Source organism: Salvelinus sp. IW2-2015, linkage group LG22 (genome assembly GCF_002910315.2).
Source record: "Salvelinus sp. IW2-2015 linkage group LG22, ASM291031v2, whole genome shotgun sequence".
NCBI lineage: Eukaryota > Metazoa > Chordata > Actinopteri > Salmoniformes > Salmonidae > Salvelinus > Salvelinus sp. IW2-2015.
Genome location: NC_036862.1, coordinates 21,815,892 through 22,085,085, shown reverse-complemented (window position 1 = coordinate 22,085,085; position 269,194 = coordinate 21,815,892). Strand labels below are relative to the sequence as shown.

Sequence of the window (269,194 nt, the reverse complement as noted above, 5' to 3'; positions counted from 1 at the left end):
TGCTCCATATCGCCCATAGCCCAGTGCTCCATATCGCCCATTCCCCCCTCATTACTGCTCATCGCACGTCAACCACCACGATGAAACCCGATGACAAATTAAATAAAGAGCTTATCAATTTACACTTCCTCGCTAATGATACAGAAATAATATTTTCCAGCATTAACCAGACCCCCACCAAACAGACCCCCACACCTCCCTCTCTACATTTCTATGATTTTCACTGCCTGGAAAGCATGTTTTGGGTTTGAGAGACAAAGAGAAGGGACAGATGTGTAATTAACCAGTCTGTCTGCATTCACACCTCCACAGACAGCAATTAGACGCCTCCTGGTGATAGGATCGTCTGGCACCTCCTTGCTGGGTTTGGGGGACAAGAAGGAGAGTGTATCCACCACAGCTACGGCGTAGAGGAGAGACTATCACTGATGATGAGCAGCACTACAGGGCGAAGACGAGTTAGTTTCCCCCATAGGCACATAGCCTGAGTTATATAGTACATATGTGACAGACCGGGGTCCCTGAAGACGGTGYTAGCCCGCTGAGCTAAAGCCTATCCACTAGCTCAAAGTGTCTTCAGGTCTCACAGTTTCGCTCTTCTCAGAGTCTAATGATTAACATGCAGAGAACGAGGCCGTTCAGAGCCTGCCCAGCCCTCTATTTTTAGACCGTGACGAGTGTGTGCACGTATGTACTGCAGAGCACTGCAACGCCAGGTCTCCATGGCAACCATCCGGGCCCACCGGCACACACAGGCAGTAAGCGCACGTAAATCCAGCCACGCTGGAGCAATATGGCTGATACCGGAAGAAGCGTGAGCGTGCACGAGATCGAGACACACATTKTAGGGTGGACGTTTGTGCGCCAGACGGTGGTGACGATGGACGGTGTGGGACATGGGACAAACCGGTAAAACATGTTTATGAGAGAATTAATCTTGTAGGTGTGCAGGTGTTACAGGAATAAGAKGAGGTGGATGGCGAATGATAAGGGATGCAAGAAGCCTAAAAACTTTTCGTAATGAAAACAGAGAAAGGTTGTGCGAGGGAGGTAGGTTGAAATCTGTGGTTCGGAAGGTTGTGGGCTGTGGTGGATGAGTGGACAGGGAGTTCTGGTCTCCCTACGGACTCCAAACTACCTGGGCAGAGAGGCATACTCAGCAATTTCTCTCTGCATTAGGAAATACAGATTGTGAGAAACAGATGACAGGAACAAGGAGAAAGGGGGAGTACATCAATTAGAAGGGGGGAGATGGTGTGTGTGTGTGTGTGTGTGTGTGTGTGTGTGTGTGTGTGTGTGTGTGTGTGTGAGAGAGAGATAGAAAGTGTGAGAGAGAGAAAAATAACAGCAGAGGGAGTCGAAGAAAAAAATTGGGAGAGGGGAAACTGATGAGCACTAGAACAGTCCTAGGGCAGTGAGATGAACAAACCCATATCTATCTAGGGAACCAACTGCCGCAGCTGAAGAAGCCAGCAGCAAGTAAGCCCCACGCCTCCACCSTCCGCTAGCGTAGTCCTTCATCCGCACAGAGAGAGATAGAGAGGTGACCTTCAGGGCAAACTCATTTTATTTCTGAAAGCACAGTATAATTATTTTACAGATTAGCAGCTCCTCTTCCCACTTCAGGTTGTGCACTGAACACAAACTGTATTGTCTGTTCCTCATTCAGAGGTGTAGCCAAGACTGCACTTTAAATTAAGGTACTTCTAAGTATGTAGAAGAGCTCATTAGGTATAACGAAAAAACTATTCAAGGGGAAGTTGAAGCCATTCAAAGAAGCCACATTTATCTTCAGTGAAGTGCTCAGTACCAATCCAAGTCCATGCGGATCAGGTGGTATCATCGGTTAACGAGCGCACCAATCAGAGAGGTCCTGGTAATCAGTTGACTGTAATCAGTAACCCAGTCGACCAATCATGGAGGTTGAGGTGATTTAGTGCACTTCCACCATATAAGCTACCTATCCAGCTCCTACAAATCTGCAAGGTTAGCATACACAGTGCCTTCAGAARGTATTCATWCCCCTTGATTTATTCCACATTTTGTTATGTTGCAGCCTGAATTCAAAATGGATTAAATATATAATTTTCCACCCATCTAGACACAATACCCCATAATGACAAAGTTAAAGCATGTCTTTAAAAATGTTAGTACATTTATTGAAAATGAAATGGAGAAATATCAAATTTAGATAAGTATTCACACACCTGAGTCAATACTTTGTAGAAGCAGCTTTGGCAGCAATTACAGCTGTGAGTCTTTTGGGGTAAGTCTCTAAGAGCTTTGCACACCTGAATTGAACATTTTTAAAAATTCTTCAAGCTCTGTCAAGTTGATTGTTGATCATTGCTAGACAGCCATTTTCAACTGTTGCCATAGATTTAAGCCAATTTAAGTCAAAACTGTAACATTCAATGTCGTCTTGGTAAGCAACTCCAATGTAGATTTGGCCTTGTGTTTAAGGCTATTGTCCTGCTGAAAGGTGAATTTGTCTCCCAGTGTCTGTTGGAAAGCAGATTGAACAMGATTTCCCTGTTCTCACAGCTGTATTCTGTTTATTTTTAAATCAACAAAAAAATCCCTAATCCTTGCCAATGACAATACCCATAACATGATGCAGCCATCAGCTTCCTTAAAAATATGAAGAGTGTGTGATGTGTTGAGTGATCACATCATCAGTGATGTGTTGAGTTGGATTAGCCCCAAACACTTAGTATTCAGGACAAAAAGTGAATTTGTCTGCCACATTTTTTGCAGGATACATGTTTTGTAATATTTTTATTCTGTACAGGCTTCCATCTTTTCAATTTGTAATTTATGTTTGTTAATGTACTATGTTGTTTATCCATCCTCAGTAATCTCCTATCACAACCATTAAACTGTTTTAAAATCAGTATTGGCCTCATGGTAAAATCCCTGAGCAGTTTCCTTCCTCTCTGGCAACTGAATTACAGTAGGAAGGACTCCTAAATATTTTTAACGAYTGGGTGTATTGATACGCCATCCAAAATCTAATTGATAACTTCACCATGCTCAAAGGGATATTAAGAGTCTGCTTTTCTATTTTAACACATCTACCAATCAGTGCCCTTCTTTGCGAGGCATTGAAATACCTCCCTGGTCTTTGTGGTTGAATCTGTGCTTGAAATTCACTACTCTGTAGAGGGATCTATATAGATGATTCTGTGTGGGGTACAGAGATGGGGGAAGTCATTCAAAAACCATGTAACCACTATTATTAAACACAGAATGAGTCCACACAACTTATATGCGATTTGTTAAGCACATTYTTACTCCTGAACATATTTAGGCTTGCCATAACAAAAGGGGTTGAATACTTATTGACAAGACATTTCATCTTAGAAATATACTAACAAAATTCCACTTAGACATTATGGAGTATTGTGTATAGATTAGTGACACAWCCTTAATTTTAAATTCTGACTAACAACAAAATATGGAGAAGGTAAAGGGGTGTGAATACTTTCTGAAGGTACTGTATTTGGTCTAGCTAGGRGCTCGTTTTCAGACTGATCCATGCATATTTCTCCTTTCACCTCCTCCTCCTGCCTTCCACTGTGTTAATAATGCAAGCAGAGCACCAGGAAGGAACCCACTGTGAGATGGAAAGTTCAATTACTCCATTTATTAAAGGAAGGGAAAAACTCCTCTACCCACCATGGATGATTTCTCTGCTGGTAATTCCCCCCCCCCCCCCAAAAAAAAAGAATGACAGCCAAATTAAATGTCACCCAGAGAGTGTTGAATTTTTAATGCCCCCTCCTCCCCCTACTGCCGTGGCATCAAGGGTCGTCAGCCAGCCAGAGACAGCCATGATGGAACGCCTGGGCTGGGTCATCTTTCTGGTTCATGATTCCTAATCCCATCTCTCTCTGCCATCTGAGTCCCATCTATCCATCTCCTCTGTACTCATCTTCACCCCTCTCTCATCTCCCCTTTACTATTCACTCCATTCATACACATTTTGCTCTGTGGTCTTTTTACTGTCCATTTCTCTTCTATTGCTCTTCCTCCCTCTCCTTGACGAGAACCCCAAAATATATCTACTTTCAATTCTAAAGGCAAATTCTCTCTCATCCCTCTCTCCAAAGTTCTCACTCCCACCCTCCCCACATCCCGCTTCCAACTTCTTTCAATCATCTCCCCCTATCCCTGTTCAGGATGAAGACATGTCTCACTGGTAGGTCTGTTTTCAGTTGAAGAATCTTGCACTTTTAGGACTATTACATTTGTTCCATTGCACCAGGCCAGCTCAATAAGGCACTGCTGAAATATTTGAAAGAAAACAAATAATATTTGAACCCATGTGGGTCTGGTAGTRAGCAAACTCTAGAGAAAGAGGTTGTTTGTCGTCTCCCTCTCGGTCTGTCGTTCTGTCCATCAGTGAGTCACGTATGGTAATGAAGCTCTTTCTGTCTGTCAGTGTCTTTAGTTCTGTCAGCGAGTCATCTCACTATCCGTCTGTCCTTCTGTCAGTTTGTCAGTGAGTCATGTACTGTATAGTAATGATTCTCTCTTCTGTAATCAACACCTGGCTGCTGCAGATGGACATCAAGCACATTTAAACAGCTCACCCAGATATTCACTAAAACAGCCACGGCAGACTGCTGATAAACTACCTCATACGCTCTGCACATTCACAATGAAAATACCCACAGCCCACGCCAATATGCTTTCACTCACACAGTAGATGCTTGCACCTGGTGGTGACATCGGCATATGTGTCTGCAATCATCTGCATTTACACAATGTCATTTTCACACTGAACAGACCGTTGGCAATTTCACCACAAAGACGAGGCTGGATAATAATTTCCTGGAGTACGAATGAGAGGRGTGTACACACACATATATATGGGGGGGGTACCCTCTACTAATTGGAGTGGTGCTGGACAGGCTACACCATGGCTGGGGAGGTTTGTGACTTCGGTCCTTCATTAGCAGGAATCAAAGAGAAGCTAGCAACTCAGGACACTCTTCATCCTCAAACAGAGACCGCAGTCAGRGGGAGAGAGAGAGAGGGGGAATGAGGGAAGAGGAAGAGAGTGAGCAAGACAGAAAGAGGATGCAGAGAAGGAAAGGACAGAGACAAGATGGAGGTATAGAAAGTACACAAGGCAGAGAATAAGAGCAAGAGAGATGTGCTCTATTACGCGACGTCAACTCTAGCCCAGCACCAGGTGCAGTGATGACTGCGCAGTTGAGTTGACATCAAAAACAACATTATCCCAATAGCCTCCCTTTCYTCTCCTGCCTGTCTGTATGTCTGGTCTTTCTCTCTACTGCACCTGGCTACCTACCCAGCCATAATAACCTGTCCTGCAGACACAGGCGAAGGCAATACTGGTCAACCAGGACTGCTGAGGGCTTTCAATCTAGCCTCTAAGCTTCTTAATGCAAAACTTTATTTCACCTTGTAAATTAAATGTTTCATGGGATCCGGTTAAACGTTCCTTTAAAGGAGTTTTTCTCCAGTCCAACAAAGTGCCTATGCAAAGCCATTACTCTGTCACTCAGAAACCTATTTGAGTGTCTGCCTGCCAGCTGAAAATCTTTTGCCAGGGTGTGTGTGCGCGCTTAGACAACCTGCCCCTCACCAGCAGAAGCAKAAGCTGTGTTCGAATATTCATACTAACCCAACCCTACTATTTGTGATATAAATTGAGTATGTAGTATACTTATTGGTCATAGTTAGTATGCTAAAAGTTCTCGGATGTCGTACTAAATTCACCCAAATGCGAAGAATACAGCAGTGGACACTAGGTACATGCTGTTCAGAAAATGCCACAACGTTTTCAGATTTGAAGAGAATGGCGGAAAATATTCAGCCGAAGTACAACGAGAGAGGATACAAATTCATTKCTTTAACTAATTATGACAAATATTACGAAAATGTTGAGCAATGTAATAAAGTAATGACTTTTTAAATAAGTTACGTTACACCTTATGTTGGCTGACAATTTGTTAGCTACACTATCCTTACGAACCGCATAGCATTACAGCAGTATGTATCGGTATGTTAGGTAATGTTAGTTGGATACTAATAAATCGAACTTGCCAGGCAGTATATTAACTACCCATCKTTTATTGATTTGATTMTTCAYGTCATTCTTAGCTAAGTGGTGTAGTCGTTGTGCATTCTCAATGGACATTGTTCATTCTGGGTTTCTACTCTGATTTCAGAGCACTCTAATGTGAGTGTACCAGAGAGCAGAGTAACTGATGAATTTACGAACGCTAAACACCTGTTGAATATGGCCAGTCAGTAAAAGTCGGCAAAAAAAAGCATAACTAAATTGTTGTTAGTAGCACAGTTACAGTCACCAACGCTCTGGATAACATGAAAACAGCCTGACCAGCTCTGCTAGGGGGAGTAMAATGGTCAGAGAGAGGTGTTCTCTCATTTGTGTATGTTAGTAGCTGCAAGCTAGCCAACATTCGCTTGGGTGCTTGACAGCCATTGTGAGGTCAGAACGCTCGGATCAACCCTACTCCTCCACCAGAGCATCAGTGTGCGTTCTGAACGCCCCGAGCGAAACACTCTGAATTTACCAACAGAACAATCTGACAACACTTTAGATTTACGAACGCCCAGAGTGCACTCTGGCACTCCAGATTGAATATACAAAACACACCCGAAATCGTAAAATGTCTAGCTAGTCATTTGTTATGCCAACAAGCTAGCAAGAGGTTGCATAGCAACAKCATCAACTTCCGGTATACAGGTGAGGTGCTAATACGCTGAACTGAAAGGATACCTTTCGTTTAGAGTTAGGAAGACCCAGAGTTACCTCTGTTGCAGAGGATAAGTTCATTAGAGAGTTACCAGCCTAAGAAATTGCAGCCCAAATAAATGCTTTACAGAGTTCAAGTAACAGACAACTGTTCAGAGGAGAGTGCATGAATCAGGCCTTCATGGCCGAATTGCTGCAAAGAAACCACTACTAAAGGACACCAATAATAATAATAATAAGAGACTTGCTTGGGCCAAGAAACACGAGCACTGGACATTAGACCAGCAGAAATCTGTCTGATGAGTCCAAATTTGAGATTTTTGATTCCAACCGCCATGTCTTTGTGAGATGCAGAGTAGGTGAACGGTTGATCTCCACGTGTCGTTCCGACTGTGAAGTATGGAAGAGGTGGTGTGATGGTGCTTTGCTGGTGACACTGTTGGTGATTTATTTAGAATTCAAGACACACTTAATAACTTCTTTGGGATAGGGGGCATCATTTTCACTTTTGGATGAATAGCGTGCCCAGAGTAAACTGCCTCCTACTCAGTCCCAGATGCTAATATATGCATATTATTATTAGTATWGGATAGAAAACACTCTGAAGTTTCTAAAACTGTTTGAATGATGTCTGTGAGTATAACAGAATTCATATGGCAGGAAAAACCTGAGAAGAAATCCAAACAGGAAGTGGGAAATCTGAGGTTTGTAGTTTTTGAACTCAGCCCCTATCGAATACACAGTGGGATATGGGTAATGTTGCACTTCCTAAGGCTTCCACTAGATGTCAACCGTCTTTAGAACGTGGTTTCAGGCTTCTCCTGTGAAGGGGGGCCGGATGAGAGCTGTTTGACTAAGCGGTCTGGCAGCAGCCTCGTTCTCAGTCACGCGCGTTCACATGAGAGGTATCTCCCGTTCCTTTGCTTTTCTACAGACAATGGAATTCTCCGGTTGGAACATTATTGAACATGTATGATAAAAACATCCTAAAGATTGATACTATACTTAGTTTGACAAGTTTCTACGACCTGTAATATAACTTTTTCAACTTTTCATCTGAYGTTCGGCTGGACCTGAACGCGCGYTTGGATTTGTTTACTAAACGCCCWAACAAAAKAAGCTATTTGGACATAAATGATGGACATTATCGAACAAATAAAACATTTATTGTGGAACTGGGATTCCTGGGAGTGCATTCTGATGAAGATCATCAAAGGTAAGTGAATATTTATAATGCTATTTCTGACTAATGTTGACTGCGCAACATGGCGGATATTTMTTTTGGCTGGTTTGGGCTCTGAGCGCCGTACTCAGATTATGCTTTATCCGTAAAGTTTTTTWRAAATCTGACACAGCGGTTGCATTAAGGAGAAGTGTATCTAAAGTTCCATGCATAACACCTGAATTTTCATCAACATTTATAATGAGTATTTCTGTGAATAGATGTGGCTCTCTGCAAAATCACAGCATRTTTTTGAACTACTGAACATAACACACCAATGTAAAATTAGATTTTTGGATATAAATATGCACTTTATCGAACAAAACATACATGCATTGTGTAACATGAAGTCCTATGAGTGTCATCTGATGAAGATCATCAAAGGTTAGTGATTCATTTTATCTCTATTTGTGCTTTTTGTGACTCCTCTCTTTGGTGGGAAAAATGGCTGAGTTTTTCTGTGACTTGGTGGTGACCTAACATAATCGTTTGTGGAGCTTTCGCTGTAAATCATTTTTGAAATCAGACACTGTGGCTGGATYAACGAGAATGTTATCTTTAAAATGGTGCCTAATACTTGTATGTTTGAGAAATTMGATTTATGAGATTTCTGTTGATTTGTATTTGTCGCCCTGCAATTTCATTGGCGAGGGGTTCCGCTAGTGGAACGGGGTTCCCCAGTCCTAGACAGGTTAACCAGCATGGCTACCACAGCATTCTTCAGCGATACACCATTCCATATGGTTTGCGTTTAGTGGAGGCTGCTGAGAAGGCTTTCCACTAGATGTTGGAACCTTGCTTCGGGGACTTGTTTCCATTCACTCACAAGAGCATTAGTATGCTCGGGCACTGATGTTGACCGATTAGGCCTGGCTCGCAGTCAGCGGTCCAATTCATCCCAAAGGTGTTTGATGGGGTTGAGGTCAGGGCTCTGTGCAGGCCAGTCAAGTTCTCCCACACTGATCTCGACAAACCATTTATGTATGGACCTAGCTTTGTGCACGGGGGCATTGTCATGCTGAAACAGGAGAAGGCCTATCCCAAACTGTTGCCACAAAGTTGGAAGCACAGAATCGTCTAGAATGTCACTATGCTGAAGCATTAAGATTTCCCTTTACTGGAACTAAGGGGCCTAGCCCGAACCATAAAAAACAGCCCCAGACCATTATTCCTGCTCCAATCCTTAAAGTTGGCACTATGCATTCGGGCAGGTAGCGTTCTCCTGGCATCCACCAAACCCAGATTATTCCATTGGACTGCAAGATGGTGAAGGGTGATTCATCATGCCAGAGAACATGTTTCCACTTCTCTAGAGTCCAATGGCGGCGAGCTTTACACCATTCCATCCGACACTTGGCATTGCGCATGGTGATTGTAGGCTTATGTGCGGCTACTCTGCCATGGAAACCCATTTCATGAAGATCCCAACGAACAGTTAGTTATTGTGCTGACGTTGCTTCCAGAGGCAGTTTGGAACTCAGTAGTGGAGGTCGACCGATTAGTCGGAATGGCCGATTAGTTAGGGCCGATTTCAAGTTTTCATAACAATCGGTAATCAGCATTTTTGGACACCGATTATATTGCAATCCACGAGGAGACTGCGAGGCTGACCACCTGTTACGCGAGTGCAGGMAGCAAGGAGCCATGGTAAGTTGCTAGCTAGCATTAAACTWACCTTATAATAAACAATCAATCTTAACWTAATCACTAGTTAACTACACACGGTTGATGATATTACTAGTTTAACTAGCTTGTCCTGCGTTGCATATAATCAATGCGGTGCCTGAAATTGTGTCACTTCTCTTGCGTTCAGTGCAAACAGAGTCCGGGTATATGCAGCAGTTTGGGTCATCTGGCATCTTGCGTTCAGTGCAAACAGAGTCCGGGTATATGCAGCAGTTTGGGTCATCTGGCATCTTGCGTTCAGTGTAAGCAGAGTCAGGGTATATGCAGCAGTTTGGGTCACCTGGCTCGTTGCGAACTGTGTGAAGACCATTCCTTCCAAACAAAGACCGTAATTAATTTGCCAGAATTTTACATAATTATAACATAACATTGAAGGCTGTGCAATGTAACAGMAATATTTAGACTTAGGGTTGCCACCCGTTCGATAAAATACGGAACGGTTCCGTATTTCACTGAAAGAAAAAACATTTTGTTTTCGAAATGATATTTTCCGGATTTGACCTTATTAATGACCCAAGGCTCGTATCTCTGTGTGTTTATTATATTATAATTAAGTCTATGATTTGATATTTGATAGAGCAGTCTGACTGAGCGGTGGTAGGCAGCAGCAGGCTCGTAAGCATTCATTCAAACCGCACTTTCCTCCGTTTGCCAGCAGCTTTTCGCAATGCTTGAAGCACAGCGCTGTTAATGACTTCAAGCCAATCAACWCCCGAGATTAGGCTGGCAATACTATAGTGTCTATTAGAACATCCAATAGTCAAATGTATATAAAATACAAATGGTAAAGAGAAATAGTCCTATAATAACTACAACCTAAAACTTCTTAACTGGGAATATTGAAGACTCATGTTAAAAGAAACCACCAGCTTTCATATGTTCTCATGTTCTGAGCAAGGAACTTAAACTTAGCTTTTTTACATGGCACATATTGCACTTTTACTTTCTTCTCCAACACTGTGTTTTTGCATTACTTAAACCAAACATGTTCATTTATTTATTTGAGACTAAAAAGATTTTATTTATGTATTATATTAAGTTAAAATAAGTGTTCATTGTTCATTCAGTATTGTTGTAATTGTCATTATTGCAAATATATATATTAATATAAATAAAATATATATAAATCGGCATCACTTTTTTGGTCCTCCAATAATCGGTCGACCTCTACTCAGGTAGTGAGTGTTGCAACCAAAGACAGACTATTTTTACACGCTACGCACTTCAGCGGTCCCATTCTGTGAGCTTGTGTGGCCTACGACTTCGCGGCTGAGCCGTTGTTTCTCCTAGACGTTTCCACTTCACAATAACAGTACTTACATTTGAACGGTGCAGCTCTAGCAGAGCAGAAATTTGACGAACTGACTGTCTCTGACTTAAGCAGCCATCGTGTTTGTTTTCCCACAACCAGAAGGGGAGTAAATTACACAAAAGGACACCATGATGTGATAGGACTCAGCAGTCACAATCACACAATCTTTCCCCTTGTCAGTTCTGTGAGAGAAACCTCTCTCAAGCCTTTGTTCTGTGAGGAAAAGTGAAGACAATATTGACAGTAGAGATGCGATCTGAAAAGCCACTCGTAGATAGAAAGCAGCCCCAAAGCTCTCTGCCTATCGGTCCCTCCGTCTCTCTCTATCCATCCTTCACGCTCTGTCCCTCTCCCTCCACCGCCCTCTCCTCTCTCTGTGCATATTTCACATCCCTGTGTATGTCCCAATTACTGGCTGGCAGACCCTGCCCTCCAGTCAGGGAGAATTGAGACTGTCTCCCTCCCTCATCATGCTGTGTGACCCCCACTCTGCACCTCCCATACCCTCTCCAGCTCTGGTTCCTCCTGGTTTCCAACTTTCCACTCCTCCCCATCAGAGCTGAGATTCTGTCTGTAGCGCATGCATTAATAATTTCAGTGATCCCTTTTTCTTCCTCTGTAGCCGATGAACATCACAAGCAACCACAGGCATTTGTCTAAACCCTGCACCAATAGTTATATGGGAAGCTAGTGTCTATGGGTAAYATCTGTAACAAACTATAGCACCACGACCAGGTCACTAATCATCATGGTTGTTAGCAATGATGTCCGTTAATGTAGTTAAATAAAGGTTCAATTCAATTAAAAAAAAAAAATAACGTCATCCTGTCTAAATACAAAAAATCTGGAAACCCCATTTCCTCCGAAAGAGGAAGGGAGAAAAACATATTTTTTTATGGTGTGATAAGAGGAAAATCAAACTGTCTTTGATGCCTCTCTCCTTCCAACTCTCTGCCCCTCCTACTGTGAGTTCAGCTAGCAGGTGACATAGGGAGGACACACACACAGGTGAGAAAGCTACAGTAATGAGAACATGCTGGGGAGTTGGCAACACTCAATAAAAAAAATGAATTCTGCCACACACATGGGTTTTACTGGTGTGACACCAAATCAATAGTGGCACAAAATGACACTAAGTCATAGTCAACAGCAGTGGCTCCCAACTTCGGTCCTTTAAGTACCCCCAACAGCACATTTTTGTTGTAGCCCGGGACAAACATACCTGAGATTCAACTCATTGAGTGCCTGATGATTAGTTGACAAGTTGAATACGCCGTGCTTATCCGGGGCTACAATAAAAATGTGAACTGTTGGGGATATTCGAGGACCTGAGTTAGGAACAACTGGGCTACAGCATATGTACTGGGGCGTATTCATTACGCCGATTCTGTTGCAAAACGTTTCTTAAATGGAAACAACCCTTTAGCTCAGTGGAAGCAACCGGAACGAAACGGGGAGGGTCCTAACTACCATAATTTGTCCAATACAACTTATAGTTTTGCTCTGTTTGCTTACGTTTGGTTCTTAAACGGTAAACGATTTCCGTAGCTAATGAATAAGCCCTGTACTCACATAGCTCTGCCACCCAGGTTGGTGTGGACATGCTGTTCGAAGTCTGGATACTTGGAGGCCAAGTAGSCAAAGTCCGGGGGCTTGTCTTTGTAGTGGTTCCGCGGGTGCATTGACCTGTTTAGTGACATTCTCACTTCACCGTGGAGGAAGAACACATAACACACAATTGTAAATTTTTAACTAAAATGGTTGGAACGCTAACAAGTTAGCTAACTGACATAAATGCGTGTAAAATACTACATACAAAAGGTAAAACTATGGGGATAGTATCTAGTGTGTTAGCTAACTAAACGCATTAATCAGTAAACTGCAAGTTAGCCACCTAGCTAAAGCACATTTCAMCTCCATGCCAACAAGATGGCTATACAAGACCTCTAAATGAGATCCCTAGCGTTAGCTGGCCTCTTGTTATAATGGTAGTGACTTGAATACCTGAAATATTCGCTCGGGAATATATTCGTATGTAAAGTTGTCTTGCACACACGATCTGAGAACTCACGTTGAACTTTTTTTTTGCATAAACGATACAGCGTTTCTTCTGGGATGGTGGATGAAATCACAATTCTGCGACGAGACATTGGTGAACGTCGATATTCAGCGCATTCTTGAAACAGTCAACATTTTGAAGGGTCAGAGCTATCCGGGATCTTTGGTTAGTCCCTACCCTAAACCTTAACCATAACTTCTTACCTAACCATTTCACATTCCTACTTCAATGGAGGTATGGATCCCGCCAGCATGGATATTTTGAAGCATGACAGGTTGAGGCTACATATCAGTAGTATTCTGGCAACAATTTATAGTTGATGTTGAGTGTGTGGTTGATTGATCTATTATCCACATACAAATGATTCTTCATTCAGAAGCAGATGGCAAAATTATGGCAATTGTACACCCCACCTACCCAGTCAAACATTTGCAGAGGCTACAGTAAAACAGATTTTGACACTTGCACAAATGTATCCAAGTGAATTAAAATATTGCTTAAGCAAGTGTATATTTGAGTCATAATCTAAACTGCTCAGCATGATTAATCTGTTCCCAGAGCTGCATTTTACACTTCATCTATATTTTTCAAGATCATGAGACATTTGTATTGTAGTCAGACAATTAGACATAGCAGGAAGGTGCCAGCCAGGTGGAACCATGCACTTACCTGGTAGAATGCAAAGAAATAACTAAAGACACCAACATGGTCTTAGAAATTTAAGATTTAGATTTTTGGGTCTGTTAATGTAAATTGTCAATCACATTCAGTTTCAAGTATGGTTTCCATCATCTCTTGGCATACATCACAGCTGTGAACATTAAAAATTAATCCCTACCATTATATTAATACTTCACACACACACAGTATACTGGCAATATGTAATTATGATCATTTAATGATGTATCATTTTCTACCCAAGAGAAAATACATGCCATTCGCTGAAGAAAATCATGAAATGTTAATACTTGCATTCCCCGAAACCTTTAGCTCAAAATCAGAAAATCCCTAAATGAACTGATCTTTTGTAGACATGTAATATATCAAGCAGTGCATGTTCTTTGTTGAGAACCCCCCCTCTAACCCAATAAAAGGACAACGTTTACATATTTTTCTTTAATTATGTTGCAAACAATAATGACATCCAGATATTTTGTTAGCAATTTTGCTGTGTGAAGAGTGAGAAAGACGTTGAAAGCAAAACTATAAATCCTGTTCAAGCTGTGAAGAAGTCTGAAGCCCTCAATCTATTCACAAGGCAGATTATAGCAGACAGATGGACTTGAGACTGGGGGGGAAGGACCAACAGACAGTGCAAGCTTGTCTGCCAGTCCCTCTGATCCACCTAGCCAGTGCAGCATAGGGATTGCTTGGGAGCTGCAAATGGCAAAAAGTGATTTMTTTTCACAGGGCGCAGGGAAGGTACAATAGCAGTTATGGAAAGCATTCATTCAATGACAACTATATTACAAGGGGAGACACACATTCTCCCTCTGGACAATTTGTTTATAGACCTTGTCTAACCCAAGAAAAGGAAAGCTGAGTTTTTCAATAACAATAAGAGTCAGGTCAAAAATCCATTTAGGTTCAGGCCTGGTTTTGAATTTACACACAAGGAACCTGATATCGTAATCCTGAATTAAGCTAATCTAAAGAGAGAATCGTCTTAAATCAGGAAGCTAACAGCCTAGGATTGAGAACAGAACAGATCAGGACATCTGAATGCTGAAGCTAAACCATGTCGTCTTACTGTAGTTACATTTTTGGGGTTTCAGCTAAAACACGTTTTATGGTGCATCAGCACCACCATTTCCAATTGTCCTATCGATGGTTGGTGTAACGGAATGAACTCACGCCAACTCTCCAATCAAAGTCTCTCCCTCCCTCTGACAGAAAGGAGCTTGGAGAAAGACCTGTCTAGTCTGATTAAATACATGGGGGTCTCTAGTCTAGAGGAGGCATAAGTGGTATTCTCTCAAGGAGGCTTCTTTTCTCTCAGAACATCTTTAGTCTGCCACAATCCCATCGCATATAGAGGAATGAAGGAGCMAGTTCATACATTTACAGATGTCCTCCTTTCAGCAGCAACAAACAACCACATTAAGTACAGCACGGTCTGTCTGCAGCCATCAAGCCAGCCTGAGCCAACCTGTCTGGTGTCTTTGAAAAGTCAATATGCAAAATACACAGTATACATACATAGATACACAGGGACAATACACCCGCTTACTGGCAAGCGACAGTAGGGGTACCACCCCTTCTCGTAAGAGATGGAGTTCTCTTATCCTACTTCTCGCTCTTTTTACAGTATATAAATTTGTCAAGTGGACCGACTAGCCTTTGACAGCTTAGCTGAGTGGCCTGTGGCTGATTGAGTCTGCGTCTTAAGTGCACTAATTTTAGGGAATAGGGTGCCATTTCAGACTCGGCCTGAGTGTTCAGTGGCTTACATCATAGCACTTGAACCAGAAAGGCTCACAAGACCAGATGGCTCAGCCTCTGGTACAACAGGRGTACATGCAGCAGTGGTATTGTCGACAGGTCAAAGGGTTCATCACACTAGCCACTATGAGGGTTCAGAGGTCAACAGCAGCAGATAGCTACATCCAATCAAATACACACAGGAAGAGGAACAGGAAGTTATTCAGCAAAGAAGCTTAAAATAATAAAATCAGTTAAGCAAGTGGAGTTCTTTATTATTACAGAATTGCATCATAATGCAAAAAGGCTGATTAAAAAATGATATCTTGTTTATGCATTTTATTGAGTCTTAAAATTTCTCTTCGATCGCCAGTCGGACAAAGAACTAACGAAAAGCAGGGATGTGCAAGATAATAGGATTTTTCCTCGCCTGCTGCAGAGTAAGAAGCAATATATTATTTTTTGTTGTTGGGGGGAATGGTTGGTCTCCATTATCATGGAGGGATTTGGTTAGATTAGAATTAGTTCCAATTGTCATTTTTCATTATTTCTTCAGCCTTCTAGCTCATTAAGATGAACAGAATAGGATACAGATGTGCTTGCCACCCAGGAGACTACTGCAATGCGTTAGAGTCGGTCCTGTGGAGTTTTGACTTAAGAGCTCTTCACTAGGAAAGGCATCTAAGCACTCTCCTGTGCACAAACAGATCCTAGTAGGCCTAGCCCAAAGTCTGTCTGTGGCAAGGGAGCTGCTGTATGTAGTCTTAGGGGTGAAGATCCCTTTACAAGAACTACCACCATCAGACCTCTACTGTACAGAGAACACAAATCATTCATTAGCATGTCTACTGCTAGCATTTTATTTCATCATCAACTGAATGAATGAACCCCCCCGAAAGTTAACCAGTCAGTTCAGTGGAAACACAGATTTGGACACTTACCTACAGCTCAGTAAAAAGCTTTAGTTTACATATCTTTCTCCCCCACAGAAACAGCTTTATTACCTCTCAATCATGAATTTTTTCCCCCCTGGAGAGATCTTTTGCACATACCAAAACAAACCTGAGGGGCAACTTTGACTCCTTGTCATGCTATGACGACGTCTCTCTGACTGTGTCCGACTCATTTAAAACTTTCATATTTCATCCAAAGCTAAGGCTTAAGCTTACCCTCCCTAATTTACACAGCCCATAGAWGCAAGCAGCACAAGACAATGGCCAACTGAGCATCAAATCTCTTACATGATTCCTGTAGTATAAGGGACAATAAAACCCAGCTGACACCCGATTCGTCATATGGTTAGAAAAAGGGAGAAGGTTCGGTTGAGTCCAATGGAAATCACTCAGGTTAGACTTGAGACAACAGTGAGACATCTTACAGAGGGAGGGAGACACCTAAAGGTCTTTCTTTTCAAGTGCTTGAGATTAAAAAGAGATGATATCCCTGAAGTCAGCTGCTAAAGGGCCAAGTGCTAAAGAAAGGCTGAGGCGGTCGCCTGATCAGTTGCGGCCAACCATAAGGTCCCGTACAAGTCCGAACAGACAAGGGGCAGCGTTTCAGGGAGGAGTAACCTCACGCTATCGGCTCACATAGCCTAAATGCTAACCTGAAAGTCATCAGTCCACTGAGTTTTTAGCCAAAATGCTAACCCACTGAAATAAGGGCGCCAACTACGCAGCCTAGCCAGGTTAATTCATTCAGATGCCAATATAGAAAGGTTCTGATTCAATAAACATAATTCAGTCATTGGATAGGATAATTCTAAGCCTATCAGGAGTGGTTTTGCTACTCAGTTTAGGACGCGTCGTCATGACAAGAGTACAAAGCTGTTTTGTTTTCTAAACCCCCAGATGACCGAAGATAAACAGTTTGAAACATTCGTATATGCAGCCATTAGTATATTATCTAGTTCCACATGACGAAGAAAAATGGTATGCACACTTCAGAAGTGATGTTACAAAGCTACAGATTATTCCAATAACAAAACCCCCACAGACAGACAATCTCATATCCTCCGACATCAAGGGATTATACTTTTCCTTTTGTTTTTTCCCCTCAAAAAGGTCACTGACAGACTACAACAGTGAAAAGGAGAGAAAATAACTCAAATTAAATTAAAACAGAAAAAAAAGTGACAAAAATTATAAATCTGACACGAAAAGAAACGACAGTCGTTTTTCAAATTATCAGTGTTAGCGCCCTACGTTTTACACCCAGTCAAAGAATGTGTCCCAAAAGGCACCCTATTCCCTGTATAGTGTACTACCTTGGATCAGGGCACATAGGTATTGCACCATATAGGGAATAGGGTGGCATTTGWGACACACACAAAGAAACATCTGCCTTCAATAAGTAGGTAGGTAAGGCTGCATGTGACAAACAGACAGCCCCGCCCATGTTAAACCTATGGTACTTCTAGACAACGTTATCATGTAAATTTACAGTATACAATTTTGGATTCATCATCACCATGCAAGAACACTTTTTTTGCTGTGTAACATTTAATAGCTCAATCTACATCCAGAATAATGTACATAAAAGGACCAGAGTTATTGGACCAGAGAGCGTTATGACAGGATAAGGTATTAACCATGGTGTGTGAGTGTAACCAGAGGTGATGAAAGAGATAGTGTGAGGTGGAGTGTAGGGGGGGTGGAATGAGGCCTATAGGAGGTGGGGTGGGAGGAAATTGGGATGGTGGTGGTCCGATCTTCTTAGGCCTGATCGGATCAGCGACACTCCCACACTTTTACTGTTTGATCTACGCTCCCGGTGACAACATACGGCGCATTCTTGTGGAAATCTGAGGAGGAGGAGGAGAAAGGGCATCAGTACAAAGGAAGAGTAGATAATTTGTCTATTTCACTTGCTTTGGCCATGTGAACATGTTTCCCATGCCAATAAARCCCTTTGAATTTAATTGAAATTAATTGAGAGAGAGAATCGGGTTCTATCCAGAGGAGATGGCAGATTAATTAGTTAAGTTCCACATCAAAGGCAATTAAAGGCCATTTATCAAGCATATTCCATTTAGCAGTATGACCTGAAAATATCATTATTTTCTTATCAATAGTTGAATTGGGGCATTTCATCAACTAGACAAAGCTCTTTACCTCTTGGTACATGCGTCACACAGAAAAGCACAGCACATCAACCTCAACAAAAGGTGCTTTGGTCTTCTCCCCCCAAAATATCCAAACAATAGCTTACAGCAGTGCTCTGTGTGTGTGTGGCTAGATTTCAGAGGCTGGGGCTTCAAACAGCACTAGCCTGACAGGAAAGCTGGCTGGATAGCTGGAGTCTCCTTCTCCGGAGAGTTCCCTAGCCTTGATCCGCTTAGAAGAATCAGATTTGAGGAAAATTGGGAAAATCCTGGARCATTTGTCTACCTCTTAGACCCCAGCTGCCAGCTAGCAGCCCCCAGGATATTGAGCCAGGCAAGACCAGGTTATCATAACTCTACAACCCGCACCCCTCTTCTATCCATCTATCCCTAACCCCATTCAACCAACGTCCAAAACAGCTTTGTCTAACCCCTGCCTGATCCTCTCTCTCTGGGGACTATAGCATGATGCACCGGAGGGGGTTAATGCAGAGCCTCCAAGCTCACACCTCAATAAACCACCAAACAAAGAACTATTGAGTTCACTAAGGACATGGAGATACAGGCAGGTACTCCCTGAACTTAGCCACTGAGATGAAAACAAATGTTTGTTTTACGTTGCAAAATGTTTTGTAGTACTGAGCGATTAGTGCTTTTTGAGGTTGGTTCGGTTTGATTATAAAAAATAAAGTTTCAATAATATTTTTAAGAATTAAATGTACTATGCATTATGTGGGTTGAATGCTGTAACAGAATAAAAAATTAAATAAAATTAACATGATGGTAGTGACTGCCTATTACTGCTCATCACTTATTAACCATCATTTAAATATTTCAGTTGTGTATATTACATTTGTTTTATTTGATGACTATTTAATTCCTAGTTATCATCTCATCGCTACAGAGCTGCTGCCTATGGTGTCTGACAAAATAACTATTTTGTAGTTCTTCAAAGAAAATAAGGCATAATTTGACTACTGAACACCAAATATCAATCACTTATTTAAAGCATTTGACACCTCGCGAAGCAACACCTGCTCTCTAAATCATCTCACGAATGCGAATTCTTCCCTCTTAACGTAGCAGGAATAAAAGAAAGACTGGACAAGTAGATGTGCAATGGATTATGGTCATGGTAGTTTATTACACCGCTTTATGCGTTAAACTATGTAGAATATTGGCCTGTTGGAAACTACAACTCTGATTTATCTCTAGAGAAGCTGTGCAATGTGCGCATTAAGCTCACAGAAAAAAAATAACTAAATGGAATTCAAATCATTGAACAGAACTTGGGTCAAATAGTTGTTTTAAAAAAAACAAAAATAATATTAATTTCAGTTCATAGCTCAGCGCAAACATTTTGCTACTGTGTGGCTACTAAACAAGACCCAGCAGTAACTGACGCTGACTGTGACTGTAGGAGAAGAGAAGATTGAGAGCAGCTTACCCAGAGAGGTAACAAAGTGTTCATGGGCACTCAGAGTCTTCATGCAGCGCTTGTTCTTGTAGTCCCAGATCCTTAAGGTCTTGTCGTCAGCACAGCTCAATATGAACTTGCCTCCGGGGTGGACAAGCATCCCGCGCACCCAGTTATCATGGCCAACCTGGGACAATAGTGTTTGGTTAGAATTGTTAATACAAAATCTAGTGCCAGTTTCCCAGACTACTCCTTGACTAAAACAAACTATGCTTAGTTCGGGAAACCAGTTAACCGGAGACAGTGTGTTCGGTTAAGACTTGGGTTCAAGAAGGTCAATCACATTACAATTCAAGTCATGTTATGTGAAGAATGGAGTCGGCATCACTAATGGGGACATTTTTCAATTAACTGCATGAATCGGAATGACCATCTATCGTATRTCTATGATTAATGGTCCACTCACCAGTGTCATAAGGCACATCCCAATGCTGACGTCCCACATCTTGATGGTCTTGTCTCTGGAGCCAGACAGCAGGAAGGGGCCCGGCTTACCACTCTTCTTAGACTGGAAGGACACAGGGAGACAGAATACGATGAGCTCCAATTGCCGCCGTAAATTGCCAATACAGAACTTTTAGCAGTGTTCACTTGGGGGATATCAACCATTGACCATTTTGTTATAAGGGCTATATGCTGCCAGCAGCCATCTGAAATAAATGCATTTTTATACCACAGCCTTTAGATAAATAAATAGCACCTTAGCATCAAGGGAAATAGACTACAAACTGAATAGTTATCAGAGGATGCGTCTCCAGAGCAGGACACAGACTCTGCTTAGATACACAGTGCCTTYGGAAAGTATTCAGACCCATTGACATTCCACATTTTGGTACAGSCTTATTCTAAAATKGATTAAATAAATACAAATCCTCAGCAATCTACACACAATACCCAATAACAATGAAGTAAAAACAGCCTTTTAGAAATGTTGGCAAATATATTAAAATAATAACTACCTTATCTACATAAGTATTCAGACTAGAGATCGACCGGTTATGATTTTTCAACGACGATACCGATACCGATTATTGGAGGGCCAAAAAAAGCCAATACCAATGAAAAGGTCAAAAAAAAAAAAATTAAATTTGTAATAATGACAATTACAACAATACTGAATGAACACTTATTTTAACATCAATAAAATCTATTTAGCATCAAATAAATAATGAAACATGTTCAATTTGGTTTAAATAATGCAAAAACAAAAGTGTTGGAGAAGAAAATAAAAGTGCAGTATGTGCCATGTAAAAAAGCTAACGTTTAAGTTCCTTGCTCAGAACATGAGAACATATGAAAGCTGGTGGTTCCTTTTAACATGAGTCTTCAATATTCCCAGGTAAGAAGTTTAAGGTTGTAGTTATTATAGGAATATTTCTCTCTATACGATTTGTATTTCATATACCTTTGACTATTGGATGTTCTTATAGGCACTTTAGTATTGCCAGTGTAACAGTATAGCTTCCGTCCCTCTCCTTGCCCCTACCTGGGCTCGAACCAGGAACACGTCGACAACAGCCACCCTCGAAGCAGCGTTACCATCGCTCCACAAAAGCCGCGGCCCTTGCAGAACAAGGGGAACAACCACTCCAAGTCTCAGAGCGAGTGACGTTTGAAACGCTATTAGCGYGCACCCCGCTAACAAGCTAGCYATTTCACATCGGTTACACCAGCCTAATCTTGGGAGTTGATAGGCTKGAAGTCATAAACAGCTCAATGCTAAAAGCACAGCRACGAGCTGCTGGCAAAACGCACGAAAGTGCTGTTTGAATGAATGCTTACGAGCCTGCTGGTGCCTACCATCGCTCAGTCAGACTGCTCTATCAAATCATAGACTTAATTATAACATAATAACACACAGAAATACGAGCCTTAGGTCATTAATATGGTCGAATCCGGAAACTATCATCTTGAAAACAAGACGTAAAATTCTGGCAAATTAAGCGGCCCAAACTGTTGCATATACACTGACTCTGCGTGCAATGAACGCAAGAGAAGTGACACAATTTCACCTGGTTAATATTGCCTGCTAACCTGGATATCTTTTAGCAAAATATGCAGGTTTAAAAATATATACTTCTGTGTATTGATTTTAAGAAAGGCATTGATGTTTATGGTTAGGTACAGTCGTGCAACGATTGTGGTTTTTTCGCAAATGCGCTTTTGTTAAATCATCCCCCKTTTGGCGAAGTTGGCTGTCTTTGTTAGGAAGAAATAGTTTTCAACACAGTTCGCAACGAGCCAGGTTAGCAGGCAATATTAAAAACTTCTTGTCAATAGGGGGGCGCTGTTTTCACTTTGGAATTTTTTTTGCCCAAATTAAACTGCCTCGTACTCTATTCTAGATCGTACAATATGCATATTATTATTACTATTGGATAGAAAACACTCAAGTTTCTAAAACTGTTTGAATTATATCTGTGAGTAAAACAGAACTCATTTTGCAGCAAACTTCCATACAGGAAGTGAAAAATCTGAAAACGATGCTCTGTTCCAACGGGACCTGCCAATCAATCTCGCCTAACTATTTATCGATATGCACAGCACTTCATAATTATATATGTCAACAAGGCAGTGGAGAAGGTGGAAGGTGTTTAGCTTGATCTGAGGTCGAACAAGAGCCTTTAGAGGGCGACCAGGTAGGAATTTCCTTTGTCTACCAAGGGTGAGGCGGAGCTCGACATTGGCATCTGAAAAAGCGTTCGGTATACACGGCTAATATTCTCCGCTCTGTTTTTATTTGATACATTTAGAAAAACATCATAAAGTAGGTTTTTTCAACGAGTTTCATCAGTTTATTCAACGTTTATTCTGACTGAGTTTTCCGTTCTTTGCGTCGAGAGAAACTGGGAACGTCATCAACATTGGCTAGCATGTGGCAACGAATTCGACAGGAGAAAAGGACATTCTAAAAACCAAACAACGATTATCCTCCACCTAGACTCCTTGTACAAGATTCTGGATGGAAGCTCAACAAAGTAGGAACAATTTATGATGTTATTTCGTATTTCCTGTGGAAAATGTTATTCCTATTCTCTGCCGTTTTGGCGGGCGCTGCTTGCAATAACGCAAGCTGTTTGTTATGGGAAAGTTATTTTTAAAAATCTAACACGGCGGTTGCATTAGAACCAGTGTATCTTCATTTGCCATACAACAAGTATTTTATGTAAAGCTGTATGATGAAGTTTTTTGGTCAGATTAGGCGAGTGTCCAAAATAGCTCCGACATTTCGGTGAATCGATGCACCATATTCACAATGTATAACCACGGTTTGCAGCTTAAATATGCACATTTTCGAACAAAAACACAAGTGTATGTAAACCTGATGTTATAAGACTGTCATCTGATGAAGTTGCGTCAAGGTTAGTGATTAATGTGTATAATATTTTGCTTTTTTGCGAATGCTATCTATGCGGTGAATAAATGCGGTTGTTGTTTGGCTATTGGTGGTAAGCTAATATAATTCTATATTGTGTTTCGCTGTAAAAATCGGAAATATTGGCTGGATTCACAAGATGTTTATCTTTCATTTGCTTGATACACCATGTATTTTTCATAAATGTTTATGCATGAGTATTTAGGTATTTCACGTTGCTCTCTGTAATTATTCTGGGCTGCTTTGGTGATATTTTGATGGTAGCTGCAATGTAAAACTATGATTTATCCTCAAATATGCACATTTTCGAACAAACATAAATGTATAACATGTTATAAGACTGTCATCTGATGAAGTTGTTTCTTGTTAGTGACTAATTATATCTATTTGGTCGGTTTTGTGATAGCTACCTAAGCGGTAACACACATGGTGAAATATGCGGTTGAGTATTTGGGCTATTGTGGTTAGCTAAATAGAAAAATAAAAATAGTGTTTTCGCTGTAAACATTTTAAAAATCGGAAAATGATGGCTGGATTCACAGATGTTTATCTTTCATTTGCTGTATTGGACTTGTGATTTTATGATTTTATATGCTCATTATTTACTTGTGGCGCTATGCTAGGCTATGCTAGTCAGCTTTTAACTGATGAGGATGCTCCCGGATCCGGGATGGGTGTTAAGTAAAGGTTAACTAAATATGCAGGTTTAAAAATATATACTTGTGTATTGATTTTAAGAAAGGCATTGATGTTTATGGTTAGGTACACGTTGAAGCAAGTGTAACGGATGTGAAATGGCTAGCTATTAGCGGGTACGCGCTACTAGCATTTTCAATCAGTTACGTCACTTGCTCTGAGACTTAAGTAGGTTTCCCCTTGCTCTGCAAGGGCGCGCCTTTGTGGAGTGATGGTAACGATGCTTCGTGGGCGACCGTTGATGTGTGTAGAAGGTCCCTGGTTCCGCCCGTGGTCGGGCGAGGGGACGGTTTAAAGTTATACTGTTACACAAGCAGTCCTTTTTCGCGAATACGCACCGCATCGATTATATGCAACGCAGGACACGCTAGATAAACTAGTAATATCATCAACCATGTGTAGTTAACTAGTGATTATGATTGATTGATTGTTTTTTATAAGATAAGTTTAATGCTAGCTAGCAACTTACCTTGGCTTCTTGCTGCATTCGCGTAACAGGCAGTCTCCTCGTGGAGTGCAATGTAATCAGGTGGTTAGAGCGTTGGACTAGTTAACCGTAAGGTTGCAAGATTGAATCCCTGAGTTGACAAGGTAAAAATCTGTCGTTCTACACCTGAACAAGGCAGTTAACCCACCGTTCCTAAGCCGTCATTGAAAATAAGAATGTGTTCTTAACTGACATGCCTAGTTAAATAAAGGATAAATAAAAGGTGTAAAAAATGATTTTTAAAAAGTAAAAATTAAATCGGCCAAATCGGTGTCCAAAAATACCGATTTCCGATTTTTCTGAAAACTTGAAATCGGCCCTAATTAATCGGCTATGCCGATTAATCGGTCGACCTCTAATTCAGACCCTTCGCTACGACTCGAAATTGAGCAGAAGTTCAACCTGTTTTCATTGATCATCCTTGGGAGTCCACCTGTGGTCAATTCAATTGATTGGACATGATTTGGGAAGGCACACACCTGTCTATATAAAATCCCACAGTTGAAAGTGCCTGTCAGAGCAAAAACCAAGCCATGAGGTCGAAGGAAATGTCCGTAGAGATCCAAGACAGGAWTGTGTCGAGGCACAGATCTGAGGAAGGGTACCAAAACATTTCTGCAGCATTGGAAGGTCCCCAAGAACACAGTGGACCCCATCATTCTTAAATGGAAGAAGTTTAGAACCACCAAGACTCTTCCTAGAGCTGGCCGCCCAGCCAAACTGAGCAATCAGGAGAGAAGGGCCTTGGTCAGGGAGGTGACCAAGAAACCGATGGTCACTCTGACAGAGCTCTAGAGTTCCCCTGTGGAGATGGTTGTCCTTCTGGAAGGTTGTCCMATCTCTGCAGCACTCCACCGATCAGGCCTTTATGCTAGAGTGGCAAGATGGAAGCGAAGGTTCACTTTCCGACAGGACAATGACACTATGCACACAGCCAAGACAACGCAGGAGTGGCTTCAGGAAAAGTCACGGAATGTTCGAGTGGCCCAGCCAGAGCCCGGACTGGAACGCCATCAAACATCTCTGGAAAGACCTGAAAATAGCTGTGCAGCAACACTCCCCATCCAACCTGACAGAGCTTGAGGATCTGCAGAGACGAATGRGAGAAACTCTCCAAATACAGGTGTGCCAAGCTTGTAGCATCATACCCAAGAATAATCAAGGCTGTAATCGCTGCCAAAGGTGCTTCAAMAAAGTACTGAGTAAAGGGTCTGAATACTGATGTAAGTGTGATATTTGTTTTGTATTGTAAATGTAAAAAAATGTGTACATTTCTAAAAAACAGTTTTTGTTCTGTGATTATGGGGTAGTGTGTAGATAGTTTTTTCCCCAATTTAATTCATTTTAGAATAAGGCTATAACCTAACAATATGTGGAAAAAGTCAAGGTGAATACTTTCCGAAGGCACTGTAAGAGTAGAGCAAACTTGCACTGGAGGGACCTTACAGCTGAGGGCAATATGTGATAGACCAAATTTGCACTTAGATTCAATTGTTCCATTTCCACATGCTCTGTGGTGCAGTATAAATCATATTTTTCCATATATACTAAAACTACCATCCATCTCTTATTTTAAAATCAAATATCTTCGGCAGCTAAGCATGCACGAGGAGGACATACAGTTGAAGTAATACACCTTAGCCAAATACATTTAAACTCAGTTTCACAATTCCTGACATTTAATCATAGTAAAAATTCCGTCTTAGGTCAGTTAGGATCACCACTTTATTTTAAGAATGTGAAATGTCAGAAAARTAGTAGAGAGTATGATTTCAGCTTTTATTTMTTTYATCACATTCCCAGTGGGTCAGAAGTTTACATACACTCAATTAGTATTTGGTAGCAGTGCCTTTAAATTGTTGAACTTGGGTCAAACATTTCAGGTAGGCTTCCACAAGCTTCCCACACTAAGTTGGGTGAATTTTGGCCCATTCCTCCTGACAGAGCTGATGTAACCGAGTCAGGTTTGTAGGCCTCCTTGCTCGCACACGCCTTTTCAGTTCTGCCCACAAATGTTCTATAGGATTGAGGTCAGGGCTTTGTGATGGCCACTCCAATACCTTGACTTTGTTGTCCTTAAGCCACAACTTTGGAAGTATGCTTGGTGTCATTGTCCATTTGGAAGACCCAATTGGACCAAAGCTTCAACTTCCTGACTGATGTCTTGAAATATTGGTTCAATATTCCTCATCATTTTCCTCAATCGTGATGCCATATATTTTGAGAAGTTGCACCAGTCCCTCCTGCCAGCAAGCACCCCCAACATGATGCTGCTACCCGTAATTCACGGTTTGGGATGGCGTTCTTCGGCTGCAAGGTCCCCCCTTTTTCCTCGCAACATAACAATGGTCATTATGCTAACACGTTCTAATTTTTGTTTCATCAGACAGAGGCATTTCTCCAAAAAGTAAATCTTTGTCCCATGGTGCAGTTTTCAAACGTAGTCCAGGCTTTTTTTTATGGTGGTTTTGGGGCAGTGTGCTTCTTCCTTGCTGAGCGGCCTTTTAGGTTATGTCGATATAGGACACTTGTTTTACTGTGGGATATAGATACTTTTTGGTACCCGTTTCCTCCAGCATCTTCAACAAGGTCCATGTTCCTGTTTTTCTGGGATTTGATTTTGCAGCTTCCGACCAAAGTATGTTAATCTCTAGATGACTAGAACGCATCTCCTTCCTGAGTGGTTATGGTACAAGGCTGCGTTGGCGCCATGGTGTTAATAGCTTGCGTACTATTGTTTTACAGATAAACGTGGTACTTCAGGGCGTTTGAAATTGGCTCCACAGGATGAACCAGACTTGTGGAGGGCCTACATTTTTTTTCTGAGGTCTTGGCTATATTTCTTTTGATTTTCCATTGATGTCAAGCAAAGAGGCACTGAGTTTGAAGGTAGGCCTTGAAATACCTCCACAGGTCCACCTCCAATTGACTCAAATTATGTCAATTAGCCTATCAGAAGCTTCTAAAGCCATGACATATTTTCTGGAATTTTCCAAGCTGTTTAAAGGCACTTAGTGTATGTAAACTTCTGACCCACTGGAATTGTGATACAGTGAATTATAAGTGAAATAATCTGTCTGTAAACAATTGTTGGAAAAATTACTTGTCATGCACAACGTAGATGTCCTAACCGACTTGATAAAACGTTAGTTTGTAAACAAGAAATTTGTGAAGTGTTGAATAACGAGTTTTAATGACTCCAACCTAAGTGTATATGTAAACTTCCGACTTCAACTGTAACCATTTATTTTGTCTTCAGAACCAACTAATTATTTATTGGGCACTAGGCAAACAAAGCATGGCCAAATGTGTGGGTGGGGTATTATACACACAGAGATATAAAAGTCATTACATGCCTCCGAGTTCTGCAACAGGGAGGGTGTTCAACAGTGCAGGCTCATCTCAGCACTCCCAGTTCATAGAACATAAAGTGTGACAGTATAATTGATGTCAGGACAATCCTTCTACCTGAACCAGCTCTGCTATTAAGCGCCAAGTTCTTTAAGTCTTCAAAAAAAGTGATCAAAGGCGAGGGTAATGGATGGGGTATTATACACACAGAGATATAAAAGTCATTACATGCCTCCGAGTTCTGCAACAGGGAGGGTGTTCAACAGTGCAGGCTCATCTCAGCACTCCCAGTTCATAGAACATAAAGTGTGACAGTATAATTGATGTCAGGACAATCCTTCTACCTGAACCAGCTCTGCTATTAAGCGCCAAGTTCTTTAAGTCTTCAAAAAAAGTGATCAAAGGCGAGGGTAATGGGGTATGTATGTTTACGTGTGTTTGTGTGTGTGTACACGAGTGCGAGTCTACTCTTCTGGCTTGAGCCTTAGCCAAGTTCAACAATACCATCACTGTATCGACTTAGCACATCAACCATTCAAATGGGTAAACACAGAAACAGAGAGCTGAAGAGGAAAAACTGTCCGAGGCTCCTTCCGTGAGTTCTGAAGATGGGACATTGTGTACCATTGTGCTCAGGCATCGAGGCAGACAGGAAGGCAAGGTTCTTGAAAGGGCCACTAGCTGCCTGCTAGGGTAAATGTTTTAAAATCGGATGTAGCTGAAATTGGACACGCATGATCACAAGACTGGGGAGAGCGGGACATTCACGGGGGCACCATTCAGGGTGATGGCCTGACCCTGGGCCATGACAGGGTTCCTCCTGTACTTTTCATTTCATGATCTGATTCAAACATGTCTGGCTCTGTCAGATGCCAAACTTAGGTTAGGCGACAGACCAAATAACCCATATATATATATATATAAAGTCAGAGGGAGAGTGGTGAGCCCTAGACCCGGGTGGCGCAGTGGTCTAGGGCACTGCATCGCAGTGCTAGCTGCGCCACCAGAGTCTCTGGGTTCGCGCCCAGGCTGGGCTGGGTTCGCGCCCAGGCTCTGTCGCAGCCGGCCGCAACCGGGAGATCCGTGGGGCGACGCACAATTGGCATAGCGTCGTCCGGGTTAGGGAGGGTTTGGCCGGTAGGGAGGGTTTGGCCRGTAGGGATATCCTTGTCTCAGTATGTAAAAATAAATAAATAATAAATGTAATAAAATGTATGCACTCTACTGTAAGTCGCTCTGGATAAGAGCGTCTGCTCTTGGCCGGTAGGGATATCCTTGTCTCAGTATGTAAAAATGTAATAAAAATGTATGCACTCTACTGTAAGTCGCTCTGGATAAGAGCGTCTGCTAAATGACTAAAATGTAAATGTAAATGCAAAGTAAATTGTCTGACATGTAAGGTACACACACACACAGTAGGATGTGTGCATATTATTAACTTGGGTGTTTACCTGGGAATATCTAGGTCTACTTTCCCTTGAGCAATCAGATACTTGTATGTACCTAGCCGTACCATTTAAATGGGTGTGTGCACATACATTTTACCTAAGGCACGTATGTACATACAGGTTTTGGCACAGATCCAAGGAYAGGGCATAAGRGTAAGGTGCTTTTGAAGAGTCAGCAGTGGGTTTTTTGAGGATGAAGGGGTTGCATGATCTGCTTTTGGGGACCAAGGAGGAGACAAAGCCTGTAGTGAATTGTGTGTGTCTATCAGTATCTCCGTGTCGAGCACCTTCTCACCTCTGAGCCGGTGGCTTCCAAGATGGTGGGATGAGCGCTCTCAGGGGCCCAGGAGATGCACTCCACCACGTGTTCGTGCTCCCGCAGCTCGGCCTTGCACTCTTTGGACGCCACCACCCACACGCGCACAGTCTGGTCATTGGAGCAGCTGGCGATCAGGGTGCCGTCTTGGTTGGGCCGGACCATCCTCACCCACTCCCTGTGGCCCGTGAACGTCTTCACACAGTARCTGACGGATGGGAAGAGGGGAGAAGGGTTAAAGATGGTTGCTTGCTTTGTAGAAGCATAGGGAATTTTTCAAATAACATTTAGGCTCATGGTGAGCACTGACTGCTATTATGCAGTGTACTTACCCAGTGGCCACCTCCCACATTTTAATGGTTTTGTCCCTTGAGGCAGATACTATATGATCTCCATTGGGCATGATGGCTACGGACGAAACATTRTGATCGTGTCCTGGAAAACAAAAGACAATACAATAAGACCTTTACTGGGTGGCAGGTAGCTGAGCCAGTAACCAAAAGGTTGCTGGTTCRAATCTCCAAGCAGAAAAGGTAGAACAATTCTGCCCTTGAGCAAGGCAGTGAACCCCCAACAACAAATGCTCACCCATGCACCTATGACGTCGATTTAAGGCAGCCCCCGCACCTCTGATTAAATATGGAAGACAAATTTTGGTTTAACGCATTCAGTTGTGCCACTGACTAGGTGTCCTCTTTCCCTTGGTGACTGAAATATCTATTGGTGAAATTGTTAAGTACTGTACTTCAGGCAGTACGAAGTTGGGCTAAACGCATTAGCAAGCAATTCCTGCCAAAACCTTCCCATTTCTGAATGCCACCCACTTTGACAAGAAGTCCTCAACCAACCCCTTGATAAAGTCCCCGGAACTAAACGTGCCATAAAATAGGTTTTGTCCAAATGAGCCAATTAACATGTGTAGTGAGACAGCCAATTACACCCAGGGTGTCTTTGTTCCTRGAGAAGAGGCAGCTAATTACCTAGTCACCAGGGCAGCCATTTTTWATCTGCTAAAAAGATACAGAAACGATAAGTAGGCTCTAAAAGGCTAGCTTAAATATATCGGAAGTGTGCGTGTGTGTGTTGGGGAGCACAGTAGCCCCACAGTGCGCTACTGGCTGTTATAATAATGGGTGGTGAAAGCCTCACAAAAGGGCTGCTATCTGGTGCTGAGTGAAGAGGATAATTAAACTGACTGTCCAAAATCTCTCCTAATCTTCACTACCAAATCAGCCCGCCTGGTGGGAGGGATGCAGGGAAGGAGGGGGAGAGGATGAGAGGAGAGGGGGAGAGAAAAAGGTGTTGATGAGAAAGGGTGAGGAAAGAGGGGAAATTGGTTACGGAGAAGGGAAATTGGTTAATGAGAAGGGAAATTGGTTAAGGAGAAGGGAAGGAGAGAAGGAAAATTAAAGGAAGAAAGGAACTCAAGGAGAATGAAAGGATGAGAATATGAGGGGATGGGAGGATGACAGGAAAGATGGTGCAGTGGAACTGGCAGGCGCAGAGAGAGAGATGGAGACAAAGAGAAGAGGTCCCTGAGCTCTCATTTCTTCACAGTGTGAACACAGCCTGTCTGTTTTGGGGCAACATGCCAGCTCTAACTGACGCGGTGTAAATTACACCCAAAACGGATTGGAGAGAGACTGCTAATATCTCACATGCGCACACACACACACACACAGAAAACTTTTACAACTCAAACATGGACTAAAAAATGACTGAGTCCTAGTCAAGAGCTTATTTACTTTAAGCATTCATATTCATTCATGTAGTATACTTCTCTGTCCGGGGAATTTGAGACTTTTTGGGGGAGATTTTAAGGGGCATATGATGTCAAACAGTACGTTTTGATATGTTTTAGGAGCCCTCGACAGTTCCAATGGAATAGGAAAGCCACTCCAGTGGTGTCCTCCTGTTTCAGTGGGGCCTGAAGGCACACGTAAGATATGCCGCTTCAATTTATGCAGCAATTAGGATTTAAAAGAGGGGAGGGGGCAGTGACACTGCCTAAGGACTGGTACATTTAGAGTGCTGATATGAGAAATAGCACCTCGTCTTGAGGGTGTACGTGAGGGTGTACGTGTGTGTGTGTGTGTGTGTGTGTGTGTGTGTGTGTGTGTGTGTGTGAATACAAAAAGACTTCTCATATTCTGCCCTCCAAATCTTAATATTAAACGGTGCAAATGATTGAATTCCTGAGAGACAGAGATAGCGAGAGAACAAGTCCCCACCGCCTATAGGAGTTAGATTGGGGAGGATATTAAGAAGTGTGAAATGGCTGACATTAACACTAAAGCCTGTGTGACAGATTATTTGGTTGTTGTGTGAAGCTCTTTTGTTTCACTGGGTTTTCTGTGAATTGGAGCAGATTGCCATGAACTTCAGTGAGGATGAGCCATATCATACGTGACAATGAACAGCATCGGTAGCACCTGTGTCCCAACGCACCATCCAAACACATTCTCACATACACGTYGGGAATTGCTCATCTAAGCTTTGCCTGAACCAAACAGACATAYCTCACCATCCCTGGTCCTCCTCATAGTCTAAGACATATAATATCCTCCAACCAGTCCCACCCATCCTCTCCTGTCCCCTCACCATGCATGGTTCTGATGCACTCAAAGCCCTGGAAGTCCCACAGCTTGATGGTCATGTCTGCAGAGCAGGAGGCCAGCAGCTTGCCAGTCTGGTCAAAGGAGATGTCCTGGACAGAGTCAGTATGACCCTTCAGCGTCCGCTCAAAGTCTCCTGTCTCATAGTCCCACACCTGGTGGAGAGAAAACACACTATTTCAGCTTCTGTCTAAACATGTCACACATGAAAATGAGAACACAAACACACCTCAGAAGAGAGAGAAGTACACACATGAACACACAAATCTAAACTTCAGCTGCTGTGTGAACATAACACACACATGAACACAAACACCTGAACAGAAACACACACCTCAGCTGCTCTCAAATCAAAAAATCCCCACAGAGACCAAATACCACGGTCTAGTCTAGCCTAGCCTGCACCCTGTGACACTTCCTCCAGGCTGAGAATGGCAGAGAGATGGGGATAGCGGATCATATTGATGCCATATCACAGGAGCTCCAACACACCCTGGGTGGGGTGCCAGACAGACTCTCTAGACATTAGCTACCACAGTCAGAGTAGTCTCCAGAGCTCCAAATAGCACAGAATGATGACCCTACAAGCCAGAYGGCGTCTCAACATGCAAACACAGATCCAACACATAATAAAATGTTCAAACTCTTCCTTGTCTGATTAAATGACTGTTTCTAGAAGACTACATTAGTCTGTGAAGCGTGTCAATTWAAAAAATCCTCATATTGGGATAGTCGGAGAAGGAAATAAGCCAAAAGTAAGACTATGGTGGTTGAATAAATATGAGTCTGTCTATACTGACAGTGGGATTTGGGTCTTAAATAAGAAGTTCAAAAACACTAGTTTGGCTGCATCTCAAGCATAATGGCTATCACATTACCCTGTGTTTCCAGGCAGACAGGCACTGTGGGGATAAGCTTTTCCTCYATCGCTGAGCAAGCAGGGTGGTGGGGGCTGGATTTGGGCAGACAGTGACAGAAGCCCCCTCCTTCTGCCTCATTTGGGCTTTCTCCACTGCCAAGTCCACCCGCCSCCTCTCMCCYCCTGTTTCGAGTCTAGTGTACCACAAAATCCACCCAGTATGGCGTGGTGTTAAGTCTGCCAGCACCACCAAGACCATCACTTGGTCTGCTGAGCTTGTGCTACCTATGCAAGTGGCGGGGTAGTGAAACATGGTGGTGCAATTACAGCTTTTATGGCATTTTCTTCTGCAGACCCATGTAGCCTATTAGCTCAGTAAACTGCAGTCTAGATGCACTGCAGAAGGTAATTAGGTAATAAGGTCAGAGGAGGCTAACCTGAAAATGAACTGTGCTTATTTATGTACTGACAACAGCATGAGATACACTAAATGAATGTTAGCCACTCGTAACGATGTGGCTCTAAGAGCGAGACAAATTGATTAAGTATTTCCATTGACCAACTGAAGAGAACCTATATTCAATTTAAAGAAAAAACAAAATATCAAAGCAGTAATTAATATAGGCCCACTTGTGAGAGAATGACACTATAAAATAGTCACTAAAATAATGGGGTCCAGTATGTGCTAAAGGCATACGTCGTTCTTGCCATAAGCAGCAGTTCATCTCAAGCTGTTCGGCCTAGTTTTGTGTGACAGGGTTTCTTATCACGATACAGAGAAAGGGAGGTGGGGGGAAGCRAGAGCGAGAGAAAGCGAAGGGAAAAACCGAGAGCAAGAGAGAGTGAAATAGAGAAGGCTCACTGCTCACAAAACCTGCTGATTTAAATACTGCCAAGGCGGCGAGCTCAAGGCTGGTAACAAGTTAAAAAAAGGATTGTATAGATTTGCTACGTTAGCAGAATGAGAGCAGTGGACAAGGGAAGAGAGGGAGTAAGAGGGGGAAGGAGTGAGAGGAAGCAGTGTGTCCGCAGAGCACCAAATCCCCGTGACAATTACTCCCTGCATACTAAACAAAGAGAAAAAAAAGAGACTAGTTTGACTGCAGGCAAACTAACACAGCCTTAGTGTAATGTCAGAGAGAATGTCAGAGAAAGAGAGAAATAGAGAGAATGTCAGAGTGTGCAGAGCWCTTAAGTTCAGCTCCCCAGTATAAGATTTAACAGCAAAGTTTGGAGGGAAAGTAGGGGACAGAGTGAGGCGAGACAGGCCAGGAAAGAAGAGGCAGCATAAGAGGGGAGGGGGCAGATTGTGAGATTTGGGGCCTGATTGGGCCTGCTCCGGGTTGGATGGATAGTGGTCGAGGTGGAGGGGCCAGCACTCAAGCGGAAGGGGGGAAGGGGGTGCTGGGAATGAAGAGGGGTAGCTGGGAGGCAGTGGTGGCGAAGTAGGTGGTGCCAGAGGAGGCCCCTTGTGGTAGTGTAGCCAAATAGAGAATGAAGGGTAGCATGGCAAAATAGAGAACAGGAGTCTGATTCCACATTAATAAAATATACAGCACAAATATTTATACGGAACAGAGGAACTAGGGCATGAAGGTATCTAGCTGTGGTAGAGCAGCAGACCAATCCTGGATGGCTGTAAAAATAGCATGCCGGACAAATCAGGGTGAATGAATGGATAACAAGGAAGCAGAGCTTATCGCTTTGGGAATGCAGCTAAAAGCAAAACAGTGTCATTTTATGAGCATCTCTCCTGTTATTGTGAAAACAATATCTAAAGAAATCCACACACTCACAGAGTATATTATACAGCATAAGCAAATCCAATGCAAGTCGATGGAGAATGAAGCCTGCTACAGCATTCTCCCTCTTTCTCTCCCTCTCTCACAAGCACGTGTCCAAAGAATATAGTACAATACAGAAACAGCTGTGATTAACAAACGACAATGAGTGGAATCATATATTTGGCATATTTAAGCAATAAGGCCTGAGGGGTGTGGTATATCGCGAATATACCACGGCTAAGGGCTGTTCTTATGCACGACGCAACGCCCGCCCATTGCCGTTGTATATTTGCCATATACCACAAACCCCCAATGTGCCTAATTGGTATTATAAACTGGTTATCAAMGTTWAAAAAATTACATTTTGTTATACCCGTGGTATACGGTCTGATATACAATGGCTGTACAATCAGCATTCAGGGCTCGAACCACACAGTTTATAATTGGGTGTAGAACAAGTCAAATAACAATACTATATGCTTTTGAACAATTTAATTCTGAAATGTATTTCAAAATACATATGTTGAAATGTATTTCAAAATACATATGTTGAAGTCATTTTCTCAAAATGCCAACTTTGATTGCCACTAGAAGTATGACAACATTAAAATATCAATGTGGCCTGATTACACACTTGTACTATGCCTTATTGGTTACAGTTATACATACACAGTCAACACGCATACAAGTCAAGTAGATGAAGTAAGTTGCCACGACAGCGTTGGGAGGTTGTATGGGGTGGGTTGCTTGCATCCCCTTTTTGATGATCACGTTGTTTGTACATTGTTTCACTGTTTAGGCAGTCTTCAGGGACCTTGGCAACCAACCTGGAGAAAAACCTAGACAGAGTAAAGACTGTTGTTGTTTATGATGATTATTATATTCTACTGACCTTTATTGTGGCGTCCTCGGAGGCGGACACCATGACGCTGAAGACTGGGTGGAAGATGACGCGTGTGACAGGGGAGCGGTGGCCGCTCAGTGCGTACTTCTCCGGCGGGCGAGGGATCCACTCTTTGGGGTCACGCTTCTGGGCTATGGGCCCACCTAGGGTGATCTCCTCTTTGGCCTCGTTCAGCTTCGACTCCAGCTCCATCACCTGGGGGGGGGGGGGCAGACACGGCGACAGAAATGGCGACACAGTTACCATCACAGTAAGATATGTGGTATTACATTATTACAGAAGGAAACTGGCCATTTTCATCAGGTGGGAAATTTACCAYTTACAATGTAAAGCACTTTGGAATACAGTATGTGTATACTCTGTACTACGCAAGTAAAAATGGCTAATATAAGCTTGCTGATACATGAAAATCTTTGCTGGCAGCTTCAGTGTACTGCTAAGCAACCACATGAGAGCCAGCCATATCAAACGATCTCATATCATAAGGGCTTTGGGTTAGCACATTCAATTCCTTGTACTGTAACCTTTTTAATACGCCGTGTATGGTGAATTTATGATCAGATGATGTTCCACCGCAGTCATGGGCCAAGACTAGCAGACAGAATCGCCACCAGCATCCCCTGAAACAAACCACAAACCTTCTTTTGTAATCTGATGACTGAGGTCCATTTCTTTTCCAAAAGGCCGGCATACTTCTTATCCAATTCTTCATTCTGGTTGGGGATGAAAAGAAAGAAAGGAGTTAGGAAAAGAACGCTGCATGCACAGACACACAATCTAAGCACGGAGCTTAGTTTAGGCCTAATCAGTGGGCCCTATGGTCTGCCTAGGGGGTAGCGGAGGTTGCAGGCAGAGTCTTTGGGTACAGTAATAAGGAGTGTGTGTGTGTATACACAGTAATAAGGAATGGGATTTACACCCCTACAGCCAAACCGTGGTCGCACCACAGAGGGTAAGACTTGAGGCTAATTGTAAACACACATACACACGGAGACATACTWACGGACACACACACACACTTCTTAATCCCTCTCACACAGGCTAATCTCCTGCAGACAAGGGCTTACACCCTCACAGTCTGCTGGGGATGGACATTAACTTCCGGGAGCCTTGCAGAGACCGGCTTCCACCTGGAGGAAAGGCTAGCAACAGGGGTATGGCGGCCATTTTACTAAAGGGCGAGGGAGGGACTTCTGGTGCATGTTTACAGGCTGGCTAGGGTAAGGAGTAAGACAAACTTAAGTGAAACCAGTTACGGATAGTAACAAAGATCAAGACTAGCAATTCACCTAGAAATGAGCCTACATGTTCTATTCAGGGAATGCAGAAAAGGAAAAAGAAAATAAGTGGTTGGTGTGTGTGTGTGTGTGTGGCATATGAAGCCCCTAGCTCTTGATCGTGTTGGGGGTGCCAATGAGCCAGGGGGAGGTTGAGTTACCAGTCACCTGCAGCTGAGCCCCACACCTGCCTCTACAACATGCTAATCAGACAGTCACACTGAGCAGGGTTACACACACCATTTCTGCGGTCTGAAATATGCGTGGGGGCGCAGATTGATAGAGGGGTCTAATATCAATTATTATTATTATCCATTTGATCATATTTGTATTGTTTTACTTCACTTTGTCCTGCACTGTTGGAGCTCATAACTGGCTATGTGGCTTATAAACACTAAAAAAKGGAAAGGGATGGCGTGTTTGCTGAGAGGAGTTGGTACATATTTCCATTGTCTCATGTGGTGTAACTAATGGGAGAGGATGGAAGAGCAATGAGGGAGAGGTGAAGGGATAGGGGTAGCACAACACTCATCTTCTCTGGTGATTCAGTACAGTTCTATAGCAGGTCACTGGCTTCAGTTCAGCTATCAAACAAACCATCAACAATTCAGATTGACAGCCTAGCCACTGTTTCAATGGGGGAGAAACAAAAGAGAAAATGTGGACGTGAGGAGTATTGCTATAGGCACAGAGGGGAGGTGTGTATTCTGAARCTTAACTGCTACTCCTAGGCAGAAATAGCTCTGATGGAAAATCAGAGGTGTCCAAGAGAACAGTTGCTGCCTCGCTCAGAGCGATAAAATGGGAGAGGTTCACGGGATGGAGGGATGAAAGGAGTTGTGGCATTGTGTCCGTGAAGAGAGACGGAGAGTTAGAGAGGGAGGAGAGAGAAAAATCTGATTTGCCATCTGCCAAGACCCTCTGCCGACAGCTTAACACACACAGTCAGTCAGTGATCCACACACACACGCACACACCTTCTAATCACTGTGGTCTGCCAGTCTAATCAGCAGGGTGTGTGCGGGCAGTGCCAGACGAGGTATGGCATGCTGTTTCATATACTACCTTCAACACCACTCTGCTCCACCTACATACCGCATGACATTATTTTAGCAAGTCTTAAAAGAAACCCAAGACAAAGGCTGTGTAAATGTAGCATTAGGGGAAATGCCTCCATTGGTATAGCCTCCTCATTTAACAGGTAATAAAAATAGACTAGATTAAGGCAATGGGAGGCTGGAATTGCCAGCATCATTAGGGAAAGTTAACACAATCCTGCCAAGGTGTGCCTGTGTGTGTGGTGTCAAACGTGTCAGGGAGTTTCTCCGTCCATAGCAATCTATTATTCAGGCTGATTCCACTAACTAGGGAGGAGGAAGGACTGAACCCCTCTCCTATCTGTGCTATAGCAAWAGGGAGGAAATTACAAAGACGGGGAGAGAGAGGAAAAGAGAGGCAGAGAGAGAGAGAGCGAAGGGAGCATTTACATGTTAACCTGCCACATGTTGTCTTTGAGCTTTGTTTTGTCTTGTTTGAGGAGAGATTGTACATTGAGGTAATTCAAAGGGCACTTTTTTTTCAGGGCTTTAGCTGCTAGTACCTGCCATTACATTAGCTCTGATAGAGATAGTTAGGAAGACAGGTTATCTTCAGCTTCTGTTCCACTACCTGACTGCAGCTTCTCCCTCGTGTGTGTGTGTGTGTGTGTGTGTGTGTCAGACACCCTAATAATGGCTCTAGATTCCCTTAACTAGGCTCAATTGGCTTCAGTCACACTTGTCTGCATCAATTAAACAGGGGGATAAAGTGGAAATTAAAGTGGTATTGTTTGGGTAAATAGGCTTGATTTAGTGAGCGTGTATTATTGTGTGTGTGTGTGTGTGTGTGTGTGTGTGTGTGTGTGTGTGTGTGTGTGTAATGTTCCATCGTTACTCACCACGTCTAATTCTGCCTCCTTCTTGAAAGTTGAATATGCCTCTTCATATCCATTTGAACGAAGGTAATCAGCTATCGCTCGATTTCTGAAATAGGACAAAAGAAACCAATTAGTTATCTTATTAAAAGCAGTTGAGATTAGAGTTTCTCTTGTTAAGAAGATGGAGACATTTATCTTTAAAATGGAGAAAAGGCTTGAGTCAGGGATTTGACTACAGGTAAAACAAAGAAAGAAAATAAGTGTGTCTGAGTAACAAGGAAAYTGCATTGGTCTTTTGTTTGACATGTGTTAAATAGAAAAATCACACGCACGCACACACGCGCACAGACCAATTTGACACAGATAGAGAGCACATGTGTCTGCTGTCGATAATGAGATCTTGTTGCTCTGGGCAAATAATGGAGGAATCACTCCCCACAGAGTGGAGAGAAAATGAAAACTAGACTACTGTACACCACAGAAACACCTGCAGACAGACACGCACACGCTCTCCTGACACACAGCTTTTCTACAAAATCCTTTACATGAAGACCAGACATGAGCCAAGTGAAAGCCGAGCTAGAGGTATGAGATGTTGAGATAGACATGACAATAGACCAGACAGACAGAAGCGACACAGTAAAATGACTGCCTGCCTCTTCCTCCCTTTGTTCAGGTTTGGGACAAAAGACACACACCTAACTGAGCTGTGGATCAACCCTAGGACCACATCTCAGGCTAAATTTACCCACCAAGGGCTAGGTTATTTCAGTGCCAAAAGTCATTCAGCTGAAACTGTTGTCTAAACCAGGGTTTCGTTAGGAAAATKTAGCGCAGGACATTTGACCAGTAACATTTTAATTTAACGGACACATATCCATCGGTTGCTAGCCTCTGTAGTGACTTGCGGACGGAGGCCGAGCAGTTGCTTACCAGGCAGTGACGCAACCAGTCAGGATGCTCTCGATKGTGCAGCTGTAGAACTGTGAGGATCCGAGTACCCGTGCCAAATCTTTTCAGTCCCCTGAGGGGGAAAYAGGCTTTGTCGTGCCCTCTTCACAACTGTCTTGGTGTGCTTAGACCATGATAGTTTGTTGGTAATGTGGACACGAAGGAAATTGAAGCTCTCAACCTGCTCCGCTACAGCATCGTCGATGAGAATGGGGGCGTGCTCGGTCCTCCTTTTCCTGTAGTCCACAAWCACCTCCATTGTCTTGATCACATTGAGGGAGAGGCTGTAGTCCTGACACCACATGGCCAGGTCTCTGACCTCCTCCATATAGGCTGTCTCGTCGTTGTCAGTGATCAGGCCTACTACTGCYGTGTCATCAGCAATCTTAAATGGTGTTGGAGTCAGGTCTAGCCATGCAGTAATGAGTGAACAGGGAGTACAGGAGGGGACTGAGCACACACCCCTGAGGTGCCCCTGTGTTGAGGATCAGCGTGGCGGATGGGTTGTTACCTACCCTTCCCTCCTGGGGGCTGCCCGTCAGGAAGTCCAGGATCCAGTTGCAGAGGGAGGTGTTTAGTCCCAGGGCCCTTAGCTTATTGATGAGCTTTGAGGGCACTATGGTGTTGAACCCTGAGCTGTAGTCAATGAATAGCATTCTCACAAAGGTGTTCCTTTTGTCCAAGCAGAAAAGGGCACTGGAGTGCAATAGAGATTGCATCCTCTGTGGATCTGGTGGGGCGGTATGCAAATTGGAGTGAGTCTAGGGTTTCTGGGATAATGGTGTTGATGTGAGCCATATCAAAGCACTTCATGGCCACAGGCATGAGTGCTACGGGTCGGTAGTCATTTAGGCAGGTTGCCCKTGTGTTCTTGGGCACAGGGACTATAGTGGTCTGCTTGAAACTTGTATTACAGACACAAACAGGGCGGGTTGAAAATGTCAATGAAGGCACTTGCCAGTTGGTCAGCGCATGCTTGGAGTACACGTCCTGGTAATCTGTCTGGCCCTGCRGCCTTGTGAATGTTGACCTTTAAAATGTTAAAAAGGTCTTACTCACATCGGCTGCGGGGAGCGTCATCACACAGTCATCCGGAACAGCTGATGCTCTCATGCATGTTTCAGTAATACTTGCCACGWAGCGAGCATAGAAGTAATTTAGCTTGTCTTGTGGGCTCGTATCATTGGGCAGCTCATGGCTGTGCTTCCCTTTGTAGKCTGTAATAGTTTGCAAGCCCTGCCACAACCGACGAGCATCAGAGCCGGTGTAGTACGATTCGATCTTTGTCCTGTATTGATGCTTTGCCTGTTTGATGGTTCGCCAGAGGGCATAGCGGGATTTCTTATAAGCGTCCGGGTTAGAGTCACACTCCTTGAAAGTGGCAGCTCTACCCTTTAGCTCAGTRTGGATGTTGCCTGTAATCCATGGCTTCTGGTTGGGGTGAATGTACAGTCACAGTGGGGATAACGTCATCGATGCACTTATTGGTGAAACCAGTGACTGATGTGTACTCATTACCATCGGAAGAATCCCGGAACATATTCCAGKCTGTGCTAGCAAAACGGTCCTGGGGCTTAGCATCTGCTTCATCTGATCACTTTTTTATTGACCGAGTCACTGGTGCGTCCTGCTTTARGAGGAGAGAATTATGGTCAATTTGCCAAATGGAGGGCGAGGGAGAGCTTTGTACACGTCTGTGTGTGTGGAGTAAAGGTGGTCTAGAGTTTTATTCCCTCTGGTTGCACATTTAACATGCTGGTAGAAATTAGGTAAAACTAATTTAAGTTACCCTGCATTAAAGTTCCCGGCCACTAGAAGCGCCGCCTCTGGATGAGCGTTTTCCTGTTTGCTTATGGCCGTATACAGCTCATTGAGTGCGGTCGTAGGACAAGCATCRGTTTGAGGAGGTAAATAGACAGCTATGAAGAATATCGATAAACTCTTGGTAAATAGTGTGGTCTACAGCTTATCATGAGATACTCTACATCAGGTGAGCAAAACCTTGACACTTAGATATCGTGCACCAGCTGTTTACAAATATACATAGACTGCCACCCCTGGTCTTACCAGAGGCTACTGTTCTATCCTGCGATAGTTTATAACCTGCCAGCTGTATGTTATTCATGTCGTCATTCAGCCACGACACCATACGCTTCGCATTGACCATGGTGACATTAGGTTTGTATGAGGCTGCTCGGCCATAGAAACCCATTTCAAGAAGCTCCCATTAAACAGTTATTTTGCTGACATTGCTTAGAGCCAGTTTGAAACTCGGTAGTGAGTGTTGCAACCGAGGRCAGACTATTTTTACAAGCTTCAGCACTCTGCAGTCCAGTACTATGAGCTTCTGTAGTCTTCCACTTCACGGCTGAGACGTTGTTGCTCCTAGACATTTCCACTTCACAAGTACAGCAATTACAGTTGACCAGGGCAGCTCCAGTAGGGCAGAAATTTGACAAACTGACTTGTTGGAAAGGTGGCATCCTATGACGGTGCCACGTTGATAGTCACAGCTCTTCAGKAAGGCCATTCTACTGCCAAGGTTTGTCTACGGAGATTGCATGGATGTGTGCTCGATATTATACACCTGTCAGCAACAGGTGTGGCTGAAATAGCCGAATACACTAACCATTGCACTCCACTTTCTTCAAACAAAGCCTACAAAAAAATATATATACAAAAGTATGTTTTCAAAATGCATATTGCCTCCAGCTCATTGCAAAGTGGTGTGACGCGTTGATGAAGCCTGCCTTCCGTTGCAGTCATATGCCGCATTCAAAACACYTGGAAACTCGTAAATCTTTGCTTGTGACACTGTTGGTGATTTATTTAGAATTCAAGGCACACTTACCAGCATGGCTCCCACAGCATTCTGCAATGATACGCCATCCCATCTGGTTTGAGCTTAGTGGGACTATCATTTGTTTTTCAACAGGACAACGACCCAACACACCTCCAGGCTGAGTAAGGGCTATTTGACCAAGGAGAAGTGTGATGGAGTGCTGCATCAGATGACCCGGCCTCCACAATCAACCGACCTCAACACAATTGATATGATTTGGGATGAGTACAACCGCAGAGTGAAGGACAAGTACTGAGCATATGTGTGTGAACTCCTTCAAGACTGTTGGAAAAGCATTCCAGGTGAAACTGGTTGAGAGAATTCCAAGACAGTGCAAAGCCATCAAGGCAAAGGGTGGCTACATTGAAGAATCTAAAAAAACTCACCAAAAAAAGAAACGTCCTCTCGCTGTCAACTGCGTTTATTTTCAGCAAACTTAACATGTGTAAATATTTGTATGAACATAACAAGATTCAACAAATGAGACAAACTGAACTAGTTCCACAGACAAGTGACTAACAGAAATGGAATAATGTGTCCCTGAACAAAAAGGGGAGGGGGGGGTCAGAATCAAAATGGTAACAGTCAATGCAGCTGGTGGCCACACCAGATACTAAGAACTGCAGTGCATCTCCTCCTCATGGTCTGCACCAGATTTGCCCGTTCTTGCTGTGAGATGCTGCCCCAATCTTCCACCAAGGCACCTGAAAGTTCCCGGACATTTCTCGGGGGAATGGCCCTAGCGCTCATCCTCCGATTCAACAGGTCCCAGACGTGCTCAATGTGATTGAGATCTGGGCTCTTCGATGGCCATGGTAGAACACTGACATTCCTGTCTTGCAGGAAATCACGCACAGAACGAGCAGTATGGCTGGTGGCATTGTCATGCTGGAGGGTCATGTCAGGATGAGCCTGCAGGAAGGGTACCACATGAGGGAGGAAGATTTCTTCCCTGTAATGCACAGCGTTGAGATTGCCTGCAATGACAGCAAGCTCAGTCCGATGATGCGGGGTGACAGCCAAGAACGGGCCCGAGCCAAGAACTATGGATGGAGAACCTCGTCCCCAGTCCCAAATCATCCCGGCTCTCAAGTAACAGGCCTGTGTACGGAGGACGGCTCAGTGCGTTGGCTACTGCTTTGGGGACGGAATTCAAACGACCGAAATCCGGCACCTATCACCTTCTGTGGGGTGAAACAAAACCGATCGAACACCGTCATGGGAATAAGCACTTATTTGGGGCCAGTCCTGGTCTTGTGGGTCATGGCGATCCGGTGGGTTTGTGCGCCATAGGCGATCGGATTTGTTGCCTCGTGGGTAGGTGCCTGTCGGCAATGAGGTTCGTTCTTCTCAGGATAATTTTGTGTTCGTTTTTCGGTGAATGTCTGGTGAGCGATCCTGCCATGGCTTCTCCTTAACAACAAGTTGTTGCGCTACATCAGTCCCCTCCGTCTCTGGTCCTCGGTATGTCTGTTTCGAGCCGTATTGAGGTCGACAAAGGGAGTCTGAACCATTCTGGTGGGGAGCGAGTGTGTGCAGTGTCCTTATGAGTAACTGGTGGTCAGATGTTGTTGCACTCCGTCGATGATGTGTATTGGAGGCGGTGTGCCCGTGCAGGTGTGTGATGTGCGTAATGTTGACTCTGTTTGGGGATACTGGGGTCGGGTTTATTTTGTGTGGTGGCTTTTCAGGTGTTGGTTATTAAGGGTCGTATGAGGGGGACCCGTTGGGTTAGCCATCTGGTGCGGGCGACTCTGGATCAGTGCCTTTGCGTCCAGTCGTAGGTTGCCCTCCTTGGGCTGTACGCGCTGGTTCCTGAGGGCTGATGCTAGCAACGGGTTGGTTGGGAAGTAAGGACGTGTGCGAATTGTAGGCCGTCTTGGTATTAGCACCCCACTGATTGGCTCATCATCGGGTTGCAGTGTTGTTTTCCTCATGGGTTGTCAGTCCTCCTTATGGCAGCAACTTTGCCTAATGGGTCGTTAGGCATTCAATGGTGTTTCAGTCATGCATGATGATGGTTGCACATTGATGATGTAAGTCTTCGTCTCTGCTGCGGTTCTTCTCTTTTTTGGGTCGTTGGGTCTAAGAGTTCATTAGAAAGTATAAGTGTCTGCTTTGTAGTGTGTGGTTCTCTGAGGTGTTTCTCTGCGTTTGTTAGTTTCATATAGTAATCTGTGGTTATCGTATAATTTGCCGGTTATCCTGTTAACCCTGTTGTTGTTGTTAACTTGATAAAGCTAGTTAATTGGTTTGTTTGTCAGTCGTGCTTCTCTCGTGTTTCTGGGATTATGTGTACTGGATAAAACCTGTCGTTCGACCTTTCGTCTCACCATGTACTGTCTGTGTCCGGTGTATGGTGCCTATGAGTTTTCTGTATTGTTGTTATGGTTCATTATGTGACCATTTATCGTCTTGTTGTCAGTGGTTTTCCGTTTGTCTGGTGTTCAGTGTGTCTTTATGAACTGACTGCATTGGGGAAACAGTGCTGTTATGATCGTTTTTAGGGTATACGCTGTGGCAGCATTTTTTACTTTTGGGGTTTGAATACATCATGCCCAGGAGTGTAACTAATTCAGAATTGAGAATTGACATTAATTTATTAACTTAGACTTAGTCTGGATATATAATCGCCTCATGCGTGTTTGCACTAAATAACTTTTGTTCCTGGAGATGACTGTCTGTGAGTGTGATACTGTAGAGACCTCAATAATGCGAGGGCAAAAACCTGTGAAAAATACCAAAGTCGAAGTTGCAGGAATCGGGGCTGGGTTCGATTTTCGAACTCATCGCCAGTTGACAAAGCTTCGTTCTTTTTCAGTGGATATGGATCCTGGTTGGTGCACTTTCCTACGCCTTCCAATCTAGATGTTCAAAAGGCAGGCAGTTCTGCTTTAGTACACGTTGAATCAATTAGCTCGTACTCGTGATGTTGCGGGTTGGTGGTTCGCGGTTGTTTGGTTTTTGGTCTTCGGGGGTCGTTCCGAATGGGAGACTGTTTGACGTCGATTTGGTCTGTGCTGATCGAGTGCAGGGTCCTTGGTTTCATAACAGCCGCATTCTCACATGATTATCCGTATTTGCGAAGCTGTTTTTGCGTTCTCATTACTGTCTATAAGGGTCACAATGGAGATTTAGGCTCGGCGGTGGTATACTTATTGATTATTATTATGATAACTGAATTCTGATCGCTGTTAAAAGATTGGGATTCTAGGTGTATGTCTTAAGTTTTGCGACAAGGTTTAGGTTCGAGTGGTCCTTGGTTAGAGTATATATGATTTTTTGAAGTTAATGCCTTCCGATCCAGTATCGCTTCTGGAATCCCTGCACGAGGTACTGTATCCTGTTATTTGGATAGTGTGTATCGAGATGATCGTTGCTAATGGTATTATTATAGTAGGTCTACTTGGACTATAAATATGGGGCATTATTCACTGGTGAAAAGCATGCAACAACATAAGTTTCTTAGTATAGGAACATTGGTAGGAATTCCCTTTGGTCTGCGGAGTGCGAGTCTGTATGCAAGATCATCTCAAAAATGTAAAGGGAATATTTTATGCTATGTTAGTATCTCCTTTACCTCGCATTTTTCTGTGCATAGCTTTGTGTGGTGTGCTTCCTATTCCATACATGGCGCGAGGTGAAATGTTTCTTCCTCTGACGCTGGCTGTTCTCAGATGTGTTGCTACGGTTTGCTTTTTCTCTTCCGATTATAGGTTTTTTTGCAGTAATCTGACTAGCAGTTGGCAAGGTGTGGGACATTCAAGAATCAGAGTGGTATTCTTTAATGTCTATAATTGTGTCTCGAGAAACATTGTGTATTATTTGTTAGGTCAATACCAAAAAGGAGTTGTTTAATGGTTGATGATTATGACCGTCATATTTCTGTTTAGTTGTTTTTGAATGGAGTTGTAACCATGGATGGTTATCAGATTGAGGGGGTCCATCGACTGTTGTTTATCTCACTACACTGCCGTTCGTCATAGGAGTATCCTTCGTCCATAGTGGATAGTGTGTTTTGATGGAGTGGCAGCGATTTTATTATAAGAACATGATGGCGGCTGTTAAACCTGTGAGAGATTGTGATGGTAGTATTATTTCTGTGGCAGGATTGCACCTTAGGGGTTAACTTATTATGTGTTTCGTGTTACACAATGATCATTCCGGGTAAAAATAAGGTGACCAGTACAGTGTGTATCCTTCGTCTCCTGGAGTTTCGTGTAAACAGCTTTAGGGGTCTGTTATCATATGAGGGTGTCATTTGCTTGAATGAAGTATCTTGACCAGATCCCTTGTTACCATGTGGGAGGTACGATTCTCGATGTCTTTCAATTTCTCATCTGGTCATTCTGCTGTCGTTTTTCTTGGGTTGAGTTTCCATTATTCTTTTGCTGGTGAGAAATCTTATGGCGGGGGGTGATGTTTTTTTGGATGCTACAGGCGTGTGATGACTAACATTAAGATGATAAGTGCTTTTGATCGGTTGTGTGTCTTCACGTGTTCAATAGTTAACTGACCATATCATTGGATTGCATTAATACATTCTTCTTCACCCCCAATTGTCGTTGGACTACTGATGGCTCCCTTAAGCCCGACTTGACAAGGAAGTGTGGGTATGTCTTTAAAAATTTTTCAGTGCTGGGTAGTTTGAGCTAAACGAGATTCTATGTTATATTGCGTGTGCAAAGTTACGATTATTTCAATAAATCTAGTATTTTTGATTTATCGCTCAGTCTCCTCGGTATTGCTCACTGTGTGTCTTCGCTGCCCTTTTTCCCGGTAATAGTTCTGTCATTAGTGGGTTCCGCTAGGCATTAACTGTGGCTTGCCAAGAAAGGTTAAATACCCTTTCATGAAATCTTTTTTAGTTATTTTGATTTTACAAATTTTCTTTTAAAGACAGGGTCCTGAAAATGTCGTTTCTTTTTTTGCCGATGTTACAATTTGATTTGTTTAACAATTTTTTTGGTTACTACATGATTCTCATATGTGTAATTTCGTATGAAGCTTCACTATTATTCTACAACATAGAAAATAGTTAAAAATTAATTCACGAGTAAGAGTCCAAACTTATGACTGGTCCTGTAAAGTATTCAGACCCTTTACTCAGTACTTTGTTGAAGCACCTTTGGCACCTTACAGCCTCGAGTCTTCATGGGTATGACGCTACAAGTTTGGCACACCTGTATTTGGGGAGTTCCTCCCATTCTTGTCTGCTGATCCTCTCAAGCTCTGTCAGGTTGGATGGGGAGCGTCRCTGCACAGCTATTATCAGGTTTCTCCAGAGATGTTTGATGGGGTTCAATACCGGGCTCTGGCTGGGCCACTCAAGGACATTCAGAGACTTGTCACAAAGCCACTCCTACATTGTCTTGGCTGTGTGCTTAGGGTCTTTGTCCTGTTGCAAAGTGAACCTTCGTCCCAGTCTGTCGTCCTGAGCACTCTGGAGCAGGTTTTCATCAAGGACTTCGCTGTATTTTGCTCCGCTCATCTTTCCCTTGATCCTGACTAGTCTCCCAGTCCTTGAAAAACATCTCCACAGCATGCTGCTACCACCATGCTTCACCATAGACAGTGCCAGTTGTCCTCCAGAKGTGACGCTTGGCATTCAGGTCAAATAGTTCAATCTTGTTTCTCATGGTCTGAGAGTCCTTAGGTGCCTTTTGGCAAACTCCAAGCGGGCTGTCATGTGCCTTTTACTGGAGGAGTGGCTTTCGTCTGGCCACTCTACCATAAAAAGGCATGATTGGTGGATCGCTGCAGAGATGGTTGTCCTTTTGGAAGGTTCTCCCATCTCTACAAAAGGAACTCTGGAGCTCATTCAGAATGACCATCAGGTTCTTGGTCACCTCCCTGTCCAAGGCCCTTCTCCCCCGATTGCTCAGTTTGGCTGGGCGGCCAGTTCTAGGAAGAGTCTTGGTGGTTCTAAACTTCTTCCATTTAAGAATGATGGGGGCCACTGTGTTCTTGGGGACCTTCAATGCTGMCRACATTTTTTGGTACCCTTCCCCAGACCTGTGCMGACACAATCCTGTCGACCTCATGGCTTGGATATTGCCCTGACATGCACTGCCAACTGTGGGACCTTACATAGACAGGTGCCTTTCCAAAGCAAGTCCAATCAATTGAATTTACCACAAGTGGACTCCAATGCAGTTGTAGAAACATCAAGGATGATCAATGGAAGCAGGATGCACAATTTCGAGTCTCATAGCAAAGGGTCTGAATACTTTTGTAAATAATGTTTTTTTATTTTTAATACATGTGCAAGAAGTTCTAAAAACCAGTTTTCACTTTGTCATTATGGGATATTGTGTGTAGGTTGATTAGGAAAAATATGTATTTAAACCACTTTATAATAAGGCTGTAACGTAACAAAATGTGGAAAAATTCAAGGGGTCTGAATACTTTCCGWAAGCATTATTTCCGTCGACTGGTATATACATCAATGAACAGGCTAAAAAGCATTATTTYGCACTGGGATTTTTCTTCTCTCCGACAATTAATGGACAAAAGCTGGCTTTTACCTGCTAACAGAAACCCTGGTCTGAACGGAATTCATTTATAGTGAGAACGGAAATGTGAGTTTAAGATGGATAATAGGTGTCAAAGTTTAAGGAGGGTTTACTCTCTCAGCATTGGATGGGTCTGGGTGTGTGGGCATTGGGTAAAGGCTATTCACCTGACAGGAAAATGACGTGAAATAATAAAAAAAAGGTGTTGGGCTTGGCACCGAGACTCGGCGGCTGGCTGGCTTTAAAGTGGTGCGTGTGTGGTTGACAGTCTGTCAGCACAGCATGTAGCTGGCCTGGCAGCACCCTGCCCTTTCCCACCCATCCCTCCTGTATCCCCATCTCCTCCTGTATCCCAGTCTCCTCCCAGATGACAGAAGCAGTCTGATTACAGCTGAAGGTCAGCAGGAGGTTATCGCTCATGTGACAGCCTGCTGCAGGTCTGGTGAGGAGGTTAGTGTGTTGTGTAAAAGAGTAGAAAGGGTGTGTGTTGCGACTGTGTGTGTGTACCGTGTTTCCCTAGCTCCACCCAGGCCCNCCCACCCATCCCTCCTGTATCCCCATCTCCTCCTGTATCCCAGTCTCCTCCCAGATGACAGAAGCAGTCTGATTACAGCTGAAGGTCAGCAGGAGGTTATCGCTCATGTGACAGCCTGCTGAAGGTCTGGGGAGGAGGTTGGTGTAAATGAGTAGCCAGGAAGTGTCTTTGCACGCCTGTGTGTGTCTGGTGTGTACCGTGTTTCCCTAGCGTCACCCAGGTCCAGCAGACAGAAACCCTTAAAGCATATTGGTCGTGCGTATGTACTAGTGTTATCCTGAACTGCAACAGAAGTCAGTCTGACTCTGGGGCTGCTTGCTACAGCAGACAATGGTTTTCTGTGGGCCTCTCAGTTGAGCCGSGGCAAACAAAAGATCGTCGGTGTCATCTACACAGAGATATTAAAGAACCCAAACCTGCCACAGCCTGTTCTGTCCTTTCCTCCAGATAAGCACAAAACCCTGCACGAGGGCTAGCAGAGCCTAGAGAGAGATAGACATCACCGCCATCTCGATTCAGATTCATTAAACCCTTACACTACCACACCACTTACCTTCCTACTACCACAGATCTAACTTGATGGGGGATGAGCATATAACGATATCCAGTAACAACTTTTATAGTTAACTTCTTTGGGGTAGGGGGCAGAATATTCACATCCGGGTGAAAARCATGCCCAGAGTAAACGGCCTGCTACAAAGCCATAAAAGCTAGAATATGCATATCATTAGTATATTTGGATAGAAAACGCTCTGAAGTTTCTAAAACCTGTTTGAATGATGTCTGTGAGTATAACAGAACTCATATGGCAGGCAAAAACCTGAGAAAAAATCCAACCAGGCAGTGGGAAATCTGAGGTTGGTCGATTTTCAACTCAGCTCCAATTGAAGACACAGTGGGATATTGGTAATGTTGCACTTCCTAAGGCTTCCACTAGATGTCAACAGTCTTTAGAACCTTGTCTGATGCTTCAACTGTGAAGTGGGGCCGAAGGAGAGGGGAATGAGTAAGGTCTATCATGACCTGAACATGCGTGTTCACGTGAGAGCGAGCTCTGTTCCATCACACTTCTGAAGACAAAGGAATACTCCGGTTGGAACATTGAAGAATTATGTTAAAAACATCCTAAAGATTGATTCAATACTTTGGTTTGTCATGTTTTTACGGACTGTAATATAACTAACTTTTCGTCTGTACTTTCCGCTGGACTTGCCCGTGCGTTTTGAGTTTGGAAAGTGTATTGAACGCTAGAACAACAAGGAGGAATTTGGACATAAATGATGGACATTATCGAACAAAATAAACATTTTGTGTGGAACTGGGATTCCTGGGAGTTCATTCTGATGAAGATCATCAAAGGTAAGTGAATGTTTATAATGTTATTTCTGACGTCTGTTGACTGCATAATATGGCGGATATATTTGTGTCTTGATTGGGCTCTGAGCGCTGACTCAGATTATTGCATGGTTTGCTTTTTCCGTTAAGCTTTTTTGAAATCTGACACAGCGGTTGCATTAAGGAGAAGTGCATCTAAAATTCCATGCATAACAGTTGTATCTTTTAGCAATGTTTATTATGAGTATTCCTGTAAATTGATGTGGCTCTCTGCAAAATCAAAGGATGTTTTGGAACTTCTGAAYGTAAGGCGCCAATGTAAACTCAGATTTTTGGATATAAATATGAACTTTACCGAACAAAACATTGTATTGTGTAACATGAAGTCCTATGAGTGTCATCTGATGAAGATCATCAAAGGTTAGTGATTCATTTTATCTATATTTCTGCTTTTTGTGAATCCTCTCTTTGGCTGGAAAAATGGCTGTGTGTATTCTGTGAATAGGCACTCACCTAACATAATMGTTTGGTTTGCTTTCGTCGTAAAGCCTTTTTGAAATCGGACACTGTGGCTGGATTTACAACAAGTGTATCTTTAAAATGGTGTAAAATACATGTATGTTTGARGAATTTTAATTATGGGATTTCTGTTGTTTTGAATTTGGCACCCTGTAGTTTCACTGGCTGTTGAAGGGGTGGGACGCTACCGTCTCACGTACCCTAAAGAGGTTAACTACAAGGGTAGACGGGGGAATGAGAAGCCAATTCATTATTCTACCTCAGATAGGAAAAGGAGTAACAATAAGAGCAAAAAACAGACGGGGAAGGACAATAAAAGCACTCTAGTGTCGACATCAGTCAAGGTGCTGCAGTACTGCAGTCAGTGACTGCAGAGAGCCCAGCTATTCCCTCCTCACCCTGGCTCGACCTCTGGGGGGATACTATATAAATAAAACACACCAAATTCACTGTGGCAGGAACAGAGGGAGAAAGAGGGACAGAGAAAAAAGAGAAAACAGAGAGAAAGARAAAAGGGAGAGAAATAAAAGGGGAGAAAGAGGGTGGGAGAAAGAAAGGGGAAGATAGGACAGAGAGAGCAAGCAGGCTGGTTCATGGCTAGCAGCCCACAGTGAGACAAAGTGAGAGGAAGCAGTGTGGTTGGTTGGTATCAGTGAGTGGGCCACCATGGGCAGAGGCAACAAGACATCCTCAGAGTACATGCTGTACCTACCAGCTGTTGACCAATTCAACACAGACCGATGCCACACATATCAACTCTCCATCTAAACAACTCTCCATCTAAACAGTGACTGGCAAATGGACTATGTCATACTACTTACTAAAAGACAGCCAATCCCCAACCCCACCCTTTCTATAAAAAACTGCATGATCACAATAACTTTTCATCTAATGAGGCTTTCACCAGCTATTGCACCCATAGGAGAGTAGACAAGTTCCACAAAACGTATAACAACCCTAAACATAGGCTGAATGCAGCAGAGGGGGCAATGCTGGTATTCAAATGGCACATATGAGACAGTACAGTGAGAGCTGTTCCATGAAAAATAAACCACAAACAGGGTGGTAGCTCAGTATGACAGAGAAATCACACCGCGAGAGAAGAGAGAAAGCAAGAGAGAAGAGAGAAAGCGAGAGAGAGAGAAAGCGAGAGAGGAGAGAACGCGAGAGAGAGAGAGCAGCTGCATTACCTCATCCCTCTAAGACAGAGCTAGCCAGCCAGCCTGTCTGTCGATGACATCACTTCCTGTTGAGCTAGCGTCGCACCACACATCTCCTTCAAGATCACCACCACAGAGCCGCCATTCTGCTACTGCACAGCACCATCCCTAATTCACGATGAAATTAATTTTGCCACAAAGCTCTTCAGACCTGGTGCTACATGTATCAAGCATCTCAGAGTAGGATTTCTAATCTAGTATCAGTTTTGCCTTTTAGATCATAATGAATAATATTACATGGACGGACGGACGGACGGACGGACGGACRGRSGGAACACTTGATACATACTGCCCAGTCTTATACCTTACAGCAGCCCATAGAGTAAAAGACATGCCCACATTTCACAAAGTCTACACTCGCTCAGTCGTGACTGTCCCAATCATTACCAAGCCATGGGCTACTTATCTTTCTTATTACTGGTCAATCAATCTAGGCTATGAAACCATATTTTCTGACTCGCCTGCCAGGACACCATCTAGCCTACGGCGGTGCATCTGTCTGTAACAAGGTTTCTCAGGTACACTTTACATCACAGCAGTCGGCAAGATGTATAGACCTGCTGAATATTTCAACACTAGCCTATAGGCATCGCTTATAAAACATTCAATGATATGTCTGAACCTTGTCACATATAGAATTATATTCCCTTGTCTATAGAATTTTATATCCATTTCTATGTAGGTCAAGTCTGATCGTATATGCTTGTTATGTGTAGCTATGCCCTGCAGACATGGTTTTAAAATAAGATAGCTAGTATTTGTTGTTTTCTTACCTGCCTGAAGTGCCAGATGGGAGGAATTTACACTTTTAGGACTACTCCATTGCAATCTCAATCAAGTGCAGCTAAAGTACTTGAAAGATAATATATTATTTCAACTAGGGCTGCACAATATATCGGTGAGCATACCGTTATCAGCCAATATTAGCTAAAAATGCTAACATCGGTATCGGGCGATGTCTAGTTAAACACCCCGATGTGCAAAAGCGATGTCAAAGMTGACGTGCATACCTCTATAACGTAGGTACATGACGTAATGACGCCACGTAAAATGTGTGCAACACAGAATTCCTAAACTAGCCMACAATGTCTYCTGTGTGGATCGAGTAGTCAACAAGTCGAGCAGTCATTTGAAAAAGTAACAACATTTCAGCGAGACAACTCAAAAGGCGAAATCCATTAAAGCCATGATAATGGAATGCATTACCCTTAACAATCAAACYGTTCTCTGTCGTGGGTGATGTTGGCTTTCGCCGACTGGTCGAGCACCGGTACACACTACCAAGTACGCTATTTATCAGATAATAACACTATTTGACGTGTATATTTTTTGACACACGTCTACGGCATTCTACAGCATTCCATAGAAATCCTGGTTAAGAATGAAATGACTGAACAACGAAACAGCACAGAAAGTAAGTGAAAGAAATAGGTTTTGATTATGTTTTACTGGTAATGGGGACATACGTAAATGCCAACAAAATAACTTTGAGGTCAGTGTGTGTGTGTAACCTTTATTTAACTAAGCAAGTCAGTTAAGAACAAATTATTATTTACAATGACAGCCCGGACGACACTGGGCCAATTGTGCTCCGCCCTATGGGACACCCAATCACGGCCGGATGTGATACAGCCTGGATTCGAACCAAGGACTGTAGTTATAACCGCTTGCACTGAGATGCAGTGCCTTACACTGCTGCGTACATGTGTGTGTGTTAACTATTTAGCTGTACTAGAATGCTTTTTAAAAAGCAGATACAATTTTAAATTAATCAGTATCGATTTTTTGGGCAAGGAAAATATTGGATATCTGTCAAAATTGTCATATCRGTGCATCACTAATTTCAACCCTTGAGTGGTATTGGCGTATTAAGGCTTCTATATATTCGACTTTTGTTTACTTCTGAATAGGCTGAAAGTTTATGAGATGCCCTGTGCTGCCTGCCTGCTGCCGTATATAGAGCATTATATCACAGCCTGGGCCTGTTCTGTCTCAGTGTTATGGTGCTTCTCTCCCTGGCCTGTGAACTGATAACCTCAGTGCAAACAAACAGTAGGGTAGAGGACAGGGCGGCTCAGTACAGTTATAAAAAACAAGGCCACTGTGACTGCCAGGCAGAGGAAGACTAATTACAGAGAGCTGGAGACATTCAATAAATAAACAAATAGAAGAAAAGCAATACACAAACAAGAGAGAGGTGGGCATCTTCATTACTTCAGCTCTATCCCACTGCTGTCCTTGGACAGAGAATGGGACTCTATACCGCCCACAGTGGCCGGCTGCTCTGAGCCTGAGGCATACATGGCTTAGTAGAGCAGTAGAATGTCTGTCTGGCGGTTAAGATCACAAAACCATGTTCAGCCAAGTGGAAGCCATGGAAGAGCAGCACCAGTGTAGCACACAGGAGCTACTCTGCCCACCGAGGGGGAGGGAGGAAAGGAAGAAAAAAAATGGACGGGGAAACATTTAAAAAAACATATTATTTCTTCAACAAAGGATTGTGTGGATCTGTCTGAGAACGTGTAGGAGAGGACTTGTTGCCTCTAACCTTCAGGGGTTTGAACCAATCATATAACAGGATTGGGTCATTACGGTTGTGTCTCTGGGCAACTAAAATGTCCATGAAAAATACCAGTCAGTCATACGAATTCTGTCCAGCTGAATGTATCTGATTGGTGGTGTTGGGCTACTCCAGGCTTGCATCCAAAATAGCTCCCTATTCCRTATTAGTGTACTACTTTTGACCAGTGTCTCATAGGGCTCTGGTATGGGGAATAAGAAGCTCTGGCCTAATGTAGTGCACTATATAGGGAACCATTTGAGACTGGCCCCATGTCTTGGTCATTAGACAGTGGCAATTAACAGTCTTCTTACCTGCAGCGATTCAGCCCTTAACTAGCCAATTAATCCACAAACCCATTTACTACGGAAAGGTTGAATAATATTCAAAATAGACGGTAAATTGATACGTCATGTTTTTATGCCTTTCATTTAGCCTCCACTCTTTTAATAATACTATAAAGTAGACCTAGTTAACTTATTATCTGTCTGAGATTGGTGGGTATGTCACAGTGTATACTCAAAAAGGCTAATGCATCCCCTTTAGCAGTGGAGGCGACAGTTAAAATGGAATTGACTGGTTTGGGATTAGATTAGAGGATAACAGTATGTTCATCCCTCAGCGTAGAAGAGCACACCAGACAGCTATCTAAACAGCTGTGAATATGCACAGGGAAAGGAGGTGATGAAAGTAATTCTGACCGTAGTATTTACCAGTACCAGCCAAGTCAGTTTCCCCACCACATACAGAGGCAATGACATGTTACTGATGTGCTAGTTGGAGGAGTCAGTGAGCTCTACAACACATGGAGGTGAGGTGTGTCTCGATTGGTACTGTTGAGTCAGATGCAAATACACAGCACACACAAAATATGCATGATAAACACAATCTGCTGTAGATGAGCTAATTCTTCATACAACAAACGGCCTCTTCCACTAGCAGCAGGCATAATGAGATTTGGTGGGCTTGACAGAGCCACACCTCTCAGGAGTCAAGGGCACAGACTAAACGAGCCGGCCTTTACATTGTTCAGACTGAGTAAGACTACAGGAGGGGGGAGAAAGGGCGAGAAAATGGGGGAAAGGAGAGAGCAAGAGATAGGGGGAGAGAGAAAGACAAGGGTGAGGGGAGAGAGACCGTCGAGSGAGAGTGGAGTTGACCTAACAGGATTCAGGAGGCTTCAGAGGGGAGAGAGACCGACACGGGAGAGTGGAGTTGACMTAACAGGATTCAGGAAGCTTTAGATTACCAACTCATGTATTCAGCAGCAAAGAGGACTAGCAGCAAGACCCACAAGTCAGGTTCAGTTAAATTAGCCTGCTAAAATACACTACATGCTTGTGTAATGCATACAATGCACATATCCAACGTTTCATGCTTCAACAAGCAGACTTAACATCCTCTGTAAGAACAACAGGAAGAGGTTTCAAGAAATATGCCCTGAGAAATGTATGCTATGATGGCAGTCTGAGCACCAGCAATTTTCAGTGAAGAACAGTGGTGTCCCCACACAATCCGTATGTCTGTCTGACCGGCTGGATATTAGATCCATATTGCTGATGGACTCCTGCCGGCTACCCAGCCACACGCGATACACAGTACACCATGATCACGCCACAGGAGTGTGTGTGTGTGTGTGTGTGTGTGTGTGTGTGTGTGTGTATAGACAAGATGGACACGTGTGAGCAATTTCCCATAGAAGCCAGCTGCCACACCCAATACAGAGCACAGGCAGTGATTGAGCTTGTTGTACCATTACAGACATGTATCTGCCAACAAAATGTTTTCACTGTTCTACATTTGATGACATGTCTCCATGTTTAACATATTCAGGAAAGACAGTTAAAACAATTCCACAAGGAGAGACAATGAACTTAGCTACCCCAAAAAGAAAAGGAATAGGACCCAGAATGAATCAAAGAGTTACGAAACAATCAAGACTGAAAAACTACATTGATTTAAAATTGGCCTCCTTTTTCCAGTCAGTCACATAAAAGCAGATCAAAGGTCTGTATGAGTGTGTCACTCTGTTTTGTCCTCAGTGCTATTCTATACCATTAGCCTCAGACTGCACAATGTACTTTCACTATTAACAATYATGATGTGCTTACGTCAGCTAGTGGGTGCAGCTGAGCAGGAACACAGTCACATGAAACATATTTGACTAAAATACCTGGAAAAGACTAAAGAGAAGTTCTTTGTGAAGTAGRAAAAAACAAATAAGCTTGAACTTGGCCCATCTGCACATGTCTGCCTCCTGCCAGCAGGTCTGGGGGGGGTTCACCACATCTATTTTTACTGCCGTGGTCTCTGGGCTTGAATCTAATGACYGTGGAAAAACAAAATGTGCTTTTCATTGGTTCTGGAAATAAGAATAGAACTTGTGAAAAATGTAATTTCGTAATCGTAACATCTGACTGCTGACAAACAGGCTTGACACCTAAAACARTATAGCTGTTTTCAGAATAAGGTGACAGAGACAGATAGATAATTTACATACAACAGTGAGGGAATCAGTTGCTATTGCAAATGTACCTCCAAGAACCACAAAGTTTGTTTAAAAAGCCTACAAAGTTCATAAAAACAAGCACAGAGAAATSTATTCCCCATTCTTTCTCCCTTAACTAACAATCTCTATGGTGGCATGACTTATATCACCAGTGAGCCAAACACATCCTTGTTCTACTAGACTTCCRCTTTCTAAAAGCATGAGCAATTTAAAGAAGCTTTCACACTTACCCTGAAGAAGCATCTCTCTCCAGCTCAATCTGACAGTTGAGTTCGGACACAAACACATTGGGAGGGGGGAGAAAGTTTTCAATAGAACAGGAACAAGATCAATGCGTACGGCTTGACAACAAATAAACCATGAAGGTGGTGAGGGAGGGGAAAGGGGTCATAGAGTACTGACGAGGCCGGGGCAGGCGGGCAGTCAGCTGGTCAGTCACCATTTCTCCCCAGTCAGTCCATTGTTTAAGCTGTTAGGACTCAAGATGGCCGCCCGGTTTCCCAGAACACAGAGAGCGGGAGCGGCAGTAGGTCTGTCACACAGTCCCACAGATCTGAGTGGGTGTTTCACTGTCAAGAGCCTCCTCTTAAAACACTAGGGACAAAGGACGCCCCATTAGATGCAATGCAACAGGCGCCACTCTTCGTCGGCCTGACTGTTCACAAGGCGCAATAGTCCTATACTGGTTTCCTGTATTTTGTGTGTGTCCAAACATTAAATAACAGTAGAATGYGAGAAGCCTGCGCAGTGTTCTGAATAAGGAGGATTAGAATTCCAATGKAACACACGATAGCGATACTGAGAGTCCCGCTGGCCCTGCGTCTGTTAGGCTAAACTAATACACAGAAACACATTGTCAAGAGAATGACGAGTGTTTTGTTCTGTCATGTGAAGGGCCGCCACATTTATAGTCAACCCATCTCATTACAGATATGGTAATAGCACTAACCTAGTTCATCAATCCAAATAAATTCATGGTTAGGMTAACTCTTGCTAACACATCAATAWCTTAATTAGAATCAGGGGTCACCTTAGGTTTCAGAAATTGGCATTTTCAAAACAGACCATAAAATCTGCGTCTTAACTTAAATTGGGTGGTTCGAGCCCTGAATGCTGATTGGCTGAAAGCCGTGGTATATCAGACCGTATACMACATGTAATTAGAGCAGTAAAAATAACCGTTTTGTCATACATTGGTAAACAGTTTATAATAGCAATAAGGCACCTCGGGGTTTTGTGATATATGGCCAATATACCACAGCTAAGGCCTGTGTCCAGGCACTCTGCGTTGCAGATAAGAACAGCCCTTAGCCGTGGTATATTGGCCATATACCACACCTCCTTGGGACTTATTGCTTAAATATAAAAACGCAGGTGAAATGGTTTGTGTTTTTTTGCTTCAATAGAGTGATCAAGGGCAGTGGAATTAGTTTTCCTTCACAGAAAAAAACATTACTGCTACTACACATTCTGCTACTACACATTTGACAACAGAAGTGCCAGTGAATGGTCTTTGAACAGCAGGAGGGGGCTTCAATGGGCCCAAAGACCTCGACACCTTTTACTTCACACCTTGGTGCTAATTGAATTTGTATCTGGTCTGTAATTGCAAGCCTGGCAAACTTAACTCRGCATTCAGTCCCCATGAAGTAAAATATATCATTGTAATGTACCTTATTTTTTATTTATGGCTTTCAAAATAGCATCAACCCAAACACTACTCAGTCAGTTCCAGGTTGGAATGGTGTTCTCAGGTCTCTGCTGTTTGTTTGCTAGAGCACCCTCCATATAGCTTGGAAAAAGGACACCTTTCAAGAAGTAATCTTTMCAGTTAATTTTGGTCAAAATTAGGTTGTAGGTTTGGAGTTTTGATCTGGAGCGAAAGCCATGCTGTGGAGGGTAGCAACCTGCATATGTACCTGCCGAAAAATACAAGTTTATCTAATTCAAAATCTATTATTTTGTAAAAAACATGTTGAAAAATAAAGAATGCCAGTTYGTGAATGCAGGAATTTTATTAACTGCTTATTATTACAATAAGCATTTTAGATTTGTGTTCTTTTTTTCCCCATGCAGACTTCTGCGTTAACACAACCCCTGAGACTCCTGTGTGTGAATTAAACGCATAACCTTTGACACATCTCTCCCCTCTGCTCTCATATAGATGTGTAATCCCCTACCCCAAACCGAGCTCAGATACACCCTCTCCACATATCGTAACCTTCTCCACATATCGTAACCTTCTCCACATATCGTAACCTTTATCACACACTTCTCATCATGTATCTGATCTGACATAGGGCTGTGTTAACCCTCTTATCCCCCACTTCAGGGGTAAATTACCAGCTTCATAGAACCTCCAGGTTCATAGACACCGCAGGGTTGGTCACACACCTATCCTGTCATCTCTGGCTACAACAGTGTCTCCCCTGTTATGCATTATCCCCGACTTAACGCACAGCTGCACACATTATGTCTGTGTGTATAACTCAACAAATCAATGCTTCTGACTATTTGTGGACAACACACATGGGACTATCTGGACTTCCACATAGTACAAAAGCCATTGTAAACCTCAGCCYATTTACTTGGCCACAAGTTAAAGAGATCACCTCTGCACTAGCAATATTAGGCTGTGTCGTTATCAACACCCTTTGTGAGGATTCTGCCTTATGCCATCTTTTGGGTCACAGTTAGAGGTCAAACTGAACAATGATCAATAACATTTTGGAGACGGGAAGGAGGAGACCGATTTATGGGAACCTCATGGGAGTGTGTCTGGACCCCAGGCACCCTAACTAACTACAGATMATTGATTCTTCCAGATGGGCCTAAAAAATATATAATAATTCACCCCATTAGGCCAGTTTAAAATAATCAATGCACATCTTGTGCTGTGAGTGAGTGGGCATTTTCCCTTACTGCATACATGTCTGTCTAACGAGAACAATGGTAACTACTAGCTAGAGATTTTGCTTTGTGTCTCTGGAATGGATGGAATGGTTAACAAGGTTTGCACTTTGCAGGGGGGCTAGGAAGAAACAYAATTTTCTGTGATCACCTGCTTTCCCCCCTTTTGCTGAACACAGATGCATGTATTGAGCTCATGTGGCTTCTAGCCCAAGTAATAAAGATTCACCAGCCACAGTCCCCRACTGTCACAGGTAATGCTGATGCCACATGGCTGTGTTATTCAGGACTGGACTAGAGAACGTCTGGTGGTGGATATCAAAGAAACAGCAGCTCAGCTAGTTATTGCAACAAAATTGTGGGTTGTATGTATGCGTTACTCACAGTTCGTCTCGTTGCCGTTGTGACAGAACCATGGTGGCAGCAGGGAGATGTGGGCGGAGCCAGGGGTGGCCGAGCAAAGGGCGTGGCTTGCAGCTGCTGCGGTTTACCCGGTCAGAAGATCAGATCAGTTCAATCCACCAACACACTTCGACAGCGACAGTGTTCCGAAGGACAATGACGACTCCGGCTAACTGGGGGATGGAGGCTCTGCCACTAACGCAGGACTCTGCCCCCCAAAAGCTCTGGCTCCAAAAATGAGACGAGGGGAACGCCTGCAGAAGGGTTATCACTCAGTTCTAAACTGCATCTGGAAAGAGAGAGAAGAGAATATGAGTGAGGAGAGAGAAAGTAGAGCAACAGAAAGAGAGCGAGCAAGAGGTCAGTATTATGTATGCATGACAAACACCTGATAGAAGAACAGGCAGAGGGCAGAGAGGGACGAGAACATTCATATGACAGTAAAGAGCAGCCGTGTCTAAAGCCAGCTCTTCCTGTAACACTACTGAGAGACAGAAAGATAAGGAGAGGTCACAATAATGCAGCTGACTCTGTTGCATCAATAGAATATATTGACCTGTTCTTCAACAAGCCTTACAGGTATATTATAAACTGGGTGGTTCAAGCCCTGAATGCTGATTGGCTGACAGCCGTGGTAAATCAAACCGTATACCAYGGGTATGACAAAACGTTTGTTTTTACTGCTCTAATTATGTTGGTAACCAGTTTAGAATAGCAATAAGGCACCTCGGGGGTTTCTGGTATATGGCCAATATACCACGGCTAAGGGCTGTATCCAGGCACTCCGCATTACGTCGTGCATAAGAACAGCCATTAGCCATGGTATATTGGCCATATACACCATACTTCCCTCGGGCCTTATTGCCTAATTATATAATGTGATAGCCAACAAGAGTTAAAAACCATCCTCATTTTCATCAGGTGTTTCACCTGTTCAACTCTCCCGGTAACCACACTTCTACATTCCCGCCACCAACCCCCCACTACTCCAGCCCTATGAGGCAGCCTGGTCATGTCACGGTAACAGTTTAGTCTGGAGCCCTTGGGCTCCCGAGTGGCGCAGCAGTCTCAGGCCCTGCATTTCAGTGCTAGAGGCATCAGACCCTTTGTTCTTAACTGACTTGCCTAGTTAAATAAAGGTTAAATAAGAAAATAAAAAGAAATCCCCCTGTAGGGAGTTCCTACCACATGTAGAGTAGAGAGATGACCCAGATTCCGGCAACCCACAGTTCCCATCCCAACGCCTGTCCAACAGAACAGTAAAATGCAGGACAGAGTAACGGCCGACAGTGCAGTCAAATCTCCAGGCAGACCAAACTAATTTCCCTTCTCCCAGTTCCCTCAGAATTGGCTGAAAACAATTCATATGAAATCGAATGAGAARGGCTTCAGAACAACAGAGCTCAAATAATTGAATTAATAAAATAATCAAATCAGTGGCCTTTTTGGTCTCATGATTTCAAAACATCTCATCTACTACCTCACTTCATACAAAATCAATTTAAGAAGGCTTGAGTGCTTCTCAAGGATCATCCTACAGGAAAACATACTGTCCACTCAGGAGCCAGTTGATGGTACTTGGGATTAACCTGAGTTGCCAGCCACTGCCATTAGCCACGGTAAGCCTCTTAGTCTACTGGGAGTCGGATCACAACATCTCGCCCAGACCAGTAAACAAAACACAGCTGTTAAAAGCTAAGGGGAAATATTTTACTTGATTCCAGGGCTGCTTCTCCTCCGGGCTATTTTCCTCATGTCCCTGCTCCTCATCTCCTTCTCAACAACGACAGAGGAAAGCGAGGAGACCATTGGARGAGAAGATCAATTCCAGCCTTCGCTTCAACATAGCACCCAGGAAGGGTGACCTAAAGGAATAGAGCACCATGGTAACTGGAAAACACCCTAAAATATGTAACCTACTGGAGGAACAGCCAATGAATTCCTTTAAAATCAGTCAACATGTAGCCTAGGTGATCCTAAGGCTGGCGAACTTCCACCTGTTCCTATTTGSACACAGAAGTAAGCAGCAAGAGAAGAACCAACATCAAATCTAGAGAAAAAAGTTGATAAAAGCCAAGGTGGTCTAGTCAATAGATTCTACACAAAACCCAATAAGGAATATAATGAACGGAAACGGTGGTACTTTATCAACGGTTGGTGGACTTGACACTTATGTAACAGAGCAGTCAAAACTGGTTATCAGCAGCAGATAGCTAGAGGAACGAGACGTGGGGCTTTGGCCTGGACTCTGCTGTGAATGTGAAGTGYCCTGGGCACCACCTGACCTATGAACACTGATGTCAACACCATGCAAGCAATAATCACCCTGTCATACACTGACTGCAGGGGAAAAATCTCAAGGGTTTAATCAGTGAGGTGAATCGTTCACAATGTTGCAGATAAAACACTCCATTCGTTGCTCCCATTTGTCATACACTCCAGGCATGGGCAGAGGGTTCATGGCTGGCAACATGAAAGCTGTACATTTACTCTGGATAAGAGCCTTTGCTAAATGACTGTAGTGCAATCTAACATGTTGATTTTCCATATGAGATATTTTTTACTCTTAATAGCAGGTTTCTGTGTGTGTGATTTGTGATCGTGCTAGACATTGCGCTTTATCATTCTCATTGTGGTGTTTCATCAGTAGTAAGTACACTGTTGGAACAATAACACAATCGATGCAATTGGCTTGGGAGAAAAGGTGATCACATCAAACCACGATTTAAGAGGTGATCRCCGACTAGGCCTTGCCACTAGATGCACCTATTTATCTGATGGTTAGTGTGCGCGCGTGGGTCCAGGAGTCACAGGAACGCAGAAATCTGCATTTTAAATACAGAAAAATATATATATTWAAAAAATGCATAAGAAATATCTAGCTGCGTTTTGTAAACGCATCTTCTAAAATGCTTCTTATTGTAATTTCTGCTTGCTTCAGTTGCACTTCTCCACTCGGATGAGAATCTTTGCTCTCGTCATCATTCCCGCATTCACGAAGAAGCTTTCTATCAGACAGTGCTCTGACTGATGTGTAGCTACTTCTCTCTGGTAAAATGTAGAGGTCGACCGATTAATCAGCATGGCCGATTAATTAGGGCCGATTTCAAGTTTTCATAACAATCGGTAATCTGCATTTTTGGACGCCGATTATGGCCGATTACATCGCAATCCACGAGGAGACTGCGTTATGCGAGTGCAGCAAGGAGCCATTGTAAGTTGCTAGCAAGCATTAAACTTACCTTATAACAATCAATCTTAACATAATCACTAGTTTGATGATATTACTAGTTTAACTAGCTTGTCCTGCGTTGCATATAATCAATGTGGTGCCTGTTAATTTATCATCGAATCACAGAATATTCAACTTCGCCAAACAGGTGATGATTTAACAAAAGCGCATTCGCGAAAAAAGCACAATGGTTGCACCAATGTAACTAACCATGAACATCAATGTTTTTCTTAAATTCAATACACAAGTATATATWTTTTTTTWAACYTGCATATTTAGTTAAAAGAAATTAATGTTAGCAGACAATATTAACTAGGGTAATTGTGTCCCTTCTCTTGCGTTCAGTGCAAGCAGAGTCAGGGTATATGCAGGGTCACCTGGCTCGTTGCGAACTGTGTGAAGACCATTTCTTCCTAACAAAGACAGTAATTAATTTACCAGAATTGTACATAATTATGACATAAMWTTGAAGGCTGTGCATTTTAACAACAATATTTAGACTTGGATTTGCCACCCGTTCAATAAAATACGGAACGGTTCCGTATTTCACTGAAAGAATAAAGGTTTTGTTTTCGAAAAGATAGTTTCCGGATTTGACCATATTAATGACCCAAGGCTCGTATCTGTGTGTTTATTATATTATAATTAAGTCTATGATTTGATATTTGATAGAGCAGTCTGACTGAGCGGTGGTAGGCAGCAGCAGGCTCGTAAGCATTCATTCAAACCGCACTTTCCTCCGCTTGCCAGCAGCTTTTCGCAATGCTTGAGTGCTTCAAGCATTGCGAAAAGCTGCTGGCAAGCTTTGTTAATGACTTCAAGCCAATCAACTCCCGAGATTAGGCTGGCAATACTATAGTGTCTATTAGAACATCCAATAGTCAAATGTATATAAAATACAAATGGTATAAAGAGAAATAGTCCTATAATAACTACAACCTAAAACTTCTTAACTGGGAATATTGAAGACTCATGTTAAAAGGATGGTTCCAGCTTTCATATGTTCTCATGTTCTGAGCAAGGAACTTAAACTTAGCTTTTTTACATGGCACATATTGCATTTTACTTTTTTCTCCAACACTGTGTTTTTGCATTATTTAAACGAAAATGAACATTTTTCATAATTTATTTGAGACTAAATTGATTTTATTTATGTATTGTTAAGTTAAAATAAAAGTGTTCATTCAGTATTGTTGTAATTGTCATTATTACACACACRAAAATCGGCCGATTAATCGGTATCGGCTTTTATTGGTCCTCCAATAAATCGGTATYGGCGTTAAAAATCATAATCTGTCGACCTCTAGTAAAATGCAAGATTAACCTCAAGCAAAACATTAGGAAATGTAGTTGGCTACATTCTATGATAAACAGAAATATATTTTTGACCAGAAAAACCGTGCTTTTTTTTATTGTAAGCCAAAGTACGTGTGTCTGCTAGCCAAATAGCGTTGCACTTCTCACGCCACTGGAAGCAACAAAACACGGCAAAAAAAAGAAAAGATATTTGTCTGCGTTTCGAAAATACAGATTTCTGTTTATTCTCTAGTCTTTGTGTACCCACGGCGACTGAATAAGGAAACCAGCTATCCAGAGTTGGCATGGCTGTACCCTATGGGTTGGCAACTTGGCATAGACTGCTCTGAATGTTGGCATAGTCTGCTCTGAATGTTGGCATAGTCTGCCCTGAAGGCTGGTGCTCTGAGTCATAAGGGTGCTATTTTATCAGTTGAATGAGAAAGGTCAACTGTGAAACAGCAGCAGACCATGCCAATAATCTTGATTATCATACCCAAGGTGATGAGATTGTGTGCGTCGGTGGTCAGAGTTCTCCAACTATCTATATTTCTCTGTGGTCAGGAAGGGCTCTACAGTGGGACCACTTCACTTGCATATGCGCCTAAATATTTTGATGTGAAACCTGGAATTTTTATTGAGGAGTACCAGTGCACCTAGAAAAATGTGGGATTCTAGTTTTAATATCTCAAATATTTTTCATTCATCAGCATAGAGCCCTGTCAGGCATGGCACAGTAAGCAAGACTCAATATTTTAAGAATGGATCAATTGACAGGTCAACACCCCACTGAAACCATGAAACTAAAACAGGAAGAAAAAAAAAGTTTGAAAACATCTGGGGAATGTCATGCAAATGTTATAAAAATGCAGTCTGTGAAGCTAGTTCTAACAGGCTGCTAAGTACTGTGAGGTGTAGGTGAATTTACAATAACTTGATTTACAATCAACTAAGACTAGTAGGCTAGTCGACACATCCGATTATAATTTGCAGAATAATAAAATAGCCAAGTAGATTAGCTGTARGCCTACATCAGCATATCAAAGATCAAAGTCTATAGAGAGGTAAGCATGATTCAACAGGCTAACAGAACCCAACAGATAACCTGTATTTCTTAAACATCTTAATCCYTACAAAAGTAATGTATACTGATATTGCATTTTAGTCAATGCCTTTCTGAATTCTGACAGAACAAGGCCATGAACAAAGGAATAGTAAACGCTTCAATGCTACACTACTATGGAATGATAAAAACAAAGGGTGGAATAACACACTTAGCAGCACTATCAGACTGTCACACAAATACAGCAATAGGGATTTAGAAGTCCAATATCACTGCATTTCCTTTCCCAGATTCCCAAATCACAACAGCAGGATTCCTTTGTTGTTCTTTGCCACTCAACGTCATCATCGACTCCTGTATCAATCCAAATGGCTTTGAAAATAAATATATTTTTCAATGCGCACCTACATTTCACGATTTGAGCAAAAAAACAACTGATTCGATAWATTGAATGAAGTGCTGCACATAGCCTATATTTGAAGGGCCTACATGTACCCACTCATACAGTGAATGCTTTTAAGTTTGTGCGTATTAATTGAATATTGCCAAATGCATCTGTAAAAAATATTGAGCTTATTTAATACAACCCTTGCGGTTAATAGATTGCAAAGCAGCATACAACTGACATAAACGTTTAGAAATGGTAAGTTCACTTTCTCATCCATAGCCTTAAAACACATCAAGAGCAAGTGCACTGTTTAGCTCACATCTGAAGACTGAGGGTCATTTAGAACATACTGCGGATCACACTTCCTCAATTAAAATATTATGGCGACACTATGGTTTAAAAACTTAGGAACCAAGCTCGAGTTATCAGTGTAGCCCTGTTATCACCTGGAGTTGAAATATCTTCACGCCTAGAAAAAAAAACTYCAGTAACTGTCAATTTATTGAAAAAAAATAAAGCATTACAGGGGGCGGTTTAGAAAAAAACTAATCCTGTCCGAATCGTCCTCTGGAATAACGGACATTCTAGGGTTTTAATTACATAAGCAACGTTCTAATACTAGTCCAGTGTGAATAGGGCTTTGGTGTGCTCCCCCCTAAAAATAAATAAAATAATAATMATTTAAAAATCTACTTAGGCGCACACGTGCTCCTTGTAAAAAAGGTCAGCGTAGAGCCCTGCTACTGACAATAATGTACATGAAACATGTCCCTGATAACTACAACTACCTAACGGACCCGACAAAAGCAGGTACAGACATCAAAACAAGGCTTAAAAGTGTAACTGGTAATAAWACTTGGACTTTAAATCAATCACCAGTTTCCACGGTACATTTCAGGACACCGTGGTCTGACTAGATGCCTACAGCTCCTGTGGTCACATTTAACAATTCATGTCAGGCACAACACTATGCTAGTAGCTCAGGGTCATCGGTCCTCAGTTCACTTGCACATTGGAAAAACACTCATCAAACCACCAATTGAGAGTTATTTTAGGTCAGCTAGCATGCTGGTTTACCAGAGATCTGGTTAGACAGAGTTCAGCATTGACAAACCACTCCCATCTCTGCCTGCAACCAAAATACACTGAAACTCTCCAGGTCTGCATGCAGGCGCATACAAACACCGAGCCAAGCGGCCACGCCACAACACCAGCATTAAATCTCTAAAATAACAGCTGGAACAGCCAGAACCTCTAACACAGCCTGGGATTTTCAGAGCTAGTTATTCTGTAAATAATGACCAGCTTGTGCACAGTAGGTCTCTTCTAGACAGGCAGGGCACTCTTGCAGAAATTATTTGAAGAGCTTTATCACTAATTGATAATGACAGGGGATTGAACATCTGGCACACACTGCAGTCTTCCAGAGGTCATCACCTGTGCTGGCTGCAATTGCTGTTATCCAAGCTATGTGGTCTGAGAGAAGCCTAAAGCAACAAGGGATAAAATGGACGGCTGCTGCTATTCATTCACATAAAGCATTCATTCTTAAACCTAACACATATCAAACTGAACATATCTTAGCTTTGTTGACTATCCACATCCTAGACAGAGTGGTGGAAGAAGTCCATTCAATCTTGGCTCCTCCTCCTTCCATGTATATTTAAGCAAGCCAATTGAGACAGATGGCAGGAACCATGACTTTGAGTGCAGTGACAATGTGCACCGCCGCTGCCGAGAAGCAAAGAGAGGCCAATAAAACATGGGTCTGGCCATCATCACTGCAGTCAGAGTCCCCTGATAGAAGAGTCATGATTAGCAGATCAGTGTACACATACGCTGAGGGAGTGCTCAGTAGCAACACGGAGGTCTGTGGTAGACAGGACTCTGGGAGAGTCAGAGGAGAAGAGCTGCTACAGGCCAGGGCAACATATCATTGAGTGCTAGCTAAACCACTGACAGAAGATAAATTAAACTTTTATAGCGCTATTGATTACATAAAGAATCTTAAGGCGCTTTAAAGMAACAAACAGACATAAGACAAGCCTACTTAACAAATCCAAGTTGACTGCACAAAGGCCAACATTAAACTGAACAGAACAAAGATCAAATTAAGGGTTTTCCGCATATTTTCAATTGCCCCATGTAGGCTATGCAGTGCACTGTGCAAATCATGGATAGTGTCTTGATCCTTGACTAGTTATGCATTGACAGGATTCAGAAATCAAGCTCCTATATATCACAATGGCATGAGCTGACGGAATAAATATTACGCATACTGGCACCATATTTCCCAGTCTCGCCATGATTTTGTGTGGATTTTGTGTAATATTTGCAGGCAAATGGCAAAATTTTGCTGAAGCAATTCTGACATTTTATATGGCAATATGCAATGATTTTGTCCAATTTGTAGCGAAAATGCACTGTTGAGGGAAAATTTTGGGGTGACAGGTGGCTTGATTTAACCATATGAGGTAAATGTGCAGTGATTGGTTGAAATTGCAAGACCTMTTTTTGTAATGCGRTGATGGGTCAGTTTTATGCAATAATATTGCGATTATTTGACTGTTTTATAAGTAATAGTGCAGTGATTTCCAAGTCCTCACATAATATGGTGTGAATTGTTGATTTCCAATCTAAAACCCATTAAATGAGCAGTGGCATTAAGCTGTCATGTGAAGGTGAACCCAACTTGGCTGTCGCAGACCCAGAGGGGGGCTGCTGGGCTGGCATGTCATTATTAGCAGTGTGTGTTAGACCAGTCCTCCTGTGCTGAAGGTCAGCCATTGTCCTACTGTGACCTCTGAGCTGGAGCTCAAAACAGGGTAACATGGGCATCTGGTGCCGACTGTGTTAGTGAGGCACTCTGCATTCACAAAAAAGACACACCCTCTCTCGCTCTCATCCTCCCGCCCCCTCCTCCTCCTCAGAGAGAGGAATCAAACATCCTCCTCTGTGCATAGATGCTATTTTGGCATCTATGCATAGTCACTTTAATAACTCTACCTACATGTACACATTACCACAACTAACCGGTACCCCCCCTGTATAGTCTCCCTATTGTTGTTTTACTGCTGCTCTTTAATTACTTGTTACTTTTATTTCTTAATCTTTAGTATTTTTTTTAAACTGCATTGTTGGTTAGGGACTCTTAAGTAATAATTTCACTGTAAGGTCTACACCCATTGTATTCGGCGCATGTGACTTATAAAATTTGAACCTGAAAACACATTTTCAATGTCACCATGGGTCAGGTACCACTCAAAACACTGAAAGGTATACTAAACAAATCAGTCAGGTTAACATAGTTCCACCTGTTGTATAACAGTCAAATATCACAACGTGTGTATTGAGGCCATTATGAGAATCACAAATACCATGATTACCAATTAGCTATTTGGCACAACAATAGATACATTTGAGGGCGCACATGTGTTAATGTTCTCAGGATTTTAATAATCTGCTTTATTTTCTAAATGAGTCTGGAAATGTGTCAAGCCTGCAACAACAAACAAGTAACCTATTAAAATATCCTAAAACTACCAATTMATTAAAAAACCTTCAACATCGAATTGCTTACACCAGGTGACTGCCTATTCAATCAAGGAGGGTCCATCAGCATAGACATACAAATAGAATCACATTAGCTACAACTGTAAAGGRGAAAAATATAGCTACCAAGTTATCAATTGAAGCTCCACTCCTAAAACAATCCCATAATTTCGGTTGCATCAGCTGCTGCAGCAATCCTTACAGGTGTAGCCAAGCTCTGATCTGGCCAGGATGAAATCATACATTCGGGAAGGAGGACTGCATAGCAACGGATACTGCTTCAAACACGATAGGGGTACCATCAACAAGGCGGGGAGGAGGAGAGTGACTTGTCAGTTTCAGCGGAAAGAGACGCAGGCTGAAGGATCCATTCTGCAGTAGGAGAGGGGTGGCGTCTTTTCTAACCGAATGGATACCGCTGCCTTTCAACCCACGTGATCAAACAAACTATAGTCGATCCTCAATCGCAAAATAAAATATACAAATATTAAAATAACATAGGTTTCAAGCTGAAGCTATTGGTCAAGACAAATTGTAGTTTTCCTCCAACTCTTATTTCTATAAACTGCATGAATTCATTCAACTTAGATCATTCGTAAAACAGGGCCAACTGTAATGATAATGATTTACGTTACCGGTCTAGAGCCTTGATGACAGATCACAAAACGATCAAAGTTGTCAAGCTCAAGGGATGTAACGTGATGGATGGAAGGAGTAGCGTAGCCAGTGGCTACAGGAAACACAACTAATTTGGTAACTAGCTGAGCTAAAACAAAATGTCAGACCACATCTAATGTTTAACATGACAATCGGCCGATACTAGCTAAATAATATATTTACACGTAGCTGCCTACCTCCTAAATAGCTTTCAAAATAATGATACAACTGAGTGCATACGCCCTTTTCCATTATTGAACATTCTATAAATCGTGGGTAACGTTACCTAGCTAAAGTTATCTAGCTTGTTCAAGTAGATACCTGTATACCAATTAGATATRCTCGACAATACAACACATTAGCTGGTACACATTTGTAGCTGGTATGTGAAATAACTGTCACTCAAATCATGACCTACATATATGATCGCGAGGCGATCGCAACGCTAGCTAGCCTAGCAATTCGAATGCGAGTTGAAAAAGCAATGGATTCAATTGAATGAAGCAATTGGCAATGCACTCAAAATATAAACGTTTAAAAGTTAATTAACTAGATATAGTTACAACGATAAATGTATGTACAGACTTGATGCGAGGCAACTCGCGACCCGCACACATAATTGATGAGTTTGGCAAGCCCGCTAGCCAGCCGGTTAGCCTAGCTAGCTAACGTCAAAATGWTTTCCACTGATTAACGTTAGCTGCTGGCTGGCAAGCTAGAAAGTTGATATCAAATTATCGAGTCAATTTGATCAATAACATTTGAAAAATAGGTGCAAGTCCATATCAAATAGTAACTTAAATCAAGTTAACAACAGTTACTTAAAAGCAAATCAACCAGTAACACTAGTTGGTTAGCACAGACATTTACAACTCTGATGGCCAGCTACCTGCTGCTCCAAGCGGCCTGTCCGCCATTTTGAGACATAGAAAGGAGGCGCAAAAATTACAGCCACATCGTCCTTTTCCCCACTTAGCGTTTCTTCGATACTCAATATCTGATGCAAAACAACTTACCCTATAGTTTTTCCTGAATATCCTTTGCCAGTTCGKACAGTTATACAAGCCAAGAGGACGTATTTTTCGTTCCAAAATAAGGGACTTCTGATCTCGAGGTTAGAGTATGCCGACTTTTCTCTCTTGCAATCCTTGTTTTTTCGTGCCGCATTCGCCTTCAGAGTCGGGGACGCGCTTGCGTTTACAAACTGACAGCGACGCGCGCGCACGCCCTTGATCACAGMCCTACTTAAAAAAAATAGATTATTGCAAACACCCACTGATAACCTACTCTAATGTTACTTAACAAGTAGCTATAAACATTCATTATTTTTGACTACACATCTTTACCCAGCCTCTGCCGATGGTGTCATTGACGCATGTTTACAGTGGATATTCAGATTCCAGAATGTTATCAGAACTTGATCTCTATTGATGACGGGACATAATTCATAGAACTATGTACTACAACATTTGTGTGACAGGTCCACTAGTAGGATACCAAAAATAAACATCCAGTCTTTACACTTGAAATGCATGATAATATCATTGCATCTAATTGCATGTCCAACAAGCTGGATAGCTTGGAATAATTTCATACATTTAATCAAAGTTTGATTAGAGCAGATAACATCCTCTCAATCTTATATGTAAATAAGTAGTTAATAAAAATCCAAGCCAAGTGTTATTTGCTAGTTTTCTTTATTAATTTTRATACAAAAGCATACTCTGACCAAAAATAATTAGATTGTTATTTTGTAAAGAGCAACAGATAGGTACCACACAGCAAGGGAAGCAGACTTTAACACTAGAATGTGCAGAAAAAATCTCATCAGTTCAAGAAAAGAGAAAACAGAAGAACAAACCCTCATTTTGAGTGCCACACAGAGACAATGCAAGCTGATCAGTGCGCATTAGACATCCATCTACACTGAGGTGATAGAGACCAGATTTGTACTGTCTTTGCCCCATAGGACCTCTTTTTCTCCCCACTAGACAAGAGTGCAGACAACCCAGCTCAGTTGAACTATGAAATCTTGGTCAGGGCCTTCTATTTTTTTTAAAGTAGTAAATAGACCGATCTATTGGTGGCTTCTTGTGTGACGTTTAGGTAAATAGATGTGTCATCTCGACAAATACACATTTTTAATTAAAATTGGGTAGAACACAAAATGCATGTGTGTAAATGTACATAATAACAGTCTCCTATGTTTGACATCGATGAAGTGCTGGGAGTGATTTGAAGAGCTTTGAATGTTCAGGTGACTTCTCCAATGCCTTATGGCCTTATAAACTCCCAAAATGTAATTTTGCAYAAACATTTCACTCAACATTCAGGTTTTGTTTTGTAATCTACATTTGGAGACATTCAGAATTTAAAGACATCCATCCATACAAACCAAGGGGTTTACATAAGATGAAGCAATATGTAATATGAATGATCTGGAAATTGAAAATGTTAAATTGACAAAATTATACATGGTCTTTGCTTTGATAAAATAAACCAGAGGTCTGTCACTCCCTACTGAATTAATCTAAAGAACAGTCAAATCATTTTATCATGCAATTACTTGAATGTATCAAGAGGTATATTACTACACAATTAGAACATAATTACAGCTTAACAACAAGAATTAGTGCCTTGGTGATGAAATAGAATAGAAGCACCATGATTTGATGATCCATGGAAAAAAATAGATCTCTAGGCAGACAAAAGCATTTTTGATCACTCTCAACGAGTTTATTCTATCAGAAATGTCTAAGTCTCAAACAATAGACTTAAGGGTTTCAACAAGTTCACCAATGTTCATCAAGTAGCAGCCTTTGCAATTTTTCAGGTTCACGTCATCATCAATTCCATCAAATACTTGTTTATTTTGCTTCCCTCAAAGTCAATCGAATGAGAAACATATGAAATAGTTACACACTAGCCTGGACATATGCTTCTGAACATCCTTATGGGACAAAAACATTTTTCACATTAATAAAGCCTTTTCATTTGTTTCTGATGGTTCCAAAGGAAGTACTCTCTAGTGCACCGCCCCATGGCCACTAAGGGTACTGCAAGACAGGACTGACATTCATAAAGGAGGAAGTTGAACCTGAGGGGAGGAAGGAAATGCAGATACACTTCAAAAAGGAAACCAGTGATGTCCCTATGACATACATAAGTACAAATGAAAAGAAACCAAAATMAAATAAAAATCMAATTTTAAAAAAGCTTTGAAGGGCTGACAAAAAACCAATAACACCCTGGTTTCATTTCAAAGCATAAATTAGGCACAAATCACATACCAAGTTCTATTATTGTTCCACAWTTTTTTTCAGRAGCATAATAATCAAGAAATTCGTGTTTTTTCCCCTCTCTCTTGGTGACACCCTTTTACTTACAATGACAGCTGTTTGTCTTGCAGCAACACAAGTGCAGCACTTCAAAATAATTAGTTCCAGCATCTTCTATATTGCTTTAGTCACATACATTTAGACAGTGCAACAATGTTTAGGAAGAAATTTGCAAAGGAGGGTCGAACACATTGCATGTACACAAGCGCACACACACCTCTATCAATCCTTTTTGGTATATTGAAGCAGCCTTACTCAACCCACTTTTGGTGGTGCTGTGTTTAGTCTTTCTATTCTATCAAATGATAGGGTGAAGTTTCTCACATAATCACTTCATATGAGCAGATTTACAACATCGCTGGCCAAGAATGTTACATGAGAATAAAAGTTTATATTAGCCGTCCCATGATTTTACGATGGCTGCGTTTACACAGGCAGCCAATTCTTATCTTTTTGCCACTAATTGATCTTTTGACCAATCAGATCTTTTGTCAATTTAAATTTAACCTATATTTAACTAGGCAAGTCAGTTAAGAACAAATTCTTATTTACAATGCCCCGGCCAACGCTGGGCCAATTGTGCACCGCCCTTTGGGACTCCCAATCACTGTCGGATGTGAAGCAGCCTGGATTCGAACCAGGAGATGCAGTGCCTTTGACCGCTGCGCCACTCGGGAGCCACCAAATAATTGGACAAAATACCTTGAATTGGCCTTCCTGTGTCAACACAGCCTTTGTGTATAAAAAATAAAACATTTGGAAGGTCGTGTCTTACCCAACCTAGCCATTACACTATGAAGTAGCAGAAGTGTTGCAAACCATGGMCATATCTGATTCCTTCTCTCAGACTACACAAACATACATGCACATATTCTTTAAAAGTGGAAAAATAGAAGACTGGACACATCTAAGATAAGAGACCAATAGAGTCTACTGCTCAAGCCATAGTTGGACGTTTCATATCTGCATTTCCATAAACATTGATCAAGTACCTGTCTAAACCACCAAGACAGATTTATTTATACATATTYCCACTCATATTTTCTATAAAAACAGATATGGCTTAAAGGTAGACTCAGTGAAATGACGTTGCCACGAGCAGCACCGCAGATAATGCGATAAGCGAGATCCAAGACTTCGCGCCAACACAGTATCAGCGCATGTGCATAGGTTCGTGTCACGCTGTTAGTGTGTGGTAGGTACGGGACCAAAACAGTGGGTGAGTTTAGCCTCGTGCTTCAAAGCTCTTAGCTGTTGCAGAAATCAATGATTCTATCTTTCAAATAATGGATAATTGCTGTCTCTTATACACATCTAATTGACAGACCTAAAAATCTCTTCTCYCCCTTTCATTTTGATTTTACAAAAAGATACATTTTTACAGAAAAAAGGTGTAACAAATCATTCTAAAAGATTGGTTGAGAGCACACTGTTTCATTGCTGTGATAGAACCAAAGGACACAACAGCCACCCACCTGGGATAAATAGAAATACAAATAGTTTGACTGACCGTAGGGAACACTAGCGAGTAAATGGATGCCTGGAGGTGAGGTTTAACAATACTAAACGCACGAGAAGAGAACTTCCAATCTGTAGCCCAACAGAATTCGCTGTTAATTTTAATTACTGTTTCTTAGTCTGATCTAGTTCACAGTAAAAAAAAAAATTATAATAATTATCCCCTGAGTTTTGGGACAGGGTGTCAGTTGTTATTTCGAGGCAACTTGGGGCCATGGTGAAACCAGAAGCCCTAGTCGCCTCGGTGGCTCTCTTAGGAGTATTGGAGTTGTTGCAGGGGTAAACCGTGGTCCTTCGGCTAAAAGTTGAAGAGGGTAAAGGGAACAGTTGGTTGATGTGRWGTGGGATGAACAGTGGATAAGGCTCTGGTAATACAATGTCATGGTCGTCCTTGGTCGCTTTCACACACAGCCACACACACACTTACTCCTTCTGTTTCTTTACCAAAGCTCAAGGCTACGGGCTTTCAGATTGAACATGGATTCTATATTCTCTTTTTTATTAAATTCTCCTACCCCTGTATATACTGTAACTCTTGCTCTGTTACTCCTTGAAGCTCCTCTTATAAAACACTCTACCTACTGTATACATAGATGTTTCTCTTTGACTGCCCCTAACAACCCTTCACCCTTCTTGTTTTCATTGTTAATTTTTAGACAGCTCAGTTCTCAGGTCCACATGCTCATTCAAGGAGATGGCTGTTGCATCACATCTGTTTCCTTGTAGAAAGTAGTGTGGTGTGKAGGGTTTGACATTAATCAACATTAACATCCATGGGCATTTTGTCCTCCAGCTCTAGTGGACCATCCACAGTGAGMTCCTCCAAGCTTTTTCCTGACTCCTGAAGCTGCTGCCGCCGCTGAACCTCCGCCTTCAGGTTCTCCAAGTCCTTTTGGCTGCAGAGGGAATGGGATGGGATACCACAGGGGTTAATGTTGAGCCCAGACATTTATATTTTTTAAGAGTGGATGGAATTCCACAGGGGTCAGTACTGGGTCCTGGCACATTTCCATTTTCAATTAAAACTGTCAAAAAAAAGAAAACAAATGTACTACTTCACTTTACCTGAGTGGTATAAAGATGATGCCGTTGATAATATTGAGCTGTTCCAGAACACTGGCCATACTGGGTGCTGTGAACTGGAAAAAGTGTCAGAAAACAACAAAATCACACACTATTCTATGAAACTAACACCAACAATACATTTGAAAAGATACTTGTGTCTGTAGCAATGGTCCCTCAAATTATTTTAGGCACTGAGCAAACTTGAACGTTGTGAACATTCTGTGCAACTTTCAGCACGCGTTTACTGTGAACACTGAGGCTGTACCCACTTTAAGTTACAGTTTTAACAGTAGCCATGTAGGCTACTGTGGCTATTTGATCATAATGTAGGCCTACCAGAGTGGCCTACCATCAAAAACAAYGGAGAAAATGCATTCCATAACATTTTAACATGGAAATAGCTGTTCTATCCTTCTGCCTACAGTAGAAGCCAATGTGTGGTGTTCAATGTAGGCCTACAGTCCATGAGCCTTTTGAAATAAACATGCAGGGCTTGACATTACACTGTTTATCCACTTGCCCTTCAGACAAGGAGGTGACTGAAAATGGTTGTTGTGTTGTTTGACCCAAGAAACCACTTTATAGAATAAAAATGTATTATTATTGCCATGCCATTATTACAGAGAATCAGACAAACTATGCTACCCTCTGTCTATTGGCTACTTAGTTTATTCAAGCCTGCCTCAAAATACAACACTGCCCCTTTAAGACAAAAAAATAAGCTATTTACCTGACTTGCTTTTCAAAGAGGTCTAGAAATGTACACGTTTTGTGCTCTTGTAGGAAGCAATGATTCCCCTATTGCTGACTACAAATCATCTATAACTGGGCTAATAACTCACTAACAAGAAGAGGACATGAAAAAAATGCAGCTCTCGCTTTGATCACAAAACAAGCGCATCTACTCACAACCACTCATGCTGTAAATACAGTCCAGTGCAAAGTAAGTGGCACAGATCCATATATGGCAATGGTCTGATTGATTATGCCGCACGGGTCTGTGTAGAGTCTGTCTCTTATACACATCTAGATGTGTATAAGAGACAGCAGCGTGTCAATGAAATGGAATCATACTCCGATACATTCTGCCTACAACAATCTCTTGCATAGTTTGTTTTGTTTCAGTATGTTGCATTGAAATTGGCTAATATTGTGTTTATTCTATCACAATTGCCACAGTAAAGGGAAACGTTGATAGTGTTAACGGGGAAACTCTAGAACATTGGTCACCAACCTTTTCTGAGTCAAGATCACTTTCTGAGTCAWARYGCAAGCCAAGATCTMCTGCTCAGAATTGTTTTTAACATGTCTTAAAAAACGTAAGCCTATGCAACATAAACCAATTAAAAACAGTACYGAAACAATGAGGTTTGTGCAGTAAGCTATAAACCCAATATATTATCACCGCATATTGGCTTTGCTTGAATTGCCCTGCCAATGCATTGTTGTTCAGGCCATTTTTATAAATTATATTTCAACATTTGAGGTAGGCTATATGATCACACCGGTAATAGATCCATTGCTGTATTACTTGTGAGGCACCGCTGAGTGAGCATACATTTAAATCATTTTTATTTTACTGGGCTGATGGTGCTTGCATCTGATGGTCAGTCTCAGCGGAGGGAAGAGAGGAGAATGAGGGTCCCCCTCAACATCCCTTCACTCTCCCTTTCCTCCACTGACACTGACCAAAAAGGGACACTGTCTTCCAGCTGATGGTGAAACTCGAGTCGCGCCGCATTAGTTCTGCCTCATGCACAAATTCATGTTGTTTCTCCTATGAACAGAGAAAGTGAAATATTCCTCGATATTAAAAGACCCAAGCCGCTAATAATAACAACGCAAGCCTATAGATACASTTTCCTACTCATTCATTACTGCTGCACTGCTTKTTGTAGCGCTGARTGGAAATRGGAAGRMGSMKYWTWTKRYGKMKWAWARWRKTGWYRRYRSTGMKKARKAASWWMYYMYCMYYMMTMAKWWWWWMMRSMKCTYTTYTSTRTWTKYWKWSAGTCTCTCTCTAGTCATGGTTTTAAAACGTTTTGAAATCTCACAGTATCAACTTCGCTGTAGCTTTGTTTTATGCCTGCTATATTACTGCAGACAGTATCTGAGCCATCCAATTGGCCAGAAATCAGTTTGTACCTTCAGACACAGGAAATGGTTAAAAATGGCAACAGTTCGCTTACTGTTGCCATCTTACAYGCAGGTCAGCTGAATCGGGTGCACCTACCGCCAACAGCCCGAGCCAAAAAATAAAATAGGAACAYAAGGATTTATCGTTGGGTTTTTTACAGAAATATTTGGCAATCGAGTAGGAATGCCTTCGAGATTAACCAGTCGATCGCCCGGTTGGTGACCACTCTCTAGAAAGTTGAGTGAACTTCAATCTCATTCTTCTCTCTGTGGGCTGATATTTTTGGGTGGCAGTTTCGGGCTACTGTGCGCGCAGTTTAGAGGGAACATTGGTCTGTAGACTACGCTATCATCTGGGTACAATASAAGGCCCTTTGATTTTGTCTTCGGGATAAAAACCAATATGAAACCATAGCTACACCCTAAGCCACGTGCCTTGAGTGGCATGATGCTGGCGTTGGAGCCGTTCTTGTAGATCTCGTTCATGGTTCTCTGCAAAGCCACAGCCTGCTGTGTGAGGTACTTCAGGTACTCTGAGCTCTCTTTAGTCTTCTCGTGGGCCTCTCCCACCTGAGAGGGGACATAGGGGAAGAAAGTGAGAAAGAAAGCTTAAAAATAGATTGAGACCTCTCAACTAATATCAGTTGTTGGTAATCTAGCACATATTCCACTTTTTTGTAATTTTTTTGGTACTTTTTACCGCTTTTTCGTGATATCCAATTGGTAATTACACAGTCTTGTCCCATCGCTGCAACTCCCCTACGGACTCGGCAGAGGCGAAGGTCGAGAGCCAYGCATCCTCCGAAACACGACCCTGCCAAGCCGAAACACGACCCTGCTTCTTGACACAATGCTCATTTAACCCGGAAGCCAGTCGCACCAATGTGTCGGAGGAAACACCGTTCCTGGCGACCAAAGTCAGCTTGCAGGCCCGCCACAATGAGTCGCTAGAGCGCGATGGGACAAGGAAATCCTGGCCGGCCAAACCCTCCCCTAACCCGGACGACACTGGCCCAATTGTGTGCCGCCTCATGGGTCTACCGGTCACGGCCAGTTGTGACACAGCCTGAGATCAAACCCGGAACAGTAGTGACACCTCAAACACTGCGATGCAGTGCCTTAGCCTCCCGAGGGGCGCTGCGGTCTATCTAGCACATATTCTTATTTCAGCAAATGTTCTTAAGCCACTTCTGAGGAGAGGACGTGTAGAGCTTTGTGTACTGTAGCTGTATGTCTTACCTGGTTTTTGTAGATGGTGTAGCCCTCCTTTTCGTGCTGGAGCGCAGAGCGGAACTCCGCCTTGCTCTCGTAAACCCTCGCAACCAGATGATGACTGCAGATTAATAAAAAAGAATAATAATTGCATTAAATCAACTGAAGATAAACACAAACTAGAGTTTAGAACAGGAAATCAGTTAATATACTGAAAATTATGTTCAGTCACTCAAGGAATAACTCTCCCTTGTCCTTACCTGAGKGCTACTTTGAGGGAGCGGGGTCCGTGGTATTTGGAGTTGATGGCCAAGGCGTTCTCCAGGAACCTCAGAGACAGGTCGTACTCCATTACTCCATGCAGCACCAGGCCAATGTTACTCTATAGGAGGAGACCCGGGACCACAGGGAGGACAGGTGTAAGGAGAACTGATTTGATAAAGGTCACACACAAACACACCTCAAAGGCTTCCACAAAATTGGTACATAACTTCAGAGTTAACGTGGTGACACGTCCACTTACAGGATGGTTTCAATCAAAATAAAATAAATTAAATACTGTGGTCCACTCACGTCTAGCAGCGCCATCTCAGGGTGGTCCTCCCCACACACCATCAGCATGAGGTAGCGGGCACGATACAGCAGCTTCAGGGCAGTGGACAGCTGACCGTTGGCAAAGCAGTACAGAGCCAAGTGCATCTGGGKAGAGAAAGCAACCAGAGGCACTTAAAAACAGCTAACATGGACCGAGATTTTTTTTAATGACGAAAAACTATTTTCGAAAAATTGTCATTTTCATGGATACATACATATTCCTGGATAGTGTTRGGGTGCTCGACGCCCAGCACCCTCTCACTCATCAAGACAGCCTTCTGTTGGTTACTGAGAGCCTATGGACAGAGAAGACRAAAGTCAGGACTATCACTGGAATTGCTGTGGMCATTTGTTTTCATGTGTGAGAGGAATATAAGTGTGTGTATCATGCCTAGAGCAGCACACCTCATGGTGGTCTCCCATGATGTAGTTAAGGCGAGCCAGCAGACGCAGGCAGGCACAGATCTCCACGTGCATGGCCCCGTACACGTTGTTGAACAGGTTCAAAGCCTCGTTGATCAACTCACAGCCCTCCTTAAGGTAACCTGCAGACAGAGACCTTGTTAAAAACCCAGGCTTCCACAATTGTTGTACAACGCAAAAGAAAGTMATGTGAACGGGTTCAGAGAGGACACTAAGGTAAGTTGCATTGTTGAATGAATGTAGTAAKGCTTCTGCATGGTTTGTATGGGGAGGAAGGAAACATTTCTCAGCCTTCGTGTGTGTGTTGCATGTGTGAGTAGAGCTTCATGTGCATATCTGTTTAGCACTAGGAGGACCTAGGGCTGTTGCGGTGACCGTATTACCGTCACACCGGCGGTCACGAGTCATGACGGCTGTCATGACGGCAGTCACATGACCATTTAGTCACGATAATTAGGCTTCTCCAAGCTCTGATGCTGCTGCTGGTCATTAGTAGCCTACCAAACATGCTAACTGCCTGGTATTCAGCACTCTATTGTCCCCTAATCACTCTACCATCAATGCTAATGTATTCAAAAATCTAATCAAACACTTCATGAGAGCCCATGAGCTCATGTTGGCAACATTTCTATAGGCTATGAAATTGAGTGAGAAMACAGAGTGATGGCTGCTAATAAAAAGAGGAGGATCCCCTCAGCTTTCGAAAAGGCTAGGCCTACTATATTTATTTCTCAACTTTCCTAATATTAAGCACATTGCTTATCTTTACAACAGGAGTACAGCCTACCTGGCTGGCATGAAAATGAACCACAGGTAAAGCGTCCTACATTCGCTATTTAAGTGCATAGATTACATGTATTATTTCCYGCTGCCCCTGATTAGAGACAGGTTTATGATAATAGTCCATTCTTTTTTTTMTTTTCTTTTTTTCTCCCCAATTTTATGGTATCCAATAGGTAGTTACAGTCTTGTCACTGCAAATCCCGTACGGACCCGGGAGAGGCGAAGGTCGAGAGCCGCGAAGGTCGAATGCTTCTTGACACAATGCCCACTTAACCTTGAAGCCAGCCACACCAATGTGTCGGAGGAAACACCGTACACCTGGCAACCATGTCAGCGTGCACTGCGCCCGGCCCGCCACAGGAGTCGCTAGTGCGCACGATGGGACAAGGACATCCCTGCCGGCCAACCCCCCCCTAATCCGGACGACGCKGGGCCAATTGTGTGCCGCCCCATGRGTCTCCCGGTCGCAGCCGGCTGCAACAGAGCCTGGACTCGAACCCAGAATCTCTAGTGGCACAGCCTTAGACCACTGCGCCACTTGGGAGGCCCCCGATAATGGTCCATTCTAAATCAAAACAAATTTCACACATATTATTTAGTATATGTAAAGACAATATTAAATCAAAAAAAGTCTGATGGGTGACAATATTAGCCTATCACTTGTGAATGATGCCCAGCATAAGAAACAATGCCTTTTTTTGCAAATTTCAAATCAGTCGCACACCTAAACCATAGGCCTAAAATTTGCCTAAAACATAGGCCTACAATTTTAATAAGGTTTGTATCACAACTAAATTGGCCAAATAACTAAAATTAAATGTAAAGTAAATGTGGACAGTTCTTCCAATATCTTCAATATGCACCTCGGAATTAGATAAGGACGAACGCAGTTGCATCCCCGATGTGTCGGTCTTAACTTAGAGCCTGTGAGAAAGACCCGATCATGTGATGGAGAGGCGCTTCGGATTGCACAGCACACTCGGAGAGTAGGGAACAACGCAGCACTMCGGGCCGCAAAATGCATGGATTGTTTTAGRGTGCATTACGGCYACAAAGGGGATGTCGACATGAAATTCGAGGCATTACCAAGTGCTTGTCAAACTGTGAATGAGAGACTATTGAGAGTAAAGCCTGTGCAAAAGCAGAGCTCATGCCTTTCAAGCTACTTTTTTCAAATCATCATTAGTCTCATCATGCAGCCTTACAATGTATTAAACATCTAAACATATAGCCCAACGTTTGTAGAACTAAAGTTACATTAATAACTCTAAATAAAGCATATAGGAGTACCTATTTCTTTGTTAACTGCCCAACACAATAGCGCATGTGCACACTCCCTCAAATCATTTGGAGAAAATATTTATGTTTTATTCAGCTATGTTCAATTATATTCTTCATACTATAAAATAATGCCACGGACTTATAAGCAAATCTTGTCTGCTAAATAAACTAGTGTAGCCCACAGCCATTTGGCATAGCCACATCAGGACCTAACATCTTCTGAAATAGACTACATTTTCTTCATATGATGCTTCTTTAGACCTGTCTAAAATAAATAATGGCTTGTAGGCTATGTGTGGAAGCCAGGAGATGCTAAATGTGTTTATGTAAATTAACAGTCAATTACCGTGAGACCGACAGTTATTTGCTTGACAAATCACCAGCTGAYGAAATGACGTGACCGCCACAGCCCTAGGAGGACCCATTCTGATCCTGCCCAGCAGGACTGGTATCCACCTCACCTTGCTGGACCTTGGCTTGTCCGCGTGTGTGCTGCATTATTAGTGTGAGTAGTACTGTATGTCTCAAGCACTAGGAGCATCCATGCCGTTCCGGGCCATGCTGATTGAGGTCTAGTAGCCTCATGCTAGCCTCACCTTGCTGGACCTTGGCCTGTCCACTCTGGAAGAAGTGGAAGGCATCGGAGGCCTTGGGGTTGACGTGCTTCACCACAGGGAAGATGTTAAGGATGTCCTCCTCTGTGAAGGCAGGCTTGTGGCGACTGTCAAAGTTATACTCCTTTATCAGGATCTAGAAAACGCAGGGAGGCAGGAGACACAGGAAGATTGTTAGGAGGGAGGGGGTTAAAAACATGACATCRTTAAAATACACATTCTGAATTACAATTTGACCCCTGGCACCTACTCCCTAGGCATTTCTGTAGATCTGAAGGTATTTAATAAATGTATACAATATGTTGAAAATCGCACCTAGTCTAAATAGGGATTGATGGGAGTTACCTGGATGCCAGCTTTGATGGAGATTTCTCTGAGCAGGGTGATCTTCTGAAGGGCGTATTTCTCCACTACCTGGTCAGCATTCTCGCTGTAGAAAGATGCATGTTTTTAGGAAAACCTACGCCAACTTTAACCCAAGCACACTCACCAGTGCAGGCCGACATGGTAGCTGCCAGAATAGTGTGCTAACGTCAAGCCTACTATTGTGCAAACATCAATCCTAATTCCCACCCACCAGTGCAGGGTGAAGTTGTAGTAGCTCTGGGCCTCAGAGACTATGTTCTTCCACAGCTCRCTGGGTGTCAGGCTGGCCCAYGCCGTGTTGTCCCCTCCCCCCGGGACTCGGTTACGGCGTTTACGGTTCTTGCGGCGCGACACGAGCTCGTCGGCAGGCAGGTGTGCCACGGCATCAGGGAAGGAGGACAGGAAGCAGTTGAGGAAGTGGCTGACAGCGGCTGAGAGGGCCGACAACTCCACACCCTGGGAGATGGAGTACATAGTCTATTGTTCTCATATTTAATCAATTTCTTAGGGAGACAAATAAATACCTTCTATGATAAGCAAGTAGGGATACTCATTTTCGTGGTGCAAAAGTACAAAGATCTGTGTCATCCTAAGTACATCATAATTATTTAACAATCATTKCTTAAAAATAGCAATCACCTGGAGGTATGTCTTGAAGATATGTTTCGCACATCTGGTGATCAACTCGCTGATACCTATTCTCTTCAGAACAGAAGAGATACAAATCCGTCAGAAAAAAACAAAACAAGCTTAATGCAGATTCATCTTTATGCATTGTCCTGCACCCTGTCCTGCAATATGTATGCAGTAAAACAGAACAGTCTAGAAGGTTATCATTATGCTAATAATGCTATCATTGCCCTTCATTATATTTCTCCCTAGTCAGTCCTCAAGAGCGTATGGAGGTCAGGGGTTTAGGCTTACATAGAAGTGCTCCAGCTGTGCCTTGGCTGGGGTCTTGTCCACAAACTCCAGCACGTTGCCTAGGTAACGMACATTGATGCCCCTCTGGTGCAGAGCCTCAGTCAGTGTGGCTCCATCCATAGGCAGAGCACTGTGGTCCAGACAGTCCTTCACCTGGAGGAAAAGACACACATAAGTAAAATAAATTACCACACACACACAAGAACAAATAACCAAGGAAACACCAACCCACAAATAGCTGGAAAGACACAAAGGCTAGTGATACAGTGATGTAAGTAAATAGGTTGTAATATAGTTAAGGTAATGACTGCTTGTGCGTGGTACTATGTTGCTGCCCTGAAACTTACCAGAGAGGGGATCTGACAGGACACCAGGAAGGCTGCAGCATCCTTCAACAGCTGCTTCTGTTTCTGAATRTCATCCACACTGTCCTCAGGGAAACGCACTCCTGGGGGAAAGACATGGGGGGGAAATGAGTACTGTACAGCAGAGCCAGCTGCCACACAAAACCTCTCCTAAAAGCACTACATTTACCATCATCCTACCTGGAGAAAAGATGTCTGGGTTGAAGCGGATGTCGAAGGAGGTGTTGCTGATGGAACCCACGGCCTTGCAGGCGTTGAGGACAACCTCACGGCTTTTAGGGTCTTGATGGAGACAGGTCAGGGTGGGGTTGGTGAGATCAGGGGAGGAGGAGAGGGGTGTTTTATGAATATAACAAGTTAGCTGGGCAACTCGAATCAAAATCATATGGGGTAAGTTCCCCAAAAGCACCACTATCATCTTTTGTCCAATGCCTACATGCATTGAAAAAGTTGAAAATCCCCACCAACACACTGTTGCAGATCTTAGTTAAAAAACATCTAAAACACATTGTCATTAGAGCTATTGTCAAGCAGGCAGTAGGGCCAGGGGCCAACTCCTGCCATCCCACACACATGCAATGATCACATACAACCAGGGATTATTTCCTTCTTTCTGGAGCTTCAAACCATTTGATTAATTGTCACACCAGCCAATGAGAAATAAACTTGACAGATATGTGGTTATTGGATTGCTATATCTCACACTGTTAGTGATTTTACTGGGGTCCATGCTCACCCCATAGGAGGCTAAGAACAGGACAGGGACACCTAGCCAGGTGGAGAGATGCAACTAAGACACCAGCATTAAGAAGTCTTCTTAGCGATACTATGGATAAACGCTCTCAGATACTGATGAAAAACCACACATACACTCTTTAAAATGGTCTAAGGGGGAGTAAAATAATATTTTGAAGATAAATACACAACGCAGAGGATGAGAGGACGAGAGTACTAAAAACKAAATAGAGTACTAATGGTCAATAGGGAATCGTCAATGGAAATAGTTGGCTTTCAGTTCAACAGCTGTTTAGAATCTGTGGAATGTCAGTCCTGAACTCAGAGCTACATGTGCCACGTTTTCATTGGTCTGTTCATTGAGTCTGGAGCAGGATACTTGTTATTTGGCCACTGGCCCAGTTGTACTGCAAGGACTTCTGATTGGTCAACCCCAGGCTAGGGTGGGGGGGTTATAAATGACATCCTGTTTCTTTGTTCTGTGGAGAAAAACTAAGGACAGGGGAGACTGAACATCTACCTCCCAGCATAACATCTATGATTCTTCTCAAATCAATCTATTTTTGTCTCCGATTTGTTTTGAGGTCTGTGTTATTGAAGAATAACGTCAACTGCTAACAACTCTCACACACACCGTTCTAAATGCAAGTCTATGGAGCAAATAAACAGACCTCTTCTTTAAAAGCATTTCTCCACCGACTGGATATCCCCAGTCTTTCTCTACCCTGCAATGGTTTGGACGTACCGATACCGGATCCATCTTCTGCGGCTAAGGACTCAGCCAGCTCTTTGGCCTGGGCTAAGCCCGGGATACTATCCTCAGCCTTACCCTCCAGAGGGCTCTCGCACTCCCCATTCTGAATCGCTGTGGCAACGGGCACCAATGGCCCATTGGTGGTCACCGTGGGAACCACATTATCCTCTGTAGGGGTTGCCTGGGAGGCATTAATGGTTGTTGCTGCAGCAGAGGGACTGTCCGTTTCTGTTGTTTGTTCTGCCTTGGGGGCTGCTCCTATGGTGGTGGCTTCTGTTGCTGCTGGCTGAGGGGCATCAGAGGTGGAGGTGGTCTCTATCTGGACTGCGTCTGACTTGCCGTCAGTGAGGGTTTCTGTGGAAGTTTCTGAGGACTTGGCTGAAGCATCAGGGTTCTCCGTGGAGGGTAGGGCTGGAACGGCTGCCTCGGGGCTGCTATTCTCTGTCAGGGTGGCCATCTTGCTCTCCTTGTTAGCTTTCTGCTGCATCAGCTGGAGTGCTGCCATCTTCATGAAGAGGAGGTATCTGAGGAGTAGATTACAGAATCTTTATTATCCCTGAGGGAGTAGGACATCCATTCAGTTATGTGAACATTCAAATGTGCAGACACAATCATACACTAAAGGGAACATCAAATGACCCTCGAGGGACATACCCAGGGCACCCTACAGTACCTGTGCTCGACGAAGGCCTCAATGAGCTCCTGTCGGAGGCAGGCCAGACGGTGGCGGTGCTGGCGGGGGAAACCATGCCTCACACTCTCAGGGGAAAGCTCCTCCCCTTCCACAGGCAGGAAGTTCAGGTCAGGGGGGAAAGTCCTCAGAAGGTCCAGGATGTAGTGGCGTCCATCGTTGCCAATTATGCCCTTACACTCAACAGAGGAACACAGCTCCACGGACTCATCCTTCTCATTCAGCACATTGTGTCTCTGGACCTGGGGGTGGGAGAGTCAGTCATTATGACAGAGAGAATGTGATAACCACAGTATGGCAGGTTAGAGGCACGGCAGTCAATATACGTTAAACATCTGTAGGTCGGTGCAGTGACAACAAAAACTGTTCTACAAAAGATATTGAAGTTTGCTTACTCTGTATTAACAAAAACATTAATCCCAAACAATTAGCAAACTTAAAAATAAACCATGATACTGGCATTGTCATATCCTCTTCCTCACCTTGAGTGGTCGACTGGTCCTCTCCAGAAGCTCCAGGTACTTCCCATGAGACACCACTGTCTTCCCAAAGTCGATAGACCCATAGATAACGCTCTGCTCCTGCTCTCTCTCCAGAATGCCAGGGATGATCGACTGGGCCGTGACACGGTAACCACGATAATCCACCACCACTGTCCCCAGGGTGTACAGCCCCTCCACGTCTACGGCCCCATAAGCCCGGACACCGTTGAGGTCATTGGTGGGTGCAGCGTGCGCGGCAGCGTCTCCGCCCAGCTCACGGTAGTGGTCGCGGACGTCGAAGCCCAGAGAGAAAAAGATGTTGTTCCAGATAAACATCTGCATACGCGTCTCCTCACCAGGATTGATGGCCATCACGTTGCCGTCGATCACCGCCATGGAACCGCGAGTGGCAGCAGCCGCAAAGTCACTGTGGACCTGGAGAGAGGGAGAGGGGAGGAGAGTCAGAGAGTGAATGCGTAAGGATGTAGAGGATGGAAAGAAAAGTAGTCTGTGCACACTACAGGATATAGACGTAAACAGAGAAACGGACTGTAGGATAAAAGGAGGGTGTTTCAAGAGAGAGTCGATGACCGAGGCTCACTGGAGAAAGCAAATAAGCATGAAAGAGTGCAGGAGAGAAGAGGGGAAAGGAGTTGGGCTTCAACTGCTGCTGTAGGCTGGCTCACCTTGAAGATGGCCCTCTCTCTCAGCAGGCGTTCAGGCAGGTTCTTCCGGGCCAGCTCTCTGGTCGTCTGCAACTCCTCATTCCAGTCTCGCGTCTGAATAAATAACAGAGAACCCATGTTACACTGACTCTAAAAAATACTATTTTTGGTGTGTCCAGGTATGTGTTCCTCGTAGCGAGGTGCATGGTGTGTGAATCTGTCCAGGTATGTGTTCCTCGTAGCCTAGGAGCGAGGTGTATGGAGTGTGTACCTGTCCAGGTATGTGGTTTCCTCGTAGCCTAGGAGCGAGGTGTATGGAGTGGTGTACCTGTCCAGGTATGTGTTCCTCGTAGCCTAGGTGGCGAGGTGTATGGTGTGTGTACCTGTCCAGGTATGTGTTCCTCGTAGCCTAGGAGCGAGGTGCATGGTGTGTGAATCTGTCCAGGTATGTGTTCCTCATAGCCTAGGAGCGAGGTGTATGGTGTGTGTACCTGTCCTGRTATGTGTTCCTCGTAGCCTAGGAGTGAGGTGTATGGTGGGTGTACCTGTCCAGGTATGTGTTCCTCSTATCCTAGGAGCGAGGTGCATGGTGTGTGTACCTGTCCAGGTATGTGTTCCTCGTAGCCCAGACGGGAGGTGTAAGCGTCCTCAGCTCTGACACAGTCCATGGTGTGGTCCACCTGGGGGGCGGTCCAACTGTACACCTGGAAGGGTGTGGCTATCCTTTCAAACGGATGCCGCTGGACCCTGCAGTCAATCAGAAACCAAATTAACCACGTATCACAGCGGGAATATTTCTCAGACAAGGCTTACCTGAATTATCAAGAAAAACAACTACTGTCTGGCTAATATTTTTAGCTCTTAAAAAAATATATACATTTCTGATAATGACTAATAATTGTATGCTTAGTTTGTTTTCACCACATTACACAGAACTAATAAATAGCTCAGTGCATTGTGGTTAGCGTAGCCCACTTACCTTGTCTTCTGCAGGACAGTGAAGTTCTTTTTGAAGGCAGGGCTAATCTGGCTCAGCAGCTCAACCAACGAGTGGCTCAGGAAGCTGGGGTTGGCTGGCTTGGGGTTGAAGGTGTAGGTGGTTGACCTGGAACAACAACACCMTGGTCATCTCTCATTATGGTCAACTCTCAGCCTTGACCAGTTGACTTTTTCACACAATCTTGCCAAAGCTAACCAAACTGTGCTGGCTCTGATATTTTCCCTTTCACACTTTCCAGTACAGTTCCAGCAAATGGTGGATGTGTAATCAGGCCAACACAATCCAGCTCAGCTTGGCTCAGCGCAGTAGTGTGAAAACAGCATGCGGTAAGTCTAACGGGAGAAAAGGAAAGCAGGACTCACTGGTTGAGGTAGAAGCCACGTGTGGAGGCGGTGATACTGATGTGTCTCTCCTCAACAGTCACCATATACAGGTACATCAGATCACCATGCATCTTCCTGTTGCCAGGGGGGGGGTTCCAGCCACTCATAGTCAGGACCTTCAGGCACTGCATGGGCTATAGAGCAAGAGGGGGAATCAGATATGGACATTGGAATGTGACTTATGACTTGTGGTGTGCTAGTGTGGATATTGGAAAAGGGCCATAGACTGATTACTTCATCTGCACTTTATGGTGGTAAGGATGTACAGGATCTAGTACGAGCCAGCCAGCTGATGTACGCTGGTTTTGTTGAGTGCACACTTCACTTTTAACTAATCTTACCCTTTATTCTACAACCACGTTTACTTATTCTAGAATAAAAAAGTGTACTAGTGGCAGGCTTGAGTAAGTCTGGCACTTAGCTAGCAAATCATTGTGAGCTATATAAAAATGGCTCCTACAAGCAGATCAAAGGTTGGAGCTGAAGCCAGTAAAATACAAATGGACAAACTCCTTGAAGAATGTAACACATTTTTTGAACTGTCAGATAATGTCACAGAGACACACATGAATCTATGTTAGATTCTATGCATTAGAATGATCATAATTAGCTTGCTGGAAACACCAGGGTTGTGGGTTTTAATTTTACAGCAAATGTGAAATGTGTCACTATGAACTGTAAGTCTCTTTAGATAAAAGTGTTAAAATCATCGTAATTACCGTCATTATTACCTTCCAGTCCTTGTTCTGTGGCTGGAGGGGCACCAGGGGGCGTTCTTTGCTGCCAGGTAGGATGTGTTCTGGAGGGGTACAGTCTATCTGCTCCAGATCACTGCCCTTCTTCTTCCGCTTACCACTGTCTGCAGATGAGATAAGGTCACAGGTCAGACTAATGCAGCCAGACCAAAGACTTTTATAGCCTGCTGCCTAGGACACAGACATGCACATTTGTAGGATAAAGGTGGCTGGATACCTCAGAATACTGACTGAAATCTCTCTCACCCCAATTCTCGCTGAACAGACCCACCCAAACACGCAAATAAACAATTGGGTACGCAAACACGTGTGCATGCACACACACCTCCTAGGTCCCCGTCGGTGAAGACACTGAGGAAGGAGAGAGAGTTGCAGTCCACTCCATTGTAGGCATCAGATGGGTCCAGGCTTTTCAGCAGGTCTCTGATATGACGCACATGGATACGGGCCTCGCGCACTGTGTAGGGCTCTGGGGTGAGGAAACAGAAAGGACAGTCATTACATTATTATCGATGCAATCTACAGACTGTCTCCTGGACTGTAGACTCTCTAGAAAGGGGACTAGGAGGAGATTCTGCCTTCGATCTTAAACCTATACAATTTTTAGGCTTTAACATCAATAAAGTCTAGGGGTAGGGGCTAGTGGCTGACTTGAAAACATATCACCAAGTCCTACCTTCCACTACTTTGAGAAGGGAGCCCTCCTGCAGGCCCTCGATGGATTTGAGCTCAGCAAAGTTATCCAGCACGTTGCCGTCCAGCTGCAGGGAGAAACAGGTACGATGACAGGTGTCCTCACGGTCCATCAACACCTGGTGGATCTCCTGCACCATCTCCTGGGGTGAAACCTGGGGGAGCGGGCGGGGGTTAACATCTTATAGCAATAGAGACTGACAAAGTTTGGTCATACAGCTAGTCCCAATTTGGTCTCCATCTCTCCACCTTGGCCCTAACCCTTCAATGTTTGCAGATCKGAAGCTTCTGGATAGTTATAAGCGGTGTGCTGGTGGAGCTTCCATCCACTATATTGCTTACACCTTACAGATCAGCAGACGTTGAAGGATTAGGCGGGTCAAGGGGTAGTGGCAAATTGGGACCGGCTGTTGGGCTGTCTAAGTATATACTGTACCTGGAGGTCAAAAGGCTCCGTCCCGGGTGCCTGGATTTTCACGGTGAAACCTGTATCCTGAATCACAATCACTTCCTGTTCGTTAGAATCCTCCCCACCGTCCATGTCACCACCGCCATCCTGCTTGGACTCCTCCTCCGAATGATAGTGGGCCCTGCCCCCATTCATCACCACTGTGCTTGCACTGTGCCCTGTGATTGAACAGAAGGAGATACATTCAACATAGCTTGTCATCTGATTGGACAGATGGGTAGAGAGGGCATTGCCATGGCAGAGTGACACATAACTGAATTAATAAGGATATAAGCCTACAGATAGCAAACAAAGTAGTGCGTGTTGTCAGATTAGATTACTCCTAAAAGGTCATAGTCTACAGTGCTAAATCGGCGACTTATAGGATCCAAGGAGAATAGGATCCAATTAGCACTGAAAACAAGATCTCCAGCCTTTGCCATGTGAGGCAGAGATATACAGGTTACCTTGGTCTGCTTCTCTCAACCTGGAGTTCTTAACCATCAGACTCTTGTACGGAACACAAAAGTTAGTGGTTTGTTTGCTTGGTGCTTTTGGCCTTCTCCACATTGGGCACCAGACTCCCAAAGTCACTGACGAGGAACTATGCTGGAAAGTGTGAAAGGAAAATAGAGCCATCCACACAAATTCTCCCCTCGGTGTGTGTGTGTATACATCTTCACTTCCAGAAGGAGTGCAACCTCCTTGACCTCTGAAGTGCCCTCACTGGCACAAGGCATTGTAACTGTGGAAACACCTCTGTGTCGCAGTGGTGTTTCCCATTTACCAGAGCTAAAAAATAAAACAATAAAAAAGTGCCACAAAATATTGTACTATTTTGAATGGTGTGGGTTGAGTTGCCAAGAGGAAAGGCTACATACATAAATAACAACAAGGGGGGCCTGCAGTGTGGAGGGGCTGTTTTCTCTCCTAGACAACTGCAACCGGCGCGCCCTTGTTCAACGTCAAGGGTAACGCAGTGTCAGGGTTACCACGTAGAGGGGGTGGTTGGGGGAATCTAGAGTAAGAGGGAGAGCGAGAGAGAGGGCGGAGGGAATGAAAGAGTGAGAAAGAAAGACTCACCACGCTCTGAATACCAAACACAACAGCCTTGGCCAACAACTGGTCCATGCTGCAAGAGAAGACAGACTACTAAAAAAGAACAAGGAAAATAGACTTGAACATATGATAGGAGCCAAGGGATAATGTTTCTGTAGGTCAGAAGGGAGGGAGGTGAGGGATAATGTTTCTGTAGGTCAGAAGGGAGGGAGGTGAGGGATAATGTTTCTGTAGGTCAGAAAGGGAGGAGGTGAGTATAATGTTTTCTGTAGGTCAGAAGGGAGGGAGGTGAAGGGATAATGTTTTCTGTAGGTCAGAAGGGAGGGAGGTGAGGGATAATGTTTCTGTAGGTCAGAAGGGAGGGAGGTGAGGGATAATGTTTCTGTAGGTCAGAAGGGAGAGAGGTGAAGGGATCAACTGTGTTTTTAGAAACAGGTTCAGTGGCCGGTCATCCTGCCCTGTTGTAGAAGCAGACATATTTGATAAGTTACATCAGTTAGTCTGTCTCTCTCCTTAGGTGTCCTATTTCTGGCCTGATCCAAGTCACTCTTCATCTCTCCATTAATTCTTTCCTCCCTCCATCAATGGCCAAGGTATTGCATTTTTCTTAGAGTTTTCACAAACAGACAGCGGGAATCCCTTCGGTCATTCAAGGTCCTCTGCTTTCTTCAAGATTCACTTTTCAGCTCAGTTTGACTATTTTTGTAACTCCCACAAAAATTCAACATGGTACTTGACTCACATCAATTTAATGAAAATGTATACAGTTTAAGTTTCTCAAGTGGAATTGAAGAGGTAGGGGAAGAGCCTTCAAATAATGGTGTGTATGAATACTTGCTGCCAATGCTATTCAATCTGTACTGAGAAGGCAAGACTACAACAGTGTCAGAACCAAGAGTACAACGTGCCAGACAGCACTATGAAAATCATGTAGCCTAATAATTGCAAAACAGACCCACTTGGCCCTACAGCAACAGAACAGAGCACTAGGGGTGAGGTGAAAGGGTGGGGAATGGGGTCCAATATTACACAACCTTCTGCATTACTCAAAACATTTAGCCCAACTAAACTTGTTTTTTTAGGAGGTTGAGCCTTCATGTCACTGTGTGTAGTGTAGACAGGAGAGATTCATGCCGTTGGTCACAATTCACAGATGAAGAGGGCAGCAGATGGAGGGAAGGGAAAGCAGAATCCACAAACTGCTGCAGTACTTCTGTCATAATGGCATGCATATTCTGGCCTCGGTGGGTGAGTTAGGTCTACATATAGGGTCTACATATACAGACTATCCAACTGAAGGCTTTGCTTATTTCAATAAGAAATATTTATCTTAATAGTGCTAAGGTAGCCTAGTGGGGCGGCAGGTAGCCTAGTGGTTGGAGTGTTGGGCCAGTAACCGAAAGGTTGCTAGATCGAATCCGAGATGACATGGTAAAAATCTGTCATTCTGCCCCTGAACAAGGCAGTTAACCCACTGTTCCCAGGCTGGCATTGTAAATAAGAATTTGTTCTTAACTGACTTGTCTAGTTAAATAAAAAATACAACCACAAGACCAACCTTAACCAGACAAAATGGAGGGAAAATGTTGATTATTACACAAGCAAGGAGCTCTGATCCTCCTGAACAGGTAAATCATTGAGGGGGAGGGGAAGCAGAAGGACTCCAAGCAGACCAGCATTCAGTTAAACCAGTTAGACAAAACAACCCCTCCACACCCCATCCAGTGCCACCATTAGCATTTTAGCTCAATCCTCAGGTTGCACAGTAACCAAATTTATCCTCACGCCAGGATACGTCTCATTCAGGGCAGTGGGTCAAAGAGTTAGGTCCCTGATAGTATGGAAAGGAAGACGAAAGAGATCAATTAGGCAAATAATAGAAAGTGGGCTACAAGAGATCAACAATCATTTCACAATTTCCTCGAGGTGTGAATGTCTTGATCACTACTAACGTCCTTATTCAAGCAAAATTGTGAAAGACCACTAGGCCTACTAATCCAGAGAGCTAGCCACCAGTCTCCATGCTGCCCTGTCTGTTGTAAGCTGTTATATCTTTGCTCAAGGTTTACCACAGACTGAGCGCTGTTCTTGCTTCGACTACAGATGAATTAATTCTCCATCCCCTTGACATGGCAGACCTTGACATGATGGGCCTACAGACCAGGGCAAAAAGAAACCAAACAGACAACATTTTGGCAGAGGGGGGGGGCACAGAGCAAGGTCTTTTTTTTTGTCCAACATAGATAGATTTATTACACCACAAGATGGCAACATTCTTTTGATAGATTGATATAGAGCAGGAAGGGAAAAGCTTTCCTGCAGTGTCATGCATTCATCTTTGCATGGAGGTCTCATAACCAGTCAAATGACTCCTCTGTCTGAAGCATGTTGATGTGTTTTAGAATGGGTTGTTGTTTTAGACCTCAGACCTGCGGGGTATACTACAAAGCAGGATCAAGGAGTTAACTTGCCTAAATATTCTGAAATAACTTTTTATTTTTGAGAAAGAAAAGCTTGAAATGGACATGGTCTAATATATWTTTTTTTAAAGAACAAGCAAATCAACAGTTATTTCAGGTTGCTTATTAAAGTTTGCTGGCTAACTCATTTGATACTACCTTGTAGTATACCTCTCTGGGTTGTGATTATGAAGGCCTGATGTTAGTAAAACATTACAAGAGATGACAAGGGGCTAGAGGGGAGGGTGTGGAGAGTCTGGACAGTGCCCTGAGGACTACAAAGGTCACCTCTTCACCCTTGAGGAGCATTTAAGCTCCTTCGGTTACAATCACCAACAGACCCCCTCACCCCCTGTTACCCTCAACCTCCTCCACCTCTCTCACCCATGCTACCCCATCAGTCTGCCATGTGCTGTCTGTCACAACACTGTCAGTACTTCAGGATACACAGCTCAGTGTCTTGGTAGTTAACCAACAGACTCAAATGCAGCCTAAGGCATTTGTCTAGTCCAGCAGGCTTCTCTTAAATGAGAGGTGAAATGCAATAGAAAGCTAATCAAGGAGGTGATGTATCTTGAAGTGCCAATAATAGGGAAGTGGTTTAGGGGTCAATAATGATTTTGTTGGTAATGATTACTTAATACCTATGGAGTTGTGAATGAATCTTGTCAATAGCTGACAACGGTTGCCAACATACAAAAGCTCTATGATGGACAAACACTTTGTCCATAAACAAGAACTTAAATTCACTAGAAGAAAGCATGATGGTACATGTGCTGCACATACAAAGCTCTAGTCTAGGTGAAGGCTAGCCATTAAAAAGATGCTTCTCATCTTCCAACAAATACTGATTGGTACATAAACGTTTTGTTTATGTCTCAAAATAATTTGCTGCAAATGCAAATAATTGATGAAACATAACATAACCTACAAATACCTGGAATTAAGAGTTGTATTCTGATACAAATGACATGTTATTACACATTACAGTCACTGGCTGTGACACAATGAGTCCCTACAATCAATGAAACAATCTGTACAGATGCAAGTACAGTTGTCGCGCAATAACAGTGACAATGAGGCCAATCCAAAGTGTGACAGCTGAACTAACTATATTGTGTGTAGCGTTATAGTCGTGGCAACACAGGCGTCTATGCATGCAACTCAAGGTCCTGTCAAATGTGACATCAAAAGCTGTGGCATTGTCGTGAAGGCTGCATAAGGTTGTGTAATTTCAACAGTGGCCTTACATTCACCAAACCTAAACCAGTTGTGCGTCATGTGACTGTCTCGATCATCAATACTTTATATATGACGCAAGCGATCGGTGGCAAGCCATGAAAATCGGTTTGTTTAAACGACACTTACCGGCTATATGACTCAGAATGTCTCAAGAATAACCTTCTCTCTCCGTGCATGCACCATGACTTTTCTCAAAGGGTCAGCTTCCGCTTCCCGGTCGAGGAACAGCCAACCTCTCCGATTCTGAACGGGAGGGGGGATCGGGAAGGTATCATGCCAACTAACGGGGACATTGGTGATCTAGTCACTTCGATATTACTAGGTCACAAAAATAGCATGCATTTGATGGACTAACTGGGAAAAAGTCGTTAATATTAATAGAAAACGGCGTGTGAAATTACTTCACATCGATTAGAACCCCTCTATTTCTTGAAATGTGCAGTTCCACTGAAGGTGACCTTCAGTCCATTCGTTCTTTCATGCAGGTACAGAACAGCTGTGGTCCCATGTGCGTCAGAACGCGAGGTGCTCGCACTACACTGTTAAGATAGTGGATACACTTATATTACTCTATAACCACATTTATATCAGCCATTTTTCTACAACGAGTCAGCATCACCACAAGCTTGGCTAACTATTTCGAAGCTAGCTAGCTGGTTGTGTGTTACAATGGTTGTGTCTTTGTTTGGCATACAGCTAGTGAGCAAACGAGTTAGTCGAACAGCTTWTCTAAATAATTCTAATAGTCATTTGATTGTTAGCTAAATTCTTGATATAGCCTAAGCTAACCACTTAGCTACATGTTAACGTTAGTTTAGCCAACACAACAACTACTAGCTAGCAAGTACAGCAGCTCAAGCAAGCTGTCATTGTTGAATTGACACATCTTGGTTGTATAGAAAACTGGTTTGAATACTGAGGCCCATTACTGCATTTTCAGCTAGTTAGCTAGCAGACTAATCAACTCATTGACAGATGAGATTACTACTTTGAATTAACTCTACATGTGTGCAGCTAGCTTGCTAACGCGGTAATTAGTTACTAGCTATGTGCACAATTCCATAATTTGCAACCGACGCCGCTAGCATTACGATACAACTTAAACATTTTGCATGGTAGTTAGCAAGTTTGATAACTACGTAACGTTAGCTAGTTACTTACCACACGCACAAGGATCCTTGTTTGGTGCCTTGGTCTCTTGGTGGTCTGGCGTCTCTCCTTCTGCAAGATCAACTGTGTTAACATTACAGTTGGGTACTGACGCCTGGATGTCATCCGTCTTGCTCACCATTATTTGGCAGTCAGTTTGGCAGCTAGTTAGCTTAAAGGTGGCAACAGAAATCTGTTGCTCAAAATTGCTATGTTAATCTGTGAAATGCTTCTTCTTAGCTAACGGGCTAGCCAGTTACATGCAGAGGGTACGATCTTATAAAAACAAGTCTACATAGGAAGGACAGTCAAAGCTGGACATGGAAAACACGTGGTTTCTCCTCCTCCTGACCCCTTTGCCTTTGCGTTGGTTCCCACCCCCAAAACGTCTGGCTACGGAAAGCGCAGTGTGCCGTTTTTTTTTTGAACAGGTGCCCATCTAGGATCACAAAATGATAAACTGTGATTTTATTTTGGACAGGTGCTCTGTATTACTGAAATTAGAAAATGTAGACTTTTTGTATAACATCATTCTTTGGTTAATATGGCTATAGGGGTGTGCAACACTTCTCAAATCAAATTGTATTTGTCACATGCGCAGAATACAAACAACAGACCTTACTGTGAATGCTTAATTACAAGCCCTTAACCAACAATTCAGTTAAGAAAAATAAGAGTTAAGAAAATATTTACTAAATAAACTAAAGTTTAAAAAAAGAGTAACACAATAAAATAACAATAACGAGACTGTACAGGGGGTACCGAGTCAATGTACAGTCACTCAATATCAAAGCTGGTGAACCAGGGATATGGGACTGAATAAATTGACCATATTGACCTACACTGCCGATAATGTTGTTGTTGATGTCTATAAACACTTATGTATGTATGTGCATACACCACCGTTCAAAAGGTTGGGGTCACTTGTTTTTGAAAGAAAAGCAATTTTTTTGTCCATTAAAGTAACATAAAATTGATCAGAAATACAGTGTAGACATTTAATGTTGTAAATGACAATTGTAGCTGGAAACAGCTGATTTTTAATTGAATATCTACATAGTCGTACAGAGGCCCATTATCAGCAACCATCACTCCTGTGTTCCAATGGCACGTTGTGTTAGCTAATCCAAGTTTATAATTTTAAAAGGCTAATTGGTCATTAGAAAACCTTTTTGCAATTATGTTAACACAGCTGAAAACTGTTGTGTGATTAAAGAAGCAATAAAACTGGCCTTTAGACTAGTTGAGTATCTGGAGTATYAGCATTTGTGGGTTTGATTACAGGCTCAAAATAGCCAGAAATAAAGAACTTTCTTCTGAAACTCGTCAGTCTATTCTTGTTCTGAGAAATGAAGGCTATTCCATACGAGAAATTGCCAAGAAACTGAATATCTCGTACAACGCTGTGTACGACTCCTGTCACAGAACAGCGCAAACTGGCTCTAACCATAATAGAAAGAGGAGTGGGAGGCCCCGGTGCACAACTGAGAAAGAGGACAAGTACATTAGAGTGTCTAGTTTGAGAAACAGACGCCTCACAAGTCCTCAACTGGGGGCTTCATTAAATAGTACTCGCAAATCACCAGTCTCAATGTCAACAGTGAAGAGGCAACGCCGGGATGCTGGCCTTCTGGCAGAGATACCTCTGTCCAGTGTTCTTTTGCCCATCTTAATCTTTTCTTTTTATTGGCCAGTCTTAGATATGGCTTTTTCTTTGCAACTCTGCCTAGAAGGCCAGCATCCCGGAGTCGCCTCTTCACTGTTGACGTTGAGACTGGTGTTTTATATGTTGCATAATTTTTTGGTTCAGTGTATGCAGTGTCTTTAGAAAGTATTCACACCCCTTGACTTTTTCCAAATGTTGTGTTACAAAGTGGGATAAAAATTTTGGCAAATCGGTTATGACATCTTTTTTTGTGCATGACACAAGTAATTTTTCCAACAATTGTTTACAGACAGATTATTTCACTTATAATTCACTGTATCACAATTCCAGTGGGTCAGATGTTTACATACACTAAATTGACTGTGAATTTAAACAGCTTGGAAAAATCCTGAAAATTATGTCACGGCTTTAGAAGCTTCTGATAGGCTAATTGACATAATTTGAGTCAATTGGAGGTGTACCTGTGGATGTATTTCAAGGCCTACCTTAAAACTCAGTGCCTCTTTGCTTGACATCATGGGAAAATCAAAAGAAATAAGCCAAGACCTCAGAAAAAAAAGGTAGACCTCCACAAGTCTGGTTCATCCTTGGGAGCAATTTCCAAACGCCTGAAGGTACCACGTTCATCTGTACAAACAATAGTACGCAAGTATAAACACCATGGGACCACGCAGCCGTCATACCGCTCAGGAAGGAGACGCGTTCAGTCACCTAGAGATGAACGTACTTTGATGCGAAAAGTGCAAATCAATCCCAGAACAACAGCAAAGGACCTTGTGAAGATGCTGGAGGAAACAGGTACAAAAGTATCTATTTCCACAGTAAAACGAGTCCTATATCGACATAACCCGAAAGGCCGCTCAGCAAGGAAGGAGCCGCTGTTCCAAAACCGCCATAAAAAACCCGGACTACGGTTTGCAACTGCACATGGGGACAAAGATCGTACTTTTTGGAGAAATGTCCTCTGGTTTGATGAAACAAAAATATAACTGTTTGGCCATAATGACCATCGTTATGTTTGGAGGAAAAAGGGGGAGACTTGCAAGCCGAAGAACACCAGCTCAACCGTGAAGCACGGGGGTGGCAGCATCATGTTGTGGAGGTGCTTTGCTGCAGGAGGGACTGGTGTGCTTCACAAAATAGATGACATCATGAGGATGGAAAATGATGTGAATATGTTGAAGCAACATCTCAAGATATCAGTCAGGAAGTTAAAGCTTGGTCGCAAATGGGTCTTCCAAATGGACAATGACTCCAAGCATACTTGAAAAGTTGTGGCAAATGGCTTAAGGACAACAAAGTCAAGGTATTGGAGTGGCCATCACAAAGCCCTGACCTCAATCCCATAGACAACTTGTGGGCAGAACTGAAAAAGCGTGTGCGAGCAAGGAGGCTTACAAACCTGACTCAGTTACACCAGCTCTGTCAGGAGGAATGGGCCAAAATTCACCCAACTTATTGTGGGAAGCTTGTGGAAGGCTACCTGAGACGTTTGACCCAAGTTAAACAATTTAAAGACAATGCTACCAAATACACTCAATTAGTATGTAAAATTTCTGACCCACTGGGAATGTGAGCTGAAATAAAAGAAATAAAAGCTGAAATAAAGCATTCTCTCTACTAATATTCTGACATTTCACATTCTTAAAATAAAGTGGTGATCCTAACTGACCTAAGACAGGGACTTTTTACTGGGATTAAATGTCAGGAATTGTGAAAAACTGAGTTTAAATGTATTTAGCTAAGGTGTATGTAAACTTCCGACTTCAACTGTACATGCTAGAATCACCTTTATCAGCGACTACAGCTCTGAGTCTTTCAGGGTAAGTCTCTAAGAGCTTTGCACACCTGGATTGCACAATATTCACCCGTTATTCTTAAAATAATTCTATAAGCCTTGTCAAGTTGGTTTTTGATTATAGCTGGAGAGCCATTTTCAAGTCTTGCCATAGATTTTCAAGCCGATTTAAGTGAAAACTGTCACTGGGCCACTCAGGAACATTCAATGTCGCCTTTGTAAGCAACTCTAGTGTATATTTGTCCTGCTGAAAGGTGAATTTGCCTCTCAGGGTCTGTTGGAAAACAGACTGAACCAAGTTTCCTCTAGGATTTTGCTGGCAGTCTATTCTGTTTTTTATCCCTCAAAAAGCATACCCATAACATGATACAGCCACCAGCTTGCATAATAATATGAAGAGTAGTACTCAGTGATATGTTGTGTTGGATTTGCCCCAAACATAACACTTTTGTTTTCAGGACAAAACGTTAATTTCATTGMCAATTTTTTTTGCAGTTTTACTTTAGTGCCTTATTGCATGTTTTGGAATATTTTTATTCTGTACAGGTTTCCTTCTTTTCACTCTGTCATTTATGTTAGTATTGTGGAGTAACTACAATGTKTTTGATCCATCTTCAGTTATCTCTTATCACAGCCATTAAACTCTGTAACTGTTTTAAAATCACCATTGGTGAAATCCCTGAGCAGTTTCCTTCCTCTCTGGCAACTGAGTTTGGAAGAATGCATGTATCTTTGTAGTGACTGGGTGTATTGATACACCATCCAAGTGTAATTAATAACTTCACCATGCTCAAAGGGAGGAGGTCAGTGACCTGGCAGAGACCTGTCATTGTGGTGCCAGGACAACAACCTCTCCCTCAACGTGGGCAAGACAAAGGAGCTTATCGTGAACTACATGAAACGGAAGACCGAACACGCCCCATTCACTGCGACGGGGCTGTAGTGGAGCTGGACGAGAGCTTCAAGTTCCTTGGGGGCCACATCGCTAAGGACCTATCGTGGTCCAAACACACCAACACAGTCGTGAAGAGGGCACAACAATGCCTCTTCCCCCTCAGGATGCTGAAAATATGTGTCATGGGCCCTCAGATCCTCAAAAAGTTCTACAGCTGCACCATTGAGAGCATCTTGACTGGCTGCATCACCGCTTGCTATGGCAACTGCTCGGCATCCAACCGCAAGGTGCTACAGATGGTAGTGCATACGGCCGTGTACATCACTGGGGCCGAACTCCCTGCCATCCAGGACCTCTATACAAGGCTGTGTCAGAGGGAAGGCCCTAAAAATGGTCAAAGTCTCCAGCCGCACAGCAAGCGGTACTGGAGTGCTACGTCTGGGACCAAAAGGCTCCTGAACAGCTTCTACCCCCAAGCCATAAGATGGCTAAATAGTTAACCAAATAGCTACCCACACTATCTGCATTGAACCTTTTTCCACTCTTTTTTGAATCAATGCACACACTCACACATACTTACATTGACACTCCAACACACACTCCCCCACTCACACATAACACGTACACACAGGCACACATTCGCCACATACTCTGCTGCTACTGTCTATTATTTAATCTGTTACCTAGTCACTTTACCCTTACCTATATGTACATATCGACCTCAATTCCCCATACCCCTGCACATCGACTCGGTACTGGTATCCCATGTCTATAGCCAAGCTATCATTGCTCATTGTGTATTATTTCCACATGTTACTATTCTTTTCCTCAATTATTATTGTTGTTATTATTAATATTATTAATCTACAGTATATAATTTTGTATTCTGCATTGTCGGGAAGTAAGTAAGCATTTCATATTAGTCTACACTTGTTGTTTGCGAAGCATGTGACAATTAAAATTTGATTTGATATTCAATGTCTGCTTTTTTTAAATGTATACCCATCTACCAATAGGCGCCCTTATTTGCGAGGCATTGGAAAACCTCCCTGATTTTAATGGTTGAATCTGTGTTTGAAATTCACTGCGCGACTGAAGGACCTTACAGATAATTGTAAGTGTGGGGTACAGAGATTAGGTAGTCATTCAAAATTCATGTTAAACACTATTATTGGAGTGAGTCCATGCAACTTATTATGTGACTAGGCTTGCCATAAAAAAGGGGTTGAAAACTTATTGACTCAAGACATTTCAGCTTAAAATTTTTGTAAACATTCCTAAAAACATAATTCCACTTTGACATTATGGGGTATTGTGTGCAGGCCAGTGACACATCTCAATTTAATCAATTTTAAATGCAGGATGTAASACAAGAAAATGTGGAAAAAGTCAGGAGGTGTGTATACTTTCTGAGGCACTATATCTACATTACTGTATATCTATGTATGTACATTACTGTATATCTATGTATGTGTAACACTCGTCTTTGGGTGAAAGAGAGGAGGACCAAGGCGCAGCGTGGTAAGTGTTCATGATGATGAATTTTAATGCTAATCCAACAAATAGAACACTACAAAATACAAAACAACAAACAAAGTGAACAAACAAACGAAACAGTACCGTGTGGCGAACAAACACTGACACGGCAACAAACACCCACAACGCAAAAGTGAAACCCAGGCTACCTAAGTATGATTCTCAATCAGGGACAACGATTGACAGCTGCCACTGATTGAGAATCATACCAGGCCGAACTCAAAACCCCAACATAGAAAAACACACATAGACTACCCACTCAGCTCACGTCCTGACCAACACTAAAACAAAGAAAACACAAAAGAACTATGGTCAGAACGTGACTGTACCCCCCCCCCCCCCCCAAGGTGCGGACTCCGGCCGCAAAACCTGAACCTATAGGGGAGGGCCTGGGTGGGCATCTGTCCGCGGTGGCGGCTCCTGACTGGCGGGCGGCTCAGGACAGACGGGCAGCTCAGATGGCGCTGGGCAGATGGCAGACTCTGGCCTGCTGAGGCGCACAGTAGGCCTGGTGCGTGGTGCCGGAACTGGTGGTACCGGACTGAGGGCACGCACCTCAGGGCGAGTGCGGGGAGAAGGAACAGTGCGTACAGGGCTCTGGAGACGCACAGGAATCCTGGTGCGTGGTGTTGGCACTGGTGGTACTGGGCTGGTGCGAGGAGGTGGCACCGGATAGACCGGACCGTGAAGGCGCACAGGAGCTCTTGAGCACCGAGCCTTCCCAACGTTACCTGGTTGAATGCTCCCCGTAGCCAGGCCAGTGCGGCGAGGTGGAATAGCCCGCACTGGGCTGTGCTGGCTAACCGGGGACACCATGCGTAAGGCTGGTGCCATGTACACCGGCCCGAGGAGACGCACTGGAGACCAGATGCGTTGAGCCGGCTTCATGGCACCTGGCTCGATGCCCACTCTAGCCCGGCCAATACGAGGAGCTGGAATGTACCGCATCGGGCTAAGCACGCGTACTGGGGACACCGTGCACTCCACCGCATAACACGGTGCCTGACCAGTACGACGCCCTCTCTCTCCACGGTAAGCACGGGGAGTTGGCTCAGGTCTCCTACCTGGCTTAGCCACACTCCCCATGTGCCCCCCCAAGACATTTTTGGGGCTGCCTCTTGGGCTTCCTTGCCAACCTTGTTCCCTCGTAACGCTGGCTCCTCTTTCCAGCTGCCTCTGCTCTCCTAGCTGCCTCCACCTGTTCCCATGAGAGGCGATCCCTTCCAGCCAGGATCTCCTCCCATGTGTAGCAACCCTTGCCGTCCAAAACGTCTTCCCATGTCCAAGAGTCCTCCCATCGCTGCTGCTGCTGCTGCTGCTGCTGCTGTCCGTTACCACGCTGCTTGATCCTTTTGTGGTGGGTGTTTCTGTAACGCTCGTCTTCGGGTGAAAGAGAGGAGGACCAAGGCGAAGCGTAGTAAGTGTTCATGATGATGAATTTTAATGCTAATCCAACAAACAGAACACTAACAAAATACAAAACAACAAACAAAGTGAACAAACAAACGAAACAGTACCGTGTGGCGAACAAACACTGACACGGCAACAAACACCCACAACTCAAAAGTGAAACACAGGTTACCTAAGTATGATTCTCAATCAGGGACAACGATTGACAGCTGCCACTGATTGAGAATCATATCAGGCCGAACTCAAAACCCCAACATAGAAAAACACACATAGACTACCCACTCAGCTCACGTCCTGACCAACACTAAAACAAAGAAAACACAAAAGAACTATGGTCAGAACGTGACAGTATGTACATTACTGTATATCTATGTATGTACATTACTGTACATCTATGTATGTACATTACTGTATATCTATGTATCTACATTACTGTATATCTATGTATGTAGATTTCATACCTGGTGTTCGTCATCGAACTAGATAATCCAGGGTAACACATTCAAAGATACAACACACAGTAGACACGCTTAGTCAATCCTACATTTTATTTGAATAATGTGTACAGCTCTATGCTCTACAGCAAGCTAACACAGTAGTGCGGTAGAGACGGGGGTGGGGGTTGCTCAGCACGGGACCGTATGACACAACACACCTCATGGTCTTGAGAGGAGGCGCCCTCAGTGTCTCACTGCATACCTTATGTTGTATGCCTGAGGGAACATATAGAGTGGTGCTTTTTAATTGCTTGAAAAGACTTAACATATCAAACAATAAAAAAACAAATACTTATTAAAATGCCCATGTAGTGGACATGAGTCAGGCTCATGGTCTCGCGATGAGGTGATGGTGAAATCCACTAGTATGAACTAATGCTGTGGATTTACCTCTGTGACCTCCGGCTTCTGTCAGGATTGACCTCTGGGCGCCAATGGCGAGAGAGTTTTTACACAAAAAAACCTTCCTCCCTCAAAATGGAAGACATACTCAGCAGGAGAAAGTCATTCAAATGTCTCCCTCATCCTCATTTTCTTCATGCTAGTGAGTAAATGGATCAAGAAACATTTTAGTAAATGTGGAATTGGAAACCAGATAGAAGTGAGGATACCAGGGTGATCTCAAAAGTCATTGCTCGATTCCTTGTGTCTGTTCTCCTTGCCACCTCCTCAAAGGATCAGAAGGAAGCAAGGAGAGCAGAAGGGGAAGATCTGAATTTTCTATGAAGAATCAAAAAAATACTTTTAAGACTCATCCTCCCCTGTTATTTAGAAAGAGGAGAACAAGGCTTGCCTAATAAATCAGACTGATACCAATTCTTTGGTATACAGTCTGAAAAAAAGTTTCCTTACAAGCCAGAATGTTCAATACAATTACATTTGAACTTACTCTAGCTGTCATCTGTGAGGTTGGTCCTTCAGAATATCCACAGGAAAGTATTATTTACCCAACTTTTTAGAGTGCAATTTCTATCACCTGGCACGACTTTGGTTAGTATGCATGCATCTTGTACGTGTAATTCCGTCTTGTGCACATGCCTTAGGTCACGAGCAAACAAATATTGATTGCCACACACAGAGACCCGCGTTTCGAAGTTGGTTTAATAATGCTTTCCTGTGGGTATTTTGTCAAAAATTTCAACATTCATGACAGACAAAGTACGTTTAGTTTTTTTTCTATGTAATTGTGCATGGCCATGCTGCAACGTTACACAGCATAGTCACAGCAGGACTACTCTAAGGCAGAACATCATACAACTGTGTTGGGCCTCTTTGGCTCATCATTGTCGTCATAAGACACTTTTCACCACAATCTGATTCAACGGTATATCAAAGCTGTTTAGCTATTTGATTAAGAATAAAGGGATAGTGTTTTTATTTGTTATTTGTCTGTGATATAATATCATATCAGCGTGTCACTTACACATTTCAATGTCCAAAATGTGTAAGATTTGAAGTGTCAGTTTTCTCTGTTCTTATTGCTTAGTTGTAGAGTGGAATGTGTCCGTGTGAAAGTAAGGATATTTTTGGGACATAGCTGGCTCTAGCCACAGACCACATCTGTACCTACACCACTATAAGCACAGGTACAGTATATCACAATAACATCATCCAAGGACATGTGCTTTAAATGAAAGCTTAACAGTCTAACTTCTAGTTCCCTAAGAAGAACATGTACTCTATAAACATTTTCAATGAGGATTGTCATGTTACTGTCATTTCGAAATTGAATGGGGAATGTGTTCTCAGAAGCTGAGGAAATAGTGCACAGTCATGATAAATTGCTTGCTTGCAGGCTAAGGGTTAAGGGCCATTATGGAGGCCTTGACCATGAATCTGGGCATTTTTCTACACAAAAAAAGAAAGTTGTGCCTATGGGACACGGGCATTTTTTGGGAGGCTTGACAGCAATTGTTGCCAGCTACAGTTTAAGTTGATTGCTTTTCAGTAATGAGGCAGCTCTTCTTACATTGTAAAAAACACAATGTTAAATGTCTGCACTGAATTCAACCCATCTTCTCTTCTTCAAGGCATTCCATGACAATACCTCCTCCAAATGCCTTATAGACAGATAAATACAGAAAATAACAGTAGTTTTATAACATTCTGTGATATAATAAACATAATATATTAAACAATCAGTTAAATAAGTAATAAAAAATATTAAGTTAAACAATCATAATAAAACATATCCTTCTAATACCTTATACAGTATTACATTTTATATTGATTAATAAGAAATATTTTGTATTAAATAACCCATTGACAACATTTCCCGTGTGGCTCAGTTGGTAGAGCATGGCGCTGGTAACACCAGGGTTGCGGGTTCGATTCCCACGGGGGACCAGTATGAAAAAGTATGTACTCGCTCTGGCTAAGAGTGTCTACTAAAAAGATTACGTCTGTGTTATATTGAGTTATTATCAGACTATATATGTACATTCATATAAGGGTTAAGATATATTACCTACCAAGATATACAGTTTCAAAATGTAAGAATATCTGATGTTGAATGTAAAATCCACCAATTYCATCAACTAAAAGACAATAAAAAGGAAAAGAGACTAGGTTAAATGTTCAGAACAAGTGACACCACACATCTTCATCTGGTTGGGTGCTATTCTCTCACTACACCACTAGGGTCAGCCAAGTGCAAATCAATGTCATTGGCTGGTTTCATAGCGTCAACTAATGGCTTTCAACAGCTGCTGTCTACACAGCTTGGAATCTACCATGTAGATGACCACTTTATTTAAGAAAATGAGAATTTTCTCTTCTCAGCTATCTGAGACAAGAGACAAATCTACCAGAAGGCCCTAATAACCCCTTTTTGCTTGACTAGTAATAGTGAGATCAAATCAGCCACAGCCTAAGTTCAACCCAAAACAAAAGCAACAAACCATCTATAAACAATATTCCTCTGTGTTTCTTATCCCTAAGGTGAAACCCCCCCAGCAAACCACAGATGTAAATAAACAGAGAAATACTATTCTCTGTGTACAGTATTACACACACCTCACTAAACCTGAGAGAAGCATCTGGCCAAACTGGTCCCAATGCATTATTACCCAAAAGTGTTCTGTTATTGCAAAGCATCTGCTAGATTAGAAGGTTACCTATACCACCCCCTATTTATGCAGGATGCCAGGAACTCCAGTTAAACTCATCCAATAGCTTCATCAGTGTTTGGTAATATTTGTAGTTTTTTTTAAAGCTCAGAGACACAATATAATTAAAACCCACTAAGATCTGTGTGTGAGGCCAGTGGACTAATGTTACTTTCAATTATTGTATAACATATAGGGTGTGCTGTAGGCCTACCTATTGTATGACCAATGGAATAAAGAAAGATTCAGTGGGATATGACGGTATGACTACACCTCTTGGCCATGTGGGAACTTTTCAAGTGAAGGCCACTGATGCAGATCTGAAATGTAATAGTATTCACAGCAAGGACATACACAGATGCTCAGACGCTACCCAACTGTGACTCAGCGTAACAGAGGTCAGAAAATGTTTTCTACAAGGGCAACCCAGGGTTGATTTATGGTTGGCCCTAAAACGACACAGAAGGGTAAGGTAATTGCACAGTAGGTGCTGTGGTCTATGGCAACAGGCCATAGGTTAAACTAACCTCCACACAAGATGCCACACTCGGATAAGGCCCCATAATAACGTTATATAGAGCAACGCCAGTGTAAATGCATTCAACTACATGATTCTACACATTGACGTGAAGTGATTAGTAACAACAACCTCATTGGGTGTTCGTACACCTGGAAGTTTGGGTTAATTCAGGTCATGTCAAAATGTATAATTATAAAAAGTGTTCATCATAGCAATACATCTAAATACCAGTAATTTGAGTTAATAGGATTATAATCAACAATGCTAAATTAATCTCAGTATCAATTCGATAAAGGTGCAGGACAATGGGCGATTTACAGTATTAATAAAATCAGATAGTCATAGTGATTATGAGGATAGCGATGATGATGATGCATTTCTAGGGATGGTCACAGTGGGGCTAGTTATTCAGCCTTGGTTTGAGCAGCCAGCAGGTGATGCTGTGGCCGTGGCTGCCAGTCTGGGAGGAGCTCCATCCTGGGGCTCCATGGGCCCCTCTCCACCCCCCTCCTCCTCCCCTCTTTCCCCCACCAGAGGATTCTGTCTGTGGGCCAGGGAGTAGGAATGCCTGGCCCTGGACCTGTGGTGCCTGCGGTGAGGGTGGAGGAACAGCGCTGGGTCAGGCATGGCGGTGGGCTCTGCAGGGCACGTCACCCTCTCCTGGGGGACACACTCCCTGGCCCTCTCCGCCCGGAGCTGGTGCCCTGACATGGTCCTGCTGCCCCTGCGTTTAGGCTTGACCACAGGGGAGGCTATGGCAGAGCTGGTGTTGGAGGCATTGGAGAAACCGGAGGGCGACTGGGGAGAAAAGGGAGAAAAGATGGCAGTGTCCCACTCGGCTGCTTGGCTGTACTGGGGCCCAGGGGGATTCCCATGATGACGATCCCTATTCTCCCAGTTCTCCCTGAGGGCCTGCTTTCTCTGCTGCAGCCGCTGGTGTTGCAGTTTCTGTCGGGCAGCGTGCAGCTGGAACGAGAGGTAGGCTGCCGCCTCGGTCTGCCTCTGCAGCTCTGTGTTGAGCACCGTGGAGCGTTGGCTGCGGCGCTTCAGCTCGTCCAGGAAGTGGCGCTCCTTGTCCTTGAGGTTAGCCCGCAGCACACCAACCAGCGCCCCCTTGTGAGTCAGCTCCTTACACAGCTCTCCCAGCATGCACTGCTGTTCGGCCCGGCGATCTTCGACTTCCAGACAGCGGGCCTCCAGCTGCTCCTCCTCCTCCGCCAGGTCTGAGGACGAACACACGAACACAGAAGCAGAGAAGTGTACACAAATCAAATAGTAAGGACGCATCAGAGACTCACAGACAGATAGCTAACATTCAGACAAAAAAACAAGCCTYAAATGCAGCTGCCAGGATTTACATGAAGGGCATCTACTACTCATGCTGACATATTGACCCCACAGAGCACTCCTCCTAACCCCATCCCCCAGGACATAGGACCAGAGAACAGAGCACTCCTCCTAACCCCACCCCCCAGGACATAGGACCAGAGAACAGAGCACTCCTCCAACCCCACCCCCAGGACATAGGACCAGAGAACAGAGCACTCCTAACCCCACCCCCCAGGACATAGGACCAGAGAACAGAGCACTCCTCTAACCCCACCCCCCACGGACATAGGACAGAGAACAGAGCACTCCTCCTAACCCACCCCCAGGACATAGGACCAGAGAACAGAGCACTCCTAACCCCACCCCCAGGACATAGGACCAGAGAACAGAGCACTCCTAACCCCACCCCCCAGGAACATAGGACCAGAGACAGAGCACTCCTAAAACCCCACCCCAGAGACATAGGACCAGAGAACAGAGCACTCCTAACCCCATCCCCCAGGACATAGGACCAGAGAAACAGAGCACTCCTACCCCCAACCCCCCAGGACATAGGACCAGAGAACAGAGCACTCCTCCTAACGCCCACCCCCCAGGAACATAGGACAGAGAACAAGCACTCCTAACCCACCCCCCAGGACATAGGACCAGAGAACAGAGCACTCCTAACCCCACCCCCCAGGACATAGGACCAGAGAACAGAGCACTCCTAACCCCATCCCCCAGGACATAGGACCAGAGAACAGAGCACTCCTAACCCCATCCCCCAGGACATAGGACCAGAGAACAGAGCATAGAACACATGCAGAAAGATAACACACTGCCTGGATATGATCCATTCAGTCTAACAGATATGGAATTAGGTAATGTGACCAGTGCTGGCTGCTTTCAATCACCAAGTTGGCCTCAAAGTACATTTGTGAATCATCTGGCAGATGGGAAATGGTACGTGGGTTTAGGGATTGAATGGACAAAGGCAGAAGACTGAGCACATATGGGACAAGGATTAAAGAGCCACTGAGCAAATCCCTGCCAGTATCCACCACACAATCTCTACCAGCCGCGTCATGGCCACTGGCATGATGTGACATCTGCTGCCACTTACCCACTATGGAGAGAGAGTGAAGAGAGTAGACTGGCAGACTGCTCACATGCAGTGGTGGTGTGATGGGAGGGAAAGGAAGGAAGGTGATTGTTTTGGAGTGCTGATGGCCGACATAACATTCAGTGTAGTAATACACTGATAGTTCCCTCAACCCAATAATACCTACTTTCTCAGCGGACAAAATTGGCTGCACTGATGTCATCATTACACCAGGAATTGGCTGTGATAACGTCACTGCATCCAGTTTTAACCGCAAGTCTAAAATCAGTGTACAACATTTGCTGTGCTTTTGGGGCAAAGTCAAAGCTACAGTAACTCCATCACAGTGAAATCCTCCAGTAGGAATGGGGTATTAAAAAAAGCCTTAGTCAGACCTAGCTATAGCTGTGCCTTTGGGCTGAGGCTGCCCAGCTCAGGCAGCTGGGCCAGGGGAGAGGGATTACACCACAGCCTCTGGTATGCTGGTTGACCCAAGAATTAGGTCAAAGTAAACTAATGGGAAGGGAGATGAGCAAAAGGTGCTGTGATTAGTTGAAACTTGGATGTGAAATCATTGTAAAATTATCAGTAGGGATTTTCGTTAGGCCTATATTAGGATTTCTGCATTTCGTTTAGAATAGGAGGAACCTGATATCCATATAAGTAGCCCTTCCTTCCTCTATCTCCTTTCTCATCCTCTCTTTCTCTTGTTCTTCTCTTCTCTCATCACTCTTAATCCCTCTCTCTGTACCAGTCTCATCCTGTACCTATTTCTCCATCCCTCTGTATTAATTCTTCCCTCGATCCCAATCACTATTTTACTGATTTTTCTTTCTACATCTGTTTCTCCCCTCCCGCCATCCACTCCTCGCACCACTCCTTCCTCAATCTCTTTCCCCTCCCTCCCTGAGTAACCCCAGCTTTCTCCTTGGTCTAGTTCTTCCTGGTCTCTGTCTAACTGTCGCCCACTAGACCAGGTTGGTGAGGTCATGCTGCAAATATAGAAAATGCTGTGTAATCTAATCTCCATTTCGTCCTCCTTTTTTTCCTTTTTTTTCTTCCTATTTTTTTTCCTCTCTCTCTCTCTCTCTCTCTCTCTCTCTCTCTCTCTCTCTCTCTCTCTCTCTCTCTCTCTCTCTCTCTCTCTCTCTCACTCACTCACTCACTCACTCACTCACTCACTCACTCACTCACTCTCTCTCACTGATCCTCTAACACTTTCTTGTGCCCCCCTAACTGTACCATTCTTCCCACTCCCTCCCTTCCTCCCTCGTCCCTCCATCTCTCTGTCTCAGCAAACAGACTGTAATTGTACCCCTCCACCCCTCCACAATTTGTGAGGATGGAGGAGAGGGGGCTGTGGTGGTGTGATAGAGCAAAGGACAGCCTGCTCTGGAAAAAGAGGGGGGTCCTGATTAGTTATAATTGGCTGCAGATGGGCATGACCCCCCCCCCCCAACTCCTCCTTTCTTTCTCTTTCTCTCCACCACCCATTCCCTCCCATCCCCTCTGTCTCTGTAATTATCTACGATATTATCATAATATCCATCTTCTATCTAGACATTCTAATGCAACAAACTACCCATGAATGGAATATTAAGGTGCACACACACAGCCTTTGTCTGATGGTTCATATTCATGAACTGTGGATTGCACTCCACTGCCAATCTACCCAATTCCAATCCTCCTACACATTTTTTATCCTGGTAACGGATCAAGCCATAAAATGTGATGTTTTATTCATGGAATATGGCCTTTATGGCTGAGGATGAGAGGGGGAAAGGGAGAGAGCATTTGGGGAGGTCGACCACAGGGCTGTCCCTTGGCGGATGGGTAAAGTGAAGGATAATGCCATGAGGGTGGGATGGGATGGGGGGGGGGCCAAAGAGGACAAACAGTTAGTGTCACAAAGCCAAGCCTGGAGAGAATTAGAGGGAGGGGGGCAGGAAGAGAGAGAAAGAGAGACACAGAACTTACCCAGTTCACTCTTGCCTGGAGGCTTCACATTCAGCTCACATGTCAACTCTGAGAAAACAGAGACAAGAAATGAGACATCAGTGAGACAGAGACATGAATGAATAATGTGTGAGACAGAAATTAGTCATATGAGTAAGTCTAGGAGACAAATAGACACATTTCAGGAATTTACAAAAATAATTAAAAGGAATGCTTTCAATCTAATGTGTCTCATTGAAAGACTAAATACTAATGCTGATCGGAACTAGGGATTAATATTTCCCCCCAAATCTACCAAGTTTCAATACCGGGAATAATTCATATTTATCCTGAAAGTTCCCATCATAGCGACGAGAAGTAGGGGTGCTGAGGGTGCAGTACCAGTCAAAAGTTTAAGTTGAAGAGTTTTTCTTTATTTTTACAATTTTCTACATTGTAGAATAATAGTGAAGACATCAAAACTATGAAGTGACATATGAAATCATGTAGTAACCAAAAAAGTGGTAAACAAGTTCCCACATATGCTGAGCACTTGTTGGCTGCTTTTCCTTCACTCTGCTGTCCAACTCATCCCAAACCATCTCAATTGGTTTGAGGTCGGGTGATTGTGGAGGACTCTCTCTCTCAACCTATGAATGCTCAGCTATGAAAAGCCATTTGCTCCTGAGGTGCTGAACTGTTGCACCCTATATAACCACTGTGGTTATTATTTTCATGTAAAAAGGGCTTTTTGTAAAATACAAGCAAGTCTCTTCTTATTATTGGTGTCCTTTGGTAGTGGTTTCTTTGCAGCAATTCGACGACGAAGGCCTGATTCACGCAGTCTCCTCTGATCAGTTGATGTTGAGATGTGTCTGTTACTTGAACTCTGTGAAGCATTTATTTGGGCTGCAATTTCTGAGGCTGGTAACATTAATGAACTTATCTTCTGCAGCAGAGGTAACTCTGGGTTKTCCTTTCCTGTGGCGGTCCTCATGAGAGACAGTTTCATCATAGTACTTGATGATTTTTGCGACAGCACTTGAAGAAACGTTCAAATTTCTAGATATTTTCCGGATTGAGTGACCTTCATGTCTTTAAAATAATGATGGACTTTCGAATCTCTTTGCTTATTTGAGGTGTTCTTGAGAACTTGGTCTTTTACCAAATAGGGCTACCTTGTCACAACACAACTGATTGACTCAAACACATTAAGAAGGAAAGAAATTCCACAAATTAACTTTAACAAGGTACACCTGTTAATTGAAATGCATTCCAGGTGACTACCTTATTTATTTGATTGAACCTTTATTTAACTAGGCAAGACAGTTAAGAACAAATTCTTATTTATAATGACGACCTACCCCACACAAYGCTGGGCCAATTACGCGCCACCCTATGGGACTCCCAATCATGGCCAGTTGTGATACAGCCTGGAATCAAACCAGGGTCTGTAGTGACGCCTCTAGCACTGAGATGCAGTGCCTTAGATCGCTGTGCCACTCAGGAGCCCATTAAAGCTGGTTGAGAGAATGCCAAGAGTGTGCAAAGTTGTCATCAAGGCAAAGGGTGGCTACTTTGAAGAATCTCACATTTAAAATAGATTTTAATTTGTTGAACACTTTTTTGTTTATTACTTGATTCCATAAGTGTTATTTCATAGATTTGATGTCTTCACTATTATTCTACAATGTAGAAAATAATAAAAATAAAGAAAAACCCTTGAATGTGTAGGTGTGTCCAAACTCTTGACTGGTACTGTATATATATATTTTAAATTGTGCACTAGGCTTTTATTACCTTCTGTATGAGCGGAGCAAACTAGTCGTCAAAATAATATTTCCTCAGCCCTCATATGGGCAGCAAGTAGGCTAGGCTATGAGACCGCACAGAGAAGCAGGGGAAATATTATAGCGGTATTTTGACATGCATAGGCAAGAGACGTGCTTTGATAATGCAACCAACCTATGGATTACAGAATAAAGTTCGGAATTTTCATGCAAGACAGGAGTCAGGATTTTGTGTTTCAGTGGGATTGGAACTGGATAGGAAAATAGCCTAGGTTCTAGGAAAGGAGAATTGTCCTCATTCCTCTCTGAGTTGTTAACAGACTTCATATCTGTGACAGAGATGCTGATGTAGTGAATTGTGTATAGGCCTATCTAATGTGTGACTGTTTGAAGATTCACAATGACAGCTCAAAGAGGCACATGTTCATTTATAGTCTTTAGGCCAACTGTAGAGGTTTCCTGTAGGGTTTAACTGCATTCGTGTCGATGTGCAGTCCGGCAGTGTCAATTATGCGTGCGCTTTGAATTTAAGGCGACTTTGTGTGAAGTAAATGTGCTAGGCTAAAGGTTTCCATGTGACAACTTCTTTGGATAATGTGCTATTTTAATTTTTGCCAATCTGATGCTGCGCATGTGTAGGGCCTGCATTGGTGCCAACATTGAGGCAAAATGTTGTAATTTCCCAGGTCTTTCATTTTATTTTCTCGGGAAATGTGAAGTGTTCCCAGGACAGTCCCGGGTTCCCTGTTACCCATGTTAATCCTTAATCATAACTGTAGTGCTGTTGAAGCAGTGAATGTCCAATCTGTTTGTTTGTGTCTAGTCTGTCAATTAGCTTGATTGCAGACAGTTCAGACAGAGATGATTAGGGCCTTGTGTAGACTGGACATACAGTAATCACATTGAGTTAAACTGATTATGTTTAGCTGGGTGGAGTCTAAGCACTTCTCCAGTCAGCACAGACAGACGCCATGCTTGGGTTGCCCTCAAGGACAAAGACTAAAATATCAGAGACCCTGGTTGTAGCATTTATTGAGATAAACCTGCTCTGTTCAAGTTAAAGTTAATAGTCTCAAAAAAACAAATTGATTGCGCTGATAGACTAGGCTACATTGTGTTTGTATCTAAAATTTGATGGGTTTAGCATCTTTGCAGTGTATGGGCCTAGTCTGTCAGTCAAACCACAACACCGTGTGGTGATGCCCTTTAACTGAACAGGAGAGCCGAGTACAGAAAAGAAGAGAGGAAGAGAAGGGATGCATCCATAGGGATGCTTCATTGCCTTCTTGGCTACATCGTGTTCTGCAGTGAGGTCTGCCTCTGCTTGGCTTGGCAGTAACACTGTTGTTGTAAAGAGGGTCACTGTCTACTCCACTAGTCTAATTTGATCTCTGTGTGTTTGTGCGGGTGTGCATACGGTATTTGTGCATGTGTGTGTGTGATGTATAGACTCACCGCTACATCGTTTCTGCAAGGACAGGATCTCCAGGTGTAGGCCATGCAGTAGGGTGAGATGTTCTTGTCTGAGAAACACTGTACTCCTCTCAACACTCTCCATCTGCATGTCCAAGGTGGAGCCTGTAGGTTCCATGATGACACACCTGTCCTGCACAGAGAACAGGGTCAGAGGGCGTTAATATACATTATACCTGCATGTCTATAAGGGTCACTTTCCTGCTACTAATGATGAACAATAACAAAAGGAAGTATTCCAAATGTATATGTGTGTGCGTGTGTGTGTGTGTGTGTGTCTGTGTCTGTGTAATGATGCATTTGCAGTATCTTTCCCCCTTCTTTATTTACCTTCACTGTAGGTTAATTATTTAATCTTACTTTACAATGCAGTTTAGAATATCACCTGACACATTTTCAAATAGCATTACAACAAGAGAAACACTAAAGTCTTAATTTATTCTAAGATAAATAAATAAAAACACAATGATTGATGATGGTGATGTCAGGTAAGATAAAGTGTGTATGAGGTCATCATTGTGGTCATGCGGTAAAAAATGTATTGATCACCAATAGAGAGATGGAATGAACCAACGCAATATGCTTGGTAGGTTACASTATGTTGAAAGTCCTAGTACCAGTTAAATTCAATTTTACAGTAGATTCCTACATGCCTACAATACACTCAATAGATGTGGCAATTTTATGAAAATGATCCATGCTTACCGTGCTATTTTAGATAATGTCGAACGGAGTCCCAAAGAATTACGATATGAAATTCATAAGATCTATAAACAAGTTCTTCGATCCATACATGATTGTTTTCCAGGAATGTTCCAAAATCATTTAGGATATTCTTTCAATAATTGAGATCAATTCAACATAATTTGCAGGCGATAACGTTGTATCAAGAACGAAAGATGATAGCCTGTACATATAAAAAAATCTGCGATGCATCTCATAACGGTCCTGGGAGGCTACATCAGGATAAATAGGTTTTCATTACTGCTGCACCATCTCGCTGCGTCAGTAACAGTTATTGCCAAAATACTCATAACAAGGTCACCATAGCAAGTAGATTGTAACGTATGGAAACGGAGCACGATACATTTCGACAGGCGCAGCCTCCCTCTCCTCCATCGTCTGTTGGGTTCAGCTGGTACTGTCGTATGATGAAAACAAGACATCGTGACCGGAACACGCGAGATGATCGTACGACTCAAATGCAGTTTATTGAAAAAATTGGCCGTATCCAACATTGACTTTTGCCAGGATCGATATAGCAGTAGTTCGAAGGCAGAGATAGGACAGGATAGTCTTTATTATGAATGTTAAAATTACTGTAATTTTGGTTAGATAATTGTTGGGGTGACACCAAAGCCTGTTTATCCCAGCCAGGGTTCCTACGAAATCATATGGGCTACTTTGAGAATATGCACGGCAAATACCAGCCCAATTTCAGAACCATGGACAGGGACATTGCTCTTGACATTGCTCTTGAGATGCGTCACCCTGAGACAATCTGACATAGTCATTTCAGACCTGATGGGGCGTGGCAATGTCTTGCTAGGCTTGATGGATAGGCCTAGCTCTTATGTCTATATGGAAATTATCTACGTTAAAAAAAAAATCTCAACATTTAGCACAATAATGAGGCTTAATTGGCCAAGAATTAAGACTGTCAATCATTGATATTCAACCTGGTCTCAGAGCATTTAGTATTATTCTGTATGTTAATCCGGGACACTCCATTTAGTATGATACAGTATGTTAGGTTTCGTATGGTATGTATTACTTTTTTGGACGTCCATCACCCATTTCATATGACATGTTACGATTTACAATTTGTATTATATGTTACGAATTTGCCTAGTGTACAATATGTTTTGAATTTTCTAAATGTATGATATCTTATAAATTCTAGCTAGGTGGCTAAGGTTAGCTAAGATAGGGGTTAGGGTTAAGGTTAGGGTTAAGTTTATGAGTTAGGTTAAAGGATAAAGGTTAGAGGAAGGGTTAGCTAAAAGGGTTAAGGTTAGTGTTAGGGAAGAGTTAGCTAACATGTTAAGTAGTTACAAAGTAACTAAAAAGGAGTAAGTAGTTGAAAAGTTGCTAAATAGATTCAAACTCGCAACCTTTGTTCGYGTTATATGCCCACCTACCCCGACCAACCACCGTACTTTTGTTTTTGCCTTAAGTAACCATCTGTCTTATGTAACCATACCAAACGTAACTTATAGCATACTAATTTGAGTGACACAGATGTACATTTACTATGTTATGTCTAGTCAATGAGATCAGGCTGTGATATTGAGTCACTGGTGCCTCAAAGATGATGGCAAAACATCTGCACCCACTAATGAAATTAATACACAAAATACTTTCAATATTATGTTTTTATTTTCATTAAAATACAAAATATCTGTTACTGTAAAGAAACATACATTGAAGTCTTATTAATTACAAACCCTCAATTCATTAAAAAAAAKAAGAAAAAATACAATTATCTTCCTGAACACATTTCCATTTGTTGGTTATGTTAATTCTTGCACATTTCTTCAAAATACTTTTATAATTGCTCGCTGGGCATCCCAGCTGTTTTTAGAGAAGATTGTATTGCAAGGTATGCTATATGTGGCGGCAGGTAGCTTATGGGTTAGAGCGTTGGACTAGTAACCGAAAGGTTGCAAGATCGAATCCCYGAGCTRACAAGGTAAACATCTGTCGTTCTGCCACTGAACAGGGCAGTTAACCCACTKTTCCTAGGCCGTCATTGAAAATAAACATTTGTTGACTTGCCTTGTTAAATAAAATATGCGTTGGCTAATATGCAGCTGTAGTTTTTAAACTTCCATTCTAGCATACATGACACACATCTTTCTCTACATATTTTTATTTTTGGCAGAGCCCCACCTGTTTAGGGGTTGGTAATGTTCTCTAGTTGCGCCATGATTGGCTCAATGTTCTGTCACTCATGGGGACACTACGTCACCGCAAGATCTAAGGGGAGAGCTCTACAGGGTGCTGCCATAGAGTTGCATTAGAAGTGCCCATCCAAGAAGGATCAAGATCATTGACCACAGATAAAAGTACGTCAAATCACGTTATATCTACCGTAGCTTTGATTGGACTAATCATGTCAACATCATACTTTCAAAATCTTAGCTAGCAAGCTAGACAAGTCATCATCATGAATCACGTAGACAATGTACTGGCATATCCTTTTCAATCCTTGTCATATGAAGAGATATTACAGATAAAACAYATCAGTGCTCATCGGCCATTGGACATAAACATTACACAACAAGTTGGAAATCACAAATTCAACAATGAGTGGTTTGGAAGGAATCAGTGGCTAACTGCAAGCGYTGCCAAGAAATCACTAGCCTGCTATTCAGTGGAGTGGGTGTGTGGTTCATGTCTGGGTTTAAGGGTCTCTTTTCAAAGCTTAAAAGGATAAACATTCAACACCATGGGCCAGAAACGTTTGAATACATTGGCCATGCTGTCAATCCAGCATGACTTCAGCCTTGTTCAAAACAATTGGAAAATTGGAACTGAGAGAAATCTCAGAAATCTTCAGTGAGTTCTAGACAACTGGGAACAAGGAAAAAAATGAGCTCCGACTGGGAAAATATGTTTTGAACGGTCATCCAACTCGGAATTCCAAGTTGGAAACTCAAGGCTCTTTCTAGAGCTCCGACCTGAAGATCACTGACGTCATGATTCAACCTTGTTTTTTTCAGAGTTCACAGTTGTCTAGAAAGCATCATAAATCCAGAGAATGCCAGACTTTGATGACAAAATTTGTACACAAGAAGGACCGCAGCGCCACCTTCCTGTTCAAGTGAGCACAGCACAACAAGGTGAGTCCAAAAATGTATTGTCTGCTTCTGCATAAATTATGTAGTATGCCAGGGAGATATGTATACTGTTGCTAAGAAAGCAATACTAAGTGTATGATGTGTGGTAAGCTGTTAGTAGCCCATGTGCCTCACCCTAATAATTTGGTCCCTTTCCCCCTCATAACTTAGCCTACTGTTCTGACTTGGTGGTGCACATGTAGCCTATAGCCTGTTTTAGAGAAATGTCATCATCGAATATTGTAAGAGCTTTCATTTTCTGCTTATATGCCCCCTTTATTTATCCTACGGTTCTGAACAGGGAGAATACTGTAAGAATAACCCATGTTCTGAATTCTGTCGCTGTACATTTCAAAAGTGCTGAACAAATAATATAATGGATAGGCGTCCCGTCCAAGGGACAGTTCTAAATCACGCAGCGCCTTCTGTCATGATCGCAGATTTTAGAGAAACAACAAATGTCGGTACATATAAGTGTCTTATATCGGCTGAAAGCTTAAATTATTGTTAATATAACCGCATGGTCCAATTTACAGTAGCTATTACTGCGAAAAAATGCCATGCTATTGTTTGAGGAGAGCTCCTAACAACAAAACACTTTTTTCACTGCAATAGGTTTGATAAATTCACCTCTGAAGGTGAAATGTGTACTTACATTCTGAAATCTTGATCTGATTTATCATCCAAAGGGTCCCAGAGATAACACGAAGTATCGTTTTGTGAGATAAAATCCTTTTTCATACCCTAAAAAGGTCCATATAGCATGCACGATCGATTTTGTATTTCCACTCGTTCAATTTGCAAAGAAAGGAATCTGTGAAAATCTAACTCTAAACGTTGTTTCAACCAGTCAAATCACATTCGTATKTATTCCTCAGAGATCCTAGAACGTAACCAGACTTCACTATATCATTAGGGGTGTAGTATATCCTATAGGACACCACATTTGGTCAGTAAGGGACGCCTTCATGGCACGCCGATGACGAGGGCGGTCTTCACTTGATTGACTTTAACTTGGTCAAATTTGTTTGACCAATCGGGGTCAAACAAAGCTAGCTAGATAGCCAATGAGCTGGACTTTACGGGAGTATCCGGAAACCCTGTATCTGTCTCAAAATGTAACTGCCAACCTTTTGCGACAGCATGCCTTTTCCTTTTGGACAAAAATTATAAGATTATTCAGAGTTATGAAGTTATGAAAACTGGTTGTTTTGCAAATGTTTAACTTATAATATGGTTACTAATACTGGAAAAGCTAAATCAGAGTCCAAGTATACAGATTTGACGATATTCTTGCATAAAAATRTAATATGAATGCAAATGTCTCCTTCACGATTTGCCCAAATATACCTGGGTGACTTCACACTAAATGTAATGTAGTTCGCTCATACTTCAAGTTATCCGTATGAAACTTTGCACATACACTGCTGCCATCTTGTGGACACCATCGGRATTACAACCAGAGTGATGGCTGGAACTGGGACCTTTCTCTTGCATTTCAAAGATGGTGCTAGACAAGCCAGACAAGCCTCTGCTGATAGCCAGGTGTAGCAGTGGTATGGACTCACTCCGTGTTGCTGAAAAGAAAGCTCTGCTGTTGGGACAGCTTTATGTAGGCCCTAACAGTTTGTGGGCACCGTTTATCACCGTTATCGTACAATTCATGTTTGCCCCACCAAGATTTACATGCAAAAAATCACCACTGTAGCCTAATCATGCCAAAATATCAAAACATTATTAAAAAATGTAATTCACTGACAGAGAGATAGCTAATGAAACACTACCCTCCTGAGCAGGCAAATTGACATATATGGTAGCTGGCTAGGCTCGTTAAACTGTCACATTGGCTTGCTTTCAATAAATTGGCTAAATGGTCAACGGAGTTAGCTCTTCATACGATCGAGACAATTCGTATTGCACGCTGCATATTTCAAGTGCACTCAAAAACAGATATTTATTTATATTAAGTACATTGTTCCTCAATAAAGTATCTATGAGCAAAGTCAGGAGGAAAAAAAAGTCAAGTGCGAGTGTTAGTTCCGGAGGGGGGAGGAATTATTTAAGACAGATACTCTTTGAAAAGGTCGTTTCAGATGTTTTCAGAACATGGGCAGGGACTGCTGTCCTAGCTTCATAGGGAAGCTGGTTCCACCATTGGCGTGCCAGGAAAGAGACGAGCTTGGACTGGGCTGAGCGGGAGGGCCAAGAGACCAGAGGTGGCAAAACGGAGTGCTCGGGTTGGGGTGTAGGGTTTGAGCATAGCCTGAAGGTAGGGAGGGGCAGGTCCTCTTGCTGCTCTGTAGGCAAGTACCATGGTCTTGTAGTGGAGAGGTATGTATGGGATTTCTGATTGGTTCCAAGTTTAGCAGTTTGGCAAATTTGCGTGAGCAGAGTGATGAAATATATTTATTCGAAAATGTGCAAGAATTGAAGATGCTAACACATTTTTTGGTCATCATAAAAATGTTTTACTGTCATATAAAAAAAAATCAGCGCTTCCCTCGACGGGGATCGACCAACTTCGCGTTTTTCGGCTTCGGCTCACCATTTACGCAACACTGTTAGGATTGTCGCAACCTCCATTACCAAAGTTACATCATGTGGTTACAAAAGACTTGTCACGTTCCTGACCTTATTTTCCTTTGTTTTGTCTTTGTTTAGTTGGTCAGGACGTGAGCTGGGTGGGCATTCTATGTTATGTGTTTCTATGTTGGGTTCATTGTTATTTAGCCTTATATGGTTCTCAATCAGGGGCAGGTGTTTTACGTTTCCTCTGATTGAGAACCATATTAAGGTAGGCTGTTCACACCGTTTGTTTGTGGGTGATTGTGTTCCTGTGTCAGTGTTTGTGCCACACAGGACTGTTTCGGTTTTGTCACGGTTGTTTTGTATTTTGAAGTGTTTTGTTGACTTTCATTAAATAATGAACACTAACCACTCTGCTTTTTGGTCCTCTCCTTCTGTCAGCGAGGACAGCCGTTACAAGACTACAACAATATACAGACACTTACCAACCAACTAGGTCACAATGGTACTTTACATTTATAATGGCAAATAGCAATAACAGTATGTCGTATCATTACAAAACAGGGCACATGATCCGCAATATAAAGCTCACAAGTTCATGCAAGTACTTCAGATACCACCACAACAACCAAAGGTTAATCTGCTCGAAAAKAAACAAATATAGTACATACATACATGTTGTAAACTATTGAAGTTCATTCAGGAGTCTTATCGCAATAAAGGAAACTTCTGAATGGAAACAAATCATGGCTGTTTTTGTAGAATAGTCTTCAGCCGTTCATTGACTGTCTGATGTTTGGGAGGTCTATTCAAGCAGCTGAAACAAGCTTTTTAATTATTCTTTGCTAATGAGCTTCATATCAAACATCATTAGTGTCTTTTCATTGTTGATAGTGGTACAGTATAGCAGTGTGTTGCCATTGGTAGGGTCATCTAATTTTGCTATTCTAATCATAGTATTCCATGAAGAATTGGTCAAGTAGAATTACTGCTTGGCTGGAACCAGCCCTTGCTGGGTAATACTGGCCACCCCTTCAATAGTGGATGTGTTTGGTCAGAGAGCAAAAGAATCAACAGGCAAATAAGAATAAGCTCTTTTCAAAAGACCCTCATGGATGTTCTAGACTCAGGGAAACAGAAAGAACCCCTCACTGGTTATAGAAACACCACAATGCCCAACAGCTTATACACCATATACTGTAGATACCACTATCAATCCATATATCTCCAATATAACCAACAATTATTCTAAAGGGATATACAATATTATTCAAACTGTGTTCATTAACCATATTTATAATTTTATTCATCCTTGATAATTAAATCCACAACTTTTTTTTAGTACAAATAAATTACAAATATACAAAAAAAWWMAAAAAAATAAAACCTGGAACAAAACATAGAAATACATCTTGTTAGAAAAACTTCAGCGCAATATTACCGATGGTCTGTAATGTTATGATGGATACTAGGTAGAGGTTGCCCTTTTAGGCACAGATCTAGGATATGGGACAGGTAGCTGATATTGGATCTGTGCCTAAATGGGCAACTTCTAACTAGAGCAGGGATGGGCAACTCCAGTCTTCGGGGGCCGGAGTGGTGTCACACTTTTTCCCCGATCCCTACCAAACACAGCTGATTAAACAAATGGCATTCTGAACTGAAGATCATGATTAGTTGATTACTGGAGTTAGGCATGTTAGCTGGGGAAAAAAGTGTGGCAGCAATCAGGCTCCTGAGGACTGGAGTTGCCCATCCCTGCTCTAGGTAGAAGTTGCACTTTTAGGCACAGATCCAGGATCAGTTCACCTGTCCCATATCCTTCCTCTAAGGAGTGTTCTGCCTCCTTCAGGCCAACTCTGTAATGACAATTCAATGACCACCAACCATGTCAGTCATCAGATACCAGTCTAACGGCCTGTATGTCATTAGTGATGTCATTAGCTGGTGTGTATGGGAAGAGCTGGCTCTCTCGGTTGTCATGGTGACTGTGTGGACCTAGTATTGAGAGGTACACTCGACTTAATGAGCAAGCTCCAAATGGACTAACATAGCAGCCGTTGCCTGTGTGTGTGTGTGAGGGAGAGAAAGCAAACATAGCTGCTGTTTCTTAGGGCAATGTTGTTTTAGTTTAATTTCCACAAAATTCAACCTCAATCTGAAGTGAACCTTGTGTTTGGTTAACAACCCGATCTACGAGTATGTGAAACAGTTTTGAGCAATACCAACACGCCCCTTTTTTGTTGTTGTTTTTGTTTGTTTTATTTTTGGTGCTTTTTACTCCTTTTCTCCCCAAATTTGTGATATCCAATTGCTAGTTACAGTCTTCTCCCATCGCCGTAACTCCTGTACGGACTCGGCAGAGGCGAAGGTTGAGAGCCATGCATCCTCCGAAACACGACCCAGCCAAGCTGCACTGCTTCTTGACACACTGCTCACTTAACCCAGAAGCCAGCCACACCATTGTGTCGGAGGGAACACCGTACAGCTGGCTACCGAAGTCAGCTTGCATGCGCCCGGCTGCCACAAGGAGTCGCTAGAGCGCGATGGGACAAGGACATACCAGCCGGCCAAACACTCCCCTAACCCAGACGACGCTGGGCCAATTGTGCGCCGCCTCATGGGAACCCTTACAAAATAGATAGCAATACTCATGTTACGAACAGATGCAGTTGCTACGGTCTTCTGAGGTAGCAGGTGTTTAGTTTACATAAGGCTTGGCCAATAAACGTCTTCGACTCTAGTGCTAGTTTTACTCAACATGTTTACAACATGTTCAAGAAGACACAGGTGTTGGATTCAATGATTCCCTATAGTATTTATATATTTTTTCTTTCTCAGTGTTATGAGATTTGCACCTCAACCTGTAAGACATTTCACACACACACACACACGTGCATTCTGAAAGTATTCTGACTCCTTGACTTTTTCCATATTTTGTTACGTTAAAGGGTAAGACTTTAAAATTGATTAAATATGTTTTTCCCTCCTCAATTTACACACAATACCCCACAATGACAAAGCAAAAACAGATTTATACATTTTTGTTAATGTATAAAAAAATAAAATAATGGAAATATCACATTTACATAAGTATTCAGACCAAAGACTCAATACTTTGTTTAAGAACCTTTGGCAGCAATTACAGCCTTGAGTCTTCTTGGGTATGATGCTACAAGCTTGGCACATCTGTATTTGGGGAGTTTCTCCCATTCTTCTCTGTAGATCCTCTCAAGCTCTGTCAGGTTCGATGCGTCGCTGCACATCTTTTTTCAGGTCTCTCCAGAGATGTTCGATCGGTTTTAAGTCCGGGCTCTGACTGGGCCACTCAAGGACTTTCATTGACTTGTCCCAAAACCACTCCTGCATTGTCTTAGCTTTGTGCATAGGGTCGTTGTCCTGTTGGAAGGTGAACCTTCGCCCCAGTCTGAGGTACTGAGCGCTCTGGAGCAGGTTTTCATCAATGATCTCTGTACTTTTCTCCATTCATCTTTCCCTCGATCCCCACAGCATGAKGCTGCCACCACAATGTTTCACCGTAGGGATGGTGTCAGGTTTCCTCCAGACATGATGCTTGGCATTCAGTCCAAAGAGTTCAATCTTGGTTTCATCAGACCAGAGAATCGTGAGAATCAAAGTCCTTTAGGGGCCTTTTGGCAAACTCCAAGCGGGCTGTCATGTGCCTTTTTCTGAGGAGTGGCTTCCGTCTGGTCACTCTACCATAAAGGCCCGATTGGTGGAGTGCTACAGAGAYGGTTGTCCTTCTGGAAGGTTCTCCCATCTCCACAAAGGAAATTTGTCACTGTCAGAGTGACAATTCCTTCGACCTCATGGCTTGGTTTTTGCTCTGACATGCACTGTCAACTTTGGGACCTTATATAGACAGGTGTGCCATTCCAAATCATGTCCAATCAATTSAATTTACCACAGGTGGACTCCAATCAAGTTGTAGAAACATTTCAAGGATGATCAATGGAAACAGGATGCACCTGAGTTCAATTGAGTCTCAGGTGCAAAAGGTCTTTCATTTTTTTTTTTAAATACATTTTCAAAAATAAATCTAAAAACCTGTTTTTGCTTTGTCATTAAAGGGGCACTGTGTGTAGATTGATGAGGGATTTTAAAAATGTAAATACATTTAAACAAATCAAATATATATTTTATATTTGAGATTCTTCAAAGTAGCCACCCCTTGCCTTGATGACAGCTTTGCACACTCTTGGCATTTTCTCAACCAGCTTCATGAGGTAGTCACCTGGAATGCAGGTGGGCCTTGTTAAAAAGTTAATTTGTGGAATTTCTTTCCTTCTTAATGCGTTTCAGACAATCAGTTGTGTTGTGACAGGGTAGGGATGGTATACAGAAGATAGCCCTATTTGGTAAAAGACCAAGTCAATATTATGGCAAGAACACCTCAAATAAGCAGAGAGAAACGACAGTCCATTATTACTTTAAGACATGAAGGTCAGTCAATGCGGATCATTTCAGGAACATTTCAAGTTTCTTCAAGTGCAGTCGCAAAAACAATCAGGCGCTATGATGAAACTGGCTCTCATGAGGACCGCCACAGGAAAGGAAGACCCAGAGTTACCTCTACTGCAGAGAATAAGTTCATTAGAGGTACCAGCCTCAGAAATTGCAGCCCAAATCAATGCTTCAGAGTTCAAGTAACAGACACATCTCAACATCAACTGTTCAGAGGAGACTGTGTGAATCAGGCCTCCATGGTCGAATTGCTGCAAATAAACCATTACTAAAGGACACCAATAAGAAGAAGAGACCTGCTTGGGCCAAGAAACACGAGCAATTGATATTAGAGCGGTGGAAATCTGTCCTTTGGTCTGATAAGTCCAAATTTGAGGTTTTTGGTTCCAACTGCCGTGGCTTTATGAGACGCAGACTAGGTGAACGGATGATCTCCGCATGTGTGGTTCCCACCGTGAAGCATGGAGGAGGTGGTGTGATGGTGCTTTGCTGGTGACACTGTCATGATTTATTTAGAATTCAAGGCACACTGAACCAGCATGGCTACCACAGCATTCTGCAGCGATACGCCATCCCATCTCGTTTGCACTTAGTGGGACTATCATTTGTTTTTCAACAGGACAATGGCCCAACACACCTCCAGGCTGTGTAAGGGCTATTTGACCAAGAAGGAGAGTGATTGAGAGCTGCATCAGATGACCTGGCCTCCACAATCACCTGACCCTCAACCCAATTGAGATGGTTTGGGATGAGTTGGACCGCTGAGGAAAAGCAGCCAACAAGTGCTCCGCATGTGGGAACTCCTTCAAGACTGTTGGAAAAGCATTCCTCATGAAGCTGGTTGAGAGAATGCCAAGAATGTGCAAAGCTGTCATCAAGGCAAAGGGTGGCTACTTTAAAGAATCTAAAATATATTTTGATATATTTTACACTTTTTTTTAAACTACATGATTCCATACGTGTTATATCATAGTTTTGATGTCTTCACTATTATTCTACAATGTAGAAAATAGTAAAAATAAAGAAAAACCCTTGAATGAGTAGGTGTGTCCAAACTTTTGACTATACACACACACACACACACACACACACACACACACACACACACACGACTGATTGGGTGAGAACCCAAACTTTCTAAGGTACAGTAGAGCACATTATCCTGCACACACACACAGTACACATATATACACACACATTATTTCATAGATGTGTCACTTCTTTTTGGCTATCATTCAATGGACCTTGTGTGTGTGAATTGTAAACGCCTGTACCTCAAAACAGAAGAGCTGGGGAAGTGTATTTGGTCAGATCTCTTAGGTAGAGTACAGGCATAAGGTACAAGGTCTATTGGCCACAAAGTGTGTATTTATATGTGTGTGTGTTTGTATGTGACTGACATCCTCGCGCTCCCGGCTTCGCTACAAGATGTCTTATGTATCTCTCTGTGTGTGTACGTACGTGTGTTCATACATCCTGCTCACCCTCTCGAATACTCAAGGACATCTCATCCATCTCTGCCATTATACAATCTCTGCCATTATCTCTTCTCCCTCCCTCCCTACGTCTCCTTCTTTCCCTCTCCTTGCCCTCTACTCTCTTTACAGTCCGTGGGCGTGGGTGTACTACTCTTGAGGAAGTCAGACCTCAGCAGGCGGTAGAAGAGCACTATATTCATGGCAGTCATAATGGCTAGCCCTACACTCCCCGCTGTGTAGCTGAACAGGGGGATGTTGTCCCGGTTCAGGACCAGCCAGCGGGTCATCCAGGCCAGGGTGTTGATCCGGAACACCACATAGGTACCTGGAATAATATGTTGTTCGTCATTATCAGCACTAAGAACAGAGATCCTATTAAATTACACAGAACAGAAATCCTATTAAATGACACATGTATTTCTATATGTAATTCTATGGGGCTAACAATTGTATAATCTACTTACTACAGTGCTTTATGACAGTTGAAAGGTCATGTAACCAAACCACTTAATGGCAACACCTCATGATGTGAAGTTATAGATAATAAATGTCTAGCACAAGCTAGCTGTTCATAAAAAATATCCTTTCATCATTGAAACCTTATGAACGTGACAGTACCTAGGTTGACCATGCTGTTGATGCGGTAGAGGTCGCCCTCTGCTAGGCTGGCCATGCGTAAGATCTGCCGCAGGTGGAGGAACACAGAGTTGATCTCAACCAGGAGGGCMACCACAGCAAAGCCCACGTAGCGACCGGTCAGGACGGTGATGCCGAAACAGCTGATCACCTAGGAGAGAAAGAGAGAGAAAGAGAAAGAGAAAGAGAAAGAGAAAGAGAGAGAGAGAGAGAGAGAGAGAGAGAGAGAGAGAGAGAGAGAGACCGAGTGGCAGTGATTTAGTCAAATTCCTAAACCTAGAGTTTGACTTAAGTCCTAAGTCCCTAGCTTTCGAGTCCAGGTCTGAGTCAACTCACGAGTCCTAACATAACAAACAAACAACCTACTCATCTACCCAGAAGTCACATGGTTAACCATCATCTCATGAGGTAGTGGTGGGATGACTGGGATCTCATGACTTAGGTCATGTCCACCATATTAGCCACGGTGCAAAACGCACCACATCCTGTGACCATCTGACTCAAAGCACTACAGACTTTTTTTGTATTTATGATAAACCTTRTATTATTTCCAGGAAAATTTCATGCAGTTAGATTATCATAACAAGCCTTTGTTTGTTTTTCATTTATTTGCTTGTCAGATACATGCCTTTGAATGTCAAACACTGAGTACTCTTTATTTAATTACATTGAGGAAGGTCATCATGCTTATGAAACATCTGCAAGGTCATGGTTATGAAATGAAAGTCTGAGGTTACAGCATATCAGACAGTCTTTGGTAACGGGTGATGTAGTAGCGTACTAGAATCAATAGGTGGCACCCAATGCCAGTCTACAATAGAGCCACTACAGAATGTGTACATACTGCTCTGTTATACAATAACTTCAGGGAAATATTTTGAATAATCTTTTATTAGAATGCAGCTGCCTTTACAACGTCTATATTGTGTTGTGTGTCAGAGTTAGATCAGTAAATCTCACATCCATCTTAGTTACTGTAGCAGACTGGAGGGCAGATTWATGTTTTCCCCAAAATATCCCATTGAGAACAGCAATGCCCTAGTAGTCCAATGACCCCTGTCCACACTGTTACTAACCCGAACCTTTCTCAAAACTCCTGTCACTACTCTCAATTCAAACCACTGAATTACTCAGTCTGTCTCCCAAATGRCACCCTATTCCAAATATAGTGCACTGTGTGTGTGTGCACAAAAGTAGCAAACTACATAGGGAATAGGGTGCCATTTGAAATGCAGCTTTAATTCTGGGAAGCTGTAGACCATGTTACATAGCAGTTACTGGCACACCAATGTAGCGATGTAAAGCACAAAGTCTCTTGTTAGGACACTCAAACATCCTCAATGGCTCAGTTGTGCAACTGAGCTTAACAATTAGGCAGGACCCAATGGAAGGGCTTTCAGTGTGTGTATGTGTGTGGTGTGTGTGTGGCCCCAGGGGTGAGGCTGGAGTCAACAGACGAGGTGCCGTCCCTAAACTGACAAATGGTGATGGGATAAACAGCAGCACACACACTGAGGTCTAGTCTAAAGGTCAGCACACACACTGGCTAGTGGCTACCCCCTAAAGAGGAATAAAAAGACAGAAAGAGACGCTTACATGTTGCAACTCAGGTCCAAGCATGTCTGAATAATAAAACCTATTTAGCCAGACTACCAGTAGGCCAGCACTGACGTGAGACACAGCATTTTGTCCTATCTCCTGCTGCAGGTTGTGTGTATGTGTGTGTATATATAGAGGCCCTAATCCCATGCTGCTCTTAGCCAATAAGGTGTTTGTGACTCTTTCCCCAGGGAGAGAGAAGTCCCAGGTAAACACCCCAGTCTTTCATACATACACACTCACACTAAACTTCAACCTGTCTTATCGTTCCTCCAGGTCACACATCTCCTCCCGGACACTCAAAACAGGAACTGTGGAGGTCAAATAAAAGCCTTATAAAATGCTCTGATAAGAGACCTCATGGCCAGGATTCTGTTTACATGATTATCTATCACCTTGTAGCTCTCTTTGTGACGTCTTGTATGAGTGCTGTATGGTCTCTCAACGTTGATCCTTGGCACTCACTGTGTAGGCTGGTTCTCACTTCAGCTGAACATTAAGACAGACACGTACTAACTGTATGTATTAAGAATAAGTGCTTGGTTAATTAGAACAAACATTTTTGAATCACCTATTTCAGAAATACTGTTTGATATTCAGAATCCATTTTGGTTACTTATCTGTGATACTTCAAATAGTAGAATTTGACCATGGATTATTGGTTGAAATAAAAAGCCTGCATACATAATGATTCCTGATGACCCTGGGACAATAGACTTAGCAGACTCATTGGAGATCCTACTATGTGTGTTTATGTCTGCTTGTATGGCCATGGCTTCCTCGATGATGTTTGAGGAGCGTCGTTAGTGAGAGGTATCTTCAGTAGAGACACTGATTGTAGTTTCCTCCCTGTCCTTGGGAAGGGAGTGGGTAATCAGAGCCATGTATATAATGACTGACTGTAATCATTGATAGAAGTGGGTGAGGAGGCACTCACTTAATAACCCCTTACACAAGCTCTACACTACAAAACCTTTATTCCCTACTATGATCCAGCGAAGCAGTCAGGCCATAATCAGGAGATGGTAGCCTTAGGACCAGAGACCATAGCCTAGATCCTGGCTGGGTCCTGTCAGTTAACCAAATTAAATCAAACCATGAAAGGGGATGAACCCCAAAACCTTGCCCGACAGTGAGCCCCCCTGGCTGGGGTTGAAGCTACTGTAATCCTCTCTCCCCTGTATCAGACAGACAGATAAGACAGCCCTGGACCATCAGAATGATTCACCATTAGCAGGCTATCCCCTGCTAAGCAAGGGTCAGGCTTGGCAGCGAGCTGCTGGTAGCCTATTAACACTGCCACAGACAGAGACACATAGTGGATATACACAGGGTCAGGAGGATGAGACTGCTGGCAGGGGACCCAGTCTGTGACAGCATGGATGGGAAAGTGGGCACGGTGAGGTTAGCCTTGCTCTTACACTATGTGCTGCTGTGTCATGTTCAGTAGGGTACAACGTAGCAAAACGTTTTGAAATGGAAAGCAAAAATCAGCAGTAGAACCCTAGTTTCAAAGCATTTTCTCTCGTTTTGTGTATATTGAACTGGTTGGGGGTAAAGGAGAAAGGGTGAAAATAGCTTGTATTTGCGTGTGTTTCCTTAACCACAGTCAAGAATGGCAGATAAGGGAAAGATAGATCAAAGATGGCCGATATTGTTAAGGAAGACCCAAGGTGGCACACAGCACTGGCAGAGCGACAATGGCGGAGGATAAAAACAAAAGTGGCCTAGATACTCAATTTCTAGGAATAACAGATAATTGACTTGGGTGTTGATAAGCATTTAGATGCAACTTCATCCTACTAAGATTTGTAGAGTCATGGGCAAGATGGCAGAAAAAGACAAGGCAGCAGAAAAACCAGAAATGTCAGCCAGGTGGGAATGGAACGGAGTCAGTCCATCTGTAGAGCATTGACCTCACTCTGAGCTCCGAGAGGTTAACGCACCTCAAACCAAACCTGTTTCCCTGGTTACAGATGATGACATGAAACCTCAGGACAAAAAAAGGCCTCCAGAGTGAATCTTGGTAGCCTGAGCAGCCTGTTCTGCAGGTGATGAAATGAAGACAGTACACACACACCACCTAGAAGGCGGAGACAGAACAGGGATCGAGAGACTGATAAACAGCTTCTATCTCCAAGCCATCAGACTGTTAATCAGTCATCACTAGCCGGCCTCCGCCCAGTACCCTGCCCTGAACTTTAGACACTGTTACTAGCCGGCTATGACCCGGTTACTCAACCCTGCACCTTAGGGACTGCTGGCCTATGTATAGTTGAAGTCGGAAGTTTACATACACTTAGGTTGGAGTCATTAAAACTCATTTTCCAACCACTCTACACATTTCTTGTTAACAAACTATAGTTTTGGCAATGCGGTTAGGACATCTACTTTGTGGATGACACAAGTCATTTTTCCAATAATTGTTTATAGACAGATTATTTCACAAATAATTCACTGTATCACAATTCCAGTGGGTCAGAAGTTTACATACATGAGGTTCACTGTGCCTTTAAACAGATTGGAAAATTCCAGAAAATGATGTCATGACTTTAGAAGCTTCTGATAGGCTAATGGACATAATTTGAGTCAATTGGAGGTGTACCTGTGGATGTATTTCAAGGCCTACCTTCAAACTCAGTGACTCTTTGCTTGACATCATGGGAAAATCTAAAGAAATCAGCCAAGACCTCCACAAGTCTTGTTCATCCTTGGGAGAAATTTCCAAATGCCTGAAGGTACCACGTTCATCTGTACAAACAATAGTACGCAAGTATAAACACCATGGGACCACGCAGCAGTCATACCKCTCAGGAAGGAGACGCGTTCTGTCTCCTGGAGATGAATGTACTTTGGTGTGAAAAGTGCAAATCAATCAGACTTTTCCTATTGTGTTATTTATTGACTGTATGTTTGTTTATTCCATGTGTAACTCTGTGTTGTTGTTTGTGTCGCACTGCTTTGCCTTATCTTGGCCAGGTCGAAGTTGTAAATTAGAACTTGTTCTCAACTGGCCTACCTGGTTAAATAAAGGTGAAATAAAAAATATATATAAATATACAGTATGTGCAAATGTTGTAAGGAGGTAATGCAATAAACAGGCCATAGTTGCAAAGTAATTACAATTTAGCAAGTTAACACTGGAGTGATAGATGTGCAGATGATGATGTGCAAGTAGAAATATTGGTGTGCAAAAAAGTAAATAAAAATAATATGGGGATGAGGGAAGGTAGTTGGATGGGCTATTTACAGATGGGCTGTGTACAGCTGCAGCGATCGGTAATCTGCTCAGAAAGCTGATGCTTAAAGTTAGTGAGGGAGATATGTCTCCAACTTCAGCGAATTTTGCAATTCATTCCAGTCATTGGCAGCAGAGAACTGGAAGGAAAGGCGGCCAGAGCAGGTGTGGGCTTTGGGGATGACCAGTGAGATATACCTGCTGGAGGGCGTGCTATGGGTGTTGTTATGGTGACCAGTGAGCTGAGATAAGGCGGAGCTTTACCTAGCATAGACTCATAGATAACCTGGAGCCAGTGGGTCTGGCGACGAATATGTAGCGAGGGCCAGTCAACGAGAGCATACAGGTTGCAGTAGTGGGTGGTATATGGGGCTTTGGTGACAAAACGGATGGCACTGTGATAGACTGCATCCAGTTTGCTGAGTAGAGTATTGGAAGCTATTTTGTAAATGACATCGCCGAAGTCGAGGATCGGTAGAATAGTCAGTTTTACGAGGGTAAGTTTGGCGGCGTGAGTGAAGGAGGCTTTGTTGCGAAATAGGAAGCCGATTCTAGATTTAATTTTGGATTGGAGATGCTTAATGTGAGTCTGGAAAGAGAGTTTACAGTCTAGCCAGACACCTTGGTATTTGTAGTTGTCCACATGTTCAAAGTCAGAACCGCCCAGAGTAGTGATGCTAGTCGGGCGGGTGGGTGTGGGCAGCAATCGGTTGAAAAGCATGCATTTAGTTTTGCTAGTGTTTAAGAGCAGTTGGAGGCCACAGAAGGAGTGCTGTATGGCATTGAAGCTCGTTTGGAGGTTTGTTAACACAGTGTCCAAAGAAGGGCCAGATGTATACAGAATGGTGTCTTCTGCGTAGATGTGGATCAAGGAATCACCCGCAGCAAGTGACATCGTTGATATATACAGAGAAAAGAGTCGGACCAAGATTTGAACCCTATGGTACCCCCATAGAAACTGCCAGAGGTCCGGACCCTTGAATGAGTAGGTGTCCAAACTTTTGACTGGTACTGTATGTAACAGTCCAAACCCAGTCCAAACCCAGACTTTCTAAGGGACAGTAGAGCACATTAGCCCGCTAAGCTGAAGTCTAGGCATTCACTTAGGGAGCCAATGCAACTAAATTAGGTCTCTGGCAAGTGTACTCATCATGCGAGCGTGGTTACCCAAAGACCTACAGTTGAAGTCAGAAGTGTACATACACCTTAGCCAAATACATTTAAACTCAGTTTTTCACAATTCCTGACATTTAATCTGAGTAAACGTTCCCTGTCTTAGGTCAGTTAGAATCCCCACTTTATTTTAAGAATGTGAAATGTCAGAATAATAGTAGAGAGAATGATTTATTTCAGCTTTTATTTCTTTCATCACATTCCCAGTGGGTCAGAAGTTTACATACACTCAATTASTATTTGGTAGCATTGCCTTTAAAATTGTTTAACTTGCGTCAAACGTTTTGGGGAGCCTTCCACAAGCTTCCCACAATAAGTTGGGTGAATTTTGGMCCATTCCTCCTGACAGAGCTGGTGTAACTGARTCAGGTTTGTAGGCCTCCTTGCTCGCACATGCTTTTTCAGTTCTGTCCACAAATTTTCTATAGGATTGAGGTCAGGGCTTTGTGATGGCCACTCCAATACCTTGACTTTGTTGTCCTTAAGCCACTTTGCCACAACTTTCGGAAGTATGCTTGGGGTCATTGTCCATTTGGAAGACCCATTTGCGACCAAGCTTTAACTTCCTGACTGATGTCTTGAGATGTTGCTTCAATATATCCACATCATTTTCCAGCCTCATGATGCCATATATTTTGTGAAGTGCACCAGACCCTCCTGCAGCAAAGCACCCCCACAACATGATGCTACCACCCCTGTGCTTCACGGTTGGGGTGGTGTTCTTTGGCTTGCAAGCCTCCCCCTTTTTCCTCCAAACATAACGATGGTCATTTTGGCCAAACAGTTCTATTTTTGTTTCATCAGACCAGAGGCCATTTCTCCAAAAAGTACGATCTTTGTCCCCATGTGCAGTTGCAAACCGTAGTCTGGCTTTTTTATGGCGGTTTTGGAGCAGTGGCTTCTTCCTTGCCGAGCAGCCTTTCAGGTTGTGTCGATATATAGGACTCGTTTTACTGTGGATATAAACACTTTCGTATCTCTTTCCTCCAGCATCTTCACAAGGTCCTTTGCTGTTGTTCTGGGATTGATTTGTACTTTTCGCACCAAGTGAATTATAAAAGTGAAATAATCTGTCAGTAAACAATTGTTGGAAAAATTACTTGTGTCATGTACACAGTAGATGTCTTAACCGACTTGCCAAAACTATAGTTTGTAAACAAGAAATTTGTGGAGTGGTTGAAAAACATGTTTAAATGACTCCAACCTAAGTGTATGTAAACTTCCGACTTCAACGGTGTTACACTAGCGTGCCTGGGGGTTAATTTCCTTAAGGGGATGTCAGGCAGGATAGGAACCTGATGAGGAAGGCTGGCTGGAAAAGGTAAACAGTCAGATTCTGATATGTCTTCATTTCTTGTTCTTTCTTTTTTTGTTTTACTTTTGGATTATGTGTGTGTTGTTATTGTATTGCTAGATATTGCTGCATTGTTGGAGAGATAACATCTTCAAAACTGTGCAGGTGACCAATACATTTTGATTTCTTTTGACAAATACCCCCCCACGCCAAATTTTGTGTGTCTCATCTCAGTGCAGAGTCAAAGGTGAAGGTAAACAGCATTTGTGATGGCCAGTCCTCAATGCAGCGCAGTATGTGTAATGTAAACATGGGGCCAGGGACCAGGCACATTCCTCACAGGGCCTAAATATAACAGGAAGGCATAAACACCACTCAGACCCTGACTCCCTGTACAATATACTATCACGCACATGTACACACACTTCACACACTCAAGCATGCCAAACACAAGATGGGGTGTTAGGTGTTTGATGCTTTTGTGTACAAAGCTAATGATTAGTCTCTAACTGTAAAGAACATAGCAACAGCAGGAGTTCTGTGTCATCTCGACTAGTCATGATTCTAAGAATCAAAATGGTAACAGGCTTTTACTGTAAAGTTGGGTTGCACAACCAGTCTGGTAGGCACACACACACAGCCCTGTAACCACCACTGCATTCAACACTCATTACAACACTCATCAGCCCCCACCCAAAAAAACAGGCCTGTTCTCCCTATCGGCTGGTCCCAGAAGGCAGTTTACTGACTAATAACACCACGCTCCATAGCGACCATCACACTCAAACAGAGTTACTCTGATAGCAATGGGTCAATACTGGACTGGAGTAGACAGATGGAGCTTTTCCATTTTTTCCAGTGGGGGATATTGTAAGGGAAGGGAAATGGGCTAGGGAAGTCTATGGTAAGGAACTAAATGGGAAAGCCTATGGAAACCATCCTGTCTTGTATAAAGCAGGGCCAGGGTGTGGTTCAGGAGAGGACGTTTTATGTACAGTATGTAAGTGTAGCGAGGAGTCAAAGTCTACACGTAAAAAATATCTGTATGAACCATCATGTTCACACAAACCCCCCACCCCCACATGAACACAAACCCCCCACCCCCACACACGTCCACGTTACAGAAAACAACCCACATCCGCAGTAGTAGATACTGTGATGACCCTTCTAGGGCTGATCAGGGTTAATGCCACGGTGAACGAATGACTATAGATTTAGAAAGAAAAAAAAACATTGTGTGTATGCTGGGCATCCACGGTTAGTAATGGTAAACTACAAAAAAAGTTGTGTTTTCATCATGAAATGTGTTTCGAAAGGTCGCTGTGACATTCATACTCAAGTCACTAGTCCTCACTAGTGGTTGCCAGGTGATAGGTGTGGAAGTGTTAATTGGTTTTGGTGACTCACCTCACCTAACTTTCTCCTAGATGTTGATTAGTATAGAAGCTACTTCAAAAACAATGTACCTACACTACTCAGTGACCACTTGGCTGTATATGTACACTACAGACTACTGTCAGTGTACAATACATTTATCCTATGAATACTTGTGCTTTACATTTTGAGCAAATTCAAATGTTTCCATAACTACCCAGCATACATTTAAATTGTGTGTTTTTTGAACAACTGTAACTGAGCTAAATATAGGAATTTCCCTATACACATGTTGGAATCTGGGATTGTCTTTTGAGTACATCCTCTCCTCCCAAGACTGCACACACTCCATAGTTGCTGGAAAACCGTAGACATAAATGCTTTGGAATTCACAGCTATCCTTCTGGCTGGCAGCCAAGTCTCTCTCTCTCCCGCTCCCTCTAAATAAAATACAATTTAATTGGTCACATATACGTGTTTAGCAGATGTTATTGTGGGTGTAGCAAAATGCTTGTGTTTCTAGCTCTGACTGTGCAGTAATATCTAACAAGAAATATCTAACAATTTCACAACATATACCCAATACACACAAATCTAAGTAAAGGAATGGAATTAGGAATATATAAATATATGGACGAGCAATGTCAGAGCGGCATAGACTAAGATACAGTAGACTAGTATAGAATACAGTAATACATATGAGATGAGTAATGCAAGCTATGTAAACATTATTAAAGTGACTAGTGTTCCATTTATTAAAGTGGCCAGTGATTTCAAGTCTATGTATATTGGCAGCAGCCGCTATGTGCTAGTGATGGCTATTTAACAGTCTGATGGCCTTGAGACTGAAAAACAGCTTCTCTCTCGGTCCCAGCTTTGATGCACCCGTACTGACCTCGCCTTCTGGATGACAGGCAGTGGCTCGGGTGGTTGTTGTCCCTGATGATCTTTTTGGCCTTCCTATGACATCGGGTGCTGTAGGTGTCCTGGAGGGCAGGTAGTTTGCCCCCGATGATGTGTGGGCAGACCGCACCACCCTCTGGAGAGCCCTGCTTCCTCCTATAGCGTCACCTTGACTACAGTATGAAGTCACTAAAGACCAACTCCCTCATTCTGTTCTCCCTGGGCCTGGCTCTCTGTTTTCTGAACGTAGCGGATTCCTTGAAGAACCGCATTCCTGGTTGCCATGCCAACATCTCACAACAGTCACTCTGTTTAAGCACATCTGGATTTCCTGCCCAACCTCTTAGCAACAGAATAATGTTTATGACAATGTGGGTTCTTCCTGACAATGTGGACACTTCATAACAATGTAGGGACGTTATGACTTCGCAGAGATTCTTATTGTCAGGCTCTAGGCACAATAATTATGTTTCTGTCCAATACCAGTGTACAACAAAATGTTAAAAAGTTTACTGTTGAGGTATTTATTTATTTTTCCTTTATTTAACTAGGCAAGTAACTTAAGAACAAATTCTTATTTTCAATGACGGCCTAGGAACAGTGGGTTAACTGCCTTGTTCAGGGGCAGAACGACAGATCTTTACCTCGTCAGCTTGGGGATTCGATCTTGCAACCTTTCGGTTACTAGTCCAACGCTCTAACCACTAGGCTACCTGCCAAGAAGATTTACTAGCACTTTGAGAATTTTACTCATCTGCCCTGCATGTTTTTTCGTTGACTGGTTTCTAGTTAAGAGGCTGGTTCAATCTATGTGTGGATATTGGATGAGAGGGGTCTTAGATAGGCTGGTATCATTGGATGAGTAGTTTACTGTATGGAACGACACTGAGGAATGGAAACAAGAAACGTTTTACAAAAGAAGAACACTGGACCTAGATGAAAACATGCACATGCATATAACTAACTACAGATCCCCATCGGTCTGTTGCAATGAGAAGGGGCAGAGGCTGTCTTGAGTGAGTGGATTTGGGGTGGATGGGGTGCTGTTTTGACTGTTTGGGTGTATGGGATATGGGGGTGGAGATCTGGGCTGAGCGTGTGTGAGAGGGGGTTCATGTGGAGACCAGATTTCTTCTGTCTGGAAACACATGCTGAGGAGCGAGGCAGAGGGGTTTCCCTCCTCCAAAGAGATGTCGGCCGCAAAACACACTACAACTCTCCCGCCAAGAATCTATAGACACATTCTCTGCCTCACCCCACTTTCCCTTTCCTCTCCTTCACACTCAATCTCACACTCAACCACATTATCCTTCTCTATTGTACTTCACAGTAGGTGGTGTGGGCTTGGGAGAATGGCAGCCCAACTCAAAGTTGGTGTTCTCACTTTGGTAATTGTAAGTTCTAAAAACATCCATGCAGTGATAGGGCTAAAACACATGAGGTTATAGCTCATAGCTCTAGGTTTAGGCGACATGTTGAAAGAACTGAAACTTGCGCAAAAATAAATAGAAAGCGATACTCCTTCTGCCTCCTCAACCCACAGAGTAGAACCCTGGCCAAAAGAGGAATGTCTGTGGAGCACATGAAGATCTCTGGAATATTTCTTTGGCAAATACATTCAGCAGCCTGCTATACAAATGAAACTGCTCCTGCTGACATTGCTTCTTCAAGTCCAGGAACATTTTAGTGGTTTGTAAAAAGCAAACCACAAACCACATATTACAGAAAATGATGTTCATGAATTTACTTCCAAAGCAAATTCGAAATTATAACAACATGCTTTTTTTTTGCTTTTAGAGTACACTTAAGAGAGGGATGAGAATGTTCAATAACTTTGGAATGAAGAAGCAGAACGCATGGCATGTACTACAGCTTTGGCGGCTGCTGTACTAAGGCTATATTAGGTGGCGAGTCAGTGGAATCTGACAGAACGAGGGGACATGGACAAAGACTGGTCTGCAGGAGCGGGAATATCAGGGTCTTTTGAGAAGAAGCCGGGGGGAGAGAAAGCGAGAGGACGGGAGATGAAAGGAGGAGAAGAGAAGATGGCAGGCAGTAGGGGCATACAGTGTATTTGGAAAGTATTCAGACCCCTTCCCTTTCTCCACTTTGTTACATTACAACCTTATTCTAAAATGTATTAAATAAAACAAATTCTCATCAATCTACACACAATACCCCATAATGGCAAAGAGAAAAAAAATGTTTTTGACATTTTTATAAATGTATTAAACCTAAAACCCAGAAAAATCAGATTTACATAAATATTCAGAACCTTTGCTATGAGACTCAAAATTGATCATCCTTGAGATGTTTCTCCAAATTGAATGGATATGATTTGGAAAGACACAAACCTGTCTACATAAGGTCCCACAGTTGACAGTGTATGTCAGAGCAAAAACCAAGCCATGAGGTTAAATTAATTGTCGGAAGGGTACCTGGGGAAGGGTACCAAAGAATTTCTGCAGCAATGAAGGTCCCCATGAACACAGTGGCCTACATCATTCTCAAATGGAAGACGTTTGGAACCACCAAGAACCTTCCTAGAGCTGGCCGCCCGGCCAAACTGAGCAATCGGGGGAGAAGGGCCTTGGTCAAGGAGGTGACCAAGAACCTGATGCTCACTCTGACAGAGCTCCAGAGTTCCTCTGTGGAGATGGGAGAATCTTCCATAAGGACAACCATCTCTGCAGCACTCCACCAATTAGGCCTTTATGGTAGAGTGGCCAGACGGAAGACATTCCTCAGTAAAAGGAACATTACAGCCCGCTTGGAGTTTGCCAAAAGGCTCCTAAAGGACTCTCAGACCATGAGAAAAAAGATTCTCTGGTCTGATGAAACCAATATTGAAGTCTTTTAACCGAATGCCAAGTGTCACATATGGAGGAAACCAGACACCATCCCTACAGTGAAGCATGGTGGTTGCAGCATCATGCTGTGGGGATGTTTTTCAGCAGCAGGAACTGCGAGACTAGTCAGGATCGAGGGAAAGATGAACAGAGCAAAGTACAGAGAGATCCTTGATGAAAACCTACTCTAGAGCGCTCAGGACCTCAGATCCTAAGCACACAGCCAAGACAACGCAGGAGTGGCTTCGGGACAAGTCTCTGTATGTCCTTGAGTGGCCCAGCCAGAGCCTGGACTTGMTCGATCATCTCTGGAGAGACCTGAATATAGCTGTGCAGCGACGCTCCCCCTCCAACCTGACAGAGCATGAAAGGATCTGCAAAGAAGAATGGGACAAACTCCCCAAATACAGGTGTGCCAAGCTTGTAACGTCATACCCAAGAAGACTCGAGGGTGTAAACGTTGCCAAAGGTGCTGCAACAAAGTACTGAGTAAAGGGTCTGAAAACTTATGTAAATGTAATATTTAATTTTTAATACATTTCTAAAAACCAGTTTTTGCTTTGTCATTGTGGGGTACTGTAGAAATAATCAATTTTAGAATAAGGCTGTAACAAAAAAAAATGGAAAAGGTCAAGGGGTCTAAATACTTTCCAAATGCCCTGTAGATACAGATGTAGTATGTAAGGGAATCGATGATAGTGTATCTCAAAGATGGAACACAGCAGTCAAAATAACAGTTCGAGAGTAGCGCATGACACTTCCCTACCAGCACTAAGCACTACTAATAAGCAAACTCAATAATACGTAACGAGACAAGAATGAAAGCAATTTGTGTTGGAGGGAAACAGCAAACACTGTTGAAACCTTCAAAAACATCTCAGTCAGAGAGCGGTTGAATTAAGAGCGTAGCTATAGCGACTGCAATTAGAAAAGCAACTAGAGTCAAATTACATCTCCCCTGCTGACCTAAACATCTTAAATGAACTGCATTAGGCTCAATTTCATTTTCTAAATGCTTCTTTCATTAACTTMTGCAGCAGTGCTCTAGTATCTATCACCCTCGTTCATAGCAACCTCAATATTTCCAACTGTCATGGCCAACTGAGGCAGCCTACATACAAGGAGGAGAGGGGAGCTTTTTACGGTAAATGTTTCCTTGTTTTTCCATGAACCCAGTCAAGGGCAGTGGCAACTCCAAAAATGTTTTTATTTTTTATTTTTTTCACCTTTATTTAACCAGGTAGGCCAGTTGAGAACAAGTTCTCATTTACAACTGCAACCTGGCCAAGATAAAGCAAAGCAGTGTGACACAAACAACAACACAGAGTTACACATGGAATAAACAAACATACAGTCAATAATACAATAGAGAAAGTCTATATACATTGTGTGCAAATRAGGTAGGATAAGGGGGGTGAGGCAATAAATAGGCCAAAGTGGCGAAATTATTACAGTATGGCAAATTAAACACTGGGGTGATAGATGTGCAGAAGATGAGTGTGCAAGTAGTGGTACTTGGGTGCAAAGGAGCAAAATAATAAAAAAAATATGGTGATGAGGTAGTTGGATGGGCTATTTACAGATTGGCTATGTACAGGTGCAGTGATCTGTGAGCTGCTCTGACAGCTGGTGCTTAAAGCTAGTGAGGGAGATATGGGTCTCCAGCTTCAGTGATTTTTGCAGTTTGTTCCAGTCATTGGCAGCAGAGAACTGGAAGGAAAGGCGGCCGAAGGAGGAATTGGCTTTGGGGGTGACCAGTGAGATATACCTGCTGGAGCGCGTGCTGCAGGTGGGTGCTGCTATGGTGACTAGTGAGCTGAGATAAAGCGGTGCTTTACCTAGCAACGACTTATAGATGACCTGGAGCCAGTGGGTTTGGCGACGGATATGAAGCGAGGGCCAGCCAACGAGAGCATACAGGTCGCAGTGGTGGGTAGTATATGGGGCTTTGGTGACCTCGTCTGGAGGTTAGTTAACAGTGTCCAAAGAAGGGCCAGAAGTATACAGAATGGTGTCGTCTGCRTAGAGGTGGATCAGAGAATCACCAGCAGCAAGAGCGACATCATTGATGTATACAGAGAAAAGAGTCGGCCCGAGGATTGAATCCTGTGGCACCCCCATAGAGATTGCCAGAGGTCCGGACAACAGTCCCTCCGATTTGACACACTGAACTCTGCCAGAGAAGTAGTTGGTGAACCAGGTGAGGCAGTCATTTGAGAAACCAAGGCTGTTGAGTCTGCCGATAAGAATGTGGTGATTGACAGAGTCGAAAGCCTTGGCCAGGTCGATGAATAGAGCTGCACAGTAATGTCTCTTATCGATGGCGGTTATGATATCGTTTAGGACCTTGAGCGTGGCTGAGGTGCACCCATGACCAGCTCTGAAACCAGATTGCATAGCGGAGAAGGTACGGTGGGATTCGAAATGGTCGGTATCTGTTTGTTAACTTGGCTTTCGAAGACCTTAGAAAGGCAGGGTAGGATAGATATAGGTCTGTAGCAGTTTGGGTCTAGAGTGTCTCCCCCTTTGAAGAGAGGGATGACCGCGGCAGCTTTCCAATCTTTGGGGATCTCAGACGATACGGAAGAGAGGTTGAACAAGCCAGTAATAGGGGTTGCAACAATTTCGGCGGATAATTTTAGGAAGAGAGAGTCCAGATTGTCTAGCCCTGCTGATTTGTAGGGGTCCAGATTTTATGCTCTTCAGAACATCAGCTATCTGGATTTGGGTGAAGGAGAAATGTGGGAGGCTTGGGCAAGTTGCAGTGAGGGGTGCCGGGCGGTTGACCGTGGTAGCCAGGTGGAAAGCATGGCCAGCCGTAGAAAAATGCTTATTGAAATTCTCAATTATGTTACTGAAAMTACAGCAGAAAACCCCTTGAAACAAAAAGCACCCCTGACAACTTCTGCAAATGCAAATATGGTGCTTGTCAGAATGTCTGTTTCCAGACCCTGATATATTCTGTTATGAATCTTCCATATGCTCTTTCATACATATGACAGTACCTCCTCAGTCAGATCTGAGTSGGGCAGTTTTGTGTTCATACGGGCGCCCTATTACTGGCACAGACGGCAGGACTTCCTGTTTCCCAAAGGAATGGAGGGGTCAGGGGTTGTTTGGGGGCTATACGAGGAGTCTCCGTGTTGCTCTGTGTCAAACTGCCAGTGGAGTACCCATATGTCATTGTAAGATGACTCACACCTTTCTAACACAGTGAGCTCCAATAAGAAACACTAGTTTATGTTTTACATTGCCCAACCATTCTGCTATGATACTGTATGCCCTGATTAATACGAGCCTGGTCGACGACTACTGGAACAACTACCAAAGCTTTGCCTTATGCTAACTCTTTAGCGTCAGTCCTTAGCTTGAGTCTTTGGTGTTGTTAAGTCTGCATTTCAGAGAAACCCATCTACAGCATTACAAAGTGAGTAACTAACCAAAATTACTTTCAGAGGATGAGGGGGTACGCCAAATAAAGGCTGTTTTTTCCACAGACCGTAGAAATTGTCAACAAGCCCAATGAAATGCTCCATTGAGATCTCAGATTCTGAAGAAGAGTTTCTCTCCCTTTACTTCTCACAAAAAAACAGAAAACAATGTTCTTATTTATCATTACTGCCAGGCCCTGACCCCATCAGTAAACCACAGGGGGAGAGGAAAAGAGAGAGTGAGAGAGAGAGGAGAGAAGGAGAGATAGAATAAAGAAAGACTGATAGAGACACAGGGAGAGAGCAGGAGACAGAAAGGGACCACAACACAGACAAAAAGGATGATGTGATAGAAGGAGAGGAAAAGTGGAAGTCTCAGTTCCCTCCCAGGCCACAGTCATGGACTGTGTATTTGTCAACACTCATCCAGACCTCCTCCTCCTGTCCTGAATGGAGCTTCCAGGAATGAAGGGAGCGAAGAAGAACAACAACAACAACACCTCAGAATGGGGGACTGACTGGCTGGCTGCTGGCCCTGGAAGAGGAGAGGATGAGAACCATAGGGTGACGTCAGGGGAGAATGAAGTCCATGGAGGGACTGAGCCAAAATACACTGGGCCACTATCCTTCCAGGGCCAGAGGCATGTGGAGCTGCCTAACAAGCTGAGCTGAATCCAGTCAGCCAGTCATTTAGTTTAGATATGGAGCTGCCTGCAGACTGAGTCCAGTCAGTCAGTCTAGATATGCAGGGCTTTCCCTGGACAGTGTTGATACATTGACGAGGAACAGCCAGCTGTGAGTCATACATACACGAGAGGCTGAGTGTGAATACTGTACTACTCACCAGCATGTGTGCGGGAGATATAGAGAAACACACACTTATAGAGGCTCACACATATAAATAGGCATGTGCCCACATACACTGGCTCAACTTCAGACACCTATACACAAACATTAGTTATATAAGTATAATACATCTATTAGAAAAGCAGACATGGACAGACTTGACAAAATTCTACAAATTCAAATCTACACAAATCCTCTTCTAACCACCCATCTAAAAATGTACATCAACATCACAAACCGGTCCTCAAAATAAAAAGGTCTTCAAAAGCTCAGTATTGCCATGAAAATGGGTCAGGCAGAAGAGCCTTGGYATATGCCATGGTCAGTTTAGCATTTCACCCCCCAATGGTTAAAGTTAGGATGGGGGAGGGCAAACTGATCCTAGATCTGTTGCCAACAGGCAACTTCATACCCTGATGCAAAGCCTCAAGCAGCATTCTACAAAGACGAGAAACCCATTCAAGGGAATGAGAACAACACTAYGAGGTCTTTCTCAAGAACACTGGTGAACAATGAAAATGTTTCTCAAAAGGACAATGATGAACAACGACTCTTCACCAGGTGCTCTCACTTGAGGCCTATTACGTAGCACTGGAGCTGTCTAGCCTTGATGGGAAAGAGAACGATAATGAGGCGTAGTTCCTAGCTAGTGTGTCTCCTGACCCCTCCTGTCTCAGCCTCCAGTATTTATGCTGCAGTAGTTTGTGTCGGGGGGCTAGAGTCAGTCTGTTATATCTGGAGTACTTCTCCTGTCTTATCCGGTGTCCTGTGTGAATTTAAGTATGCTCTCTCTAATTCTCTCTTTCTTTCTCTCTCTTGGAGGACCTGAGCCCTAGGACCATGCCTCAGGACTACCTGGCATGATTACTCCTTGCTGTCCCCAGTCCACCTGGCCGTGCTGCTGCTCCAGTTTCAACTGTTCTGCCTGCGGCTATGGAACCCTGACCTGTTCACCGGACGTGCTACCTGTCCCAGACCTGCTGTTTTCAACTCTCTAGAGACMGCAGGAGCGGTAGAGATACTCTTAATGATCRGCTAAGAAAAGCCAACTGACATTTACTCCTGAGGTGCTGACTTGTTGCACCSTYGACAACTACTGTGATTATTATTATTTGACCATGCTGGTCATTTATGAACATTTGAACATCTTGGCCATGTTCTGTTATAATCTCCACCCGGCACAGCCAGAAGAGGACTGGCCACCCCTCACAGCCTGGTTCCTCTCTAGGTTTCTTCCTAGGTTTTGGCCTTTCTAGGGAGTTTTTCCTAGCCACCGTGCTTCTACACCTGCATTGCTTGCYGTTTGGGGTTTTAGGCTGGGTTTCTGTACAGCACTTTGTGACATCAGCTGATGTAAGACGGGCTATATATATAAATAMATTTGATTTGATTTAGTGTGACCGATGGGGTTAAAACTCAGACTTTCTAAGGGACAGTAGAGCASATTAGCCTGCTAAGCTGAAGTCTAGGCATTCACTTAGGTTGCCAATGCAACTAATCAGGTCTCTGGCAAATGTACTCATTGTGCAAGCGTGGTTACCCAAAGACCTCTGTTACACTACCGTGCCTGGGGTTAACTTCCTCAAGGGGGATGTTAGGCAGGTTAGGAGCCTGCTGAGGAAGGCTGGCTGGAAAAGGTTAACAGTAAGGTCTTCAATTTCTTGTTTTTTTATTTATTTTTGTGTATTTTAAATTTTTATTTCACCTTTATTTAACCAGGTAGGCTAGTTGAGAACAAGTTCTCATTTGCAACTGCGACCTGGCCAAGATAAAGCAAAGCAGTGTGACACAGACAACAACACAGAGTTACACATGGAGTAAGCCAATAACACAATAAGCAAGTCAATGACACAGTAGAAAAAAGAAAGTCTATATACAGTGTGTGCAAAATGCATGAGGAGGTAGGCAATAAATAGGCCATAGGAGCGAATAATTACAATATAGCACATTAACACTGGAGTGATAAATGAGCAGATGATGATGTGCAAGTAGAGATATTGGTGTGCAAAAGAGCAGAAAAGTAAATGAAATAAAAACAGTATGGGGATGAGGTAGGTAGATTGGGTGGGCTATTTACAGATGGACTATGTATAGCTGCAGCGATCGGTTAGCTACGGGTGGGTGTTGTTATCGTGACCAGTGAACTGAGATAAGGCGGAGCTTAACCTAGCATAGACTTATAGATGACCTGGAGCCAGTGGGTCTGGCGATGAATATGTAGCGAGGGCCAGCCGACTAGAGCATACAGGTCGCAGTGGTGGGTGGTATAAGGTGATTTGGTAACAAAACGGATGGCACTGTGATAGACTGCATCCATTTTGCTGAGTAGAGTGTTGGAAGCTATTTTGTAGATGACATCGCCGAAGTCGAGGATCGGTAGGATAGTCAGTTTTACGAGGGTAAGTTTGGCGGCGTGAGTGAAGGAGGCTTTGTTGCGAAATAGAAAGCCGATTCTAGATTTGATTTTGGATTGGAGATGTTTAATATGAGTCTGGAAGGAGAGTTTACAGTCTATCCAGACACCTAGGTATTTATAGTTGTCCACATATTCTAGGTCGGAASCGTCCAGGGTGGTGATGCTAGTCGGGCGGGCAGAGGCGGGCAGCGAACGGTGGAAAAGAATGCACTTGGTTTTACTTGCGTTTAAGAGCAGTTGGAGGCCACGGAAGGAGTGTTGTATGGCATTGAAGCTCGTTTGGAGGTTAGTTAGCACAGTGTCCAAGGGCCAGAAGTATACAGAATGGTGTCGTCTGCGTAGATGTGGATCAGGGAATCGCCCGCAGCAAGAGCGACATCATTGATATATACAGAGAAAAGAGTCGGCCCGAGAATTGAACCCTGTGGTACCCCAATAGAGACTGCCAGAGGTCCGGACAACATGCCCTCCAATTTGACACACTGAACTCTGCCTGCAAAATAGTTGGTGAACCAGGCGAGGCASTCATTAGAAAAACCAAGGCTATTGAGTCTGCCGATAAGAATACGGTGATTGACAGAGTCRAAAGCCTTGGCCAGGTCGATGAAGACGGCTGCACAGTACTGGCTTTTATTGATAGCGGTTATGATATTGTTTAGTACCTTGAGCGTGGCTGAGGTGCACCCRTGACCGGCTCGGAAGCCGGATTGCACAGCGGAGAAGGTACGGTGGGATTCGAAAATGGTCAGTGATCTGTTTATTAACTTGGCTTTCGAAGACTTTAGATAGGAAGGGCATGATGGATATAGGTCTGTAACAGTTTGGGTCTAGGGTGTCACCCCCTTTGAAGAGGGGGATGACCGTGGCAGCTTTCCAATCTTTAGGGATCTCGGACGATACGAAAGAGAGGTTGAACAGGCTGGTAATAGGGGTTGCAACAATGGCGGCGGATAGTTTTAGAAAGAGAGGGTCCAGAATGTCTAGCCCAGCTGATTTCTACGAGTCCAGGTTTTGCAGCTCTTTCAGAACATCTGCTGTCTGGATTTGGGTGAAGGAGAAGCTGGGGAGGCTTGGGCGAGTAGCTGCGGGGGAGGCGGGGATGTTGGCCGGGGTTGGAGTAGCCAGGAGGAAGGCATGGCCAGCCGTTGAGAAATGCTTATTGAAATTTTCGATTATCATGGATTTATCAGTGGTGACCATGTTACCAAGCCTCAGTGCAGTGGGCAGCTGGGAGGAGGTGCTCTTGTTCTTCATGGACTTTACAGTCTCCCAAAACWTTTTGGAGTTAGAGCTACAGGATGCGAATTTCTGCTTGAAAAAGCTAGCCTTTGCTTTCCTGACTGATTGCGTGTATTGGTTCCTGACTTCCCTGAACAGTTGCATATCGCGGGGRCTMTTCGATGCTATTGCAGTCCGTCACAGGATGTTTTTGTGCTGGTCAATGGCAGTCAGGTCTGGAGTGAACCAAGGGCTATATCTGTTCTTAGTTCTGCATTTTTTTGAACGGGGCATGCTTATCTAAGATGGTGAGGAAATGACCAGGCATCCTCGACTGACGGGATGAGGTCGATATCCTTCCAGGATACCCGGGCCAGGTCGATTAGAAAGGCCTGCTCGCAGAAGTGTTGTATTGTTATTGTATTGCTAGATCTTACTGCATTGTTATAGCTAGAGACATCGCAGGTGCAGCAAAATGCTTATACCAATAAAATATGATTTGAGCTCTGCTGTATGCTAACAGGGGCCAATGACTGTGGGGGTTTTGTGTGTAAAATGTGTGTGCACTGTGATGCTTTCACTGCTTCAGTATTCTCTGGAGGGTGTTTTAGCTAGATAATGAGGTTGAGACAGAGATTCTAGGCTATGTTTCACCTAACCGCTGATACAGGGTCAGATATTTATCAAGGTTAGGTCAGGTAACCTGAGGTCAGGTAACCTGATCCTAGATCTGTGGTTGTACATAACGTGTACCTCAAACCTTGTAGATGCTACCAGGGCCACTTACCACTGTGTGATGGAATAGGAGCTCCCATGACAGGATCATCTTCTGGTTGAGCACCATATCAAGGAAGTCATAGATGAAGTAGCCTGTTGAACAAAACATGGAAAAGGCATATTCTAGCTTAGAACCAAAACAAAGGAATGGAGATTGATAGAACAAAGGCTTTTTCAGTGGAGGAGCATTTGGCATATCAAGTATATTTAGTGGGGACCCCTCTTGCCAGCCGCTTCCATGACGACACCAAGGATGGTAACCAAGATGTCAGTTAAAGAGCGCTATTTAGATCAGTCCCCTGCTATGGGCGTAACCATGGAGATGGCTTTTCAGAATGGTGGAAAAATAATGAAGCGTTAAAGATAGTCGGGTGTGTGTGTATGTAGCGGAGGGGGTCCTCCTCTAGGGCAGACTAGAATTAACCCTAGTCTGTGTTCCTCCTACATATTCTATTTGACATTCAGCACCAAACGGCTTCTGTAAATATTGTGATAAGACGTGTACCTTTAGAGCATCCTCAGCTGCTATATGACAAACACATGCTGAAGAAACAACGGATGTTTACTTAACCAAATTGTCCAAATTGAATCCCAAAAATAATTCTTACTGTGCATTGGGAATTGATTTTGACTGAATAGGATCCATATTAGATTTTAAAAGTGTCATCCATTCATCTCTTATCATTCCTAGACGTGTATAAAGAAAAGCCATTTTACAACCAGCGAAGACCGTCAACCTAGGTCAAGCTCTCAYGTTATTGAACCATGGTGGCATGTGACCAACTGTCCGCCCGTTGGCCTTCCAACAGGCTTTCTTATCATTATGACAGTGACTGTGTTCCAAAAGGAATCATTGGTTCGGTCTCTCTCTGTCCCTCTCTGTGTGCCTCTGTCCCCGTCTCACACCCTGCCCCTGTCCTGCCCCAGTTTCTCTCACACCTTTCTGTACCACCACACGTGGCTGAAAATGTATTTAAAAAATTGTAGTGTTTAAATTCAACAGCAGCATAGCTCTACATGTTATCTCAAATGGCTGGTGACTGGAGCCAATCTCTCCCGTTCTGTGGGTTTTGGGCAGTGACTGTCCAACAACATGGTGATCAAACACAACTTGTCTATACACTGGCTGACAGCCAAACCCTGGATGTTTGGTTGAGATGAGTCTACATCAGAAAATMTTTGACAGATTACAGTTTCTCAAAACAAAAATAGTCTTAAAAATGAACTTAACGACACACCCAATAGGAGAGTGGCACTTCATGATAGTGTCATGTTTGGTGTGTAACACTCCATTTACCTTTGGTCAGCCTGGGAGGGTACCTACTGCAACTGTTATGCATTCCAAAATGTCAACACCTTTGCCTTGGCCTGACATAATCAAGTCAGCCCACAGACAGAGACCCAGACTAGTGTTTGTTTGGTCAATCAGAGCGAAAAACAAACAAAACATTTKAAATATAGCCTCCGAACATACAGTAGGTTTCTACTATGTGGCCAAGCTGCCATGTCAAAATTGCCTATAGTGAAAATACTTTSTCTTTCTAGCTTTGCATAGTGGCCTGATAGTGACACTGAGCCTATAGTACGGTCGTCACTGTCACGCCACATTGTTGTAGGCAGGTCTCAGAGGAAGCACCATCCACCATCCCTCCTCACCCGGACTCCCTTCTGTGTTACTTCTCTGTTATAGATGGCATTTGACCCGGGCAGGCTGCTGCGGCATATATCAACAGCCTACTTCTCAGGCGCTACGGCCCATTCTAGGGTCACGCAACCTACAGTGGTAGGTCCGGAGCAGTGCCTGGGACGAAGCATCATAATGCTCCCCATTGATTCTAGAATTCCGGCAACACTAACAACACTGACAGGCAGCATTCAAGGGTGGGTGGATTCTCTGGGAGAACGCTAACAATCCTTGGAATTCTAAGGGAGCCCTTGTTAGCCAGGCACAGATCCAAAACATTAACAGCTTATAAAGTGTAAATTAGCTCAATACACGAGCCAATTAGAGAGCATGAAGTCAAAATAGAGGAATTTGTATTTAAAGGGGCTGTACTGCTGGGGTTTACTTTAAGCTCCGTGTTGGACTAGTAACCGAGAGGTTGCAAGATCGAATCCCCGAGCTGACAAGGTAAACATCTGTCATTCTGCCCCTGAACAAGGCAGTTAACCCACTGTTCCTAGGCCGTCATTGAAAATAAGAATGTGTTCTTAACTGACTTGCCTAGTTAAATAAAAATAAAGATTTTGTCCATCTAGCCGAGACTCCTAACCAAGTGAAAGCTATGGTCTGCTGTTTGACTTAATACTCCTTCTACAGACCAATTTTTGCTGTCAGACACATGAAGCGTGTTGGGGAGGTCAGTGGAGGGGTATAGGCTGACACACACACACTATTGCTCTAAGTCATATGAGARATAGACAAGGTCAGGTGGCATATTCTACCAACGGGACATTAAATACTGTAATATCTTATGTTTCACCGAGTCGTGGCTGAACGACGACACGRCTAATATAGAGCTGGCGGGATTTTCCATGCACCGGCAGAACAGAGAAGCTACGTCTGGTAAGACGAGGGGTGGGGGTATGTGTCTTTTTGTCAATAACAGCTGGTGCGCGATGTCTAATATTAAAGAAGTCTCAAGTTATTGCTCGCCTGAGGTAGAGTACCTTATGATAAGCTGTAGACCACACTATCTACCAAGAGAATTATCATCTATATTATTCGTAGCCGTCTATTTACCGCCACAGACCGATGCTGGCACTAAGACCGCACTGTTCATTCACAACTGCATGAMCAAACACGACTCCAACATCATCATTAAGTTTGCTGACGACAMAACAGTGGTAGGCCTGATCACCGACAACCAACTCTAGGCCATAAGCAAACAAGAAAATGCTCATCCAGAAGTGGCATTCCTAGTGGCCGGGGACTTTAATGCAGGCAAACTTAAATCAGTTTTACAATTTTTACCAGCATGTCACATGACTGTGTGATAACGCKGTCAGTAGCCGATGTRAGCAAGATCTTTAAACAGGTCAGCATTCACAAAGCCATGGAGCCAGACGGATTACCAGGACGTGCACTCAAAGCATGCGCGGACCAACTGGCAAGTGTCTTCACTGACATTTTCAAGSAGACCACCATAGTCCATTTGCCCAAGGAAGCGAAGGTAACCTGCCKAAATGATTACCGCCCCGTAGCACTCACGTTTGAAGCMATGAAGTGCTTTGAAAGGCTGGTCATGGCTCACATCAACAGCATCCTACCGGATACCCTAGACCCACGCCAATTCGCATACCTCCCCAACAGATCCACAGATGTCGCAATCTCAAACGCACTCCACACTGCCCTTTCCGACCTGGACAAAAGGTACACCTATGTGAGAATGCTGTTCATTGACTACAGCTCAGCGGTCAACMCCATAGTGCTCACGAAGTTCATCATTAAGCTCAGGACCCTGGGACTAAACACCTCCCTCTGCAACTGGRTCCTGGACTTCCTGACGGGCTGCCCCCAGGTGGTAAGGGTAGGCAACAACACATCTGCCACGCTGATCATCAACATTGGGGCCCCTCAGGGGTGTGTACTTAGTCCCCTCCTGTACTCCCTGTTCATCCACAACTGCATGACCAAACACAACTCCAACATCATCATTAAGTTTACTGACGACACAACAGTGGTAGGCCTGATCACCGACAACGATGAGACAGTCTATAGGGAGGAGGTCAGAGAACTGTCAGTGTGGTGCCAGGACAACAACCTCTCCCTCAATGTGAGCAAGACAAAGGAGCTGATCGTGGACTACAGGTAAAGGCCATTAACACCCCATTAACATCGACAGAGCTGTCSTGGAGCGGRTCGAGAGTTTCAAGTTCATTGGTGTCCACATCACCAACGAACTATCATGGTCCAAACACACCAAGACAGTCGTGAAGAGGGCACGACAAATCCTTTCAGTCTCCTGAGGGGGAAAAGGTTTTGGCATGGGTCCCCAGATCCTCAAAAAGTTCTACAGCTGCACAATCGAGAGCATCATGACCGGTTGCATCACTGGTATGGCAACTGCTCGGCATCTGACCGTAAGGCGCTACAGAGGGTAGTGCGTACGGCCCAGTACATCCCTGGGGCCAAGTTCCTGCCATCCAGGACCTATATAATAGGCGGTGTCAGAGGAAAGCCCATAAAATTGTCAGAGACTCCAGTCACCCAAGGCATAGACTGTTTTCTCTGCTACCACACGGCAAGCAGTATCGGAGCGCCAAGTCTAGGACCAAAATGCTCCTTAACAGCTTCTACCCCCAAGCCATCAGACTGCTGAACAATTAATCAAATGGCTACCAGACTATTTACATTGACCCCCCCCCCATTTGTCTTGAACACTGCTGCTACTCGCTGTTTATTATCTATACATTGTCACTTCACCCCTACCTGCATTTACAAATTACCACAACTAACCTGTACCCCGCACACTGACTCGGTACCGGAACCCCCTGTATATAGCCTTGTTATTTTATTGTGTTACTTTTTATTATTTTTTACTTTAGCTTATTTGGTAAATATTTTCTTAACTCTCCTTGAACTGCACTGTTGGTTAAGGGCTTGTAAGTAAGCATTTCACGGTAAGGACTACACTTGTTGTATTCGGCGCATGTGACAAATAAAGTTTGATTTGAACTAGGCAAGTCAGTTAAGAACAAATTCTTACTTACAATGACCGGCCTAACCCGGCCGGAATGGAATTATTTTATTTATCTAATGGTTAAAGTGGAGCTCTCGGGGAACTGTGAGGGGGATCTTGGAGGGCTGGTGGCCTGGCGGTTGGGAGTTTGGGCCGGTGGCTGACAGGTCGCTGGTTCGGGTCCCCGTTTTTGACCTTGTGGGACATCTGTCGACATGCCTTTTTTGGTATTTTGGTATTTTATTAGGATCCCCATTAGCTGTTGCAAAAGCAGCAGCTACTCTTCCTGGAGTCCACACAAAACATAATACAGAATGACATAATACAGAACATCAATAGACAAGAACAGCTCAAAGACAGAACTACATACATTTTTAAAAAKGCACACGTAGCCTACATATCAATGCATACACACAAACTATCTAGGTCAAATAAGGGAGAGGCGTTGTGCCGCAAGGTGTTGCTTTATCGTTTTTATAAAACCAGGTTTGCTGTTTATTTTAGCAATATGAGTTGGAAGGAAGTTCCATGCAATTAGGGCTCTATATAATACTGTACGCTTTTTTGATTTTGTTCTGGATTTGTGGACTGTGAAAAGACCCCTGGTGGCATGTCTGGTGGTATAAGTGTGTGTGTGTCAGAGCTGTGTTGACTATGCAAACAATTARGGATTTTCAACACATTAATGTTTATTATAAAAAGAAGAAGTCATGCAGTCAGTCTCTCCTCAACTCTTAGCCAAGAGAGACTGGCATGCATAGTATTTATATTAGCCCTCTGATTACAATTAAGAGCAAAACGTGCTGCTCTGTTTTGGGCCAGCTGCAGCTTAACTAGGCCTTTCCTTGCACCACTGGACCACACAGTGCAATGTGAAACTGTGCAGATGTGCGTTCTTTGACAGCTAAGCTAGATATAACATTGATGATGAAGATGGATGAATTCAGCTTACCACCACCAGCACCATTCCTCGCCGTGCCTGGCGAACCTCCAGTCACGTGGAGTAACTGGCTTGAAAGTTTTAACACTCATCTCGAAGCTATGGACTTTTCTAAGATCTTCGACAAGCGGAGGACAGCACTGCTCCGTCACTGCCTCGGTACAGAGGATTTTCAGAGCGCTTGGATCGGCTCCTACATTCACCGCTGAGGTCAGCCTCCTACGGAACCACTTCGCCGGGAAAGAGCGAATGCTCCTCCGACGCTACCGGTTACGGAAAAGACACCAATGTCCGGGTGAGTCCATTCAAACCTACGTGGCTAATCTGAGGGATTTGGCTAGCTCTTGTAACTACGGGACACTTCAGGACGAGTTTATCAGGGATCAGCTAAYAGAGGGGACGTTATGTGAAAAGACAAAGGAGAAACTGCTTTTGGAATCGGATAATTTACAACTTGATGAAGCTATTAAAATAGCAATCCAGGTTGAAGCAGCTTTGGAATGCTCTACTATGCTAACAGACAGCTCTGCAGCATACACTCGGCCCCCTGCCATTCTCACACAGCAGCTTCAGCCCGAGCAGGCGCACTACAACGATCACTTACTGCACACGCCCTCTCACGTCGATAGCTGCATGGACACAGACACCGGCATGCCCGTGCAGCAGGCACACAGACAAACAAACAGAAGTAGCTGTGGCAACTRTGGGGCTAGCTCTCACAATTCAAGGGCTTCAAACTGCCCAGCCCGTGGGAAAATATGCAAGAACTGTTCAAAATACGATCACTTTGCTAAAGTGTGACGTTCTGCCCCAACTACTAGCTCCACCCAGAACAGGCCCTTATTTTCATCTCGCTCTCAACATGAACACATTGAACTCCAAAACGTATTCACTAACCATGTGTCATTCAAGACATGTACCGTGCAGCTGGGTGAGGTGGATTTGCCTTTGCTACTGGATACTGGCGCTGCGGTGTTGTTGCTCAAYCTTGCAACTTACTACAAGGGTTTCAGTCACCTACCACTCCAACAGCCCTCCACTGCCGTGTGTGGGTATGGTAGATCCAAGATAGACATTGCAGGCACCCTCCAGGTCCCAGTGCACTACGGCGCCAAACAGCTGCCATCATTCCCATTTCACGTTACAAAGCAGGGTGCCAACCTTCTGAGCCTCGACCTCATCGCAGGCTTGGGGTTCACACTGAGAGATGACGGTGGATAGCTGACCCACTAAGTAACCGGCACATAGCAACAGAACTGGCCAAGTCTGTTTGATGGACTGGGCTCCCTCACAGCTTTTACTCATAGGCCCCTAGTGAACCCGGACATGACCGCAGTCATGCAGCCTCTGCGGCGCATTCCCTTTACACTGCGTGATGACGACACAAAAGATCTCCAGTCACAGTTGGAAGGCAGGCAACATCGAGCCAGTCAACGCTGTCTCCTGGATTTCAAACTTGGTCATCGCAACCAAAAAGTCAGGTGGAATCCGGACCTGTGTGGATCTCCGTGCTGTGAACAAGGCTGTTGTCTTACATGCTGTTGTCACACATGCTGGTGTGTTCAGATATACACACATGCCTTTTGGACTTCGCACCGCCCAMCAGCTGCTTCCAGAAGGTGATGAGAACCATCCTCACTGGAAAACCCGGGGTGGCAGTCTATCTGGACGACATCGTGGTCCACAGCCCTGACCTCCACATCCATCGACTCCACAGAGTATTCAGTGCTCTACTACAGAACAACCTGACCCTGAACGGTGGAAAGTGCTCCTTTGTAGCTCCAGCCATCGAGTTTGTGGGTTTCCGCCTGTCGGCCAAAGGCATTGCCCCACTCATTTCAAGCATTGAAGCCGTCCTCCGCATCCCGGAACTGACATCAGCCTCTCAGGTGGCCTCATTCTTGGGTATGACAGCCTACTACCTCCGGTTTCTGCCCCACTACTTTCAGACCAGAGTGCCCCTGYGCCAGCTTCYMAAGAAGGACGAGCCATGGGTCTGGACAGCAGCCTGCTCAGACGCGGACCGCTTCCTGAAGAGCCAGCTCACAACAGCCCCAGTTTTGGCTAATTTTGACGTTGTCTGCCCCACCATTGTCACCTGTGATGCCTCAGATGGAGCACTAGGAGCTGTCCTCTCACAGCTGCAGAATGGAATTGAGAGGCCCGTCGCCTTCGCCTCAAGGGCCCTGAGCCCCACTGAACAACGGTACTCTGTGGGAAAACGAGAAGCACTGCCTGTGTCTGGGCATGCAAAAGGTGGCACCTCTAACTATACAGCCGGCTGTTCATACCCCGAAATGACCACCAGTCCCTCACAACGCTACTGTCAGCATCAGGAACTGGCCACAAACCACTTCGGCTGCACAGATGAGTCGACCGCCTCAGACAGTATGACTATCAGCTGAAGTTCACTCCGGGGAGGGATAACATGGTGGCAGACCTCCTCTCACGCTCCTTTGACGCTCCTACTCCGACCGTCTTGCCAGACGACAACGAAACAGAGCTCGTACAAATGCTCTACGCACCCGTTCAGTCAGCCGTCTCACTGGAGGAGCTGAAGCAAGCATCGGAACAGGATCCCACACTGTCTACCCTGCGCACCTACATACGCACTGGATGGCCAGCACGTGTCCCGGAAGAGCTGGCGACTTACGCCAGGGTGAAACACAAACTTTTTTGCTGGGAAGAAGTCTGTGTCTCTCGAGGGTTTTGCACTGTGGTCCTGAGTGGCCTGCGTGCGAGTGTTCTATCAATTGTGCACAAGGGTCACTTGGGCATAGTGAAGGTCAAGCAGTGATGTCGAGACCTTGTGTGATGGCCACGCTTCGACCACAACATTGAAGCCCTGGTCAGGGATTGTGCTGCATGCCTCCTCAGTGGGAAAACAGGAAAGTCAGCCCCCCTCCCTGCAGCACCACGTGTTGCCGTCCCGCCCCAGGGAGCACATCCAGCTGGACATCTATGGCGAGATCAATGGGCACGCAGTCCCTCACAATCAGAGCTTCCTGGTAGTGGCATATGACCTCCACTCTAAGTGGCCAGAAATGGTTGCTGTCGGAACTGTCACAACACAGGCCATCGTGGACATCCTAGACAGCCTGTTCACAAGGTGGGGCCTACCACTCACCCTGGACAATGGGCCCCAGCTAACCTCTGAGTTTTCCTCCACTCTCAGCAACAAGGGAATCAAACACATCCGCATGGCCTACTACAACCCACAAGCTAACGGAGGGGTGGAACGCTTAAACCAAACACTGAAGAACGGCATCAGAGCGCACCAGGTCCAGAGGTGCATGTTCCAAAGTGCTTTGAACCAAACACTAATGTACTACAGAGCAAGCAAACACAACAACACAGGTCTCCCCGGCATCTCTCATGAGACAGGTCTCCCCGGCATCTAGGTCGTGAGATGGAACTGCCACTGGACAGACTCAGAACACAGAGAGTAGCAGAACCGGCAACTGGGCGCCCCCAAGAAAAGCAGGCAGTGACCAGTCACCAAAGAGCAATGAAACAGTGTTTCGACAAGGCACACAGAGTTAAGAAGCCAATCAYCCAAGTGTCAGACTGGGACCGAGCCCGACGACCTCAGCGGTGCAACAAAATGGCCTCATTTTGGTCGGACCCCTTGCTGGTCAGTCGACAACTGGGGCCCGCCACCTTCAAGCTGAGCAATGGATCACGCTGGCACGCCAGCCACCTCAGAGAAGTCCCTACCCCTTAAGGAACACAAATGCCCACAAAACTGACTTACAGGCCAGAGACGCCACCTGGTGGACCTCCTCCATTTCTACCACCCGAACCCCAGCCTCTGTGGGCTCCCCAAGGGCCAGAGCCACAAGTGGAGGCGGCTGACGAACGGCCTATGAGGGCACAAACTCACCCTGCTCATCTGGGGGACTACTTAATCTCCTTTCATTCTTAGGCTCCGTTAGGCATCTTAGTCAACCTCCAGGTTAATGGACTGAACTGACTAGTTGGGAGAGTCGTTATTTACCTCTTCCGTTTAAGGGTTAATGTTTCTTTCTTACAGGTATCACTCTAGGTTCTTGCCCTATGGACATTTTTATACAGTTGAAGTCGGAAGTTTACATACACCTTAGCCAAATACATTTAAACTCAGATTTTCACAATTCCTGACACTTAATCCTAGTAAAATTTCACTCTCTTAGGTCAGTTAGGATCACCACTTTATTTTAAGAATGTGAAATGTCAGAATAATAGTAGAGAGAATGATTTATTTCAGCTTTTATTTCTTTCATCACATTCCCAGTGGGTCAGAAGTTTACATACACTCAATTACTATTTGGCAATGGTAGCATTACCTTTAAATTGTTAACTTGGGTCAAACGGTTCAGGTAGCCTTCCACAAGCTTCCCAAAATAAATTGGGTGAATTTTGTCCCATTCCTCCTGACAGAGCTGGTGTAACTGAATCAGGTTTGTAGGCCTCCTTGCTCACACACACTTTTCCAGTTCTGCCCACAAATTTTCTATAGGATTGAGGTCAGGATTGACCTTGGGGTGGCAGGTAGCCTAGTGGTTAGAGTGTTGGACTAGTAACCGGAATATCAAATCCCTGAGCTGACAAAGTAAAAATCTGTCRTTCTGCCCCTGAACAAGGCAGTTAACCCACTGTTCCCAGGCTGTCATTGAAAATAAGAATTTGTTTTTAACTGACTTGCCCAGTTAAATAAAGGTTAAAAAAGGGCTTTGTGATGGCACTCCAATACCTTGACTTTGTTGTCTTTAAGCCATTTTGCCATAGATGTTATATCCTTGTATTGCTACTGCTGCATCATCAAATTAATTATCTCTATAGTCTTTGAAGTGGCTAATATATGAATGTTGTTATCTGATGTTAGCAAGTTATTGATTTCATGAACCTTATTTCTAAGGCTACATATATTAAATACGGGCTATTTGCAGCCCTTTCCTGTGTAGCTTATCAGAGATAGACATAATACTGAAAAGAGCAAACAAAGCAAGAGAAAAAAATATACATTCATCAGTCCATTAATCAATTGGTGTGTGTGTGCRCTGCGGGGTTGAAGCTACGAACCCATAGGCTTGGCTCTCTCATCCCTTCCAGGCTTCTGGGAGGGAGAGTGGACAATGAGCCTGTCATAGCAGATGTAAGCAATGTACCCACGCACTCTGGCAGCTTTCATAGCTGGGATCAGTTCTTCCCTCTTCTAGCGCACAGCTTCAGGATAGTCCTCGTTGAGGAAGATATAAGTTCCTCTGAAGTTCTTGGCTCTTTCCAGAACAGCTACCTTGTCCTTGAACCTCAGGAACTTTACCACTATTGGCCTGGGCCTATCACCTGGGCCGGTTGTGGGTTTTCCAGTCCTGTGGGYGCTCTCCACCTCAATCTTCCTGTGGTCCATCTTTAATTTTTCTGAGATAATATCCCTCACTTTGTCCTCAGACTCTGTCCAGGTCTAATGTGGAGATTCTGCAATTCCTTCCACAACTATGTTGTTCCGCCTTGATTGTCCCTCAAGATTGTCCCTGATTTATCTGTCATTGTTATCATGGATTCACACATAGAAATTGATGTCCTCTCTCAATTACTTACAGATTGATGTCATCTTGCCGTTCTCCTATTTCAACTCGTCGAGATGGCCCTAGCCCTCACCCTCCGATCCAACAGGTCCCAGACGTGCTCAATGGGATTGAGATCCAAGCTCTTCGATGGCCATGGCAGAACACTGACATTTCTGTCTTGCAGGAAATCACGCACAGAACAAGCAGTATGGCTGGTGGCATTGTCATGCTGGAGGGTCATGTCAGGATGAGCCTGCAGGAAGGGTACCACATGAGGGAGGATGTCGTCTTCCCTGTAACGTACAACGTTGAGATTGCCTGCAATGACAACAAGCTCAGTCCGATGATGCTATAACACACCGCCCCAGACCATGACGGACCCTCCACCTCCAAATCGATCCCACTCCAGAGTACAGGCCTCGGTGTAACGCTCATTCCTTCGACGATAAACGCGAATCCGACCATCACCCCTGGTGAGACAAAGCCACGACTCGTCAGTGAATAGCACTTTTTGCCAGTCCTGTCTGGTCCAGCAACGGCGGTGGGTTTGTGCCCATAGGCGACGTTGTTGCCGGTGATGTCTGGTGAGGACCTGCCTTACAACAGACCTACAAGCCCTCAGTCCATCCTCTCTCAGCCTATTGCGGACAGTCTGAGCACTGATGGAGGGATTGTGCGTTCCTGGTGTAACTCGGGCAGTTGTTGTTGCCATCCTGTACCTGTCCCGCAGGTGTGACGTTCGGATGTACCGATCCTGTGCAGGTGTTGTTACACATGGTCTGCTACTGCGAGGATGATCAGCTGTCCGTCCTGTCTCCCTGTAGCGCTGTCTTAGGTGTCTCACAGTACGGACATTGCAATTTATTGCCCTGGCCACATCTGCAGTCCTCATGCCTCCTTAGAGCATGCCCAAGGCACGTTCACGCAGATGAGCAGGGACCTTGGGCATCTTTCTTTTGGTGTTTTTCAGAGTCAGTAGAAAGGCTTCTTTAGAGTCCTAGGTTTTCATAACTGTGACCTTAATTGTCTACCGTCTGTAAGCTGTTACTGTCTCAAAAACTGTTCCACAGGCGCATGTTTATTAATTGTTTATGGTTAATAGAACAAGCATGGGAAACAGTGTTTAAACCCTTTACAATGAAGATCTGTGAAGTTATTTGGATTTTACGAATGGTCTTTGAAAGACAGGGTCCTGAAAAAGGGACATTTCTTTTTTTGCTGAGTTTACATATGAGATGAGTAATGTCGGATATGTAAATATTATTAAAGTGGCGTTATTCAAAGTGATTAGTGATAYCTTTATTAAGTAAATTTCTTAGTGGCCAGAGATTTGTTGGCAGCAGCCTCTCTATGTTAGTGATGGCTGTTTAACAGTCTGATGGCCTTGAGACTGAAAAACAGATTCTATCTCTCGATCCCAGCTTTGATGCACCTGTACTGACCTCGCCTTCTGGATGATAGTGGGGTGAACAGGCAGTGGCTTGGGTGGTTGTTGTCCTTGATGATCTTTTTGGCCTTCCTGTGACATCGGGTGCTGCAGGTGTCCTGGAGGGCAGGTAGTTTGCCCCCGGTGATGTGTTGTGCAGACCGCACTACCCTCTGGAGAGCTTTGCGGTTGAGGGCGGTGCAGTTGCTGTACCAGGCGGTGACAGGATGCTCTCAATTGTGCATCTGTAAAAGTTTGATAGTGTTTTAGGTGACAAGTCAAATTTCTTCAGCCTCCTGAGGTTGAAGAGGCACGGTTGCTCCTTCTTCACCACACTGTCTATGTGGGTTGACCATTTCAGTTTGTCCGTGATGTGTACGCCGAGGAACTTAAAAAAAACTTTCCACCTTCTCCACTACTGTCCCGTCGATGTGGATTGGGGGGTGCTCCCTCTGCTGTTTCCTGAAGTCCACGATCATCTCCTTTGTTTTGTTGACGTTGAGTGAGAGGTTATTTTCCTGACACCACACTCCGAGGGCCCTCACCTCCTCCCTGTAGGCCTTCTTGTCATTGTTGGTAATCAAGCCTACCACTGTAGCATCGTCTGCAAACTTGATCATTGAGCTGGAAGCGTRCATGGCCACGCAGTCATGGGTGAACAGGGAGTACAGGAGAGGGCTGMGAATGCACCCTTGTGAGGCCCCAGTGTTGAGGATCAACAGGGTGTAGATGTTGGTTCCTACCTTCACCACCTGGGGGCAGCCCGTCAGAAAGTCCAGGACCAAGTTGTCTCGAGCTTAATGACGAGTTGAGGGTACTATGGTGTTAAATGCTGAGCTGTAGTCAGTGAACAGCATTCTTACATAGGTATTCCTCTTGTCCAGATGGGATAGGGCAGTGTGCAGTAGGATGGCGATTGCATCGTCAGGGGACCTGTTGGGGCGGTAAGCAAATTGGAGTAGGTCTAGGGTATCAGGTAGGGTGGAGGTGATATGATCCTTGACTAGTCTCTCAAAGCACTTCATGATGACAGAAGTGAGTGCAACGGGGCGATAGTCATTTAGGAACAGGAACAACGGTGGCCATCTTGAAGCATGTGGGGACAGCAGACTGGGATAGGGATTGATTGAATATGTCTGTAAACACACCAGCCAGCTGTTCTGCGCATGCTCTGAGGACACGGCTAGGGATGACGGCAGCCATACAAGGGTTAACACGTTTAAATGTTTTACTCACATTGGCCACGGAGAAGGAGAGCCCACAGGCTTTGGTAGCGGGCCGTGTCAGTGGCACTGTATTGTTCTCAAAGCGAGCAAAGAASTTGTTTAATTTGTCTGGGAGCAGGACGTCGATATCCGCGACGGGGCTGGTTTTCTTTTTGTAATCCGTGATTGACTGTAGACCCTGCCACATACGTCTCATATTTGAGCCTTTGAATTGCGACTCTACTTTGTCTCTATACTGACACTTTGCTTGTTTGATTGCCTTACGGAGGGAATAGCTGCACTGTTTGTAATCAGTCATGTTTCCAGTCGCCTTGCCATGATTAAAAGCGATGGTTCGCGCTTTCAGTTTTGCGCGAATGCTGCCATCAATCCATGGTTTCTGGTTAGGAAAGGTTTTAATAGTCACAGTGGGTACAACATCTCCGATGCCCTTGCTAATAAACTCGCTCACTGAGTCAGAGTATACATCAATGTTGTTGTATGAGGCTATCCAGAACATATCCCAGTCCACGTGATCGAAGCAATCTTGAAGTGTGGAATCCGATTGGTCAGACCAGCATTGGATAGACCTGAGCACGGGCGTTTCCTGTTTTAGTTTCTGTCAATAGGCTGGGAGCAACAAAATGGAGTCATGGTCAGATTTGACGAAGGCAGGGTGGGGGAGGGCTTTGTATGCATCGCGGAAGTTAAGAGTAGCAATGATCGAGAATGCAACGAGCTTGTGTCGCGCATTCGATATGATAGAATTTAGGAAGTCTTGTTCTCAGTTTAACTTTGTCAAAATCACCAGCTACAATAAATGCAGCCTCAGGATGTATGGTTTCCAGTTTATGTGGAACTCCAATCACGCTGCGCCTTGGTCCGTCTCTCCACACGATTGTGACAGATAGGCTAATATTGTCACCCATCACACTATTCTTGAATTAATCTTGTCTTTACATATACTAAAGAATATATGTGTGAAATGTGTTTAGAATGGACCATTATCATGCACCTGTACCAAAACAGGGGCACCCGGGAAAAAATAAATGTCATCTATGCACTTAAATAGCGAATGGAGGAATATTTTCATGTGGTTCATTTTCATGCCAGCCAGGTAGGCTATACTCCTGTTGTAAAGAGAAGCAATGTGCTTAATATTAGGAAAGTTGAGAAATAAATATAGTAGGCCTAGCCTATAGAAAGCTGATGGGATCCTCCTCCTTTTAATAGAGTTGAATCAAAACTCTGTTTTCTCACGCAGTTGCATAGCCTATAGAAATGTTGGCAACATGAACTTATGGGCTTTCATGTGTTTGATTAGATTTTCAAATACATTTGCATTGATGTTAGAGTGATTAGAGGGACAATAGAGTGCTGAGTACCAGGCAGTTAGCAAGTTTGGTAGGCTCCTAATGACCATCAGCAGCATCAGAGCTTGGAAAAGCCTAATTACCGTGACTAAATGGTCACATGGAATTTTACTGCCGTCATGACTCGTGACCGCCGGTGYGGCGGTAATAAGGTCACCATAAGAGCCCTAGTTTAGAGTTTGTTTTTCTATTTAAACCTGCGTGTCCTGATCTTGTCTGGTGTGGATGGACAAAATCAGCATGGGCGCGATGGCGGATGCAGGCGCGTGCCCACTCTAGTCAGCATGTAAGCTTCTCATCATTTWTWTTTTTTTTATATTAATATCACAGTGGACGCCTAAGCCTACAGGCCTACGCATGCCTTGCCCTGATGCATTTAGTGCTCAAATCTCTGACAGCTGAACCGTAAGGAGGATAATTGTTGTTTTATGAAAGTATAAACCAATAGGCTATAAAGTTTTGCATATGCTACACATCAAAACACAAGGAATAGTGATTTTCAAAATTTGTTATAGGCTTTTTTTAAGGACATGTAAATGTGTCTCATTTGGCCAATATCCCTCATTTAATGATGACGCTGTCTGCATGGGTAGACACCTTAAAGGTTATGCACCCAATGCATATGAATGACCGCTAAATTACTCAAATGTCCGATACATTAAAATCTTCCCAATCACTTGTCCGCCGCCTAAATTTCCTATTGGAAACCCTGAGATATACATATATACACACACACACACACACACAAATTTCAAAGATTTTACTGAGTTATAATTCATATAAAGGAAATCAGTCAATTGAAAAAATTAATTAGGCCCTAATCTATAGATTTCCCATGACAACAGAGGCAGTTTAAGGTAGAAATTAACATTCAATTCTCTGGCAACAGCTCTGGTCGCCATTCCTGCAGTCAGCATGCCAATTGTATGCTCCCTCAAAACTTGAGACATCTGTGGCATTGTGTTGTGTGTCAAAACTACACATTTTTATGTGACCTTATAATTGTCCCCAGCACAAGGTGCACCTGTGTAATGACCATGCTGTTTAATCAGCATTTTGATATGCCACCCKTCAGGTGGATGGAYTATATTGGCAAAGGAGAAATGCTCACTAATAGGGATGTAAACAAACTTGTGCACAAAATTTGAGAAATAAGCTTTTTGTGCATATGGAAAAAATTAATTCAGCTCATTAAACATAGTACCAACACTTTACATGTTACGTTTAGTTTATACATAGCTACAAAATAAACTTTCCAGTAACACTGACTCAATGATGAAGATAGATAGCATAGGCTACTCACCGGTGATGGCCGATGTGCTCATGCCAATATCTCAAGTTAAGATACTTTGAAAAGCAGTGCTGTTCGCTCAGAATCGCTCAAAAGTTGAGAAACAAATGTGTTAGCGTCTACAGACAGATTAGTCTTCTCTTTTTAGCAGTAGGCATTTTCTTTCCAAACGGTAGACCTACGTTTTTCTCGTGATTGTATTTTGCGAAAGGAATAATGACAGCCGCAACCAACCACACAAATATAATCCATAGATGGCAGTTCCCATTCAAGTCTGGACTGGCAGCCATTGCTAGTGTACTCATGAGTTTAACAGTGGCAGAGTTAGAGGTTCCAAAATCTTTCTATGGATTATATCTATTTGTATTTATTATGATTCCCCATTAGCTGCTGCCTTACTCTTCCTGGGGTCCAGACACATCACACAACTAAACAAAAAAAATGTAATAAAAGTACATCATATAACATCATTACAACACAAAATGTATAATACCACCATATTACAATATTGAAATGTGCGTGTGTATAGTGTGTGTGCTAGCGTGTGTATGAGTATGCGTGTCTCTTCACAGACCGCGTTGGCCACAACGGAACAAACTGTTCTATATTTAGCGAGTGTATTGGCCAAATTGCAACCTTCCCAACTGTAAATACTCGTGATAAAACTTAATCCACTGCTATTTTTTAAAAGACATTGATCCTCTGTAGCTAAATTATGCTCTCTGGTGTAGTATTTGGAATAATTGTACTTATGTCTGTTTAGACTGGTGTAACTTTGGGGTAAATTATTTTTATATCCTGATTTCTGAAATTATTTTGATTGATCAGGGGTGCTTCCTGCTGCTATGTGTGGAAAGCTCACACACGGCTTCCCTTTCCCTCTGCCCATCCACACACTCACTCACCAATTGATACAGAAACCAACGTGTGCGAGAACACAGAATGGGTTCCTATCAAATCTTCGGCCATCTGTGGGTGTACGAAAAAGCTGCAGGGGAAAAACAGACACATTCATTTGAGAGAATAACCAGAAAGCAATTGAAATGGATATATTATTCAAAGCAATGAAATCGTTTTTTGTATTATTGGGAGAGAAAGTTGGAGAGAATTAGCATAGTGAAAAAGGTGTAGGCTAGATAAAATTGATTCTGAAGCRTTCTATATGACCATAGGTTAATTGATTTAACATTCCACAATTCAGTCCAGAATAAAACATTATGTTACCTTACCCTACAAAAATCMAAATGTTTACCTTTAAATTGTAAAAATGTATTATAAACCCTATTATCAGTTACTACCCTGTAAATGTATAAGATAATTGAAAACAATTGATCTTTGCATGTCAAGCATCAAGGCAGTGGAAAACGACTCACCATAGTACAGCCCATATCCCAGTTATCAGACTGTGGGTGAAAGATGTGCAGATATTTCTCCATTTCCAGGCGTTTCTGCAAGCAGTYTTAGGAATATGGAGTTTACTGACACCACAGTTGACAAGTTTAAAAAATCCAATAGAGCCACCCGCAGTCAAAAGCACTGAATTCAACTCCATGGCGACGACAAACTCCTTTCTGTGTCCTATTCCACTTGAAGAAATCAACGTTAGAAAATTCGCGCGCTGTAGTTGTTCAAGATCGACGCGCTCGCTCGCTCTCTCTGCTCGCGATTGATATTTACACTGTCAAAGCAAACATACTGACTTTACTTTGGAGTTCCGTSTTAATTCAGCCCAAAGCGATAAATGTTCTTCCGACTCCTGATGTCAGTCGACTCAAATGTAGGCAATTTGATCGTTTTGTCTCATAAATGGAAGGTGAGGCGTGGACGTCAATGATGATCTATTCTATTCTATGATTTCAGGTTGACCATTTTTATTGTAGTACCAGCCAAAGGAGAATACATAATTGCTTTCTCGGACGCATGTGCTGAGCGTGCGAATTGATGTAAAAGTTGTGAAATGCTCCTATTATAAAATGATCCTTGCTTGTGTAACTTGTGCTGTGGAGTTACCAAACACAGACAATACCCGCCCTACTATAAGGGGGCGCAGCTAGAACGATTAAAAGTATACGTCATGAACGTATCACCCCGCCTCCGTTCATTCATAAAGGGTTATGGGAATAGTAGTTTCATGAAATAAACCAGACAACATAGACGCACGTAGTTTTTTTCTGTGGGCCAGGACACAGAAAATAACACTATTTGACGTGTATCTTTTATGACACGCAAAGACCCAAACGGCGTTCCATGCGATGCAGGTAGTTGTCTCGCCTAGTGCTGGTCATAAAAGAAATCTAGCTAGCTCATGGACGCAAAAAATGTTCTTCCCCAAAAACACAGCAAAACGACATAATCTGTTTCAGTAGTACTATATAACTAGGTGTCATCATCTAAAATAACCCTCATTTGTAAAACAGTTCTTATTTGATTAATGGTGGTCGGTTCCATCTATGTGAAGCTAGCCATAATAGTAGACTTTGCRGTTAGCCTTCAAAATAAAAGTATGCCATTGACAGTGATGCAAATTAATACAAATATAATTATGCCATAATTGAATAGATCATGCTAAACGAGGTTGAAATGTTGTTATATAAAATCAACAAAATACAATAATTTGTTTATTTGACAAAAAGCTGTTGAAATCACACTGGATGTATTAGACTTTAGAATTGCATTGGGGGCATACTTATTTTATATATTTTTTATTTTTTTATTTCACCTTTATTTAACCAGGTAGGCTAGTTGAGAACAAGTTCTCATTTACAACTGCGACCTGGCCAAGATAAAGCAAAGCAGTTCGACACATACAACAACACAGAGTTACACATGGAATAAACAAACATACAGTCAATAAAACAGTAGAAAAAGTCTATATACAGTGTGTGCAAATGAGGTAGGATAAGGGAGGTAAGGCAATAAATAGGCCATGGTGGCGAAGTAATTACAATATAGCAATTAAACACTGGAATGGCTGAYGTGCAGAAGATGAATGTGCAAGGAGAGATACTGGGATGCAAAGGAGCAAGATAAATAAATAAATACAGTATGGGGATGAGGTAGTTGGATGGGCTATTTACAGATGGGCTATGTACAGGTGCAGTAATCTGTGAGCTGCTCTGACAGCTGGTGCTTAAAGCTAGTGAGGGAGATATGAGTCTCCAGCTTCAGTGATTTTTGCAGTTCGTTCCAGTCATTGGCAGCAGAGAACTGGAAGGAAAGGCAGCATAAAGGAAGAATTGGCTTTGGGGGTGACCAGTGAGATATACCTGCTGGAGCGTGTGCTACAGGTGGGTGCTGCTATGGTGACCAGTGAGCTGAGATAAGGCGGGGCTTTACCTAGCAGAGACTTGTAGATGACCTGGAGCCAGTGAGTTTGGCGTGAGTATGAAGCGAGGGCCAGCCAACGAGAGCGTACAGGTCGCAGTGGTGGGTAGTATATTGGGCTTTGGTGACAAAATGGATGGCACTGTGATAGACTGCATCCAATTTGTTGAGTAGAGTGTTGGAGGCTATTTTGTAAATGACATCGCCAAAGTCAAGGATCGGTAGGATGGTCAGTTTTACAATGGTATGTTTGGCGAGACTCACTAGCCAGATGAAGCAAGCTGGCTGCTTATAACGTTATCTTTGGGCATTAGTGAGGTCGTGCACTGATGTTGGGCGATTAGGCCTTGCTCGCAGTCAGCGTTCCAATTAAGTGTTCGATGGGGTTGAGGTCAGGGCTCTGTGCAGGCCAGTCAAGTTCTTCCACACTGATCTCGACAAACCATTTCTTTACGGACCTCTCTTTGTACAGAGGGGCATTGTTATGCTGAAACAGGAAAGGTCCTTCCCCAAACTGTTGCCACAAAGTTGGAAGCACCGAATCGTCTAGAATGTCATTCGATGCTGTAGCATAAGATTTCCCTTCACTGGAACTAAGGGGCCTAGCCCGAACCATGAAAAACAGCCCCAGACCATTATTCCTCCTCCACCAAACTTTACAGTTGGCACNACCAAGGCTGTTGAGTCTGCTGATAAGAATGTGGTGATTGACAGAGTCGAAAGCCTTGGCCAGGTCGATGAATACGGCTGCACAGTAATGTCTCTCATCGATGGCGGTTATAATATCGTTTAGGACCTTGAGCGTGGCTGAGGTGCACCCATAATCAGCTCTGAAACCAGATTTCATAGCGGAGAAGGTACGGAGGAATTCGAGCGGGCCGTAGCTAGCAGGCTAGCAGATGGGCATTCAGGAGACGTCGCGGCATAGGGGCCAGTTGAGTACCTCCTCGAGCTGGTTACGTCTATCAGAGAAGTAGTTGGTTTCACTGTACAGCCTTACCTGTGGATTGTGGATCAATGACATAGGGTATCAGTCTACTTAGTGACACCCAGAGAAACATTAGCGTCATAGCTCTTATTGCGGGAATCTGAAACAACTGAATTGAGCCACATTTATTGTCAACCCATGTGTATTGAACACCATTCCCGAGGAAAAACAATACTGCGTGGATGTTTTGGAGTCTGAATACTCTGAGGAGGACGTTGGGAAAAAATATCTTGGGTATTGAGTAGACTGATACCCCATTTAATTGATCCCCAATTGATCTTTAGGTAAAGCTGTACAGTGCAATATGAACGTCAATACACACAATAGGCTGACCGGGGAGGAGATTTCACACAGTCACAGTCACAGTCCCGCAATAAGAGCTACAACACTAATATTTGCGTAAACTCTTCACAGTTGTGTTCTGTGGGTGTCACCAAGTAGACTGGTAACCCATTTCATTGCTTCGCCTTGTTTAACATTATCTAGTCTAAACATGGCATGATTCCACCAATTGTAACCTTCTGCATCACTTTCAAATAGGTACTTTTTTTTTTAAGGCAAACCGCAAATTCCACTATTGTGCCTAATCCTTATTGTGGCTAGCTTCACAACACAAAACCTGGTCCGGTCGAGACTCACTAGCCAGATGAAGCAAGCTGGCTGCTTATAACGTTATCTTTGGGCATTAGTGAGGTCGTGCACTGATGTTGGGCGATTAGGCCTTGCTCGCAGTCAGCGTTCCAATTAAGTGTTCGATGGGGTTGAGGTCAGGGCTCTGTGCAGGCCAGTCAAGTTCTTCCACACTGATCTCGACAAACCATTTCTTTACGGACCTCTCTTTGTACAGAGGGGCATTGTTATGCTGAAACAGGAAAGGTCCTTCCCCAAACTGTTGCCACAAAGTTGGAAGCACCGAATCGTCTAGAATGTCATTCGATGCTGTAGCATAAGATTTCCCTTCACTGGAACTAAGGGGCCTAGCCCGAACCATGAAAAACAGCCCCAGACCATTATTCCTCCTCCACCAAACTTTACAGTTGGCACTATGCATTGGGGCAGGTAGCATTCTCCTGGCATCAGCCAAACCCAGATTCGTCCACTGGACTGCCAGATGGTGAAGCATGATTCATCACTCCAGAGAACGCATTTCCACTGCTCCAGAGTCCAATGGTGGCGAGCTTTACACCACTCCAGCTGACGCTTGGCATTGTGCATGATGATCTTAGGCTTGTGTGTGGATGGAAACCCATTTCATCAAGCACCCAACGAACAGTTATTGTGATGACGTTGCTTTCAGAGGCAATTTGGAACTCGGTATTGATGACTATTGCAACCGAGGACTGACGATTTTTACACGTTATGTACTTTAGCATGCGGCGGTCCCATTTTGTGAACTTGTGTGGCCTACCACTCCGGGCTGAGCCTTTGTTGTCCCTAGATGTTTCCACTTCACAATAACAGCACTTACAGATTAAGGGGCCAGCTCTAGCAGGGCAGAAATTTGACAGAAAAATTCCAACAACTGACTTGTTGGAAAAGTGGTATCCTATGATGGTGCAGCGTTGAAAGTCACTGAGCTCTTCAGTAAGGCCATTCTACTGCCAATGTATATCTATGAATATTGCATGGCTGTGTGCTCGATGTTATACACCAGTCAGCAACCGGTGTGTCTGAAATAGCCGAATCCACTAATTTGAAGGGTGTCCACATWCTTTTGTTTATATAGTGTATCTGTGACCGCAAACATTGAGGGGATTCTATTAATGTTTCCGATTAACCGGTTTAGCATTGCTTGCATTCGTTTTGGAACAGGGCTGCCTCCCGGGCATGAACCGGTTGSCCCGTTTTAATGTCGGTTCAAAACAAAAGTGAAGTAGGTTAAGCACTTGGAGTAATGAGTAGGATTATGTGTTTGTGCACATGCAAAAGCGACTGCTTTTGATAAAAACGCTTTATCTGCCTTCCCAATGAAAAGTAGTTTAAACATTCGAACATATGTTCTTTGGAAAATAGATGTTGTGGACTATGTTTATGAATTATGCATTACGCTGCCTTGTTGACAACATGACCAAGCGGCGCAGATTAGGCTCCCTCACTGTTTTTGCCCGTACGTACCACGGGCCATGTCCCAGTGCACCTAATCGAACTCCCTTACCGTGGGTATGGAAATTGAAGAGTTCCCTAGCTCCACCACTAYCACATTTCTGCTTAGTCACTCTCACTGAGTGTTTTGTTTGCCCAAGTGATGACTGTATGGGTTATTTCAGTTATTTATTTTGTCGCACCCTTGGATAAGATAAGACGAATTCAGCTTTGGTTCTTTTGGTGCTGCTGTCGGTAGAAAAGGTCGCCGAAGTCTTGGGTCCATCTGCACAGTGACAGACTGCACTATCATCGTGATACCGCGTGACAGTGGCTTGGGATACACGCGCGAACGACTCTTTGGTTGAAAAATAAGGCGACCGGCGGTATTGTACAGAGATACGGTTCACGTTTCCTTTTATCGGGGACCAGTGCATTGTCTGGCAGGAAAACAGGTGAGCAAAGTTGGTTATTTAGCAAATTAATGGGCTGTTCTATGAAACTATGTTCATAATTTTGACAGCAACCGTATAGCCATCGGTTGGAAAACACAGAAGCCATCGGAGAGAATAGTTCCCCATTTGACAGCATTTGCTTAAAAACCTAAGAATCGGAGGATCACCTAAAATGACATACACAAATCTAACTGCCTGTAGCTCAGGACCTAAAGCAAGGATATGCATATTCTTGGTACCATTTGAAAGGAAACACTTTGACGTTTGTGGAAATTAATGTAGGACAATATAACACATTAGATCTGGTAAAAGATAATACAAAGAAAAAAACATGCGTTTTCTATTTTTTAAATGCAAGAGAAAGGCCATTATATGATTTAGGAGTCTAGGCGCAATTTAGATTTTGGCCACTAGATAGCAGCATTGTATGCACACAGTTTTAGACTGATCCAATGAACCAKTTCATTACTGTTCAAAATGTTGTATCAAGTCTGCCCAAATGTGCCTAATTGGTTTATTGATACATTTAAGTACATAACTGTGCACTCTCCTCAAACAATAGCATGGTATTCTTTCACTATAATAGGTACTGTAAATTGGACAGTGCAGATAGCTTAAATTTCTGTTAATCTTTCTGCCCATATCAGATATGTTTATGTCCTGGGAAATGTTCTTGTTACTTACAACGTCATGCTAATCACATTAGCGCATGTTAGCTCGGACACCAATCCTATAGAGGATAAAAAACATCCCCTTTGCATCTTCTTTTTGGAAAAAAACTACAGAGATAAACTTCCTTTTATATTTTCCCTGCGCAATATGATTTTCTTCCTTGCAGATATGAGTCAAGGCCAGGGTCAAGCTACTACAGGTCAGGACCAAGATCAGGTCACTGGGATGGTGTGTCTGGAGTCTGACCTGCAAGATGGACAGTAAGATCTTATCACACACCCATCACACAATCAGATAGCTTATTTATATTATAGTACTTCTGCTGCAAATGTAAGATACTAAGTATATTATTCCATAGTAGGCCTAAAGGTAGAGTATTACACACTGACATGCAAGTATTCAAATAACATTATTACGTTCATGTCATTACCCATAACTGGATGTTAGAGGCAATATGTAAAATACATTCACACAACTTTATTTGATCCTTTCCATGTTCTTCTTATATTTGTTAGCTATCTAAATGTGACTATCTGTTCTTGTCTATAGGATGAAGGAGGTGGAGGTGGATGAGCAGAAGATTCTATTGGTCCGTACCCAGGGCCTGTACAGTGCTGTAGGGAGCAAATGTTCCCACTATGGCGCTCCTCTCATCAAAGGTATTATCTACACACACACACATGCATGCACAGAACACCCGTCCACATGCACGCACACTTGCAGTTGGGTAAGCAAGTCATTACATGTTCATGGCTGGGCCATGAGTTAACAGTTATTATTTATTCTAAACCATTGTGTTGAAAATTGGGTCAACCCATACAGGCTTGTGTTCATTCATGTAGAGTGTATTTACATAGAGAACACTGTATTCAAAACTCTGTCATGAAAAATGTAATCTGTCAGGCTTGTTGACAGTTCCATTGATGCAAGTGTACAATAATGGCATTTGTCAAGGTGTGTCATTCACCATGCTCTGTGGATGCTGGCTATGCCCTTTTCATACGTCTCACATTACAATCTGATTGGGTGCAAAAAACGTCAGTTAGTCATAATCAGKGGTCAAAGTAGGCCGGAATGGTCCGGTGTCCTGGTAAGTAAATCGTGGGGGTAATAAACACAGTTATTAGTCACATTGGAGAGTGGAGAGAATATTGTGACTACTGTAGTGTTTTGAACAATGAAAATGCCATGCTCTTTCACGTCACAGGAGCCTTAGTCGGGGACAGAGTGAGATGTCCCTTTCATGGTGCATGCTTCAACATCAAGACTGGAGATATTGAGGAGTATCCTGGCCTGGACTGTTTGCCTAGTTATAAGGTATTAACTTGCTTTATATTAATAATGCAGTTCAATAACTGAGGAACAATAACTGTGAATCAATGGATACTTTGTCTTGAATGTGTTGACTGTCACCTACACTAACTCATCTTTATTTTCTAAGGTCAAAGTTGAAGATGGTAAAGTTTATGTGTCAGTAAACAAAAAGGTCAGCAAGACTGCATGATTTTCTCAACATAGTCTCTCTTTCCTAAATGTACATGTAGCTTACTGAGTACATTTGATGCGTAGATGGACCTTATGACTAAAGTATCCATGATCTCCTCAGTCTCTGAAGCTGTACAAGCGGGTGAAGGATATGAGCTGCAGAGTGTCAGGGGTCAGGCACACCATCCTGCTGATAGGAGGAGGTGAGGATTGGGCCTGAAATGTCAGGAAAAAGGGGAGGCTTCTTCAGGGAGTGGAGACCTCAAAACTAAATGATGTGTGTGTGTACAGGACCTGCCTCTTTGCTGTGTGCCGAGACTCTGCGACAGAACCGCTACGAAGGTCGAATCGTCATGGTGACCAGGGACACCCTGCCACCCATTGACAAACCTAAGCTCAGTAAGGTAAGGGTGAAAGGTCATGGGTCAGTTGAAAGCTGGCATGACCACCGCTGTTCCAGAACACTTCCAAAAAGAGCATCTTTTGAGCCCACAGGGGTGTGACGTTATTTTAGTATCCACAAAGTTTGTAATGCCCCTTCTCTTCCTCTCTTGCTACTCCTCCTCAGGCAATGCATTTGGAGAGTGCTAGCCTCCTCCTTCGGCCAACTGACTTCTTCCAGCAGCATGACATAGAGCTGTGGATGCAAAAGGAGGTGAGACCAGGGGCAGGAATAATGTGTCAATAATTAACCTGTTGACATAGCCTACTGGAGTATCTTTTTATGAGTTGTTAGCCCACACAATGTATTGAAGCCATATAGATAATGTAGCATACTGTCTTTGGTCAGTAGCACCATGTGATCTAACTTGTGATCAAAGCCCTGGCGTAATCTAAATGTGTGTGTGTGTTTGCCTGGGTTGTTTGTAGGTAGTATCTGTGAACCCAGTGGAGAAGACAGTGAAGCTGAATGACGGCTCCTTGCATTACTATGACCAGCTGCTCATATCAACAGGCTGCAGGTCAGTGGCCTGTTACTGTTACCCCTCCCTTATCGAACGCCGTTTGGGTCCTTGTGTGTCAAAAAGATCCACGTTAAATTATACTATTTGACGTGCCGATTAWCAAAATTCTATTATAGAATATTGTGTGCGCTGACTTTGCTTGTGCAGGCCAAGCACCACCACTACAGTCAGTTGCACTGTCAAAGCTGTAAAAAAAAAGTCTGCAAATAAGCACACACACCGGCCCCTATTGATGTGTTTACAATACTGCGTTGGTAATAAGCCATAACTTGTTCAACTGAATGGGAAAGCAGTGTGAACAGCCTTCTATACTCCGCTTCCATTGTTTTGATCACGCGGAATGGTATATGTTCAGAATAGCTTCAGAAAGTAATATCGACACATATACCGAAACGGTGAATGAGTTTATCAGGAAATGCATAGGGGATGTTGTACCCACTGTGACTATTAAAACCTACCCTAACCAGAAACCGTGGATAGATGGGAGCATTCGTGAAAAAACTGAAAGCGTGAACCCTCGCATTTAACCAGGGCAAGAAAACTGGGAATATGGAAGAATACAAACAGTGTAGTTATTCCCTCCGCAAAGCAATCAAGCAGGCTAAACGTCGGTATAGGGACAAAGTTGAGTCCCAGTTCAACGGCTCAGACATGAGACGTACAGTGCCTTGCGAAAGTATTCACCCCCCTTGGCATTTTTCCTATTTCGTTGCCTTACAACCGAGAATTAAAATAGATTTTTGGGGGGTTTGTATCATTTGATATACACAACATGCCTACCACAAATTTTCTATGGGATTGAGGCCAGGGCTTTGTGATAGCCATTCCAATACATTGACTTTGTTGTCTTTAAGCCCTTTTGCCACAACTTTGGAAGTTTGCTTGGGGTCATTGTCCATTTGGAAGACCCATTTGCGACCAAGCTTTAACTTCCCGACTGATGTCTTGAAATGTTGCTTCAATATATCCACATAATTTTCCADCCTCATGATGCCATCTATTTTGTGAAGCGGACCAGCCCCTCCTGCAGCAAAGCACCCCCACAACATGATGCTGCCACCCCCGTGCTTCACGGTTGGGATGGTGTTCTTCGGCTTGCAAGCCTCCCCCTTTTTCCTTCAAACATAACGATGGTCATTTTGGCCAAACAGTTCTATTTTGTTTCATCAGACCAGAGGTCATTCCTCCAAAATGTACGATCTTTGTCCCCATGTGCAGTTGCAAACCGTAGTCTGGCTTTTTTATGGCGGTTTTGGAGCAGTGGCTTCTTCCTTGCGGAGCAGCCTTTCAGGTTATGTCGATATAGGACTCGTTTTTACTGTGGATATAGATACTTTTGTACTTYTGTACTTTTGTACTGACCCACTGGAATTGTGATACAGTGAATTATAAGTGAAATAATCTGTCTGTAAACAATTGTTGGAAAAATATACTTGTGTCATGCACAGAGTAGATGTCCAAAACGACTTGCCAAAACTATAGTTTGTTTACAAGAAATTTGTGGAGTGGTTGATAAATTAGTTTTAATGACTCCAACCTAAGTGTATGTAAACTTCCAACTTCAACTGTATGTGTAAACTGCGCTCCACTATTCTACGGTATCTTAGTCACTTTTAAATWGTGTTTACATATTGCATCACCCATTTCATATGTATATACTGTATTGTATTCTATACCACACCACTGACTGTTAAACAGCCATATCCAGGACATCAGAGGTTGCTGCCTATAGACATAGATTAGGAATCACTGGTCACTTTAAGGAAATTAAACACTAGCCACTTTAATAATGTATCCATATCTTGCATTACTCATGTGTACATATGTGTAAACTGTACTCTATACTATTCTACGGTATCTTAGTCACTTTAATTGTTTGTAAATATTGCATCACTGTTACRTTCATKGAAAGATGGATTGGACCAAGGTGCAGCGTGGTAGGCGAACATCTTACTTTATTTAAAATGAACACCGAAAAAATACAAACCGAACGTAAAGTTCTGCAAGCTACACAGCAACTATACAAAATCAAGATCCCACAAACTAAGGTGGAAAAAAGGCTGCCTAAATATGATCCCCAATCAGAGACAATGATAGACAGCTGCCTCTGATTGGGAACCATACCAGGCCATCTCATGTATATACTGTATTCTATACTTTGCCACTGTATCTTAGTTCAATGCCGCTCTGACATATATGTATATATATTCTTAATCCATTCCTTACTTAGATTTACCTGTGTTTTGGGTATATGTTGTGAAACTGTTAGATATTACTGCACTGTCGGAGCTAGAAGCACAAGCATTTCTCTACATCCGCAATAACATCTGCTAAACACGTGTATGTGACCAATAATATTTGATTTGATTTGATTTATCGTCCCTAGAGTGAATACAGTACTTGTCAGCACTAAGCAAGAGGATGATATTTTTAGGTCCTTTTGTTGACTACAGTAATCAAATATGGGCACATTTTAAAGAATCAGTCACACTGGTCCCCTGCCTGTCTTGGTATATGCTACCTAGACAATGTCAGAGCCAAAGCTATAGGCCTACAGCGTTTGTCACCAAATTCTCCATGACAATCACATTCTCATTTGAATTGGTGACCWTTTGAATTCTAGATSTCAAACTCTACTGAATCTGTATGCCTATCTAATGCTCTGTCCAATGCTAGTATACTAGCATGTTAGCTGTCGTTTTACCCACGTCTCCCTCTCTTTCTGCCTCCTTGTAGGGCGAGGCCTCTGAGCTGTCCTGGCTCTGAGTTGGAGGGAGTGAGGATACTGCAGAGCTACGAGGACGCCAAGGAGATCCACCAATCCTGTGTGGGAAAGAAGGCTGTGGTCGTTGGAGCCTCCTTCATAGGTTAACCATAAAGAGATCACTTCATACTGTACACTGAGGAAAAGTCAATTTTTTTTAATTTAATTTATAAACGAAATGTATAAGTAGTTTATTAACTACAGGTTTGTGACTTGGTTGCTTACAGTAAGTTGAGGTTGTTGTATTTGATAAGACTTTCATTTGATTTGTGTGCCTCAAAACCAAGTTTTCCCTCCTCCATTTTTACATCATAGGTATGGAGGTGGCATCCTACTTGGCAGACAAAGCTGCCAGTGTGGCGATGGTTGGCAACGGCTCATATCCCTTTGAGAGGTCCCTGGGCCCAGAGATTGGGAAGATGACAATGCAGGTCTGAGACAATGGTTATCATATGTAATGTACTCTACCTGATACAACACCCACCACTAGGCTACAAACGTTTATGAATATTTAACTCCCAAGTTTTGATARTATAACTCAAACATGAGTGTGTGTTTCTCCTCTGTCGAAGATGTTGGAGGAGAGCAAAGTCAAGTTCTACATGAATGACGGAGTGGTGGAGATCATAGGGCAGAATGGCAAGGTCAAGTAAATCAATAATCACCCAGCAGCAAACATCACCACAACTTATATAACTGTAATACACGTTATGGACATTCTCTCAAGACCCATAGAGATGATTAAGATGGAAAATTGTTGTTTGTATAGGTGAAAGAGGTTGTTCTGAAAAGCGGTGCGGTCGTGGAAACGGATGTGGTGATAGCAGGGATCGGTAGGTAATCTGATACTTCTGCATATCCTTAAAGATCTATAAAGGATCCATTAGAGTTTCCATCAGCTCACACTTTCCCTGTTAAATCTCTYAACATGGTCTCTGTGGAACTTTCCCATCCTATTTCCACCATTTTGTTTGAATTAACCAGACCTAGGTTMAAAAAATATTCGGTGTCCGGCAAGCTCAGTCAAGCAGAGCTGAAATATTTTAATGGAAATAAATACTATTTGAACCCAGGTCTGATAGATGGGGTTTCACAACGTTGGAGTTATTGATGTAACCATCATGGTTTCTCCTTAGGTGTCATCCCTAACTCTGACTTCCTGAAGGAAAGCCAGGTGGAGGTGGATTCTAGAAAGGCTGTCATCATTGATAAGGTAACCATGATGATGGTTATCATTAACAAGCTATAGTAATGTTGAGGTAATAACTATGGTACTAATGGTTTACACTCCCCAACAAATTGCTGCTTCCGTACAGTTCATGAGGACCAACATTCCAAATGTTTTTGGAGCAGGAGACGTGACGTCCTTCCCTCTCACCATACGGAAAGACCAGAGGGTCAACATTGGACATTGGCAGTTGGCATCAGCTCACGGTAAAATCGAATTTTATTTGTTACATGTTTTGTAGAAAAAAGGTGTAGACTAACAGTGAAATTCTTACTTACGGGTCATTTTCCAACAATGCAGAGTTAAAAATAAGATAACATGTAGATAGTGACATGAGGAATAAATACCCAGTGAATAATGAGTTGAAATAATGAGTAAAAATAACATGGCTATATATAGGGAGGAGAAAATAAACATTGGCTACATTATAGGAGAGAAATAACATGGCTATTTATAGGAGGAGAAAATAACATGGCTATATATAGGGAGGAGGAAAATAACATGGCTATATATAGGGAGGAGAAAATACATGGCTACATATAGGGAGGAGAAAATAACATGGCTATATATAGGGAGGAGAAAATAACATGGGTATATTATAGGGAGGAGAAATAACATGCTATATATAGGGAGGAGAAAATAACATGGCTTACATATTTAGGGAGGAGAAAATAACATGGCTACATATAGGGAGGAGAAAATAACATGGCTACATATAGGGAATACCAGTACCTACTAGATGTGCAGGGGTACAAGGTAATTGAGGTAGCTATGTACTGTACAAATACTGTAGGTAGGGATAAAGTGACTAGGCAACAGGATAGATAATAGACAGTAGCAGCAGCGATGTGGTAAGTGTGTGTGTGTGTGTTTGTGTGATGTCATTATGCATGTGTGTGCATGTTATATGTGTGTGGGCGTATGTAGTGTGTGTGTTGGGGTGTAAGTATGTGTGAGTGTGTGGGTAGAGTGTGTGCACAGAGTCGGTGCAAGAGAGTTAGTGCAAAAAAGAGTCATTGCAGGTAGTTTGTGAAGCCATTTGATTAGCTATTTAGCAGTCTTGTTTAGAAGTCTTCTRGCTTGGGGGTAGAAGCTGTTCAGGGTCCTGTTGGTGCTAGACTTGGTGCATTGGTATTGCTTGCCGTGCGGTGGCAAAGAGAACAGTCTATGACTTAGTTGGCTGGAGTCTTTGAGAATGTTTTGGGCCTTCCTTTGACACCGCCTGTATAGAGGTCCTGGATGACAGGGAGCCCTTTTTGAGGATCTGAGGGCCCATGCCAAGTCTTTTCAGCCTCCTGAGGGGAAAGAGACGTTGTCGTGCCCTCTTCATGACTGTGTTGGTGTGTTTGGACCATGATAGATCCTTAGTGACACCGAGGAACTTGAAGCTCTCGACCCACTCCACTACAGCCCCGTCAATGTGAATGGGAGCATGCAAGGCCCKCCATTTCCTGTAGTCCACAATCAGCTCCTTTGTCTTACTGACATTGAGGGAGAGGTTGTTGTCCTGGCACCACACTGCTAGGTCTGACCTCCTCCCTATAGGTTGTCTCATCGTYGACGGTGATCAGGCCTACCACTGTCGTGTCGTCAGCAAACTTAACATGGTGTACAGGASGGGACTAAGCACGCAGGAGGGGACTAAGCAGGCACCCATGAGAGGCCCCCGTATTGAGGGTTAGCGTGGCAGAAGTGTTGTTGCCTACCCTCACCACCAGGATCCAGTTGCAGAGGGAGATGTTCAGTCCCAGGGACCTTAGCTTAGTGATGAGCTTTGAGGGCACTATGGTGCTGAACTCTGAGTTGTAGTCAATGAACAGCATTCTCATGTAGGTGTTCCTTTTGTCCAAGTGGAAAAGGGCAGTGTGGAGTGCAATAGAGATTGCGTCATCTGTGGATCTGGGGAGGTATGCGAATTGCAGTGGGTCCAGGGTGTCTGGGATGATGGTGATGATGTGAGCCATGACCAGCCTTTCAAAGCATTTCATGGCTACAAATGTGAATGTTATGGGGCTATAGTCATTTCGACAGGTTACCTTGGTGTTCTTGGGCACAGGAACTATGGTGGTCTGCTTGAAACATGTAGGTATTACAGACTGGGTCAGGGAGAGGTTGCGGCCTTGTGAATGTTAACCTGTTTAAMGGACTTACTCACAGCAGCTACGGAGAGCATGATCACACAGTCGTCCGGAACAGAAGGTGCTCTCACGCATGATTCAGTGTTGCTTGCCTCGAAGCGAGCAAACAAGGCATTTATCTCGTCTGGTAGGCTCGTGTCACTGGGCAGCTTGTGGCTGGGTTTCCCTTTGTAATCCATGCCAGTTTACAAGCCCTGCTACATCCAATGAGCGTCAGAGCCGGTGTAGTAGGATTCAGTAGCAGGATTTCTTATATGCGTCCGGGTTAATGTTCGGCACCTTGAAAGAGGCAACTCTAGCCATTTAGCTCAGGGCGGATGTTCCCTGTAATCCATGGCTTCTGGTTAGGATATGCACATACGGTCACTGTAGKGACAATATCATTGATGCACTTATTAATGAAGCCGGTGAGAGAAAAAAAGACTGCTATGCCTGTATTCTTCATTCATGATCCTGAAGCTTTTGTCCCAGCCTATCACTAACACACCTGATTCAGCAGAAAAAAACAGAAGTCAACCACTACGGATATGGCAACGAGAGAATGTCAATTGGTTGGATGTTAGAAATAAAATTAACATTTTTAATGTGTTTGCTTTTTCCTCAGGAAGGGTTGCAGCACTGAATATGTTACAGAAGCAGATTAAGATCGATTCTGTTCCTTTCTTCTGGACAGTGCTGCTAGGGAAGAGTGTCCGCTACACAGGTGATAATCCGAGATGAGATAGTGATACATCTAAACTCTTAGAAAARGGGTTCCAAACGAGTTCCATGTAAAACCATCTTTAAAATGAACCCAAAAGGGTTCTTCTACCTGGAACCAAAAATGGTTCTTCAAAGGGTTCTCCAATGGGGACAGCCGAAGAACCCTTTCAGGTTCTAGATCGCACCTTTGTTTCTGTTTCATTCTACACTCTTAGAAACAGTCACTGTTCAATTAACTTATAGTGCATTTGGAACGTTTTCAGACTACTTTACTTTTTCCACATTTTGTTACGTTACAGCCTTATTCTAAAATGGATTACATAATTTTTTCCCTTATCAATCTACACACAATACCCMATAATGATGAAGCAAAAACAGGTTTTTTGAAATGTTTGCACATTTATAAAAAATAATAATAATTAAATATCATATTTACACAAGTATTCAGACCCTTTACTCAGTAATTTGTTGAAGCACCTTTGGCAGCGATTACAGCATAGAGTCTGTTTCGATATGACGCTACAAGCTTGGCACACCTGTATTTGGGGAGTTTCTCCCATTCTTCTCTGCAGATCCTCTCAGGCACTGTCAGGTTGGATAGGGAGCGTCGCTACATGGCTATTTTCAGGTCTCTCCAGAGATAGTCGATCGGGTTCAAGTCCGTGCTCTTGCTGGGCCACTCAAGGACATTCAGAGACTTGTCCACTCCTGCATTGTTTTGGCTGTGTTCTTAGAGTCGTTGTCMTGTTGGAAGGTGAACCTTCGCCCCATTCTGAGGTCCTGGAGMAGGTTTTCATCAAGGATCTCTCTGTACTGTGCTCTGTTCATCTTTCCCTTGATCCTGACATGTCTCCCAATCTCTGCCGCTGAAAAACATCCCCACAGTATAATGCTCCTACCATGCATCACCATAGGGATGGTGTCAGGTTTCCTCCAGAAGTGACACTTGGCATACAAGTGTCCAAGCGGGCTGTCATGTGCCTTTTACTGAGGAGTGGCTTCTGTCCGGCCACTCTACCGTAAAGGCCTGATTGGTGAAGTGCTGCAGAGATGATTGTACTTCTGGAAGGTTCTCCCATGTCCATAKAGGAACTCTGGAGCTCTGTCAGAGTGACCATTGGGCTCTTGGTCACCTYCCTGACCAAGGCCCTTCTCCCCAGATTGCTCAGTTTGGCCGGGCGGCCAGCTCTAGGAAGGGTCTTGGTGGATCCAAACTTCTTCCATTTAAGAATGATGGAGGCCATTGTGTTCTTTGGGACCTTCAATGCTTCATTTTTTTGGTACCCTTTCCCAGATTTGTGCCTTGACACAATCCTGTCTCGCAGCTCTACGGACAATTCCATCGACCTCATGGCTTGGTTTTAGCTCTGACATGCACTGTCAACTGTGGGACCTTGTATTGACAAGTGTGTGCCTTTCCAAATCATTTCCAATCAATTGAATTTACCACAGGTGGACTCCAATCAAGTTGTAGAAACATCTCAAGGAAGATCAATGGTTTAATTTTGAGTCTCATACCAAAGAGTCTGAATACTTATGTAAAAATCTGTTTTTTATTTTTAAGAAATTTGCAAAAAATGTATGACAATTTTCACATTGTCATTATGGCGTATTGTTTGTAGATTGATGAGGATTTTTTTATATAATACATTTTAGAATAAGGCTGTATCTTAACAAAATGTGGAAGAAGTCAAGGGGTCTGAATACTTTCCGAATGCACTGCATGTTGTCCTATTTGTCTCTCATACCTATCGTTTCCAAGGCTACGGTGAAGGATACACAGAGATCATATTCAAGGGCAAAGTTGAGGAGAGGAAGTTCCTAGCTTTCTATATCAAGTAAGTGACAATGCATTGCTTTACATTCCCTTTCTGTTTTGGTTGGTAGTTTTGTAAATGTCATATCTATGCCTAAGATGCATCGTGTGTAGTTGGTCACAACGTAGGAAAATGTTTTGCAGCGGAAATTAAAATGAGCGTTCTTATTGGACAGGACAAGTTCTGTTTTAATATGTTTCCTGGGGGCCTTCCGAGTGGCGCAGCGATCTAAGGCATTGCAAGATGCGTTACTACAGACCCGGGTTCATTCCCAGGCTATGCCACGTGGCTGGGAGTCCCATAGGATGGCGCACAATTGGCCCAGCGTCGTCCGGGTTTGGGGRGGGTTTGGCCGGGGGGCTTTACTTGGGTCATCGTGACTCCTTGTGGCGSGTCGGGTGCCTGCAGGCTGACCCCGGTTGCCAGTTGAAAGCTGTTTCCTCCGACACAATGTTGCGGCTGGCTTCCGGGTTAAGCTGACGGGTGTTAAGGAGCGTGGTTAGTCGGGTCATGTTTTGGAGGACACATGACTCCACCTTCGCCTCTCTCGAGCCCGTTGGGGAGTTGCAGCAATGAGACAAGATTGAAAAAAGGGGGGTAAAAATAGAAAAAGACAATTTAAATAAATATAATTTTCCTTGAACACAACTCTGAAATACATATGTGATAACCAGGGATGATCAGGTGGTGGCAGCAGCCAGTCTGATGTTTGACCCTGCTGTCGCTCGACTGGCAGAGATGATGTCAAACGGATTAGTCATAACCAAGGCACAGGCACAGTGAGTTACCATTTTATATGTACACAAGCAAGAGAAATATATGAGAGAAAGAGGCAGTGTGTTCATGCCTTAGAATGGTGTTAAGTTAATCAAAATGTTGTATTTCCCACATAATCTTAGTTTACGTCTCTTTTGTAGATCTGATGACCTCAGTTGGTTGCAAATGTAAACCTCCTCTTCCTGCAACACTCCATGGTCAATGCCCGGTCCGACGGTACCTCCTTTAACCCTCAAATCAATAGATATAAAAAACAACAACATTTTCTTACTCTTCTCTCTGTTTCCTTATCACTCTTTATTCTTTCCCCTCATGCCAAAGTGGATTTTTCCATTAAAACCAAACCAAAGGCCATTCAGATCTGTCCAAGGCACTGTAACCATGGTTACAGAGTACTTTGATTCCATTATTGTTCCCTGGCCTGTGTGCCCTTTGATGACACATCAAATAAGCAAGAACAACTCTGTAATATATAGTGAGTGGGAACAGCATATTAAAATTAACACAAATGGCAACAATTCATACTTTATTGAAGGCTTTGAGATGTAGAGACTAGACTGCTGCTGTTACAACAGCCAGAGAGAGATGGACAATGGATTAAATGATCTGAATAACTAAGACAGTAATCTGCTAGTTCGTTAAACATGGTACTGTTACTGTACAATAAAAAGCCAAATGGTCTCAGGATTATGTTTGCTGATCGAAAACTGCTGGGTGTTCTGTGTGATCTGTAGTTTTTTAAATCTTYTTAGGAATAAAAGGACTATTCAATGACATGTCTTCATTGCCTTTGAATGTCTTTACAGTTAAGGTATTTGGAATAATGGTAGTCTATCACACCTTTTCTCAATACACAATAGACCTATGCTCCMTATGCTGTGGTTCAGGTGGTGAGAAATAAGAGTAGCTGCCTCGGGATATCACGGTCCTCCAGTATCCCAGAAGCCTCAGCCCGCCCTAATATTGAATGTGATGTGTTGCCTGTCAGGAATGGAGTGGGGGGAAGATGGAATGGTGTTGAAAAAGCACTGTAAAGGTCATCACTGGATTATCGAAGTGTAACAGCATATGAAACAGCAGCTCAGACATCTTTTAAAAAGATAGATGTAATCCAGGCCCAGTTGTAAGTGAACATTTAAGAACACAATACTATGCCTTCTTGAATATATTCACAGATGGATCTAAGGACCCTAAAACAGGGAGGACAAGTGCAGCTTGTAGTGTTCCTGAGTTGACAGTGACAAAAGAGCAACAAATCATTTATCTGTTTACACAATGGAGTTGATGGGCATACTCTTGGCTGCAGAGTGGCTGGAGGAGACAGGGTAGTCATCTACTCTGACTCTGGTGTAGCATGGATTACCTTAAATTAATTTGTGTCTCAGAGCAGACAGGATATATTATATGAGGTTTTGTAAAGGGTGGTTAAAAACAGTGGTTAGAAGCAAAGGGAGGTCCTCAGGCCGAGAGAGAAGGGAGGAAGAGAGAAGGGAGGAAAATGTAATCACAAGGCTGAGACTGGGACACACAAGGCTCAATAATACTGTAACGACCCTGGGTTTATAAGCGCGGAAATCGACTCTGCCGCACGAGCATGCTTTTGCGGCACAGTCGATAGCGCGCCGGACCTCGGGCTAGGGGGTCGAGGGTTCGAGACCTGCTCCCTGCTGTTTCATTACAATACATTGAATTTGGTGGGGGAACATCCAACTGGGAGGTGTGGTCATTGTCAGGAGGAGATGGAGACAGTGGAACACATTCAGTGCCAGAAATATTGGAGGGAAAGGGAGCAATTGTTATTAGGTTTGAGGAGTAATGAGGTTGAAGAGACAAGATTAAGTGCACTCCTGGGGAAATCTTCAGGGGGATGTAGTATTTAATTATGTATTTCGTTTCCTTAAGGAGATGAGAATATTGGGTAGGATTTAGGCCTTCTCTGTCTCTGGTTCACACTCCAGTCCAGTTGGTGGCGGTAATGCACCTTAAAGTTGGTTGCTAACCGCCATGTAAAATCCCCAAAAGAAGAAGGAGGCGAAGACCTGGCTCTGCTTTCTGCGGTAGCTAGCTAGTTGTTCATGATGATGGAGGAGGAAGAATTGGAATTTGCGGAGGATTTGGAGGCTATTTTGCACCTTACGCCAGAGGTGCAGTTGGCCATCGAGCAGGTAATCGCGTGCTAAGTGGGATAGTTTCTTATCTACAATGAAAATAGTAATCTGTATTCAGGCATGAGCTAGATAGCTAGCTTACCTAATGTTAGCTTTGTTGTTATCCTAGTTAGCTACATTAGGCTTGTTAGCTGTTTTAGGGACCTTTGCTTACAGCTAGATAAGTTATTTTCAATACATGTAAACAGTCATATTGTCTCTGAAGTTTTGTATTTCTAGCTAGGTAACGTTAACTGACTAGCTAGCTTTGTCTAACAACAGCACCCTCCCATTTGGTAAAAGCCAGACAGGTTGCCACCCCGGCCTTACTGGCGGTACCTGTCATTGAAACTGACACTAACACGGAACCCAAACCGGCAGCGCGTGTGTGCCATCGTGCATAAATGTATTTTGTCCCCCCCACACCAAACGCGATCACGACACGCAGGTTAAAATATCAAAACAAACTCTGAACCAATTATATTAATTTGGGTACAGGTCGAAAAGCATTAGACCTGTATGGCAATTTAACTAGCAAGCTTGCACTTGCTAGCTAATTTGTCCTATTTAGCTAGCTTGCTGTTGCTAGCTWATTTGTCCTGGGATATAAACATTGAGTTGTTATTTTACCTGAAATGCACAAGGTCATCTACTCCGCCAATTAATCAACACAAAACTGTCAACCGAATCGTTTCTAGTCATCTCTCCTAGGCTTTTTCTTCTCTTGACTTTATATTGCCCTGAGGCACTGTGCGGTCACCCATAAGTGATGGTTGCGCTTTGGGTGCAGGTGGGGGGAGTTGAACCACCGTTGAAGAGGCCGAATATGGAGCAAGCCCAGGGGAATCAACAAGGCAGGTTAGGGCAGATACCACCCACCCCTGCCGAGAGTGGTCGAGGCAAGATAAGTTTGCCGAATGCTGCTGGTGGGCAGGCGTGCTCTCATGAGAACGGAGTCCAKTTCCATGCCAATGAAGGCGATCCTCTGGGTGGTTGTCAGACGACTCTACTTGTCGTGTACAGTAATGCCCAGCCCACTGATGTGGGTCAGGAGCATGCCTCTGTCTGACAGGACCTGGGTCCTGGTCGGGACACAAATCAGCCAATCATCCAGGTAATTGAGGATCAACAATCCTCGGGATGTGAGAGGTGCCAGGACAGCGTCCATGCACTTTGTGAAAGTGTGGGATGCCAAGGAGAGGCCGAAGGGAAGAACCATGAATTCGTAAGCCCTCCCTTCGATAGCGGATTGGAGGTACTGCCAATGAGCTGGGTGAACAGGAACATTGAGGTATGCATCCATCAGGTCCAGCGTCACAAACCACTGGTCCCTGGACACGGCCTGCAACACGCGGCTGGGGACAGCATGTGGAACCTTAATACCTTCAAGTACCCATTGAGGTTGCGGAGGTCCAGAATCTGTTGAAACCCTCCGTCTCTTTTTGGGACCACAAAACAAGTGGAGTAGAACCCACTTAGCCGTTCTGATGTCTCAATCATGCGGATGACACCCTTGTCCAGGAGTGAGGAAATCTCCAGCCGCAGTGTTTTCTTCAGGGGGTCGGCCACTGGTGASACGAAGGCCCCTGAAGGACGGAGGCCGGCACCGGAATTGGAGTCGGTACCCCTCGAGCATTGAGGACTCCACACACTCCTCCCACTTTGCCCTTTGAGACTGGGAGAAGCGGCCAGGGAAGGGTGTGTCAGGGGACCTGCCGGGGCCCACCTCTCCTCTGGCGCCCCGAGCACATGGGTCCCCCAGGCATGTCCCTATGGCGGTGACGGTTGACACCATTACACCTGTCACAAAGGGAAGCCATATGCTCAGCCAAGCCAACAAGGCCATGGAGCAGGGGTCCAACGCCCTGGGAGATTTTATGTTGTGACCTCCTTGGAGGAATAGGAACCCAGTGAGGGATAAACTACCCAGTACCTCTGCAAAAAACATGGAAGAACCGTGTGGGGGAAAAAGGCTGTTGCTTCACCTCACGCTGTGACCCTCCCCGCTGTTGTCCGTTAGCATGAGGCGATGGGGCAGGATAGGGACCCCAYCGTCATTCGGGTGCAGGTGGGTGGTGACGGGCCGTCTGCCTTGGACCCGGGGCCTGAGGAGGTGGCATGAACCGTCTCAGGGTCTCCCGGTCCCCACGAACCTTATCGGTCTGCTCTAGAACGTCAGCCTTGGGGTGAGGGGCAAATGTGCTCTGGCACCAGGAGGTAACCACCTTCCTCATGGCCCGTCTGTTGGCGCAGGCCACATCCCTCTGGAGCAGGGAAAGCAGGCGAGACATCACTTCCCGGAGGAGCTCCTATGTGCCCTCTTGCAGTAAGGAAAACMGAGTCTGCAGTAGCATGGCCGTGTTGGTAAGGCGGCCAAGAGAGCAGAGGGACCCATATGTGGCTTTCAAGTCCGCATCAAAGACTCTGCGGGGGTCCTGCATTCAGTCGCGGGTTCCGCCCTGGCAGAGGCCCAGATCTCCTGCAAGGTCTCGCGGAACTCCGCAGAGATGGGGACAGATGGAGAGTCCTCACTGTCCACCAGTTGATGTCCAGTGCARTGGCTACCCAAGTGAGTAGGCTCCTCATAGCCTCTCGAGCCGCTGGCGGCTTCTGATGACCTGTCAGCCTGGTAGCCCCACTCACGTGGTAAGCAGTGCCAGCATCGTCCCCCAGGAACAGCCTATCACTGGCCAACAGGGAACAGCTGTCATTGCCATCTAAGCTATCAACCTCCTGACGCAGGGCATGCGCCCTCCGTTCAAGGTGGTTCCAGCGGTCTGACTCTGGGCYCAGTAGAGGGACTAACAGCTCGTTGCCGCACCACTCCTGAGGGAGGGAGCTCKTCCCCAGCCAGAGCCCCAGCCTGGCCGACCCACTTGCGCAWGGCCTCCAATCGCGCCTGGTCCAGGCGTTCTAAGAACACCGCACAAAACAGGCATCCAGTATGGCTCAAACCCAGGTTGKGCATACACAAGGTATGTGGATCCCCAGGGGGATGCCACCATCACACCTGTCACAAAGGGAAGCCATAAGCTCAGCCAAGCCAACAAGGCCACGGAGCAGGGGTCCGACGCCCTGGGAGAGCTTATGTCGTGAACCGGTTGGAGGTATAGGAACCCGGTGAGGGATAAATTACCCGGTACCTGTGCAAACATGGGAAAAACAGGCAGACAAAAAACAACAGTAATCAGGTAATGGATTTGATTTATGTATTTTTGTTTTACGCCAACTGCAATATTACCTAGCCGGTTTAATATCCAAGCAGAAAACAAAAAACAGCACCATATGATGAGTAACTCCACCAAGGAACTCCAAAGTAAATGTCTCAACGTAGTGGCAGCCCACCACCATACTCTTACATTCTGCAGGAGAAAGAACAAGAAAACCATGTAGGGGAATTTGCAGAGAACCCGTGCCTATAGCGCGGGGACAGCATGTTAAAGCAATTCACAACACACACAAAACAAGCCAGTCTGCAAGTTGTGTAAGGTAAATACAGTTTGTGGCAGCAAGAGCCACCAATATATTAATGGATGCACACAGAGTCGTAGTGTAACGCTAACGGAACACAAGCACGACAAACCACGGGCGGAAGATACAGATCAACCGCTTGCAGCGAGTGGAGCACTCAAGAGCAGGCTGCAAACTGCCAGTGAGTATACTTCCACGCAAGATATTACACTTACCAGTGACTTACCAAGCGAATTTCAAAAAGTTTTTACCTCAAACCATACGGACGTCCGCCGAGAAAATGAAAGAAAACGTGTCGCGGCCATGGCCGTGACACAGGTGTACACGGGAGTAAATCTGTAAATCCTCACCTCGGATGTATCCCTCAACTGTGGAGTGATCCAATATAGTGAAACATAAGCAACAACATGTTTTTAATGAGACATATTTATATGCCTTAGGTTTTCCCCAGTCAAGACCCATTGGACAGAGCAGATTTTAATGCTGTGGAATACATCAATACATTGTTTCCTACTGAGCAGGTAAGACTGGAGTTCTTCACAGAAACTAAAGTCCCTTTATATTACACCAAGGCTTTAGTCTTTGATACTTTATTTTTTAATTTTTTATTTAACCTTTATTTAACCAGGTAGGCTAGTTGAGAACATGTTCTCATTTGCAACTGCGATCTGGCCAGGATAAAGCAAAGCAGTTCAACACATACAATAACACAGAGTTACACATGTAATAAACAAACATACAATCAATAATACAGTAGAAAAATCTATATACARTGTGTGCAAATGAGGTAGGATAAGAGAGGTAAGGCAATAAATAGGCCATGGTGGCAAAGTAATTACAATATGGCAATTAAACACTGGAATGGTAGGATGTGCAGAAGATGAATGTGCAAGTTGAGATACTGGGGTGCAAAGGAGCAAGATAAATAAATACAGTAAGCTATATAATTTCATACATATGTTGTTGTTACATGATGATACAAAGTTATAGTCTAGCAGCTGGCTGACACCRAACTCAGTCTTCCTGACTTCAGTCTGGAAAGGGACTTTGATACAGCTACGACCGAAAGTTATTTATTTTCACTAACCCTAAACTTTTTCCTAACATTAACCTAATTATCCTAATCTGCTGCGTTCATTCTGCTAACCTGCTGCGTAAATTATCCTAACCTGCTGCCTAAGTTCTCATAACCTGCTACAAAAAAGTCACTTACGGTCATAGTTGTATTGAATTGGCGTGTTTACAGGGAATCTCGTCTGGAAAAGCTTCTTGATGTTGTAGGCACGATGCGTCGAATTACCGATTTGAGGGAATTCATTTAAGCTGCCCTCTGTTGAACCGGGCTATGGCTCCCGAGCACCGACCCCCTTCCAATACAACTGTTGAATTTTCAAATCCAAACAATGAGAGGTACTATTTCTTTGTCACAAACACGGGATAGGTGCAGTGAAATGTGTTGTTTTCAACCCCCCCAGGGGAAATCTCCCTGGGGGAAAAACGTTTGGGAGAACAAATCAAAGCTCAAATAAATTTTTGTGTGAATATGGAACCGACAAATTGACTCCTGTGAACAGACAAGTGTCACAGCTCTCCCTCGCTGTTTGCCACATGAGTCTCGTCAGCCAGGCTAAAAAAGGCCATACAAATGTAAAAATCTGAACCTCAAGCCTCCAGTAAAGCGAGACACAACTTCCTCTTGAATTATGGCTGAATAATCTCTTTTAGGCTCCGGAAGATGCTAAAATCTCTTGAGTAGGTCGCTATGTGTTGAAATAAAGATGCTTTAGTATTTTTAAGTGTCTACTTTTATTTTTTTGCTTGCTCTCCTGACTTTTCAAAAAATTAATTTAAACATGAAAACAAATGGGTATGGCCTAGCAAAACAAAGGTCTGATTGACCTAGTAGAAGGTAATAATCATGATGAAATGCCCACTAGATGGTGCTGCCTGCGTACCTTTTGTAACATTAGAAAAGGATCCTTCATCATACAAATCAGTCCATACAACTTGGTTTTGTGTGAAGAATGGATTTGAGTTAATACATAATCATGATACCCCTGTGTTTCCTCAGTCACTGGCTAATATAGATGATGTGGTCAACAAGATCCGTCTGAAGATTCGGTGAGTGACCTCACTTTGTTATTATTATTATTCTTTTTTTCATGAGTTTAACAGAATATTATTTATTTTGTGTGTGTGTGTGTTCAGGTGTCTGGATGACAACATCAGGACGGTGGTGAGAGGCCAGACCAATGTGGGCCAGGATGGCAGACAGGTGAGTGAGGGGACCGTCTGGGATTACTCTTCAGTGTGCTACCTGTTGTTCTTGGATCATTTTCCTGGAAAATACCTCTGACTCTGTGTAAATACTTAGGTTGTTGGTTGTTATTTATGAGCTAATTTAAGGATTAAGGTGTGCGCATGTGTCAGCACGTGTGCATGTTTGGAAGGGTGGTATATATGTGTGTGTGTGTGTGTGTGTTTTGGTATGCTTGGTATGTAGCACTGGGCTCAGCGACAGAGTGCTTTGATAGATGAACAGCAGTAGCAGCTTACTGTGAGACCCAGTAGGGCCTTTTGGTGGAGAGAGAGGCAGCCAGTCAGTCTACACAACCCACAGAGGGTTGACTTTGTGGCTACAAGACTGTAGCATGTTGCTGCTGCCTCAGTCTCACACTCTCTGTACACACCTGCTGTCTCTCACATGCCCCTATACACACACACACACACACACACACACACACACTTTATCCATCCAACAGACTGGTTAACTGAGATGCTTTGCAACCTTTTCTCCAGTGTTATTACTCCTAACCCAGACAAATATGTTGGTGCTCCTCTTTCTGTTTCTCTGTCCTCACTAATGCCATGGAGAAGGACAGGATGAGTCAGAACCATCCCGTTCCCTACTGTTAGAACTACTGTTGTCCTTCAGGGAATAATTCCGCTCCTTTATTCAGGGGTTACATTTGTACCTGTGGTTTGGTGTCCCGCCGTTTCCCGTCTGAGAACGTCGGAAAAAACATTGATGTACTGTAATGCAGATCCTCGCTCTGTCAGGGAACTGTGATTTTGAGGGGAACGTGACACCTGATGGGGGAGCTGTTTCAGTGTGTGTTGCGTGTTTCTGTGATGGTGGTCCGGTCCTGCTCTGTTACCGCTGGATTATCGGAAATGTTCTGGACAGAATCCACTAACCCATGGGGTTGGTAAGCACGAAAGCATGGTACTGTACCGTTGGGTTTCTGGTCTGGTGGTCTCGTAGCCGAGGGCCTCTGAACCATCCACATCTCCCACAGAGCTGAGGGAATCCTTTCTGCAGATAGAAAGATGGAGAGGTGTTCATTGCAGCCAGAGATGGAGAGAGCGAGAACAGGAGAGGAGAAAAGGACACAAAGTTGTTGGGTTGGGTGCACACTTGCCTGGCACGCTAGTTTGGCAGAGTGTGTCCCAAGGTGCCAAATCCACCTACTTAATTGAGCACTCCTAATGGCAAGACGGGGAACAGAGAGTTGACAAAAGATGGAGGAAAGAACGGAGGTAGAGAAGGGCTGGAAAGATTCCCCTTATATTTAGTCTGTAGGGGCGGCAGACTGGCAGTGATCATCAGAGCAGGGTGCGGATGGAGATTTAGATGCCCAGGCCTCAGGGGAGGGGTAGATGAAATCGGAATGCCAGGGATATTTGGAGCAGATGGGGGGAATTTGGGTGTATGTATGTGGGTGCATATGAGAGTCCTAGGACTAGGAGGGGCTCTTTGATGTTGTTGATTATGATGGAATGAATTACACACACACACACACACTGGAAAATCATTCCATTCAGTCTTCTCTAAGCAGTTCGGACTGGTTTGTTGTTGTTTGCCAGCTCTTTTACTAAGCAGCTGTCAAAAGCAGCTACAAGTGGTCTGGCCAGCCCATCGTCATGGTAACATGGACCAGAAGGCCAAACATGTCTCACTGGTTCACTGCAATTTAAACTGCCTGAATCCCATTTAAGTCAACTCTAGTTGCTTCCATTCCTCCCCATTCTTTTTAGTCTTTACAATCTCACAGTAAACAATTTATAAGTGATGAATAAGTCGCTCTCAGACATACTATTGTTCTCCTGATTATGAAACTTTGCAGACAAAATAAAAAAKAAACTATTTCTTCCCTGAGGAAATTGATTCATTGTTCTCAACAAGCTTATTGTGGCTGCATTGAGTCCGTATGGAACAGTGAGTGGCGGAGGCTCAGTGTTGGAGGGAGGGTGGGGCGTTATAGGAGTGGGAGAGAGGCTCATTAACAAACCAAACATTTGTTATCAATTACATGTAGCCTAGCCATTCATGCCAGAAAATGTTAACTGCATTGAGCTTGCATAGCTCAGTCACCATAACCATTATCCAGCTATACACTGTACATTTCCCATGTGCATCAGGTCAGCTGTGGGGCTTTATGGTCGTCAATGAGGCAGCGGATGGGGATCCGGCCGGCTAGCATGTGGATGGGTTATGGTTATTGTGTGTGCATGCGGATGTCTTACGTGTGTTTGTGTGTGTTGCAGATGTCTTACTGTAGCTCCTGGCATCTGGATGTACTTATTAGGAACACTGAGATGGAATGGGAACCTCCTTGAGAAGCAAACATAACATAAATATTTAATCTAAGTTCAGAAAGGGAAGTTTACGAATTCAAGTTGGGTTCTCTGCTCTTTCATCTGCTCTGTCTCAGTTTTTCATACCATGGACTTTATTGTCCATTTTACATGGAATTTCATTTTGTGACCTCAGCATACAAATACACAAACACAACACAAATCAACAATATATTACATGCAGTACGGAAAACTCTCGGTCACTCTCTTCCTCTGTCATTCATCTCTCTCTCTTTCCGTCTCTCATTCTCTGATGTTCATCTCTGTTGATGTGTTGCTGTTTATTTTTCCCCAAAACAATATGAACGTATCCTTTAACACTGGGTTAATGTGACGGTTACCATGTACTTTGGACACACTAGTGACCCACCCAACCACAGAAATAGAATGACTAGAATGGACATGCCCATACAAATCTATGCTCATTCTATTTCTATGGACCAAGCATCCAGCTCTTTTATACTGGATTCTCAATGCCTTTGCCCTCTCCTGTAATATACCAGAACATATTTCTGTCCCTGTTATTATGGAGTACTTTGGGCAGAGAATAAGCTACTTATTGTGTCCTCGCCTGTTTGCTTTATGAACAAATGTGTATGTTCAGTATGATAAGAGCTTGGTACATATGAAGAATGCCTTGTATACTGTTTATTGAATGTTGAAAAAGGTCTTAATTTACTATGTACAACCTAGACCTACCCAATAAACTACAGGGTCTATGGATAGGAGGAATGCGTGACTTGTCATTGTGGGGGACATCCACATCTCTTCATATCTGTCAGTGAAGAAACCCCCCTCTAACCGCCCCCTACCTTCCCCTCCTCCTCCAAAACCTCCAAATAGAGYCCACATGTGTGGCAGACAGTGCTCTATTTCTGCAGGGTTGAAATGTGGCCTCTCCCCCGTCTGGGACTGGGTTGGAACAGAGGATGGATGGGGGCGTAGTAGAGATAGCGATCTCAGCCAGGCAGACTAGTGCTGGGCTTTGGTCTCCCGACACCCTTCCCAATGCTCAGACACTTGGGCGATTAGGCTAAACACAGGAAATTAACGTTAGGAGGAGAGAGGCAAGCTGGCTTCTCAGGGTCTTTATCAGGGTCTTCAGACTATGGGCTCTACTCAGCGTGTGTGTTTTTGATATTGGTTGTTTGGGCCTCAGGCTGTTATGGAATTAGTATTCTGGTGGGTTCTTAAGGTGTTTAAAGGTAGTTTGTCTCTCGGGGCCTGTTTGAATCAAAATGACATCTGGAGGTCGACAGATTATGATTTTTCAACGCCGATCGATTATTGGCGGACTAAAAACAGCCGATGCTGATTTTTATATGTGTAATAATGACAATTACCAACAATACTGAATGAACACTTATTTTAACTTAATATAATACATCAATAAAATCTATTTAGTCTCCAATAAATAATTAATCATGTTCAATTTGGTTTAAATAATGGAAAAACACAGTGTTGGAGAAGAAAGTAAAAGTGCAATATGTGCCATGTTAAAAAGCTAACGTTTAAGTTCCTTGCTCAGAACATGAGAACATATGAAAGCTACTTTTAACATGAGTCTTCAATATTCCCAGTTAAGACGTTTTAGGTTGTAGTTATTATAGGACTATTTCTCTCTACCATTTGTATTTCATATACCTTTGACTATTGGATGTTCTTATAGACACCATAGTATTGCCAGCCTAATCCCGGGAGTTGATAGGCTTGAAGTCATAAACAGCGCTGTGTTTCAAGCATTGTGAAGAGCTGCTGGCAAACGCAGGAAAGTGCTGTTTGAATGAATGCTTACGAGCCTGCTGCTGCCTACCACCGCTCAGACTGCTCTATCAAATATCAAATCATAGACTTAATTATAATATAAGAAATACGAGCCTTAGGTCATTAATATGGTCAAATCCGGAAACTATCATTTTGAAAACAGAACGTTTATTCTTTCAGTGAAATACGGAACCGTTCCGTATTTTATCGAATGGGTGGCGTCCAAAAGTCTAAATATTGCTGTTACATTGCACAACCTTCGATGTTATGTCATAATTATGTAAAATTCTGGCAAATTAATTACGGTCTTTGTTAGGAAGAAATGGTCTTCACACAGTTCGCAACGAGCCAGGCAGCCCAAACTGCTGCATATACCCTGACTCTGCTTGCACAGAACGCAAGAGAAGTGACACAATTTCCCTAGTTAATATTGCCTTCTAACATGAATTTCATTTAACTAAATATGCAGTTTAAAAAAATATATACTTGTGTATTGATTTTAAGAAAGGCATTGATGTTTACGGTTAGGTACATTGGTGCAATGACAGTGCTTTTTTCCCGAATGCGCTTGGTAAATCATCACCCGTTTGGCGATGTAGGCTGTGATTCGATAAATTAACAGGCACCGCATTGATTATTTGCAACGCAGGACAAGCTAGTTAAACTAGTAATATTATCAACCATGTGTAGTTAACTAGTGACTATGTTAAGATTTGATTGTTTTGTATAAGATACATTTAATGCTAGCTAGTAACTTACCTTGGCTCCTTGCTGCACTCGCGAAACAGGTAGTCAGCCTGCCACGCAGTCTCCTCATGGAGTGCAATGTATTCAGTGTCCAAAAATGCCGATTTACGATTGTTATGAAAACTTGAAATCGGCCCTAATTAATCGGCCATTCCGATTAATCGGTCGACTTCTAATGACATCCTCCCTTCCTCTGAGGTAATCACAGATCTGAGAGGGTTGGATTGGTGAAAGCAGTTACTGTAGAGACCTTGCTTTCACTTATTCAATCAGGTATAGATCAATCAATGGTAAGCTCAAGGAAGTGAGGCATTTTGTAAAGTATTCTAAGTATGTTGATGGTCCTGGCCAGTGGCAACCCTCAACAGGTCATGACCAACCAAGGTTCTCAGCTTCCTGCCCCTGACTTTCCTAGCTTTTTCCTGGTAACAAACTACATGGTTACTATTTATCAGAGCCTGCCCTGCATGCCCGCTGGTTTAACTGAGGGGTCTACCACTGCGTGTGTGTGTGTATGTCCCCACATACAGAGAGTCTGGCTGTGACCTTGAGTCTGGCTCTGTGACCCTGTCATCATGCTAAACCTCTAAGCAGAATAGATGCTGCTTCCTTCAGAGACAAAAAGGGATCCATTGCTGTCAACAAGCAGATTGTGTGTGAGGAAGAGAGTGTGTGTGTTTTCCCTGTACGTCTACTTTTGAAGAGCCTTGTAAAAGTGGTACGTTCCTTGGGCAGCTGGTGCCGGCTGTTAGGATTCCATCTTTGTGAGAAGGAGAGGAGAGCCCCCCCCCCACCCACACACACAGACAGACACACCCCACATTGGGCCAGTGTTAGGCCAGTTACCCCCAATTACTCTGGCATCAGATGGCAGTGCCAAAGCCCAACTCAGACCATCAAAGCCCAGCTGCGTGGCGTAAAATAGAAATATTAGATGGCAATTAGTTTACTTCTCTGTGAAAGAAGCCCCACTCTGTTCTCCACCCCAGTTGTTCCAAGAATTTGTGGCCAAACACTAGTCAATAGGATAACATTTTTAGAGGATTGGAGAGACTGTACATCTTTTGACCAGAGTTGCACTTTATTTGACATTTTGCTTGACACCCCTCTCTGAGCAATGTGATAACGCATGTCATGAGCAGGTCCTCTGGCTAGCCAGTCAGTTAGTCTATAACATGGGTTTTTGGGGTTCAAATACATGGCTATGGGGTTGGGAATGGGTAGTAGGATATCTCTCTGTGTGCAGCTGCTGGCAGGAGACCGATTTTCTTACCTACTGGAATGTGAGAGCAAACTGTGGGAGAGGTTTCTCATCCCCACGCCGTTCCTTCTGGTTTCTCATCACGCTATTTTGTTTGGTTTTCCATTCCCCTGCTGGGGTGCCTATAAATACAACCTGACAAGGAAGAGAGGAGAATAGCATGACTCCAGAATGTCCCTGGTTCTTCCTACTAAACAAAGATGGGGTTGATTAGCCTGTAATCTTGAAACCTAGAGCCAAATTCTTACGTGAACACTAGCCTCTGGCCTGCTGTAAGGAGAGACTAAATAGCCTGGTCCCAGGTCTATTGTGCTGTCTTGCCAACTCCTATGGCCATTGTCACGCCAAACAGATCTGGTACCAGGCTAAGGGACGATAGAGAAGTTGAAAAGAATCCCTCTTTGCATTAGTTGCTAGATGTCAGCTACATCCCACTGTGTCTGAAGAGATGTCTGCCAGAAAGTAAACTTGTTTAGAGAGTCCTGGTACCTAAATTACCTCTTTCAACCCTGTCTCTCTCTCCTTTCTCTCCCTCCCAGGCACTGGAGGAGGCTCAGGTAGCCATCGGCCAGCTCTTTGGCAAAATCAAAGACATTAAGGACAAGGCTGAGAATCTTAAACTAAATGTGATGTAACAAACAAAACACAGCCAGACTCCCACAGGAGCCATCTTGTTTACCCTGTCTAAAGCTTCAGGGTGTCCCTGTTTGTGTGACTGTGTGTGTGACTGAGGTTGCCCCTGGGGACTCTGACTACAATGTAGTGTTATTATAAGTGGAGTTAAACCTCCTGCTGTGTGTGGGTTGGTTCTTCCTCTCCTTGTGGGACCTAAATTCCCCACAAGGATAGTAAACAAGGAAAATTATCCTATGCTATTTTAAGCATAGGGGTTAGGTTTACAATTGGGGTTAGAATTATGGTTAGGGTAAGGGTTAGGTGTTTGTTGGATTAGGGCTACAGGTTAAGGTTAGGGAAAATGTGATTTTGAATGGAAATTATTTTAGGCCCACGAGGATAGAAGAAACAAGTGTGTGTGTGTGTATGTGGGGGGGGGGGGGGGTCACAGGAAGGCTGCTGGGCTTGGTGGGTGGAGAGGGAACAATGGAGAGGAACCCCTCCCTCAATGGGTATGTTGTAGCAATTATGTCTCAACTCAAACAGATGTCTTATTACTCTTTCATCTCCTCGCCTCTCTCTGCTCCTCTACTTCTATCCCCTCCTCTTCCTTCCTCTCTCTGCTCCTCGCGCCTCTTCTGCTCCTTTCCTTCTATCCCTCCTCGCCCCCCTCTCTCGCTGCTCCTCCCCCCCCTCTCTCGCTGCTCCTCGCCCCCCCTCTCTCGCTGCCCGCCCCCCCTCCTCTCGTGCTCCTCGCCCCCCCTCTCTCGCTGCTCCTCGCCCCCCCTCTCTCGCTGCTCCTCGCCCCCCCTCTCTCGCGCTCCTCGCACCCCTCTCTCGCCGCTCCTTGTCACCCTCTCCTCACTCTTCTACCGCTTCCCCCACCCCTCCCTCTCTCTATCTCTTAGGTCAAGGAGATAACGCGGGACATCAAACAGCTGGACCATGCTAAGCGTCACCTGACCACCTCCATCACCACCCTCAACCACCTGCACATGCTGGCCGGTGGCGTGGACTCTCTAGAGTGGGTACTCACCGTGCCACCTATGGGCGTGGAGGGGAGTGCCAACGGTGGGCTGCGACCCATAGTTTGAAAAGCACCGATCTAGAAGTTACACAGGGATGACTCCAAAGTTAAATATTTGTGGGCGACTCAGACTTTCTTGTTATACATGCATTGATGTCAATGGAAGATTTGTGAAAATGTAGCTCTATGTGCATCTCAAGTTAGGAGTTGGCACATAAAAAGGAATACTAAAGATCATTGGAAACCATTGTGCACTGTTACTGCCTCAAGGCAAGGTGCTGGGTCTGTCTTAGTTTGGCACATATACCATTGACTAGATGTTGAAGTGGCTGCTCGTATGTGTAGCCATTATCCAGAACTCCAAGCTAGAACTGTCAGTGATGTGTTCTATGTGTGTCCCAGGGCAATGACGAGGAAGAGGCAGTATGGAGAGGTGGCTAACCTGCTACAGGGTGTAGTCAACGTCCTGGAGCACTTCCACAAATACATGGGCATCCCTCAAATCAGACAGCTCTCAGAGAGGTAACCATACACGCACACGCATGTACGCACACACCCCTGCACATGCACACACACGGGCAACACATTCTCTTTCTGAACTGACAGCCAGCCCAGGCCAGGCCTGTTGAGCCCAGAGGAATTCTGTTGTGCTCATCAGTCAGACCCTGTTTTATATTTACTGAGGAGAGGAGGCTGCAGGCTGCTGAAATACACAGGAAGGAGATGCACTGAATAGGAACTCCTTTATGCAGACATTTTCCACTGAGGGCTTGGGCTGTGCTTTCCTCTGGCTGGGTGTGTTTGAGAGAGTGTCCTTGTGTGTGCGTGCCAGAGGAAAAGTGTGTTTGAGAGAGCGAGAGTGTTTCTTTGTGTATGTGCTCTTGTTTGTGTGATTGAAAGAGTAGGCCTTTGTCCTCTCTCTTCTTTCCCCTCCACAGGAACAGTTCTGGGGTGTGTTAAGCACTAGTCCAGACCCCATACCATCACTACAGAGTAAGGTCTGTGTTCAGCCCTCAACCCAGCTAGTCCCTATGTCCCTCTGGCTGGGGGAGCTAGCTATGCTATCTGCTCTGTTTGCCTTGGAGTGGATGATAAAAACATGAATTTAGGAGAGTAAGGAAGTGTGTTTGTGTGTGTGTGGGAGGTGTCGTTGAATTTATTTATTTTTTCTTCCACAAACTTATGTTTATCCAGAGTTGTGTGTCCAATGTCCATCAAAGCCACCCACACACTCTTACCACCACTGTTTTGTTATCTGGAAAAGGGTAAATGGAAAATACTGAGTCTTCAGAAGAAATTGACAAACTAATGGTGGGATGACCAGACAGAGGGACAGCTGGAGCATTGGTCTGACTGGTTGTCAGGGGCATCTGCAGGGCACTGCCCACCCTGTGGCATGGTATCCATCTTGTTTACTCTGGAAGGTTCTTCTTGTTGCTCTAAGATTGGACTCTGAATGCCCCACCAGATTCACTCTTCACATTTGGCCAGATGTTCTGGTTCCCACCATGGAACTATGTGCTGTACTGTGTAACCCAATAAACTCTTCTGGAATTTGTCTGTCCCAATGAGTAAACAAAACCACTGGCCAAGTCATGCCAGTTTTGCCACGGCCTGAAACCAGTCAGTCACAACTTACCAGTGGGTCACACCCAACCTAGCTACCATTTGGGAAACCGTTTAATGATGAAAATATCTACAGTTATGCTACACCAGCTCTAAACTCCGCTCCAGCTTTCACGACGGCAATGTTTTGTCAATGTTTCTCCACTGTTTGTGTCATCCACAGGGTGAAAGTGGCCCAAAGCGAGCTGGGGACTCAGATCCTGGCAGACTTTGAAGAGGCCTTCCCCGCTCAGGGGTCAAAGGTGAATGCCTTGTGTGATATATGTGCGTCATAAAACAATTGTATGTGTGACTATACATTATCTATTTGATGTATATTATAATTGTATGTGTGTTAACCCAAGGTATTTTGTGTACTCTATATCYCCAGAGAGCAGGGGGGCCCAGTAACGTTCTGAGGGATGCCTGTCTCGTGGCCAACGTCTTGGACCCCCGCATCAAACAGGAGATCATCAAGAAGTTCATCAGACAGCACCTCTCTGAGTACATGGTGCTCTTCCAGGAGAACCAGGATGTAAGTTTCAGTTTATTGTACTGCTAAGCATTAAAGTGGAACTGACAGCATTTTAGCAACATTAAATATTATTCAAATCTGTTCATATGCACTCCCAGGAATATGATATGATTCTGACAAGCGAGAATTTGAATGTGGCCGTTTACATAAATTCATAGAATGTTTGGGAGTTATGTATAGTAAGGCATTTGTGAAAATTCTATATCAATATAGAGTGGCAAAGCGGCTGTGCGTTTGGACAATTAATAGACACTGCAGTAAATAAAATCTAATAAAAACATCGGCCCCTGTCCAGGACCGGAGTCTATGCAGACCGGTGCGCCATAGCCAATCAGAGCTACATTAGGCCTATATGCAAAAAAGCTATTTGCCACAAGGGCCTGCCATCATACACATCGAACTGGACTGTGTGTTTACAGGCAGTTGCAACAGTGCGACTTTAGATCATTAGAACGCATTCACCAAAAGCCACAAAATACACTTGAATGGATTTCTGCGAATGTGTAAATACCACTTGGGAGTCCTCTTACATCTGGCAACTTCACAGTCCTATTCATCAAACAACCATGAAAAGGTACGCTATCTCTACCTCAGTTGCCTATGCACATCAACAACAAGACCCAAAAACGAATGCTAGACAGAGCGAGATGAGCTAAAAATCTAACAAGGGAACATTAGGTAAACCATCTCAAACATTTTAGGTTGTTGGCCATCAAAATTGCACTGATAAACGATGGTGAATAGTACCCTGCTCGTCGTTCTGCAGCTTGTCTGCCAATGCACGCTTGTCCTAACTGAATTTTGACAAGTAAATGTGAACTTGCCTGCCTGCCCATTAGATCGATGCCAAATTAATTTGATTGACAACTAAGAGATATGCCAACTGTAGATAAGTCGTTCAAGTTCAGCATAGCTAGCTAGCAAAGTGATTCACATTTMTTGCTAGCTAACCAAATGACACCTGTATCTATAGCTGTAGCCACCGAAAAGCGATATGAGGGAAAAAGTCAATCACTCACCCTCTTATCCAATGACATGACATCATCCCTGCAGCCAGCTAGCTAGCTAACGTTAGCCTCTGTGTTTTAGCGTGCTAAATAAATAGCTAGCTACATAAATAGATATGCTAGCCCAGTGGTGTCAAACTCAATAAGCGCACGGGCCATATTTAAAAAGCACAATATATTCGCGTGCCAGACATAGCCTATTTGTTTASACACAAAAAATGTGCAACTGCAACCCGACTAGGCAATTATTTTATTTGAAAAAAATACGTCCCTTTTATAATGTCCAATTATGTACACAGGATGCTGTATATAGCATTTTAACATTAAAACAAAAGATAATATAAATATTTGTCCAACCTTTGCTGCTGTGCTTACAGATGTGCATAATATGGTGCGAACCTAATCAAAAAGTATTTAATAACTCCAAATAACAAAATTCTTAGCTATAGGTTGTAACATTTCAACTGAAAACGTATTTAAAAATGTTTTGCACTGCATGGAACACCGGTGCTGTTGAATGCAGCATTGCTATATGGTGCACTCAAAATGTATTGTACTGTAGTTGAGTAGCCAGCCTAGGCTACTTCTCAAATGTTGCTGAATTCACTGATGCCAGCGCATCAGGCTGTAATTTCATAAAGTAGATGACTCAACTGTTATACTCGCTTGTGTGTCCTATTCGTTCCGCGGGCCTTGTGTTTGACACATGCGCTAGCCTATTAGCCACGTTATGACTGACTTGTTATCATTGCTCTTGCTAGTTTGATTGTATTGACATTCCCAGCCTTAGTTCAGTCGTCCGTATATGTTCTAAATATTTAGTTATTGAAACTGAAGCGGTGCGACCCAAATGGGTGGAGGCAGCAAACAATGTACCAGGCCAGCTGTGATTTACAACCTAAGCAATATTTTTTGGAGTACCAAGAAATGTATTGGTGAATTATATTGAACTGCAACAATGCCTTAATGTACGTTATGGAATTAAAGTAAAATATAACCTATTTTTAAAACCTCTTATAAAGTTGGTTTTGAAGCATAAACTGGGTATTTAATTTTTTTACTGATATGATTGTTTCACATCTGCGAAGTAGTTAAAACGCTGTCTGTTAGTTTAAAGTCAAAGGCAGCCATTTTGGGTCCATTACACAAGGGATTTTCAGTAGGTACAAATGGGGATAATGAACACAAAAATATATTTTAGTTTGTGGTCCAAACACAAACTAGTATTTCTTCCTTTGTAGATCATGTGAATCATCATTGAGATGTACATTGACTGATCTTAAATAATGCTAGTGTTTACCTCCACCTGAAAGTGTGTTTGTCCACTGACCTGACTCAGGTAGCTTGGCTGGATAAGATTGACCGGCGCTACGCCTGGATTAAGCGTCAGCTGGTGGACTATGAGGAGAAGTACGGACGCATGTTCCCTGAAGAGTGGTGTATGACTGAACGCATCGCTGTGGAGTTCTGCCACATCACCAGGTACCCACACACACACACACACCCCTGTGCTGGAAACTGTTGACAGCCAGTGCCTCACTGTCATCACATTCTATCAACTGTTGTAATAGTTGTGCTCCTATCATCCGAACACTATTCAGTATACAGTTGATTTAGTCTTTGTTAGCCTACATGAGCACTGACTTGCTATCACAATCATTCATGCTGCAATGTGACGTGTTGACGACCCTATGTGTCTGTCTCTGTCTCATCCAGGACAGAGCTGGCCAAAGTAATGCGGACGCGGGCCAAAGAGATTGAGGTCAAGCTGCTTCTGTTTGCCATTCAAAGGACCACCAACTTCGAGGGGCTGCTCGCCAAGCGCTTCTATGGGTGCACCCTCACCGACGGGCCCGGGGTTAGACACACACACACACACACACACACACACACACACACACACACACACAATCATTATCTTCGGGCCATCATTGCTGACTGTAATGTTGTTTTCAGGTGAAGAAGCCGGAGACACCACTGGAGTCCACCAACCCTTTCCTGGAGGACGAGATTGGAGAGGATGGGTCAGAGATGGAGGAGGATCTGGATAGGGTAAGACATGTTTGAGATGGCCCTGTCTGAAAATCGACCTTGATAGGTATAGGCTGACCTACTGAGGTCATTTCCTGTGTCATGGTGATTCATGATGGGAATATCTCTAGAAGGATCTCGATAGGACCTTTTACGGGATGACTTTGGAAAGAAAATACTCATCCCCAAGAGAGAAATCATGAGTAGTTATTACATCCTACATTGTTGACCACTTTCCGCTCCCCAGCCCAAGAAGCACAAGGCTCCTGACAACCCCTTCCATGGCATCATTTCCAAGTGCTTCGAGTCTCACCTCTATGTCTACATCGAGTCTCAGGACAAGTGAGTTGTGTGTGATGTAAAGATCTGGCACAGATTTGTGTGCCCAGAACTTTTCCTTTCTCCCTCATCAGCCACCCCCCTGTCGTTCCCTCTCTTGTTTCTGTTTCTTTCTGTTTCTCTCTGCTGTGGCTGAAACGGTTCCTATGAGCTGCATGACCACAGACGCTGAGAAAGAGGGATTGAAAAGTGGTGCTGCAGCAGATTGTTCTTCTCCTTCTCTTCCTCCCTCTCTCTTCCTTTTTTTCTCTCCCACTCTCTATTTCTCTCTCACTCTTTCCTCTCCCTCACCTCCTTCCACCCTCCCCCCTCAGACGTGGGGTCTCCCCAGAAACAAGGCACTTATCTGGGGCTTGTCGGTCTCGCGGAAAACCCTAGTATTGGACCTCTGGAGCATTTAGTGTTTGTCAGTCTGACTGGGACTTACATTATCTGGCTATGGCTTCCTTTCACAACAGACATGGCCAGACGATTCTACATTAGGCGTTTCCAAAGCAGCTTGTCTCAATGGAATACAACAGGAGAGAGAATAGTGACCTGATTGTTCATACAAAGTGGGTTTAGTTTTTTGTCCTTGGCTTCTTCATTTTACAGTAACAGTGGGGTAAAGTACTTGACCATAACAGCCGTTTAGACATTAATATCAAAGTACAGTGAAGACAGCCGCAATTGAGGGAGAATCTCCTACCCTGTCTGTCTCTCTTCCATTTTATCATCACTGAACTGTGTGTGGCAGGTTGGCGTTTGTCATGAATCTTGCTCTGGAGGCAGCTCTGCAGGGTGGTCACTTGCTGGCACAGCCACAAAGCCATAACATCTGATTTTTAAACCTATCCCTAACTACACTGCTAACCCTAATGCTAAACCTTAAATTAAGACCAAAAAGCTAATTTTTGTTTTCATGAATATTTATGGTGAAGCCAATTTTGAATTTTCAGCTGGCCCATCTAGTGTAAATCGCTCAGTTCTGCCTCCAGGGCAAAATTCATGGCAATAAAYGTCAACCTGCGTGTGTGTGCTGGTATCTGGGGCTCATCACTGAACTGTGTGTGTTACTGTTCTCAGGAACCTGGGGGAGATGATTGACCGTTTTGTGTCAGACTTCCGGGCGCAGGGCCCCCCCAAGGTGGGCACGGAGGACGGTGGAGCGGTGCTGCCCAGCTGTGCTGACCTGTTTGTCTACTATAAGAAGTGCATGGTGCAGTGCTCTCAGCTCAGCACAGGGGAACCTATGATCGCCTTCACCACCATCTTCCAGAAGTACCTCAGAGAGTATGCCTGGAAGATACTGTCTGGAAACCTGCCCAAGTAATTTATTACAGCCTAGCCTAATGATGATCAGATTTATTTGTGTGATGTAGGTCTAGTAATTATTTAGTAAGTGCTTTTTATTCATGCTGCTCACATACTGTATTGGGCCCTAGAACCAGGGTTGCAGTACTTCCCAGTACGGGTTCTGGAAGACCACCGTGTACTCTGGTTTTCATTCAAACCATTTTTTGGGTGGTTTCTGGCTTTGCTAGGGAAAATATTCAAACACAAGTGGAACTATGACAACCAGTATAAACTGTGGCCTGCTAGGAGCTGGACTGGGACAAATGCTTCTGTCAAAGCAAGGTAAAAATTCTGAAGGATGATATATGCTGTCATTTGCTTCAATTCCCTTTTGATGAAGGAATCTGCCAAAGTTAGTTTGTTCATTCAGAAGAGTGATCCGTCATTCTCCGGGGTTTGTTTGATAGTCTGGGTTTGCATGTCATGTGGTGCTGGAGATGTTTACATCGCGGTGAGGACTAATACTTCATGAGCGAAAACATCTTTGGCTCGCTGGCCACATTATAAGACCTATTATTCACTGTGGTTGATAGACATGCACACACACAGACCTCTTGTGTGGTGTGTATTGGTTTGTGGAGTTTTAAAGGGGGCCCTTTGGGGGTTGGAGCTGTGTTGTGGTTTTCCCAGAAATCTCGGCTGTGGCGTTTATTAATGAGAGGGGGGCGTTTTAGCCATGGTAACCATGCCCGTCTGTGTGTATGTCTCTGGCTGTCTCAATTATACAAAACTTGCTTTGAATTAAAACCTGTAACTAGAGACAGGAATTTCTCCTTGTCAGTTCACACTAGGTTTATGAGCTCCCTTTAGAGCTCATGTGAGCACACTTCTGTCCCTAATTCACGAGAGAACTATTGACTCTTTTTCTCAATCTCTCTCACACACTCTCTGTCTCTCAGGACTAGCAGTAACAGTGGAGGACTGACCATCAAGAGTCTACTGCAGGAGAAGGAGGGTTCGGAGGCWGCTAARTTCAMTGTAGAGGAGCTGTGTCTCATCTGTAGCATCCTCAGTACTGCAGAGTACTGTCTGGCCACAACACAGCAGGTTAGAACACACACACACACACACACACACACACACACACACACACACACACACACACACACACGGGCCTAGACTTCATGTTAAACTATTCTGTATCTGTCAGTTGGAGGAGAAGCTGAAGGAGAAGGTGGATAAGACTCTGGTGGAGAGAATCAACCTGACTGGAGAGATGGACACCTTCAGCAAGTACGCACCAAATCCTAGGAGCAACTTCTGCCAACTCAAAATGAACAATAGTTTGAGATAAAGTGGAATAATTGGATGTGAAGTCCCATGACGGTAAACTCTGTCTCTCTCTGTGTCTATCAGTGTGATCTCCAACAGTATCCAGTTGCTTGTTCAGGACCTGGATGCTGCCTGTGACCCTGCTCTCACTGCCATGAGCAAGGTGTGACACACACTGCATTCCTCTCCTCCTTACACTGTCATATTCTATTTTCACTTTCAACCATTCCCTCACTGTCCCTCTTGGTCTCCTTCCCTCTAGATGCCATGGCAGAGCGTAGAGCATGTAGGTGACCAGAGTCCCTATGTGACGTCAGTCATCATGCACATCAAACAGAACGTCCCCATCATCAGAGATAACCTGGCCTCCACACGAAAATACTTCACCCAGTTCTGCATCAAGTTCACCAAGTGAGTTACTTCCCTCTTCACTGTTCGTCAATGTGTGTGAGGAAGACTTGGTACTCCCATTGACAAGACAATTGATTCTGAGATTTTAAAGACATTTTCAGAAATGCTAAATTCTATATTGTTTTCAATTAATTTATATTCCATCTTGTCTTTTTTCCCCCTCAGCTCTTTCATTCCTAAATTCATCAACCACTTGTTCAGGTGTAAGACTATCAGCATGGTGGGGGCTGAACAGGTAAACATACTTACCCTTTTATTTCATTAGCCTTTACCTAAGTAGAATTATGCTTACGGTCTCCGAAACGATACAAACTTTTTGACAATTGTTTGTTTGCTACCTGTAGCTGATAATTCAGCTAGTTTTATTGGTAACTTTTTGTTTTTTTTCTTCTGCTTTGTTCTTCAGCTCCTCCTGGACACCCACTCCCTGAAGACAGTGTTGTTGGATCTGCCCTCTATAGGGTCTCAGGTGGTCCGCAAGGCCCCAGCCAGCTACACCAAGATAGTCGTGAAGGGGATGACCCGCGCTGAGATGATCCTCAAGGTGAGCCCTGTGACACTAAAGCATAATGAGTCTACAGACGCCGAGACGCGTTAGTCCGACGTCCCATTGTGACAGATACATGGCTCTAAGACCACCAGCTGCGCGAGACGCACAGCAYCTCCCCAAAATTCCCAACCAACGCAGCTCCTCTATTATTTGAATGTGTTGACCGTTGAAGTTGCATAAGCCGCACTGAGAATTCTAAAAGTATGAAAGCCAATGGTCCAATGTTCTAGAACACTGCTGCCTGTATATGTACACGTTTTAGACACTGATAGGTGCTTAACACTACCATGCAACAATGTTTCTCTTCAACCATGCTACAACATTTCTGTRCAACTACGCAACAAAGTTTCACTACAGTCACTTCTATCTAATCCTACCACTTAATTGACCCTAAAGCCTAACCTTAACCCACGCCTCAAGGTTAATCCTAACCAGTAACCTCTACCCTTTAAATACACTGGCTTGGTTAAACATGACTATAGCCACTGTTCATTCCTGTGTTTTGGCATTAAATATTAAGACTAAATACAGGCTATTGTCTTAAGTTTTGTGCAGTTTGACCTCTGAGCCAAGTATGAACATTGTCTGACTTGACCAGATTATCGATTTAAGTTTTATTTTCATTGAATAACTGCTTGTTTACAGGCTAATTCTTTCTTTTTAACCCGACTAAGGAAAGAGTTTTATGCCGAAGTTCCCAGTAGAAGGCCACCTCACATTAGGTACCTGAGGAATAGGAACTGAGCTGTACCCCTGGATTTTAATGAGAGAGACAGGAGAGGAAGGCAGGCTTTAAAACACATATGCGGACGTGCACGCACACACACACACAGCGTGTCGGCCAGCTGAAGCCAAGAGAGGTGTGAATGGTTAGGGAATGCAGGCATCCGCGTATACTCACGCAAGCAAACACACACACACACTTTTGTGAATACTCACACGCATCAGACACATGTATCCATGGCTTGTCTCTTCTACAGAGTAAATACAGTCTGATTGGTTGACCTTGCCCCAGGGTTAACCAATAGAATGCAGAAAGACAATGGCACACACCGGTCTTCTCAGACAAACCCCACCCTGCCCTAGAGCCTATCCCCTCACCCTGCCCTAGTCCAGTTAAATCTGCCCCCAAGGCTTGTGACCCGATCCCAGAGGAAATTTCCCTCACCCCCTTGTCACACACACACACACACACACACGCTTAACTGCCTGCCTAAAAGGAATGCAGCCTCGATGTCTGTCTAATGGGCTGTTTTAATGGTCAGCCTTGGACCTGCTCTAATGGTCAGACTGATCTGTTTTATTGGTCAGCCTGGAACCTGCTCTAATCATGCTACCTACATCAGCCACAGCCATCAGAGCCATTAGGACCTATTTTAATCTATTCTGAGCACAACCAATAGGACTACTGAAGATGCAAGCATAGCCTCATCTCCCTTTCTGTGTTTCTTGTCAATATTATATATCAGATTATTTTATACAAATCAACTTCTAGTTACCAGATATTCAGTATATATGGCCTTTCTTTTCTGCTTGTACGATAAATATGCCAATCCACAAAGCAATAATTTGCCCTGAATTACACATCTTGCTTCACACATTTCATCTATCAGCCGTTACAGACAACGCTTCAAAATGTCCACCCGCTCGCCCATAGTGCTTTGCAACAACTTCAGACATTCACAACTGGTAAGTGGCCTCTCCTCAGTGTCGTCACCCGGGATGTGTATGGATGATTCCACATGTGAAACACACAAGGCTGTTAGTCCATAGAGGAATGTCTTGACTATGTTTACATACAGTAATGGGCGGCAGACGAAGGGGAATGTGTGGAAGGCCTTGAACAGTCATACAAGGTTTGTAGAGTTGTTCTCTTCAACCTTTTTTATTTCACCTTTATTTAACCAGGTAGGCCAGTTGAGAAAAASKTCTCATTTACAATTGCGACCTGGCYAAGATAAAGCAAAGCAGTACGACAAAAACAACAACACAGTTACACATCAACAAACGTACAGTCAATAACACAATAGAAAAATCTATGCACAGTGTGTGCAAATGTAGAAGAGTAGGGAGGTAAGGCAATAAATAGGCCATAGAGGCAAAATAATTACAATTTAGCATTAACACTGGAGTGATAGATGTGCAGATGATGATGTGCAAGTAGAGATACTGGGGTGCAAAAGAGCAACAAACAAAAAAATAACAATATGGGGATGAGGTCGTTGGGTGTGCTATTTACAGATGGGCTGTGTACAGGTGCAGTGATCTGTGAGCTGCTCTGACAGCTGATGCTTAAAGTTAGTGAGGGAGATATAAGTCTCCAGCTTCAGTGATTTTTGCAATTCATTTTCAGTCATCGGCAGCAGAGAACTGGAAGGAAAGGCGGCCAAATTAGGTGTTGGCTTTGGGGGTGACCAGTGAAATATTCGTGCTGGAGCGGGTGGGTGTTGCTATGGTGACCAGTGAGCTGAGATAAGGCGGGGCTTTACCGAGCAAAGACTTATAGATGACCTGGAGCCAGTGGGTTTGGCAACGAATATGTAGCGAGGGCCAGCCAACGAGAGCATACAGGTCGCAGTGGTGGATAGTATATGTCCAAAACGGATGGTACTGTGATAGACTGCATCCAATTTGCTGAGTAGAGTGTTGGAGGCTATTTTGTAAATGACATCGCCGAAGTCAAGGATCGGTAGGATAGTCAGTTTTACTAGGGTATGTTTGGCAGCATGAGTGAAGGAGGCTTTGTTGCGAAATAGGAAGCCGATTCTAGATTTRATTTTGTATTGGAGATGCTTAATGTGAKTCTGGAAGGAGAGATGAGCATTTCAGCCTGGTGAGCAAGTGCCTCAGGGAATTGTTTCCATGTTGGGCCAGGCAGGGCCTACAGATGCTGAAAGTCCAGAGAAATTAATCAGCTGTGTCCCAAATGTTACCCCATTTCCTATGTAGTGCACTACTTTTGACTACTTTTTTATCAATCCAAACACATAGGTCAGTGTGGGGCCTCAGGCYTTTACAGATGGACTGTTCCTGGTTGAATGTTTGTAGGATGCCCATGGATGATCAAGGTAGGGCTGACCCCATTTAGTCGATTGTTTGGTTGATAGGCTGTTGGTCGATCGAGATTTCTTTAGTTGAGCAGTGACAAAAAAACATGTATATATTAAGTATGCACCGATATTACATTTTTGTCCGATACAGATGTGATATTTTCCTTGCAAAAAGAAAAACGATACCGCTAACCGATATTACATTTTTTTGCAGCCTTTTACGCAAAAAGTAATTTTGTTGGCGTTTAYGTATGTCCCCATTACCAGTAAAACATAATCAAAATCTATTTATTTTACTTACTTGCTGTGTTTCGTTAATTTGTTCAGTCTCAACCAGGATTTCATCATACATGTCAAGCAGTGAAGTTTCAGCTCTGTCTGTCCGTGGCCTCTCTTCCTCGGTGCGCACTGTCACTGTGTCTGTTTCCATCTTGTCCAGCTGTGTGTAACAATTCACATAAACCCTGTTTCTTGTCTGCATCGAAGTAGCGGTCCTTGTACCTAGCATCGAGCATGTTGGCGACACAGTAAAGCGGCTCAGAGAATTCCACCGATTCACTTGTTCACAGCCTCGAGTACTTTTGCAAGTTTTAACCTCACKGYCTGTGTCGGCAGTTTTGTTGTTGAGCAGGYGTTTCAATGCCATGACAGAGGGTATCACGTCTGCTGCAGACGCAGTTGATGAGCTTATTTCTCCAGTCAGTTGTTYGAATGGCRCTAGGAGTGTGTTCATGTTTCCAAKTTTMAAACATGTTGTCAAATGCCATTGAAATGGCAGCAGCGGTATGAGAACCAGCAAATTCTTGAGCATGCAATACGGCTTTCCTCAGTACGAAATCCTCGTCGACCCACTGTGCTGTCAGACTCAGCATGCTCGTGGGGCTGACGTCGCTGGTCCAAATGTCAGTCGTGAAGCTAATGGCAGTGACGCCCATAGCATGTAGCTCATATATGTGCGTTTCAACAATACTGTGTGACTCCGGTAGAGCAACATCTGAAAAATATCGCCTACTTGGTAGGGTGTACCGGGGCTCAAGGTGCTCGTCCATTCGGCGAAAGGCAACATCATCCACGACAGAGAACTGTTGATTGTCAAGGGCAATGAATTCCATTATCTTTATTATTCCATTATTATTTAGTGTTGTTTCTTCTGACCGTTTGGAACAATGTAATTATATTGTTATGTATTATATAATTATATTGTAATCTAATAGCACCTAATCTAACAGCACCTTACCTTATTTTTTTTGATCTCCAGTATTTTCCACAACTAGTCAAATTAATCAACACATCTGACTTTACCTTTTACCTCCTGAGCAACCAGTAAACATTCCCAGTTTCGAGTTTATTTGGCACGTCCTCTGCAGACATTTTGGTGTTACGGTGTTGTTTGTTATAACCAATTTATTGATGTGATTATGATATGCTATTGGTCAGGCCTTTTTGTGCCCTATTCGAATGGGATTAGTTTTACTGGGGGACGTTGGGTAACGTAATTATGTGTACAACACATCTGTAATTTTAGTTCCCGTCCGAATTTGTCATGTCAGTAATTTTTACATGGCAGGAGAGTAACAATTCCAGCCAGAATAACCTACTGTTTTATGGCGAACTCCAAGGTCCTCTGATAATACTAGTCCCGTGTGAATTGACATCTGTGTGTTTTGAGAGAAATGTCTGAGTTTGACAGGTGTTGTTTTTTTTTACAATTACAGGGGGCAGTTTGGAAAAAAACGAATTCCGGCAGAATAGTTCTCTGTAATATACGGACATTCTGGAGTAATAATTACATAACCAACGTTCTCTACTAATACTAGTCCAGTTGTGAATAGGGCTTTGGTCACGTGCATGCGATGTGTTCATGTGTCACGTAAAGAGAGCAGGGTGGAGGGAATAGGGAATGTTTTTCCCAATAAAATTAGGGATTTTGGTAAAATAACTTTTCAGTCAGAAATGGCTGTAATTATGTTGCAGCTTCAGCAACACGGGCAGCGCGATGAACAATGTTGATGTTGTGTGGTGGTCACTGCAGCAGAGAGGAGAGAGACAACGGGTGCTTGTTTTAGTCACTCGCTATTTAAAACATAATAATACACAGCGCAGCAAGTCTGAGCCCGGCCCGGCACAGTCAAATCAGTTGCTGGTCGGACTCCCTCTAGTCATTTGTGTGTCTTAATTAATTTAATCAGAGTGTGCTTAAAGCATCAGTCAAGCTCAGTGAATATAGTTGATTTGATTAAAACACATAGGATGTGTCATTATATGGAAAAATACACATCTTAAAATGTCTACCAATTGGTCCAAGAGCAGATGACTCTTAGTCAACCAAGTTTTTTGTTGTTGTCTGGGACAACCCTAGAACAAAGTAAAGGTTATGGTGATGATGACTATGTAGTAAAGTAGATTAGGCTGTCTGAGTATAATGTAGACCTGTTCTGGTTAGTCTGTCTGTAGGTTGTTTCTGTCTCTGGCTCAGTTTGCCCTCGTTGGCCTGTGAGATGTGGTTGTTTTCCACGCTCTCCAGCCCTCTATCCACCCACCCCGGCCCTCTTCCCCACCACCAGAGCGTTCTTCTGGGGAGGGAGTGGAAAGGCTTCAACACCCCTCCACCCACCTCCTTTTAGCCTGGATGTTTTTTTCCTCTCACTCTCCCCTTTTCCCTCCCTTTCTTTCTCTAGTTTTTACGAGCTAACTACAACACAGTCCCTCCAGGCTTTCCCTGGGCCTCCCCCCAGGACAGTTGCTAAATAAATCACTCTGACCAGAGGGGAAGGAACCTCAAAAATTCCAGACAATCCACAGCGTTCCATGTCCTGTCTCTCCTCTCTATCTCGCTCTGGTTTCGCTCTCATATGTATTTTGGCCCACACCCCTTAGGCACAGAGAGAGGGCGGGAGGGCTTGGATATTGGTGTGTGGGTGAGGGAGAAATGTTTTGGGTGGAGAAAAGGAGCTTTTGAAGGGTTACGATTTTTTATTTTTTATTCGTTGGGACTTGTCAACCATGTTTTTCTGCCTGCTCTGTAGAAAGCAATTTCAATCAGTCTCAATGCTAAGCCCATACTACTTTTGACAAGAGCCCTATGAGAGGAATATAATGCAATTTTGGATGCAGTGAGTGTAATGTTAGAGCTTTGTTTGCAGCTTTAACTACTTGCACACTGTCTGGTCTGATAGTGGACTGACTCTGGGGCCTGTTTGTTCTTATGGGCCACACACACACGTATCACACACATGCATACACACAGAGTTTATGAATCAGTTTATGAGTTTGCTGGGAGTTGGTCGTCCCATCATGGCTCTTGGGAACGGGGGATCTAAAAAACCCACGCTGCACTTCAGTATTAAGACGTGAATGTATGAGCAACACTGATGCCCCCCCCCCCCTCTACAGGTGGTCATGGCCCCCCATGAACCCTCTGTGGTGTTTGTGGATAACTACATCAAGCTCCTTGCTGACGGGAACCCAGAGACCTTCCAGAAAACTCTGGATATGAAGGTAAGGGCCACTTTGGTTGGGTCCACTTGTTTTGTCTTTCTCAATGACCTGTTTTCAACAGTTATCGCCTACTTCCTCTGACTCTGTCTTGTTCTCTCTTGTTTTTTCCTCTTGCAATAACGTGTGTGTGTGTGTGTGTGTGTGTGTGTAGGGGTTGAAGCGCAGTGAGCAGAGCAGCATGTTGGAGCTCTTCAGACAGAGGTTACCCACTCCACCCTCAGGGGCCGACGGAGGCCCCTCTCTCTCCTTCAGCACCCCCACCCCCGAGCAGGAGAACTCGCGCATACGCAAACTGGAGAAGCTCATCAAGAAGAGACTCTGAGTGTACACACACACTTACACTCACACACATCACCATACCACACACAAATTATTCCAGTAATTCATCTTGAATACTTTTTCCTGCTCTGTTTAATCATAACAGAGAATTGCAGGCAGAGTAAAGACATGATTGTCTCATTTTTGTTAGGAGCATTAATATGAACCTCATGATTTCAAAGTCACCTGTCGGGTTATGAAGACATGTCCTCAGCTGCAGAGCTGTTGGCACTTATGACTCATTTACTTCTGTATTTCTTTTCTGCTTCTCTTTTTATGACACTAAATAACCAAGCTTTGTAAATGTCRTTAAATGTAGACTATATCATACACACACTATGCATATTAGCAAAATGTGTTTGCACTTAAGACAGAATCAAGAGCTACTAATTAAAAATGGCTTTAGGAGCAATTTGTTGCCGCTTTGGCACCTATCCTCCCAGTTCCAGACTGAGAACAAGGAACTTCAATGTGTTTGAAGCTAACATTTTCAGAATGTTTTCAGAATGTCATTGTTCTCCACCTCTCCAGTCTGGTGTCTTTCATTGACTTCTGGGAAAACTAGTAGCATTTCAATCTTTGATGGATCAGTGTGAGTAAAGGTACAATTTGGAGTACAGTGGCATATCCCATCCCTGCATTGAGGTATGTTTTCCGACCCATATCTCGTGCCGGCTCCACGGTGTCTTAATGAAACCATGATTGTGTTCCGACCTCAGTTCAGCTCAGTGTAAACCCACATCTCTCAAGCCTAGTCCAGAGGTGTATTCATTAGTCCAAACAAAAACAATAGTTTATTTTGGACAAATTCAGGTAGATCCCTCCCCGTTTCGTTCAGTTTGCTCCCGTTTTAAGAAACATTTTGCAACAGAATCGGCCTAATGAATAGGCCCAGTTGAGGTTAAACTTTTACCAGGATATTTTTTTCCAGGGGGAGGCGAAGGGGAGTTCCCATGTTTAGTTTTGTTGCCTTTCATGTTTCCTCTCCAATCAGCTGTGAGGGGGTGTTTCCTTTCCTCYATTTCACTGCAAAACAATGAAACCCTTTGAAGGTAGCGAAATTTGAAGACAGGCTGGCGGGACAATCCTCAGTCCCTTCTATGTTCTTTTTAGGGTTGGTATCTTCTGGCAAGTTTTAATTATGATTGACAGGTAATCTAGGCCTGTCAGTGTCAAACACAGGGGAACTGGAATAACAGAACAGAAAATAAAAAGGTTTAGACAATACATCATAAATAGAAAACTATATAATTGTGTGTAATATATCCTTGTACAACAGTGAACATATGAGTTCCTCTGTTAGACAGGGAATTACACTGAGAAGTTAGCACAATGATGCTAGTGGAGAACAAGAATATAATATAAGGAACACAGTTCCTTTAAATACTGTCATTGATCTAATTATTTCTACTGTTACCTGCTTCAGATAAAGTAGTTATTGCATGTTAACAGCAAATAGTCTGGATCAGTGATCCTTTGAATCGGTTCATATATACAGGAAAATTCATAATTTGGTGGTGTAGCACGAGAATAAGGATGGGGTTTAAATAATGTGTGTGTGGTCAAGTATCTATTGTAAATCATTGTAGCTGGGGCATGAACGATTGGTGTTGGATTTCATCCTTGGAAAGCCTTATTATCCCCTCTCGAGAGTCCTGCAAATTGATAAATGTATGTATAATATATTAATGCTATTATGCTTTTGATGTACACATTCCTGCCTTCAGTTAATAAGAAGATAAACATGTTACTTTGTATTGTCAGAGTAATAGGCTACTGTAATGGTAACTGGTGAAAAACACTAATACGAGGGCTCCCGGGGGATGTAAAAAACTGCATCTTAGTACTAGAGGAGTCACTACAGACACCCTGGTTCGAAACCAAGCTGTATCACAACCGGCTGTGATTGGGAGTCCCATGGGGTGGCGCACAATTGGCCCAGCGTCGTTCGTGTTTGGCCAGTGTAGGCAKTCATTGTAATACGAATTTGTTCTTAACTGACTTGCCTAGTTAAATAAAGGTTATATAAAAAAAATAGTTTGCTATCATGTTTTCCTTGTTTTTTGGAATGTATGTATCACAAACACACCTCTCTCGCTATCTCTATCCTAGTCCAGGGGTGTAATCATTTGTCCAAAGAAAAGCAAGAGTTTCTATTGGACAAATTTGGGTCGATCACACCCCGTTATGCTCAGTTTGCTCCCGTTTAAGAAACGTCTTGCAACAGAATCGGCCTAATGAATAGGCCCAGTTGAGGTTAMATTTTTACACGGGTATTTTTTTCAAGGGGGAGGCCAGAACGAGAGTTCCCATGTTTCGTTTTGTTGCCTTTCATGTTTCCTCTCCAATCAGCCGTGAGCGGGCGTTTTAAAAGGCGTTTCCTTTCCTGTAGTTCACTGCAAAAACAATGAAACCCTTTGAAGGGAGAGAAATTTTAAGACCGTTATAGACATTTGAAGACAGATAGACAGGACAATGCGCTGTGCCTTCTCCTGTGTTTTTTTTTACGTCAGTGCCTGTGACACGTAGCTTGAGTACACTATTTCGTCAACTTCAAAGCCACAACGATTTATGTTGAATCTCTTATTTCGAAGGGCAAAACAGAATTAATTTTAGAAATGTTCGTTGACTTATTAAGGATTTAAATAGCATGCTGTAAAATAGTAAGATATTTTGTTTAGACGCGCGACAGTCGTAAACCGTAGCCTATTGCCAAGCAATAGAAGTTGATGCAAGCAAATTGCCGTCGGCAGAGTTGATTGGTCATTGGGAAGTTACCCGACGTGGAGGATCGATTGCATTCAAGGAAGGACACCACTATGAGTTGGAAATTAAGTTTAACTACAGTTCTGCAAACTCGTCGCGCAGTAGGCAAAAATTGTTTGGGAGCGGGTTGTTTATCTTGTTTTTAAGGACTTTTTTGTAAAGCAATGGTGGGCAGACTAAACTTGCTGAATGTATGTGACGACGACCCATTGGACATGAGCTGCAAAGCCGAGCGGGGACTTGACAGCCCGGACTCCGGACTACCCCCCAGCCCCAGTCCGAGCCATTGGCTGCTGCCTGACTGCAGGGATAAAGGTGCCATAAGCCCGGTGTCTGAAGACGAGAGCAGAGGGTCATCCTTGGTACGTAGGCTGTCGCACGTGTGTTACAGTAACTGCGAACATCCTGCTATGAAATTGTGAGGCTAAGTTAAAACATTGTTTCTGAAGTATATAGCCTCTGAATGCGTTTCCCTGCATGGCCCATAGTGAATCTGAGTCATGTCAGTAGTAAATTGGCTTGGACTACTGACCCAATCAGGTTCACGACATCAACCAATTATTTGCTCCTTATGTTAGTGCTGACTATTCTTGCAGGTTCCCATTTTATCGATTGGATCTGTTCCTCGGCTGCACACCTTGTCCTACGGGGAGGGCATAGTACTTGATCCACTACTGACCAAGGAAATACGGTATGCTGTTTTGAGTTACTGCATGTAGGCTATGAGTGTGTGATTTTGAAATTGTCTTAGCACTCCACTGTGTGTTGTCCACGATTTGTATAAATACCTTTAAACAAATGTGGTGGACCACAGATCAAACGTTGCCATTTCTAAAACTATATCTAGCTGAACATGCAGTGAATTGACACTTGTCCAAATGTTGTCATTCCTAGATACACATCGTCTGTCCACTATGACTCAGAGCGTCACTTTATCCATGACATGGCCATGCAGCCCAGAGGTCTGGGTCTGGAGAACTGCAGCCAGATGGTCCTGGCTGTCCCTCACAGCACCTGGAGACACTACAAGACCCAGCTGGACTTCCAGCCTCGCCAACGGGCCCAGCGCTTCCAGAGCACCACCATCGTCTACCCCAAGCACGCTCGCACCATCTACACAACCGAGCTGAGCTACGACAGTCGCCGGCTTGCCAGGAGATTCATGTCGCGGGTGGAGCTGGAGGCTGCTGACCGGAGTAGGCTACCCCAGTAGGTTAGGGGAAGGCTGGGCACGGCATGGGGGAGAATTCCCTGGGCCCTGTGGGGCCCAACCATCCACCAGGCTGACACCACCCATGGACCCAGTTTACAGACAGTCATCTATTGGTTTAGATTGGAAAGCATTGTAGCCCACGTTTTGAGTACCAGTCTCAAGAAGAGGGAGGAATCTGATCTGGCGTATCAAACAAATAGCAGGGACATCTGTGTGAGGCTGCCATCTACCAAAGGGTTTATCCATTAGTGACTAGTAAAGATATTTCTCTGGTATGTCAAAGTTGGATTCATTTTAATGCAGAGTGTTGAACTGTGGACTGAGACCGATGATAGTGTATACAATCACCGTGGAGGAACTTGTAAACCAGATTTGGAAGTGAAGGATTGTTAGGGAAGTGTAGTCCGGACCATCACTGTCAAAACATTGTGTTTATGCCTAACCATTGCAGTGGGGCTCAATGAACAATGACCCTACATTGTAAGATTCTAAGGCAATAGTGGAGTTTCCATGTGGCTTTTGTAAGTATTCACATTTGTAGACACACAGGGAGTTGTCAAATTACTGTCTATGACTGGGCTTTAAAATGTCTCTTCAAATCACAGGGTATTATGGGGTATTGGTTGCACAACATTACTTACCACAAGCAGAATATCCTAGCCTGGATAGTGTAACACCAAACCCCATCTTAGTCTTGCCTAAACAAACACATTGTCATCTACTGTAAGTATGGTCATGGAGCAGAAAGCCAGTTTTTTGTGTGTTTTTTTTCAAATTGTGTAAAAGGGTTGCAAATTAGAGCAAGTTCTGTGTTGAACGTTGGGACATTTTTTTCTCCCCCACAGAGATCATTGCAAATTGATGAAGTTGGTATTAGTTGGTAATGAGTAGCAAGAGATTATCCAATGTGTCATTATTGTTCTGTTATAACGTTTTAGCATTTTCCTAATAGTGAARTATTGTTTTTACTAACATCTTGTGAACTGTCCCTCAACTGTTCATTATCTTTGCCTATCACCTTCTGGTTGCTTCCATAGGTTTTGTTTTATGTATTTATTTGATGCTCATCAACTCCTTTTGGTAGCCTAATAGTAATACACGGGTATCTTCCCTCAAGGTCCTACAAGGATGCTTATCTAGAGAACTTGAACTGTCTTGACATACCCAAAGTGCCTTATTGAAGTCAAATGTTATTGCTTTTAAGCTCTGATGTTTTATAGCAGATTTGAGAAGTTACAATTATTTTTTTATGTACTCAATGCGATACATCAATTCAAAATGTAGTCTTGTCAGTATCAGGATTTTGTTTTGGTTATCAGTTAGGGATGTTCCTAGATGAGTAGATCTACAACTTTAGTGCAATTACACCAACTCTGATTGAGACAGCTATGCCATCTGCAGGATAGAGAAAGTGCTGCACATAACCAGAATTATTAGTTTGATAACAGCCCCACCTAGACGTGGTGGCGTGTAATGACACCACTGCTCTCCAAGTGTCCCTTGAACAGCCCCAAGCAGTCCATCACCCCATGCTGTGATGCCAGGTAGCGTTTCCTCCGGTTGGGCTTGGTGGGTACCAGCATCTGGACATGTCAACGGTGTTTCCTCCTTGTATTTCATTGCCTCTCGCTGGGATTTATTGGGGCAGAGGCTGGTCAGACTCCTGGCCTTGGTCTTTTTGCCGTTGTAACCCTTGAATATGGGTTTGGACTGTGTGGAGGAGTCTTTGATGACCTGTTGCTGCTCAGTGTTGGTGTGTTCTGTTGCTGCTCAGTGTAGGTGTGTTAATCTGCTGTGAGTGCAGGATGGCAAATTGGGTGAAGTTGTTTTGATTTCACAGCACTATCACTCAACACATCTGTGTTTAAAAAAAAAAAAAAAATTAAAAATGAAGCTTTAAGCTAATCATTGTTTTATTAAGAGTTGACAGGTAGCCTTGCGGTTAACTGCGTTGGACCAGTAACCGAAAGATCGCTGGTTCGCATCCCAGAGCCRACTAGGTGAAAAATCTGCCGGTGCCTTTGAGCAAGGCACTTAACGCTAATTGCTCCTGTAAGTCGCTCTGGGTAAGAGCGTCTGCTAAATTACTGAAATGTAAAAATGTGCAGTACGTATAAGTTGCTCCACAATTGTCTTGGTTGCTAAAATTATAAGTTAACCTAATTTCCGTTTGACAAAACAATGCATAGTGTTGAGAATCATTGTACCATCTAAACTGCTGTGAAATACAATATATATGTAAAAGTATGTGGACCCCTTCAAATGAGTGGAGCCACACCCGTTGCTGACGGGTGTATAAAATCGAACACACAAGCTTGCAATCTCCATAGACAAACATTGGCAGTAGAATGGCTTTACTGAAGAGTGTGGCAACAGTTTGGGGAAGGCCCTTTCCTGTTTCAGCATGACAATGTCCCTGTGCACAAAGGGAAGTACATACAGAAATGGTTTGTCGAGATCGGTGTAGAAGAACTTGACTGGCCTGCACAGAGCCCTGACCTCAACCCCATCGAACACCTTTGGGATGAATTGGAACGCCAACTGTGAGCCAGGCCTAATCGCCCAACCTCACTAATGCTCATGTGGCTGAATGGAAACAAGTCCCTGCAGCAGTGTTCCAACATCTAGTGGAAAGCCTTCCCAGAAGAGTGGAGGCTGTTATAGCAGCAAAGGGGGGACCAACTCTATATTAATGCACATGATTTTGTAATGAGAAGTTCGATGAGCAGGTGTCCACATACTTCTGGTCATGTAGTGTATCTTCAATAACCAAAAATATTGTATTTTCAACTGTTTGAAGCTTATGTTCAAAACCGAATGTTAAAGATGCAAAAACTAAAATTAAGAATGGGAAACATCGAAATAGCCAGTGGTGACCCGTCATGTTTTGAACACCCCATCTGTTTAGCATGTTATTTTGGAATTAATACATGACACACATCAATTTGCAAACACTGTAAAAACCTTTTTTTWTTTTTTTTCAAGAAATCAAGTTAATAAAGTTGCATACAAACATGGTCTCTTTTTTGCTTTCTTGATCATAGAAGCTCCAAAATGCAGGTGTTTAAGCCTAGTTTAGTGCTTTCTGTGGTGGTGGGGCAGCCAGCAGAAAATACGGTGCGTAGGGGTTCGTAGTGTTCTCCAGTTGCGCCATGATTGGCTCAGTGTTTTTTTGTTGTTGTATTTTATCCCCTTTTTCTCCCAATTTTAATTATGATCTTGTCTCATCGTATAACTCCCCAATGGGGTTGAGAGAGGCGAAGGTTGAGTCATGCGTCCTCCGAAACATGACCCACCAAACTGCGCTCCTTAACACCCACCCGCTTAAACCAGAACCAGCTGCACCAATGTCAATTTTAATTATGATCTTGTCTCATCGTATAACTCCCCAATGGGGTTGAGAGAGGCGAAGGTTGAGTCATGCGTCCTCCGAAACATGACCCACCAAACTGCGCTCCTTAACACCCACCCGCTTAAACCAGAACCAGCTGCACCAATGTGTCAGAGGAAACACCATTCAACTGACGACTGAAGTCAACCTGCAGGCGCCCGGCCCACCACATGGAGTCGCTAGAGCACGATGAGCCAAGTAAAGGCCCCTCCCCTAACCCGGACGATGCTGGGCCAATTGTGCGCTGCCCTATGGGACTCCTCATTCATGGGGACACAACGTCACCGCAAAATCTACGGGGAGAGCTGAAAAATTCAAGCCCCCTGGGTACTGCCATAGAGTTACATTAGAAGTGCCCATCCAAGAAGGCTCAAGGTCATTGCCCACAGATAAAATGACGTCAAATTACATTATATCTACAGTAGCTTTGATTGGACTGATCATGTCAACATCATACTTTCAAAATCTTAGCTAGCAGTCATCATTATGAAKCAAGTCAACAATCTACTAGCAAATCCTTGTCATATGAAGAGAAATTATAGATAAAACGGATCGGTGCTCATCGGCCATTGGACATAAACATTTACAAGTTGGAAATCACAAATTCAATATTGAGTAGTTTGGAAGGATTCAGGGGCTAACTGCAAGCACTGCAAAGCAATCACTGACGCCGGAGGAGATGGCTGCCGTTTTACAGTCCCCTAACCAATTGTGTTGTGTTTTTTCACGTTATTTATAACTTATTTTGTACATAATGTTTCTGCCACCGTCTCTTATGACCAAAAATAGCTTCTAGATATCAGGGCAGCGATTACTAGCCCCGTACTGGAAGAAGATTTTTTTCTTTAACTTCTTATGGGTACCTGGGACGCTAGAGTCCCACCTGGCCAACATCCAAGGAAATTGCAGAGTGCCAAATTCAAAAATACTAAATTCAAATATTTAACATTCTTGAAAATATATGTGTTATACATAAAAATAAAGCTTAACTTCTTGTTAATCCAGCCGCCGTGTCAGATTTCAAAAAGGCTTTACGGCGAAAGCAAACCATGCGATTATCTGAGGACAGCGCCCCGCATACAAAAGCATAAATCGTATTTCAACCAGGCAGGTGCGACACAAAAGTCAGAAATAGCGATATAAAAAATGCCTTACCTTTGATCTTTGTATGGTTGCACTCACAAGACTCCCAGTTACACAATACATGTTTGTTTTGTTCGATAAAGTCCCTCTTTATATCCAAAAACCTCAGTTTTGTTGGCACGTTTTGTTCAGTAATCCAATGGCTCAAAGGCAGTCACAGCAGGCAGACGAAAAATCCAAATAGTATCCGTAAAGTTCGTAGAAACATGTCAAACGATGTTTATAATCAATCCTCAGGTTGTTTTTAGCCYAAATAATTGATAACATTTCAACCGGACAATAGCGTCGTCAATATAAAAGAAAAACAAGAAAGGTGCGCTCTCGGGTCGTGCGCAGGAAACAGGTCTGGCGGCTTCCCAGGGTCCACTCACTCAAAGTGGTCTTACTCCCTCATTTTTCAGAATACAAGCCTCAAACTATTTCTAAAGACTGTTGACATCTAGTGGAAGCCATGGGACGTGCAATTTGAGTCCTAAGTCAATGGATACTGTAATGGCATTCAATAGAAAATCCCACTTCCTGGATGGATTTTTCTCAGGTTTTCGCCTGCCATATCAGTTCTGTTATACTCACAGACATTATTTTAACAGTTTTGGAAACTTTAGAGTGTTTTCTATCCAAATCTATGCATATCCTAGCTTCTGGGCCTGAGTAGCAGGCAGTTTACTTTGGGCAAGCTTCTCATCCAGATGTCGAAATACTGCCCACAAGCCATAACAAGTTTTAACGAGTCGGACGCGAAGGAGTTACTTCTGACACCCGATAAGGCCCTCATCCCCGTCATGTGCAGGAGAAAGAGACGGAGATATCCAAGGACGTAGGTCTGGATGCCTTGTAAGGATCCGATGGCGAGTGGGTAATCTGACTTTACCATCTGGGTCCTATTAGCCAACGTACAATCATTGGATAATAAAATAGATGAACTACGAGCACGTATATCCTACCAATGGGACATTAACTGTAATATCTTATGTTTCACTGAATCGTGGCTGAACGACGATATAACAAATAGCTGGCGGGTTTTATGCTGTTTTGGCAGAATAGAACAGCCAGCTCTGGTAAGACAAGTGGTGTGGGTCTATGTATATTTGTAAACGACAGCTGGTGCACGAAATCTAAGGAAGTCTCCAGGTTTTGCTTGCCTGAAGTAGAGGATCATCATGATAAGCTGTAGACTAAACTATTTACCAAGAGAGTTTTCATCTATATTCTTCGTAGCCGTCTATTTATCACCACAAACCGATGCTGGCACTAAGACCGCACTCAATGAGCTGTATAAGGCCATAAGCAAACAGGAAAACGCTCATCCAGAGGCGGCGCTCCTAGTGGCCGGGGACTTTAATACATTGAAACTTAAATTTGTTTTACCTCATTTCTACCAGCATGGTCAATGTTTAACCTAGAGGGAAAAAACTCTAGACCACCTTTACTCCACACACACAGACGTGTACAAAGCTCTCCCTCGCCCTCCATTTGGAAAATCTGACAATTCTATCCTCCTGAATCCTACTTGCAAGCGAAAACTAAAGCAGGAAGCAACAGTGACTCTATTAATAAAAAAATGATCAGATGAAGCAGCTGCTAAGCTACAGGACTGTTTTGCTAGCACAGACTGGAATATGTTCTGGGATTCTTCCGATGGCATTGAGGAGTACACCACATCAGTCACTGGCTGATGACATCTCCACAGTGACTGTATGTACATACCCCAAGCAGAAGTCATGGATTACAGGAAACATCCGCAATGAGCTAAAGGGTAGAGCTGCCGCTTTCAAGGAGCGGGACTCTAACCCGGAAGCTTATAAGAAATCCCGCTATGCCCTCCGTCGAACCATCACAGGCAAAGCATCAATACAGGACTAAGTTTGAAATGTACTACCCCTGCTCCATCGCCCGTCGGATGTGGCAGGGCTTGCAAACTATTACAGACTACAAAGGGAAGCACAGCCGTGAGCTGCCCAGTGACACAAGCCTACCAGAAGAGCTAAATTACTTCCATGCTCGCTTCGAGGCAAGTAACACTGAAACAGGCATGAGCGCATCAGCTTTTCCAGACGACTGTGTGAGCACACTCTCTGTAGCCGATGTGAGTAAAACCTTTAAACCAGTCAACAGTCACAAGGCCGTAGGCAGAGTTGCAAAGAAAAAGCCATATGTCAGACTGGCCAGTAAAAATAAAAGATTAAGATGGGCAAAAGAACACAGACACTGGACAGAGGAACTCTGCCTAGAAGGCCAGTTATCCCAGACTCGCTTCTTCACTGTTGACGTTGAGACAGGTGTTTTGCGGGTACTATTTAATAAAGCTGACAATTCAGCAATTGTGAGGCGTCTGTTCCTCAAACTAGACACTTTAATGTACTTATCCTCTTGCTCAGTTGTGTACTGGGGCCTCCCACTACTCTTCTGTTCTGGTTAGAGACAGTTTGCGCTGTTCTGTGAAGGGAGAAGTACACAGCGTTGTACGAGATCTTCAGTTTCTTGGCAATTTCTCTCATGGAATAGCCTTAATTTCTCAGAACAAGAAAAGACTGACGAGTTTCAGAAGAAAGCTCTTTGTTTCTGGCCATTTTGAGCCTGTAATCAAACCCACAAATGCTGATACTCCAGATACTCAACTAGTCTAAAGGCGGCCAGTTGTATTGCTTCTTTAATCAGCACAACAGTTTTCAGCTGTGCTAACAATTGCAAAATGGTTTTCTAATGATAAATTAGTATTTTTTTAAATGAWAAACTTGGATTAGCTAACACAACTTGTCTTTGGAACACAGTAGTGATGGTTGCTGATAAAGGGCCTCTGTATGCCTATGTAGATATTCCATAAAAAAATTGCCGTTTCCAGCTACAATAGTCATTTACAACATTAACAAAGTCTACACTGTATTTCTGATCAATTTTATGTTATTTTAATGGACAAAATGTTTTATTTTCTTTCAAAAACAAGGACATTTCTAAGTGACACAACTTATGAATGGTAGTGTACATATTACCTCAATTACCTCGACTAACCGGTGCCCCCGCACATTGACTCTGTATCGGTACACCCTGTATATAGCCTCGCTATTGTTATTTTACTGCTGCCATTTAATATTTGTTACTTTTATTTTTTATTTTTTACTTGTCTATTTTTTACTTCACTTATTTTTCTTAACTGCATTGTTGGTTAAGGGCTTGTAAGTAAGCATTTCTCTGTAAGATCTACACCTGTTGTATTTGGCGCATGTGACAAATAACATTTGATTTGACTAGCCTGATCTTCAGTGGAGTGGATGTGTGGTCCAAGTCTGGGTTTAAGGGTCTCTTTTCCAAGCCTAAAAGGATAAACGTTCAACATTGGCCATGCTGTCAATCCAGCATGATTTCTGCAGCTTTCAAAACAACTGCAAACTCGGAACTGGGAGTTGAAGACAGTGAGTTGAGTGAGTTGAAGACAACTGGGAACTCAGAAAAAACCGAGCTCCGACTGGGAAAATACGTTTTGAAAGGTCATCCACCTTTGAATTCCAAGTCGGGAACTCAGGCCTCTTTCTAGAACTCCGACCTGAAGATCACTAATGTCATGTCATAACCTGCGTCCGTAATGGGTCTGCGGTCAAACGACCACCCCTCATCACTGTCAAACACTCCCTAAAACACTTCAGCGAGCAGGCCTTTTTAATCGAACTGGCCCGGGTATCCTGGAAGGATATTGACCTCATTCCGTCAGTAGAGGATGCCTGGTTATTCTTTAAAAGTGCTTTCCTCACCATCTTAAATAAGCATGCCCCATTCAAAAAATGTTGAACCAGGAACAGATATATCCCTTGGTTCACTCCAGACCTGACTACCCTTGACCCAGCACAAAAAACATCCTGTGGCGTACTGCATTAGCATCGAATAGCCCCCGCGAATATGCAACTTTTCAGGGAAGTTAGGAACACATATACACAGGCAGTTAGGAAAGCAAAGGCTAGCTTTTTCAAACAGAAATGTGCATCCTGTAGCACAAACTCCAAAACGTTCTGGGACACTGTAAAGTCCATGGAGAGTAAGAGCACCTCCTCCCAGCTGCCCACTGCACTGAGGCTAGGAAACACTCACCAACGATAAATCCACGATAATTGATCATTTCAAAAGCATTTTTCTACGGCTGGCCATGTTTTCCACCTGGCTACCCCTACCCTGGTCAACAGCCCTGCACCCCCTCAGCAACTTTCCCAAGCCTCCACAGCTTCTCCTTCACCCAATTCCAGATAGCCAATGTTCTGAAAGAGCTGCAAAATCTGGACCCCTACAAATCAGCCAGGCTAGACAATCTGGACCCTCTTTTTCTAAAATTATCCACCGCAATTGTGCAACCCTATTACTAGCCTGTTCAACCTCTCTTTCGTATCGTCTGAGATCCCCAAAGATTGGAAAGCTGCCGCGGTCATCCCCTCTTCAAAGGGGGAGACACTCTAGATCATGTGTCAAACTCTGGCCCGCGGGCCAAATTTGGCCCGCGGGGTAATTATATTGGCCCGCGAGACAATACCAAATTACTACTAGAGCTGGCCCGCCGGTATTATAACAGCGCATTCACCGCTAATACTACGAATCCCATAATGCTCTGCTGTTGTTTTCGCGCGCCAATCAGGACAGGACCCAGAAGCCCTCTCCTCTGTGACAGTAGTCATAGCAACATAGACGCTAACAACTGTCAGCGCGCTATCCTTCCCAAAATGGCGAAGAAAGGCAGAAAACAGGAGCTTTCTGAACAAGTGGGAGGCAGAATATCTGTTTACATATGTAAAAGACAAACCTGTTTGTCTTGTTTGTGGAGTCAACGTGGCTGTAAGTAAGGAGTACAACAATTAGACGACACTATGAAACGAACACCCATTGACAAATACAAGGACCTGGACATGACTCAAAGGAGCCAGAGTAGAGGAGATGAAAATAAGTTTGGTTTCACAACAGAATATGTTCAAAAAAAGCCACATCACAAAGTGCTGGCTTGGGCACATCAGATTAGATCAGTGTGCAATAATTTAACGTTTTCTTTGTGCACTTTTTCTTGCTACAAGGCATGGGCTTGAATGGTTGATTGATTTATTATCATTTTATTTGTAAAATTATTAGCCAGTGGAAAAAGTTTATTTTGGTATTTAAATCAGAAGGCTGCAAATAGAAAAGAGGCATACGATTTTTATTTACATTTTATTATTTATATATAAAATTAATGCCATTGATGTGTTTTTTTCATTTGAAATTCGATTTTGCATGTCTCCACTATTAAATTATATATTGTATGGTAATAAGCGATGCTTGTTCCATATTCAATGTTAAAGCAAAACTTTGTTTGGGTCCATATAAAGGTTAATTTTTTGTTCAATGTTGGCCCGCGACTTTGTTCAGGTTTTACATTTTGGCCCACTGGGTATTTGAGTTTGAACACCACCGCCTCCTGCTCAAATCGCAACCTGTTTTACAGACCTATATCTTATCCTACCCCTGCCTTTCTAAGATCTTCGAAAGCCAAGTTAACAAACAGATCACAGACCATTTTGAATCCCACCGTACCTTCTCCGCTATGCAATCTGGTTTCCGAGCTGGTCTTGGGTGCACTCAGCCACGCTCAAGGTCCTAAACGATATCATAACTGCAATCGATAAGAGACATTACTGATGTGCAGCTGTATTTCATCGACCTGGCCAAGGCTTTCGACTGTCAATCACCACATTCTTTTTGGCAGACTCAATAGCCTTGGTTTCTCAAATGACTGCCTCGCCTGGATCACCAACTACTTCTCAGACAGAGTTCAGTGTGTCAAATCGGAGGGCATGTTGTCCAGACCTCTGGCAGTCTCTATGGGGGTGCCACAGGGTTCAATTCTCGGGCCGACTTCTCTTCTCTGTACACATCGATGATGTCGCTCTTGCTGCTGGTGAGTCTCTGATCCACCTCTATATGCAGACGACACCATTCTGTATACCTCTGGCCCTTCTTTGGACACTGTGTTAACTAACCTCCAGATGAGCTTCAATGCTATACAAATCTCCTTCCCTGGCCTCCAACTGCTCTAAATGCAAGTAAAAACTAAATGCAATGCTCTTCAAACCGATCGCTGCCGCACCTGCCCGCCCGTCCAGCCATCACTACTCTGGACGGTTCTGACTTAGAATATGTGGACAACTACAAATACCTAGGGTGTCTGGTTAGACTGTAAACTCTCCCTCTAGACTCACATTAAACATCTCAATCCAAAATTAAATCTAGAATCTGCTTCATATTTCGCAACAAAAGCATCCTTCACTCATGCTGCCAAACATACCCTCGTAAAACTGACCATCCTACCGATCCTCGACTTCGGCAATGTCATTTACAAAATAGCCTCCAACACTCTACTCACAAATTGGATGCAGTCTATCACAGTGCCATCCGTTTTGTCACCAAGCTCCATATACTACCCACCACTGCGCTGTACGCTCTCGTTGGCTGGCCCTCGCTTCATACTCGTCGCCAAACCCACTGGCTCCAGGTCATATATAAGGTAAAGCCCCGCCCTTATCTCAGCTCACTGTCCCATAGCACCCACCCGTAGCACGCGCTCCAGCAGGTATATTTCACTGGTCACCCCCAAAATTCCTCCTTTGGCCGCCTTTCCTTCCAGTTCTCTGCTGCCAATGACTGGAACGAATTGCAAAGATCACTGAAGCTGGAGACTCATATGTTCCTCTCTAACTTTAAGCACTAGCTGTCAGAGCAGCTCACAGATCACTGCACCGGTAAATAGCCCATCCAACTACCTCATCCCCATACTGTTATTTATTTTTTGCTCCTTTGCACTCCAGTTATGTCTACTTGCACATTCAATTCTTCTGCACATCTATCACTCCAGTGTTTAATTGCTAAATATTAATTATTTTCGCACTATGGCCTATTTATTGCCTTACCTCCCTTATCCTACCTCATTTGCACACACTGTATATAGACTTTTCTATTGTTGTTGCTGACTGTATGTTGTTTTATTCCATGTGTAACTCTGTGTTGTTGTTGTTGCACTGCTTTTCTTTTCTTGGCCAGGTCGCAGTTGTAAATGAGAATTTGTTCTCAACTGGCTACCTGGTTAAATAAAGGTGAAATATATTATATTTTTTAAATAAATGATTCGACCTTGTTTTCTCCAGAGTTCACGGTTGTCTTGAAAGAACCATAAATCCAGAGAATTCTAGATTTTGATGACAACGTTTGAAGACTAAATTTGCCCACGAGGACCGCTGAGTCACCTTCCTGTTCAAGTGAGCACAGCACAACAAAGTGAGTCCAAAAATGTCTGTCTGCCTAATTATGTAATATGCCAGGAGATACAGTTGAAGTAGGAAGTTTACATACCCTTAGGTTGGGTCATTAAAACTCGTTTTTCAACCACTCCACAAATTTCTTGTTAACAAACTATAGTTTTTGGCAAGTCGGTTAGGACATCTACTTGTGCATGACACAAATAATTTTCCAAACATTGTTTACAGACATTATTTCCCTAATTATTCACTGTATCACATTTCCAGTGGGTCAGAGGTTTACATACACTAAGTTGACTGTGCCTTTAAACAGCTTGGAAAATTCCAGGAAATAATGTCATGGCTTTAGAAGCTTCTGATAGGCTAATTGACATAATTTGAGTCAATTGGAGGTGTACCTGTGGATGTATTTCTAGGCCTACCTTCAAACTCAGTGCCTCTGCTTGACATCATGGGGAAATCAAAAGAAATCAGACAAAGACCTCAGAAAAAAATGTTAGACCTCCACAAGTCTGGTTCATCCTTGGGAACAATTTCCAAACGCCTGAAGGTACCACGTTCATCTGTACAAGCAATAGCACACAAGTATAAACACCATGGGACCACGCAGCCGTCATACCGCTCAGGAAGGAGTGGTGTTCTGTCTCCTAGAGCTGAACGTGCTTTTGTGTGAAAAGTGCAAATCAATCCAGAACGCCAGCAAAGGACCTTGTGAAAATGCTGGAGGAAACTGGTACAAAGTATCTATATCCACAGTAAAACGAGTCCTATATCAACATAACCTGAAAGGCCGCTCAGCAAGGAAGAGCACCACTGCTCCAAAACCACCATAAAAATGCCAGACTACGGTTTGCAACTGCACATGGGGACAAAGATCGTACTTTTTTGAGAAATGTCCTCTGGTCTGAAGAAAACAAAAATAGAACTGTTTGCCATAATGACCATTGTTATGTTTGGAGGGAAAAGGGGGAGGCTTGCAAGCCGAAGACCACCATCCCAACCGTGAAGCACGGGGGTGGCAGCACCATGTTGTGGAGGTGCTTTGCTGCAGGAGGACTGGTGCACTTCACAAAATAGATGGCATCATGAGGGAGGAAAATTATGTGGATATATTGAAGCAACATTTCAAGACATCAGTCATGATGGTTAAGCTTGGATGCAAATGGTTCTTCCAAATGGACAATGACCCGAGCATACTTACAAAGTTGTGGCAAAATGGCTTAAGGACAACAAAGTCAAGATACTGGAGTGGCCAGCACAAAGCCCTGACCTCAATCCTATAGAACATTTGGTGGGCAGAACTGAAAAAGCATGTGCGAGAAGGGAGGCCTACAAACCTGACTCAGTTACACCAGCTCTGTCAGGAGGATGGGCCAAAATTCACCCAACTTATTGTGGGAAGCTTGTGGAAGGCTACCCAAAACGTTTGACCCAAGTTAAACAATTTAAAAGGCAATGCTACGCAAAATACTAATTGAGTGTATGTAAACTTCTGACCCACTGGGAATGTGATGAAAGAAATAAAAGCTGAAATAAATCATTCTCTCTACTATTATTCTGACATTTCCCATTCTTWAAAAAAAAGTGGTGATCCTAACTGACCTAAAACAGGGAATTTTTATTTGGATTAAATGTCAGGAATTGTGAAACTGAGTTTAAATGTATTTGGCTAAGGTGTATGTATGTATGTAAAACTTCAACTGTATGTATACTGTAGCTAAGAAAGTAATACTAAGTGTATGTTGTGTGGTAAGCTGTTAGTAGCCCATGTGCCTCACTGTAATAATTTGTTCCCTTTAATAATAATAATTTTCCCACTTTAGAGAAATGTAACCATCAAATATTGTAAGAGCTTCCATTGTCTGTTTATATGCCCCCTTTATTTATCCTAAGGTTCTGACTTGGTGTACAGGGATAATACTGCAAGAACGGCCCATGTTCTGAATTCTATTGCTGTACATTTCAAAAGTGCTGAACAAATAGTTATATTGACTACGTCCATCCCAGCTCGCTCATTTATGTCTTAATCAAAGTTACGGATTGCCTCTTATCTGCTCGTTGTTCCCTTATGCCATAGTCTGTAAACTCAGCAAAAAAAGAAACGTCACTTTTTCAGGTCCCTGTCTTTCAAAGATAATTCGTAAAAATCCAAATAACTTCACAGATCTTCATTGTAAAGGGTTTAAACACTGATTCCCATGTTTGTTCAATGAACCATAAACAATTAATGAACATGCACCTGTGGAACAGTCGTAAAGACACTAACAGCTTACAGATGGTAGGCAATTAAGGTCATGGTAATGAAACCTTAGGACACGAAAGAGGCCTTTCTACTGACTCTGAAAAACACCAAAAGAAAGATGCCCAGGGTCCCTGCTCATCTGCTTGAACGTGCCTTAGGCATGCTACAAGGAGGCATGAGGACTGCAGATGTGGCCAGGGCAATAAATTGCAATGTCCGTACTGTGAGACGCCTAAGAAAGGGAGACAAGACGGACAGCTGATCATCCTCGCAGTGGCAGACCACGTGTAACAACACCTGCACAGGATCGGTACATCCGAACATCACACCTGCGGGACAGATACATGATGGCAATAACAACTGCCCGAGTTACACCAAGAATGCACAATCCCTCCATCAGTCCTCAGACTGTCCTCAATAGGCCGAGAGAGGCTGGACTGAGGGCTTGTAGGCCTGTTGTAAGGCAGGACCTCACCAGACATCACCGGCAACAACGTCGCCTATTGGCACAAACCCACCGTCGCTGGACCAGACAGGACTGGCAAAAAGTGCTATTCACTGACGTGTCGTGGTTTTGTCTCACCAGGGGTGATGGTCAGATTCGCGTTTATCATCGAAGGAATGAGCGTTACACCGAGGCCTGTACTCTGGAGTGGGATCGATTTGGAGGTGGAGGGTCCGTCATAGTCTGGAGCGGTGTGTCACAGCATCATCGGACTGAGCTTGGTGTCATTGCAGGCAATCTCAATGCTGTGCGTTACAGGGACGACATCCTCCCCCCTCATGTGGTACCCTTCCTGCAGGCTCATCCTGACATGACCCTCCAGCATGACAATGCCACCAGCCATACTGCTCGTTCTGTGCGGGATTTCCTGCAAGACAGGAATGTCAGTGTTCTGCCATGGCCAGCGAAGAGCTTGGATCTCAATCACATTGAGCACATCTGGGAACTGTTGGATCGGAGGGTGAGGGCTAGGGCCATTCCCCCCAGAAATGTCCGGGAACTTGCAGGTGCCTTGGTGGAAGAGTGGGGTAACATCTCACAGCAAGAACTGGCAAATCGGGTGCAGTCCATGAGGAGGAGATGCACTGCAGTACTTAATGCAGCTGGTGGCCACACCAGATACTGACTGTTACTTTTGATTTTGACCCCCCCTTTGTTCAGGGACACATTATTCCATTTCTTTTTTTGCTGAGTTTAGATCTCAATTGTCAGTAGAAACCACATGTGTTTAAGCAAGTCAGACATATCAGCTATCTGTTTTTAAAATGCATTAAATTAGACTGAATTAACTGTTTTGCTGCCAGACAAGGCTCTTCTGATAGCCATGTGTAGCTGTGGTAAGGTGTTGGGACTTTGCTGTTGGGACTCTTCTGTTGAGACAGCTTTACATTGCCTTGCAAAAGTATTCACCCTCCTTGGCGTTTTTCATATTTTGTTGCATTACAACCTGAATTTAAATTGATTTTTATTTGGATTTCATGTTATGGACATACACAAAATCATTCAAATTGGTGAAGTGAAATGAAAATAATTACTTGTTTCAAAGAATTCTAAAGTGGTGTGTGCATATGTATTCACCCCCTTTGCTATGAAGCCCCTAAATAAGATCTGATGCAACCAATTACCTTCAGAAGTCACATAATGAATTAAAGTCCACCTGTGTGCAATCTAAGTGTCACATGATCTGTCACATAATCTCAGTATATATACACCTGTTCTGAAAGGCCCCAGTGTCTGCAACAGCACTAAGCAAGGGGCACCACCAAGCAAGCAACACCATGAAGACCATGGAGCTCTCCAAACAGGTGAGGGACAAAGTTGTGGAGAAGTACAGATCAGGGTTGGGTTATAAAAAAAATATCAGAAACTTTGAACATCCTATGGAGCACCATTAAATCCATTATTAAAAGTTAAGAATATGGCACCACAACAAACCTGCTCAGAGAGGGCTGCCCACCAAAGCTCACGGACCAGGCAAGGAGGGCATTAATCAGAGAGGAAACAAAGAGACCAAAGATAACCCTGAAGGAGCTGCAACGCTCCACAGCGGAGATTGGAGTATCTGTCCATAGGACCACTTTAAACCGTACACTCCACAGAGCTGGGGCTTTCAGGAGGGGCAGGGGAAAAAAGCCATCGCTTAAAGAAAAAAAAAAGAAAAGACGTTTGGTGTTCGCCAAAAGTCATGTGGGAGACTCCCCAAACATATGGAAAAAGGTACTCTGGTACATAAGACAAAAATGTTGCTTTTTGGCCATCAAGGAAAACTCTGTCTGGCACAAAACAACACTCTCTCATCCCGAGAACAACATCCCACAGTGAAGCATGGTGGTGGCAGCATCATGCTGTGGGGATGTTTTTCATCGGCAGGGACTGGCAAACTGGTCAGAATTGAAGGAATGACGGATGGCGCTAATTACAGGGAAATTCTTGAGGGAAACCTGTTTCAGTCTTCCAGAGATTTGAGACTGGGACGGAGGTTCACCTTCAAGCAGGACAATGACCCTAAGCATACTGCTAAAACAACACTTGAGTGGTTTAGGGGAAACATTTAAATGTCTTGAAATGGCCTAGTCAAAGCCCAGACCTCATTCGAATTGATAATCTGTGGTATGACTTAAAGATTGCTGTACACCAGCGGAACCCACCCAACTTGAAGAATGGGCAAAAATCAGTGGCTAGCTGTGCCAAGCTTATAGGGACATACCCCAAGAGACTTGCAGCTGTAATTGTGCAAAAGGTGGCTCTACAAAGTATTGCTTTTGGGAGGGTGAATAGTTATGCACGCTCAAGTTTCAGTTTTTTTGTCTTATTTCTTGTTTGTTAAAACAATAAAAAATATTTGCATCTTCAAAGTGGTAGGCATGTTGTGTAAATAATGATACAAACCCCCAAAAAAAATCAATTTTATTCCAGGTTGTAAGGCAACAAAATAGGAAATGCCAAGGGGGGTGAATACTTACGCAAGGCCCTAACAGTTTTGTGCACACCGTTTGTCAATGTTGTAGTCCAATTAATGTGTTGTGTAGTGGCTTTGCTGGGTTTGCCCACTGAGATGTACATGCCACTGGAAATAGTGCACAAAGAACAGATGGATCTACCAGTTCTTAGACTTGCTTTCAATGAGAAGGACAGATCTATAACTGCATTTCTATATTAATTTGATCAGGTGCCCAAAAGTTACATATTGCAGTTTTAACTAAATCTATGGCAAAACATTAAAACAGATCTGTTTTGGGCTACAATGATAATGTTATGGTAAAACAGTTGTAGGCCTATGCTGGGCATTTAAAACTAGATTTTGTGAGCATCAAACCAACCTGGTTCATCGCCAGAGTTTTTTTTTATTTTTATTATTATTATTTTTTTACCCCTTTTCGTCGTATCAATTGTTAGTAATTATATCTTGTCCCATCGTACACCTCGTACGGGCTCGGGAGAGACGAAGGTGAAAGCCATGCGTCCTCCGAAACACAACCCAACCAAGCCGCACTGCTTCWTAACACAGCGCGCCTCCAACCCGGAAGCCAATGTGTCGGAGGAAACACCGTGCACCTAGCTACCTTGGTTAGCACGCACTGCGCCCGGCCCGCCACAGGAGTCGCTGGTGCACGATGAGACAAGGATATCCCTACCGGCCAAACCCTCCCTAACCCGGACGACGCTAGGCCAGCGACAGCTGTCGCTAGGCCAGCGACAGCGACAGAGCCTGGGCGCGAACCCAGAGTCTCTGGTGGCACAGCTAGCGCTGCGATGCAGTGCCCTAGACCACTGCGCCACCCGGGAGGCCTCATCACCAGAGTTTAAAAGCAAGCTCTGACCTTTTCTTGTAGATCCACGCTTCTTTTTATATTTTGTTTTGTCCTTTCTCTTATTTCTCTTGCTGTCCTTTTATTTGAAAGAAATGGTGGTTTAATTGACCCTGGTCAGTCAGTCGACTGCTCTTCCATCAGCTAAAGGCTGGCAGACTCAACGGTTAATCCGTCAACTTCTAAGTGAATCTTTGTTTTCATTTCAACAATTTACTATCTGTGATGTGCTACTATCTGTGATGTGCTTGCTTAATTAAGATTGATGTAAAAAAATGTGATCCATTTCTGCTGCAGCTCTCTGCCCCCCTGATTGCTAAATCATTAACACATATTTTTAACCTGACGACCTGATTAATTCTCAGCTAAGATCTTTCTTATCTTTGAAATGTATTATAAATGTAAACTATAAATGTAAAATATAAACATCCCTAGTTATAAAGGATGTGGTTTACTGTATGGCTAAAAGGCAACATTGTGCTGCCCTCTGCATTGACCTGTCAGACTTTCGATACTGTTGATCATTCACTGCTAATTCAGAGGCCTTCCTCAATTGGCCTAGACAGGCTGCATGTAACTGATGGTGTTAAATCAGGTTTCCTGGATATTGGCCCTCTTTCATGTGACGTAGGTTGATACATGGCCATGTTTTCATTTATAAAGCCCTTTTACAAAACGCCCCACTGTACCGAACATCTTTACTAAACTTTAAACATACGAGTTACCACACCCAGTCTCAGGGATGGTTAACTCTGGAAATTACTTTGGTCTCTACTGAGTTAGGTAAATCAGCTTTTAGTTTTCTTTCACCTTTATTTGTTGAACAATCTTCAAAATGTTCTTAAATGTGATGTTTTGGTGCCTCTGGGGCAATTCAGAAGGCTGATTGATGAATGTGTTTGTTTTTTATGACGATGTTCTTTCTCCTTGCATTTTGTATTTATATTGATGTGTGTATTTTCTGTAATTAATGTAATTCAGGGCTCATCAGGGGGGGGGGAAAACCCTGATCTCAGTATGACTCCTTTAAAAAAAATAAAGGTTAAACAATTCTATCGCTCTCGTTGGTAGACGTCAACGCTTCCTGACTCCATAACACCGTATCAACGTTTATGCTGTGTTTCRTTCTCTACAGACTCTTGGGCTAAGTCGATACATCATCAAACTATTGCTAGTTAAATAAAGATTACACTTTTTTTTGTTAATACATTGTTTGTCAACTGCTTTATATCGAAGCATACATAGCACTACACTTTTTACAAAATATAAAACAAGACACCATATTTTGTTAGTAACCAATCGCTGCAACACTAGTTACTCGCATGTGATCCTCCACAGAAACGAACCAATGAGACACGATCTAAACAATACTGACGTCAATGAGGGGTGTGACTTCGCTCCAACAAGTCTGGGCAAAACAACTGCGTAATACAATTGTCCATTATTGTCAGGTCCAATAATGAACATTATTTGACTACGCGTAATTATGAGTTTAAGAACCAGTCTTAGTCTATTAACGCACTTTCACTTTTTACAATGAATTCAAAAACAACTCCAAGGGACGATCCATTAGATGACGGGTGTGATTTAAGGGATGCACAACTCCTCAGGATACAGTCGGAGCGTCTCGGTGAGTATGACTGCGTATTGAAATGTTTGCTAACAGCATTTCTAGACGAGATGCATGCCCAATGGGATTATTGAATACTATGAACTGTTTTCATGAACTGTATTGTCTTGCGTGTCTCTTCTCTTCTGTATCTTATGCCTGAATGTACATTACAGCAATACAGTGCCATAGTTTATACACTACATTTTAAAAAGTTGTCCATAGGTCAATAATCTATACAGTTAATAAAATACAGTATAACTATTACTTCTCTGAAGTTCCCTTACTACAGTATCTTTCTTATATTTCATCTACTCTAGCCCCGTCTGACCAACCTAGTTTGACTCCCGCTGGTACCAGTCTGACTCCCGCTGGTACCAGTCTGACTCCTGCGTATGGTACCAGTCTGACTCCTGCGTATGGTACCAGTCTGACTCCGGCGTATGGTACCAGTTTGACTCCCGCTGGTACCAGTCTGACTCCCGCTGGTACCAGTCTGACTCTTACTAGTGGTACCAGTACCAGTTTGAGCGCTGGTGCTGATCAACACAGTCCGACACTGGGTGTGTGTGTGGTCGATGATGGCCAGTCCCTTGCCAAGAAGGAGGAGAGAATCGATGGTCAAATTAAGAAACGGTAAACCCACTCAAGTATATTATGCAAAGTTTAACCTTTGATAACAGTTCTCAACACTGCAGTGCCATACAGAGATATTTGACTCGGGTTCCCTTTATATGATGTGTGACGACATAGAAAAAGCTCAAACTAAGTTTATTCAATTACTGGGTCATACAGCTGCAAAGACAAAGCATGATTACACAAGCACATATATTTATAACCTACTAATAGGCGGGGTCAACTCCTTACACATCTAGACAGCCAATACATCTCTGTAGCTCGGCAGGAACTTAATTGGTTCCTCTCACTGGTGAAGTCATGGCTCTGCCTGATGCTAGAACCTGCGTGGAAGTGTATGTGTGTGAGATAGGACTGTTGTGGCGGGCCCCTCTGGTCCCYCTCCCAGAGGTTGCTTCTCACTTCATATGTTGATTGATGAAGTCCTCGCTCCTCCCTAGTTCTGCAGCTGGCTTGCCTTATCAGAGACTAACTATTAACCCTGCCTCCCTCGTTAGAAACATGGTACAGAATATTAACTTTATGAACTTCCCCTTGTCTCTCACTTTCCATACACCAAATTCCTATCCAACCTTCATTGACCCCAACATATACATTCCTTATACATGTAATCAATAAGTTATATTAATGGTAACAGGAATAACAATATTTCAAGCTAGAATCCAACAGATGCTTTTATGCAACCTAGAGGGGGGCAACATAGAGGGGATCAGCAACTTCTGTTCTGTGTGTGTGAGAGAGAGGGATGATCAACAGCTCCTGTCTGTGTGTCTGCGTGTGTGCATGTACATTAGGGTTGGGAATTGCCAGGGACATCACGAAATGATATTATCACGATACTTAGGTGCCGATACGATATGTATTGCAATTCTCACGATTCTATATGTTTTGCGATTTATGTATTGTTCACTATACAGTATGTCTGCTGCAGAGAGACAAGAGAGCCATGATAAAAACAAGTTTTGATCAGTCATGGAAATAAGTGCTGAAAACATGTTGGCTCACTATTTAAAAAGAAGATGGAGAACAAGCTACTGTATAGGWTGAAAAATACCCGCTTTTTGGCACAAGTACAGCTGTCTAGTGCTAGCTAACGCTACCTAGCAAAAAATATTTGTATTACAAATCGATACTCAAAGTACCAATATAATATCATCCAAAATAATATTGCGTTATGTAACTATCGATTTATTTTTTATTCCCCCCATTACTAATGTGTCCGTCCATCAGGGGTCACGTGGCCGTGGCCCCGTTCGAGAGGCTGAGCAACAACAGGAGCACTGTTACCCTGTCAGTCCCAAACCAGAGTCCAATGGAGAGGTTCAGTAAGCATCACCTGAATGTTACTCAGCTCTGTGAGCAGTCATGGTGTGAAATTAAAGTGGTCTATGGGTTCCTCAAGCCTCATATGAAGAGGAGAGAGATGAGAAGGACTGCAGTGATGACAGGGGCCAGTATTCATCTTGCTAGAGGTAAGCAGCATGTTGTGCCCTAGAAAGTAATCATATATTTCCATAACCATAATGAACTACTCCATGAGCCAATCCTGAATGGAAGAAGGCCATTGGCCCATAGACTGCTTTCATGTAACAGAAGTAATTTTGTAACTTCAACTTTCCCCATAACATAAATCCCTGTGAGTTCATGTGTATGCTTGAACTCTTTATGGATGATGTGGAGGTAGTTAGTGATGATAACCTATTTCCTGTCCTTGTGTATATGTGTCTAGAACTGGAGGCAAACCCAGATGCTGTGACTGTGGTTGTTCATACCAGAGAGGACAGGGAAGCCTTGAAACTCATCAACCTGATACAGATGGTCCCAACTCTGGAGGCAGGTATGGTGGTACTGATCAGGTTTGATAGAGTACCGTAATATGATCATACTGTAATGATGACAAAAGATGATAAACTGTTGCAAATAGCCATCTTAGAATCTGTTTGTGTGTGTGTTTCCCAGGCCAGCTTGTGCGGGAGTTTCCAGTGTTAGGTTTGTTGGATGGGGTGTTTTTCCTGGGTGTGGTTGATGAGCTCTATTGTAGTAAGTCTGGGGATCTGGTCCTGAGTGAACTGAAGACCCGCAGTCACAACTCCCTGCCGCATCCTGCCCAGGCCAAGGGACACTCTCTACAGGTAGGCTACACAAAGTGCCGGTCCGGCCAATAAATTACATAAGAGGCCGCTAGCGGGACTGTCATACCAAATAATGTCCCCCGGCCAAAAAGCTCCCCCCTCTGCGTCAATGGGATTCGATCAACTATTAGCGTCCGTTGCTATATCAACGGTGTGATGACCTAATGATTCGAATTTTGGAGATCATTACAGCCTAAATTACGTTCTTTTTATCATCGCTATGCAAACACCCGGCTAGAATTTCTCCTAATGTTGCGCCTCTTGTCGATCAGTGGTGCCTTCATAGTACTTCGCCTGGTTGGAAAGATTAAAGAAAATCTCCTTGAGGGATGCCATTGAAGTGCAAGCTACATACTCAAACTGGACAGAAAGCTACAATAACAGGTACAGTAGCTAGCTAAATAAAACTGGTTAGCTAGCCTGCTATTGTAGCTGGCTAGCTGACTTATTTATTTAACCATTTAACTAGGCAAGTCAGTTAAGAACAAATTCTTATTTACAATGACGGCCTACCAAAAGGCCTCCTGCAGGGACGGGGGCTGGGATTAAAAATCAAACAATTATAAAATATATATATATAGGACAAAAGACACCACGACAAGAGAGACAACACAACTACATAAAGAGAGACCTAAGACGACAACATGGCAAGGCAGAAACACATGACAACACAGCATGGTAGCAACACAACATGACAACAATATGGTAGTAGCACAAAACATGGTACAAACATTATTGGGCACAGACAACAGCACAAAGGGCAAGAATGTAGAGACACCAATACATCACACAAAGCAGCCACAACTGTCTGTAAGAGTGTCCATGATTGAGTCTTTGAATGAAGAGATTGAGATACAACTGTCCAGTTTGAGTGTTTGTTGCAGCTCGTTCCAGTCACTAGCTGCAGTGAACTGAAAAGAGGAGCGACACAGGGACGTGTGTGCTTTGGGGACCTTTAACAGAATGTGACTGGCAGAACGGGTGTTGTATGTGGAGGATGAGGGCTGCAGTAGATATCTCAGATAGGGGTGAGTGAGGCCTAAGAGGGTTTTACAAATAAGCATCAACAAGTGGGTATTGTGACTATACACAGATGACCAATTTACAGAGTAGTATAGAGTGCAGTGATGTGTCCTATAAGGAGCATTGGTGGCAAATCTGATGGCCAAATGGTAAAGAACATCTAGTCGCTCGAGAGCACCCTTACCTGCCGATCTATAAATTAAGTCTCCGTAAGCTAGCATGGGAAGGATGGTAATCTGAAACGGGGTTAGTTTGGCAGCTGGGGTGAAAGGGGAGTGATTATGATAGAGGAAACCAAGTCTAGATTTAACTTTAGCCTGCAGCTTTGATATGTGCTGAGAGAAGGACAGTGTACCATCTAGCCATACTCCCAAGTGCTTGTATGAGGTGACTACCTCAAGTTCTAAACCCTCAGAGGTAGTAATCACACCTGTGGGAAGAGGGGCATTCTTCTTACCAAACCACATGACTTTTGTTTTTTTGAGGTGTTCAGCACAAGGTTAAGGGTAGAGAAAGCTTGTTGGACACCAAGAAAGGTTTGTTGTAGAGAATTTAACACACAATCCGGGGAGGTGCCAGCTGAGTATAAGACTGTATCATCTGCATATAAATGGATGAGAGAGCTTCCTACTGCCTGAGCTATGTTGTTGTAAATTGAGAAGATCGTGGGGCCTAGGATCGAGCCTTGGGGTACTCCCTTGGTGATAGGCAGTGGCTGAGCCGATTTTCTGACTTCATGCWCTCTTTGAGAGATGTAGTTAGCAATCCAGGCCAAAGACCCCTCAGACAACAATACTCCTTAGTCAATACAAGAATGGAATGGTCTACTGTATCAAAAGCTTTGGCCAAGTCAATAAAAATAGCAGCACAACATTGCTTAGAATCAAGGGCAATGGGGACATCATTGAGGACCTTTAAGGTTACAGTGATGCGTCCATAACCTGAGCGGAAACCACATTGCATACCCGAGAGAATGCTATAGACATCAAGAAAGCCGGTCAGTTGATTATTGACAAGTTTTTCCAACACTTTTGATAAACAGGGCAAAATAGAAATATGCCTGTAACAGTTCGGACCAGCTTGATCTCCCCCTTTAAATAAAGGACAAACCGTGGCTGCCTTCCAAGCAATTGCAACCTCCCCAGAAAGGTGAGACAGGCTTGGCGATGATAGGGGCAGCAACCTTAAAGAAGGGTCTAAACATCTGACCCAGATGTTTTTTTGGGGTCAAGTTTAAGGAGCTCCTTTAGCACCTCGGACTCAGTGACTGCCTCGGACTCGGTGACTGCCCCGACACTTTGTAGGGAACTGCTCCTTAAAGTAACTAACTTTGGCTTTCCGGATAGCCTGAGTGCACTTATTTCTCATTTGCTTGAATGAGAGCCAGTCAGCCTGCGTATGCGTGTGCCGAGCCTTTCGCCAAATGCAATTCTTGAGGTGGAGTAACTCTGCAAGGTCACGGTCGAACCAGGGGCTGAACTTGTTTTTAATTCAAAATGTCTTTATGGGGGCATGTTTGTTAACAATACCACTGAAAATATGAAAAGAGAAGGTCCAAGCGTCTTCGACAGAGCTGATTTTATACCATTTTAAAGAGGCCAGTTCATGAAGGAAGGCTTGCTCATGAAAGTTTTTTAGCAAGCCTTTATGGCAAATCAAAATCATGCTTAAACCACCTGACCAAGTCCTAAAACAATGGGACTCCCTAAATCTTTCTCAGATTATTACCAATCCCACAAGGTATGACTCCAAAACCCCAGTTTAGCTGCTCTAAACTGGGACATGCTTATACCACCTGACCAAGTCCTAAGGTACAGGCCGGTGCTGATGGAGGAAATTAGCACCCAGCAACAGTCAACAAAGAGCTATTTGAAAGTTTAATGCTTAAAACCAGCAAATCAAATTGTTTGGGGACAGACTTTGTGGATACAACCGAACACTGAAGGTGATCCTTGGTAAAGATTGCCACTCCCCCACCTTAGGAAGATCTGTCTTGCTTGAGAAAGGTTAACCTTTCTGGTTATAACATCAGTATTCAAAACACTCTTCCTTGACCATATCTCAGTAATGACCAACACATCTGGATTGGAGCTGTGAACCCACACTTTCAATTGATCCATTTTAGGTAATAAGCTTCTAGTGTTAACGTGCAGAAAACCCAGGATTTTACGAGAGCAGAAATCAGTGAAGCAGATATCAGAGCACAAGTCAGAATTGGGCCTAGCAACAGTAGATGGGCCAGGGTGTACATGCACATGTCCAGATATCATCAACAGTAATACAATCAAGGCACGGCAGAGGACAGGGAGAGCTCTGCAGTGCTGATTTATGACATCTGAATGTGCATCAGATGGCAACAAGATCATATTGTACAGCAATTTCATCAGGTAACATGAATTCAAAGCCGGCAAGGGGTGGTTAGAATAGGATGGGAGGCCAAAAGTCTGTGTAACCAATAGTGAGAGTCCCAAGTGTGGGAACAAACAGTCTGTCCCACGGTTGGGTAAAGAAAGTTTGTAGTCAACAAAGCATGCAGGAGTCATGATGCAAATAGAAAAATGCACAAGACATTTTWAAAATATATAGCCATTGTAAGTTCAGAGTTTCTCGCCCCAACAGTATGTGTGTGCTGGAGGTGAGCGAAAGCTCGGGAGAGGGGGGAGTGTGGTGGTGGAACCTGTACCAGACGKGGAGACAGGCCAGGGCAGACGGTGAACAAATCGCCAGGTGGAATCCAAGCAGCAGTGCAGCAAGCAACRGGAGTAGGTGTCACACCCACCTGGGAGAAGCTTTTATTTCTGGAAGCAGATTTCTTGTAGAAAATGTCAGTGAATGGTCTTTGAACAGCAGGAGGAGGCTTCAAAGGGTGCTTCAAAGACTCCTGCCACTTGTTGGTCCCAAAGACAACACCTTTTACTTCACACCTCAGTGCTAATTGAAGTTGTATCTGGTCTGTCCTTGCAAGCCTGGCAGCCTTTACTCAGCATTCAGTCCCCATAAACTCCGTTCCAGGTTGGAGGGTGTCCTCAGGTCTCTGCTGTTTGTTTGCTAGAACACCCTCTGTATAGCTTGGAAAAAGGGAACCTTGGTAGCAGTAATCGCTCCGGTTAATTTTGGTCAAAATTAGGTTGTAGGTTTGGAGTTTTGATCTGGAGCGAAGGCCATTCTGTGGTGGGTAGCATCCTGCATATGTCCCTGCCGAAAAATTCAAGTTTTTCATCTAACTCCAAATCTATCATTTTGTAAAAAACGTTGAATTATGTTAGAGCTCACATGCAGCTGTGTCTCTCTGAGGRAGGTGGGTGACTAGGCAGGCCGAGGTAAATTAGGACAGTAGCTAGTAACGTTAATCTAAAAACAAGTTAAATTATTTCTTCCTATTTAACAAAGTGTGTTCTCTTTCCAGTCTTTTCGGTCCTCTGAAGCAGCAGGTAGCCAGCAGGTTGTCACYGTCAAAAATACCGTCCTTGGAGAGCAATTCTGAGGTATTAATTTTGCGCGGAATGAGTGAGCGCTTATAAGGTGAACTAGAACTACCCGTGTCCTCCTTCCTTCGCGACCTCTACGAGGTAAAATATAACCAAGCAACCAGTATAGCAACGGACGCTTTGGTTTATTACGTAATCAGGTCAGAATTTTGCAAGTTCTAGCAACAGCCCTAGCAACAGAAGCTAGAACTCATCGAATCCCATTGTGACGCGGGGGGAGGACATTTTTTGGCAGGGGGACACTATTTGGCATGAGAGGTCCCCAACCATCTACACTGTAAACAAAAATCAAGTTTTAACTAAATATTATTAAGTAACTGGTTCCACAACCTTTTTTTTTGTTTACTCAACTTTTTGGTCAAAGTGTTACCAGAACTTAACATTTGTAGTTGGCCCAAACTTAGCTCCAACATGAGAGAACTTAGGCAAAAATTTGGTCAACTTAAAATGTGTTTTTCTCAATGTCATGTTCATTTAGTTTGAAATTGTTATTTGGGCAGCTTACCTAAAAAAAAGAATGTTACACACACAGTGATTTTAACATACAATGTTTTCAACTTACATATTGTACATGATTACATTGTGCATGTTCATTTATACAGTAATTCATATTCAACTTGTCCTCACCTGGGATTTGAACTCACAAACTCTTGGTCCACAGCATTCCAATAATCTGGAGCTATGTTTGGGCCAATMATTTTTTTTTAGTTCAGGTAACACTAGGACTGAAAAGTTGAGTAAGCAAAAGAAAAAGGCTCTGGAACCAAGTGTAGCACTTAAACTACYGTTCAAAAGTTTGGGGTCACTTAGAAATGTCCTTGTTTTTCAAAGAAAAGCACATTTTTTGTCCATTTAAAATAACAAAGTTTATCAGAAATACAGTGTAGACTTTGTTAATGTTGTAAATGACAATTTTTGCTGGAAACAGCACATATTTTATGGAATATCTACATAGGCTGTACAGAGGCTCATTATCAGCAACCATCACTCTTGTATTCCAATGGCAAGTTGTTAGCTAATCCAAGTTTCATTTTAAAAGGCTAATTGATCATTAGAAAACCCTTTTGCAATTATGTTAGCACAGCTGAAAACTGTTGTGCTAATTAAAGATCAATAAAACTGGCCTTCTTTAAACTAGTTGAGTATCTGGAGCATCAGCATTTGTGGGCTCGATTACAGGCTCAAAATGACCAGAAACAAMGAGCTTTCTTCTGAAACTCGTCAGTCTTTTCTTGTTCTGAGAAATTAAGGCTATTCCATGTGAGAAATTGGCAAGAAACTGAAGATCTCGTACAACGCTGTGTACTACTCCTTTCACAGAACAGCGCAAACTGGCTCTAATCAGAATAGAAAGAGGAGTGGGAGGCCCCGGTCCACAACTGAGCAACAGGACAAGTACATTAGAGTGTCTAGTTTGAGAAACAGATGCCTCACAAGTCCTCAACTGGCAGCTTCATTAAACAGTACCCGCAAAACACCAGTCTCAAAGTCAACAGTGAAGAGGTGACTCCGGGATGCTGGSCTTCTTGCAAAAACAAGGACATTTCTAAGTGACCCCAAACGTTTGAACAGTAGTGTATATCTCAATGCCTTCGTAATTTCTATCTTTCATCCAGGGCTTTCTTGCAGTCTTCGTGGTATTCATATGCAGGGAGCATAAATTGTAAAATTGTTAACTGACAAATACTTTTTYTCAAGTTAGAACCCATGTATATTAGTTAATATACAGCACCAACTACATACATATATGTTAGGGACCATTATCTGCTACCTGGACTTTATTCATAATTAGTTTAAACAAGTTTTTTTTACAGTGTAGCTTAGGGCCCCCAAAAGGCCCTATGCTACACTACCACACCACACACTATGTCTCTCTGATGTTTCGCTGACCTCTTTGGTGTCGCTCTCTCTTTGACCTTTCTCTCTCTTTCTGGTCTCTCATTTATCTGTCCCTCTGGTCTCTGACTCTTCTCTGATCGCTCTCTCTCTGATCACTTTCTCTCTCTGATCTCTCTGTCAGGTGGGTGTGTATAAGCTGCTGTTTGACTCCATGGTTCAGGGTTCTATGAAGAGGGATCAGCTCCTCCACTTCCTCAAGCTCCGGCCCCACCAGGCCTTTGGGTCAGAGCTCCAGAGCTATGCCCAGAAATTGGGCCTCCTGGCAGTCACCTTCGGAGAGCTTGTGGACCACCTGTTGGTTGTGCTACATTTCTCTAACCTCCAGCCCATTGACAAGCTATGCCTGGAATACAGACATCAGAGCTCCGGAGTCCTCATAGGAAACAGGAAGGTAGAGTTTGAGGAGACCCAGCTAAGGRCTGAGCTCAGGGACTACCTGGCCTTCTGGAGGGGGGAGAGGGAGCCCCATGGAGTGGATATTGAGGATATAGAAGAGGCTTGGAAGTGTAGGATGTGCCCCTATGAGGAGAGCTGTGATTGGAGGAGGAGTAGGTTGCAAGAGATGATGGTTGATGGCAGTAAGAAAGCCAAATTGGATGGTTCTAAATCAGACTCCCCCAATTCAAGTCGGAGAGTCCCAAATTGAAGTTTGTCAGGTCTGAGAATCCAAAATGGGAGAGTCCAAGGTTGGATAGTCCAACAGTGGATAGCCTGATATCGGCATGACTTCCATCATGATTTTATGGGTTTACAATAGGGTTGAATAGCGGGGAGGGGCCTCCCGAGTGGCGCAGTGGTCTAAGTAGCTGTGCCACTAGAGATTCTGGGTTCGAGTCCAGGCTCTGTCGCAGCCGGCCATGACCAGGAGACCCAATTCCAGTGGGTCAGAAGTTCACATACACAAAGTTGACTGTGCCTTTAAACAGCTTGGAAAATTCCAGGAAATAATGTCATGGCTTTAGAAGCTTCTGATAGGCTAATTGACATAATTTGAGTCAATTGGAGGTGTAACCTGTGGATGTATTTCAAGGCCTACCTTCAAACTCAGTGCTTCTTAGCTTGACATCATGGGAAAATCAAAAGAAAATCAGACAAAGACCTCAGAAAAAAATGTTAGACCTCCACAAGTCTGGTTCATCCTTGGGAACAATTTCCAAACGCCTGAAGGTACCACGTTCATCTGTACAAGCAATAGCACACAAGTATAAACACCATGGGACCACGCAGCCGTCATACCGCTCAGGAAGGAGTGGTGTTCTGTCTCCTAGAGCTGAACGTGCTTTGGTGTGAAAAGTGCAAATCAATCCCAGAACGCCAGCAAAGGACCTTGTGAAAATGCTGGAGGAAACTGGTACAAAGTATCTATATCCACAGTAAAACGAGTCCTATATCAACATAACCTGAAAGGCCGCTCAGCAAGGAAGAAGCCACTGCTCCAAAACCACCATAAAAATGCCAGACTACGGTTTGCAACTGCACATGGGGACAAAGATCGTACTTTTTGGAGAAATGTCCTCTGGTCTGAAGAAAACAAAAATAGAACTGTTTGGCCATAATGACCATTGTTATGTTTGGAGGGAAAAGGGGGAGGCTTGCAAGCCGAAGACCACCATCCCAACCGTGAAGCACGGGGGTGGCAGCACCATGTTGTGGAGGTGCTTTGCTGCAGGAGGGACTGGTGCACTTCACAAAATAGATGGCATCATGAGGGAGGAAAATTATGTGGATATATTGAAGCAACATTTCAAGACATCAGTCATGATGGTTAAGCTTGGATGCAAATGGTTCTTCCAAATGGACAATGACCCCGAGCATACTTACAAAGTTGTGGCAAAATGGCTTAAGGACAACAAAGTCAAGATACTGGAGTGGCCAGCACAAAGCCCTGACCTCAATCCTATAGAACATTTGTGGGCAGAACTGAAAAAGCATGTGCGAGAAGGGAGGCCTACAAACCTGACTCAGTTACACCAGCTCTGTCAGGAGGAATGGGCCAAAATTCACCCAACTTATTGTGGGAAGCTTGTGGAAGGCTACCCAAAACGTTTGACCCAAGTTAAACAATTTAAAGGCAATGCTACCAAATACTAATTGAGTGTATGTAAACTTCTGACCCACCGGGAATGTGATGAAAGAAATAATTACTATTATTCTGACATTTCACATTCTTAAAAAAAAGTGGTGATCCTAACTGACCTAAGACATGGAATTTTTACTCGGATTACATGTCAGGAATTGTGAAACTGATTTTAAATGTATTTGGCTAAGGTGTATGTAAACTTCCGACTTCAACTGTATGTGATTTCTAAATCTGGCTTCTCTACTATCTGAATGATCAATCATCAACGCTCAAGGTGGGGACAGGCAGCACATCTCAGTACGGAGTGCAGTTCACAATGCATGCATCATCTCATTGTAACTTTTTTCGTGTGAAAGTTAAGACCCCATTCGCTGTAGCATAGCTTATGCTACTGTAAATATGCATTTTGTTTTTCATTGCAGCTGCAGAGTTTTAAAACAGCCTATCACTCAAATATCATTGCTTTAAATCAATGTGCACTCGAGCACTCACCCAGTCTTTCTCTCCATCAATTCCATATGGAATCATGTAGYAACCAAAAAAGCGTTAAACAAATCAAAATATATTTTAGATTCTTCAAAGTTGCCATCCTTTGCCTTGATGACAGCTTTGAACACTCCTTGCATTCTGTCAACCAGCTTCATGAGGTAGTCACCTGGAATGCATTTCAGTTAACAGGTGTGCCTTGTTAAAAGTACATTTGTGGAATTTCTTTCCTTCATAATGGGAGTTTGAAAGAAGAGCGAAAGCGCGATGGTGGTAGGATATACCAGTTATTTATTCAGACCCATTACCATTCAATCTTCATGAAGAGAAATGACAGCCGTCTGTATCTTATTCTAGTCCTATGTTATTCAATCATGACATTATAATGATGAAGGTATGGACAACAAAACTTATTTCATTCAGGGGTGCAACAATCACTGTGGACATGGGGGGTCATGTCCCACACATTCTGAAATTGCATGTTTGTCCCCCCCCCCCCAGTTTTCTCATTGCAATGTGATACAAAAAGTGTCAACAGTGTGCTTTAGGACCATGCGGACGCCTCAGCACGGTCGGCTGGATTTTGGACCATGTGGACGCCATAGTGGTCTGTCAGGCAGTGTGAAGGCCAAGCTTCTGGAAGCCTGGCTTTTTACTTGTTCAGTTTGTCATTCTTTTGTTTTTATCTTATGTTTGTTTATTTTTTATTTTTTYCCCTGTAAAGCACATTGTGTTGCATTCCATGTCTGAAATGTGCTGTATAAATAAAGCTTGATTTGATTTGACCAGTTTGTGAGTAGTTGTTCCATTTGTTATCCTTTTGTTTTTGTAGTAAATATTTCAGCTTTTATTTTCATTGTTTTTTCCTGTAAAGCAAATTGTGTTGCATTCCATGTCTGAAATGTGCTGTATAAATAAAGATTGATTTGACCAGCGTAGTTCATTGTGTATGTGTTGCCCTCTTTCACAGAGTTGTAATAGCAAGCAGAGCAGAAACTTGGCTACTCTTTTAGTTGACTGATGTAGCTGGCAAGGTAACTGCTGTTTAAAACGAAACTATTGTTTATTCCCAGTGCTGAGCTATATTGTAACTGACATGTAAAGTTAGCTAATGTTTCATCCCCTCACGAAGCTAGTAGCTACCACAGCCAGGTCARCTCTAGCCAGCTATCTGTCAGATTGCAATATGAGGTGGCTATTTGTACTGACAGCGGTTGTTTTTATGGAAATGTTTTGTAGCCTTTGTTTTGTCTGGTTTCAACAGAAATAAATTAACTTGGCTAGCTTTTGCCAGTTGATTTACCATTAGAGAGAGCTGGTTAAAAGTTGGCTAACGTTACTGTGGCTATTCTTTTTTCTTCAATCACAGTAGACCTGAGTCAAGACGATGAAACCATCGACCAAATGATTGAAAGCCGATATTCTGACGTTTTTCAATGCAATGTGAGTTTATATTAGTCAGTATGGCATGTAACATTATTGATCTGTCAGTTTCCCTAGCTAATTCCCTACTTTTCACTGACACAGTAATAAACAGCTCTAATGTTAATAAAGGCTTCACTGTTATGATGCACAGTATAGATTTGCGCTGTAYCAATTTTTTCATACCCCTCCCGCCCGCCCACCCGCAGTTTTTCATACCGCACGCACTAGCTTTCTGTCCGACTCCCACCCGCTACCGCAAGAAATGGTCCAAACCCAACCACAGTCCTGCCATGTTATTTTAGGCGTATGTGACGCAGCCCATTTGCCAGCCAACGATGTTGCGCCCTATAGGTAATATCAAATGCGCAAAAAKAACTTGAAATAGGTTAAATTACCAGAGATTCTCACATGGCCCTTATATTAGGCTATCTGTATTACTGGGCTATATCAGTGACCTTTTATCCACCTGTGTACTTAATCAGCTTCTTGATATGCCACACCAGTMAGGTGGATGGATTATCTTGGCAAAGGAGAAACGCTCACTAACAGGGATGTAAACACATTTGTGCACAACATTTGAAAGAAATACGCTTTTTGTGTGTTTGGACAATTTCTGGGATGTTTTATTTCCGCTCATGGAACATGGGACGAACACTTTACATGTTGGGCTTATATTTTTGTTCAGTATATTTTATGGSTTACCTTGAAGGAGTGGGAAGATTTTCAGACGGAGAAATATGGGTGATCAACATTTAGTAGTAAACTATAGCATAATCATAGGTCTATTTAGGAAGTACATTTCCTTGGAAAAATAACTGCCCCGAGCTTCTCCGCCCATTCATAGGCTATATAGCCTACTCTATTTAATTGATACCAAACGCGCACCTGATCTCGCAGGTATGGCTACTGAACTTGAAGCAGTAAGAATGATGACAGCGACACTTGCTACGTTTTGCGTAGACCTATAAAATATCCAGTGCTTAATTTTAGMCGGATCCTGTGGGAACAGAATTTGTTCCGGCACCTATTTGCCCGGATGCAGTACCTCTCGYGGCAATATGTATTAATTGTTTCACTGTTCGCACTGTAAACATTCTAATAAAAGCAATCAGCTAAATCAAGTTCCCCCCTCATTATTTCTCCCGCCCCACAGAAAAACCATCACATAAAAGCACGGGGATCCTTCTGTGTAATCATCCTGTCCTGCAACACTGATCACAGATCTGCTCTCTTATTTGTAGACATAGAGGTTATGGGGAGGGCCTGTGTGGAAAGTAACTGATCTTGGCACAGGTCTTGTCTTGGTAGTGGTGGTCTGCTAGTGAAGGCCCCTACGTAAATCACAGAATGTAGCTAGTCTAGTCGTCTCACTACTGAATTTGAAACGTGGGAAAGCCAAATAAAAAATGGATGAGAAAAGGCAATCGAGTTTGATTACGTTTTTTTTCAAGTCCACAAATCCAGAGAAAGATGGTGATTTGAACCCTAAACGACCCAGAAAACTGCCAGTGGCGGAGAAGAGGAGTGAGGGGAAAACCGCTCCTGATGGAAACGCTTTAGCTAGCAGCTAATCCCGCCAGTTCAGCATCACTACCGGCACCTACACTAGCTAGTAGCGAGTCATACTCAGCGGGAGGCAGGGTCAGTTCAAGAACAAGCAAATTTATAACCCTGGCTTTTCGTGCAAAATTCAAAACTGGGCTGTACAACAACAGGCCCGCTAATGGCTTTGAGCAAGAAAATGACTTTGAGCAATACTTTTACTTTCAGGAGTTAAATGATCTTGACATGGGGAGAGTCATTGTGGGAGGTATTGAAAACTTATTCTGTACTGTGAAGTTAATAGTTAACTAAATGGCGCCGGAATAAATGGCAACAGATTTACGGGCGCCCAACCAATTGTGCTATTATGTGTTTTTTTCACGTTATTTGTAACTTATTTTGTACATAATGTTTCTCCAACCGTATCTTAAGACAAAAAAGAGCTGGATATCAGGACAGCGATCACTCACCTCGGATTAGACAAAGATCTTTTCTTCAACAAGCAAGACCCACCGGACATTCATCAAACACCCGACAGGGCCAACATCCCTGTTATTTGCAAGAGGAAGCGACGCAGGTACAGAGGACAAAGAGCCGGATGCCTGGTCAGGACCCGGAAAAGGCGAGTGGGAAAGCTGCCGTTACTGTCAATACTATTYGCCAACGTGCAATCATTGGACAATAAACTAGATGAGGTACGATCACGAATATCCTAACGGGACATCAAAACTGTAATATCCTATGTTTCATGTAATCGTGGCTGAATGACGACATGGATACTCAGCTAGCGGGATATACGCTGCACCGGCAAGATAGAACAGCACACGAGGGGGGGGGTGGTCTGTGCATATTTGTAAACAACAGCTGGTGCACGAAATCTAAGGAAGTCTCTAGATTTTGCTCGCCTGAAGTAGAGTATATTGTGATAAATTGCAGGCCACACTACTTGCCTAGGGAGTTTTCAGCTATACTTTTCGTGGCTGTTTATTTACCACCACAGACAGATGCTGGCACTAAGACCGCACTCAGTCAGCTGTATAATGAAATAAGCAAACAGGAAATCACTCACCCTGAGGCGGCGCTCCTAGTGGCCGGAGACTTCAATGCAGGGAAACTTAAATCAGGGAAAAAAATTCTATATCACCTGTACTCCACACACAGAGATGCGTACAAAGCTCTCCCTCACCCTCCATTTGGTAAATCCGACCACAACTCTATCCTCCTGATTCCTGTTTACAAGCAAAAATTAAAGCAGGAAGCACCAGTGACTCGGTCTATAAAAAAGTGGTCAGATGAAGCAGATGCTAAACTACAGGACTGTTTTGCTATCACAGACTGGAACATGTTCCGGGATTCCCCCGATGGCATTGAGGAGTACACCACATCAGTGGTACAGTGAGTACACCCACAGTGACTGTGCGTACATACCGCAKCCAGAAGCCATGGATTACAGGCAACATTTGCACTGAGCTAAAGGGTAGAGCTAAAGGGTAGAGCTGCCGCTTTCAATGTGCGGGACTCTAACCCGGAAGCTTACAAGAAATCCTGCTATGCGACGAACCATCAGGCAAAGTGTCAATACAGGGCTAAGATTGAATCATACTACACCGGCTCCGATGCTCGTCTTATGTTGCAGGGCTTGCAAACTATTACAGACTACAAAGGGAAGCACAGCCGCTAGCTGACAAGTGACACGAGCCTACCAGACAAGCTAAATCACTTCTATGCTCGCTTCGAGGCAAGCAACACTGAGGCATGCATGAGAGCATCAGCTGTTCCGGACGACTGTGTGATCACGTTTAAACAGGTCAACATGCACAAGGCTGCGGGGCCAGACGGATTACCAGGACGTGTGCTCCGGGCATGTGCTGACCAACTGGCAGGTGTCTTCACTGACATTTTCAACATGTCCCTGATTGAGTCTGTAATACCAACATRTTTCAAGCAGACCACCATAGTCCCTGTGCCCAAGAACACAAAGGCAACCTGCCTAAATGACTACAGACCCGTAGCACTCACGTCCTAGACCCACTTCAATTTGCATACCGCCCAAACAGATCCACAGATGATGCAATCTCTATTGCACTCCACACTGCCCTTTCCCACTTGGTCAAAAGGACTTATGTGAGAATGCTATTCATTGACTACAGCTCAGCGTTCAACACCATAGTACCCTCAAAGCTCATCACTAAGCTAAGGATCCTGGGACTAAACACCTCCCTCTGCAACTGGTTCCTGGACTTCCTGACGGGTAGGAAGCAACACATCTGCCACTCTGATCCTCAACACTGGAGCTCCCCAGGGGTGCGTGCTCAGTCCCTCCTGTACTCCCTGTTCACCATGACTGCATGGCCAGGCACAACTCCAACACCATCATTAAGTTTGCAGATGACACAACAGTGGAGGCCTGATCACCGACAACAACGAGACAGCCTATAGGGTGGAGGTCAGAGACCTGGCCGGGTGGTGCCAGAAAAACAAACCTATGCCTACAAGTAACCAAGACTAAGGAGATGATTGTGGACTACAGGAAAAGGAGGACCGAGCACGCCCCATTTCTCATTGACGGGGCTGTAGTGGAGCAGGTTGAGAGCTTCAAGTTCCTTGGTGTCCACATCAACAACAAACTACAATGGTCCAAACACACCAAGACAGTCGTGAAGAGGGCACGACAAAGCTTATTCCCCCTCAGGAAACTAAAAAGATTTGGCATGGGTTCTGAGATCCTCAAAAGGTTCTACAGCTGCAACATCGAGAGCATCCTGACTGGTTGCATCACTGCCTGGTACGGCAATTGCTCGGCCTCTGACCGCAAGGCACTACAGAGGGTAGTGCGTACGGCCAGGTACATCACTGGGGCAAAGTTGCCTGCCATCCAGGACTCCTACACCAGGCGGTGTCAGAGGAAGGCCCTAAAAATTGTCAAAGACCCCAGTGTCGTGTCTTTGGCTATGCCGGATTAATTGCTATGACATGCTATTCTATAAAATACTTTCTCCGTAATTAATATCACCTGATTGAGCTAATCGGGTAAATGTAATTAACTAGAGAGTCGGGCACCACAAAATAATATTTATAGAGCTGTTATCTTCCGAATAAACTCTTAAAGATTTAGCAAAATTTTACATCAATAGCAGTCAACATTAATCGTCATCTTACTTCAGTCTCATATTCTGAAAGTTGTAAATTCTTGGTTATCTGCAAGAATCCTGGCTAACAAGTTGAATCAGCAATACAAAATTGGGTTTAATTATTTATTTACTAAATACCTAACTAAATCACACAGAATTACATATACACAATTAAATCATAACTACAAATTGCCGTCATAAAGGAAAACGTCCCTAGCGGGCGGAACAGATATGACAGCTTGTTACACAAAGGAAAAGGGGCTACTGCTACTCTCTGTTCATCATATATGCATAGTCACGTTAACCTTTACAATGTAGATATGGTTTTCTTCCAGGGGTGAAGGAGAGGACCAAAATGCAGCGCGGCTAGTGTTAAACATGTTTAATACAAACACAAGAGAAACACTACAAACAACCTACAAAATAACAAACGTGCAAAACCGATACAGACCTATCTGGTGCAGAACACGAACACAGAGACAGGTAACAAACACCCACAAAATCCCAACACAAAACAAGCCTCCTATATATGATTCTCAATCAGGGACAACGATTACCATCTGCCTCTGATTGAGAACCATTATAGGCTGGACATAGAAACAGACAAACTAGACACACAACATAGAATTCCCACCCAGCTCACGTCCTGACCAACTAACACATACAAAACAACAGAAAACAGGTCAGGAACGTGACAGAACCCCCCCCTCAAGGTGCGAACTCCGGGCGCACCCCTAAAACTCAAGGGGAGGGTCTGGGTGGGCATCTGTCCGCGTGGCGGCTCCGGCGGTGGACGAGGACACCACTCCACCACTGTCTTTGTCCCCTCCTTAGCGTCCTTTGAGTGGCGACCCTCGCCCACGACCTTAGCCTAAGAATCCTCCCAAAGGCCCCACATGATTTTGGAGGTAGCTCAGAACAGAGAGGTAGCTCAGGACAGAGAGGTAGCCAGGCAGAGAGGTAGCTCAGGACAGAGAGGTAGCTCCGGACAGAGAGGTAGCTCCAGACAGAGAGGTAGCTCCGGACAGAGGGAACACTCTGTACTAATGGCAGCTCCGGACTGGGTGGCAGCTCCGGACTGGGTGGCAGCTCCGGACTGTAGGGCACTCATGACTGTAGGGCAGCTCATGACTGAGGGCAGCTCATGACTGTAGGGCAGCTCATGACTGTAGGGCAGCTCATGACTGTAGGGCAGCTCATGACTGTAGGGCAGCTCATGACTGTAGGGCAGCTCATGATGTAGGGCAGCTCCTGACTGGCTGGCGGCTCTGGCAGCTCTGACTGGCTGGCGGCTCTGGCAGCTCCTGACTGGCTGGCGGCTCTGGCAGCTCCTGACTGGCTGGCGGCTCTGGCAGCTCCTGATTGCTGGCGGCTCTGGCAGCTCCTGACTGGCGGCTCTGGCGGCCCTGATGGCTGGCGGCTCTGGCGGTCTCTGACTGGCTGGCGGCTCTGGCGGCTCCTGACTGGCTGGCGGCTCTGGCGGCTCCTGACTGGCTGGCGGCTCTGGCGGCTCCTGACTGGCTGGCGGCTCTGGCGGCTCCTGACTGGCTGGCGGCTCTGGCGGCTCCTGACTGCTGGCGGTTCTGGCGGCTCCTGACTGGCTGGCGGCTCTGGCGGCTCCTGACTGGCTGGCGGCTCTGGCGGCTCCTGACTGGCTGGCGGCTCTGGCGGCTCCTGACTGGCGGACGCTCTGGCGGCTCCTGACTGAGGACGGCTCTAATGGCTCGGGACAGACGGGCGGCTCTAATGGCGCTGGGCAGACGGATGGCTCAGAAGGCGCTGGGCAGACGGATGGCTCAGAAGGCGCTGGGCAGACGGATGGCTCAGAAGGCGCTGGGCAGAGGATGGCTCAGAAGGCGCGGGCAGACGGATGGCTCAGAAGCGCTGGGCAGACGGATGGCTCAGAAGGCGCTGGGCAGACGGATGGCTCAGAAGGCGCTGGGCAGACGGATGGCTCAGAAGGCGCTGGGCAGACGGATGGCTCAGAAGGCGCTGGGCAGACGGATGGCTCAGACGGCGCTGGGCAGACGGATGGCTCAGACGGCGCTGGCAGACGGATGGCTCAGACGGCGCTGGGCAGACGGATGCTCAGACGGCGCTGGGCAGACGGATGGCTCAGACGGCGCTGGGCAGACGGATGGCTCAGACGGCGCTGGGCAGACAGGCAGTGCAGAAGGCGTTGGGCAGACGGACAGTTCAGACGCCGCTGGGCAGACGGGCAGTTCAGGCGCCGCTGGGCGAACGGCAGACTCTGGCCGGCTGAGACGCACTATAGGCCTGAATGCGTGGTGCCGGAACAGGAGTACCGGGCTGAGGGCACGCACCTCAGGGCGAGTGCGGAGGAGAAGGAACAGTGTGTACAGGGCTCTGGAGACGCACAGGAGGCTTGGTGCGTGGTGCCGGAACTGGAGGCACTGGGGCTGGAGACACGCACCATAGGGAGAGTGCGTGGAGGAGGAACAGGGCTCTGGAGATGCACTGGAAGCCTGGTGCGTGGTGTAGGCACTGGTGGTACTGGGCTGGGGCGGGAAGGTGGCACCGGATATACCGGACCGTGAAGGAGAACACGCGCTCTTGAGCACCGAGCCTCCCCAACCTTACCAGGTTGAATGGTCCCCGTAGCCCTGCCAGTGCGGCGAGGTGGAATAGCCCGCACTGGGCTATGCAGGCGAACCGGGACACCACCTGTAAGGCTGGTGCCATGTACGCCGGCCCGAGGAGACGTACTGGAGGCCAGATATGTTGGGCCGGCTTCATGGCACCCGGCTCGATGCCCAACCTAGCCTTACCATGCGGCAAGGTGGAATAGCCCGCACTGGGCTAAGCACGCGTACTGGGGACACCGTGCGCTCCACCGCATAACACGGTGTCTGACCAGTACGATGCCCTCTCACTCCACGGTAAGCCCGGGGAGTTGGCTCAGGTATCCAACCCGGCTTTGCCACACTCCCCTTAAGCCCCCCCCCAAGAAATTTTTGGGTGAGCCTCTCGGGCTTCCAGCCTCTCTTACGTGCTGCCTCCTCAATCCACCGCTCCTGGGCTGTGGCTGCCTCCTTCTCCCGAGAGCGGCGATTCTCTCCAACCCTTCCCCAGGGTCCTTTTCCGTCCATGATCTCCCAAGACCATTCCTCCTGTGTCCAGTAGTCCTGTGTACTGGGCCGCTGCTGCTCCCCGTTGCTACGCTGCTTGGTCCGGGTTTGGTGGGTGTTTCTGTAAAGGTTTTCTTCCAGGGGTGAAGGAGAGGACCAAAATGCAGCGCGGCTAGTGTTAAACATGTTTAATACAAACACAAGAGAAACACTACAAACAACCTAAAAAATAACAAACGTGCAAAACCGATACAGACCTATCTGGTGCAGAACACGAACACAGAGACAGGTAACAAACACCCACAAAATCCCAACACAAAACAAGCCTCCTATATATGATTCTCAATCAGGGACAACGATTACCATCTGCCTCTGATTGAGAACCATATTAGGCTGGACATAGAAACATAGAAACAGACAAACTAGACACACACATAGAATTCCCACCCAGCTCACGTCCTGACCAACAACTACACATACAAAACAACAGAAAACAGGTCAGGAAAGTGAACATACATGTACATACTACCTCAATTAGCCTGACTAACCGGTGTATATATGTAGCCTCGCTACTTTTATAGCCTCGCTACTGTATATAGCCTGTCTTTTTACTGTTGTYTTATTTCTTTACCTACCTATTGTTCACCAAATACCTTTTTTGCACTATTGGTTAGAGCCTGTAAGTTAGCATTTCACTGTAAGGTCTACACCTGTTGTATACGGCGCACGTGACAAATAAACTTTGATTTGATTTGAATATATGCTTCATATTTTCATAGGCAGGAGGCCTATATATTCTCGTATTCTGCTGTGGCCTACATTGATTTATTTTATTTGAAATTATATTCCCGATATTGTGATATTTGTTCTACTGCTACATTGATGTCTTGAAAATTGTATGAAATTCGGGTCTTGTAAGCCYCACAGCTGAGTATGTGTGCATATGCATATGGCAGGTGTTCTGCAGTTACGTCTAAAAATGTTGCTGTACATTGATGTCTTGAAAATTCGGTTCATAAGGAATTCGGACTTGTGTAAGCCCCACAGCTATACTCGAGGATGTGGGCATACTACAGGCTCTATAGCCTACGTATGCCGGGTGTTCTGCAGTGACGTCTAAATTGCTTTGAATTAATCAGCACCTTGGAGAGTGCTGTCCGTTTCACCACCATATAGTAGGCTACTTGGCTTTCTCCTGCACTGCTAAATTGTGTTTGACACTTTTTTCTCATGAGCCCCCGGATAACCCCACCTCTCGCCCTCATTATGTGTTCCGGGACCTCCTGATTTACAAAATAAGCACTGGATATGGCTTGCCCTAGGATGACGATATCCAGGCAGATACAAATACATGCRTAATCAATACTTATTGAAATTTAAAAGGCGCAAAGCTTGCTCACCATAGTAGCCTAACAGCAGAGAATCCCCTCCTGGATCAAGAGCCTTGCTGGCTAATATATGTTTTGTGCAGCAAACTGTGAGTAGCATTTTTTTAGTTACTTGTATACTTGTATAGTTTAGGTCAGAAATTGTACAAAATATTCACAATGCGCTCGTTAGCATTTAGTTAGCATTCTCAATGGGATTTTATATGTACTTGTTAGCATTTTCTAACCTTCGGATTGCAGTGTATAAATGGGGTTTGAAAATAGCCCTCCTTGGTGCCGGTATTACCAAATATCCAGTAATGGCACACGGTCGGTATTAAGGTATGACAGTTTGGGTACCGCCCAAGCCTAATAGAGAGAGGAAGTATAGGCTTATACACATGTCGCACAACATTAGGGAAACAATTATGAAAGGGAGCCTATGTATGCATCAGCCTACTAATTATAAAAATGTAAACTATTTTGGGCTTGGGACATGAAATGTCTTTAATATAGGTCTCGTAAAATGTATGGCTCATCAGGCTCAGGTAGAATCAGGCTTGGATTTTCATGCTGATCAAAGCTCTAATCAAATCCAGGCATATTTATATGCTTTATATGCTATGCTTTAGAATGACACTTCTGGTTTTGGAGGGAAATACCAGGTTACCTGGGAGAAAAGTGATTTATTCTAGGGATGGAACATTTGTAAAATACCGGGAAAATATTCAACACTAGTGTCTTATCTTTTTTTTTCTTTTTTTAAATAATTATTTATGACAAAAGACACAAGGAAGGGGTAAAATTAAAGTATTAGAACATGAAGGACAAACAATRCAGTATCAAGACACTATCAAACATGTATCAGTCTTTCCGCAACAGAGCCATCCTTATGTGTGAGGGTGCGTGTGCATGATAGTGATATAAAATATATGTCATAGTTTCCTTTACCACGATCACCATCCAAGATCCCCCCACAGTTCCCCAATAGCTGTCCCTCAACCATTCGCAGTTCTTTCCCTCTCGCTCACTCAAAGACATAACACAGACATAACACAAGATAGAAAAAACACAAAAGACATAACACAAGATAGATATTGGTCTCCACCATGACATAGGGTACAACTGTATCCGAAATGCAGCCGTAATCTGCACCTAAACTATAGCCTACCTGTAACCTATCAAATCTGATTTTCTATTAGATATGATAACTTTTTTTTAAATTTTACTCCTGCGACGAAACTGATCAAATTAAGATGTAACATCTCTAGTGTGAAGTGTGGTTCAGGAAGCTTCTACCGTAGCCTTAAGCCAGTAAACCTATTAAGCAATCAGATGTGCAATAACCACTAAGAAGGGTACATTTCTTTTTATAACAATATGTTTCTATATAAATATCTGTTCTACATGTACAGTCTTCAAAAAGTATTCCCGCCCCCTTGACTTTTTTCACATTTTGTTGTTACAGCCTAAATTAAAAATKGATWAAATTGAGATTTTGTGTCACTGATCTACACACAATACCCCATAATGTCAAACTGGAATTRTGTTTTTACTCCACAATACTGACATAAATTACAGAGTGAAAAGAAGGAAGCCTGTACAGAATAAAAAATATTCCAAAACATGCATCCTGTTTGCAATAAGGCACTAAAGTAATACTGCAAAAAATGGGGCAAAGAAATGAACTTTTTGTCCTGAATACAAAATTTGGGGCAAATCAACACAACACATCACTGAGTACCGCTCTTCTGGCAGGCTGACAGATGAATCTGGGTTTGGCGGATGCCAGGAGAACGCTACCTGCCCCAATGTATAGTGCCAACTGTAATGTTTGGTGGAGGAGGTATAATGGTCTGGGACTTTTATGGTTCGGGATAGGCCACTTAGTTCCAGTGAAGGGAAATCTTAATGCTGCAGAATACAATTACATTTTATACGATTCTGTGCTTCCAACTTTGTGGCAACAGTTTGGGGAAGGCCCTTTCCTGTTTCAGCATGACAATGCCACCGTGCACAAAGCGAGGTGGCATTGTTTGGTATACTCAGTCTATCTACTCCCCAAAAATGTATGTGAAGTATATCATATCAGGTCATGGAGAGCAAGAACTCCTGGTCTGGCACCTACAATCACTAATTTCCACACAGCCTAATTTAGTCAGATGCTTACGTGGTCTGTCCACGAGAGATTATCTGTTTGCTAACGTTCACAATTTATGTTTTAAAAACTGTGATTACTTCCTATAGTGTGAAAAATATCTAACTGTGAAAATGACATTTTATATTTTGAAAATAAAATATAATTATGAATACAAAACCTACATGAAATGTCATTTTTATATATACAGCACCTTGAGGCTCGACCCTAATTGATGTGCTCTCTGACACCTGGAGTTGCATGGCAAATGGTCCAGGAACACAAAGGAAGGACAAAGGACAATGCCAAAGGATTATTCAGCCCTTTCCCCCTCAGAGGGTTCAAATTGTATCTGTCTGTTACAGTATCCAGAGGACTGACCATTGAATGTGTGATACAGTAGATACCAGACATGGATACCATAGTGTTATTCTATCTGAAAGTTGTCCCCTAAAGAGGATTTGGAAGCTATCTATGCGTATGTTACACGCATTTGGAAATTATTAATCAATATGCACACAATACCCCATAATAACAAAGGGAAAACAGTTTTATAAATGTTTGCAAATTTATAAAAATAATAATAATACCTTATTTACATAAGTATTCAGACCCTTTGCTATGAGACTTGAAATTAAGCTCAGGGGCATCCTGTTTCCATTGATCATCCTTGAGATGTTTCTACAACTTGATTGGAGTCAATCTGTGGTAAATTCAATTGATTGGAAATGATTTGGAAAGGCACACACTTGTCAATACAAGGTCCCACAGTTGACAGTGCATGTCAGAGCAAAAACCAAACCTTAAGGTCAAAGGAATTGTYCTTAGAGCTCTGAGACAGGATTGTGTCGAGGCACAGATCTGGTGAAGGGTACCAAAAAATGTCTGCAGCATTGAAGGTCCCCAAGAACACAGTGGCCTCCATCATTCTTAAATGCAAGACGTTTGGAACCAGCAAGACTCTTCCTAGATCTGGCCGCCCGGCCAAACTGAGCAATCAGGGGAGAAGGGCCTTGGTCAGGGAGGTGACCAAGAACCCGATGGAGACTCTGACAGAGCACCATCTCAGTGGAGATGGGAGAACCTTCCAGGACAACCATCTCTGCAGCACTCCACCAATCAGGCCTTTATAGTAGAGGGGCCAGACGGAAGTCACTCTTCAATTTAAAGGCACATGACAGCCCGCTTGAAGTTTGTCAAAAGGTACCTGGTGCCTAAAGGACACTCAGACCAAGATTGAACTCTTTGGCCTAAATGCCAAGCGTCATGTCTGGAGGAAACCTGGCACCATCCCTACAGTGAAGCATGGTGGAGGCAGCATCATGCTGTGGGGATGTTTTTCAGTAGCAGAGACTGGGAGACCAGTCAGGATCAAGGGAAAGATGAATGGAGCAAAGTACAGAGGGATCCTTGATGAAAACCTGCTCCAGAGTGCTCAGGACATCAGACTGGGGCAAAGGTTAACCTTCCAACAGGACAACGACCATAAACACAGAGCCAAGACAATGCAGGAGTGGCTTCGGGACAAGTCTATGAATTTCCTTGAGTGGCCCAACCAGAGCCAGGACTTGAACCCGATCGAACATCTCTGGAGAGACCTGAAAAGAGCTGTGCAGCGACGCTCCCCATCCAACCTGACAGAGCTTGAGAGGATCTGCAGAGAAGAATGGGAGAAATTCCCCAAATACAGGTGTGCCAAGCTTGTAGCGTCATACCCAAGAAGACTTGAGGCTGTAGTCGCTGCCAATGGTGCTTAAACAATTTACTGAGTAAAGGGTCTGAATACTTATGTAAATATGATATTTCAGTTTTTTTTATATGTACATTTGCATGCATTTCTAAAAACCTATTTTTGCTTTGATATTATGGGTTTTTGTGTGTAGATTGATGAGGGGAAAAAACTATTTCATCCATTTTAGAATAAGGCTGTAACGTAACAAAAAGTCAAGGGGTCTGAATACTTTCTGAATGCACTGTATGTATGATCTCTGTGGTAACTTGTGAACTCTAAATTACTTTATAGAAAGGGGTT

General features: G+C 43.6%; 8 protein-coding genes and 1 pseudogene across 16 annotated transcripts; 4 read left to right on the top strand and 5 right to left on the bottom strand.

Annotated features, from left to right (window-relative positions):
• LOC111982681 (RNA N(6)-adenosine-methyltransferase mettl16-like) overlaps nucleotides 1–13,223 on the bottom strand; it is a 36,098-nt pseudogene extending 22,875 nt beyond the window's left edge.
• A 2,485-nt stretch (nucleotides 13,224–15,708) lies between these two features.
• On the bottom strand, nucleotides 15,709–72,755 carry LOC111982520 (lissencephaly-1 homolog A). Of its 2 annotated transcripts, none has more exons than XM_024014077.2 (11): nucleotides 72,565–72,755; nucleotides 61,343–61,649; nucleotides 39,084–39,168; nucleotides 36,509–36,583; nucleotides 35,859–36,065; nucleotides 32,310–32,478; nucleotides 30,041–30,143; nucleotides 29,688–29,916; nucleotides 20,441–20,542; nucleotides 20,005–20,161; nucleotides 15,709–18,257 (listed from the first exon to the last, which is right to left on the bottom strand). In XM_024014077.2, exons 2-11 carry the CDS (start codon nucleotides 61,372–61,374, stop codon nucleotides 18,184–18,186), a joined length of 1,233 nt encoding a protein of 410 aa, XP_023869845.1. In that variant the 5' UTR covers nucleotides 61,375–61,649; nucleotides 72,565–72,755; the 3' UTR covers nucleotides 15,709–18,183. The 2 variants fall into 2 exon arrangements, with proteins under 2 accessions (XP_023869845.1, XP_023869846.1); XM_024014078.2 differs by lacking the exon at nucleotides 72,565–72,755 and adding an exon at nucleotides 71,018–71,215.
• Nucleotides 72,756–76,220: 3,465 nt separating this feature from the next.
• On the bottom strand, nucleotides 76,221–99,251 carry LOC111982666 (clustered mitochondria protein homolog). 6 transcript variants are annotated; one of them, XM_024014283.2, is made up of 27 exons: nucleotides 98,695–99,251; nucleotides 92,762–92,952; nucleotides 92,309–92,480; nucleotides 91,958–92,101; nucleotides 91,597–91,736; nucleotides 90,857–91,011; nucleotides 90,474–90,599; nucleotides 90,094–90,241; nucleotides 89,516–89,608; nucleotides 88,830–89,264; nucleotides 88,330–88,589; nucleotides 87,648–88,180; nucleotides 86,348–86,449; nucleotides 86,150–86,250; nucleotides 85,803–85,955; nucleotides 85,518–85,580; nucleotides 85,090–85,355; nucleotides 84,858–84,942; nucleotides 84,495–84,648; nucleotides 81,817–81,956; nucleotides 81,627–81,707; nucleotides 81,391–81,516; nucleotides 81,078–81,199; nucleotides 80,845–80,938; nucleotides 80,041–80,175; nucleotides 77,470–77,543; nucleotides 76,221–77,300 (listed from the first exon to the last, which is right to left on the bottom strand). In XM_024014283.2, the coding sequence occupies exons 1-27, from the start codon at nucleotides 98,822–98,824 to the stop codon at nucleotides 77,159–77,161; spliced, it is 4,365 nt and encodes a 1,454-aa protein (XP_023870051.1). In that variant the 5' UTR covers nucleotides 98,825–99,251; the 3' UTR covers nucleotides 76,221–77,158. The 6 variants fall into 6 exon arrangements, with proteins under 6 accessions (XP_023870051.1, XP_023870053.1, XP_023870054.1 ...); XM_024014285.2 differs by having other exon boundaries at nucleotides 85,090–85,334; XM_024014286.2 differs by having other exon boundaries at nucleotides 87,732–88,180.
• A 7,266-nt stretch (nucleotides 99,252–106,517) lies between these two features.
• On the bottom strand, nucleotides 106,518–118,908 carry LOC111982605 (coiled-coil domain-containing 92B-like). The gene is made up of 4 exons (XM_024014199.2): nucleotides 118,428–118,908; nucleotides 117,705–117,855; nucleotides 114,502–114,549; nucleotides 106,518–111,334 (listed from the first exon to the last, which is right to left on the bottom strand). Exons 2-4 carry the CDS (start codon nucleotides 117,838–117,840, stop codon nucleotides 110,520–110,522), a joined length of 999 nt encoding a protein of 332 aa, XP_023869967.1. The 5' UTR covers nucleotides 117,841–117,855; nucleotides 118,428–118,908; the 3' UTR covers nucleotides 106,518–110,519.
• A 6,559-nt stretch (nucleotides 118,909–125,467) lies between these two features.
• Nucleotides 125,468–170,274, bottom strand: tlcd2 (TLC domain containing 2). Its single transcript, XM_024014165.2, has 5 exons — nucleotides 169,647–170,274; nucleotides 169,179–169,261; nucleotides 151,818–151,900; nucleotides 130,672–130,840; nucleotides 125,468–130,378 (listed from the first exon to the last, which is right to left on the bottom strand). The coding sequence occupies exons 1-5, from the start codon at nucleotides 169,823–169,825 to the stop codon at nucleotides 130,137–130,139; spliced, it is 756 nt and encodes a 251-aa protein (XP_023869933.1). The 5' UTR covers nucleotides 169,826–170,274; the 3' UTR covers nucleotides 125,468–130,136.
• A 4,707-nt stretch (nucleotides 170,275–174,981) lies between these two features.
• On the top strand, nucleotides 174,982–188,444 carry aifm4 (apoptosis inducing factor mitochondria associated 4). Its single transcript, XM_023967207.2, has 19 exons — nucleotides 174,982–175,122; nucleotides 175,961–176,054; nucleotides 176,344–176,453; nucleotides 177,002–177,111; nucleotides 177,236–177,280; nucleotides 177,401–177,482; nucleotides 177,571–177,683; nucleotides 177,848–177,934; nucleotides 178,150–178,241; nucleotides 180,981–181,111; nucleotides 181,324–181,439; nucleotides 181,581–181,652; nucleotides 181,778–181,841; nucleotides 182,145–182,221; nucleotides 182,325–182,442; nucleotides 184,979–185,077; nucleotides 186,839–186,914; nucleotides 187,568–187,672; nucleotides 187,811–188,444. Exons 2-19 carry the CDS (start codon nucleotides 175,963–175,965, stop codon nucleotides 187,839–187,841), a joined length of 1,620 nt encoding a protein of 539 aa, XP_023822975.1. The 5' UTR covers nucleotides 174,982–175,122; nucleotides 175,961–175,962; the 3' UTR covers nucleotides 187,842–188,444.
• Nucleotides 188,445–189,683: 1,239 nt separating this feature from the next.
• On the top strand, nucleotides 189,684–221,328 carry LOC111982647 (vacuolar protein sorting-associated protein 53 homolog). Of its 3 annotated transcripts, XM_024014252.2 has the most exons (22): nucleotides 189,684–189,835; nucleotides 193,729–193,809; nucleotides 195,360–195,409; nucleotides 195,497–195,563; nucleotides 202,238–202,324; nucleotides 203,222–203,337; nucleotides 203,743–203,862; nucleotides 205,130–205,208; nucleotides 205,337–205,480; nucleotides 207,827–207,969; nucleotides 208,204–208,345; nucleotides 208,444–208,539; nucleotides 208,766–208,860; nucleotides 209,923–210,165; nucleotides 211,092–211,239; nucleotides 211,343–211,425; nucleotides 211,549–211,627; nucleotides 211,727–211,875; nucleotides 212,041–212,110; nucleotides 212,282–212,419; nucleotides 218,869–218,973; nucleotides 219,125–221,328. In XM_024014252.2, exons 1-22 carry the CDS (start codon nucleotides 189,746–189,748, stop codon nucleotides 219,293–219,295), a joined length of 2,496 nt encoding a protein of 831 aa, XP_023870020.1. In that variant the 5' UTR covers nucleotides 189,684–189,745; the 3' UTR covers nucleotides 219,296–221,328. The 3 variants fall into 3 exon arrangements, with proteins under 3 accessions (XP_023870020.1, XP_070290220.1, XP_023870019.1); XM_070434119.1 differs by lacking the exon at nucleotides 193,729–193,809; XM_024014251.2 differs by lacking the exons at nucleotides 189,684–189,835; nucleotides 193,729–193,809; nucleotides 195,360–195,409; nucleotides 195,497–195,563; nucleotides 202,238–202,324 and having other exon boundaries at nucleotides 203,300–203,384.
• A 743-nt stretch (nucleotides 221,329–222,071) lies between these two features.
• LOC111949640 (refilin-B-like) lies at nucleotides 222,072–223,785 on the top strand. Its single transcript, XM_023966979.2, has 3 exons — nucleotides 222,072–222,419; nucleotides 222,654–222,748; nucleotides 222,952–223,785. Exons 1-3 carry the CDS (start codon nucleotides 222,222–222,224, stop codon nucleotides 223,268–223,270), a joined length of 612 nt encoding a protein of 203 aa, XP_023822747.1. The 5' UTR covers nucleotides 222,072–222,221; the 3' UTR covers nucleotides 223,271–223,785.
• An 18,711-nt stretch (nucleotides 223,786–242,496) lies between these two features.
• On the top strand, nucleotides 242,497–252,635 carry LOC111982524 (exonuclease V). Its single transcript, XM_024014084.3, has 6 exons — nucleotides 242,497–242,748; nucleotides 243,048–243,363; nucleotides 244,594–244,835; nucleotides 245,093–245,200; nucleotides 245,323–245,495; nucleotides 252,027–252,635. The coding sequence occupies exons 1-6, from the start codon at nucleotides 242,655–242,657 to the stop codon at nucleotides 252,549–252,551; spliced, it is 1,458 nt and encodes a 485-aa protein (XP_023869852.1). The 5' UTR covers nucleotides 242,497–242,654; the 3' UTR covers nucleotides 252,552–252,635.
• The last annotated feature ends 16,559 nt before the right edge of the window (nucleotides 252,636–269,194 follow it).

Excerpts from the sequence above, each read along its gene's own strand:
- aifm4 (XM_023967207.2), top strand. The coding sequence starts at position 175,963 with ATGAGTCAAGGCCAGGGTCAAGCTACTACAGGTCAGGACCAAGATCAG. Across the intron at positions 177,935-178,149 it reads AGCTGTGGATGCAAAAGGAG|GTAGTATCTGTGAACCCAGT; the intron begins GTGAGACCAGGG and ends GGTTGTTTGTAG. Across the intron at positions 181,842-182,144 it reads TGTGGTGATAGCAGGGATCG|GTGTCATCCCTAACTCTGAC; the intron begins GTAGGTAATCTG and ends GTTTCTCCTTAG.
- LOC111949640 (XM_023966979.2), top strand. The coding sequence starts at position 222,222 with ATGGTGGGCAGACTAAACTTGCTGAATGTATGTGACGACGACCCATTG. Across the intron at positions 222,420-222,653 it reads AGAGCAGAGGGTCATCCTTG|GTTCCCATTTTATCGATTGG; the intron begins GTACGTAGGCTG and ends CTATTCTTGCAG. Across the intron at positions 222,749-222,951 it reads CTACTGACCAAGGAAATACG|ATACACATCGTCTGTCCACT; the intron begins GTATGCTGTTTT and ends TGTCATTCCTAG.
- LOC111982605 (XM_024014199.2), bottom strand. The coding sequence starts at position 117,840 with ATGGAACCTACAGGCTCCACCTTGGACATGCAGATGGAGAGTGTTGAG. Across the intron at positions 114,550-117,704 it reads CTTGCAGAAACGATGTAGCG|AGTTGACATGTGAGCTGAAT; the intron begins GTGAGTCTATAC and ends CTGTTTTCTCAG. Across the intron at positions 111,335-114,501 it reads TCCAGGCAAGAGTGAACTGG|ACCTGGCGGAGGAGGAGGAG; the intron begins GTAAGTTCTGTG and ends GTTCGTCCTCAG.